This window comes from Pleurodeles waltl, chromosome 3_1 (assembly GCF_031143425.1).
Source record: "Pleurodeles waltl isolate 20211129_DDA chromosome 3_1, aPleWal1.hap1.20221129, whole genome shotgun sequence".
Classification (NCBI taxonomy): domain Eukaryota; kingdom Metazoa; phylum Chordata; class Amphibia; order Caudata; family Salamandridae; genus Pleurodeles; species Pleurodeles waltl.
Genome location: NC_090440.1, coordinates 1,019,617,420 through 1,019,905,777, shown reverse-complemented (window position 1 = coordinate 1,019,905,777; position 288,358 = coordinate 1,019,617,420). Strand labels below are relative to the sequence as shown.

General features: G+C 40.5%; 1 protein-coding gene across 3 annotated transcripts; it reads left to right on the top strand.

The window, feature by feature from the left end:
* Nucleotides 1–61,937: 61,937 nt before the first annotated feature.
* FIGN (fidgetin, microtubule severing factor) lies at nt 61,938–262,294 on the top strand. 3 transcript variants are annotated; one of them, XM_069224265.1, is made up of 4 exons: nt 61,938–62,387; nt 63,057–63,226; nt 226,632–226,730; nt 253,071–262,294. In XM_069224265.1, the coding sequence occupies exons 2-4, from the start codon at nt 63,202–63,204 to the stop codon at nt 255,317–255,319; spliced, it is 2,373 nt and encodes a 790-aa protein (XP_069080366.1). In that variant the 5' UTR covers nt 61,938–62,387; nt 63,057–63,201; the 3' UTR covers nt 255,320–262,294. The 3 variants fall into 3 exon arrangements, with proteins under 3 accessions (XP_069080366.1, XP_069080368.1, XP_069080367.1); XM_069224267.1 differs by lacking the exon at nt 226,632–226,730 and having other exon boundaries at nt 61,940–62,387; XM_069224266.1 differs by lacking the exons at nt 61,938–62,387; nt 63,057–63,226 and adding an exon at nt 132,019–132,103.
* Nucleotides 262,295–288,358: the final 26,064 nt, after the last annotated feature.

Below are 288,358 nucleotides of genomic sequence, written 5' to 3'. Positions count from 1 at the left end.
CCCTGCAACGGATCCAAGCTGGCTGAAGTGACAATGTGGAGGTGATAGATCCTTTGTGTGAAGGGAGAGCACTCCCTATTCAGTTGCTAATGGGGTTGTGCTCAAATATGTCCCCCATCCTGCCAGCAGATGGTCCATTCAGATACACCTAATCCCTCTATTGTGTGGCTGTCTAAGGATTTCACAAAGTCTGTCATTTGTACTTAGTCAAGTGATCCAAGATAGGCTGCAAGCACAAAAGTGCTAAAGGCAGAAAAATGCCAACTTTCTAAAAGTCCCATTTCCAAAATTATAATTAAAAACTGACTTTCCTACTAAATAGAGTTTTCATTACAATTTCAAAGACACCAAACATTAAATAGCTACCTGCTTCCAGTTGTAAATTACAACTTATTAAATGTAATACGAAAACTCCAATGTTATCCTTTGGGAGGCATAGGCCTCACAGTAGTGAAAAATAGATTTAAGTGTTGTTCACTACCAGGCCATGTAAAACTTGAAAGTACATGCCCAACCTTTTAATTACAATGCAGCATGCCACAAGTGCTACCTAGGGCCTATTGTTGGGGTGACTTATATGTAATAAAACTGGAGTTTGGGGCTTGGCAAGAGGATTTTCTTGTCAAATCAACATGGCATTTAAAAACTACATTTGGGCTGTACAGGCAGGCCTCTGACGTGTTTTACAGTGCTACTTAGTGGGGTGGCACAATAAGTGCTGGTAGCATTTAATTTACAGGCTCTGGGTATATGGTTTACTACTCTACCAGGGACTTCTAAGTAAATTAAGTATGCCAATTGTGCATAAGCCAATGTAACCTTGTTTTAAGGAAGTGAGAATAATTTAGCACTGGTCAGCAGTGGTAAAATGCATAGAGCCCTATTGCCAACCAAAATAATTTCACCAAAATGGAGGAGAGGCAAAACATTTGAGGGAAGACTACTCTAAGGCTGACAGGTCTAGCACATATGAATGCATGTTCTTTCAGAAGCTGCAGCTTTTTAGCACATTTAAGTGGAATTGTGCTTTTAAATGCACTATTTCACCATTTTCTTTTTAAAATGTTCTTGGGGGGAGAACCCTCTCCCCCACAGGCCCTCCTAGAGGAGGACTGGTTTGCTGCAATTCAGGGTAAGTATTACATCCCAACCTGTTCAAAGATCATATCAGAGCACTAATATATTAGTGGTTTCTAAAAGGGACATGTGGCTGTGTTATGTTATATTAATCATGAATTAATTATCAAACTTCATCAATGTCAATTACTGTGATTTCTTCAGTGTTAAGCTCATGTGACACCACATCCTGGGGACATTCCGGTCAAAGGTCATATGATGTAACTTTCTGTGATGTCACCAGGGTCAATTGGTGTGTGATGTTACTTCCACGACCCTTGTCATTTTGACAACTTGACAGCAGTAATAAGAAGCCTTATGTCAACCACAGACTAATAAGACTTCCAGTGAATATGTGATTATGAGAAGGTTCTGTAAAAAAAAAAATATCTGTTTGTTTTGTTTTCATTTGGTTCAACTGTTTCATTTTGTTTTGGAGACAGGATCATTGCCCTGGTAGATTTCCAAGACATGATAGTTAATTTTTAAAACCCGGTGACTAGGTAGACAAGGGTAGCATGCCTTGCTTACCACTGCAGAATACGGATTAAAGGTTTGGCAAATCAAATGACTCCTTTTTGCTGCCATTTGCTGCATTTGGATAAAAATAGTTTTTACTCACATCAAGATTAATAATAAATAGAGAGCTGTTTGCTAAGTCAATGGATTTCTTTTGGGTGCACAAATAAAATATCTGTTCTACTTTTCAATGTAGAGAATGCATTCCGTGTGCTAAACTAGGGCTTTGTTTTGCTACTAGATAGTGTTTTCCTGCTGAGTTCACCAGATTGTATCTCTGTATTAGTTATCCAAAGACCATATTAATATTAAAATTGAGAAGCTAGGTGGACTCAACAATACATAGGGTAAACTATGCCCTATGTCTATAATTTATCTGCTGCATTCATTCATCTCTCTGCTAAGATTTGGGCCTCATTGATGCTTTTGGGAGCACATGTCACAGTCTGTTGAATTATGTTATTTGTGGGCAATATCACTTTGGGAAAAACAATTTACAGTCGGTATTAGACTCAATTTCTAAATATGGCAGATTGAGTGGTTCAACAATGGTGCTGCAGATATACTGTTTACTGGCTGTAAAATACTTTTTCGCAATTTGCAACTAGTATTTTTGCAACTGATAAGGATTTTTAAGCACTAATCTGTGCATTGATACTTTGGTTCTTAACATTGTGACTAGCAATGGGTCCGAATATGATCAATCTCATGAATATTAAATGAGACTCACTAGGATTGGAAGCCAACACAGGGATGGGGCCCGCTGGGTCAGGAGACAACCATGCTGTCATTCCTTTTTAATGTTTTTTAGTGCAACCCTTCTTCCATGAAGGAAATAGGACTGTGTTTAAACAGAAATGTTGACTTTTTCTTTAAGAGTTGGCAGTGGTCCCCTATCCACTGCCTACTCTTCAAAACGTTTTGTTTTTTACATTTACAAAGGGAAAATGGTCCCACAAACTTTATGACAAAAATAGCAAGTTCTAGTTCCCTTAGCCTAAACTACGTGCTAAGTGGCTTGATGAGGAATATCTCTATAAGATGCACTCTGTGAGTGATATATGGTGATAGTTGATCCCGGCATACCTTGCTTTTAGAAGCATTCCCACCATTGCAAAAATGTGTTTAGGGAATTATATCAATTCTGATCAACATTCCTCTAAGATGCTGCCTTTGGCTTAAAGGATCCATCCAGTAAATTATGCCACAATGCATGTCTAAACCCAAGCAGGCATCATCAAACAAAGACCACAAATTAAACTTCGTCAGATGGGTACCCTTTCACAAACATGAAAGATTTTTCATCCGCCTTATAGCAAATTAATTTCCATCTGCCTTTTCATGAGTGAATTATGTCCTAAGGATATCACCCATTCGACAAACTCCAAATGAGGCACAAAGTAAAATCCCAGAATGAATATTGTCGGTATATAGAGTCATAGATGGGTAGCTGTGAATGGCATGGCAGTGTTCACCAAAGGGTACTGAGTGACATTAAATAGCCAGAATGAAGCTTGTGAGCCCTGAGGTAAAGAACAACCCCAATATTTACATTTCAACCTTCTGTAATTTTTGTGCTATTTGTGACCCACTTAGCACCTGTCACTATTTGCAACATGTATATAGGGCCAGAGGAGAAATGGGTAAAAGAAAAATAACATAAAAAATAGTATTTTAAAACTGGCCACCTGCCTCCTACCCCACCACAATCCTGGTATATACCTTCCTACCCACCACCATGAATTAAAACTAAATACCTGGCCTTCTGACATTCACCCTACCATTTCTGGAAAAGTCACTCACCTGCTTATCTCAAAATATTTTAGAAAATGCCTGGCCTTCTGCTATCCACCTCCATCTACCCTTTTCCAGAATCTCCCCTCTGCTCAAACTAAAACAGAAACAGGTGTCCTACTACTCATTCCCATCACCCTTTGAGCACTCACACTTCTTCCTTGCCCAAAGCTGTAATCTCAGCACCATCTTGGCAACAGCTGCTTGTCAGCACAGGATATTTTTCTCTCTCCGCTTGGGTGATGGGTAGAAGGCTGTTGGTGCAGAGACAGCCCTAGCCATGCTCTCCAGCTTCCCTCAGGTGCATGCAGACCCAAGAGAAGGGGGGGGTAGGTGGACAAGATTTCAAACGGCATTTGGCGACTGTGCTTGGGCCTCTGGAGATCCAGGCATGATAACAGAACAAGGAGGAAGCAAGTACCTCCCCTGTGTGATGTCACAAAGTGATAACAATGGTTACTAATTTAGTTAACCACTGTGACATTGCAGCAGTGATTTTACAGATTCAGATCTGGTCATTTATGTTAATGGATTCCTATGAAAGCCTTATATAAATATTTAAAGAACATATCCACAAACTGCAATTTGAAATACATTTAGCAGTGCTAAAATAGTAAATTCCTACCTAAGTAAAAATGTATGGTATGCGTTATCACTTTTTAAAAGTGATGTATGGAATTAACCAGAAGAAACATAATTATATTTTAATAAACATTAATGCTACATTATTCTATAGATTTGAAAAAGACATGGGGATACCCTCTAAATAAAACAGCATGCTGATTCCCATAGCCTGGCTGGGATCAATGGGGCATTGGGGCTCCTACTGCAAACCCCAACCAAAATTAAACATGTAGATGTCCTGGATGGTCTTTGGGACACCCACTAAAAACTTATAAAAAGAAAAAGTGGATAATAAATGAGTGTCCAGAGCTGCTCATTTATTATTCAGTGCTGAAGTAATGCACACCCTAGGGGTTCTCAACAGCATTTTATTGCTGCTTGTGGTGCTCCAAAAAGAGGCTACAGGGAGTCCAGCAGCCCCCCCGCCCCCCCAAGCAACATTAAAAAACACAGTACATGTCTAGGGTAATTAAAACCATGACTCCAGGAGAGCTTGCCATATTTTTTAAAGCACGCCTAGCTAAAGCTCTATGCTCTTCAGGTGGAGTGTAGAGCTCCCTTGTGGTTGGTACTAGGGCTGCAATTTGCAGCTTTAAAAATGTTTCAAAAAAGGCTCAAAGAGGTGTGGATTTTTTTATAAAGTTTTATTCGTTTTTTTAAATGAGAATCACTAATATTAATCATTGAACTGTATGAATTAATGACACATACATCACATTATAATTACTGGACTCTTTTATTTACAAAGACAATACATGGGCTTTATATATGTTGATATCCTTATCCTGACCCTTTCATAAAGCCAATAGGCCCACCATTTATATGCTGGTGTTCTGGCTCTTTCACAAAGCCAGAAGCTCTGTCTTACTTAAAATGACACCCCTTATTTTCAGCCATGTGGACCCGCAGGTATTTAGGCACCAAGCCCTGCCCCAAACCCTCTGCTGACATGGCTCATGTGCATCAGGGAGTTGGGCACCAGTGGGGGTTGGGTGCAGGGCCTGGCCTACGGACAACTCCATGCAAAGCACAGCGTAGGACCAGGGCACCCCACATTGAGCACACCTGAAGGCCCTTCACAAATTGGGGCTGCCTACCTATGATGGATACATACAGAGCCTGGCCACAAACCCCACACTGCATATGGCCTTCTGCATGGAGGTGATGCTACATATGGTAATACAATCTTACTTTACATGAAGAAATCCTAGTTGACTCAAAATAACAAGGTTTTAAGGAATGTTATAGTTAAGTGAACATGTCAATGAAAACATACCATTTTAAATTAACAAAACCACTTAAATTCACCAATTATAGTTTACTGTAACCTGTGCCCTAAAGTACTACTACTCGCGCCCTCACCATGCACTGCTATTTATATTACATAACTTGTGGCATGTTCTGTGCCATCATTGATAATCTGACTGCAACATCTGAAATTTCATCATTGATGAGAAAACCGCAAATGTCAGGGGTGCAAGTTTATAAGGAATTTGAAACTCAAAAACTTATTTGTAAAGAATAAAATAAACAAGAAATCCAAATAATTCAGAAAACATAAGACCGTCAATTATGTATAAATGACATCAAAGCCCTTTATGACCTTTCAATATTAGAACAAGCATCTTTGGGAAAGAGCTCCATGGGAACCAGTGAGGATACAGATAATTCTTAGATGCCTTTGAAGTTGGGTATGGAGGTGTTTGGCAGAGCAAGTACATGTTTTCATCCACCCTCTATCTTTCTCCCACATACAGCACACAATGCAATTGATAATTTACTAATTTAGTGATTGTTCAACTAAAAAACTTACATCTTGCTGTGGTAAAGAATGCAAAAGTACTACAAAGCAAGCACTTTCATTCTGTAGTGCAATATATAGATAAAGGTGGAAATATAGTGCCTGAGCCTGAAGAATTATATTTGGAGGAAGTCATGAGACAGATCTCTGATAGGGAGTGTTACACTGAAATCCCCAAGATAAACCATGTTGATCAAAAACAGAGATTCCAATGTGAAGAACATAGTTGATGGGAAAGAGGCCTTTTGGAACAGGATGAGTATTATTTTTGAAAAATTATCACCTGAAAATACCAGTACTATATATATTGCCTAAAATTCTAAAAGACAAACAGAAACTCCTAGGGAGACTTATAATCTCTGCTAGTGGCAGTCTTTTTCAAAACCCTTTACATCAGATTGATTATTGTTTGCACCCTTATGTTTAGACATTACCCTCATACATCAAAGACTCAACAGATTTTCTAAGGAGGATATTTGATGTAAGATGGGAACCAGAATACATAATGATTACAATGGAAGTCTTATCTCCTTAAACTAGCATAAGACTTAAGGATGGGATGATATTATGCCATAGTTTTCTCAGATTCAGATTCATCAGATTGCATACTTATGCCATAATGCTACTGAAAATGTTGCATTGGTGTCGGGAAGAAAGCATAAGCGTGTTTAATGATTCAGGCCCTCATTATGACCTTGGCAGTCGGCAGTAATATGGTGGAAAGTACTGCAAACAGGCTGGCGGTACTGTCCACCATATTATGACATTGGCAAATTGGCTGAAGTCAAACAGCCAATGTGCCACACCGACAGCCACGGCAGTAACGGCCGCCTGGCTGGTGATATCAATTCCTGCTGTGCTGTACCTCAAACATATAATTCCTCCCAAACATTAGTTTTTTCGCAAAGCATAGATCTCAAATTACACCCCTTTTGATATACTACTCTCATGACAACCTCCAAATTAAACATTATCTGCCTATATGACAAATAACAGTTCTATGAAGTTTTACAATCAGCTTGCTTTAAGGTTTACAAAGATGTTTTTGGTCCACGGTATACGATATGAGATAGTGAAAAGGATTTTCTATATTCATTGGAGTCTTTGCTTTGGTATAATTGGTACTCTAGCCTCTTGCATCATAAGAGGGCTGATGACCCTTGAGATTGCCTCCTCTTGTGTAATTACTATTGGACAAAGTGTCCTGGAAAGCTGTTTATAAATCCATGGACAAACCATTGCCACCAGGGGTTTTACCAGGGGTTTTGCCAGTTTTGCCCAGATCACCTGAGGAGCTTCTCCCTATCTAAAGCCCTCTCCATTGCATTGCATTGTTCTATCAATAGCCTTAAGAGTACACCTGAACCTAACACAGGTGTCAGATGTACTATTTAGGGGTGGGCTTTGTGAAAATGTTTTTTTTTCATGTAGTCATAGAACACGATATATATGCCGATCTACATATGTATCAAATACTCTATTTGAGTCTAACACCATTTATGATCAATGGGGAAGTTCCCTTTTCCATCAGTCATTCCAGAAGGTAGGTTACGTTTTTGCCCTAACTCTGAAGGGGTTGACAATATTCTCTATTCTGGAACGTGTTTAATGTTTCAATTGTTTTCCCCCATGTCTTACTTTGTAGCACAAACTGCCTTTAGAAAGGCAGGGCATCTACAGGTGTCTTGACTAACAAAGAAAATCTTATTCTATAGTCAATGGCAACTTATTCCAGCACCTTTCAAGTACTTATACCTTTCCTCATCAAGAAGCATCATATTACAACTTTTATCGCACACTAATCCATTTCCCTTGCAGAGCTAGTACCTGATTTTTCATTTAATTATGGATCAACTGCATGTCCAAATTCCTCTCTGAACGTAGGATTTTCCAAGGTACCTGGAGCTAGTATCCGGGACAAGAATTTGGGTCTGATCATGTCTTGGGTATAGGTTACACATAGAGGTGAGTGGTCAAATAAAACCTTCCAATGATCAGCTAGAAGATCCTAAACTTGGTAGATGCTCTACAGCAGGTAGTAAAAGAGTGTTTGTTCATGTGATTCTGTGTTACTCTCTCTGAGACCTAAATCACACATTCCATCCAGATTTATTTCTTGCATAAGTTGTTTAGTCATTTTAGCCAGAGCATAGATATATTTTGTGTTGTGCAGTGTGCAGTTCAAAATATATGCACAGAGTAAAAATGCTCCCAAATGTGACTCCCATATATGTACCAGTTTTGAGAATAACTATCAGCATCTGTTTGGAGCTAGGTGGTTTGGGGCATATACCCTTGAAAGTATATGTCCACACCATCCATTTTGTAAGGCAACAACATGTATTTACCCTTGTATATTGTCTTTATGCTCATCGCTTAGATTGGCATTCCTTGGGACACCCAATTACTCAACTATGGAAGTAGATAGAATATGATCTATGGTAAAAACACCCTGTCCCACACTTACAGGCATAACTCATGTAGGAATGCCACCTGTACACCATGATGTTCAAGAAATTAATGCACTCTCTGACTTTTTACAAAGCTGTTTAACTTTCTAACATTCCTGGTTAAGTTGGAGCTTATGCCCAGTAATGTCAATAGGGGTGCCATCAGCCCTTCCCATGTACACACTCAAATATATCTCCCCTATTTTATCACTTTCAACTCTGTTGGAAACTTGCTGTAACTGAGTCCATCCACAATGCCTCTCTCCAATGGACCATAAATGACAATGCCTAATTCTGATCCCCTGCAGCATCATCCATTAGGACATAGCAAAACCCATGGAGACCTCCCACCCAAAGTTCCAACAAAAACAATAATTTCAAACTAAACATTAACTATGTGCAGTATGTAATCTGAAACCACTATCAATAGTACAATGGACAAATATTATACTGTAATGTTTGTTACTCTTCACAGAGGTTACAACCCCTCATATAGTGTTCTGAGGGTACCTTCGTAGCTTTCAATGGGCATGTTATTCTAGCCATAGGCCTGCAGCCTGTGCCCTTTAGCTTAGTTGTGATTCATTTTTTTATTTTCTGAGCAGAAGCTCTCTTCTGCTGTGATGTTTTATTTTCCTTTATCTTGTATGCTTTTAGCACAGATACAACTTTCATTCTTTCTACACTGACATTCTCGTTCTGTGCTCTGCTCAAGGCTGTCTACAATATGTTGATGGCACAAAGTGTAACACCACAATCTATGCCACTTAACATGTTTTACGTTAGAGCAGTTTTCCTAAAACATTAAGGGGGTTATTCTAACTTTGGAGGAGGTGTTAATCCGTCCCAAAAGTGACGGAAAAGTGACGGATTTACCACCAGCCGTATTACGAGTCCATTATATCCTATGGAACTCGTAATACGGCTGGTGGTATATCCGTCACTTTACCGTCACTTTTGGGACGGATTAACACTCCTCCAAAGTTAGAATAACCCCCTAACTGTTTTATTATAAAACACCTCTTTGCCCTCTATACATTAGGAGAATTCGAGCCAGAAGATTGCCACCGCATGCTGTCTTTTCATGATCTGTTCCACCACAATTTCCCCTAAGAAGTCAGAATGTCATGAGTACAGCTGCCAAAAATCACAGCCACTTCCATGTGCTGGTGAGGTACTGCTAGTTGGCCAAAGGGATTAGGCCAACACTAGTCACAAGGTGTGGATTGGACTAAGTTCCACCCAACTTCTTTGTGCTGCCACCTGAATCCAGCAGTCTCATTTGTACAATGAGAGCCAACACATCATGGTGCCACCAACATTTGGTTAGGCAGAAGAAGGGAGAATCTCGATCTCCCTGAGTATCCCTGTCTCACTATGTGCTAAAGACACATCAATGCTATACACACAGAATAGTATTATATTACAGACACTTAAACAGTCATACAAGCTCATTTGCTATTTAAAATGCACACAGCACAGCAGTCATTAACAATATAGTGCACAAAAAATACAAAACGACATTTGATATTTCCAGCGGCTTCTTCTGTCAAAATATGGTGCCTGAAAGCAGGGATTTAACGGTATTTAGCACCTTAGGCTAGCTGAAAAAGATTGTGGACTTCCGCAGGAGTACATAACAGCCCTGTGTTGTTTTCAGCACATTTAACATCTATTTTACACAACAGTGACCCTGGAGAGTTGTCCTATGTTGATGACATCTACCTAATGAATGATGATGTCACTAACCACCTGATATGGGTGACCTGCATTGCTGTGGGATTTGCCGAACTTGGCTACACCTTAAATTTTAAGAAAACAAAAATTGCCTTTCTCAGTGTCCTATTTTTGGGATACGAGTTATCGGATCGAGGCAAGAGCCTAGCGCCCCACTTTGTAGACAAATGTGCACAATTGCAACACCAAATACCATTAAAAAGCTCCAGTCCCTATTGGGGTTTTTAAAGCTTGGCAGAACTTACATTCCAGATTGATTATGCACAAGACATTAAACCATTATATGATTTAATACACCCTGACTTTTCAAGTAAATTCTGGACAGTCAAACGCCCTCTCACTCTCAGAGCATTACAACAAGGCATGCTTGCAGCAAAACATTTACACACAAGGGACAGCAAAACACATTTGGTCATCAGAGTAATTGCTTGTGCCATCAGTTTCACCTATGTAACATTTAATGAGGATGATACCATCCCTATTGCATACAAATCACACTTTTACTCCACAGCTGAACTACGCTTTCCTCCCACACAAAGAATTCTGACTGCTGTTCAGATGGCTGTCATTAAAGAGAGACCTCTGGCTCAGGGGAAATGCACCAATGTTGTCTTTTCGATCCCAGCCCTTGAGGCTGCTGCAAAGGCTAGCGCACCTAACGCAAAAGCATTACATCCTTGCTGGATCCAATGGGCAACATCTCTGACGGCCGCTGATGTTGACTTCATTTTTGACCCAAGATTACAAACTCAAGAATTCTTTTAATATGAAATGGAATATCCAAATAATTTGCCAAATGATCAATATCTTACAATCATTTACACTGATTGCTCAGCCCAACCAGCCATAGGCACAAAATACCAATACTCCGCTGCTTGTGCAGCTGTGAGGCTACAGTGCACAACTGGCAGAGTTCAAAGCTCTGGTGATGGCGCTGGATCACACGGATCCAGACAACTAATGTTGATAGTCTGTGATTCGTACTACTGTGTCCAGTCCTTCAATGAAGATCTGCATTATTGGTGTCAAAACAGGTTCAGTGATTCAAAAGGCAACACTATTAAACACAAGTTACTGTGGGTGAAAGTAGGGGATTGGAAGGAAATGCTACAGAACACCCATGTAGTTCATACACTGGGACATCAACTTGTAGGAGTACACGTTGTAGGCAATACCTTGGCTGATGAAGCGGCCAAATCAGCAGTAGCTATGGCTTCTGTTGCTACATTAACAAATTCACGAACAACGTTGGGTGATGAAACACCTGTGCCTGCGAAAGTGTTGGCTGACGGCAAGCCATTACCAAAATCCTATCCTGCCAAATATTCCTACAGCATAGCTAGCCTAAACACTGCCTTAGTAACAATACCAGGGATGGGTAATCGTGTGATTCCCCAACCAAGATCAAAGATCTGAGTTGATAAAAGCAGCACATAAGGGAGTTGCTTCTGCCCATGCTGGTGTGGCAGCTACTATTTCTCTACTCCAAAAACGCTACTAGTGGCAAGTCTGCTCAAACAGACAAAACAATATGTCCTTTGCTTTGACATCTGTCTGCAAATAAAAGGGTCCACCTTTAAACGCTCACCGCAGACACCCCTTTTAATTCCAAACAAACTATTACAATGTGTGTACCTGGACCATTGTGGTCCCCCGACACCTGATGGTGCATTCAAATACATCTTAGTCGCTGTTGACTCATGCTCCAGATTTCTATGGGTTTTGCTGACGCTCAAACTATTATTAAAGATTTGCATGTCTTTATCTATGCATCTGCAGTTGCGGTTTTCCACTGAGACCAGGCCCTGCTTTCACCTCAAGGACATTCAGGGACACCATGGCTTTCTTAGGGGTCCAACTGCATTTCTCATCTCCCTACCATCCAGAGGATAACAGTGTAGTGGAGCAGAAGAATTGAGACTTAAAGCAATCCTTAACAACGAAAGTATTAGGCACTGGTTGTAATTGGTTTAGTCACCTGTATAGAGTCCAGAGAGCACTCAATAATCTGTCCAGAAGGTCCTTGGGAGGACACACCCTATATGAGGTGCTGTTTGGGGACACAAATGTATGTTACAGACCTTGATGGCTCTGGCGCAGAGGCAGCAGAAACACCTTTTGACATAAATGAACTTGTGACTGTCTTGCAGGAATTACAACAGTTCAGAGACAAAAATGTGTTGGCCTGTGCCACCTCCTTCGGACTAAGGGATGCACCAATAACATCAACTGGCTGGATTCTGAAAGTTGGGGATCTAGTACAAGAAAGGATTGCTGTGAAAAAGGAGTTTGGACATTTATATTGTGCACTGGTTCCAGTCCTAGGAACACACAGTACCAGAACTGTTATTCTTCCACTGCTGCCTGGATCAAAAGAAAATCACTTTGCCTCCATTGATAATGTCAAGCTACACCATATGGCTGATCCTCCACAGCAGACCTAGTGGACTCCTGGGTAGTTACCAAATCACTCTCACTACAGACCAGGAAGTTCCTCTACAGGATTTGAACAGCAATGCTGAGACATCCCGAGCTTGGGGAGGACAGAAAATTATCTTGCATTAGTACCACTATCTTAATCTAGAGCAACAAACAAGAGAAATAATGAAGACTGCTACACAAACGCAATTCAAACGGATGGAATTGTCTGCTACGAACCACCAAGGGAGACTTCTGTCAGTTCGCCAGCTCCTACCATGGCTCCAAATTTTGCACTAACTGCTCCTGGATACTTTGCCAATCAAGATGATTCCTCTTTTGACTCATCCACTTCTTCTTCAACACCACCATCAAGCTCATGTAAGCTAATAACTTGGCTTAAATATAACTATTCATTCATCCATGGAACTATCTGTCGTTTTTACTAACTGTATTTAACTTTCTTCTTTGGATTGTTTTTGTCATTGTCTTTTTCTTTCTGCTACATGGTCATTACCTTCCTGAACGCTCTGCAGTTGAACTGGTGGATAAGGTCCTAAAACCACATTTTTCTTCACTCAAGGTCAGTCGAGACTTGGCCCTAGTGAACATTTCAGCTGTACCAGTTACTGATGAGATTGTTTGGGATAAAGTATCCTTTGATATATCCCGTCCGACGGAAGTTCTTCAGATTCCATACTTTTTCAAACTATGTATAAATAATGTAATAATACCTTGTTTTTTTCTGATGACTAGATGTAAAAACAGTTGATTCTATGCTATCTGAACTAGAGTACTTTACTGTATGTGAAAGTGAAGATATTTACCAAACAAAACAAAATTATGGTGATATGTTCTGTTATAATTATTATGGGCATCATTTCATTCATAGAACAAGTACCCAAAAGTTTATTTTTAGACCAACACAATGGGAATATTGTCCTACCCCACCAGTGGGGAGTTCTCAAACAGATATGGACACGTTTACATATTTTTCTGGGCACAATGTTAAATGTGCTGCATCATATTATTTTAAATTGCCCACCATGGAAATGCACAATGTATTGTTGACTGATACAAAATTTATTTATTCAGATTCCTTTGTTTCCTGGTTGGCTATAGAAGGCTATGAATACTGGATGAAGTTGATAGACTAAATAGTGTTTGGGGAACTAAACATTGGCAAATACAGAGAAGGGAAGCTGTGTTTAGAGCATGCCTGATACCTTTAAAAATTATATTTTTAAATCACACAGTGCAGACAAGTTGTTTAGGTTTGACAAAGATTTAAGAAAAATTGCGCTCAGTATCGCCACTCCTGCTAAATTTTAGAAATGGCTAAAATACATTAATGCAACTGAAGATCAGCTTGATGGGTGGGTCCAAAGTGGAACATTTAACACATCACTTTCAAGCCCTGGCAGGTGGTTATAGTGGCCAGTGGACACAAATAGTTGTCATGTACGTTTTGTAAACTCCTCAGGGGATTTTAGAGCAAATAGACCAGACCCATGCTATGTGTCAGCAGAACATTCAGGTATTTTCACAACATACAGTGTAGGAAAATTATGTCAGCAATATTTAAAGCGTTCCTCCCTGGATGCTGTAAAAGAACATCCCGGTCTCCTGTCTAATAACACAGACTTACAAGATTTTCTGTTAGGCCCCAGATAGTGCTTCTTATATGCAATTTCCAACGTGATTTGTAAACTTTCACAACAAGAAGCTGCAGCTCCATTAAGGCAAATAGATCAGGAAAACTTACAAGAAGCAGTAGCCGTTGTAGTTAATGGGATTAACAGCTTGTCTGACCTCACTCACACTGGCAACAACATAATTTTCTCTGTAATCAACATTATGCAAACTCACATGTCATCTTTACATCATGACCAGAATTAACGTAGGTCCATTATGCATAGGTTGGACACTACAGACATTAAAAAATTGTTGCCTTCCATTGCATTATGTCAGGGTCAAGGACCTGTTTGCTGCATTTAATTTCACGTGACAACAACAAATAATGGCTAAGTCAGAAGCCCTTTACTGTTTCAGAAATACCATCTGCAGTCTAGCCAATTCATGGAGTTACTAGTCTGCCATTTCAACATTTCAATTCACATTCTGCTTGAAACACATTCCTGTGGGCAGGTATGAAAGGCTGGGAGACAGTTGCATTCATGAGGTGTGGGAGCTACCCTTTTCATACAAATGTTTCAATGGCATAAAATAGGTCGTTCTAAGCACCAGCGAATGCTTCAACATCAAATGTAGCATATTATGTAAAGTGGGTTCCTGTCCTCTTAATTTGACCAGCATTCCAGGTGCTCTCAAATGGAAGTTATGTACTTTTAAACAGTGAGAGCTGTTGCGGAATGCAAGCTGGGATTGCCTACATAGTTTTGGTCTCCTAAATTATAACTTGCTGCAGTAACGTCCTTTTTCTCCCTACACAACAGATAAAAGTAGCAGACATCTGGCTTCATACTACTACTTATAATGTAAATTCTGACAAACTGATCAGACTAAAAGCTCTTTTGTTTCCGAAGAATGTAGCGCTGACATCTGTATGCGAGACCTACTTGTTTGAAGTAGCAAGGTCAGAAAAATACAGACCCTTTTTAACACAAACTTTGCGAAATACTTTGGTGAACTTGTGGGACAAATGTGTACAGTACTGCCGGGATTGTACACTTCTTTAAGGCTGTTGGCACTGGGTTTGTCAGCACATTTTCATCTATATTTGGCATAATACCTTGAGCCATACACTCAATCCTTTCCGGTGTATTCAGGTGATCCCCAATTACTCTGGCCTTAACTGGTGGGATTCTGCTGTTGCTATTTTTGCATTCTGCAATGGCTATCCCATCTCAACAAGGAGGACCGATGGCGCTTCCACCAGCGCAACTGTGTTTTGCACGCACGACTAAGTATTTTGAGTCACCACTCCTTGAGGGACTGGAATAGAACTGGTCTCTGTCATTCAGCCCAGGAATGAACTGTGTGCAGCCCGTGTTTCATTGCTTTTGGTGCCTTTTCGAATGTGCACTACAACTGTGTGTTTCTACATGGCACTTACTTTCACTGCACAATGACCTATTGATGTTCTCGATGAGGGCTCATTACCAGACATGCACGCTGAGGGTGCCTTTCCTTGACAAGCCTCCTATGAGCCACATTTTGTGGATCAACATCTGTCTTTACTACAGCTGGAGCTGAGGTCTTGGAACATGCGTGCTCTTTGGTTTTTATTGACACCTATTTGGTTGCTTTAACACCTGCCGAAGTGGGATCTTTCCTCGATTCAATTGTCATGGATATAATTGGCAATTTTCAAAATGACACTGACTTTTAAATTTGACATTCGGATTTTTATCACCAAAATGGTTCTGTTTTTATTGACAGTTTTTAATTTGGCCTGCTTCAAGTATGCTTACTTGTCAACTTGAACATTTGTACATACATTTTAATTCATTTTAATGTAGTTTGATTGGGTTTACCTTTGCACTTTGAACCGACAAGGGAAGGGTGCTGTGAGGGTACCTTAGTGGCTTTCTATGGGCACGTTATTTTAGCCATAGGCCTGCAGCCTTTGCCCTTTAACCTAGTTGTGATTCATTTTGTTCATTTTTATTTCCTGAGCAGAAGTTCTCTTCTGCAGTGTTGTTTTATTTTTCTTTATTTTGTATGCTTTTAGCACAGAAACTGTTTTCATTCTTTGAACGCTGACATTCTTGTTCTGTGCTCTTCTCAAGGCTGTCTCGAAATATGTTGCCAGCACATAGTGGAACAATGCAATCTCTGCCACTTCACAGAAACATGTGAGTTTCATGTTAGGGCAGTTGTCCTAGAACATTAGCTGTTTTATTATAAAACATCTTTGTGCCCCCAATACTTTAGAAGGAGAGTTGAGTTCTAGCCAGAAGACGGCCACCATAAGCTGTCTCTTCATTGCAGCTGTCTGCTGAGACTTGATGTTTATATAGTTCCCATATGTGAGCAGATGCTCAGTAGACTAACAGCTCTTTTTGCTCATACCAAATCCAGGTATGGGGAATTGTGTCTTCCTAGGGATCATGAAGGGCTGATTAGGGCTAACACTGCTGTGCTCTAATAAGGTACTTTAGTGGCATAGGTAGGAATTCCAACACCTAGCATTCTAATACTATGGCAGGGCTTTTCTTATGTTTCACTTTTCTTGTCACCACATTAGTATTATGCTTTATCATCCTAATCATTGCAGTACATGCTGTTTTATGTAGAGCACAATTGATTCAATAAAGTATATTGAACCAATATTTGATTCTGCTTGTCTTAGTATGTTTGAGACAAATGTAACTGGGAGAAAAGGATGAGCTCTGTTCCACCATGGTTTCCCCTGAGAAGTCAGAATGTCATGCGCACAGCTGCCACAAATCACTGCCACTTCCAGGTGCTGCTGAGGTAATGCTAGCTGGCAGAAAGGGTTAGGCTGATAGTTGTCAAAAGGAGTGGAATTGCACTAAGTTCCCCACATCCTGGTGGTACTGCCGCCCGAATACAGCAGTCTCATTGGTACAATGAGATCCAACACATCAGTAGTATACAGCCATAAACTTGGTGAGAAACATCATAATGTATTTCATGTTAATTTCCCAGTGTTTATGCTATGGGAAAGTCATCCTTTTTGCTCTGATCACACACCAAACTTTTTGACTGATACTGATGGTTACTGACTCTAACTGTGCACCGGGCACTGCTGACCTGCCCCAAAGCCAGTGCTCTGTGTAAAATGGCGTATGTAAATTAGACCTTATTATAATTGGCTCTGACAACCTACCTATAAGTCCCTAGTTCATGGCAGGGCATGTAGGTTTAGGGACCTCAGGGTGGATAGGGCACCCCTGAATGCATGGCTGTGGTCCCTGGTATCATTGGAAAGGCAGGCTTGCCTTGCTGGCAGCTCTTCAGTTACAATGAACCCCAAATTCAACTTCGGAATTAAAAGTATTTCCAAAGTCTCAAACTACCTTATTTTTGCCTACACTTCAGCCATAAGTTCTGCCCTAGGTGCCCCCAGTGTTGGGTGTGGTGTAAATATAAGCAGGGACCTTATAAAAGATGTTTTATAAATGCTGGTGAGGGAAAACAGCCGCATTAGTTTTCCCTATTGTAGTCAACGGGCTATATAGGCTAACATTGGGAGATTGTATTTTAAACTAATAAAGTCTTATTTTCTATAGAGAGGAGATACATATAGCAAGTCTGGTACCATAATGAATGTTATAATAAATCCGACAACTTGCCAATGTTGAATTTAATATAACTAGCACAGGGGAAGAGTTTTAGAGCTCTTTCTGAAAGTTGCCAAATTCAGCCCTGTAGTGCCCTTTCCTGATTGATCAGCTTCTGGCAGGATTGGCCAGGCTACCTTAATGAGGTGTGTGGTGGCCAGGGCTAAGATAAGGGAAGTATCTGGTGGGTGGGGAACTGCTGCTGCAGATGGAAGAGCAGGATGGACGAAGAGTGGCAAACTGGTCTTCAAAGGAGGGAAAGCCACTTGGGACAGAAACTGTAACTCCCCCATTTCCTGCACCCCCAGACAGATGGGAGCCCCTCTGATTAGATAAGGAGAGGGGCTGGAAGGGGTGTGTTAAGTTAGGCTTAGCCACATCAGTGGGTGGGCTTAGTCAGATCTAGCAGAGAAATGTTTGCCATCTTGAATTTTTAGAGAATGTTGCTCCCAGGGATTGATTTTTGCCACACTTCACAGGAAGTGGTCACCTCGGAAGTAGTGGACTGCAATCCTTTGGACAGGAGAACCTCCCTGCTTCCCACCCCCAGGAGAAATGATACATTTGCCAGAGCTGCCCCACAATTTAGATCCTTGCTGGAAGAATATACTCAAGAAGAAGGACTGGCCTGCTTGACCCCTGGCCTGCACCTGGACACTGTACTCACAAAGACTGTACCAGCTACACACTTTGGGCTTCAACTAGAAAGGACTTTGCCTTGCTTCTGCTACTCCAGAAGTGGACTCTCTGTAAGCTACAGGTACAAAGGAACAGACCAGATTCCCCTACATCAAGTCCTGCAAGACGAGCCCAGCTGACTAGTGTCCAATGGCCATTTGAAGATTCCAGGTGCATTCTAGGAACTGTAGCCCCAGCTTCCAAGGAGCAACTCAGAGATTCTAGAATCAAGTTTGTGGACACTTCAAGGATCTAAAATGTACTTCTGGAAGAAGATCCAGAAATTTGGAGAAGTTTAGAGCAACTTTGGGAAAATTCTCCATAAGGTGACCGACGCGTCGACGAGAGTCAAGCTGGCGATGATAAACCTTGACACTGCCTGAATTTCTGGTAAGCCCAGCTGAACCTTCAGAGCTTTTCCCCATCGACAAAACTTCCAGGAGTGGGCCAGGACCCCGCACTGAATCAAGCCGCCGTCGTTAAAACGCAAGCCTGTCTGAAAAGGAGCCTTGCCCGACGATGAGAGAAAAAGCTCCAGAAAAATTTCGAAGTGTGAAGGTAAAACTTTGTCCAAGACCTCCCGCTCAGTGTATCGAAGCAGGGCTCCATTGCAGTCAGCCTCAACTTTTGACTTTACCCCGGTTGTGTGCAACCAGATGTCCCCAGTTAGCGCTATTGTTTTTTTGGCACTAGAAAGCATTTTTTTATGCAATCTTTAAAAATCCATATCGCCAGTTCCCTACATTGAATTTATGTCATTTTGATGTAATTTTAAAGATAAAAATATTTCCTTTTTTTTTTTCTATTTGGTGGTGGATTTTTATTTTGTTCTGTGTTTTACTTATTTACTGTTTAGTTGATATAAAATGCTTTAAACACCTGCCTCTTAATGTAAGCCTAACTGCTTGTGGGCTAAGCTACGAAGGGTTGAGCAAGGATTAATTTACTGAGACCTTGACAGGACCTAGTTGGGGGTTTGTGGCCTATTCCTAAGTGTAGGTACCTAACTGCTCTTACCAATAATCCACTTTCCAATATTTGTCGACTGCATCATAAGTTCTGTGCTGTTTTTTAATCAGGTAACAGTAGTTTGGAAAGAGAAGGATCACCATGGTTTCAAACCAGATCGGGCTGATGCCTGTTTAATACAGGAGAAAGCAAAATGAGTCCTTGACCGTAGAGTAGTCTAGATCCAGTCTTCTATGAATAGGTCAATGTTAGATTCCTCTGCTTTTTCTGGTAGGTCCACCTTTCAAAGGTTCTGGAAATGTGACCATCCTTCAGCATATTCTATGTGAAGTGTCAGTTGTTTTAACACCTCTAATAGCCTGAATATTAACATTAGTTCTTCGGCATCTTCATTATTGTTGTTTCAACCTCAATGACCTACTTGTTACTTTTTGCAGATCCACCATCAGTAGAATAACATCAGTCGAGACATACGCAATCAATGTCACTCTGACAATTGTTAGTTGTAAGCCACTCATATCACTGCTTGAAGGAAGAGGAGAGAGTTCGTTACCTCTGCATATTTTAAAGCACTGGGCCAATGTTTATCTAAGTCATCCACTAGTGGATACTTCATCCAGTGCGTTCCAAACTCTTCCCTTCCCTTTAATGCTGGCCCAGTGGGCAATGTAATACAAATGTATAACTTGAGTACTTCAAGGTACTGGATTACCACATTGTAAATAATTTAGAAGTGTAGTATTTTCACTTGAAATACGCCGTATGTGGTTGAAATGAAAATGCAAAACCATTTACAGAGGAACATAATTATTTAAGACAAGGAAATGCATCATTTTCTTTTAAAAGACAAATGCAGACTAAAACCTAAAATTCTGAAGATCTCACTTTGTAGAGCAGCCACAATCCACCTAAGACATTTTTAAATGTTCTGTGCAAAGCTCTACAGAACTAAAGACCTCAAATATAGTTTTGCAGACTCCTAGGTCCACCACAATTTGGTGGAACGCCTGTCCTACCAAATTCAAGGAAACCCTGCTTCATTTAAAGATGGGAAAACTGCTTGGCTTCTGACAATAGTGCAGAAGCTCTGTCAACAGAAGCCATTGTAATGGGAACCTGTCCACCACAATGCCATTAGCTTACAGAAATTACCACCCTGTTATATTTAGGGTACGACTATCACCACAATTTTTTTCTGCTGGGACCACCATGGGAGGGAAAGCAAATAATGATCTCCACACACAGTGAGAAAATTGCATGTCAGAGAAATTGTTTTTTGTTTGTTTTTCTGTCACAAAACTCAATCTCTGTGACTTGCATTTGTTAAAACAAAAAAGAATGGTGAGCAGGCCAAAGAACCATTACTCCCTCTTGGAATTCATCTGTGCCTTTTTATAGACGATAAAGTCATTCTAGATTCATTTCAAGGGGGTGGTTTTAGAGCCTGATGTAACACTGAAGTTGTGGTTGTTGTAGTCTTAGATGCACTAAGCACACTTGCAGCTAATAGTCAAGTTGGTGCAGTAGTCCTTTTGGCCTTATCCACTGCATAAATACTATTGACCATTCACTGCTTTTTCCTTGTCTGGAGTCAGTTATAATCTCTGGTATTGTAAATAATTGACTAATTGCAGATCAAAGAGAATGCTACCAGATTATCATTACCCTTAGTTTTAGATCTACTCCCAAACCCTTTGTCAATTATGTCTCCTAAGGTTCTATCTTTTTATTTCTCTTATTTCATATTTGTAAGCTCCCTCTCTCCCATCTGTTATTCTTGGCCAGTGAATGTTTCTATATGTACACTGAAGATACACAGTTGGTTTTTGGCTTTGAGATGTGCTTGCTTCAGTCATCTACAATATCCCATAGTATTTATAAGGTTTGTTGGTGGATGACTCAAAATGTCATGAAGTTAAGTTCATCCAAATGGAATTGGTTAATGTGCCTCCTGCCTCATTGACCCTGTTCATAATCCTTGCTCTTCAGTTATGGGCCCTTGCCCCACTCCTTTCCAGTAATTTGTAATGTAGATATGTTTTGGGATACTAAATTGTCTCTTGTTCCTCGGGTTGCCAAAGTGACTACAGTGACAAAGACACAGAAGGAATGCAATGTCAGGCAGGGCTACAATCCTCACTTTTATCTTTCATTGATAGCAGGCAGTAAAGAACCTATATATCTTCTACCTTAACTGAGCTAAAGCAAAACGTATTTTAAACATAACATTCTATCCCTGACTTCACTACGGCCTACATTTCATAAACGAGATCACAATGCATCACATTGCAATATATTCCCCCTTTTTTAAACAAACTATGGACATAATGGAAATAGGTACACTTAATAATAATAAAAAATGAGTCAACATTGTTCCATGAGTTGTGGTTTCTTAAAAAGTAGTGTAGCTCTTCTAAGCATAACATTTTGTTTTTCTCTATCACATTAATGTGATTTAACCTCTTCAGTTATTTCTTTAGGCTGACTTTGCTGTTGTTGTTGAATCTCATCCATTTTATTACCTGGATTTGTTTCTGGTTATTATTCTATTTCCATCTTGCACCTTGATTGCCATTCCACGTGTTCTTGCTATTTTTAGTGGAGAACGATGGAAACAGCTACATGATTTCATCACTTGATGCCATTTCACTAATACTAAATCCTCCATTTGATATCTTCATTCATTTTTATAATCTCGTTTTCTATCAACATACGTTATTTTTTCTTTCGATTATTTTTCCCTTTTCACAATATCATCATGTTCCATGGAGATTCAGAATGAAGATGAGGAGAGTGAGTTTGTCAACCCTCTCCAAATATCACCTCCGATGGACATTTGCCCATTGAGCTATGTGGTGTATTGCTGTAATCTTTTAACACCTGACACATATTTGATCAGTTTTGCTCTTCATACAGCTTTATTGACAGTTGCCACTCACCTATTCACCTTCACTTTGCTTGTGGCATGAAGGTGATTTACCTTTCAAACACCCCTCTGTAGTTAAATGTTTTTTCGAATTTCTTCCCATTAAATAATATTCTGGGGTCAGTTTTTTCAAAGGTAGCAAAAATATCATCCGATACATGAAGTAGGCACAGAAATTGAAGATATAATTTTAACTTTTGGAAAACCAGAATACTTATCAATAATAACAAATAAATATTTTCCAGAATATAATGACCATAGACATCCGCTCCCAAAGTTAATCCTACTGCTTCTGACAAATCAGACAACATAATTTTTCAGTTGTTATTCTTTTGTGATACTTTGCCATAAATGACATCACTGTACCACTTCATCAACCTGACTAGCTAGCTTTGAAAGCTTCACTTTCTCAGAAAGTTTTTTGTCGCAGATAATCCTCTATAGCTTTCTGTTTCTGCAATATTTATTAGCTATTTATTTTTGCAACATTTATTTACTTATTTATTCATGTGCAACGTCAAAACTACAACAGCTGTGTAAGTGGATCCAACCTAATGTGGCAAGGCAAGTAGGAGTAAGTGAGGTGCAAGTGCCGCGATTGTGATGGAACCAGGCCCTATCCCGTTAAGCAGTTCATACTTGTACATCTCCTGACCAGTGTAATGTCCATACATGGCAAGTGGTGTGGGGGACTGAAAAGGGGTATGTAGGAAGGAGGCCAGATCATACATGAAACACAACAGGAGTGTGACCCTGGACAGGTCTGTAGACCAAATGCAGCGGCAGTCCCATCATTTTTGACTCTGCAAGGTGGCAACATTTACAACATAGAGTAAAATATATAGCTGCCACAGTTGTTACAAACATAAACCATGGATGCTATCAAGAACATCATTAAAGAAGTGGCATCTGTCAACATACTGTTTAGTCCTGTGCACAAAAGCCACCCTCAGGTATTCTCTGCTTTAAAGGCACCCACCCTGCACTTTGCTACTATGTCTGAAAACCTGGTCAGGTGGGTCCCACTAAGCCATTGTGGTCTCCCTGGGCATTGGTATAGGAGGGTGCAGTTGTCAGGAAGGGCTCTCCACCATCAATGGTAGGAGGGGAAGTAGCTACCAGCAGGGAGGGAGGATAGTTAGATCCAGGCAAGAACCGCAGACAGTAAGGGAATCGTCCCCAAGTGGTATGGGGGGCCGGCAACCCAGGGAAGCCTAACTCCTGCAAGAAGCAGCAACAGGTCACTTACAACAGGTGATGGGGTGCAAGAGCAACAATTATATAACAACGTCCGCTAGGAACTTCCCAAATGCCCTCTTCATAGGCCTCGTTAAGTTTGTATTTGAGCCTCTTTGTGGAGTTCTATGATCCATTCCAATGGGTGGGGCATATGGACTGACACCAATAATGCAGGATACAGAGTTTGGTCACTTCCAGGAGTGGCTAAGCACCAGTGAATATGAACATTCATGTCAGGGGCATCAGCGATGTCATGAAGGAGGGCCAGGTGGGATGAGGAGCATTCAGTATGTGAATACAACCTTCACAGGTATGCCCACACTGCCATCCAGTAAGACTGAGTGAGAAAAGGCCTCTTTTTTACATGGTTAGCCCCTACTTTTTGCCTGATGTTTGATGTAGCCTAGAAGTTGTAGTGCCCAGGACCCCTGCTAACCAGGTTCCCTGGGCCAGAACTCTTTCCCTAAAACTGTGTGATACATTGCACAATTCGAATCACCCTTAACTACCACTATAAGTCCTTGGTGAGTGGGTACCTATGTGCCCGGGGCATGAGGGACCATGGGTAGGCCCCTGAGGGCAACATCACTGATTGTGTTACCTTCTAGGGCCATGCATCCAGATGCACCTAGCACTGCCATTTCAGGCTCACTGTCCTGGTGCAAACCTAAAACACAAACTCGACATGGCACACTACCTGTGTGTCCTGTCCATCATATACTGCATATACTATGGGTAAGACACCCCTCTGGCAGGCTTTACAGCCCTAAGGCAACCTGCTCCATATTTAATGTGAGGACATAGCGGCATGAGCAATATACCCTCACTGTGTCCTTGCCAAAACTGGGATATGGTGAGTGAACAGAGCAGCCATTTTAATACATGTGCTAGACACTGGTCAACACAAGTTTCCCAACTACATGATGGCCACTCTGAACCCTGGGTTGTTTGGTATCAAACAAGTCAGAATGATAACTCTAAACTGGTACCAGTATTGAATTTATCCATAAATGTACCCAGGGGTCACCTTAGAGGTACTCCCTTCAAAAGCTAATTATCCTGGCATGGTTGCTGACTGGTTCTATCCAGCCTGCCACCTCCAGACAGCCAATATACAAACCTTGAGGTAGAGCCATTTCTCTTTGGTTTGTAAAACAATGACCTTCCTCGGTGGAGGAGCTATCACTCCCTCCCTCAGGAATGTGCACTGCCCTGGCGGTGATCTTCAAAGGGCTTACCGCCCTTGAAACTCAACCTCAAGGCCTGCTGCTAGCAGCAGATGGTCTCCTCCTTTGCAAACCCCAACTTTTGGTGGGAGCAAAGGCAGGAAACCACACAAAGGGCAGGAGGAGTGGCCCCACCTGGCATGCACCACCCCTAGGGTGTTGTTAACGAGGTGGACCCTCCATTTCATTTTCCTCCATCTTAGATGGAAGGAAAATAGCAAATTAGGTTTAGGGAAGTGACCCTTCCCACAGGAAGTAGTCATTATAGTGGGTGTAGCCACCCAAAGGTCCCATTGGATACTAAAAGGTGCCCTCTAAAATGCCCACTAAATTCAGTATTTAGTGGGCATCCCTGGACCAAGAAATCAGAAATGAAGGACACTAAGAAGACCGGCACAAAGAAGATCCAAGGCACGAGAATCATTGACTTGCTGCACAAAGAAAAGGCGCCAAACCCTGCCTCCTACACCCAGGACCCAACAATTGCTGCTGCGGAGAAGCTGGACTGACCTCAAGAAACCCAGAGGACCTCCAGGCTTCACCAATCACCCAAGAACTCCCTCTAGAGTGTAGGTACTACTCTGCACAACCCAAGGATCAGCAACTCAGTGAGGGTCACTTCACTGACTGGCCGATATTGCCTGAACCAGAAGTTTCAGCAAGACGGGACAACACACTGATGCCCAAGAGGGCAAACCCTGTAAGTGTGCCATGTTTGGTGGCACTGTGCCCCCAAGTGGCCAGAACGTACCAATACCCAGGGTACTGGCCAGCTGATATCAGACACCAGGAAAACCAGCTTGCCCAGAGCTGAAAAAGGACAAGGAGGAAGCCCTAGTTGAAAGAATTCAGGAACACCCTCAACTAGGGCACCATCAACACCAGCCAGAGTCCCCCCGTTGTCCTGTAAGCAACCTTCAAAGAGACCTACTTCCAGATCCAAAGACCTCCTTTGCACACAGCCTCTGGCTCACCGATTCACTCTGCACCCGGCCGACCTGTACCCTGCAACAAAGAACCAGCTGTGCCCCAAGGTTCCCTCACCCCTTGCAACCTCAACACTCCAAGGGGACCCCCAGACACCACCTTTAAATCTGCAAGAACAGACCTTTTCCAAGTGGTCCCCCTCAGTGGCCCTGCACCAGCTCCAAGTGAATTTCCACTGTTGCTCCCAACGGAAGCGGGAGCAGCCCGAAGTTCTCCAGCTGGTACAGTGTGGCCACCGAAGACCTCAAACAACCTGCAATAGTGGAACTTGGTAAATCAACTGTATGATTCTATATGTATTTTTAAAAGTGACTTACTATTGATTCCTATGGTGCATAATTACCCACAGAAAGACTGCATTCATTAAAACTTCAATAATCCATATCTTAAAAAGTACTTCACCAGTTTTGATAATCTTGTTCTCAAAATGTATATAAAAATCTGAAGTATTTTTAGAAATTGGTCTTAAGTTATTCCTTTGAATGTGTGAGTTGCATGAGCATTAGGTGATTTCGTTTTTGCCTCCGGAAACCAATGTGTGGTTGCCCGGACATCCTACACAGTGTGCATAGTTTTGCACACTCCATAGAGGGTCAGACTCCTACAGATTGCATATTCCAAAAGCTCCAAATTATGTGATAGATGTCACAGTTCCCTTCAGAGCATCAACCACCAGTGGCTATGAGCCAGCAGTCTCACCTGACATAGTCTTATTGCAGCCCCATATCACTAATGTAGAATCTTGAAATATTGGAATTTGAAGTGGGTCTCTCAGAGGACTGTCTGCGATTTGGTATACATCTGGATAACAGTAGGACCAGAATGGATACTCTTGAGTACCCATTAGAGGCCGAAGACCAACCCACAACTATTTTCCCAAAGACACAAATATTGTGAAACAGGAGAGAGTGTGATGCCCACAAGTTGGTGGCCTAACACCAAATGGAGACCATGTGACAACTGTCTTTGCTTTCTGTAATCAAATTGGGAGAGTGAAACTACCTCCTAAGTACCTAGAATGGTTTAAGCATGCCCTTATTGTGGAAGTGATCAATATGGTTCAGCTCCTCCATGGACTATGGGGCCCAGCAAAACTGGGCACCTGCGATATGGAAAGGAGCGTTGTGCCATACCTATGCTTGGCTGTGAAGCACCAGGTGGATGCCCAGGAGATTGTGGTCCTCCTCTCGCACCTACGACATGGCCTCAAGAACCAGGGTGCCCTGACAGGAAGGGTGCGAGGATTGCAGGTTGCATGGCAGAGAGAAACAAGAGGGTCCTGGGAGGTGCTGCTAAATTTGTGCCACTGTAGGTACGCCAATAAGAAGGCAACTGGTAGAGATGGAAGGCCAGGCTGTACAGGAACAGGAATCACAGACCACCTGCCATGGTGTTTGCCCATAGTTTGGGGGCTCTCAGTCTGCAGCAACAAATGCTCCAGATACAAGACCATGGGTCAGTTTCAATCCCAGTAGGAGCGCATGGGGGACTCTCAGGGGCAGCATGCCAAAAACATGTTTAAAGAACTGTGCTGCCATCATTTTTAAATGTAGTTTGAACACTGCCCAAGGTGGATAGGTTCAGGTGCTGCCATTTAAAAAAGTCCTGCTTCACTCAATCTCGAAAGGGGAGCAGGTTGTCTCCTATCATCTTCTCAAGGCCTCTGGTCACCAATATACCAAAGTGTCAGAGCCCCTTTGATAAACATGGTATGTCCCTGCTACCTAGAAATGTCTTGGTAGTCCCTTTGGACAGCAGGAGGACCAGTTAACTTAGTTGTCCAAGAGGCCTAAGAAATGGTCTATAATGCATATGACAGCCATCAAAGAGGAGGCAGGGTTGGAGAAGAGAAGAAGAATGTCATTGGGAAGTTTCAGTGTCTATCTCTGTGTCATTCCTGCCTGTCACTCACAGGTGGACTGGCTGTCACAGGGCCCCACCCACTGGTCAGGAGCACTCTCTGCCAAGAACAATGCACCCCTGGCCCTCTATTGCATTCATGTACAAAGGTAATCATATGTTTTGGGTATTTGTTTCCTTTACCTTTTGAATAGGTTCATCAGTCATCAATGCCTCTATCAAATCTTTTTCTGGTACTATTTCAGGCACTTTAGATCTGATTATGAAACATACATATTCTTCAGCTGTGGATTATCTTGTGTCTTCTTTCAGATGCATGTCTGGACGGGTAATCAGGAGGGTTATACTTCTTACCTTGCATGAGAACAATTTTAAAATTATAGTCCGTAAGCCCATTTCCCCATATTTCAATGTAAGAAGGCATTTTATCTTTAGTATTTACAGAAATAGTTGTTCATGCTTGATGACCCGTTACTATGACAAAATATTTACCATATAAAAAATGATGATAATGCTCACATGCTCATACTACTGCAATACTTTCTTTTTCAGGATGGGAGTATTGGATTTTCATATCAGACAAATGCTTAACACATCTAAACCTTCATACCTTCAAGTCCCATGCACTGGTCAATGCTGTACAAGTATGAACCCAAACCCACAGGGCTTGCACCCACCAGTAGCTTTGTACACAGATCAGGATCAAAGTATCTCAAGTAGGTTGCTGATGATATTGCTCCTTTAATTTGTTTGAAAGCATTTTCACACTTTTCTAGATAAATCGCCAAGTGGGTTATTAGTGGTCACATTGTCTTTTAAATATTGAGAATAATAGCTAGCTGTTCCCAAGAAAGAATACAATTCAGACACATCTTTTGGTTGTTAGATGAATTTAGAGAAGACACGTTTTTCGGATCTGGTCTCATTCCTTCCTTAAGAAAATGTGCCCATAAAAAGGCAATTCCGACCTACTAATCTCACATCCCTCTGCATTTCATGTAAGACCATCATTTACTAACTGTTGATATACTTCTTCTAAAGCTTGGTCATGTTCCTCTTGGGATTTGATAAAAACTATAAGGACATCACTGAAAGTTATCTATTTTTTCACTGGTTTTATCACATTACTTAGAATCTCCTGAAATTTTTCAGCACTTCAGCAAATCCAAAAAATCAGTCTTTTATATCTGAATAATATAATGTGTGGAAAATGTTGTTATGTACCCAAATTGCTCACCGATTTCAAGTCGATGATACTCTTTACAAAGATCAACTTTTTAGAATACAGTAAGTGATTAAGGTAACTGATCATGTCATTTAAAAGTGTTCAAGGGCTGCTATTTCAATTGTTGTATTTCCATATACACACATACCCTGTTTTTATTGGTATTCTTTGTTTAAACAATCACTATAGGCAGTACACAGGGAATTGGCTGACTCAATATTCTGATGTAATAATGCTTTCATTTCTTTCGCTTCTTTCTTTTGCAAATGAATAGGGGCTCTCTTATGCATCAGTGTGGCAGGTTTTATTGCTTCAATAATATGTAAGGTTATTGTTTTCTTTTCAATTTTTTGTAGACTTGCAAACAAATGTAGGTATCTTTTGAACATGGAATCCTCTATTTTAATATTCAAAGTTACAACTATCAGTCCCATCATTTGTGTAGTACCATTGCTGGACAAACATAGGCCTGGAATATCTCCTTCTGGATTATCTATATACTCTTTACTGGATATATTTCCATATGTCAGTTTTTCTTAGAAATTGTTCTAGCCATGACACAGGATGTTTTGCTCCCCACTGGAAGACACTTACTTTATATAGAACTAATGTTGTTTTTTCATACATTTTTCCAAAGTACTGGTAAAACATGATGTTATATGTGGCTCCACTGTCAAAAAGTAATGGTACTTTTTGATGTCCAACCACAAAATCAACTGTTCTTTCTTAAATTTTCTTTGTACTAAATATATTTGTCCAACATGTGTTTCCATTGACATTTCTTGAATCATATATAAACATTCTTATAATTCAGAATCTTGATGAGCCCTGTTTCTGCTCCAGAGTTTTTATAAGTCTACTACAAATATGACTATTCTGTCTGATATTTCCATTGGACATAGTCCTTCAATATTTGATATTAGCTCTCTCTCTAGTTTCACATTTAAATCTGCACACAGTTGCAAAGTGATTTAATGGTCCGCATTCCTTACTTTTTTGCTTCATTGCTGGATAAATATCAGAACATGAACATTGTATCCCACATCTGTAACATGTCCTTTTTCTTTCTGCTGAACTTCAGATTGCATTTCCTATTGTGAACAACTGTTCCACTTGTTCGATTGTTGTTATTCATCCTTGTTCCATGTTTGTAGCATGCATTCTTGCATGAGATTCAGTTTGGGCTATTCTTAAAATTGTTTTAAGTTATATATTTTTGCCAGGAATTTTATTCTAAACCCAGTGAGTGGCATACTTGTGCAATGTGCGATCAATTTGCTTCTTCATTGTTGATTTTTTTTAAATTCACAAAACATTAGTCTTGACAAGTCATATTGAAGCTATACCTTTCAAAGTCCTTTTTGTGTACCAAATGTTTCAAACACTTTATAAGTCTTTTATAGGTATTTCCATCTTGATCTGAAAATCTTATAATTTTATCTCCCACATCATGTGCAACTACATTGAAAAATAAATCACTTGCTTGTTTATCAGTATATCATTTGAAAGTTGTTTTTAAAAATGTTCAAAACTTCTCTTCCATTCTTCTCATCTTTGTGCAATATTTTATTAGTCAGTTATATCAAATGGTAAAAGCCAACAAAAATTGTACTTGAAATGCTTTCTCTTTCTTCCTCTTGTACATATATTTCCTTTGTATTGGTTGCTGTGCTATTTCTGTTTCCATTTTGTTAATTTGACATTATTTTGTTTAATTAATGTTCATATGTGTATGTCATATTAAATGTTTACTTTACAGTTATTTGTGTTATTTTTCTTAATCTCTTTTTATTTGTGGTTACTTTAGCTGTTTGCCCGACTTTAAAATGGTGGCTCCCATTGAAATCTATGGAAATGCCTGATTCAAAGATGACAAGTGATACTTCACAAAGGCTCACCTTATCTCATGCCTGCCCTTAAGAAGGCGATTGCTGAAGACAATCTTTGACTTACAATGCTTGTTATTTGATGAAGCCCACTTCTGCATAGTTGCAATGCTTGGGGACATTGAAGTATGAGTACAGTTGCACTTCTGATGCTGCAGCAACCTGACATGAGTTAATTCTTCTTTTGAGTATTTAATAATTGTTTGTAAAGAAGTATAGTTTGCTTTCAGACACAGCCAAGAAAATCATAAAGCAGTGCAATTGTCTTTATTTGTGAGATGATTTCTTTTTTAGCACTTTCTTTCTTCCTTGATTTCAGCTGCACCCCTTTAGTTTCACTAGAACTTGTTGCCAAATTGTGACAAAGATACAGAATGGACACAGCATCAAGCTAGGTCTTCAACCTTCACTTTATTCTACATAAATATTAGGCATTGTACAGCTTGTATTTTCATCCCCTGCCATTTCTCAATTGAACTAAACCATAACTTATCCTAAACACAACATTGTATCCCTGACTTTCCTGCATCCTCTCTTCCATTAATGATTTCACATTGCATCATATTGCTACAACTATTTCATGCTTTTTTTTATCTTAGAGTATTCAACAAAAGTATTGTCTTTTTCAACAAGAGAGTACATGTCCTGGTCAATAATGTGTTGGCACTATCATACTTGAACTTTTTTTATAATTTCATCTTCTATCTGGATTTGTTACTTTAATCAAGAGAATTCAAAAGTTCCTTGACTTCCTGTTTGTAATATAATTCATTTTAAATTGATGGTCTTAGTCCATAAAGCTATGTACCAATCTTCTCCGGACTTCGTGTCTGGAAAAAATCTTTTCATGTCTTACAACTTGGTAGAAAATTTGTTTTTGAAGTTCCAAGAATCAAGTAAATATTTATGGAGACTGTGCTTTTTCTGTTGATGCAGCCAGAATGTGAAATACTCTACCTCTATGCTCTCAACTGTCTCTGCTTTACCTTGGAAAACTGCAAAAAAAAGTAAATATTCACGCTCTGGTGACTTTTGCAGATGTATCCTGACTGGATATTTTACCACTAAGAAACCTAAGTCAATATGTGCTGAACAATTACCCATAAACTACAACCCTTCAATGCACTTGTGACACTGGCAAATGTACAGACAACATAGTGTTCTCTGACAGGCAAGTTGGGATGTAAATGATGGGGGCTAGCAGCCAAACATTAAATGTGGCCCTATATTGTTGCAGTGCCTAACCAAAAATACCATTGTACACACAAAAGCAAATATAAATTAAGTGGTGGCAGAAAGATAGTTTTTAAGTTTCTTTTAAGCGAAGGTACCCTCAATGTTTTTCAAATATTTTTTGGGAAGTCAGCTCTTTGGTGTTCCTAACAAATGGCAAAAGTTGTATCTATTTTCCTTTATCTTTTTCAAATGTGTGCGGGTGTTTAAAATGCATGAATGGTTGGTAGAATTCACTAGATAGAAGCCCCCAGACGTTTTGCTGCTATAGGGTGTGCAGATCTTCCTCACATCTCAAGGCACACAAGCATTTGCTTGATTTACGTTAGCAAATGTACTAAGAGATTCATGGAGATTACACCACCACACACAGAAAGCATTATTTTATTGCTTTCATCAATCCTATTTCAACAAAATAATATATTAGCAAATCAGAAGTTGATTCACGATATTATGGAGGCAGTAACTGAACCCACGTGCACCTCAGATCATGTCTATTGTTAGGAATAAACTAGACCTGTCTCCATCGAATTCAAGCTGTAAGGCTTGGAAAATCAGCGTAGAGCTACTAGAAAACCTGACCCAATTGTGAAGAAATCTAGAAAGTGTTAGATGGCTATTGGAGGTAAAAGTCAGATAGTGTACCAGTTGTGGCTATAGACCTGGATGGCACCAAGGTGCTATTTTGGGGTACATGTTTTGTGATTTCTACACACATCAATAGGAAGCAGATAAAAGTGCTTTGAGACAATGAAAAGGTGTTGGAAAATGGGTATTGGTAAGGGTAGGTAAATACCTACACTTGGCAATAGGCCATTAACCTCCACTGAGGTCCAGTTAGGTCTCAATAAATTAAACCCAGCTCAACCCTTGGTAGCTTGGCAACGAGTGACAAGGCTTAATTTAGGAGACAAATGTGTAAAGCATTTAAAAATCACAAAACAGTAAATAAGTAAATTACAAAACACAATAAAAATCCAACACCAATTTATAACAATAGATTATATTTTTATCTTTAACATGACACTAAAACAATTAGAATTGGATAAGGGGAACCTGAGATATGAGTTTTTAAAGAATTAATGCTTTTTAGTGCTTAGAAAACTATTAGCTCCAATCTGGTAATCTGGTCGCATCTCGACCGGGGCAAAGTCAAAGTTTGAGGCCGACCACGATGGAGCACTGCTCAGCTACAGCTCACGGGAGGCATCGGTCAAAAGTTTACCTTAGGACCTAGTTGTTTTTCTGGAGATTTTCTTCCGCTGGACCAAGTCGCCAGTCCAATCTGACCTCTTGGAACTCTTCCTCGGATGACTGTCGCTGGAGCCCTCGGTGGAGATTTGTACCTTCTGACTTAGTTGTTTTTTTTTAGATGAAAATCCTTCGACCAGGGCAAACCTGAATCTTGATCCAACATCCCTAGAGCCCTCTTCAGATACACTGCCTGGGAGGTCCCGGTCAACTTTCTACGTTTGGACTTAGTCACTTTTTTGGAGATATTCTTCACCGGGACGTACCTGCAAGTCAGGCCGGGTCACGGTTGAGGGAAGCCGGCTAGAGTTACTGGGCTGGGTCGGTCCCTTAATGGAGCTTTTTTCCAAAGGTTTTCCAAACATCTGGATCTTCTTCCAGATGTTCTTTTAAGATCCTTTGATGTCTGCAACCCACCCCAAGGTTCCAGAAGCCCTGTGATGTTCCTTGAGGGTGCGGACTACAACTCCCAGAATGCACCTCTTGGTGCAAACTCCAAAACAGCGACTGGACAGTGGTCAGCTGGTCAGTTTCTTCAGGAGATGGTGCAGGGGACTCTGGTTAGCAATTTGTCACCTGTAGCAAACAGGGAGTCCCTCCTTGAACCTGTTGAAGCCAGGCAAAGTCCTTCTTGTGGTGCAGCCCAGAAGTGCAGTGTCCAGGTGCAGGTCAGGGGTCCAGCAGGGCAGTCCTTCTTCTTCAGTAGTTCTTTCTTGTCGGAATCTGGTTGGGATCTGAGGTGTGGGTGCAGGTCTGCCAGTTTTATTCTTGCTCTTGTGTGAAAAACAGGGGGGTCCCGGTTCTCCAATCAGGTAAAGGGCCCTTCCCCCGTGATGACCACTTCCTGGGAATTGTGGCAAAAATCAATCCCAGGGAGCAACATTCCTCAAAAAAGAGGTTACATTTGGTTGAGCCCACCCACTGGTGTGGCTAAAAATCCTAAACCCACCCCTCTCCTGCCCATTCCTAATCTAATCAAGGGGGCACCTAATTGTCTGGATGTGAGGGAGGTGCTGGGTTGCTCCAAATGTTCTTCCCTGCCTTTGAAGACCAGTTGGGCAGCCCAAACCCCTTCCTGCTTCTCCATCTGCTGAAGGAACATCTCCTCCCCCAGGCACATCTCTTTTTGTTGAGCCCAGGCTACTTCTCACCTCATCAAGGCAGCCCGGCCAGGCTGCCAGAGGCTGGTCAATCAGAGCACAGCAGCAAAACACTACAGGGCTGAAGTTGGCTTTAGTTAAAGTTTAAAACTCCTTACCTGAACAAGTTATATTAAATCCAACAATTGTACATTGTGGGATTTATTATACAAATTAATTTGATACCAACCTTGAGGTATCTGTCACTTAAAGGGACTTTATAAATTAAAATAAAGTCTCCCCATTCTAGCCAATAGTAGCCATTCACTACAATGAGGGAAATCTCATTTGGCTGTTTTACCTCACCAAGGCTTCTAAAACTATTGTTATAAGGTCCTTGTTTATAGTTATATGGCACTCAGCCCTAGGGGCACATAGGTCATACCTTAGGGGTGACTTATTTGTAAAAATAAGGTAGTTCAAGACTTTAGAAGTAATTTTAATTCCAAAGTCAAATTTGCATGTAACTTTAATTTAAAAGCAGCCAGCAAGGCCTGCCTGCCTTTAAAATGACACTGGGCACCTCAGCAGTTCACCTATGGGTGCACTACCTATGCTGGGGTCCCTAAACCTACATGCCCTACCATATACTAGGGACTTATAGGTAGGTTGACATAGCCAATTATAATTAGCCTAATTTGCATACTGATTTTACAAAGAGCACAGGCCCTGGGACTGGTCAGCAGTACCCAGGGCACCATTAGAGTCAGGAAAACACCAGCAAAAAATGCAAAATTTGGGTAAAAAGTCAGGGGGCCTCTGCAATCAGCCCTGTTTTCTCACACAAGGATATTAAGAGAATACAAGCAGCACATGTGGTGAATAGTGACAAGGTGTACTTTTGTAGATAAAATGTTGCAAGTTTAATATATTAATGTCCATTAAAGCAGGTTACATAGAGAAATTGGAGAGGTTTCTCTGTGGAGCTAACAAGTCCAGTTGCAGTCTTGGTAATTATCTGAAAAATAAACTGCTAGATCACACATACAAGCTCTGAGAGTTGATAAATGGGTACTACCCACGAAATATTAAAACAATGGAGATATTGAGATATTTCTATAGTACTCAGTATATGTCAGATACAGCAATAGAACAAGTAAAATTAGATATCTATATCAAGTTGCTTAGGCTCCTTCTGATATCAGATCTAGAGAAAAGTCAAAATAATCTTATTAAACAGCAATACATGCAAGCAGTAGTGAAAGATTTGTCTATGGGGATCTCTCAGGCAGGGTGGTATGCTGAATCGCTTTTTTAGAAAATATTTGTTCCCAAGTTTGTGGACATTTTAGATAACCCATTTAATTATTTTGTGGAAAAGAAATTGGTATCAGCAAACACAAATATTTCATGTATACCAAAACAAAAGAAATAATTAATGGAACTAGCAACTATTGACCAATTTTGATAAAAAAATATTAAATTAAAAGTATACGCTGGGTTATTAGCAAACAGTCAATTCAAACTAATAAACTCAATAATCCATACATCTCAAACTAGATACATTCACTAACAGTGGTTTTCGAAGCAGCATGCTGCCCCTCATAAATCAATTTAACACATTGTCAGGGGTAGTAAGTGCAATATAAAAGCAATTACAATACAATACGATTAGATTCAGACTGGCAAGTGATAATACAAGGTTATTGGATTATGTATTGAGCATTCCTTCACATCAAGACTTTCCCACAACAATGATAATATTGGATGTGGAAAAAGAATTTAACAATGTTTTACAGAGGTTTAAAAAATTAAATTCTAATGGAAGCTAAATAATGTGACTAGGCCCCTATATTAGATCCCAAGAGCTGCGACTAAAGATAACAAACATCTCCTGTGTTTCTTCATAGCTTAAGGAATGAGACAAGGTTGCCCACTGTAACCGCTTTTACTTGCCCTCTCACTTGAAACATTATTATATGTAAAAAGAGCTAACATAAACAAAGAAAGCATTAAAATCGGTATGAGTATTTATTACTTGCCAGCTGTAAGAAAATGCCTCATTTGGAGAGTTTATTCCCATTGTTTTTTTTTTGTTTTTTATTACCGGTTTTTAGACTTTGCACATTTGGGTGCAGACATCCAGGGCCCAGTTTATGTGTTTTGACCCATAAAGCATGTAAAAGTTGGTTGATCCCTGATTGGCATATTTAACACTCCTGTAAGGCCATAGCATATGGTAAAGAAACTATACCAATGGCATGGAAAGTTAAATCTAAACCTTGGACTGCAGCAGTTATTATTTCATCCACTAATGTAACAAAAATACATGGCTTCAGACCTAACAATGTAGCCTGAATGCTGCAGTTTAAAACTGCAGTTCAGCCTGTCAAACTTACCTTTTACATTTTGATAAATCACTCCTAGGTAGGCCATATAGCCCCACAAGGTAGGGTATCTAGTAATTAAAATTGGGACAGGTAGAAATTGATTGTTGACATGTCACTACGCTGACAAGCCCTCAAAAGCAATTTTCAACATCGAAAGTTTCAGCTGTGAAAGTTAGAGAAATGTTTCAACCACTATTTTAAATATTTCTTAAAACCCTGATTCAATGTAGGGTAGATTTTATTAAATATTTAGGAAAGGTAGCTTTTAAAATGTTTCCCTTCCCTTGCCTGATGTTTCAGGAGGCTAATTTGCAATAGCCTGTCATCAGTTGCCCCTACCAGTGCTTGACCTTAATGAGGTGTGAAAACTGCTCCCAGAGAAGAACAATGGTTCATGCCCTCTGGCAAGATGGGTTGAGTCTGAGATATGTGAATCCTGTCACCCAAGGAAGAGCAGCTGGCTAGGTTAATGTCTGCCCACTGCCCATTCACAGTTAAGTGTAAGGAGGGGAGACCTGAAGTAATTGTTCTTTAGGTTCTCTCTAGCCAGTTGGGCACTAGCCTGTGGGTTTGTTTGTTTGATGTGGCTGAGAAAGGGGGCTACTCATTCCCCTAAATATATCCCTGACTAGCCCACTGCCTCCCTTCAGGGGCAGAAGTCCAATGCCATTTTTGATTGCCCTTAGATTTGTGCAGTGTGAGATAGCTTACAGTAAGGCGGAAAAACAGAAGAGGAGTGGACCTGCTGCCTCAAATCTGTGTGGGGACCTGAAGGGCTGGACTTGCTCCCACTTGTACTCAGTACAAAGAAGTTGACTTGATGGGTCAGCTGGCTGACTTCTTGTGAGTTTACAAGGATATTAAAAGCTGCAAGAGCCTGTTTAGCCTTTTTACTGGTGCAATTAGCGAACTGGAGCCTTCTGGTGACCTCTGCTGGAGTGATTCCTGACCAGTACGTGCTTTACCTTAGGACCTCTAAGCCTTAGTGGTGTCCCAAAGGACTTACTTTGAAATTTCGGAACAAATTTGAACTTAAAACAATTTTGGACTTACAGACCTCCAGAGGACTGGGACCAGTAACTCAAGTCAATCTGCCCAAGATACAACCTCTTTTCGCAAGGAATTAAGATTAGTACTTCTCCAAGCTTTTAGCTGCCTGAAAATCCAGGCTGAAAATCCAGCTCAGCAGACTCTCACAGCAAGGCTATCTAACTTCGGTGTGATCATTCTGGATACAGCTTACAGCCTTGGCCCACTAGAGTAATCTGAGCTCCAAAAAGAGTCTAAGGGCAAAATTACGAGTTTGCCAGTCAGAGGACTGCCAAACTCACAGTAGCGTTTGGACTGATACACTCCTGGTGGTATGACTGCCAAATTACAACTCTGGCGGTCAGACTCTCAGGGGACCACTGCCAGGATCATTGATCCCAGCGGGGTGGCGGCAGTCAGAGCTGTGGTCAGCCACAGCGGCGCTGAGCTCAGTGCCACCGTGCTGATCACACGTCATCTTTTCGCCAGCCTTTTCAAGGCAGGGTCCTTGCCATGGAAAGGCTGGCAGAAAGCCACTGCTGGGATCCTCAAGGGGGACCCTGCACTGCCATGCCCCCTTGCAGCACGCTCAGAATGCATTACATTTACTATTCCCACTCCAGTCTAGGTAACAGATGGGAAAGCATTAGACTTTGGAGTGGTTACATTTACTATTCTAACTCCAGGCAGCACAAACAGTAGGGAAACTGTTGGATGTCAGAGGGGCTGACCTTATTATTCCCACTCCAAACATAGCTACAGTAGGGAAAGTGTTCGATTAACTTTTCCCAATCCAAGCAGCACAACAATAGAGAAAATGTTGGAATTTGGAAAGGTTAGATTTAGTATTACCACTCCATACAGCACAACAGTAGGGAAAGTGTTGGACTTTGGGGGAGTAAGATTTACTTCTCACACACTAGTATGTGCAACAGTGGGGAAAGCATTGGACTGCAGAGAGATTAAATCCCACTCTAGTCTGAACAACCAACAGCAGAGAAAGTACTTAACTTCAATCACAGTGCATATATAACCAAACCTATTAATTTTTGGAAAAAATATTCCTCTTAATAAAAACATCATTATTTAATATGAAAATATATATGTAATAAAAAAACAACCAAAGACTTCATATAATTAATAATCTATTAAATGGTTAATTATCAAGTAATGCATTGTTAATTGATTTACTTCATTAACTTACCACTCTACACCACTACAACCCTAGCAGTCCACACCTAAAATATAACTAAAATATATAAGTATTACACAATTTACATAATTATTAATTAAATAAATGATTAATAAATAATTAATTGAAAAGTATTTATCACGTACTTAACTTCCCATCCTGTACATCCTACAAACCTAGCAACCCACACCTAAACTATAACTTAAATAAATCAGTATTACATAACTCACATAATTAATATCAATCACATAATTATTTGAACATTAATTAATAGTTAATTATTGCTTAACTCACTTCCCACCGTATCCCCCTACAAATCCAACAACCCACTATGACACTATAAATTACTATTAACAATGAAAATAAAAAATCGAAATCACCTAAAATTACAAACTACATTTTAAAAAATGAATAATTATACAAACAATAGCAACATAAAATTACATGAACTAAAACAGCTTTTAAAAATTAAAAAATGATATTTTTCACAACTATGTTACTGAAAACAGTATTAAAACCAACAATATTTTTAAAAACAATATTAATTACCTAAAACAACGATCTCCTTGACAAGGATATTTTTTCATACAATATTTTTGTATCACAATATTTTTTCCAATATTTCTGTCTCCCAATATTTACAAATTGATGTTTTTTACAAACTCTAAAGAGGGTTGCCTAAGAGACCAATAACATATTTATGTGACAAGCATCTCAAAGCATTTGAAGGCCTCCCAAAACATTAACCAGTTGGAAAACAGAGTAAATGATAAAGAGCTGGGGAATGGAGAAATCCTCCCTAGCATCTGTATGCAGGGGCAGACAGATCCTAACACCATTGGTTAACAAATCAAACAAAATAGCTAGAGCCACACACAGTCATATTGTTTAACTTATTGTTGTAAAGATAAATCAGTGACAAGACTATCCCCACTATTTCAGAATATGCAAGAAAAGTAAAGATGGGTACAGACTATAATAGCTGTATGATGTTCTATTGTTCCGAAATATGAAAGTTAAAGAAATCAGTCACTTAAAAAGTAGCATGTTCATAACTGTACTAAAAACTAATAAACACATTTATTTAAAAAAAAAAACTAAATCAAAAGCTTCTAGACCTAAAGATGAGGGATATATGCAATGGTTGCCCCCTCCCCATGCATTTAATCTGGTGTTGCTGGACCATTAAGCATAGCTCCGCTGAAGTTTTCACTAACTTAGTTAAGGAAATAATAATACTATAACTAAATGTAATAAGAAAAACCTAGGGCCACATTACGAGTTCAACGGTCCAAGGACTGCCATGTTGGCAGTGGAGTTCCTACCACCAACAGGCTAGCGGAGATGACCACCAAATTATGACATTGGCAGTGATACATACAGAATCCCACCAAAGCAGCACGGGCACCGCCAGTGCGGTCAGACAGCCGTGGTTGATTGGAGCCACCACCAGACCGGCAGAGACCATGTTTCCACCTGACTCTTTACGCGGTTGCAGACTGCCAAGATTTCCACCACAGTCGGACCACCAGGGAGCACCAAGTGGAAACGAACTGAATAAAAGGAGACCCTCACCTCCAGGAAGCCATACTCGTCCAGAGCCGCCATGCTGCTCCTGCTCGCACAAAGACAACTGAATCATCACCATCCAGGAAAACGACAATCGAAAGTACATACACTCACCTGTTACAGTTGTATAATGTATATATTTGAACTGTTACATAACATACCTTGGGGGGGGTGCAAGGGCTGTACTCAGATGTAATAGTACAGTGACGCATACACTCAGATATAGCAACAAATAGACCACGCATACACACCACACACACTGCAGCCAGCACACACACACACCAGATGTCAATAACACACAGTTAAGCACAACAACACAACACAGGCCCAGCCTCACAAAATCACATACTACATAGGAACTCGTAACTACAACACCACAACCGCACAAATATAAACACATGTCAACCACTCACAACAGACACTTTCCAGGGACTACACAGACATGCAATACAATATACATCCATCTGTGATGAAATACACACAATTACACCATCCTACAACCTAGGAATCGACACACATCACACACACACACAGTACACCAAACCTATTATGTCATGCACAATACACACAGATTCAAACAGTCTAAACACACAAAGCTGCACAGAACTATAAAAAAACACATATCAACACCACACACCACCATGACAACATTATTTCAGCTACTACACATACCCATCACACAAAACACACCTCATCCCTGGGGGATGAAAGCACTGCACACAACCTCCCAGACTGCTTAGACAATACTGGGGGCAACAAGCAGCACACACACACACACACACACACACAAATACTGCCACACAGCCAATGTCAGCCAGGAACAATTCAAAACTAGGAAAGGAAATGAAGGACAAAGATGTAACCAGAAAACCAACAACTGTTTGGTTATATTAATTATTGTGTTTCATAAATAAATAGAAGTCCAAGGCCTTTGGCCCGTCCATATATACAATACATGCACCAAAGGCACAAAATGGTGCCTCAAACTTCACTACTGACTGTCTGGTGTGCAGAAGTGTTTCAAGTGTGTGGAATTCAAACTATGTGGTGTAGTGTATTACTGTTTAGACTGCTCCAGTTCGCACCGCCATTGGTTTTCCGCCATCGGAGAACCGTTAATGTGATTTATGGGTCATAATTGGTTCAGAGGATTTTTGACAGGCTGGCAGTGCTGGTACTGGAACTGCCTCTTTCCCACTCTCTAGCGGTGTTGGAATTTTCACTGGGTTTAGGCTGTCCTGCCTGTGTAACTCATAATACGGCGGTCTCTATGACTACCAACATGGTGGTCTTTTGGCAGCCACTACTGCAGCGGTCTTACAGTCAGCCCGCCAAACTCGTAATGAGGCCCTTAGATTGGGAAAATAAAATGGTGTGTTCTGCTTGGAAGACTTTCAAAGATATCAAATGCCCTTTCTGCTGTCCAAGGCCTACAAATGGCATTATAAATTGCAATCTAGAAGTGGATCTACAGTGGCTTCTAATTGAGAGAGACCTTCTGGATCCTAGGTCTTTTTTCCTCGTGACTGGTTCCTGGGAAAAACCTTATCTGAAATGATCAGGTGCAATGGTATAAAATGCACTGCACATAGGTCCTTTGGAGGACCACCAGGTTTAAAGTCAATAATGTAATATTTTTTCCACGATGGCACTATGGAAGCCATGTCTTATTAAGGAGGCTTTAGATGGCCCTGGCCATCCTGTGTGTGTTGAGAAAGATAAAATACTGGCCACAAATGTAATTAATGAGCATGGTGCAATGTGCCTCACACAACTGGGGCATGGTTTGGGCTCTCAGATGTTCGAGGTGTTACATTTTTATATGTTTGTGAAAATTGTTGAAGACAGTGTCATGTGTTGTTGCCAACTTTTCATACCTACTGAGGAAAACTCGTGTGGCATCAAAAATATATGGGTAAATCAATACACCTAGGCTTTCTGTTCTATTAAATATTAAAAGGAAATTAATTGGATTTTTAGCCAGTATACAGGACCAGAGGTAGGGTAAGGAATACTGTTGCAGTTTTCATGAGCAGTGGTAAAGCTGCTGCAGTGGCATCTGAGCACAGAGATGTGAGGGACATATTGAATTTGTATTATTTCAATCTTTTACTAATCAGCCAGTAAGCTTCTCTTGCTTACTTACACTTTGGCACTCTTGGCATGCCAGTGTTCATAGGGCATTTTAAGTTTCAAATTGTCATCCATGTTCTGATTCACAACCTCCCTTGGACTCCTCACAAGATGTTGAGAATTAAGTTGAAAGGGTTGCTGTATTGCAGGCAGAGAAACAACTTGGAAATTCACATTTGCTGAATGGCTGAATGGAAACTTATTCTGTCCTTTTGGAAGGATGTGATGTCTGACCAAGGTAAGAACTTCAATGCAGATTTTGTCTTTAGGCCATATCGTATATAGGCACATATGCCCATATGCCTGTTTTGAGACTGAATCCTGGAGATATGACTTCTTGAACTACTTATGGTGGCTTCTAAATCTATTATGTGCTGTAAGAAAAATTTTGATTACCTTTTGGTATATATTCTGTGGCCACGGGTGAGCTGGGCACGGGTGTGCTGGCCAACTATGGAATAAAATAGAAATGTGTATATAGAAAAGTAACTTCTGTGATGGCAACATCAATGGATTGTTTTGTAGTTCCAAATAATTCATATCTCCTCATACTGCTTTCATTATATAACTGCATCTTCAGTTCTAAGCCCCTTCCTTGTATACAAGGTCAAGATTTAGGGCCTGATTGTGAGTTTGGCGGTCCACGGATCACCAAACCTGTGGTGGCAGTTGGACTGCCACACTCCTGGCGGGCTGACCGGCAGATTATGATCATGGCAGTCAAACTGCCAGGATACCGCCACCACCTGCTGAATGGCCATACCCCCACCCCAAATAAATGGGGCTAAAGTTGTTCTGCCCACCAGTGGGCAGATGGGGCAATTACTCCCGATCCACACCACAGGGGGGGCAGAAAGTCTACTAGATGGCATGGAATAAAAAAAAAAAATAGTTGGGTGGTGGCTACCAACCAGTATGGGCCTGGTTATGCCCCCACCCCAACTCAAGGGGGGTAACAGTCTTTCAGCTCTCCACCCGCACAATAAAACATTTTATCCCACGGCAAGCAAGAAGACATTTGATTATTTTGGGTTTTGGTCTTACATTTGGGCCATGAGAGCTTGGTAACTCTCAAAATTGTCCAACTTGGAATGGTGAGGGCTGCACATTTTTGACTTTGGGACGCTGCCATGTAGAAAAATCCACAAGACCCAGACACATCTGAAAACTAAACATCTGGTTGATTCCAGGGTGGTGTGCTTCACATGCACCCCGCAACATTTTCTTACCCACAACGCCCTGCAAACCTCCAACTTTGCTGAAAATCACACTTTTTCCAACATTTTTGTAATAGAACCTTCTGGAATCTGCAGGAATCCACAAAATTCCTACCACCCAACATTGTCCAATCTATACCGATAAAGTTCTGCTGCACTTGTCAGCCTAAAAATGTTTTTTTTCAAACTGCCCTTTTGGACCCGCTTTGGTTCCCCCTCAGTTTCAACATGTTTGTGGCTCTTCCCTGTCACAGGCACTTGGCCCACCTACACAAGTGAGATATAATTTTTACTAAGAGACTGAGGGGAATGTTGGGTGGTAGGAAATTTGTCCTGGTGCAGTGATCCCACACAGAAATGTGGGAAAAAAGTGATTTTTTAGTTAAGTTTGAGGTTTGCTGAGGATTCTGGGTAAGAAATCATGGGGGATCCACACAAGTCACACCTCCCTGGACTCCCTCGGGTGTCTAGTTTTCAGAAATGTCTGGGTTTGGTAGGATTCCCTAGATTGCTGCTGAGCCCAGGACCAAAAACGCAGGTTGCCCCCTGCCCCTCACCCCCCCAAAAACAGGTCTTTTGTATTTGATAATTTTGATTTGTCCAGATAGGTTTTTGGGGCATTTCCTGTCCCGGGCACTAGGCCTACCCACCCAAGTGAGGTATAATTTTTATCGGGAGACTTGGGGGAAAGCGGGGTGGAAGGAAATGTGTGGCTCCTCTCAGATTCCAGAACTTTCTGTCACCGAAATAGGAGGAGAAAGTGTTTTTAAGCCACATTGTGAGGTTTGCAAAGGATTCTGGGTAACAGAACTTGGTCAGAGCCCCACAAGTCACCCCATCTTGGATTCCCCTATGTGTCTAATTTTCAAAACTGCACAGGTTTGGTAGTTTTCCCTAGATGGCGGCTGAGCTAGAGGCCAGAATCCACAGGTAGGCACTTTGCAAAAAAACACCTCTGTTTTCTTTGGGAAAATGTAATGTGTCCATGTTGTGTTTTGGGGCATTTCCTGTCGCTGGTGCTAGGCCCACCCACACAAGTGAGGTATCATTTTTATCGGGAGACTTGGGGGAACGCTGGGTGGAAGGACATTTGTGGCTCCTCTCAGATTCCAGAACTTTCTGTCACCGAAATGTGAGGAAAAAGTGTTTTTTTGGCCACATTTTGAGGTTTGCAAAGGATTCTGGGTAACAGAACCTGGTCAGAGCCCCACAAGTCACCCCATCTTGGATTCCTGTTGGTGTCTAGTTTTAAAAAATGCACAGGATTGGTAGGTTTCCCTAGGTGCGGGTTGAGCTAGTGGCCAAAATCCACAGGAGGCACTTTGCAAAAAACACCTCTGTTTTCTTTGAGAAAATGTGATGTGTCCAGTCCACGTTGTGTTTTGGAGCATTTCCTGTCGCGGGCACTAGGCCTACCCACACAAGTGAGGTATCATTTTTATTGGGAGACTTGAGGAAATGCTGGGTGGAAGCAAATTTGTAGCTCCTCTCAGATTCCAGAACTTTCTGTCACCGAAATGGTAGGAAAAAGTGTTTTTTGGGCCAAATTTTGAGGTTTGCAAAGGATTCTGGGTAACAGAACCTGGTCAGAGCCCCACAAGTCACCCAATCTTGGATTTCCCTAGGTGTCTATTTTTCAAAAATACAAAGGTTTGGTAGGTTTCCATAGGTGCGGGATGAGCTAGAGGCCAAAATCCACAGGTAGACACTTTGCAAAAAACACCTCTGTTTTCTTTGGGAAAATGTGATGTGTCCACGTTGTGTTTTGGAGCATTTCCTGTCGCGGACACTAGGCCTACCCACACAAGTGAGGTATCATTTTTATTGGGAGACTTGAGGAAATGATGGGTGGAAGGAAATGTGTAGCTCCTCTCAGATTCCAGAACTTTCTGTCACTGAAATGAGAGGAAAAAGTGTTTTTTTGGCCACATTTTGAGGTTTACAAAGGATTCTGGGTAACAGAACCTGGTCAGAGCCCCACAAGTCTCCCCATCTTGGATTTCCCTAGGTGTCTATTTTTCAAAAATGCACAGGTTTGGTAGGTTTCCATAGGTGCCGGCTGAGCTAGAGGCCAAAATCCACAGGTAGGCACTTTGCAAAAAACACCTCTGTTTTCTTTGGGAAAATGTGATGTGTCCACGTTGTGTTGTTGGGCATTTCCTGTCACGGGCGTTAGGCCTACCCACACAAGTGAGGTATCTTTTTTATCAGGAGACTTGGGGGAACGCTGGGTGGAAGGAAATTTGTGGCTACTCTCAGATTCCAGAACTTTCTGTCACCGAAATGAGAGGAAAAAGTGTTTTTTTGGCCAACTTTCTAGGTTTGCAAAGGATTCTGGGTAACAGAACTTGGTCAGAGCCCCACAAGTCACCCCATCCTGGGTTCCCGCAGGTGTCTAGTTTAAAAAAATGCACAGGTTTGGTAGGTTTCCATAGGTGCCGGCTGAGCTAGAGGCCAAAATCTACAGGTAGGCACTTTGCAAAAAACACCTGTTTTCTTTGGGAAAATTTGATGTGTTCATGTTGTGTTTTGGAGCATTTCCTGTCGCGGGCACTAGGCCTACCCACACAAGTGAGGTATAATTTTTATCCAGAGACTTGTAGGAACGCTGGGTGGAAGGAAATTTGTAGCTCCTCTCAGATTCCAGAACTTTCTGTCACCGAAATATGAGGAAAAAGTGTTTTTTTAGCCAAATTTTGAGGTTTGCAAAGGATTCTGGGTAACAAAATCTGATGAGAGCCCCCAAGTCATCCCATCTTGGATTCCCATAGGTCTCTAGCTTTCAAAAATGCACAAGTTTGCTAGGTTTCCCTAGGTGCCGGCTGAGCTAGAGGCCAAAATCTACACTTTGCAAAAAACACATCAGATTTTAATGTAAAAATGTGATCTGTCCATCTTATGTTTTCTGAAGTGAGCATCAGACCTACCCACACAAGTGAGGTACCATTTTTATCGGGAGACTTGGGGGAACACAGATTAGCAAAGCAAGTGTTATTGCCCCTGTCTTTCTCTTCATTTCTTCCTTCCAAATGTAAGACAGTGTGTAAAAAAAGACGTGTAATTGAGAAATGCCCTGTAATTCACATGCTAGTATGGGCACCCCGGAATTCAGAGGTGTGCAAATAACCACTGCTTCTCAACACCTTATCTTGTGCCCATTTTGGATATACAAAGGATTTCCTGATACCTATTTTTCACTCTTTATATTTCAGCAAATGAATTGCTGTATACCCGGTATAGAATGAAAACCCATTGCAAGGTGCAGCTCATTTATTGGCTCTGGGTACTTAAGGTTCTTGATGAACCTACAAGCCCTATAAATCCCCGCAACCAGAAGAGTCCAGCAGACGTAACGGTCTATTGATTTAAAAAAATCTGACATTGCAGGAAAAATTTACAGAGTAAAACGTAGAGAAAAATTGCTGTTTTTTTAACCTCAATTTCTACCTTTTTTTATTTCAGTTGGTATTTTCTGTAGGAAACCTTTGTAGGATCTACACAAATTACCCATTGCTGAATTCAGAATTTTGTCTACTTTTCAGCAATGTTTAGGTGTCTGGGATCCAGCATTGGTTTCACACCCATTTCTGTCACTGATTGGAAGGAGGCTGAAAGCACAAAAAGTCATAAAAATTGGGTATGTCCCAGTAAAATGCCAAAATTGTGTAATAATTGGGTTTTCTGATTTAAGTCTGCTTGTTCCTGAAAGCTGGGAAGTTGGTGTATGTAGCACCACAAACCCTTTGTTGATGCCATTTTCAAGGAAAAAAACACAAGCCTTCTTCTGCAGCCCTTTTTTCCCATTTTTTTAACAAAAACGAACTTTTCACAGTATTTTGGCTAATTTCATGGTCTCCTTCAGGGGAAGCCACAAAGTCTGGGTATCTCTAGCATCCCTAGGATGTTGGCAAAAAAGGGGCTAAATTTGGTGTGGGTAGCTTATGCGGACAAAACGTTATGAGGGCCTAAGCACGAACTGCCCCAAATAGCCAAAAAAAAGGCTTGCCACCTGAGGGGGAAAAGGCCTGGCAGCGAAGCGTTTAAGAGAAAAGTTTAAAGTGGTTATTTAATTGACAGAAGTAAAGCAGCCAATGACAGAGGCTCAAGGTCAATTATTATACAAGAGCATCAGTGCTGAATTCCTTGCTCCAAAGTCAAAACAGCATGATGCACACTTTCAATGTAAGTGCAAATGCGCTGCATCCTATTTCTGAGATCTCCATATGTACATCTTTCAGTAAGTTTTGGCTTGTGGCACAAATCCATCACCGCCTCAAAACGTGAGAGTGTGCACAGCGCAGGTACAGATCCTTGGCATCTGTCCATAAAGGATGAGAGCATCAACATCCTCAGATCATAGGCTCCTCCCAATGAGAACAATTAGAGTTCTGGGCCTCCATGATCAAGACCCATGTAAAATCATTCCATTTCATGAGGTAATTTTATTTTTGGTGTTTAGTTTTCTTATGTTAAGAAACCTGGATTTAAGGCCACGAAGAATAAAATGCTTAATTTATACAACAGGTTTTAATGACTGCACTAGTAGAAAGCCATGATTCTACACGACTTTAACGCACCATAACATCTTCACAAATACCTTTACAGAACAATGAAAATCACAAATGTGCGAGTTGTACTATAAAACCAATTAGTTTTGTGAAATGCCGCTAGGATGTAAAAACACTGCTTCGAGCATTTTCGTTTCTGAGCAGAGTACTGAAAATTTACATTGTTGATACATTTACAACGATATCACATAAAATAGCTATCTGTCTTGCTAAATCACATGCACAAAGATAAAAAATAACAGATTAAACGCCACCTCAACACGTTTCACATTTATTCTGTATTACAATTATAGGAATCCAGTAATTCCGAACATGAAGTCTTTGAATCTAAGGAATTTATATATATATAAATATTATATATATATATATGTATATATATATATATATATATATATATATATATATATATATATATATATATATATATATTTTGTATATTTGTTTATCACTGCTGCTGCGATCGAAAACGTTGATTGCCTGTAACTCAGATGAGGGATTGTAGTTTGTCAAATCTTACCTCACAAAACGTCATCAGGCAGCAATTCACAATGCGATGATTCTAGCTGAATCCTTGTTTTCCATTCTCTCAGTTTTAGCATGGCATTACATACGTTTTCTACCCGAAGAATGTCATGTCATCGTCCATGAATTGAAGCTGTGAGAAGGGCTCCTGGAAATATTGTTGCTGTCTGTAGTCAGTGAACTGAACCTTGTAATGGTGAATGGCGTGAAAAATCTAATTTCTCCTCACCCATTCATTTCGGTTCACAAACTGGCCTTAAGAGTCAGAAGCACAAAGGAACACAAGCAGCATTCTGGCTCTCATAATTAATGGTAAAAATATACTGAATTGTGATGACTCACCATTTTTTCCAATAACACGATAGTTACTGAGCTGATATACCCAAGAACACAAAAATGATCTGGTATGATGGCCCCTTTAGCTAGATGCCCAGCAACTTCTGCCCTATCAAACCTAGATATTTACTTTGGGATTTCTTATAAAACTCCTTCATAAATATTCCCCCTTAGATGCTCTGGTCTCCTTGATAAATATGCATGAAATGTGAGACCAAGATCCAAATGTGAATAAGCTACGCATATGAAACCTTTGGAGCAGATACAGCCAAAATATATGAGCAAAATCAATAATGGCATTTTCTATGGATTGAGCACTTTGAATACAACCGAAAATTAACTATCACTTCTATATAGTACTTATATGTATGAGTATCAGCATATATAACCAATAAAAAGTCTCAGTGCTTTTTGAAAATGCAGTAAACAAATCAGTCAATGTAAAACAAGTCATGTAAACGTTACACATATTAAAGATTATGCACTAAGAAAATGATCATTCAATAATAATATTGAAACTTATTTTTTATTCAGACTAGTACAGAAGTCTTAATGGTGTTCTTCAAGTGCTGGCTCATAGCAGTCGAGAATCATTGGTTTTGTTTGCCAGAACAAATCACTTTTTTACATGAAATGTAGTATGGTTCAAATATTTGGAAAAATAAATCACATTCTTCTGTATTGTTACTTGCTATTTCTGCCCTATTATCTTCTTCCGCTTCTTTCTCTCTTATATTCTTAACTGCAGTCCTGCACAGAAAAATACACTGGGTTTTATGGTACTTAGATGTTTCATCATCCTTGTTCTTAGAAAATTAGTACACTTTCAGATGCCCATTTTGCAGTACCTAAAAACAAAGGGTGCAAGCAACTTTGTAGGCATTAACTGTTCCAACTCTAGAATAGGAAAAAATGCTCATGCCAAGAATTGTTTCAAAGGCTTCTCATTTGCATTCAAAGTTGTGGGCTCTTCTATTCCTTCTTCTTCCTTATTCTCTTGAAAATAAGTTCCTTGGGTTTCTGTGGAGCCCTGGCCCTGATTCACAAACTACTCCTTTAAGTAAGTGACCTACTTTATGGTATTTTTAGTAAATTACACTTTTCAAGTAAATTACACTTTTGAAACACGTTGAGCACTACTCATGGCCAACCATTAGTACTGCAACACTCTCCCATAGAAAATAAGGTAGGAAGGGAGTTAGAATAAACCCCCATATGAAATAATAGTACATTGAATTAAATTATTTAAAATAGTTAATAAGATAAATAAATATAAATGAATTATAGAAAATATAAAAATAATACATAAAGAGACGGATGTATAGAGCATCTTTTAAGGTTGCACACAGTCTGTTTCACAGAATCAGGCCATTTCAGACTGCAAAAAAATGTTTTCTAAAGTACAATATGTATATTGGGATTTGGAAACTTGCTACTGAATCTCAATTTGTGTTTGCTGCCAAATTCGGATCTGTTATTTGGAATGGGCGCCCCTTCCAAATACCAAATTGGAATAGTATGTAATAATGTTTTGCAAACAAATTTCGATTGCAAAATGTTAATCTTTTACAGACTACAAACTTGTATTGGGAAGTCATTTGCTAGTGGAAAGGGGTCCTCCTACCCTTCCTCTTTAAGCATATTAAGATAAATATTTTTAGGAGCAAGCAAAGGCCCCCCAGTAAACTGCCTACTCTTAAGAAATTAAACTTAAATACTTCATTTTGTTATTTGAAACAGATCCTGGAGGTTGTGTTGAAAAAAACCAAAGGATTCCTTTCTTAAAAAGCAATCACTGATATGGTTGTCTGCTGACACCAGCAGACCACTATCCTTGTAATGGCTGCTATTCCTAATGGGTTGCAAAATACTAACTACCTCCTTAATATTCATGAGGTTGGCTGATTTGTGACTAACAAGAAATAACGATTTTAAAACAAACAGGTTCATACATCAGGAATAGCAATTTCCTAATTGTGATTCAGAGATAATCACAATTAGGAAATCACTGTTCCTAATGTTAGTACATCTGTCCCATAGTATTTAATTAGAAGGTATTTAATAACCTAATTATATTATATAAAATGAGTGCATATGTTTCATTTATGTACAAAATATGTAATAAGCTAGTAAAAGATATAAATGGTACCAAGTTTATTATAAAATAAAAAGTATATGCTTTCAGTAGAAGGTCAGACCCACCAATTAATCATAGGCTCTATTGTGGCCTGTACGTTATATATGCATCCATATATTTGAAAATTGAATTTACTTATAATTCAGTATAGCAATCCATTGAAAAATGTGTTGAATATTTTTACTTATAGCTCTGAATCAGTTTGAAGAATCTGTCCAAAACTTCCAATAGAATATCAGTAGTGGCTTAAAGTTCCACACAGATATGTCTAATAGGATGTGTTGAAAATGTAGTGTTTTTTTATTTTTAACTCTGGTAGGACACTTTGCTCTCCACTCCAACAAATAACCTCCATAAGAATTGCTTCAATTTACACCATACTTGGCACAAAAGCAAATGTTTACTGGAAAGTGTGCTGTTGCTTAGTTTTGTGATAATCTGTGTGTGCAGCTGAGGTTGTATACATCCGGAATGCAGCATGTGAGTGAAGGGACTGGCTGAGACTAAGCCCTACAGCAACCCTTCTCCCCCACCGAAGGCAGTGTGTGAGAATGGTTGGGTGTTTGGAGGCACTGGGTCAGTGTTGGGGTTGACTATAGGGCCTATACTAATACGGCTAGGAACAACAAGGAATATCATTACCAGTGTATTAGCAAACGTCCCAAAAAGTCACTGAAACAAATCAAAGTAAAAGGGAAGTTATGGTTTTCTTTTACTCATAACATATTAAGTTATATTAAAACAAGTTTTGACATACACTTAAAAAGCACAGTTAAAGTACAATTATGGTTATGATTTAAAACTGAAAACTACCAGAAATTCCCCAGCTATGGTATGCTTTATGATTAGCGCCACAATCCATAACTTACTAACAACACATACAAACCTATTGTGCAACACCAGAATGTATATCAATAAGGACACATGAGGGCACGACATTGTTACATAATGTTAGACCTGACAGCCTTAGGGTGGTCACCCCTAACTTTTTGCCTGCCTCCCTCCACTTTGTGGACACTGTTTTTGCTGGTTTTAGGACTCTGCACACTTTACCACTGCTACCCAGTGCTAAAGTGCATATGCTCTCTCCCATCAAACATGGTAACATTGGTTCATACCCAATTGGCTTATTTAATCTACTTATAAGTCCCCAGTAAAGTGCACTACATGTGCCAGGGCCTGTAGATTAAATGCTTCTAGTGGGCCTGCAGCACTGATTGTGCCACCCACATAAGAAGTCCCTTAACCATGCCTCAGGCCTGCCATTGAAAGGCCTGTGTGTGCAGTTTCACTGCCACTTCGACTTGGCATTTAAAAGTACTTGCCAAGCCTTAAACTCCCCTTTTCTACATATGAGTCACCACTAAGGTATGCCCTAGGTAACCCCTACGACAGGGTGCTGTGTTGACAAAAGGCAGGACATGTACCTGTGTAGTTTACATGTCCTTGTGGTGTAAAACTCCTAAATTCGTTTTTACACTGCTGTGAGGCCTGCTCCCTTTATAGGCTAACATTGGGGCTGCCCTCATACATTGTTTGAGCGGTAGCTGCTGATCTGAAAGGAGTAGGAAGGTTATATTTACTACGGCCATTATGGTGATACAAAATCCTGCTGACTGGTGAAGTTGGATTTAATATTACTATTTTAGAAATGCCACTTTTAGAAAGTGAGCATTTCTCTGCACTTAAATCCTTCTGTGCCTTACAATCCACGTCTTGCTGGGTTTAGTTGACAGCTCGCTTGTGCATTCACACAGACACACCCCAAACACAGGATACTCAGCCTCACTTGCAATCATCTGCATTTTGAATGGGTCTTCCTGGGCTGGGAGGGTGAAGGGCCTGACACTTGCATGTCAAAGGACAGTAGCCTGCCCTCACACAAAGGACTGCCACATCCCCTACTGGGACCCTGGCAGACAGGATAAAACTGAAAGGGGACCTTGTGCACTTCTAAGCCACTCTTTGAAGTCTCCCCCGCTTCAAAGGCACATATGGGTATTTAAACTGGGTCTCTGCCCCTACCAACTCAGACACTTCCTGGAGAAGAGAACCTGAACCAGACCCAGAACCTGCATCCTGCCAAGAAGACCTGCATGGCTGCTCTAAGTACTCATCTGTCTGCTTTCTGTGAAGGACTGCTGCCTTGCTGTTGCCCTGCTGCCTTGCTGCTCTCTGGCTGTGGTGAAGAAGTGCTCTCCAGGAGCTAGGATATAGCTTGCCTCCTGTTCCCTGAAATCTCAGGACCAAAAAGACGTCATCTCTACAAGAAGGACCCCTTGTGCCTCGAAATTTGAAGCACAGCCTGCCAGAAAAGACGCACAGCCTGCACCGCGGTGAAAATTTAACCGCACGCCGAACCGGAACGACCCAGCCCCGACTTCGCAACGAGATGATCAACGCAGCACCAGCATAGCGACCGGAAATTCGATGCACAGCCTCACCGGATCGACGCACATCCGAGCCGGAACGACGCAGCCCGACTTCAAGAGAGGAATCGACACAGCACCTGCCGTGCGGTAGAAAATTCAATGCAACGCCCACCGGATCGATGCAGCTCCTGTGACTTTGTCCTGCCAGCACCGGAAATACATGCATCATCCCCCGGGCGTCTGAAAACCTCGCAACCCAAAGGGGATCCACAACCGAGCGCCGGAATTCGATGCACAGCCGTCTCTGTGTGAAAACAAAACAACGCATTGCCGTGTGCGGCCTGGGAAATCGACGCACACCCCTTTGTTTCCACGCATCTCCTCCTCTGCGGTTCTTTGCGGAGATTTTTCATGCAAACCAGGTACTTTGTGCTTGAAAGAGACTTTGGGGGTCATTACGACTCCCGCCGGCGGCGGTAACCGCACGCCTGGCGGGAGCCGCCGAATGACCGCACCACGGTCAAATGACCGCGGCGGTCATTCTGAGTTTCCCGCGGGCGACCGCCAGAAGGCCGCCCGCCCGCCCAGCGGGAAACCCCGTTCCATGAGGATGCCGGCTCCGAATGGATCCGACGGAGTGGAAAGGGTGCGACGGGTGCAGTTGCACCCGTCGCAATTTTCAGTGTCTGCTATGCAGACACTGAAAATCTTTGTGGGGCCCCATGACACCTGTTCCCATTAGCAAGGTTCTGGCGGTCAAAAGCCATGGAGGATTCCTCAGGCCAGGGGAAAACCGGCGGGAAACCGCCGGTTTCCCTTTTCTGACCGCGGCTTTACCGCCGCAGTCAGAATTGGCCTGGATGCACCACCAGCCTGTTGGCGGTGCATCCGCGGTCCCCGGCCCTGACGGTCTATGACCGCCAGGGTCGGAATGACCCCCTTTGTTTGCTTTTAAAAGACTCAAGACACTTTATATCACTTTTCAGTGATATCTCAACATATACTTATTGCATTTTAATTGTTTTGACCTGCATCACATCAGATAAATATTATATATTTTTCTAAACACTGTGTGGTGTATTTTTGTGGTGCTATATGGTGGTTTTGTATGATTTATTGCACAAATACTTTACACATTGCCTTCTAAGTTAAGCCTGACTGCTCAGTGCCAAGCTACCAGAGGGTGGGCACAGGATAATTTGGATTGTGTGTGACTTACCCTGACTCGAGTGAGGGTCCTTGTTTGGACAGGGGGTAACGTGACTGCCAAACAAAGACCCCATTTCTAAAACATAACAATGTATATACAAAGAAATCATACTATATTCTTTGTCACCTCATTCATAATGTTACCGGTGACCTTATAAATCATGTGAACTGTGAGATCATTTATGTCATTTATAGTGTAATATACCACATTTTGGTTGAGGTCATACGAACTGCATTTAACGTGCAAGAAATGGTTTGCATTGCAGGTTTACAAGTTACTGATTCAGGATTTTCTTTGTTTAAATTGGTAACCATGCATTACACATTGCCTTCTAAGTTAAGCCTGACTGCTCAGTGCCAAGCTACCAGAGGGTGGGCACAGGATAATTTGGATTGTGTGTGACTTACCCTGACTAGAGTGAGGGTCCTTGTTTGGACAGAGGGTAACCTGTCTGCCAAACAAAGACCCCATTTCTAAAACATAACAATGTATATACAAAGAAATCATACTATATTCCTTGTCACCTCATTCATAATGTTACCGGTGACCTTATAAATCATGTGAACTGTGAGATCATTTATGTCATTTATAGTGTAATATACCACATTTTGGTTGAGGCCATACGCACTGCATTTAACGTGCAAGAAATGGTTTGCATTGCAGGTTTACAAGTTACTGATTCAGGATTTTCTTTGTTTAAATTGGTAACCATACATGTACTCTCACGGTGATTATTAAATATATTATTATCATAAAGTCATTTTACCACTTACCTGACATTGCCAAAGACTGCACCCTGTTTGCTTACTTTTGTGTACTTGGTTTTGTCGGAGGTAAAGCAAATTCAAGATATGCCACAAGGCCACACCATCCACTTGGGAAGACTGTGTTTGTGTGTGCCTGCAAGTCACATCCACAGCCACAAACCTTACCCTGTGGTTGGTATTGGAGAAGATAAGCGCTCAGGGTTTGGTCAAAGGATGTCCGATGAAACAGTGATGCTAGTTATAATGGAATTTGTAATGTCATCAGTGATTCCACAGATTATATATTATGTGATGACGTACAGTCAGTCAATACTTTTGTTTGGCTAAATTATTAGCCATAAAAAGGCACAGAACAAACAACCAGCATAATCATAGAATGAATAGGAAATACAATACATTAAAAGAAAGACAATGTGATAAAACCGACTCAAGGATAAAAAAGGAGTAGACAGATCCAGTGGGAACATATGATAATACTAATAACAGACTAACAAATAATCAGACTCCCCAAACGCTGGAGGAGTTTCAAGCTCAGTCTTGCAGATCTAGAGTTACAAGAGAGCAAAATAGGACCCAAACATTTTTTGGCTTTCGAAATGGAATACAATTTACAGAAAAAACTAAACAGAATAAAAATGTGTTGACTAATCTGATCACAAGGACAACAGGGTAGGGCAGAACACCAACTGCCTTGGACAGGGTAAGCTACAGAGAATTGTGACATAAACAACTTGAAGTAGGTCAGATAGAACCTATGTTCCTGATTGTAAACCTGGTGCAACTATGGCTCAAAACAGTTGGGAGTTGTACTTTCTAGGTGCAAGACAACTGTGTCCATACTCTGGGATTTACTGACCTTTTTCCGATCCATACTGTTTAAAAACAGGGATCGAATGGGAGCCCTTGTATTGGCATCAGTTGTCTCTGGTGAATGAAACACATGAGGTAGGCCCAAATCTAAAATTTTATTTTTTTAATGAGAAATAACAAAGGAATTATATTCCCATTATCTAAGTTCATACAGTCTTTCAAAATTTGGCAAGAAAAATCTGCATGTAAGGAATGCCAAATTTCTACCCAAAGCAGAAGTGGGGCTAGATGGACCAAGTCCTCTATATAGGATAAGCCACCTCTGAATGAATGATAATGCTGGCAGTGCTCCTATGTACCCCAAGTGATCTATTCTCTGCAACCTGCAGGGGCTGGAAATCCACATATCCCCAGACTCATGCTCCATACATACCCAAAGAAAGACAGTTTGATTTGTACAGGAAAATAGGTAAAGCAATTGTTTTTTGTTTGAGCTTTGTGGGAAATTTAAAAGTGACATAATCTGCAATTTCCATCTTTGAACTTCTCTGGGGCAAAAAGCTAGTCCCGTTCAAAATTTGAATCAAACAAGATTCCTAAATAATTAAAAATGTGAACTTTAGTAATAGGGTCCTCAACAACAACATTTCCAAGAGCAAGTAGTTTTTGGGCCAAAAACCATCACAAAAGATTTTATGATGTACCTTCAATTGCAAATCCCCCACAGATATATTGACAGAATATGAGTGACTGCAGTCTGAGATAAAAGCACAGCATCATCTGCATAAAGTAAAATGGGCACCAATTGTGTCCCAACCCTCGGTAAATCTTTTCCTGTATTTTTTAAGAATTGATCAAGTGCATTTACATTTAAAAAAAAACAGAAAGGGGAGCTAAAATGAGTCTAACTCCTATAAGAACCTTAAAACAGGGGGTACAATCCCCTCAGGGATATAGCGGACTTGACACAAAGTATTCCAGTGTAAACATTTTAGAATATCAGTCGGTAAAGGGTCCACCCCTGCAGTTGTCACAGCCTAGCCCTGTCCAACAAATCAAAAGCACTGGAAAGGTGCATGAAGGCAAGATGCAAAGAGTCATTAATGGCCTTTACATACTTTCCAGAGATTGAAGCAAGTTGAGAGACTGCTCCACTGAGCCCTCACCCCATCTAAAACCAAACTGGACATCCAAGCAAAACCCTCTCTCTTCAGCCCAATCTTCTAATTTCTGGAGAAGAACCCTTCAAAAAATCTTGACAGAGGAGTCTGAGAGTGAGATTGGACGATAACATGATGGATCATTGGATGATAACATGATGGATCTGCTCGATCACCATTTTTAAAGATGGGAACTATGGTCGATTTTCTCCATGAACAAGGAATCTCGGCCATAAGAACATATGAAAACACATTGGTCAACAAAGGGGCCTAAAGCCCTAAATTTTGCCTAAAGAAATCATCCAGAGCTCCATCGGGCCAGGGGCTTTACCTGGAGTGCTCCTCATAATTGCCAAGGAGACATCATTTACATCAATAGACATAGAAAACGGTCTCTTAGCATTAATTTTGGTAGTTGAAGTTGGCTCATCCAACACAGGACAGTTTGAGGAGACTAATTTTGGCAAAGTGGACAAATTATCCTCAAAGATATTAGAAAAATGGGCTAGCCAGATGTTCAAAGGGACATGGGTATTAATCTTAGAGTTCTGCTCGAAATATATTGCGGTCAATGTTACCTAATCTAATGCGGATCCCCTTGTTTTCATTATAATGCAAATTATCAGAGCAATGTAAAACAGATGTTTTCGTACCAGGAAGCCTATCTTGTATGGCAACTAAGATATGATCACTCAGATTAGATTAAAAAAACCTCACTATCTATGGCTACAGGGGATAACATTGAAGAAAAATAAAATAAACTGGATAGTTGATCCCACTCCTCTCCTAGTAAATGCTGGAGGTACTGGTAGGTTATGTGACACCAAATCTGTATTAAACAATTAACCAATAGAATAATAAAAATAAATTGGTTCAAAGCCCTCCCATAAAAGTTATCTTTAAAATGAAATACATCTCCCCCTCGCCCATCAGTCAAACCAGAGATATGGTCACTTGGTAGGGGGCTTTTCATTATGTTAAAATCCCCACATGACATAGACCTATCTGGGTATTTCTCCAGAAACTCAGGTATAAATTTGTCCAGTTCATGAATCAAATCAATTGGGTAACTTGAAAAAAACATTGAAATAAAAATTACTCAAAAGAAGAAAACACGAATCGGACAGCCTCAATGACAGAATTTGGTACCAATGGCAACCTGCAAATCTGTGATAGAAACATTGACTAAATTAAGAGAAACTAAAACTCCAAGGCCTTCCGAAGTGTGGGGAAGGGATAGCAGGCACACAGAACAATTGAAAGCCATTGATATGGAAATCATTTGTGGTCCATGTTTCCTGGCAGCACACCACATCAAAGGACTGAACAGTTCTCAACCAGTCTGGATTATTCATTTTTTTTCCAGACACCTGCCAAGTTCCAGGAGAGAAAACACAGTTCTTTGGAGCAAATCGAAGTAGGTGGTGCATGGATGATACAAGATTGATCTCTTTCAGTGTCAATTGGCTCTGAAATGCTGTCAATATTTGAGATGCACTCTGGAACTGAAGAGAGTCAATTGGTATCAGGAAGGCTGGATAACAGAGCAAAACGATTTGCATGGGAAAATGTATCCTGGTACTGGTTATTGTTAGACCTGGCAACCTTAGGGTGGTCATCCCCCACGTTTTTGTCTGCCTCCCTCTATTTTAGTATATAACACTTCATCATTAGATTTCTGAGACCAGTGGAATGCGCCAATTTGTGTAAGCAAGGAAAGGCATAACAAGGTTACAATAGTATTTAAAGATTAATTATTTACTCTAAAGATGCAATTCGGAGAATCTTCAATTAAGGATGCCAGTGATTGATTTTAATAAAAACTGTATTGCATTTTTTGCAACAGAAAACAACTAATACAGACCCATCAGCATCAAGATAAAGGAAGTTCTTGATGACAATATTTGTGATGTTGATGGCCTGTCTGTTCCCAAACAGATGACCTGCTTATGCAAAGGTAAGGGCAGAAGATGCTGTTTGTTATTGGCAAGCCAGTTCTATTTAAATCACTCTGCCAACCCATGTATTAGCACTGCTAAAAGATCACCACAATGACATGATTGTAATACCTCTCCACATCTCATGACATTAAATGGTTCCAACTCACGCCACTGTCATGTAACAGTCCTTCCAGCCATCCTTTAGCCCTTGAAGACAGTCCACACAAACCCATGATCTTCACAGCCCTGCCTCCAACTAGAATTGCCCCACTCTTGTCCTCAAAGTGCCTTTGACGCTGTGGAAAGAGTCAGACAGACATACTGCAAATTCACACTCCAAAAACAATAACAATTGGATAGCCCCCTTCCAACCACCTAGAAGGTGGTGTGTTCTGTATAACTTTGTTTCATTCCAAGACTAAACGCCACCGGTTTCCTGCAACGTGATTGGAGCACTCTTCAAAGCCTCATGCAAGAGACTCTGTGTTTCCAATATAAGGAACCCTCTAAATGCATATTAACACCTACACACAATAAATGTATCTAACCACCCTGCAGCCCTTCAACGCCTTCTCAAGCGAATGAAATACTGAACAAGTACTATAGTAGAATACAGTCATGCATCAATGTACCGTGCTGGGAGCCCAGTTCCACACCGCCATTGGGAATGCAGTCTGCTTAGTGAGATGAACAGGGCCTGTGGAGAAATTGCAGGCAGAGTGAAGTAATTATGGGAACATGAGCTGTCAGTTGTTCACTCCATACTTCCCTCATTGAAAGTGTAAGTGAAAAGGATGGGCTGATACCTAGCAGCTGTCTTGCCTCCTGGTGTCACACAGACTCCTTTAATTCCTGTTGCCTGGAGCCTCCCAGTGGGGAAATTGAGCATTCTAGTGCAAAATTCATGTTATAACTAGGATGCTAATCAGTAAATAAATGATGTTACCCAGAATGTCTGCTAAGTGGATGTGGCTGCTCAAAATGCATCCCCGACTATGTGCATTGTGAAGGGTGGGAGAACATTGTGAGGCAGCTACCCACTTACATATCTCCCTGTCCGGGGGCAAGGCAGGTGGGTAATGATGGGTTCTTAGGGAGGAAGGCTATACAGCCAGCCCACGTAGGATTAAAAGGTTGCTGGTGAGGCAAATTATCGCAGTGGTGCATTCCTGCTCTTGTGGCAGGTCAAAGGGGCTAAAATGGATGTGTGTAGAGCAAAGCCCCAAGTATTCCCCTTCAGTCACAGAGGGAGACAAGAGATGGTGGTACATGATAGAGTAAATCAACAAGTGGCTGCATATGTGCTCCAAATCCTTTGGTATAGCTAGGAGCGCTTTGAACACCTCCGATGCTCAGAATGGAACAGTCTTCCTGAGATTCTGGCACTGCCAGATGGGCCGATTTAATAGGCCAGTGTGTGTGGGTTGCTTTTATGGTCATATTACATCCCACAGGACCAAAGAAACGGCCCACGCTTCATTCACTTCAAGCCATCCCATCTGCCAGAGTGCTCAGAAGACTAGTCCAACATTACAGATCCTTGCATGACAGAAGGTGGATGGAAGCGTACCTTATTTACGGAATTGCCTAGTTACTGTTGTTTGAAGCAGGCAAGTTCGACAGCTTACTGGGGTTATAGTTACAGTCTAGATGTGCGTGGGTAGTGAATCAATTCCATTATTTGAGCTGGACACAGTCTTCCCATTACACATGTAGACCTCACCATGTTTGCTCTCCGCTGCCTATTTTATTTATTCAATAAGCATCCCTGTACCTATTTTATTTTCCTTAATTGATAATGATTGAAATTCTAAAAAAAAGCACGTTTGATGGATATTTTAGTTTCTCCCAATACATTTGTGAGCCGAATGAACGCATGTCAGCGTAAAAATTAAAAGTGGGATGCATATTTGTTTCGAAGGAGTGTGGAGGTTTCATTAAAATGCATTGAGGCTGCTGTTTTACTTTTTGAAGTGATGTTCCTGCAAAATGCACATCTCATTGTCAACGTACTGTAACTTTTGTCTCCGAAATGATACCCTGTAGGTATTCACGTTTTTGCTGGATCTGCCAGTCAGTACTTTTATCGGCTGCCTCTCACCCCCTGTCAAAGCGCCACTCGTTGCATCCCCCTCCTGTTGCACTGCGCTTCCTCCCTGCTTGAACTTCCTAAGGGCGCCACAAGGAGCCTGACGACGGATGAACGTCTCCTGTGCAGTGTCAGCAGTCCGTTGCTCGTGCGGCCCCCCTGCGGACCCCCTCGCTGGTCTTGCCCAGTCCTCTGTGTGCGAGAAGGGCCCGGGACGCCCCTCTGGAACGGACGTGAAGGAGGTGGAGGCAAGAGACTAGCTGCGGCTCTCCACGCTCATCCGCTAGCATCGCTCCCCCTCCTTCTGCGCTCCGCCTCCTCCAGCCTCATTTGCTCCAGAGCAGCAGCTGGTCAGCCGCTCGGCACCCAACCCCCACCCGTTCTCTGCTCCCCAACCTGGACACGCAGGCGACAAAAACTAAACACCCATCCAAACCACACCCGAAAACACCTCTCCAAAAACACCGGCCAGGAAAGCGGACCAGTAGCTCCCCACCCCCACCTGGTGAAACCCTTACCCCGGAGTCCAGCGTTGTGTGTGACTGAGCATTCAGAGCCCCCTCCCACCGGGGCCAGTCCTCCCTCCAGAAACTTGGCATGGTTTCGGGCTTCCCTGGGGCTCTCCTCCTCATCCTGGACTCCTGCAACTCCATCCCAGGTAAGCGTGGAAGGGACAGCTGCCATAGAGTAACCACAACAGTGCAGGCGCGAGGGGCGCGCTGAGAGCCAGAGATCACATTTACTCCATCCTGGCCGGAGGAGCCATCTGCCGCATACAAGCAGCATGTGCACGCTGTGCAGGGCGCCTCGCCGGCCGCTTAATCATTGTCAGCAGTAGTGCAGCGCTTGATTAGGAGTTGTGGGGTCGGCGCGTTCCCAAAATGTAATCATAGTTGTATTGCATTGTTATCCTAGCGGTAGAGGACTTGTTCCGCACTCTTCCGAAGGCAACTTCTAAATCAATGAAAACTACAGACGTTCAGCCTGCAAAGAAGGCGTCTGGGAAGTTAAGGTGCGCTAGTTTGCATTGGGTGGTCATGAAATGTCACTGGGACGCACTTAGTTTCAGTGGAAGCAGGCAGCTTTGATTGGTGTAAATATAGGGGGATGTAACAGCGTGGTGGGCGTGTTGTTGGGAGATAAATATCTGTATTTTAACGGTAAATGGCATGCATTGATCGGATCGCCCCCCTCAGATCCTGCTGTTTCTCAGGACTTGAGCGAAATCGGCATGTGCTTGCATTCCATGAAATGTGATTCCCCCCTTCTATAAAGGACATGCCCCCGCATTTTGTTAATGTTTCCTTCATAATTTAATCACTTACAGGTAGGGGGGCCGATGAGTACCTGACTAAAGGGCCGGCGTTTGGAGGCAAGTGACATCTGATCGCTAAGAGGGAAGTGTCTAATGAAAACCAGTGGAATTCCAGCCTCTGAAAATCCAATTCCGCTGTTTGTGCCGCCGACAAGAGATGATCAGTAGCACGAGCGTTTATGGTAGGCGCATTTCGACATCCTCACATTCGCTGTGTGTCTTTTTTGAGTCAAGTTATGAATGCAATTGGACTGTTTTCTTTGACTGCTGTTAATATTTTAACCTATTGTGTGGTCTTAGTCCTTTTCTAACTTGACGTTTACTTGGGTGTTCAGGGATACAGTTAGCTGCATAACCCAAATTGTGCATGTGGACAAGCACATACATATGTCCACGGAACAGAAGGAATTACCTACATTTCGTACACCAGGCGGCCAAGAAAGAGACAGACGCTCGCCGTCATAAATGTTTTAACTGCTTAGCCGAAATGTCCAGTCCCTGGTTAACATTTGATGGCCTTTCTTGGACATTTCGCACAGTTGCTCATTAGTTTGAGACTTTGCTACGTCTTTGGACCCTTGCATGTAAGCAGAACAGCTTGTTTTTGGTCTGCTGCTTAAACAGCCCTGACGAATCGGCGCTTTTCGCGCCCCATTATCTGCGAGCCCGTTATTTACTGTCTAACTTTCCCCTCAGTGACGGGATGAAGCAGTCTGGCGTCGTGGCTCCTGCTATATTTTTAACAGCTTTCTCCATGCCCTTCCCTTCTTTCCTCTGCACAAAAGGTCAGATAAAATAGAGCTTGAGGGATTTCTGCAGCTTTTTTTTTTTTTGCAGCGCACTGTACAATTGTGAGATGTGCTGTTTCTCTAAGACCAGCCAAGGACTCCGTCTGGCCCACAAGCTAGCCAGCGTGGAAAGGGAACAATAGTTTATGAGGAGTAAATAGAAGGTGGGAGGTGCTGCTTTCTGTCCTGCAGAAAGCAAAGGCGAGGCGCTCACGGTGTGTGCTCGGTGCAGTTGTTCGAGGCGTTAAATGCACTATTTATGTGTCTTCGCCTTCTGCCTCTGGAAACCGTTGGCTGCAAGCTATGCCTATTGTGACATATTTTTTTTTAATTTAGATGCACCACATATGTCCTGGAAAACGCTATCAGGGCAGATGCCGCTTCTCTTGGAGCTGTTAGTCCGAGTGTGATTGCCAGACAGAAGCTTTCCCTCTGCGATATTAAAGCTGTAATATATATTGTGGGTAGATTGAGTTGTTGGATGTGACAAGGAAGGCTTTCCTGTTACACGGACGCGAGCTGGGATGCGACTTTGTGTTTGGAGCTAACGCAGCGCAGTTTTGATTATAACTAGCAACGAGGGAGGTTCTTAATAATTAAAACACTAACATCCTATTGCAATACATATACAACTAGGGTGGAAAATATTACATTCACAATAACCGTCGCCTGCTCATTCATTCTGAAAATATGTTGACGTTCTGAACACTCCGAGTATTTTTGGCGGCATATGAAAAGGCAAACAAATGCGTCCCAGTTTTAATTAATGTTGGCGCACTTTTCCGAGGTGCAGGTAAGTAAACAACACTGCTAAATCTGCTTCATGGCGTACTATGCACTGCACGCTTCGTTTATTCTGCAGTTCATTTTGTTGCGCTCAAGAATGCGGCCTGAAAGACCCCCGCAGCATGGCTGCAGAAATGGGACTGGCTCAGTCACACCCCGTAAGCTCCGCTGTTGCGCATGAAGTGTGTTGTGGTCAGGAAATGAAAGCTACAATGGCCCTTGAACAAGCCGTTTATCAGCAGCCACATCTGTCAAGTAAGGGCTTGTCACATTAATCCTCCCCAAGTTTGGTGTGACCGAGGAACAGCTTTCATGTTGTCGATTCCAAATGCATACATTTAAAGATAGCTGTGTCACAATGCTAGCAGCACTGACTGCGTATTTTTGAACGTGTGCATCATCATGCATCAGCTTGAGTTACTTATTCGCCTAGTTTTTGATAGCTCTGTTGTTGGTAGGTTGCAAAAATGTTTTGTAGAAGAAAGGCGTAAAATGATCAAATTTGCATTTATTACCTTCCAGTATGGTCAGGCAAGTCTCGTCACAAGAAGTTTATCAAAGACATTTTATGCTTGAAACATCCAGAAAGTTGGTGTAATGTTCCTATAGAGCTTACATAATGACAGTGTAATTTTGTAGTTTTCAAATAGTGCTATTTTTTAAAATCTGCTTTTCAGAAACACTGCTATCCGAAGCACCATGCTCGATATTGCAGTGTTTCCTGCTCAGGTTCTGAAGTTTGCTTTGCATGGGATGCACAATATCCTAAAAAGAAGAATACAAGACATTACAATCATAGATTTTGTAATGCTATTTGACGCTGATGTAATCCTCAGGTGAATTCATTTTTTTGTTAATTCTAATACCATTTCTATCTGCATCCTGGGGTTTTAAAAGAACACTTCTAATACCTGTTCACTTGAGTTTTTCTTTCTTTGTGGCTTTTGAATACCTTAAACATGTGTGCCTTTTCCAGTCTCATAGCTTTACCATTATTTCCCCATAACAGTGTAAATACGTATACACCGTAACACTTTGAAAAAAATCCAAAACACAATACTTTTTGACCACAGTTTTCGTAAAGAGGACGTTATTTTCTAAAATATTCAAATTTAATTTCTTCTGAATTTTGTCCTATTATTGTTCGAGAGTGTGCCATGACTGTGCCTTAGAGAGATGTCAGCCTTGCTAATTAATCATGTTTGACACTAAGGAGTCACAAGGTAGTGGCAAGGCCTTGCTGGTATTTCATATGTGGGACTGAATTTGAGTCCTACAGCAAGATGTTTTTCATAATAATACATTTACAGGAGCCATTTGTGTTCGATTGCAACATTCTCTGCTGTGAATATGGACCACAGTGCTGACAGCTTGCACATCTCCTTATATCTTTGCACTAAAGTCAATATACTATCTGCCGTTGCTGTCAGTTTAGGAGGTTCAAGTACAGAGTTCTGTCAAAATACTTTCCAGGATGTGGTATTTGTCTGGACAGCTTCTAGAGCTTTTGTCACTCTGCAAGACCTTCCCAGCTTTGCAGAAGCACCTCTTTTCATTAAAAAGACCCCAGTTACACTGTTCAAAAGAAATGTAGTAAAACAAATAAGATGATTTGTTGAAGAGAATATTGGTTGCCTGCTTGTATTTTGGGGTATATTGGTATCCTTTGTGGGATGATCAAATCATGTTATTTACATTTTCTGTTATTCATATTATATTTGTTTTGAATGGTTTTGGAGCTAAATTATTTGTATATGTAGATTATGGCATGTAGACATCTGGTAGTCCACTGTAAATTTTATATACTTTTAGATTCTTTACTCTACATTTAAACATTTCAAAGCTGCTTTGTGGAAATTATAATTTGTCTTTGCACTCATCGCTTGGAAACCTAACAATGATGTTATATTGAAGGGTTTGTGGGCCACCTGGCGGAGCTGGAAGTACACCCTTATTGTTTTAAACATGAACGTAACTTCTGCTGTTTCTAGATCAGTATCTAACCTAGATTTGCTTAATCAGCATTGCTTGCACAACAGCATTGCACCGTAAGTGCAAAATTTATGGATACATCTTTGACATTTAATTACAGTACGGTTACTGTATATTGATTTATAAATATTTTTTGAATGGGCGATTGCCTTGTAGATGTTTATGTGAGTTAGTCAAGCATACAGTTGATCAATAGGACGTGATGTATTGATCAATCAGCACATCCCAGTTCCCCAAATCTCTTACAATCCAGCAGCCGAGCATGACGGTGGGAAAACAATAAGAAGTTGAAATGTGGTATTGTAGCTCTCAAGGGATATGAATTGGAATTCATCTTTACAAATGTTATCCAGAATAATGCAGAGAATAATGGTGGCGATTTGGGATTTGTGAGCTCAAAATTGTTTTACTAATTGCTTCATGTACCCCTGTTAAATATGGTGTATGCTGTGATTCCATAAAAGTGCAAATTAGATGTGCTTCGTTTATATAACTAATACACCAGTTGTTTTATAATATTTTTACAATATGATCATGTGCACTATTTCTGTGCAAAGCATTTATCAAACATCATAGTTCCTTGCAGATTTTCTAAAATGTACCTGCAGTTTTATGTAGAGCCTATTATCTACGTTTTCCTTGCATGTACTATACATTCTAGACATGTAGTCACAGCACATTCTGTTCAGAAGCTTACGAATAACATTGGTGCTTAGAGGATACATGTGTATGCTTCCTGTTGCATGCTGAATATTGGATAAAAGTACAACTCTTGAGACAATTTTTAATTATTTGCTTTGTGTAAAACGTAGTTTTTTTTTACATATTATTTTTATTGAGATTTTCATTGAAGTTAGAACAACAATACTGCATAATATACTCATCTACAGAAACTGACATTTACCACTGTTACATTACATAGCAAGAGCTATAATCACAACAAATATCATTCTGAGTCCCGTTGAAACAATATGGCAAATATGGCAAATAACAGGGAAAATAAAAATGAGGTAGATCCAAAATCAGGCTGTCGGATGGGGTCGGAGACAAGCACAGCACGAAATGCGTATGGTTGTGTGAAACTTTGATGGCTACGTTTTTTTCTCAACTCTGTTTTATAATTCAAATCACCTGTCCAATATCTCACTCTTTGCATGTCATTTCTAGAATAAAGCAGACTTGCAGCTACCTACTTGCTGTGAGTGTGCAGATGCACTGTAAACAATGCGTACAGAGTGACGGAATTTCCACCATTGTGGAGTTTTAAATGCCTATTGCTCTGTTCAGCACTACTAAATCAATTGAGAGCTCACCTAGACTCACACTGAACAGTTAATAGTTCATTTGCTGTAATCAGACTTAGATTGTTAGACATGCCTATGTGGGTTGAACACTAGGATGTGGTGGTATGTTGCATTATGACCCAGACAGGCTGATTCCCAAGGGCTGGAAATCAACGGTTAAAGATTTCAGGATGGCTGACATGAATATTCATATGTTTTAATTTACATACAATAATCTTAAATGCATGTAAATTTATCTCATGCATATTCATGCTGGATGTCCTGAAACCTGACCCATGACCAACCCTCGGTGATAGTAGTTGGACACCCTTGCTCGCAAAGTTGTTACATTGTTAGATAACTCTGTTTGCTAGACAAACAATATTGGAAATTGTGTTGCCATTATCATATTTGCTTACCAAGAACTGAAAGTTTGAGTGCACAGTCATCGCAAGAAACCTGATGACTTGTTGAATAATTTTGCTTTGACAATGCCATTAAATACAAAAGAAGTACAGTAATTGGCATGGTTTTTATAGCATTTTATTTTGTGCAATTTGCCTTCTGTTCTGTACAAGGTTATGCGTTCTCAATTTTAGGTTGGGACTGATTTTATCTATATCAAAAATGAAAATTGGATTGGTTCTTGGGATTCCAAGGATGCCTGGGTTATTTTAACCAAGTTTGTGATTGCACTGAATAACTAATTGAAGTGGCTATGCCAATTAAGACTCCATTCGAAAAGAGCTCATGCACTTTCTAGAAGTGGTGTTTGATTTTCAACATAATTGCTGGGAAATGGAATGGTCAACAGTACACCAACCCGGAAGAAAAAGCTCAAATACCTTGTAAGAGATTTCTGTTGAGGATTTTATCTTAGCTTTTGAAAAAAAGCTGCATGTTCTTATAGTTGTAGAGTAAGATTTCTCAATGTTATCATATTACATATAGCTGTATTGGTGATACATATGTACAAAGGCATGCAAAGTAGATTAAACCAAAGCTTCCGTATTATAGAATGCCCAAGTGCCTTAGTCGGCAATGTCAGAAAGACATAACTTTGTTTTTAAGCTTACATTTTACTTTAGATAATGCACATATGTTGTTTTTGATGGAAATATCTTGCATGATTGTAAATAATGTGTTCATTATTCTCACAGTAGCCCATTTAAGGGGCACACTACAGGTGGAAGCCCATTAGTGGAGACTAGGTGAAAAAACTGAAGCATTAGCTGAACGTGAATTTTGACATGAATGGTCTTTCTAGAAATTACAGTAATTATAGACTTTCCAGTCAACATTTTGACATTTGTGGAATATCAATCCGCATAAAGTGGGACTGCTGGTAAAGTAGATACACTTTAGAATTATAAATGCAAGTATTGGGAGCATTAATGTATATTGAAAATTGCAGTTTATATTATACATGTCTCGTTTTAAACCACTTTAATTTGATCCACGTCTCAAAACTTTTTTATTTGACATTCTGCAGTATAAACATATGGAAATTTAGTGCATTGAGCATGTGGCATGCCAAGAGCAAACTCACATTGTATTCAGCTGCAGTTCACTTGGGGTATATGTCAATGACAGAATTTGGATTCATGTTACAATTTCTTCATGTAGAAAGCATTGTAGATTGACGTTTTAGTGATCCTTTAAAATGAAAAGGAAAATTTTGTAGCTTTGCTTTCAGATGCATGTTTTCATGTTTTATACATGTAGAAGTAAAATAATGTTAGCAACGGGTTAAGCGATCAGTTTGAATTCTAGGGTTCAAGAATCAAAACACAAGCTAATAGGTGGATATCTCTGCAAACATCCTTTCTCTTCAAGCTCCACTCCTGTATGCATGAAAATCTAAGTATCCATGAGGGCTCCAATTCTTTCGCTGTGCTTATTCTATAGTTCTTCTTTTCCAGGTTTAGTAAGAAACCATTCCGTCAAAGCTCACAAAGCGTTAGCCTTCAGGTTGTCTTGTAGAGATTCTGTACTGTACAAATTTTGTTGTGTTTTTTTTATTGAACATGTTCATACATGCAAGGTTCCTGTTTCTAACCACGTTGTTTAATTTGATTAGCAGTCCATTCAGTTTTAATTTGTGATCTGATGTATTTCTTCTGTTACTCGAAGCTACAGCAGTTACATGCTACTGTTACTGCTGTCATGGGTGCCCAATTTATTGATTTTTGCAGTGGTGTAATTCTGAGTACAACCAGCTGAAATTTGGACTTGTGACATTTAGGCTAAACCCATATCTATGCATCAAGCACAGAGTTAATTAAAATCTACACCCTGGTTCTCGTGGCGCTACCTTATACTCTCTGACACAGTTTCTGAAAAATGTAGCTGCACTGGAGTCGACTATCCAGTGAAGTACCTTATAAAGAACCCATTGCCCCAAAAAAATACAAAATACCCTTGCTCTACAAAACCATATCTTAAGCACTTGTGGTCCAATAGCAAAATACCCCGTTGTTGGTTTGGGGCCACGAAGTACGATGACTAGCCAGCTGCAGGTGAGGGACGTTTTTACCCATGTCCTACAAGAAGCATGATCTTTGTAACCAAGGAGGCTAAGGGCCTGATTTAGGTCTCGGCGGAGGGAATACTCCGTCACAAATGTGATGGATACCCCATCCGCCATATTACGATCCCCATAGGAGATAATGGGATCGTAATACGGTGGATGGGATAGCTGTCACGTTGGTGGCGGAGTATCCCCTCCGCCAATACCTAAATCAGGCCACAAGTCCTAGATGTTGATAGCAGAAATGGCAAATATACTTCCTGAAAGACAAAGTCTTTCTCCCTGGATTAATTTATCCAGTGTTACTCTAAGCATTTATTGAAAAAGTACTCTTTGCACTTTAAAGAGAAGGATTCCACCTTAAACAGGGTAAGAAAAGCAGAATAAATGTAGTTGAAAGCTGCATGCAAAACAATAAAATGAGCCCTGTAACCATCCGGGTTTCAAAATAGCAATGTCGCTGAAAAGGAAACGTATTTAGTTTCCGACCTTTATGTTATAGAGTCTCCTTCAATCCCGGTACAAAATACAGATTGTTACCCTTATGTCCGCGGTACATAGGGGAAGGCCTGATGTAATCTCTGCGCCTATTGCCCCTCCTCTTACTAACCCTTACTCGTGCCATTGTCCTGCCCTCTCCCATTCCTTAGTTACAGTGTTTTGACTTCTTTACCAAATGGAACCGTACCCGCGTGTGCCATATTGCTTGAGGACCGTCCATTTTATTTCAGTTGTGTCTAATCTCTCCATTTGTAATAATACTTTTACACACGTAATTGTTCGCTGTTTTCCAAAGAATAAAGGTGCATTTTTTTTTTCTGCGACTTTTTCAGATTCTTTTTTTTTTCTGTCTTTAGCATCCTTTTTCCTGCATTTTTCTTTTTCCCTTTGCCATCATGAGCTTTTTAATTGCACAGTAGTGTGTGAACACAGAGCTCGACCAATCACCTCTCACTAGCTCCGGAGCTTGTAATTCTGGTTACTGTTCTAGTAAGGGTCAAAACTGATATGCCGGTGTTCTGGTGGTGTGTCTCTAATGCAACGCCTTCAGTGTTTGAGGAGCCTCGCTGCCTTATTCTGGTGGACATCAGGGGCGCAACTGTGTATACAGTAACACCGCATTGTTTTGAGCTTGCACGTTGTGTATTGTGTAGCCGACAATACTTTGTTCTGTAACCTGTTTCCTCCTGTAGTCCTTTCTCCTTGCCCGTCACTATCTAAGTGAAAGCAAACACGTGAATACATTTCTGTCAGACAACGATATGTATCACACAGAAAATGTCACTACGTTTTGAAAAAAACATTGTGCAATTCACATGTTTTCATTAAACACCTTCTGTATTATTGATAAGTGTGGGCAATCCAGGAAAAATACATATTTTATGTAATATATTTTGTGCATTAATTAGACATGAGTTAGCAAATGCATTTTTTGCTGCCGATGAGAATGTCTGCGCACAGTACCATAATTATTATTCACACATAATGTGATATCATAATTTAAGTTTGAACATAGTGGTGTTACTGGCTCGATATAGTGTTATCTATTTTAGGAAATATTAGGTCATGGGACCGGGCGAGTGACTTATCCCTGCAGTGGACTTGTGTGGTGTCTCCAGCTCAGTCTAGTAAATGATCATGTGTAGGCTTTTCCATCTAGGCCTCGCACAGAGAAACCTCTCTCCAGCTCCCTCCACCTTTTCATTTTGCTGGACCTATTGCCTGAAGTCTACAGCACTGGCATTAAGACGGTGACATTTATAGTATGTGCTGGAAGAAATGGCATTTTTTTCCGGAAGTACCTGACACAAGAGATCACATTTTGAAGCTTGAAATACATTTAAACACCCAGCACCCTTTCTTATCAAAACTTATACATATTGGAAAGTCTAACAAAAACATACCTGAACGTTCTTGAAGGCGTGCCATTTATTTTCAGAATTAATTTTTTGCATCATTGAAAGATTGCTTCACGACGAACAGTTCCATCAAAAGAGCTCAGAAAAATAACGAGATTCTGTTCTGTCCATGGGTGCCCAGATGCTGCAAGATTGTTTCTGAAAAGGCTTCGTGACTGAACGCCTATTTAATCCACTGGTGATGTTACTTTGGGTGTTCACACCGTACACAGAATCCAAGAAACAATTTCTCTCTATGGTGTACATAGACACTGACTAAAATATCACCAAGAAACAATATCACTTTCTTCATTCAAAGTAAAAGGGAGTGCATCTGGTCAATTATTTGTGAAGCACTAATATTGTTAAACACTCAGTCAGTTCGTCGTTTTTGCACCTTTTCACAATTACCTTTTTATTGTTTTTTTTTTACTGGAATTTGGTATGTTTGGAAATAAAGTAAATAATGATCTTGACTTGAGAATTCCCTAATTTTTAAGAAATATTGCTGCACATAACAGAGCTAGAGTGTTGTGTATCGTTTTCCAAATTATCTTTTGTGTGTTGGATGCTTGTGGAGAACTGATGGTTTCTGCACTGATGCAGTAACGCATGCCAAACAATACAAATAATGCACTGACCTATCCCTTACAATGCCTTGATATAAGATTAATGCATCCTTCTCAGATGCTTTAGACAGCTCCACGGTGTTTACTCGTGTGGTTGTAAGGAGAATGTGAAGTGCCAAGTATCACATGAAGCCACTTGTATACGTCACCTCTACCAATGCCTTCATTACTGTAGGATCTCACTCTAGACAAGGGGAGATGTAAAGCAAGGTCAAGCGGACTCTGAGGACTCTCTTCATAATCTAATTCTGTATCTCCTATAAGAACTGTATACATTTCACACCATAGCATCACTATCATATATTTTTGTTCATTGTACTCCAATGGATTTCCTAACATTTAATACTGACCTATGTGTGAAATTGTCTACACACCATGAATAGGCGTAGGGACAATAACAGAGAAGGAAGTATTGCCCAAGGGTTATTTATTAGTTGGTGAAACCGTGACGTTGCCTAGTACCAAAGGCAAAAGGTAGTTGTATACAAAGTTTTAAATTAATGTTTCAGTCTAGAACCGCCATATTTTTCATTGCAAGGTTCGATAGATGTGGCAGGTCCTCAAAATTCCTTATCTTATTTTTACACATACAATTATGAATATAGGGGAAACCGGGGATTGCCCAACCAAGCTTGTTTGGTTTAAGTTGGGTTTCAAAATTAAAAAAAAAAAAAAAATTGTGAGTGATAAGTATGTCTAATAATGTAAGTTGTGTATCCCTTCCATCAAAGAACTGTTAGTTTTTAGTAGTAGACTGCAATTCCGGTTAAAGTGGTTTGTAATTATTAGTAGAGTGGCCTGGTCTCATGAGAGGGGAGACCTTCAGAGAAGTAGCTCATGATGCCCCTCTCCTACCTAAGCAATAATAATACATAGCATATTACCTGATGCAAAGCTGCATATATGGTTTGTGATGCTACCTTTTCGTGCATAGAAAATTTTTATACAAAGGTATTTACCCACCACCAGATCACAAGGTGCAGTGAAAGTGAAGTATCGATTTTTTCTATGCAGAAAATACATACTGAGTACATGTCCTTATTTAAAACTTCATAATATGCGAACATTATGTTAAATTTGCCTCGTCAGTTGAAGAGGCTTCTCTTGAGGCTGACTAGACTCCCTTAAGCAGTGCTAATATCGTGCAACACTGTTCTAATCCATTCTCAGCCTGATCTAACTTTAACTCTTTCTCACATTCTGTCACTTACTGCTTTTTGGAATCCGACTCCCAAAATCAAATGTAAGTTATTTAACAGGTAATTCACGAGATTAGTTGCTAACTGGTCTGATTTACTGCCAAAGAGTAATCAAACCCACAAACATTAAAAGTATGAAATGATGTCCATACCAGTAACATGAGTTGTGATGTGTCACAAAACGGCGTAATACTCTACCAGTATTGCTGCCTGATCTGTTGATGGTACTTCCATTTAGGTCCACCCCAGCATCCAAAACATAGAGCAATTTTCCCCTTGAATACTTTATCTAGAGTCTCTTGGAAATCTGGTGCTCTCTTTATGAATATGGCAGAGCGGTTCAACTATACTTCAAGTTGTCCAGTTTTTCCAGACCTGAGATAACCAGCTCCGAATACACTAGAACTCGTTTTGACCAGGTGTAGATTTGCACCCAGTAAAACTGCAGAGGAGGAGTCTGAGGGTCCAGACTGGTCTGCCCCTGCCAACCCCTTGCAGCACCACAGGTGTGAGGGCGATGGAGATGACAGTGCTTCTTCCAGTGTGGCATGGACTGGAATGGCCACAAACACCCTCCCAATCCAGTTCCTTCAATGTGCTTGAGCCCATGATGACACCTATCACCTGCGGTACACAGTCGCATAGTTAATCTGTTCTAAAGGACATGTGGAATCGGACAGTATTGACCACGAGTAAACCCACACCTAATTCCTGCCCGATCCTAACAAGTGCAAAAAGGTTATTAGATGTAAATGTTTATATTAGCACATATTTTAAGCAATATCTTAGAATATCATTTGAGCCTCAAGGCGTGAGATTTTGTTCAGAATAAAAGAAAATGCCTTTGACATGACACTTTTTGTTGGGATTTCAGTGGCAGAGGAAGGATAAATGGTTTATGTCAGGGCATGGTATTCATAAGTCACAACTATTTTAGATCATCCATGCAGCCAGGTGCATGCCTTTTGGGTTTTGGTGAAAGATAGGCATCACCTAGTTATTGGTGAGAATCATGCATTTATCGTTTAAAGTGGATGCTGAAGCTTGAAATGGGATGGGCAGAGGGACTAAATGGATCTGGCAGAGAATAGTTGTGAGCACTCTGGAATACACAAGGAGGTACAGTGATTTTTAAGATGGGTTGGCCAAGTCTGAGATACATAGCACTCTAGAACAACGTTTGAAGCAATGAAGAATATAGTTAATCACCTGTGCATAATGTATAGGCTTTCGACTATGACCATATCGATTTACAGTGAAGTAAAAGTTTAACAGTCTTAGAAATGAGGCTAGGAGCTTTTCTTGGACAAATTAGGTAGAGTTGCTTATCCAGTTTCTAGACCTACGCTGGAAAGCATTGAAAGGGTGACTGAGTTTGTCATGTTGAGGTTGTTGTGTGTTTCAGTTTTTGCTCTCTGTGGAAACTAGATAAGAAGTCCTGTTTTATGCATTAGAGGTTCGACAGTGGCATGTTTGAATGACCACAAAGAAGGCACCAGGATGTTTTTGTGACTCAAGCGTCATGACATAGTTTTGACTTCAGATATTAGTGCAAGAAAAAATGGTCCATTTTGTTAAACAGGTGTAGTTCAAAAATAAAAGCATATGGTCTTAAGGTTCCCCCACCCAAGGCTAGTTCCAGTGGTATTTAATTCCCATTGTTAATAATCACCAACTAATTTTCCTTTCTTTTCTTGCAAATTTGCCAACAGGAGTAAGAAGTTAGTGCTGAAATAAATAAAAAATAACATAAAATAACAGAAACGTAAGTAACATTTACTAAAGGGAGAGAAAGGTATCTCTTTAATAAAAATTAAAAAAGACTGATATCATCACTGGGGTTGACCCCACTTGAATGAAGCTTCAAATTGGAGCAGCTCTCCATAAGGTTAATCCTTTTATAAGACCAGTACAAAGCGATGTTTGTTTTGGTGGAATTTTACCTTTTCTTTTCTTGTGAGGTGTTGTATTCTGTAAATGTGGATCAGCTGTAATCTGTTCCAGTGAATTTGGGTGGCAAGTGATATTTCTCCTTCTTCTGTATTGTATTAGATTATTTTGTTGAAAATAATAAATAAATGCTGCCCACTTTTGCCTTTTCTCTCATGCGGCATGGAAGGTGTCACTGCTTCAAGTAGTTTGAATGGTTTGTAATGGTGTAGTGGTAACCGTGAGTCCTTGGCCATTGTGTTTCACTGAAACCAAGCAGGTTGCTGAATTGAAGGCTTGGGATTTTTTTCCTGGTTATTAGAGGTGAACCCGTTGTTACTGAATGTAATACGTTCTCTGTCAGAGATTTAAACCCTTTATCACAGACCTCCGAGGGGAGACGCAACTATTGCTTTGGACACCTCAGAGGCTATCAACATTTCCACAATTCTTTAACTGTCCGTGTTTTAATTTAATGTTGAGAATTGCATTGAGTTAGAAGGATAAATTTGCTTTCCAAACAAGATTATGCTAGTACAGACTTGTAGAGAATTTTGTACTCTTTATGATTTTTGCCATTTGTACTTGTGTTCTTCATTCTTGCAAGACACCTTAGCATTCTTTCACATTTATGTGTCCGGTTAGTGGTCGGTATTATTGAGCTTTCATTAGAGGGTTTCATATTCTCTTTACCGAGAAGCTCAAAACATCGGGTTGAGAGTTGTTTTTTTTTTTTATTTTAGTGAAACTTTCTTCAGTTTGGGAAATGGTACTAGTGCTTTGTTTTTAACTACTGTAAAGGTACTGCGGCTAGAGTGTCTAAATCATGTCGAAGTCTAGAGAATTTCCTTAAATTTGGACCAGACCTTGCCAATGAAAATTAATCAGGTACAATTATTGATTTTGTTTGTGGTATCACCCTAGTTGTCATTCATAAAAACTCAGTGACAAATACACCTGTAATCAAACGTGATGCAACGTGGATTTTCTTTTGAATCCATTAGGTCCCAGTGCAAGCCGACCTCTGTTAATTTTTATTGTTGTCAATACACAAGTATACTTTCAGTTCAATATGAAGCCTTCTCATGAACTGCTCATCAAGTACTTACCGCCCAATAAACATTACTTCTACGTTCTCCATCCTCCAGTTTGCAGACTTTTCTTTGCACACTAGCTTCTGCCCAAGACGTTCAGTATTTTTGCCTTTAGTAATTGTATGACTTGTTTTGTCTAGTCCTTGTTTCACATATTTCTATATGTAAAATCAAAGACATTGAAAGATCCCTGAGATGTGGGATAGGCTGGTTGCTATAGCCTTTGCAACAAAAGACATGATTCAGTTGATTAGATTGTAATTATGTACCTATTGCAAGCCAGTTACAGCGTGAAACCTGTTTTAAGTCACTTTTATTAAGTAGCTGTTTTACCTCTCAGTTTATTAAATCATTAAAACAGCCATGAATGGACAAACATATTTATGGTTAAGATCTTGACGTGAAATGCATTCGCTTTAATTGAAGGATACAGACAAATTTGTGTGGTAACTGAGTTTACTGTTTTTCGAATCTTTTTAGCTTACAATATCAGCTTCTTTGTTTAGCATTTCCCCTAGTCTAAGTTTCCCCTCTATAAGCATTAACAACTGCAAGGCAAACTAACCAATCCTCCTCAGTGTTGGAGTGGGGGAACCCCATTATTTGTTCCTTTACTCTTTATGTACTGATGGGTTTCTATTTTTTTAAATTTCTGTAATATTACAAGCATTTTGTAATAACCACTTTTGAGGTTCAAACTCTTCAACCACGTCTTTCGAAACTAGAGCAACCTGCCTCTAACTAATTGATCTAGGTTTGTTGTTATAAATGTAAAAAAATAGAAGCCATGAAGACACAATGCACTAACATTCCCACAGAATAACTGGTCTTTTATCATTGTTTCCCACTATAATACCAGAATTCAGGGTGTGTAATGGGGCTTTGGAATGGGATTTCATTATTTCAATATTCTTCAACCATATGTCCTGTTGGGATCCAAAACATGCGACGTATAATCATAGGACTGTTGTGCAGCTTTGTTCTAGGTAAATCTGAAATTCTTTAAGAAACCCTTCTACACAATGTGTCACTTTCCAATCAATTGTCTCACCCTGTTATATGTATTTGTGTAATACTTAACTCACCCGAGAGGGTGTTCTGGTGCTGAAGAAGGAGCTGTATCGGCCTAACCAGGGCCAGGGGTAGGTGAAGAGTCAGGGTTTTAGTTTCTTGTGGAATTCAGGAACTGATGAGGTGGCTGTGATGTACAAGACATGTTTCTTACATCCTTTAGGAGTGAGGTAGGAGAAGACACCACTGCCTGAACTGATTCCACCTATGTGGAGGTATGAATGTGAGTAGGACTCCAGCTGAGAGGAGGAGGTGTCTGGTAGGTTTGTGGAAGTTTATGCAGTTGTTGGGGTGCATGATGCCACTGTTGTGTAAGGTTTGGAATGTGTATGTGTAGATTAAAGAGTGCTTGTTGTGTATATTGTGTTGTGTTTTTGTGATATCTTTCCGTATTGTCTTCTCGCTATTGGTGATATTTTTAATAGATCACTAGCACAGTTTGAGGACAAAATAGCAGGCTACTAACTGCTGTTAAAGCGAGACTGTTAATAAATATTGCATTAATCTGACAGAGGTGTAAATATGATTTTTTTGTTGTGTTAAAGGGTTTCTTCAGTGTGTGCTATGACCCAAAGATCTCTTGGCACCGAAATTAATTGAAGCTTATCAGGTATTAATTATAAGATTTGATGAAGATGAGTTTTCAGTTTTTACCCGAACAATAAACTAGATTGGATGGATTTAATTCCGTGTGGTGATTTGTTTATCAAGGAGGGATCAAGAACCAAAACGTCCGTGCTGCCTAAAGTGGATGTCCAGAATTGTGCACAGGGGAAGATGATTTCAGGATCTCTATGAATTACCAGGAATGTATCTCCTCGAACCTTGCCCTAAAAACCGAATTGTATTTAAATCTATGGACTGTACAAACCACTTTAAATGAAAAGCGAAGATCAATTGAAATCCAGTAAAAGGTTGTTGCAAATGGCCTAGCACTCTTGGACTGGGAAGCTGGCAAAATGAACAATCACCTTGGTTATTAATGATTTGAAGAATATTTAACACAGAGGTGCAGAAAATTCCAACAGTCCAGTGTCAGTCTGTTCACTGCAAAAAATATTAGACCGTGATTCGTAGGAGAGGTGATGGGCAATTTTACATATGATCTGAGTAAAACAAAATAGTATTCTACCACTGAACTGACTGGGCAGATAGATATAGTGTTGCTTTTAGCTTAACTCTCAGACTATTTACCACTGTGGAATAAGTGGAACACTGTTGAGATTCTGAGGTCAGTGCGCAGGATCTGGATGGAGGTGCTGCCACCAGTTAATAGACTTTCTGTATTTTTGTCAGTGCCCTTCATCCCGTCTCAAACATAACAAATGCAAACCCATGGGGAACAGTCATTTGTAGATCAGCAGTCCAGATGGTAGAAATTATCATCTGTATATGTAAAGAATTGGAAGCCAAGTGATCTAATTATGTTAGCTAGCAGTCTAGCCTATGCACTAAAATAACAAGGGGCCAGCCAAGAGCCTTAATGGACATGACAGGTAGAACTGAGATATATGTAGAGGGTAGGACCTACGGATATTTACTGAGGATGATTGCAAATGAAGGAGAACAAGTTGACTGCAGGCCCACTCAAACCAATGACTTTTAGATTGGTGAAGAGGAGTTTATGGTCAACAGTATGAAATTCATCATAGAAAACCAACGGGATTGATGCATTGACCCTGCTGACATCAGCAAAAAGCCAAAGTTCACGGATGGTGGAATGCAATGCCTGTTACTGTTAATAGTTCTGAATTACAAATATAATTAAATATTCCCTAAGTTGGGGCCATAAACTAAGAAGATTTAATTCTAGTGGACTTGGCCAGTGTCCAGAGAACCCCAAACAAACGTTAAGCTGGACTAGATGACAGATAAGCATGTTATCACTGTTTAGCCTCATGCCATATACATGCAGGTTTATGGTATCACGCTAGACCTGAAGTTGTAGACACATAAGGTTAATAACGGCAGGGGCGTGATCTTCATCTTTCACAAATAAAGATATTGCTGTTGCTATAGTTGTGGAATTACTGTTGCGATTTATGGCTGTTCTGCACCTGCTGCTAGACTCTGGTTCAATTGTTTTTCAATATTGGCTAAAGCTATAGGTTGCCTGTTTCATTGAATACTATGGCAGCATCTTCTTGAAAGTTACACTAATCTTTTAATTGCAATGATGTTGAGTTTCTGACTTTGAAATGGTTACCTAGTGCATTCAACAGAAGAAATATTTGGAAGCCAATAAGTGGTTGTTTCAGTAGTGTAGTGAAGGAGGGTGCCATTTTCTACCTATTGTTGTGGAACTCTGCGGATTTCAAGAGACATCCGGGCTGCTCAGACATTTTAATATTTCTGATTTTGACATCCTATGACAACAGGGAACATGGGTGGCTGGTATGGTTATCAAAGCCCACACTTTATCAGATGGATAGCCATATCACATAGAGGTACACCAACGTGTTTTCTAGTGACATTGTTTTCTAATGCTCTTGAAGGGGTTGGCACTCTGTTTGTTAAACCTCTAGATTCTTTATTAGTCATCACAGTTGTGTTTGGTGTAGCAGTGACATGATGATTGTTACTTTATTTCTAACCTTCCAGTATTAAGTGAATTATTCATCTTTAGAATGCTATGAAGGAAAATAGTTTCTCTTTATAAGCCTCTATTTAGATGATATCGAATCCAAGTTGTTTTGCTGTTGATTTCTCTGAAGAGGTAAGAGCAGAACATGATGTAGTTTGGATTATCTGCACCCCCAAGTTTATTGTGCCCAATAAGGACAATGTAGACTTCCAGTTGATGTAACTCATTTACTTGAGGGCCTTTAGATACTTTGAAGATAATTGGGTGATCATTCATGGTATGTAAACAGGGTTTAGGGACGCGCTCCATCAATAACTATTTATGCAGTTCGATGAGACCCGGATATCACTTTGAGAGTGATTTAAACAAGTGTTCAAAACATTAAGTTTAGGAATCCTATGTTTTATGAAATGTTGTGTTACAGATACATGTACATTACTGAATAACCAAGACAAGCAGTTTTGCAGAGTATTGGACAAGGGGTTTTGAAGCCTGAATTGTTTGGACCGCTATTGTAAAGAAATTGTTTTAAGAATTGGAGAAAGTGAAGATTCTTTGTTTCAGTTCTAGGCTTGCTGCAATGAGGTTGTCTCATGGCTTTGACAAATTAGAGACTGTCTTCCTCCAAATATCAGAGGTTACAGAATGAGTATGATCGGATTTGGGCCCAGGGTACGATGCTGAGAGTCAACTAGTGGTGCACTGTTGGCGATTGGGGAGGTATAGGTCTTGTCAGCTTCTGGGGCATAATTCACACCTGTTTGCCTCAATGGCTAAAAGGTACTGCAGACTCAATGTCATCAGTGAAACTAGGGCCACAAGAGTCCATGTGGACCTTCAAGGAAATGAAGCTCTGCACCATAAGCTAAAATGGGCAAAGCCTTGGATATACAGGACTTGCTAAAAGGTAAAATCGAATTATCCCTCACATCAATCTGGATTACTGCCTGTACAGTTATTTAAACAGGCAGTACTGTGTCTTCTGAGATAATGTCACAACTCTGTTGTACTGATCAGGGTGGAGCAGAAGATAAAGATTTCCTGACTGAAGTTGAATGGATTTGAAGCACCTGAAATCATCGTAGAAATGCTGCAATACAAGCAGATATTTTTTGGCCCAATCCTTACTAAGATTGTTAAAAATGTGAGCATGCTGATATATTTGAGGAGTCCACAGAACATGTGAACTTGTCCTACTTGCTAGAAAGGGGTAACTTGTCAATGTACCACATTTGTCAAATTGCAGCACAGACCCAAATATATCAGGTGTCTGAGTCCTACAGCAAGGCATACCTTGATGATGCTTCATGTAGTCCTCTTACATTTCTGGAGAATGTTAGAGCCTGATTTGGTACTGGTAGAGAGACAAGCCTCTACCATCCTTATTATGATGCAGTTTTTAGGTCGGTTCTTGTTTCACTGGAAAATGTATGGTCACCAGTGGAATGCCTGCATATGATTTTGACTGATGTCACCAAGTTAATTAAATCTGCTGTTAAAGTGAATTTTCATGGGTTACCTTTTGGTCTTTATGACAGCATTAAAATGTATTATGCATGTATACATTTTATGGTCATTTTAAAGTATTATGTGTTGATGTATATTATTATTGGATTGGTTCAAACAAACAGCTGTCAAACTGAAAACATATTGACCAGTGTGGCACATTTAAAAAAAATGGCCTAGTGTCTTTTGTTCATACCACTCATTCTCTGTGCTATCATTTAGAAACAGTTTATCATATGTAGGGCTTGCCTGAGACTGTACATGCTCTGTCACTTGCAATACAGTTTTGTTTACCTATACGGGCTTGGAGCCGGTCCATTGTTTACCATTAGTTGGCTTCATCATCACTCTCATTCCCTTTCTTCTCTTTGGTCAGTGTCCTGCCTGCTTCACTTGCCCTTTGTGTATTTGTCCCTCCCATGGAGCATGGCCCAAGCACTGCTTCCTTGCCCAGTGTCCTTCCACTGCTCACACCTATGAAACTAATTATTTAGGATTGAGGCTGTGAGTGCATGCGTTAACACATGTCTCATTTGCATGACACTATTGTATAGAAAACGGACTTTGAGCCTGCCCATTACTTAACATTTGTTGGCTTGACATCACTCTTCTTTACAGTCTCGTTAATTGGCTATTGCAGGCCAAACCTCACTTCTGATCATTATTGTGGGGCAGAGACCAAGCACAGGTTGATATAAGTTAATCCATGCCAGTCTGCTTCTCCTAACGTGATTGAGGTACTACTCCTCCTCCCCCACTCCCTCTGCCTGCTGCTCCCTCCATAGTGCTAGCACATTTTTTTTGTTTTCTAGCACATTATTCCTGTCCCTACCCCAGTCCTCCCTTGTTGTATTGCTTCAACCCTCCTTCATGTTACTTGCACCATCCCTTCCTGCACCTGCTGTCCATCTTGGCCTGCCCCCACCTGTGCTAAAAGAACAAGCATTGGCAAACCCAGTTCGTCTCGCCTATGCAAGATCTATTGACTTTGTCAATTTTTTTTTAGCCAAGTTGAACAGCAGCGTGGCTGAAAGTAAATAACAAAAAATTAAAGCAATTTGATTTCTGTGTCCGAGTAGTATTTGTTCTTTCTTCAATTCTGATCATGTTGGACAGCAGATGTGCTGTACAACATGGCATACAAAACTGACAAACCCAATAGATCTTGCATAGGTGAGACCTATTGGCTTTGCCAATGCTTGTTGTCTTAGTTGCAGCACCTCATCAGTGTGCATGTTTGCTGGCCAACCACTCCGTGTTACTGTCTGTGCCCTGCAAATCTCCTGTCCTGCATTGTTGCTTGCCCCCTCCCATCCCACGCTATTGCTTATCCCATCCCACCCTTCCATATTGTTGCCTGTCCCCCGTTGTTGCTTGCCGTATCCAACCCTCCCATCGCACATTGTTGTTTGCTTTGCAACATGGTTTTAAACAGTGACAAAAGCAAAATCTCACTTAGACGAGACCCATTGGCTTTGGCAATGTGTTTTTATATGTTTTTATCTATATCCTTAATTATTGAACTTTGCATCAGTTTCTACATGCCAAGTTATGATTCACTGTAAACAATGTACACATGAATGACTCTCCTCTTAAAATAAAATATGGTTTCTCAGGCCTAGCCCTTTGCTTCAAGTAAGTTTTCAGCTTTTTTCCAATTGACAGAAATTACCTTGAGTGCTTTTGAAAAGTTAAGACTACCAGGAACATCTTTAAAATTCTTTGTGAAAGCTTGGTTACTCACATGTGAAAGACATTTTACGTTGTACTGTAGTAAGCGGGTATATGGAGACGCGTGATTTGGATGTACAAGTGCACATTTACATGTCTTTGATTTCTTCATGGTGAACATATTTTTTTCTCTAAAAGAAAGACATCTTGACACCCATTTACGTTTCGGTGGTGTTCCCTTTCCATTTTCACCCTTAAAATTGATTTACTCCTGACGTTGTGGGCATGTGGATGATACATTTTTGTGAATATCGTTTTCTGTATTTAGCTTATTGGCAACTCCACCATGAAATATCCAAAACGTGGACTTTGGATAATATTTCTCACATATATTGAAGCACTGAGAAGTGTGAGATGCATAGACCAGTACATTTACAATTGTAAATTCACGTTTTGTAATTTGAGGTAAATACGTACCCAGATTTCAGCGTACATGCCCCTATAACTTTCAGAATCCGACAGTATAAACCACTATCTTCCAAAGGTCATATACCAGTTTTCTCTGCTTTCCACTCCTCCATTTTTTCAGTTTTGGACGCTCAGCGTGTACCATACAATGCAAAGTGTTTTATTTTCCGACACTATCTATAAGATTTAGCTCTACACCTTTCGATATGCTTACGAGAAGTTCCAGTGCTTATGAAAGGTGAGGATAATGTCCTTGGGGGTTATGCGCTTAGAACAGAGTCGGGCTGAAACCTGCGGTCTCTTCGGCCTCTTAGATGGCTCTGATAGCGGTGGCAGAGGTGAAGTAGGACGTTGAGCTAAGTGGGTGTATATGGGAGTGGCTGCGTGTGGTGGTAGATGTATCCGAGAAGCCCGCTTTCTGCTGCCCACTGCTGAGATGGGTTATGTTTCAAAACCAGGTAGCAGCAGGGAAGCCCCAATACTGTCACTGTGTTTATAACACACCACCCTGTGACGCCCTGGCGTGGCCTGATCAGAGATGGTATGCATTGCTGCTTGTTGTTTGTGAGGGATGCAAGCTAGATCCTATTGAGTACAATAGGCCACTTTGCATGGTTTTAAGGTTCTAAACCTAGCTATGTGTTCTAGTTTTTACAGGGCAGCACAACCAGGGGCATAAATGCACCTTGTCTTCGTTTTTTGTGCATGCTACTTCACGGTCTTAAAAAGCATTGCGGTTTGTGTATATATCAGCCATAAGCGGAATTCTATGCCAAGCCCAATGGTCGTCTGTTTTTCCTCCGTTGGTGCATTGCAAGCTGGGTGTGCTTTCAGGTCAGTTACGCACTTCTATTAATTAAAATAGTCTCGCTTGAGTCAATTATTAAGGTATGTTACCTGCCAGCACGAGCACACGCTGTATTGTATGCATACACTGCGGTTTCAAGCCATCAATCCAAGATTTTTAATACATAAGAGGCAATTTGCTGAACTTTGCCCTTCTAAATTGCAAGTGCACTGACCAGGGGAGATCTTAAATTACTTAGTAATTACCTCAGAAGGTGAGGGTTGCTGAAGGCTGTTTTCAGTCGAGAATTGTCACATGCGTATTCGACTGGTTTGGAATTTCCAAATTCTAAAGTGTCGATGACAAATTACTCACTTTGAAAAAAATGTTTTATTATGCAAACTGACAGTGGTCCGTGAATTTTGGAAGTAAAAATTTGCACACAGGAGTGTCAAAGAAGGGAAGGGAAAGATATATATATATGAGTGACTCCCTGATACTGTTCTCTAAAATGAAACAAAAGTGAGCGGATAACACTGTTGCCTATTTACTGACATTGTCGAAAGAAAATCTCACATACAAATACTGTTGTCTTTTTTTTTGGTTTGTATTTATAAATGTTGGTGCCTTTTTGAATCCTTGAGTTCCTCCTGCGAATCCCTTTTTAGCCACAATGACAGAAGGATTAATTTGGTTACTTCACTCTCCTTTTATCAGATCACTAGAGTGTATTTTATCTGTTTTGTTAAAAAAATGCAAGACCATATAATCCTCTGATTTTCACACTGCTGGCTACATGTACCACTGCCAAACGAAACTGATTTTGCTCCATTTCTATCCCCACTTCTGACACGAAATCTAAACAAAGCTTGCGCAGCAGCACTTCATTAGCGCCACATTGAGATGTGTCAAAATTCTATAAATGAATGATACACCGTCTTCTTACCAACTCTGGAAAATTGGCTACGGGATGAAAGAGAGAATAGCCGCCATTTTTGAAACTTGCATTTAGTAGATTAGTAATTGTTTAAGAGCAGTAGAGTCGCCACAAAATGCAAAGGTTGTTGCCTATTGAAAAGAGTGATGTCCATACACCATTCAAGTCCTGCAAGCATGATGAACAAGAGACATGCACTTTAATGAAATGTTTAAATAAATAGAGGTGGCTGAATGTTTCTTTTTTAAATGTTAATCTGCTATGTCCAAGGGTGTCGCAAGCCATTAGTATAGCAAATACGACATATTATAGTGTTGAACCCTCACTGTTTACTAATTCATAGGAAGGATGGAGTGATTAAGGGTAGACATTTGAAGTTTATCTGGAAATCTATTGACTCCTCTGTCAATATAAATGAATGTAGTGAAAGAGATAAACTACAAAGGCACTATTAGGATGTGCTGGAAAAATTGTTAGGTTCAGCCTTGGTGAGATTTATGCGGTTAAATCTTTTTTTTTTATTGAGAGCATAAAACACAAATATAAAAGGAAAAAAAATATACAGATGCTGCCTATACACCACAACCGTATGCTTGCAATAAACATTTAAGTTATAAAAAAATAACCCTGAAATAGGAGCTTAATAGTTGAGGTACCTCCTATCATATCAGGCAGGCGTATTTAGAACAGGTGTGTGAGAAATATGATTCTTATTACCACAAAGAAAAGGTACAATTGACTTTGAATTACTGTGCCCGCAGACATGCATTGTTCAAATGCACAAGCATGTCTGAAACAATCAATAAACAATGAAACAAATGGCAAATTAAAGTACTTGCTCACTAGTCCTGGCAATGAAGGGCCTTCCATTTTAGGTAGCTAAGTGATATGAACAGGCAGTGCCTTCATTCACAGTGCAAGAAGCCAGTGGCTGAAATAGGCTGACCTATTGCCCCAGACCATAGGCTGTGGTGGGTGGAAGCGAAATGCGAATGACGGTGAAGCAGGATAATGAATGACGAGGGCTGGCCCAAAGCCCCTGTATGTATGTATGTATGAATGTATGTAGCTATGCATTTTTTATTTATTTAAAGCTGCCCTTAGTCTGACCTAAAAAATTGTGATTGATTAAGGAAAAGTCACATGTATATGTTTGCATGTGCGAGGGAGATGAAACTATTCTGGTCAGCATGCCCATCCAAGCATAGGAAATTATTGGACATTTGTGTGCAAGGCATGCCAAGTACTTTCCCATGCATGTGTCTTTCATGAGCCATGTGGGTGACACTGTTTCCTAAAGAGACACAGGACCACTAACAATACCAGACTGCTGAAATGGCACCCATTTGTGTAGTGGAGCACTCTTCCTTTGTGGATCGTTATTGGCCATTCTAAGGAAAATTAATTAGATACACTTGTCTTGTGGTATGTATCAGGAGAAGGCATTGCCCAGATGTCAGATGTACTTTTTGATTATGTGCATATGCGAACTGAGTTTTTTAAATGTTATATCTTGTTTGACGGATCTGCTCTCTGTCTGACCTGTTGTTACCAGATGTGTAAAATATGCACAGAGTGGACTTTGGCTCTGTCCAGAGGAATTTTTCTCTCATCTCATGCTAATGACTAGTGTATCGTTTCACCTCCTAAGGAGTGCTTGCATTGCAGTGCATAAGGACTATTTACATCTCGAAAAGAGACAGAACCTTCCAAAATTATTTTTTTCGTACATGCATGCCTTGCATAGAGAAATCAGTTTTTTTGCTTTTTCACTGCAGCAAGCGTTTTAATGCTTGCCAATACTCGTGTGCATGTTTTAAATTGTCATGTTTTATCATTCTCCGTTCTCCGTTTTCTGTTTTACTATTGACTTTCTATGTGTTTTTATTTACAGTTTTTACTCTGCATGAATTTCCGTAGTGTTACCTCCATTTGCCTCTTGTCCATTATATTCCGTATTTTGTTTTCCCATAAAATAAGCTTATTTGTCTGGATTTAATGCACTATTACATGCAGATACATGCACAAAAACACTATAACCATGCTAGCACATTAAAACCAGAAGTATTGGTTTTACCAATGCTTTTTCTAATCTGTGGGTCCATTTTGATTCGTCCAAGTTGGAACTCATTTTTAGATGTAGCTCTAGCTAGGTCACTGCACAGCTACATTTTCATGCCAAATATTTTGTAACAGAGAATAAATTGGATGTTTAAGTGCAAAGATACCAGGCTTTATCTCACCCTGAGAGCGCGGCTGAAGCCAATCATGTACTGTTTTGTGTATTTTCACCCGTGCCAGAATCCAACCACCTTTCAAGGGAGCAGTGCCAGCAAGCAGGGACGGCTTTTGCCATGGTGAGCTGGGCCCACGCCCAGGGCGCCCTTATCAGCGGGGCATTAAAAAAAATGCCTGCATAAAGGTCCTACGTTGGCTCCAGTGATTTCCTTGGAAGTGCTTCTAATAGTTTTTAACATGCCAAAGCCACTGTTTTTTGCACCGTCAGCCCCCTACCTTGTCCTCCCACCTATGGCTACCCCCCTGCCGACAACCATCAACACCCCTTCCCCAGCCCAACACACCACTTGGAACCATCCTGACAGAGAGATGTTGTGGGTGATTCAAGTGAGCTGGGGAGGGTGTGGAGATGTGTATTCACAGGCAAGTCGCTGATCTGATGAGGCCAGTTAGGGACTGACCTGTGAAAAGCGGCTGCTGCCATATAATTTTATTTATCAACACTAGCGGCACATTTATTTCCGCCGAGCGGCGCTTTTGCAGCACAAGGGCCAGCTCTGGCAGCGAGGTTGCCAATATAGGCAAAGGTTTGGCTGGGCCTGCCCCGGAAGTTTTCCCTGCTAACAATTAATGACCTGAAAAAATGGCGTCTCACCACTTGAACTGTGATTGAATCTTTCCTACTTGACTTCATCCTCTCCTGCAGTTATTTAACATTAGCTCAGCTTTGTTTAAAATATGGCTGATTAGTTTTTTAGCCTTTGGCACAGTATTTTTTACCTTTGCTTAATCCATTCTGTTTATACTTCAGTGTGTCTGTGCCGACATCATGGACATTTTTTTTAACCCTTTCATTTGTGCTTTTCCACAGCATGCTTTTTGCTTCATTACTGTAAGGACCAATTGTTCCATTTTTGTACATGCCTAACGTGTTTTCTGTGCTTGTTATTTCATGGAGACTTGTACGTTTGCTAATGGCACTATTCCCCAAAATTAAGACCTTTCCTTTCAAGAACAGTTTTCCCCACATTATAGGCGAACGAAAAAATGCAGCCATAACTTGATGTTATAACTATACGTGCACATATGTGTGAGTGATAAGCGAGAAACTTGCCACATTTTCTTTCCTATGTTACCCTCGTACGTCCCAACGTGTCACCAGATTACTCGAGCTGATTACCACTTTATTCTAAACTCTAGTTGAAGGACAAGACACTGTTTTAGATCAAAAGAATTGCCTGGGCAGGTTATATCAAACATGTATCGTTTTACTGCTGTTGATTTGCCCACCTGGAATTAAGAAATGGATAAACAACTACGTGCAGACTTCAAACGCTTCAATGATTATGCGCGCTATTTCTTTTCCATTATACGTTTTGGAGATATTATGTACCGAGACCAGCATTGTGCACATGTGTGTTCCACCATTTTATCGAGTTCTCCGAATCCGCATGAATTTCCGCCTCCTTCTGTTTGGTTGTGGCCTTCAAGGTCAAACCATCTTTTTCTCAAGATCACCCCTTAGCATGAACCGGTCTCAAACCACTGATCTCTTTTCAGAATGTACATGGTTACCATGGAACTGATATGTCATTCATGTTAGCTTTATGTGTTATATCAGTTGAACATGAATACTAAAGCTCAATTTTGTTTTCATTATTTTGACCATAGTTTGACATTCCGAGCATTCGTTTTATGTGGACATTGCTGAAGTTAAACCTCCTTCATAATTGTTCGCATAAAATCAGAAGTGATTTCACCAGAACTAGATGTCTTTGAGATATGCTCTTGCTGCCTTAGCTTCCGTTTAAGTGAAGTCAGGAAAGGTCAGATGGTACAACTAAGATTAATTTAGCGTTTTAAATTATTAAAAAGTTGTTTGCTGCTGGTGGCTAACTGAAGAAATCTATGAGAGAAATTCGTCAAAACCTTGTTAGAGGAACTGCTACAACAGTCAAAGGATAGATAATGGCTATTTATGCGAGCAGTAGGACATAATGTTTTCCTGGTATTGCTAGCGATATTGCAAAAGTATTACTCCCCCACTTAGTGCAATAATTCTTCGTAGGAGACCAAAGCAAAATAAAATGAATACCGATACCTGATCATCTGTGATGGCTAAACTCGCATTAGAACAGGTTCTGAAAATGAAAATTACTAACGTGCATTTAAACTTACTTTGGCATTTATTTATTGTATTTAAAATGTTGTTTTCAACGTGCATTTACATTCTTTGATAAAATGCACAGATTATCTGTTATGCGAAATGCAACGTTTAAATTCCTTGAAATATACTATATTGTGCAATGCATTTAAATAATGTATCCATTTTGACCCTCTGTCCCATTTTCAGATGTGTCTTTATATATAATAATATAAAACATAATCTCTATGGTATGTACTGTGGACAGAGCCACTGGAATTATGTGATTGTGTGACCACTGCGATTTTTGCATGATTATATATTAGCCACATCTTTCACATAATCCATCATCTACTCGATAATCTACGGATGTTAACAAAATAATGTGGTTCTAGCTCAACTGGTTCAGGTGGTACTTAAATGCAGCAACACGTGTTGATAGGCTGTGGAAGGCCCTTTGCAAAGGTTGGCTGGCCACCTTTCTGTTGCTTATTGCTATATTTGGATGTTAAACTGGTTCTAATGAGGTGGAACCAATGCCTAGACAGTGTTAACAAGTGCTAAAATGAAAAAAACATACAATAATACTGTCAGAAAATGTGCCATGTTAGGCTGCATAATTTGTTTTTTTTATCTTGCCACACATTTTACTCGACCCTGCTGCAAAGTTTGACCCTTCCCTGTACCATAATTCCAGTGGCCTTGGCTATGGGCTGCATGGAAGCGGTGTCCTGTTCACTCTGCTAACTACATACTAGTCAATTTCAGTATTATGGAGAATAAAAATAATTTAAAAAACATTTCTCAGTCTATAAAATGAAATAACACATGCATAATTCAATCTTCTCGCCATAAAATGCAGTTATTCAAGATTTAATTGAACAACACCAGTTTTTTTGCATTCATATTTCTAGACAAATGTTCAGGTTATGAAAAAATAATGAAGACAACGGTACCTCACTTGTGTAGCCGAGTTCGCTCAAAGTATGTTAAACATTCAGAGTTCTATTTAAAATATTGCCAAGATCAACTTGCAGTGCTGAACTGGTAAGATCATGGTTTGCAACTGCCTGATTAAATGGGAGCAGTTGGCGTGTTCTTGTTGCAGGTTCAAAGCCTGGCCCTATGATTAACATATATGTGCCCTTCTGCTTCAGAATCGTCAGTGTGATGTATTTAGTATCCTATGCAAGTTCAGACCTGATGTGTGGCAAATGTTTAGCAAGTAAAATAGTATTGGAGGGTATTCATAGTGGCATGTGTCAAGTTTTCTCATGCAGTAAAGTTCATGTTTTCTCTCGGTTTATAATTTATACTAATTTCTCTCAGTTTATAATTTATATTAATTTCATTCAAAACACCTTTCATTCCAGTTCTCTGGGGTCTGTGGAACTTTGGGGTTACATGGCATACCTGGGTTAAACTGTTAATTTGCTCAAGCCACTTCCTTCTGGAACCAACTTGGTCCATGGAAGATGTGAACAAAGAAATCTGGCTTACAATGGATCAAGCAGGAATAGGAGGCTGAAGAGAAGACTTTAATCCAGGGAAAGGAAAATAATATTTCTCTATGGAGTACCTTACAATACCAATGGCTACATACTTTCAAGGACCCACCCATCCAGAGGTAGCCCCATCTGTTATGTATATAATCACTTATACACTCATCTTACAGTAGCGAGAGTGAAGGGTCCTAATTATGAAACATTTTACAGATTTCTCCAGGGTCAGCGAGTAGGCCATCTCCACCACCTGCAAAGCAGGTAAAAAGGCAGGTACCCCATAACTCTCATTAAGTTGCTACCATTCGGTAAATATATCATGATTTTGGGTATGTTAGTCACTCATTTTAGAGGGAGTTACACTGTGTGTGGCCCATACTGTCTGGGAACGTATTGATTTCTGGGATGCAACAAGAGAGTCATAGGGACCGCCTACCAGGACTCTTGTGATTAGGGCCATCTGTGCAGGAAAGCACGCAGCAACTTCCAGAATGATAAAGTGATGAGCTGAACAACACATGGATTCTGTGCCAACACATTTAAACTCAAGAACGCCCCTTAACATTAGGAAAAGGAGCTTGGTGAATGAAATCTGTCACAGTTAGCAAGTTCATTTACAGCTGACAGGATAACGGTTGCGCTTAAAGTCTCCCAGGAGATGTTTCCTGCATTTAAATATTTATTTTTCAGTGACCAGGGAGCGAGATAGTTTCAACTGAATCCAGAACGTATCCTTTGACATATAAACAAGTGTTTTTTAGTTGTTAAGGGCTTATTAGGATGTGGGAAAATTTTATTTTTGTGAACAGTAGCTCCTTCTACTGAGGCTACCCATACAGTTGATACTTAGAGTAAGATCTTGTTTGCAAGTTTAGATAGTTCATTTTCAGGCGCAATTGTTGCTCAATCTATGACCTTCAAGTAAATCTGTTTTATACATATGTTATTACTAATCTGCTGATTCTTATTTTATTGGGACAAGTAGCAAAATCAAGGTATCTCCTTCTATTGTTCGTATATCCATGCATCTCCACACAAAAAAGATCCACACTGGTTGGAGGTATTTCATTTTGGAACCAAAGATTGTAGAGCATGCCCACAAGCTGTACACGCATTTGTAAACATTGTAAATTTCGTTTGGAAGTTGAAACCTTTATTTTTGTATCCTACTGCTTGTAGAAATCCTAGCCTGTTATCTAATGGAATATGTTTCGATTACCTGCTTGTTGCTTATGGCTGCACACTTTGCAAAGCACTTAGATTGGCAGGCAGTTTGACTCTGTCCACAGATAAAATGGAAATTGTTGTATTTGAATGCACGAGACTAGTAGTTCTAAATTGTGTGTTAATCTTATGTTTTTAAACCAGTGCGTTTTTCAGCGCTCCTTGTGTTAATACAGACCGAAAGATATCATTGAGAAATCACTATCTACATGCGTCTTCTTTGGCTGAAGAAATGTTATACACTGATTATCCTTCAAAGGCATAATCAAAGTTATTGTATGTAGGGCCGATCCAAAGTGTAAGAATTTCTGTAATAATTTATGTTGGATTCAGTGGTTGATGTGGTAATTCAATAATCATTTTTATGTGTATACCTGACATGTACTTCTTTGTACATCTTCAATTTGTTCAAGTACTATTTATATGAGATCCTTGGTTTAATTTTACAATATTATAAACTGAACTCAAAATCGTTGTCATTTAAAATGTAACATTTTACCCATTGGAAAAAGGCCTGTAATCGAATCTTCCTAAAAAATTGTGCAAGCTCACATTGAAGGCGAAAGAAGTCCTCCCTCGGGGTAGGTACAAACCCCAAACCCCTATTAAGGACCGAGGTTTCTTCAGGGGAGAGAGGTCTCGCAGACAAGTTTACAACTAAGTCTTTGGTTGTTGGACTCTGCCCTGGCTCCGTGTGACCATCTGAGGTTCCTCCTGTGCCCAGTGAACTCTTCAGAGTGGGTTTGGGGTTTGTACCTACCCCGAGGGAGGACTTCTTTCGCCTTCAATGTGAGCTTGCACAATTTTTTAGGAAGATTCGATTACAGGCCTTTTTCCAAGATAAAATCACAGACAACACACCTGTTGATTCAGGCCTTAAGAAACCATCGAAATTTATGCCACCTTCATCTGCCATGCCATGTGAGATCCTGGCATTTGAGAAGGCCGTGAACACTGATTTAAATAAATTACGACCTAAACAGAGCTTCAATAATATACCTAGAAATGAGAATGAGGCTCTCAGAAGGTTGGCAACCGACAACAGCATCATCATCAAACCAGCAGACAAAGGTGGTGCTATAGTCATATTGAACTCAACAGACTACAGACAAGAATGCCTTCGTCTTCTTAGTGACTCTACCTACTATGCACAAATTACGAGTGATCCGACAACCAGAATCCAAACTGAGATTCGAGGAATGATTAGTGAGGCTTCTCATAATGCATGGATTTTACAGAAAGAAGCAGAATTTCTAGACACTACAAATCCTAGAATACCTTACTTTTACTGCCTCCCTAAGATTCACAAAGGGAAGATACCTCCACCAGGTCGCCCGATAGTGTCAGGAATTGGCTCTATCCTGGAACCCCTATCTGCATTCTGTGATCATTTTTTACAACCTCTTGTGCAGCAATCAACCACATATTTGAAAGACACGAGAGATGTCTTAAACCTTATAGAGTCCATCAATACTACAGGTGACGTCCAAGCTTTAATTACCTTGGATGTCGAATCTCTATACACTAATATCCCTCAACAAGCCACCCTGGGAGTAGTAGAGGCGGCCCTGCTCTCAGCCTCACTTGATTCGGCTACCCCCGTGCACTTTATTATGCACTGTGCCAATTTGGCTATGACAGAAAATTTCTTTCAGTTTGAAGACCTGTTATTCCACCAGATTCGAGGTGCCTCAATGGGTAGTACCTTTGCTCCCAGTTTAGCGTGTCTCTACATGTATGATTTTGAGAAACCATTCATACTGCCTGAGTCGAACCCTTTTTTTGACAATATTAAATTATGGCGTCGTTACATTGACGACATCCTGGTCATCTGGCAGGGCCCTACCGAGGAGGTAACAGCCTTTACAACTTGGGTCAATAATTTGAACCCCTTTCTACATTTCACATCATCAGTTTCAACAACCACGATCCCGTTTTTAGATCTGATGATCAGTATCGTTGGAGGGAAATTGGAGACCCATACATATGAAAAGATGACAGATCGCAACAGTTTATTATTGTACGATAGTTTTCATCCTAAAGCACTTAGAGACAATTTACCCTTTGGCCAATTTTTACGGCTATGTCGCAATTGCAGTAATACCAGCTCGTTTGATATACAAGCTACTGAATTAAGACATAAACTAAGCGACCATCACTACCCCACCAGAGTGGTACATACAGCTTACAAGCGAGCCAAATATAGTGACAGAGACTCACTATTGCATCCGGCACCTCAACATTCAGAAAATAAACTGACCTGTGTCAGCACTTTCACACCATTGTCTAATACCATCAAGAAAATCATCAACCACAGATGGGATATCCTTTGCAGTGGTGGTGTGAATGTCTCGAAACCTGTATTTGCCTTTAAAAGGACTACAAATCTTAAAGATATACTGGTCCACACTCGACCCAAACCTCGGTCCCCGCCCAACAAGCAAGGGACCCTCTGGGGACTACCACCAGTGACTGGCCATTTCCCTTGTGGTATCCCTTCTCCCGATGTCTAATGTAAATGTATCAAATGAGGCACATTGTAACCGTTTCTAAAAGTTTTTTCAAATAACAATGTCTCTACTGCATTATGTAATCACCAATCATCACGAGAAATTGACCTCAAACGATGAAATAGGTCTTTACCCCTTCCGTTGGTTTTTATATAAAGGAACCTATTAGGCGCATTGAAGTCATCCTGGTTATATGTTGAAACCGTTCTTCGACCGTCTGTTGTGACAAATAGATAATTTCTATTCTGTCCCCTTTAAGATGGCCGCCATATCAGAGCCGGACTCTCTATGAGTCCGTCGGCTATTTCTTTGTACGTCGCTTCCGGGACACACCCGCGTCCCTTAGCAACGCAGACAGCGATCTCCGATCGCGCGCACAGGACGACGTATTCTTAAACCCTGGGCTCGCGCTTCCAGCTAATATCCGGGAGCGCGTCCGTGGGGCAGGTTGAGCCGCCCTCCACCAGATCCAAAACAAGTAAGTGCGCTTTTACGCACTGTTTGAATGTTATTCTGGCATGTGTGCGGCAGTTGGCTCCCTTTGCCCGTATTGATGAGAAAAAGGTTTTTTTGTCAGGCTTCCGTTTCTTATGTTTTTCAACGAACCGGCAGCAAATAGGCATGCACGACTACCAGTCTAACTGTACAGTGGATCTACTATTTGTCTGTTCCACGATTAGGTAGGAACACCACTTATGGACATTTAGTAACTGTTTCAACTTCACTGAAAACCCATGCACTTGAAGTATAACCACCATTAATAAGTGTTCCTTTCATTACCACCAAATGAATAAGATGTCTTTCTACAGAGGGAACTCTCTTCTGATTTGACTTGTGATACTCATAAATATCTATTGTTTTTTTCGTGTTTTTTCGTTTTTTCTTTTCTCCATTGGGTGAAGGGCATGACATACCTTACAATGTTTATAACTGTTCCCTCATTTTCTATTTCTGACATGACAAAGAGTATGTTGTGCTGATCTGGCTTATGGCCCGCGTGATCCCATGAAGCCCCTACTCAATCTGGGAGGGTAAGCATAATTTTTGTATACTTAAGCATGGCTGTGCGATCACATACACTACCACCGTGTGCCACACAGTTTGTTGTTCATTCTGCTTCGTTTGCCTCGAGAACATTTCTTGGGATATAACTTATATTTGATATTTTTTCAGGGTGACGATTAGGAACTATACACTTGGTCACAATAGACTTGTGTAAGTGACTGACGATTACTTTTTTTGACTATTAGCAACACTATATAACAGCTAAATTTAGCTTTAAAATTGGAGAAGTTCTTTTACACTAGGTCCTGAAGAAGCGTCACTGGATCCATCCTGGACCACCGGGACGCGAAACATGTCGACCCCATTTTGAGGTAGGGTCTCACAGTGTCCTGACCCTACCATTAGACACGTAGTTTGAAAGTGGTTGAGCATTACCTCTACCTCACTTTCTCTGTTATTTTAACCTTGGCCTTTACCCTACACAAATAGAATAAAATCAGCATTTATCAAGGGTCCTGAGCCAATTTTATTTCTATTTTTCCATCTTTTTTTGAACTCTCCCCTCTTCTTCCTCCCTACTCATTTGCGGGACAGTGAGGCATCATCGAAAAAGATCTCCGGCAAAGAGCCCCCCCTATGGGTGGTGCCCGTCAGACATTGCAGCGCCGGTCTGACGAGGAGCTTGTCCGATGATGAAGCATGACACCCATTTGGGTGTGTGAGGACTCTTGCTCCTATTAATAAGGATCCTAGAGTACTTTCCTTAGTTCACCCTGATCTCTTAGGAACAGTGTATCACTTTATAAGTCACATGTATTGGAGGGTATACACTGGACCTTTAATCCTCCTCATCCCCATTATTTTTGTTGGGTTAAAACAAGCCACTGTCTGCTCAGTGCTGGTTGAGGTGAAGAATTTGAATAAAAACTGTGCTACTGGAGTTTGAATATATTGGAAATTTTTGTCTGGCTTTCCCAAAGTGTGAGAGGTAAGATATTGTGTTTCTAAGCATAGAGTGTCACTCGCTTACACTTGTTATTGCCTGATGGCAGTCTCGCATTCCCAATAGCATGATTCTGAGTAAATGCAGAAATGTAGAAGAGGAAAACAAAGAAACTAAATGAAATAATCAAAATGTATACATCTGTATCCCAAAATGAATTGATCCTTAAGTCACATTAAGGCACTCCAGAATTCATCATACACCCTTGTTCTGCAGTACTGGTGTTTCCTAAACGTAATTTAAGGCCCTGTTCTTTTGGACATTGAAACAGTAGCTAGTGCCGCGTGGCCTATGTTGCACTGCAGAGAAGGGATAGAGAAGGGAACAGTCTTACTTATGGCAAAAGCGTGGCACACCTGAAGCCCCTTGATTTTATCAACCTGGTAAAACTCAAAACATTTAATTTAGAAAGGATCAAAATGAAGGATTTCATTTTTTCATAGACATTATGATAAGTGCTGTATAACGAAAAATTAGGACACATTTAAAGTGAATTCTAAAAATATCTTCCTCTACTATTTCACTAAACCATTCTGACATGCAGACTGAAACAGGCACTTTCAACACCAGCAGCAGACTGCCACTTTACGTTCTGGGGAACAGCAGCTTTACTAGAGTGTTCTAAGGAGCAACTAGAGCTAACAGTCTGAATTTATGCCACAAGTGCGGGTGCAGTAAATGAGGAAATTAGGGAGCTTCACAACAAATAAGTCTCCTAAGATGGCCACCAAGAAACAAGAGTCCAAAAGTGGCACAAATATCACCCAAAGTTAGCTCAAGTATAGCCCAATGACAAAAGTGTGCAAAACACTTAATTGTTTGGTTTGTTTGCAGAATTATAGGGTGCAGTCAGGCGTGCCACACTTTTATAACAAATAAAGAATGTTAGCAATCTAGATATTCACTAGAGTACTTTAGGGAGACAGAAATCAATGCACAAACTCAAATAATTGAGGACAGGGAGGAGGGTACAGAGGTAACAAGTTGACCATGCTGGGCAGGCGGGAGGGGCGGTGGCAGCATAACGGACCAGGGAGGGCAGGGAGAATAGGTCAGGGGCAACAAACTAACCATGCAATACAGGCATTAGAGGCTGTGGCAATATAAACGATAATTGAGGGCAGAAGGACGAGGCAGTGGCGATACAACCATACATGCCAACAGACCAGATTCAGGCAGGAGACTCCCAATGTTTTTAAGTTTGACAAGGTTTTATTTTATCTGTCTCCTGCATAAAAGCTCTTATTTTTCAGTGTAAGTCAATAAAGAAAATCAATTCCCCAGGTTAATCTCTCTTACTAAGTTCAAAATGTTGACCAGTATGGTACATTGGATCACAGAGGCCAGGAGGAATGGGGTAGGGACATGGACTCAGATAACAGAGGGCAGGAGGGAGATGGGCAGGGTCACCAAACCGACCTTGCAGGGCAGGTATCAGAGATTGCAGCAGCACCATACACCACAATGGGCAAGTGGGATGGTAGTGCAGTACAACATATCATGGAAAGCAATAGGGAGGGGACAGGGCCATGCATGTGGACAACAGAGAGCAGAGGGGAAAGAGTCAAGGACAGCAAGCTGACCATAATGGAGGGACAGATGCAGCATAACTGACCATGAAAGACAGGAGGGAGGGTGCAGGGACACTACAACGGAAGAGACAAGGCAGGAGGGAAAGGATAGGGGCCTGCACATGAAAATGGAGGGCAGAGGGCAAGGGGGCAGGGTAGGAGCAGCAAGTCACCATGGAGTGCAGGCGGGATGGGCAGTAGAAGCACAGAACACCATGGAGGACACCAGTGAGAGACTGTAATCGCATACACACAGACAATGGAGGGAAGGTGGAAGGGAGTCAGAGGCAGCAAGATGACCACACAGGGCAGGTGGGAGGTGCTGTGGCAACACAGAAGACCATGCAAGTCAAGCGGAGGGTTAGTGGCAGCACAGTGGCCATGGTAGGCAGGAGGAGGGGGCAGGGGCATGCACAGAGGACCATGGAGGACAGAAGGGAGGGGTAGAGGCTGGACACATACAAGTGATGGTAGGGGAAGGAGCGTCACAGCACAACAAAGCACGGAGGGCAGAAGGGAGTGGCAGCAAAATGGACCATGGAGGACAGGAGGAAGCGGGGTAAGGGCTTGGAACTTCGACTTGCAGTGTAGCATTGGCAGGGACAAGCAGCAGCCATCTAACCATGCTAGGCAGGTGGGAGGGGCAGTGGCAGCTCAACAGAGCACTCCGAGTGGATAGGAGGGGCAGTGGTAGGTCTATGGAACATGGTGGGCAAAAAGGAGGGAGCAGGGGCATGCACTCAGAAATCAGGGCAAGAGAAGGAGGGTGGTGCAATAAGTTAAGCACAAATGCTAAGCAGGAGAGCAGTGATGGGGCATAGGAGTAGGCAGGGACATCAGGCTAAATGTTGGGCAGTAGCTGCACATCCAGACCAGGGCTTCCCCCACCCAACCTTGGCCCCAGGGACCCCATCCCCAGGGCCCAGCCTAATTATTTATTTTTCTGATGTCAGCCCCGGGTACCTCAACCCTCAGGGCATGGCCTAATCATTTATTTTTCTGATCTCGGCCTCAGGGACCCCATCCCCTGGGGCATGGCCTAATTTTTTTATTTTTGGGGGGGTGGCGTGCAGCCCCCCTCTCCAGGCTGATCTCGACCTCGGGTATCCCATCCCTCATCCTCCAGGGCCCAGCCATGTGACCTGGGTGCCCCCCAGGGCACCAAGTCACTATGTTGGGGACCGTGGGAGGAGCCTGAAGGCCCCCAGAACCCCAGCTGGCTTCCACCTCCTGTGGGAGCCAGCATTGCTGTCACAGAGAGGGAGCTACTAAAGCAGCTCCCTCTCTCTGATAGCAGTTGTTTTCTCTGCCTCCCTGCCTGCATCTCCACGGGCAGGGAGATTGAGGAAACCTCTGCCCTGATGAAGGGAAAAATGTTTGACAGCTCTCTCCTTCATTGGAACAGAGTGTTCTCTGTGGGTTGGTGGCAGCTTCAGAGCTGCCGCCAAGCCACAGAAAACAGCTATGTCCTGGGGGTGAGCACCCCAGGACGTAGCAGGGGGTGGCATGCTGATACTGCACGTTCCCACTTTGACTTTTCCATGATTTACTTTCATTTATGATGTCCTATTATGTCTATTGAAACCTAGTTAATATTGCGTAGCTAAATTCTAATGTGTGAAATATACATCACGCCTCACTAAACGTCAGAAAAGTAACAGTCTGACAGACTTAGTCATTGTAGATTTGGTGCGATATGTGAAATTTGAAAAAGTGAAACCGTTTGTTTTGTTGCAACATTTTCTCCATTCTCCCCCAAAAATGGCCCTACCTTGTTTTAGCACATTGACTGCACGTCTGAATAGATTTAGTTTTAGGTGACGTTCTGGAAAAAAAACAGTGAAATGCAACGTTGCCCTTAAAAAAATAAAATAAAGCTTGTTGCAGTATGCATTTGCATGCATGTTTGAATTGTAACTTTAAAATACTAAACCCATTCACTTTCCTTAAGGCTAAAAACAATAAATGCATGCATTCATAAGAAAGTATAATAAATTGAAAGTAGTGAATGTCATGGGTGAGATATAGGACTGTGGTAGAAAATCTGTCCGGGTTGGAAATCTGTTTCTAATTTCTTTAGTAATAATTCAAGTCTAAAGGATGATGAAACCAGTAAAACATAGATTTGCATTCAACCTTTGTTTAATAATTGAATTTTGGCAAATGAAGGATTGTTTTTATTTTGAAGTTTAGCAAAAACTATTTTGAGTTTGAATCTGTCAGTCATTTGTATGATTATTAAGTGATAAAAAGGCTTGTTCAATATTTGGTTAAAACAGTGGACTAGCTGAGTAAATGAGGAGAAAAGGGGGGTTATTTGTACAACTCTCAGCAGCAGTGGCATAACAAAATATGAGGGGGCACCCTGCAAGATAAGGTGAAGGGGTTCCCTACACAAATCAATAGGGACTCGGGTGCTTCCCTCCAGTATGGGTAAACCTGGAGTCCCCCTGGCACCGCAGAGGCCTCTGTCACACCCATGCGCAGCAGTTTGAAAGCTTATAATGTACAATATGGCTAAAATTGCACATCAACTGTAATACATTATAAGGAATCCTAACCACACAATAATTTTGCAGTTCTTCAATACCCACACACCTTTTTTTAGGTTTTGTCTGCACGACACGTGCTTGCGGGCTGTGCTTGCAAAGTCTTTTGTTAATGAAGAAAAAAAAATATCTCAAAGGGTACTCGGAGCCTGCCCATTACTTACCTTTTACTTACCATTGGCTGCATCCATGTCACTATACTTAAAATTGTCTGGCTCTCATGTGGGTCTCATTTACTTTCATCCTGTTGGTCAGGAACTCTTTACTAACCAATGGCTGGCTCCCACGCGTGTCTCCTTTCGTCGCTCCCGATTGGTCAGCGCTCCTCCAGGCCTTGGCTTCCTGCTCCTAGGTATGGAGTCTTCGTCCATGATGTGGCACTTGTACAAAGTACTTCTTCTGGTGGCCAGTGCCCTTCCTCTGACCACATTCTTCCCAAGAAACTTTTTTTCTACTTTACCTAATGCACTCTCTATGAAGGCATGTGTCCACCAAAGCCTGCTAGCCATGCATTTGCTGACTTTCTTTTTCCACCTCTGTTTGCCCAAACCGCCATGCCCTACCCTTGTCATATGTCTTCCCTCTCCGTCCTACTCCTCCATCTCCCACTGTACACTACCCACCATGCACCCTCTGGCCCATCTGTCACCCTCCACCCCTCCGCTTGACGCTCACAGGACCCCTTTGTTGTGGCTCCCTCATTTCTGGTCGCGTCATCGCACTTTGGTTTTATGTATTCTAAACTATGTTACACAGCAGCTCGTGTTGCTGTGTAACATCTTTAAAAGACACCGAGAAGATGAATAAGTCTTGCATTGACGAAATCTATTGGCTATGCCAATGCTTGTTTGCTTTTTTTATTTATTCATTATATTGTAATTTATATTATAATGACACACATTATTTGTATTGCTCACCTCACTTCATTTTTTAGAGGAGCTGCCATTGGTGAGGGCATTTCCAATGAGAAATTACAAGAGGATGATCGTGGCATAACCTTCGTGATTAACATATTGCTGTTGCTTGCTTTCTAAACTAATATTACTACCCATGGAAGGCCTAGCTATAGGAACTAATGCACCTTCTGTTTTTTTATTGTTTAGCATCATAATCAATAGTGTCTCTTTCGCTGTTTCCATCCCCCCTTTTTCATGTTTAATTGACATCACGCTTATAAACTTGAGTATGTTAAGGTGTTTCCCTTATTAGGCAAGACCATTTGTACGTTTGTGTTTGAGAACGACATAGTGTATTTGATGATAGTGTAACAATAACAAACTAAAATGGAGTGTGAAAAGCACAACTTCTAAAGGAAGTTACAGTACCCAAGAGTGGTTACAGAAAACAACTTGGAGAATTTCCTGCTGTTTTAAGTGCATTAGGTGTAATGATCTATACAATGTTTGAAATTGTAGTAATACTTTGTAGTTGTGAATTCAGTTAAAAAAATGTTTGCACCCTGAATGTTTACTGTGGTCGGTAAGAAAGGTAGAATTTCACAGAAGCGTTTCAGAAACGCTAGCAATACTGTTTTTTTTCTCTCACCGTGAAGGGAAAATAATTGCACAATTATAATGCCTTGAAGGCTATCATAGAGTACAAAGTGTGCAAAAAATATTAATTGTGTTTCCTTTGAAGAGATACAAATTACGACCAATATCTGCTTTATTTGTTTTGTTAAAGAAATGCAAACTAGGCTTTCTTTGTATGGTATTCTCGGAGGTGAAATGCGATATGGTGACACTGATATCCTTACATAAAACATTAGGCAATATTGTTTCTCTTTGAGAAAGAGGACATCACAGTGCGTTGCATCAGTGAAAACAGAATGTAAGAGGACCTATTTTAATGCAAACAAAATCGGCTGCTGATAAAGAATCTGTATGTTGGGTTAAATACAATTCTCACATAACGTTTTTCGCAAAAATTAAAAGTGCAGTTTTTCTTTTGTTTTCAATCTTTCCTTGCACATGCGCCATTTTATCTGTTTAATAGGTGCACATCCGGTGATGGAGTTGTTACACAGAAGGAGCGGTAGTTCCGCGTGCGGGCACTGGCTTACACACTGCCTTACATCTGGAGTTTCACATAAACATGAACAAATATACCTTAGTTCGATTGCTCCCACAAAATGAGACTTAGCCACTTTTTATTGGAAAATCGACATACCTCATTTATCAGGCCCATTCACACAAAAATAAGCCCGATCCTTCTAATGGATTTGAGCTATGAAGTCAAAGTTTAGGAACCACATGGCTGGCGAAAACAGTAAGATCATTACCTATTCAATGAGCCAACTGTTCTGCTTCCACTGAAGTAAGTTCTTTTATTAAGTTCTTTTCCTCTCAAAGTGAACCTTACATAGTCGCTGTTTGCAAACAAATAGAGCCTTTCAACAAATGCCTCTTAAAGAAACAGTTCTGTCCTGTGATACATTTTACATCCAATGTGGACAGTGCCATATAATAAGACAGTCAGAATATCAGAAGTAATTATCAGAGATTTTGTATGATGTAAATTTGACCTTGGTTTAAAGCTAGTGTTGATATCTATAGCTATAGTAAACATGGATGTGTTTCAGCAATAATTGTTTTTGCATTTTCCGATCTTGCGTGCTGACAGCATTAATACTGTTTCTGTTAGAGGTGTTGTTTACTATAAGGAGCTTGGAGGTCACCCATTGCTTACCATTCATTGACTTCATTGCCACTAATTTGTTGCCTTCTAATTGGCCAGTGCTTGCCAATGTTGCTTCCTGTTTTTTTTAATTTGGAGCATGGACCAAGTACTGATTGATTTACTTACTAGATTTACTTTATTTCCGCTGTACACTCCACTATGATACACACCAGTGAGCTTCTCTGCTTAGTCAACCACACCTCCTTCTCTCTCACTGTTGTTGCTTCCCCTTTACACTTGGAGATCAGAAAGAGAGAGAACCTGCCATGTTTTGTTGGCAGAATGTGAAGTACAGTAAAATGGAACATATTGATATTATAAAGCCTTAAACTGAAATGATTTAATAGTGAGAGTGATTTTTTACAATTAGGGCCTACTGCCTATTCATTCTTCACTGTCCACTCACAGCGGTCAGACAAGTCACTGGTGGGGCTAAACCACATTTGCAAAGAAGGTTGCAGCCTAAATTGGCAATTAGAGCCCAAGGTGTTATGGCCATGCAGACACACCCTCAGTGGCTGCGTTCTCAACATTGTACTTACAGGCTTGTAGGAAATGAAGCTATTAAAGAGTTCAGTGAAATGCAGAATTATTCAATATTGAAGTTGCTCTTGCCTGGGTGACGCACAAATATTATGCAAAGACGAAAAATTACACAAAATGAAGATGTTTTATAAACAAAATACCTACATTTAAATCAGCTGTCAAGTATTCAAAACTGCGTAGTTGGGCTTATCAAAGTGTACAAATTAGAAAATGACCTGCAATAAGATAAATGTGTACTGGGGCGGAAACATCCTTTTGTCAGTTTTCAGAACAAATTGGCTAGACTGCTGCAATAAAAATGAACATGTATACTTCATTGTAATATTGCTCCCACCGTCTCAGGGCACTGCTGCCCCTCCCTCTTCATCCTACTACTGCCCCTCCCTTTTCATCGCACTACTGCTCCTCTGTCTTCATGGCACTGCTTCTCCCCTTCCTCCACAAACTACTCCGCACCTTACTCATCACATTGCTCCCTGTTGTTTGACATGATCACATTGCTCTACTGCTGCTTCCTCATTGCACTGCTGCTGCTCCTTTCTCCTCACATTTCTGTTCTTCCCCACTCATTGCACTGCCCCCACTCTCTCATGAAAAAAATATATCTATACACACAGGAGAACAATCCTACCCATATGCACAGTCCAATCAGCACAAGATACCTATTATTAGCAGTTTAATTACACAAAGAAATGTAAGTGGGAAAAGATGTTCAATAAGAACAGATCAGGCCAAATCTGTGACAAAAACAAATACAGTTGAGAAGTCACAATTGAACAAAGTCACAGCATAGCCCTTATACATGTAATGAGCAGTTCACATGGGGTCAAGGGGTTAAAGTAATCTGATAAGTCACAATTCAACAAAGATACAGCATAGCCCTTGTACATGTAATGAACAATTCCTATGGGGTCAAGGTGTCAAAGATGATAAGTATAAGCCTGAGGGCACTGAACATGTAGGGAAAAATAAATAAATACGGACTGACAATGAGCAGTAAAATGTTCAAAAAGCGCTGCTACCATAATAGGACACGACCAATAAAGTTAATTGAAGGACAGTGGTGAAAATAACACCATTCTCTGAACACCCGGCCTGTTAACATCAGCATTGCCCGATCCCTATTCTCCTTGTGGGTTGACATGATGGTGTTATTTTCACCGCTATCCTTCTGGTAAGTTTATTGCTCGTGTCCTACTGTCATGGTAGCAGCGCTTTTTAAACTTTTTGCTGCTCATTGTCAATCCATATTATTAATTTATCAATAAATATATTAATTTATCAAAATATAAGAGTAACCCTTGGCTTGTGCTTTGTGAATCATGTCCATCATTTACAACTAGCTCTTGCCATTTTTCCATCCACAGGTTTTTCGAAATCTTGTTATATAGTTGCTAAAGGCCCCAGAAGTCGGTTCAATGATAAAAGGGAAAAGAAACACCTGGTTTAGACCTTTCCACTGCAAAGCCTCTGACAATAAAGATATTCACTCTAAAGTCTATATAGAGAATCTAAAAAAAAAAAAATTGTCATTGACATATTAGGACATGTACCTAGTTAACCATGCCGTTCTAAGTAGATTGCTGTACGTTTCTCACTAAAACGAGTTTGGTGCCTCAGAAGATTCTTAGAAACCTTCTCTATTTTCAAATGTCCAATCTTGCTTCTCTAGGAGCTATTGTATTCTCCTTGAGGACACATGGGACTTCCAGGTGAAACAAGGACACAATCACTGTGGTCCATGCAGTCATGCTGATGTTGCTAACCAGCTCGCATTTCTCTATCCATGGCAGTCCATAAATTGGGGTGTACAGCAATGTGATAATGTAGTCAGTATTAGGCCCCTGCATCCACTTGAAAATCTAAATATGACTGATGATGACCAACAGTTTATATTGTGTACCATTATTGCAATGGTTCAGCCACAATTCAGGATAATCAGTAAATGTTCCTTCTCATATCATTGGCCACAGTACATGAGCAGCTTTGAATGTTTACAAAATGGACTCTCCTCTGATCATTAAAAAGGTCATCACTCTTACCTTAAAATATACCTTCCACTCAGGTTAACATCCTTCCTATATTTTTCTTAAATTAAGGCCCTAATAACTGAAAGGTTCCCAAGGTAATAATTTGAGAGAGTACTGTGAAGCTGTTCTCACTTTCTGAGATTTTTTTGTCTTCCAGTAGTTTGGGTTAATAAGTAGACCCCTAGTAGGAGAAAGCGTTTGCTATTTATCAGTGGGTGATAGCACTAGTTGTTAAGTATGTTCCTTGGGTCTCCAACCTCTCGCGTAGTGAGAGTTACTTCTGATCAGAGAAAATCATTGTGAGCTACTGAAGGCCAAGCAGCTCACACATTGTTACCCTATAGAGCAAAATACTATGGTTTGAACAAAATACTTTGACTATAGGGGCACTATGTCAGGGCTGCCATGTATGCCAGTGAGTGTGGAATTGTTTTTTGGGGGGTCGGTTGTATGAACATATGTGCCTAAGAATGGGACATATGTGTATGGGTGACTGAGAGTGAAGAAACATGCTTCATAAAACATTAAGACACAATTGGCTTAATGGAAAGTGGTGAAAAACATTGATTTAATGACTCATGGAAATATTTTTCATCACTTTGAATTTCTCCCATTTACAAACAATTAGTATTTTTCAGTTATAAATATGGCACACTGGCTACTGGGACTAAGAGACCTGCTGTTTGTAAATGTGACACTTTGAAATGGGAGAAAATTAAAATGAAGACTTAACTTAATCATTAAATTAACTATTCATTTTAATTTTCTCCCACTTAAAAGTATTCAGAAACATCATTTTGTTCCTATGCTCCAATATGGAGTTGCCAAGGACTTTATTTAAAAGTGAAATACCTTTGTGCTTCAGTTGTTCACCTCTGTGCTGCAGCCTGTGTCACAAATCTGACTGAGCACTGTTCCTTATCAGACCCTGCATTGTGCAACCTAATAATGATTATGTGAAATAAACACAGCCTTCCCTTAACTTTAAAAGATAAATGTGACCCTGTGCTTACTTAAAAAATAACTCAAGGCTGCCAGCTACTCTAAAGGTGTTTACGAGCTACCAGTAGCTCACAGTTGACTGGTTGGAGACACCTGCTCTATTCAGACACGAATGTTAACTTTGCTGTGGTCAGTCATTCTTTTTCCTAACTGCTCCAGGTGGACCAGTAGAAACTGAAGAACAACTCTTAGGATTTTACCTAACTGTAGTGGCTCAGAAGTCAGTTGTGCTATATCTGGTGATACAAAATCCTGTTTCTAGATAAACCAGTTTCAGCATTTTGAAATTTTTTATTTCTTTATTATCACTGATTCTAAGCTCATCCTGTAAAGAAAACTTGCTTGCTGTACTTTCTTTTGATTTGTATTGTAAGACTGTCTTTAATGTGTGAAGGTACTACCATCTGTTAAATGTGCACATGCCGGAAACTTAAGTAATGTGTCTGTGATTGAAGCTCAACCAAGGCACCCAAGTGTATTTGTACATTTCAGCTTGCATGTTAGTTGATTTAGTTGGCTATGCTCTATTTGTGTTTTTGATGTAGGTATTCCTGGATATAATCTTTAGCATAAAGATATCCGTTGATTAGAAAAGGACTGACTTGAGCTTCTTGGGATCTTCCTTCCTCCGTAATAGTTCAATTCAACAATCTGACTAGCTCAGGTGATTTACATTTGCATGACTAGTTCATAGAACCTTTGTGTTGATAGATTTGCACATCTAAGCTATTACTCACACAAGCATTTGGAAAGCCTTGTGACAAGCAAATGCATACATCTACTCGGTCTTTATTTGTGTAGGGGATGGGTTGTCTCAAGGGTGTTTCCTTCCAAGAGATAGAACTTCAGATCTCCATCTCTAAGAACTTAGTAATGTTTTGTTTTGGGAACATTATTACTTTTTTGTTTGTTTTTGAAGGATTTTCTTTTTTCGGAGGAAGGCAATAGGTGCATGTAATTAGAATGAATTTACATCCATCATTCAATCCCTTCCACATCCCTTTTCTGTAATCTCCCTATTATTATATTGGACCATGACTGAACCGTTCAGTCACCACATGTCTCACTGGATCTGGGCATGCAACACTAATTCCACCCAAGCCCTCTTTTTAATCTGGCCACAAGGTTGTGGTAATGGGACTTAACCGCATCATTTCTCTTGTAAAGATTTCTTGAGTCAAGAATGCCAAATGGAAAACCCTCAACTAACAATAAGATGCCTCATAGAAAGTATACTGCTCTCAGTAAAATTATATTCTATCCATGAGTATTTGTAGAGCGCATGGCTACCCATCCGGTCCCCTCAACTCTAAAATAGCTTATGTATAATTTAACTTTAGTTAATTCATTTCAACTTCTTTATTATTACACAGGTCTCTATATACTGGCAACACCCTATGAATAAGGATAAGAATTTTGTGGTGGATGTTTTCCTCACCTAGGTGTTAAGGGAGTTTCTGTACAACCAAATGTGGTGTACCCCTTATTCTGACATAGTGGCTCACCACTGCATAGATCTGGCCATTAGTCTGCCCAGATCTATGCTGTGGTCACTCCATAAGTGTTAATACTGCAAAATGCACCCATTTTCACTTTTCTCTGAGAAAAAGGCTTTCTTTTTAATTTACTGTACATCTTAAAGTGCAGTGTTGATCTTATAGACACAGCTTAGACATGCCAGTTCTCTTTCTCAAACCGCTCCTCTAGCCACAGAAAACATGTTTTAACTTCCATCAAAGTCCAGGCATTTGTTAAATAAGGCTAATGAGTATTCCTTCTCTTCTACTTGGGTCTGTGGAGAACTCAAGTGCATATATATGAAGGAGTTTACTTACAATTTTAATGGCAGATCAGATTGTCCGATTGAGAGGCCCAACTTTGACTGAGGGCCTATGGTGGAGAAATAAAAAGGCAAAAAAAAATCCTCACTTGCTCTGTTTATGTTGTCTCTTGAATGAGGCTGCACAAATTTAGGCATCAATAAGCTCAACCTGAGCACTTAGAAGAATGTAAGTAGGTTATCCTTTCAGTTTGGCTCATGCTTCCACCAGGCCTTGGAAAAAGCTATGATTTTTTTTCTGACCCGAATTATAACTGGTTGGGCCTCTGCCTTTCAGTTACAACATTATGTTGTGTTTGCTGTGCCAGAATTTACCATCACAAATGTGTTAAGGTTGAAAGGGTAGGGTTAATCGAGGACAAAACAAATTGGTGGGTCAAAGGGGCAGCCAAATGGCATCTGCCAGTAAAAAAAAAAAGGGAATGAAATGTGGCATGGGGAGGACCACATAATAAACCCATGATTATCTCGTATTCAAAATACTTTTTAAGAAAGGCTGCAAAGGAGGTAGGTATAGAAATGCAACTTGGTTTAATTTCTGTGCCTGAGCCTACATCACACATGTTGCCAGCTGCACATCCCACAGGGAGCAGAAGAGTTCCAGGTAAAGGAGGAATGCCTCACAAATTGTCCAAGAAGGGTGGTGGGATATGTGGAGCTCCTTAAATTTTGTTTTTATAATATTGAGTGGGGATTTCACTCTGTGGAACTCGCTGGTGTACCTCTTGCTTTAGTGAGTTCTTACCAAGTGAAACTTTTTAGAAACTTGATTTGATAGTAAACATGGGCATTCAGAGCACCAACTGTATGGCAAGAGTGTCATAATCTCTAATGCAGAAAAAGAAAGGAAAATGGGACCCCTCCTGGTGAAGTTGGAACAGACAGCCACAACTGGGGTACAGTTGGGAGGTAGCTAAAGTTCCTGTCCCGAGAGCAAAATTCAGGTACTCCTTCCATTTTGTTGCACTTGCAGAGTAGAATTATGGTTCATCTGAAGTGCACTGTGCAGGAAATAAAACATGGAAAGCAAAGTTGCTCTTTGAATCTCTGTGAGGTGCTGGTGGGGTATTTGCCTTAATGTTAAATTTATTAAGGTATATACATTTCCTGATCCCTTCGAGTGCACTTCAAAGCATCTTCACCTGCAGGGAAGTCTGTTTGCAGTTTCTGCTGTAGGACCCTTCTAGCAAGCAGGTGCCACACTTAAGCCCCCCTGCTGTAAACATTATTTTATAAGCGCTGTCAGGGGCCGGCCTTTGTAATTAACGTAATGTATTTACTACTAAGTTAATTACAATGTCCGACCCCTGGCAGAGCTGAGCTGCACAGGAGTTGCTCATTCCGGCATTCCTCAATGCTTGTAAGAAGGAATTCTTGTTGTCCAGAGCATTTTTCCTGCATCCTATCCTTGTTCAAAACCGAAGCAGTCAGATGATGAAAGGCCAAAATTGCCCACAGTTTTGCATCTGCTTACAGTTGATGGGAAAAAAGAAATGTTCATCCAGGCTAAGTATAGTACCTCATTCAGTTATTTGTACCCCATTACTACCACCCTAATACTCTAATTATAGTTACATTACGGAAGTGAGCAAATACACATCGTGTACCACTTCTTAGTATTCAGAAATAATAAAGGATGAGTTGAACCCCGTTACTTTCTTATCTGTCTTCCTCACAACAGTCTAACACCAGGCTTTGGCTTCCTGCCCATAACTAGTTTACCATCTAAAAAAAATCTATTTAAATGTAAAGCAATATCCCATCCTTGCAACTTGCCTGGAAACCGACACCTGTGTATTCAGAGCTTGTAAACATGCTTTCTGTTTCTTTTTTCTTTGTACCTGCTCTATGCTTTACTAGTACTGATTTAAGGAGTTTTCCCCTTTTAAATAGTACGTTCAATCGATGCATGGGGTCATATAATACCAACACCACCCATTAGTGCCCCAGTTGTGCCTTAGCCAGTGTGGGTAACATGTTAGGCCTCATAGAATGGTCTTACTATATTGCATGAGCGGATCTTCATGAGTAGTTCTGCTTGCAAAAACAGCCGTTCCCACCTATGGGATCGTACACGTGCTATCTACTGTATGGTGGTTGGTGGTGGAGGGCCTCCCTGCAGAGCAGGGAGCGGGACGTTCATGCTTTTTTCTTTTTCTTCAGCCCTTGCAGCCTGCTGTTCCAGGATTTTTCTGGATGGAAAGCTCTCCATACAGTTTGTTGACTAACGTGATTATTTTCCAGGAGAACAATATAAACATTTTGGTCTGTGGCATTTAGTTTTATGCTCTGAGACAGCTGGTTATGCCTAAAAATTGTCCTCAAACCCATCTAGAAATGATAGGAAGTGTTCCAGGAAGCTAAATCACGCCAGTAAAGCCCCTGACTTTATTATTTTAACATATCTTTTTATTGGGATTTTAAATATTACAGCTAATTTGTAATGTGCCAGCATTCACCAGTCCATGTCACACTTCGAATCCTCAAGCAGCATGGCCTGTTCAGTCCCCCATGATTTCACATAAAAAAAATGTTCCTGTTAGCCCTGCCCCTCCCCCCCAGACAATGTCCATCTGCAGTCTTTCCCATCTTCACCATCATCGTTTTGGCGTAATGGGAATGATGGAGGATCTTCAGTTGGACCAGATAGAATCCTGCACATGTGGCTAACACCCAGATCCTCAGTCCACGCATCATCCCCAACCCCTCCAACTCTCGGGCCCACCTCTCTCGCAGGTGTTTAAGGACATCTGGAGTTTGATTCTATAGCTTTTTATATGTCAGTGACGTGGCCTACCATGGCATGAACTCCTCCAGTGCTCCATCTTACAGCAGCAAGGGTTCCGGGAGATCAGTCCCCCTGGGTAGCACCTCTCTCAGTGCATGACGGAGCTCTGTGTAACCATATGCTTCAGTGGGTGCTAGCTGGTATTCTCATTGCAGATCAGGGATATCACATCACATTCGGGACACATTTCTCCCACCTGGTAAAGACCAATGAGGTCCCACTTTTTAAACTGTGGATGCTTCCTCGGTATTTCAATGTCCCAAACCATTCACCTGGGTGATTGTATTTTTCCACAGTAGGGCTGAATTGCTGTGTGCCAGTTGCATCACCATCTGTGTGGGGTCCGGGCTGCCATTTCACTTAGTCCCGCCATAAAGGGCTCTAAGGTAACCCCCAGATTGCAGTACCAACCTATCCATATGGAAGGCTGGTTCTGTTAGGGGGAGGAAGATCCAGCTATTGATGGTGCTCATCTGCACCACCCAGTAATATTTCTGTACATCTAGTAGTGCAATTCCTCCTACATACCAGCTCCTTTCAAGCTTGTGTAACTCTATGAATGCCTGGCCACTGTCCCAGAGCAGTGTTCGGACCTCACTTCAATTGCCTTAAAGTATGATTTGGGGATTGTATGTGGTGTATTTTGAAGGGCATATAGAAAGTGGGGTTGAGACATCATTTTACAAAACACAACCCTCCCTGAACCAGACGTGGTAGGGACCTGCAGTGTCACACATGTTGTTTCAGTTCCTCTCTTGCAGCGGCACCAGGTTACATTGGCAGAAAAGGTCCGCATCTGGTGTGATGCATATCCCCAAGTAGCAGAAACCTGTGATTGTGACTGTAGCCTCGCAGTCCAGGCAGCTGTTGTACCAGTCCCTTAAGTGGGTATATAAAGGACTTGCGCCAGTTGAAGGAATAACCTGAATAGTGGCAGTAGATTGTTACAATCTGCCTCAGCATGTTTAACATTCTTTCCGGTCTGATACATATATCAGCACATCGTCCGCATCCTCCCACTGTTTGGCCCATTGTAGGCCTTGGACCAGGGAATCCTGATGGATTCATGCCCATAAAGGCTCCAAAGCCAGGGCAGAAAAGAGGGGTGATGGGAGCAACCTTGCCTGGTACCTTTTTAGAGTTGGAATTCTCGGACAAACCCCTATTGACTTTGACCTCTGCCATGGGCCACAGTACAGAAGCTTCACCCATTGCCTGAAGTGTGGGCCAAACCCAGCTTGACAAGCACCTCAAAAATATAGTACCATTCCAATGTATCAAACGCCATCCTGGTGACCAGTGACAGCACCAGAACTTGTTCTGGTAAGCTGGATGCGCATCCTAGTACTCCATGTAGGTGCTGGATATTTAGGTTGTGCTTCAACGGGGCATAAATCCCGATTGACCAGGGTGGATCAAAGTTGGGATCGCTTTGATCAGGCGCACAGCTAGCACCTTGGTTAATATCTTCACCTCAGTGTTCAAGAGCGAGATGGGCCTAAGGGAAGTGCAGTTCTCGGGATGGGTTTAGGGGTGGGGGGATGCAGAGGGTTCCCCTCTTTATGAATAATCACAATGGTGGCCAGAATCTGGTCCCACAGCAAAGAACCACATTTCTTACTTTCTTTAAACATTTTGAAAAGGTGGGGGGCAGCTTGCATACTTTGATCAGAATTGGGCCTACTGCTTTGCTGGAGTGAAACTCCTGTATTACTCTCCACTGTTTGTCCTTGGTAATGTCTGCATCTAGAAGTTTTTTAGTCCATGTACGAGAGACACTACACTTGGATATCACAGAGAAACTCCTGGGCATTGTCAGCCATGGAGAGCAAAGCTGGAGAGTAGAGATGAGCATAGTAGGTGGCAAAGGCGCCTGCCATATGCTCTCTCTCTCACCATCTCTCCCTTGTGTGCCTTCACTTCCAAAACCCAGCGCCTGAATTGTTCCCTTTTACCTCACTGGTGCCTTAGGCTCATCTGCATTTATTTTCAGTAGTGCACCATCTTCTCCAGCATTAGTCTCCCATTTTGACAAAAAATCACAAAACACTGATTTATTTTTCTTATTACAAAGCTCAAAGTCTGCTATGGTGGTGACAATCTGGGAATACATGTCATGACTCTTGCTCGGCACAGGGGTCTCTGGTATGCTATTTCCCCCATTCAAATAAATGCCCAGGGTGGTTACAAATATCCAATCAGAGTGGCAGTGGCTTTTCTTAGTAGCTCCTTGTTGGCCATGCATGCCTTTAAATACTAGTCTTCTCCACCTGTAGACAACTCAGCACTGGGTCTTTCTTTTAAACCACCAAATGCTCTTCTCCTCCTAGTTTAAACTCTAGTGTGCCTTTATTTGTGGGTCTGGATCTTGAAAAGATAGACCTTCTGGAGAAGCATTGCTCTTCAGAGGTAGCTCAATCATTCCCTTAAGCAACCTTTTCAAAAGCCAATAAAAGTGTAAGATTTCTACAAGAATGGTTTCCAGTTGAGGTAGGCATTCAGGTGGTTAGAAGTCCCGGGGATAACCGATTAAGACTCCTGCCTTCCAATTGCCATTTTCTTGGGTGGGTGGTGGTTCTTTCCACTGTTCCATTAGAGGATAGAACATCTCTTGTGTTCCACAGATTAGATTTCTTATATGTGACTTTCAGTTCAGTGGAACAAAGGTTGACCCCATCAGCAGTAACCAGCGTGTTTTGTAATAAGCCCCTGGAGGGCCTACTTGCCCCCCCACTGCCCTGCTGACCGCCACCTCCCCAGGTCTTTAAAACAAAATGATGCAGGGCTTCGTGCCCTCCCCCCAGCAGCCCCGGGAACCGCCACCTCCCCGGTACTTTAAAACAAAATGATGCGTGGGGCTGTGTGCCCCCCAACCACAGTCCCCGGGACTACCACCTCCCTGGGGCTATCAGTTAATACAGTGCAAGGGGGTCTCCAGCCCTCCCTGCAGCCCTTGGGACCACCACCCACCTGGGGCTACAATAAAAAAGTGAAGGGGGTCTGTTTCAGAACCCCCAGCCATGGGGACCATCACCTCACCGGAGCTGGCCCTCTCGAGCCACCAATGGCCCTGTGGACAAACACCCACCAGGGCCGTCTCCTCCTATGTCCCGGGGTGCCTACTCCCGTGATATAGCTGTTTGCTTTTGCTTGGTGGGAGATGACAGAACCCAGCAAGCAAAAAGCAAGCAAAGTCCGCTTTCTGCAAGAGAGCTGTCAAACAGCTCTTCCTTGCAGAAAGTGGAGTTTTCATCTGTCTTCCTTGCACGCAAAAATGCGTATGGTGAAGACATATGAAAACGTTGCTCCTGCAGCTCTCTGCTTAAGAGAGCAATGCTGGTTCCCAAAGCACGCGGGGAGCCGTCTAGAACCACAGGGGCCTTCAGGCTCCCCCCCACGATCCTGTCACTCTCCCTCTCTTGACTTCAAAAACAATAATTGTGGCATAATGGTGAAGGTCACAGATCCTCTCACTGAAAGTTGAGGGTCCTAATCTAAGTGTGTCTGTGGTCATTTCCCTATTATAATTTATTTAAAACATTAAAAGTTTAAGGTTCATACTAAAAGGTGATCTCAATCTTTTTAATTGACAAATACATTTTTGTTTTCAATTTGTCCAGAAAAATCACATTTTAAGTATATATTTCACCAGAGCCCTCACTCACTTTCTTTTTATATCTCTCAATTTCTCTTTTCCAATCTTTCGCCCACTCACACACCCACTCAGACCCTTAAGCACCCACTCATAGACCCACTCAGGCACCCACTTACAGACTCACTCAGACCCTTGTGTACCCATTAACAGCCTCACTCACAGCCTCACGCACCCACTCACAGACCCACTCACAGGCCCACTGAGACTCTCACACACCCAATCACAGACCCACTAAAACCCTCACACACCCACTCACAGACCCAGACAGGTACAGACAGATGCACCCACTGAAACACCCACTTTCCCACCCAGGCAGACACTCTCTCAGCCACTCTCAACCCCAGATAAACCCTCTCACTCCCATTCTCACACCCATGGAGTATGGCCGTGGCCAACTCCTGCTGCGCACGACCAAAGGGGCATGCACCGCTTGGGGTTGGGTGATCAGGGGTGGTTAGTCGTAGGGTCGGGCCCCAAACCAGGCCCTGCGGCCCACTGCCACTGTGCACAGCCGAAGGCCGTGTGTGGCAGTGGTTGAATTCACTAATAGTAATGAAAATTACTTTAGGTTAAAGGAGCCATTGAAATTCACTCAAAAAACCCAAAGGTTACAGAGACGTTATAGTTAGGCTCACATTTTAAATGTACCAAACCATAGGATTCAGCAGTTAGAGTTATCTCAAGTAACTATAACTCATGCCCTGAGGTAACTCATGCACTGCTGATTACAGCACAAATCACCTCACTCATGACATCTTTGATAACATCATTGATAATATCACTGTAACATCTGCAGTAAAATTATTGGTCAGGTAACTGCATGATAGAGCAAAAGTTATAGTTACCTTAGGGCACAAGTTATAGTTTCTTGAGTTAACTCTAACTATAGATGGTGAATTTCTATGGTTTGGTACGTTTAAAATGTGATCCTAACTATAACCTCCATGTAATTTTTGTTTTTTTAAAGTGTGTGTATGTATATGTATATATGTATGTGTGTGTGTGTATATATATATATATATATATATGTATGTGTGTGTATATTATATACACACACACACACACACACAGCATTTCTCACTGTTGCTTACCAGATTGTTGTAGTAGCGTGGGAATGTATTCACTTCAATGAATAGTAAAGAAAATATCGCAAAAATATGTTTTTATGTAAACCTCATAGGATGTTGTAGTGTGTTCTCTTTCAGTTATCTGATCTCGGCCTTTGGCTGTGTGAGGAAAGAAATGTGGAGCACATGGAGCTCAAACAACCCATTTAGTTCATGAATTCCCCAGTGTCTGCTCGATTTTTCAATGGGGAGACTTCCAATAAAAGTGATCTATTTTAGAAATAATATTGTTTAGTAGGCTGAAATGTGGTTTAATAAAATTAGACCTTCAGTTTTGTCGAGTTACTACTTGGACGGCACCCTGGGGATGGAAAATGGCTGCATAAACAGACGCAGCTGACAGTTTCACTGACGGATACGTTTGTCAGTGTCTGTTATGGGTATAATATATTCCTCTATCTGTAATCCTGACACTGTTATGTCCAAATGAAATCAACATGAGGTTGTCATCTTTAAACAAATATGTTAAGTGTTGTCTTTTGTGCTGTGGATTTGAAAGCAGGGTGCCCAAGGGAGCCTGCATCATGCAAATGGAACGAATCCCATTTCTTCTGAGCTGTGCTGTTCCCCGTTCTTGGCAGCTGGCTGTGTTATCTCTGTGTGTTTCTCGGAGTGCTGACAATTCTTGCAGTGATCTAAGTTGGGGCACATTAGAAAGTGGAAGCAGCTGTCTGTTACTATACTAAGAGACGTGTTTGCTCTACTGCAAAGATGAAGGACCCTGAATCCTTGACACACCACAGCTCCATCCCCCCTTCCCTCGACTCCTTACTTTCCTTACATGATCAACATTCAGATGCACAGATTGTCTGCTTGGGCAGCTTTTTGTTCTGACTGACAGCATCTGGCGCACACATATGCACAAAATATATGGAAAACTCTGCTTGGAAACTAGAAGATACCAGGAATGTGCAATCTCTTGGGTGGTATTTGTTTCTTTCTCTGTGGATGAGGGATTGACAAATATGGAAGAAGTTTGTTGACACACACTAAAATCTTCATCTTAAATATACATTTTAGCACTTTTAGAAAAATCTGTATTTATAAAATACCACGTAATTTTTGAAAGGCTGGGTCTGTTTTAATTTTACAAATATGTATCATTACAGAACATAGAAATAATATTATAGTGCAGATAATTGTACCTTTTGTCTTGAAAAGATGTTAATGGTTCATCTGATCCTTCCAACGCCGACCGTCCTTCAAAGCATGTGTACTGGTTCATCACGCTTTAAAGTATTTGCCAGCATTGTATTTTTATGTATTTGTGCAATTCTGTGTACTTCACTGTCCTGCCTTTTTATTTTTCGAAAATATGGTTGTCATGTGTTATGTTTTGACATAAAGATATTCTGACCTCAATTACCTTGATATTTTCTTTTAATGATAACATCCTATTATTAATTAGTGGTGGACGATTTTACAAATATGCTGTCCATTTGATGGCTTTAAATGTTCTTGTGCTTTAAGCAGACATGCTGTTCTTACACATGTAAGGACTACATTAGAGTATTAGAAATAATTATGATTTTAACGGTCTGGAATTCATGAAAACCTACAAGATGCGCCATTTTAGCAGGAATATTGAGTTGTGAATCTACATTATGGGAAGGATGCATGTCTCAGGCTGTCATTTACATAACAGACTAGAAGATGGGTCACTTTTCAAGGAATTCTTTGTTTGGATATTTTGAGTCCTACAGTTTACTTTTACACGTGGTCAGAGTGAGTGACACGATTTTCTACTACTCATTTTTGTTAGAAATGCCAGTCACAGGTTTAACAGAAATTAGCTGAGAACACATATAAACGTGAACGGAATATCGCAGTATCCACTGCAGTACCAAGAAGCAGGAGAAATGGGGGTGTTCAGCAAGTATGTTGTATGCTGCTAGAAGACGGCAAAACCACCTAGAGTTTAGGGAAGCTAACGAGCACTCTCAAATAATGATGCTATTAGTTGTCAGCAGTATCCCCTTACATTCAAGGGCTTGTTTTTCCCATGAGCACTTTTTACATCTCAATAAATCAATTGTGCCTTATATCATTGCCAGTTATTTCTTTTCTATGGAATATATTTGTTATTTCAAGTTTGCTCGTGGTTAGCCTCGCCTTATGGTCTTTGAATGAAACACATGAAAGCTGTTCACTGATGCTTGAACTAACACTACTCGTTCTCTGCAGGGAATGCTCTGCTTGCCTTTTTATGTGTAATTTTGAATTTGGACGAAACCACGGAGTAATACCTTTCTATAAAATGCTTTTGCATAATTGTGAAATGGGGAACAATTTAACCTGCAAAATTACCCTATTATGTTTTGTAACACAAATGGCTCTTTTAATGGTATAAATCTACATTTTGATATGTTACGATGGCTAGCTAAACGGTTAGTGCAGATATGCATCTGTAAGCAAATTGGGAGTAGGTTTCAATACGTAATTCCCTTGAGTGCAGAGCAAGGTTTAACAGTAATGCTTTTAATCGGGACGTGTACAGGAGTAAGGAGCATCCATAGATCTGCGCCAGTAATTACCATACCCCAAGTGACAATAGCAGAGACCTGATGACTTCATTACCCTGTTTACATTTTAATTAGAAACATGGAAATCACTTATTCATCGTGGCCAGGGTCATCTAAGTGGGATTCTTAAAAACTGAAAATCACAGGACAGTTTCTATAAGTGATATTTTAGTTGTGCCTTGAAAATATGCATTTATGGTTAGTTTTTAAAATTTATCGCAGGCACACATTTGACTTGCCCCAGTAACTGACTTAAACTCATTCAGAACTAATTATTTAAATCATGCAGTTTATTTAAGCCTAATTTTCAGTCTTTAAAGTATTAATTTGCAATTTATAATAAATGCTGTAAAGTATACTACTTTACACTTATTTTTTATTACATTCCCTTATTATGCACATGTAGCTAATGAAGCCGATTCACAAAAATTGGGCTGTGAGTACATGCAACTTCCGGCTACTCCTGAAATTAATTAGGAAGCCGGGATCACACCTGCTCCCAACCAGATCTTTGTGAATCGGTCCCCACCTGTTACCTGCCTTTGGATTCTGGTTTGTGAGATTACATGCCAGGAAACATGTTAAGTTTGTTAACAAAGCTGGGTGGCTAATTGGTGTCAGTTTCTTAATGCTAATGGAAAACATAATGAATATTGTGTTTCTGCACAGTCTAGAATACATAGGCACTTATTCTGAGGAGGCTGAACATTTTTTTAATGTGTTTATTAGCTTTTTAGGTCCAGCGCGCAAGAGCTTTTCAACCTTTTGTAAGTACTTTGTGGGCTTTTAACTACAACCATCACTTTCACTTGTTAGTGGGCTTGTCTTTCAAAAATCCCTTGATGTCCTTAGTAAATGCTTTACGTTTGTCCTACCTTGGGGCAGTTTTGTTACCGCCTTGCAGATTGACCCTGTTACATGGATTATTGCCGGTATGCTTCAGCATGGGCAAACTATATTTTTTCTTTAATCTCTCCCCTTCATGCTCCATGGCGGTCATGGCGCTCACAGCGCAGAACTACAGCGCAAACTCCATCTGCAGTATTGAAGCACTGGTCACATTGTTCACACTGTTACCTAATCAGAGTAATTTCTTTTGGCTCTCCTCTTTACCCTCTTTAGCTTTCACAAAAACACTTGTAATTGATAAATGCTTTAGGTAAAAAACACAGACATCCTCAAAGTGGCTTTCCCGACGCAACAGGAGGGCCAATACTACAATATTCACTGCACTTGGGAAACTCGCCCCATAATGCTTTGCAAGCATTCTTTTACAAAACATTTTTGTTCTAGGACAAGGGGACCACTACCAAAACGTTCAGCATAACACACTCTTTCTGTTTAGGTCATCTTTGTAATATCATTGCAGTAGGCCTGTCAGCTATAAAAATGTGTAATGCACTACTCCCTCTAGGGGTTAAATATATGCTTGCACTGCATTTTTTTCTGCCATTCTGTTTTCATGTAGTTATACCCTCTATGAGCTAACTATATGGTTACATTATCATGTTTCTTATAAATGCTGTTTTTATTATGGTGTCCTTTGGAGGCTGTTCTGAGCATTACATTCAAATTACTACATTATTTTCAGCACTTTGAAACTCGCCCCATAATGCTTTGCAATCATTCTTTTACAAAACAGTTTTGCCGATAACTCGGCCTGTGGTGGTCTTAGGACAATGGTACCACCACCAAAACATTCACAACAACATGCTCTTTCTTTCTAGATCATCTCTGGGTCTCCACAATAGGTTAGTGAGGACCCAAAATAATAACCCTTCCCACCACTCAGTATATGTGTAAGCTTTCTTATGGCTGGAACTTTTGTTTTGCACCTGGGAATAGTTTGTGTTTTAAGGGCCTTTTTTTGAAAAAATATTCCAGGAGGCTGACTAGCCCTTTAGTTATATGCATGCCCACTAGAATTGTGTGGCTGAAAGAACCAAAATATGTTTCAGAGTTGACTAATTAAAGTGGCAAAAGAAGCCAAGTTATAAATTTACAATGCCAATAGCTCCAACTCAAGTAAGAGTGAGACCTATTGCATTGCAAACGCTTGTTCTCATTTCCAGTTGTACATGCAATGTGATGATATACCTATATACCATTCAAGCAAATCCACAATGTCTATGGGGAGCAGAGTGCATCCATGTGATGCAGCTTTTCCTTCCATCACTGTTACTCTAGATAGCTGATACAGATACAATAGATCTCCTTTCCACCTACTAGGGAGGCAGTATGTTCATGGTCAGTACACATTCTTTTTATATATAGAGAAAACAACGAGCCTGCACGATAGCCAACACAATCCAAACATTTGGGTCTAGGTGGTCTAAAGTAAAATAGATCTATCCTACATGTTTTTGTCTTGAAAGGGACCAGGACAACATTGCCCCCTACCATGATATGTCTGATAACATGAGGTGTGATACCAAGCTCACAGTTACCTTTTCCTCATTCTTTCCCTGTGTTACTGACCACATGTAATTCTGGGCCTGAAATGTGGTGTAACATGTTGGCCATGAAGTATAATGTCCTTTACAGAATGAGATTCCTGATGTGAGCCCTTTCATGTGTCCATTTTCCTCCTCCTTTCATGAGGAGGAAAATGTTTGTGAAAACTGAGGATTTACTGCATTTCTGCTCTGGGTATAACTCTTAATCAAGCAAGGCTGTAGCTCCTGCGGCAGTAGCTATAGGGCTTCAATGTAACCAGTGTAAGCATGAACATTTTAACACGGTTACTTGTGATACCTTTTAGATGCCTACGAATTCTAAACTGTGTGTGGATATGCGTATGATTTCAGTAACTTTCAAAGAAATGGTTTGACAAGCAGAATCTACTGAAAACTGATATTTCATAAGTGAATTCACTGTCAGAAAATGTCAGGAAGAGAGACAAGAGACTATGTGGATGCAATACCGATCTTAACAGACAACACATCAACATAGAAATTCGAACCAAAAAAGGATATTACAGTCCAAGTGGAGGAAATTGTTGTGTAGGATGTAGAGGTCTTGCAAAGAAATGAACCCTGTAAAAGTATGGAATGGTGGACATGGGTACCTTCAAGGGTGGATGGAGGTCAACGATATAATGTTTCCTTTATTTAATGTTTCTATAAAAAAGGTTAATTTATGCAAAAAGGATTGAGCTAATTCCGTGTTTTTAACTTCTAGAAGAATGTCATTTTTCAGTTCTACCTTATTCCTCCTCGGGCTGACGTTTCTCTTGTTGTACCAGAGGAAATTCAGAAAAACTCTAATTTTGCATCCCACAAAACTAACTTTCCAGTTCCTGCTGATATTAGCTTATGCATGATATAACTAAAATCTTTGCAGTTTAATTGTTCCATGCCAAACACATGGCAATTCACATATTTCTGTGAGGGTGAAGATTCAGTTGAGGTATTACTTCAATGAATGTTAAACTTGGTCTGAGGTGTTAAGGCTCAAATATGTTTGTGATTTGTATGTGCTTTTATCAGTTATCATTGTATGCGATTATGAAGCTGAAAAAATAAAAGCGCTGGATGAATGTACCTAGCATCCACGTTGCTAGGGTTATTTAGCAACTATTTATATACACCTCCAGTTGTGACCTGTAGTGGAACACAAACTGGCACAATTCCAGGATTCTGCCAAATATAATAGAGATATTGCGCCTACAAACACCAACTGTTTGTTTCTGTTCATTTGGAAATATCATTTTTTATTGAATGCAAACTTAGCACGACACCACTAAGCATTAAGTTCGGCTCTATCTATAAGTCTTCCCAGTACTGACTCTTGGTAGTGTGCTCGTCTGTGTCACAATTTCAAAATAAAGAGGACAGAGTCACTTAATCAGAGAATACTGTAGTCGTGTAGAATCAATAAAATTGTATTGAAAATATCACTGAAATTAAACTGTACGATATGGATATTAATCCACTCTTCATGATTCCTATCCTTCTACCTGAAATTTGTATAAGTGTCTATTGCGTTCTGTAGTTTCTATAACTGAAATCAGATTTTGTCTGTACTGGAAATGCTTGAAAATCTGTTCTGTCTGCTGTATTTTAAGACCAGCAATAATTACCATCATGTGGTGTAGACTGCTAGCTGTGATCCATACCTTTATTACTGCAAGGATTACCATGTGGCTCATTTAATTTTCAGTGGAATTTCTCCGATAATGAGGCTCAAAGTGTAGAGGCAAGAAGCAAAGTTAAGGTACATGTGTTTTAACTCTGTTAAAACGAGTACAAAGATTTTGCAAGTTGATCTATGTCAGACATACCAATTCTCAGTAGCGGTTCTTACAGATTGAATTGGCAAGAAGAGAATCATTTTGAATTGTTGGGAAATTAATGTTATCTAACTGAGTTTTATTATTGTAAGCCTCAGCTGGGACACTTCAGTTTTAATGCTCCCAAATGCCCACAACCACCTCTAGTTTGATGGGTTCAGTCAGCCACAGTGTTCCTTGTCTCCGCTTTTCCACTTTGAGACTATTACCTTAAAATATGTTGGTGCACATTTGGTAACACAATTGTAACAACTTCAGGGTTGAAGAATTTTCATAAAATATCTACTTGTCTATGGACCAGTTTGCTTCATAAATCTGCTTGTCCAGTAAAAAAAATGTACTTGTCCCTTTGGTGCCATGTAGTGTGGCAACAAATTATGGCAGCAACTTCATTATATAAGAGCTCTGTTAATAGTTTCACTGATTATGCCAGGGCTAATATTACAGTAGGGCTTTAATACTAGCAATGTCCTCATTTGTCCACCTTTCTGCAGATTTACATACTTGGGCTGGAGGTATTGGTAAGCAATAGTTCCAGGGCTGGCCTGCCCTTTTTTGAGTCTGTGCAAACCTACTAACTTACATGTTTTAAGGGTTTCTGTCTGCTTTTCTCTAATGTTTTCCCCTACCAAGAAAGTTTGGAAATGTACTTCTTCCAGGGATGGGGAAAATGTGGTTGGAGGTTAAAGTGAACTTGTAAATGCTCAACAGTTTTTCGCATGAGCAAATCTACACATGCATGCTTGCTCGTGCAAAAATACAGTGCACAAATATTTTCTAGGAGTACAATTTCCTGGTCTACTTCTATAAACTCTTGTGAATTAATGAAATACTTAAATCTGCACTAATGCAAAAACATATACCATGGGTCCTCTTATGCGACTTTAAGAATTGAGCCCTTAATTAGGTCTGGCATTAACCAAGACCTTTTGTTTTTAGTAAAGTTCTATGTCTCTCTCTGACCATCTGTTGGCTGGCTTTACCGTTCATGATAATCTGCTCTTTCACAAGAGGCATATATACATTCAAAGTAGTAAGTAGTCCATGCCAGGATCTCCTGTGGCAATGGGTAATTTTTGAGACCAAAAGTTTTTTTGTCTTTTACCAAAGGTTGTTGCAATGGTGAGGGCACGTCGGAGCCCACAACAATAAAGTGATACAAAAGCCATGTGAAAACAAGACACACATTGACAAAACCAAAAAGGCTGACCCCATTGTCAGGCTTATTGGCTTTGCCAATGCATGTTTATTCTCATGTTTACCATAATCTTGTTGAAACAGGTTAACCTGGTCTTTCATTACAAATATTTTTTTTAGATGCAAGCATGCATTAACACGTTTTACTAAATGATTTATCAAAGAAATAGTACCTAAAAGTTCACAGTAAATTAACCGAACATGTTTTTCCCTAGTTCCATTTTTTGTGAACATTTTATTGTGAAAGCAAAGGATGACCAATCTTGCTTTTAAGCTTCTGCTAATATTTGCATATAATCAGTGAGTCTTCTAAGAGTAATATAGGTAGCCTCACATTTTTCTTACTGGAACAGCTGTCAGTAGTGCAGTTTGAGTGTACAACATTAACCTTGGGAAGTCACTCTAACAATAAAGGCGCTGCATTAATGAACCATAAATTCCAGTTTGAACAGCATTGAAACATGGACACAAATATTACCTGAACTACAGACAATTGCCTTCCATGCTCCATAATCTAGTACTGTAATCTGGCACACAAAGGGTGTATGCTGCAGGGGGTTGGGCATACTTGTCCCAAGGACAAAATAAACATGAAAACTTGTCCTTGATCCCAAATAATATGTCCCGGGCATTGGGGTATAGTAATTCCACACCCATGCAATTTAACTAGTAGCCCAAAACGTGTGTATGAAAATATATTGGGGCAGTGAGAGAAGGGAATCTCCCTGCACGTGAACAAGTTGTTACTTCATTAGGTGGTACCTCTTTCAAAAAGCAAAGACATATTACTGCATACCCGTGTAATAATTAGCTGTGTGATGTAGTTTGCGAAATATTAAACAGTACTAAGATGACCCATTTTTGCTCTGTAATGTGGGTGTTTTGTGTGTTAACATAGTGCCTGATGCTTACATATTTATCAAGACTGACATTAATGAAATGCGATTTGGAAACAAACGTTTTTTTGCATACATTCAAGATGTTATATCAACAGTTTTGTGTCTGCGAAGAGTGCATTTAAAAACTAGAACTGTTTTTATGTGCAAGATCTGTTGTTTAATTTAGATTCCTCAGAAATGTAACGTATCCTTACACCTGAGAGTTCAGACGTTTTTTTTCTCCATAAACTTTTTGACCAAGCAGTAGGCCCTGTCGAGACATTGATCTATGATGACATGGCCAAGTAAGAAATAGGAAGTGCCTGAGAATGGAAATAGTCTATCAGCAACAAGGCAGAATTGCCCTTCTAGAAATCATTGAACTGATGTTCTTTCATTCTTAAGGAAGTGAAGGTTTTGGGCTTCCATTAGTCTCAGTTTAGCACTTCTGGAATGGTACACAGTTACACCATAAGCATGTTATACAGCCCTGCTAATTGATTTAGACAACATGGTTAAACAATTCAGAAATCGTTTTTAAATGCAGGGGTACACCTAGGTCACAGCTATTTCCTTTTTGTTGTACTATATATTTACTTGTTTTTTGTTTGCACGTGACACTCTTCTAATGTGAGGTTTATAGAGGGGCCTGTTTCTTAATAAGAAAACGCTACAGATTTTTTTTTACTTTTGTTTGTGAAGGCAAAACATTGGTGTAACATGGGATGGATGTTTAACCAAAGAATTCAACTTGAAAAGTCCATAAACAAAAAGCCTGCCTAGCTGTTACATTAGGTGCGTATTTTACGATTGTCTTTTTTTTTTTTTTTCTTAAAACGAAATTTAGGATGTAATCAATTTGATGGAAGCAGACCCTACAGTTCTTAAATTTTAAGAGAGAGCTGGACGTTGCTTTTATGTTGAAATACTAATGTTGCTAAGACGTCTGATTCCACCTTATGTAGTTATTTGAAAGTGTTCTAAATTTTGAAAGTCAGGCATTGCTTTTCCATTGACAATTAATGAAAATGTTTCTTTACAAAATCTGTATTATTTCGAAAGCACGTCTACAAATTGTCATGGTAGGTGCAAACATTTTTAATGCACACAAATCTCTTGACCATTACAAATATGCAAATTTGTGTCATTGGCTAGAATTCAAATCACCAATACTATGTAATTTTAAGATTTGAGTGTTGACCTCTGACATAAAATGAGTCCCAGCTGAATCATAGCAGTATTGCCTGTCAGTGTCCATTCTTGAGCTGCTTTACTGCCGAAAGCTTAAATTCAGCTACATTTTCTATCCATATTTCCTCTTCCCAAGGGGTGGATATCCTCCTCATCACTGAAAAGTGATGACCCTTCTGTCTGGCATGCTCAAGATCTTGAAACTCACAACATCGGGGAGCAGGTTCAAATCCCAGGTTGAACCAGGCAAAGTGGAATTCCAGCTAATGACTCTTCGATACATAGGGTGAATGCTCTAGTGATGTACAGTACAAGTACACGGCAGCAAAGCCTTGCATTCCCTTTTCTTTGTTCAGTTCACTTTGATGGATTTTACTGAACAATGGACCATTCACTTTATGAGCTGTAACTGTTGGGTGTGTATTACACTCTCATAATATATACCCATCAGATTCCTTGATCTGTTGTTATATTTACGCAATTAAAACTTTCTGAGTGTTCTCATTTACTTAAGAATTTCGAGGATGCAAGTTGAAGGTAGCTGAACTAAAGTTGCTGATGTTGTTTCCATTAATCGAAACCTAGATTCCATCAGTACACACAAATAGGCGTTTTTTTCCCATGCCACTCCACTTAACTTTTTATATTCCATTTATACACGTTATGTTACTTACTCACGTTTTCCTTTCCTTTATTCAGCCTTTTTACTTTTCTTTTAGTTTGCATGAAGCTCTTCATAGTTTGAGACAGAAAGTTGCTCCTCCAGTTCATCCTTTTTTCTTCTATTCTCCTCCATGAAAACACATTATCAACCTTTTCAATTGTTTGCTTTTCTTCAGTACCCTTCTCAATAGGTTAATTTTGTTTGATTTCAACCAGGTTTTTTTTCCCTCTACAATACCTTGTGTACAGCAAAGATCGGGGCAATCATGCACAGACACTTGTGGATTTTTCATGTTACTTAGATGTAATTATGGATTCAGATATGTGTGTACATGCTGGGACTGCACAGTCCATAATTCTTAACACAACATTGCCTTGTGCAGCACGATACCTCAAATAGTATTCGAGTGAGTATGCTGCAATAGACTTTTGGATTTTATTTCAAGGTGGGTGAAAATTATTTTTTGCTTTTATTTATTATAATTCCTTTAAAATATGATGAGAAAGTTAGCACTGCACATCTTGATAGTCTTCCTTGCATTACTAGTACTAAAACGTTAGTTTTGAATAGTGTCATTGTGCAGTATTTGTGAGCATTTATGTATTTCAGGAGATTAGTAAGTTACCAAGTTTTGTGAACAGTGGAAGGATTTAGGACTGGGAAGTTAATGTCATTTCTTTGTTATGTTCTAGTATTTAAAGTCATGTTATGCAAGATGAATTGATAGTTGTAGTAGTTATTTTTGGTAATGCATGACTGCTAATCAATATGAGTAGTGAAGCACTGTAAAATTGGATCTCAGTGTCTACCTCTGTCCCATTATTATTTTCACAAATGAACAGAAGCAGAAAAGCAGAGGGATTGAGCATTGATGAGTGTCTCTGGATGTTAACAATGCAGCTTTTAGCAAAACAAAGAATGGACAATACCTGTAATTCCTCAATTCAGACTTGACAATTCGTATTTAGAGCATTTGTTACCTTGTTTCAAATTGGAAAGGCCAGTAGAGGACACCCTTTAGGCATTGTTTTTCATCTCTTACATTAGCCGCAGAGCTGCAGCAATGGGTGGAAACTCACATTATTTTTTAGTGGTGGTCAATCTAACCTTAGGAAAGAAAAACGGTGGTAAATCTTTACAGTGAAGGTTAGTGAAAAAGAGAGGTGTGTTTTTTCAGTTTGGCGAGTCAGCAAACATCTTGCCTTGTACTTGTCCTTCGCAAAATGGCAATACCTCTCCAAAACCCTTTCTAGTCAAAGAATGTGGAAGTGTGTTTCGTCATCCTAGTTTACACTTTCAAACAACACTTCTGCCCACACCCCCCTTTGTCTCAGGAAAGTAGCTTGATTGCTTAGTTCCCACAGAGCTAGAGCTTTAGCATCAAATGCATTTGTACAAACTTTAAAAGTAGGTTTTCTTTTTTAATTTTGGACAACATTAAGAAGCAGGACCTTTGGTTTTTTTAAGCAGTGGGGTAACTAAACTTGTGTCACTCAGGAGCTCTCAGGTCAGGGAACTGAGCTGAGAGTGCCTCCTGGAGTGCTCGGGCACCCCTGCAATGCAGAGGCTGTGTGGGGCCTTTGTTACACCACTGCTGTTAAGTTTGTGAAATATCTTTCTAAATAAGGTTCTTTGCCATTAAAATGATAATAACACTAACCATTCCATGCCTTTTCTGTACACATCGACGACACATCAGGTTGTTAGACTGCCTTCCCTTTTAAGCAATGTTGCATACAAATGTAATGGACAAATCTGAATCTGGGGTCCTGGATTTCGTTCTTTCCTTGTGAACAAATGGCATATAAATGCATTTTGCTCTAAAGTTTGCTAGTGACAGTCTAATTTACACTGCAACAATGTGCTCGTAATATGGTGTATGTGTGATTTCTTCCTCTCATTCCAGGCTCTAGAGTAGAAGTCAAAAGGCTCCACATGATTGATGGTCGAACAGATAATGTTTGAGCCCTAGAATCCTGTCCTTTGGGCTTCCTGTGTTGGTCTAACTTTGAACTCTTTTTTTTTTTTTTCTATCATGCCCATAAAAGGGTATATAACAGCTAAGACCACAACAGAAATATCACGATTCTTAACTTCTGCTCTATCACAGCCTGCTTGGGCCTCACCAGATGCAAAGTTAGTGATGAGCATGGTTTTTGTGCTTCGGGTGATGTTCACTTTTTTTACCTTATTGAGAGATTGTGGTGCTGTTGAAACAAGGCCACCGTGTTGAGATTTAGAAGGTTTTTTTTGCAACAAATCACAATGAGTAGAAGATCCAGTTCAGACCTGAAAATGGGGACAGTCTTTTCAAATCTCTCTATTTGGGCACTTGAACTCTGTTTTGATCTCCTACAAACATAATGTGCATTATGTATTTGTGCTTGAAACCAATGAGAAAATCAGCTAGGCAGTCTGGTAATTGGCAGTTGACATCCTCATTGTTCTAGAGCATATGCATTCTTTTACTTTGTGACAGAAAAAATGATAAATCTGTTTATAGACTGAAGGTTTATGCTACATTTTAAGGTACTCTCTGTTGTCTTACTGAAGAGTTCTTGGGGAAACCACATTCTTAGCAAGGTAGTGGTCGTGTGCAAGCAGTGGGGAAGGCCGGAGAGGAGCTGTTGCATTACTTGAACAATATAATTTTCATCTTGTATCAAGGGACAGTTTACAGTGACTAATGTTATTTTTAATTATCGAATCTTTGTCTATGAAAATGCATCCTTTAGTCAATGGAGGGATTTCCAAATTCTGTGTATAGATCGATAAAACAGAAAATGTATATGCTCAAAAATATTCTAGAACAAATGTGTAACGAGGGCTTATTTGTTCTGGGTATCTTACAATACATTTAATATTCTAGAATGTAAACATTTACAATCTGATCATTATCCAACCGGGGTTAAAACCAGTCAACTTGTAATGCTGCATCTACTACAATTATTTGTGAAAATAACTTTCACATGTGTCAACGACTCCGATTAAAAAGCCCCTACTATGAGTTCCTCGAATTCTGACAAAGGTGTCGTGTTCTATATCAAAGTGATGCTGTAGAATAGATGATTGTGTTTAGGAATTCTAAGTGGTAAACAAAGGTAGTGAAATCTGAGATCCATCCAGAAAGAACTAACTCACAGGTGGCAAATGTAAACAATCTACGAATATACAAAAAAGCTTTGAAGGTTTGAGGGCAGTTGTATGGAGAGGTGATGCAGAGTCATCAGATATCAGACAAAGACACAAAGTAATTGAGAATAAAAAATATGAAAACATGAACTTGTGATATGGGTAAAACGAGAATACAGCAGTGTGCTAGATTCAGAACTATACAATGCAAAAGTTTGGCTAGTGCAACCATTAAGTTAGAAGTATCCAGATGTAACATAAAATGTTCAACAAAATAATGAGTTGAATTTCAGCGTGACAAAGGCAATAAAAGGAATATAACATACAGTTAGGGGAAAGCTAATTTTGCCATTCTAATAGTGTTAGCTGAATTAACCTTTGTAGAAGCCCTAAATAATCCAAAAATAGCCATATTTTAATGCAGAAATAGAAAGAAAAAGAAGTACGTGGAATATTCATTGAGTAAAATAGTTAAAGTGGACTTGGAAGTAACTCAGTTTCTACATTAACATTTGTCTTCATTGTTCTTCTGTAGAGAATTATGGTGCTCATCAACCTGAAGAGCTCAAATAAATATCCAGCTAAGGAACAAAATGTTATGGACAATTAAAGTCGATGAAGTAAGATAAGTACATGACACCCTTCCTAGTGACCTAGGCAATTAATAATTAAAAAACTTTGACGCTTAGCCATAAAAATAACTATTTGTCTGGTTATATCAAAAATCTAAATGAAATGACGTTGGAGGTCATGTGCAGTAGCCTTGATATAAGTACCCAGTAGTTAACAAGTATCCTCAGTAAGGGGAAACAGTTATATCGGTACTTTCTGCCAAGACTTTACTAAATCATTTCATTGTGTGGAACTGATTTGCTAATCATTGACTGTGATATGAATTAATAATCTGTTATATGTATTATAACTCCAGCAGTGCCAAATTGATCTGTTTGTATACGAACTAGGTAAGATGATTCTACCTTGGGAACCATACACTTGGTGCAGGGGTGTACTACTTGTTCAAAACTGTGGCATGGGTAGCCACTACTGCAAACAAAACGAGAAGGACTTAACAAAAAGAAGACTAACTGTAGGTAATATACAGACTTGCATGGCATCAAATGGAAAACAGGAAGGGTGATACTGACTGAGTTACAATACTGTTCTGAAGGATCTGCACATAGCCCTATGACCACCTTGCTTTTAAAATAAAGAAGTGGACACTCAGAGTTTCATTTTAGTCTAAAGATAGAGAAATCTGTGGTATTATAAATGTAGATGTTTTTGTTGACAGATCACACATCCTCCTGTATTTGATTTCTAGAGCCCTACATCCACAATCTTCATTAACATTTAGGTGCCAGAAATATAACAATATTAAAAAAGTATTTCTAAGGCTGAACCCTGCAGTATATACACCTTAAGCCACACTTAACTTATGGTTGGCTGTGCTTTTCACTCTCCCTGGCATGCTATCCACCTTTAAGTACACTGCACACAGCCATACTCTTCAGGATATAATGTGAATTTAGGGGTGTTCAAAATCACAAGTTTATTTAAAGAAACATTGCAAAGAAATAGTGCATACTCTTTTGAAAACCATACAAAACGGGGGTGGTACCTTGTATGGAAATTGAACCTGAAGGCATACTTTAACAACAGCACTGTCTTCAGGACAATTTCTGCCCAAAAAGCATTTTCCCTCGATGGGGTAAAAGTAATTGTATGAAATTCAAAGTGTGCACCCATGACATTTCATAATGCAAACATTAACAAATGTCACCAAGTCATAACAATTGTGTAATGCGCTACGAAAAAAGATGTAAAATCGTATCCTCAATTATTTTTTTCATGATTTCATGAAAATATAAAAACATTTTAGTGAAAAAAAAAAAGGAGTTTTATGCTACACTGTGTTTGGGGGGCATAAGAGGTCAATAGAAACTTAGTTCTGAAGGTCAACCTGGACTGTGAAGCCATACTATATGTTGCCAAGCACCAAAGGGTGTCATGTAAAGGCCAATTCTGCTTGAAGTTAAAGACATTGACTTGCTCCGTTTCTTGGGTCCAATCCGGCAACAGGTCTTCATCACGTTCCAAGCCTTTGAATAAGTCAAAAACAAAAGAAGAAACTAAAGCAGTCCAAGTGAACCTCCTGCCAGTCTTACCTGAGAAGTCACGTGGACAACAAGCAGCACCACCGCCTCATTTTCTGACTGAGGAGGAAATTCTGCATCTCATCCTGATGCACCCTGAATTTCTGGGACCACCAGCAACACCACAACAAGTAGAAGCATTAAGCCAGACTGCATCTTCGGCACACTATCTGCTCTCTTTGACACACCTTTAGGCCCCGTGATCCATAAGCACCTCCGGTTGGGTTATCACTGGCGAGTCAGGTCTTGTCAACTTTTGTTCCTCTCAAGCCTGTCTCTTTTTCAGCTCTGACTCCAAAGCTGACTCCACATCCGCACCTTTTTCCATGCCGAATCCTGCCGGCACCAGAGGACAGTAAATCTGTCTTGGCCAAAGCTGTGCTGTAGTTGGGTTCCTACAAGCTCGGCCACTATATGTTTTAACCTTAATAAGAGACTGCATTTGACTAGGGTCTGCCCTTCAGCACTTCAACAACTGTTCAAGCCTTGCTCTGATGATTAGAGCCAACCTGTCTTTGGAGGTGATGGTGACTGTGGGGACAGATTCACCCCACAGTATGATAATGGGAGTTTTTATATAGACCTACAAGAGACCAGTGGGCTGGACATTTCCCTACCACCTATTCAACTGACATAAGAGTAGCTTTTGATGGACCAATTGTCTCATTGGTGGCTGAAAGTTAAGGCTCTTTTGGAGAAAGGAATCAGTCCTAGAGAAGGTCCCAGCCTCAGAAGTCCAAACTGGGTGTTATTCCCATTATTTCCTACTGCCAAAAAAAAGTGCAAAGATATTCACCCTATTTTAGGTCTTTGACCCATAGTTTCTTACTGTGGAAGGACACATTCAAGATGATCATACTAGCCAAGTTTCTAACCACCCCGGACCATGAAAACTGGATGGTGGTGTTGGACCTTCAGCCTGCGGAACACCTACTTCCACATCCCCATCCTGCAGGGCCACAGGCATTGCCTGTATTCTAAGATCGGCTGCAATCATTTTTCAGTTTGCTTTGCTCCTTTTCAGCCTCACCAGTGCCCCTTGGGTGTTTACAAAGATGATAGTAATAGTCACCCATAACTTGACTGTTAAAGGCGGTCTCTCCATAGTCCGATGCTGACGACCTCCAGATGACGGTCACCCACTGTAAATCTTTGAGGTTCACTTTAAGTGTGCCTAAATCTCATCCGGTTCTTCACAGAGGCTCTCTTTCATCTGAGCTAACCTAGAAACCGTGCCCTTTCGATCATTCTCTTTGAAACAAGGAGTCAAGGAAATTCCGGCTAAGATCCCTAGTTTCAACCTCAGCCCTAGGTCTCAGTGAGGATGGTTACAAGGCTTCTTGGCTTACTGCCATATTGCATCCTGCTTGCTGACCTTGCCAAGTCTCAGTGGACCCATAACCAAGGAAACCTGTCTGACTTTAACTTTGGAGAAGAATGCAATAGATCTGCAGGGGTGGCTACTCGGTCGCAATTTGACCAGCAGCAGACCCCTCTTTCTACCTCACTCGGAGTTGACAAAGGTAATATATGCATCTCTGCTGACTTACAGAGGTCATCTGCCAGAGTGGAGATCAGAGGTCTCTGATCTCCAGCGGAGATTTGTCTCCACATTAACTTGTTGAAGTTACAGGCCTTTTACTTGGTGTTGAAAGCCTTCATACCATCCATTGATCGGAAGCTAGCTCAGGTCCTCACAGACAACACCGCCACCATGTGGTATTGCAATAAAGAGGATGGTGTGGGGACCTAGAATCTGTGCCAAGAGGCTCTGCATCTCTGGGTCTGGCTGAATCGGCAGAACATCCTCCTGACAATATACCACCTGATGAAATCTAAAAAACCAAAACAGTGCAGATGAACTCAGCCAGCGACAGAGAATCACAAATGGTACTTACATTCAGATGTTGCACAGGATGTCTTTTCCCCGATGGGGCAATACCTGACTTTTCCTCTTCGTCACTGCAACAAATGTCAGTCTCAACACTTTGAAGTTCCCAAGAAAGCTGCCCCTTGGAGACTCATTCCACCTATAGTGGACCACAGGAATCTTTTTTTCCCCATTCTGCTGCTGCCTCTCCTGCCCCACGTTCTGAAGAAGTTCAGGAATGACCAGGGATGAGTTATCTTTGTGGCCCTCAACTGGGTCAGTAGAATGAAGTATCCAGAAATTCTGAGCATAAAAATCTGTCTTCCGATCAGGCTGCCACATTGGGAGCATCGTGTATTGCAAGAGGCACAGCAGGTTCTTGCACCCAGGTCTGCTTGTTTTACACTTCCATGCATATAGATTGAGCATCAACAGTTGGCTGCATTTAGTCTACCTCTTGAAGTAGTAGAGGTCATCCCGTAAGGTGTGTGTCCTAAAGTGTGTTCACGCTGGACATGGGGCAGGTTTGTGGCTTGGTGTGGCATTGTAATATGGACTCATTGCAAGACGCATGGTCTGATGTGTTACTTTTTCTTTTATCTTTGGCCTAGCAAATAATTGGCAAGGGCACTGTTAAAGGTTATCTCTCAGCTCTTTCAACCTATTTGCATTTATCAAGCCAGCCAACCTTGTTCCAGTCATCTGTTGTGATATGTTTTCTTAAAGGTTTCTTTCTGGACAAACTAGAGCTGAGGACAAGAACAGCATTTATACTGAAAGTTGTGACTGCCTTTCAGGTCGGGCAATCCATCACTTTTCTGACGTTCTTTACCTCACCTGACCCCTCAAAAGAGGTTGCTTCTCTCCATCTTTTGGACCTCAAAAAAGCTCTCCATTGTTACATGAATCACACCACAGACCTTTGGGTGGACGATCAGCTCTTTGTGAGTTTCTCTGGGACAAAGAAAGGAAAAGTGGTACAGAAACAGACTTTGTCCAGATGGGTATCCTCTGTTAAATAAACATCTAGGTGAGTTTAGGGATCACTGCACCAGGGCCAAGGCTGCTAGCATTACGTTGGCATGAGGAGTACCTGTTGTGGATATATGTCAAGGTGCAATGTGGGCAACAGTGCACACATTCATGAAACATTAATGCCTTGACAGACAGACATTGGGGAAAGGCAAATTGGCTGTTTGGTTCTGTAGGACTTTTTGGTTTGAATGGGGATGTACTGCTTTGGTACCTATTCTATGGATGAGGTATCTGCTGTTGGGAGTATCATCAAAGGAAATAGTTATTTCCTTTCTGTAATGCCCTTTCTGGTGGATAGCGTTTCTAACCGCTGATTCCTCACTCCTCTCCCAACTCCCCATTCTGAGGAAGGGATCCTCTTCATCTAAAAAGGTCCCAAATTAGAGATCTGCACACTGGTACAAACAATTAGTTTTTATGCTCTGAAGGTGTGGACGATGTCCAGAAAGAAACTGACTTCAGCACGCTGGAGTGAAGCATAGAAGCGGCTCCATTCATTCTGGCTGGAGCAGAGTCTGCACAGCCGCACTACTCTACTCCACCTACTGGCATGCTGGGCCTATGCTGAACAATCCGGATCCAGTCTGACACCTGGATGAAGATATCAAATTAGGCCATTTGTTTTTTTGGACTTTGATTAAGATACTTTGGATTGTATGTCTGATATTTTAGTTAAAATTACATATGTACTCTTACCACCAACATCTCTGCCTTGCTGTCCCTCAACCATGCTCCTCTGGACTTTAATGAAACTTTGCATGCTATCAGATCTTTAACACTCTTCATCGTGACAAATGCATGTTTCTTCAGGTGTATCCTTTCTTCAGTTTTGCTTATAGTTTCTATTGTGTGTATTCAGTTTTGTGTTTTATCTTCTTTCAATATATTTCTGCAGCTTTCTCACATTTGTAAGGTGAAAGAACAAGAAAGTGATAACAGCCTCCCTCCTCTGAGGATGTTGGCTAGAAGATTTCTATTATTGGAGAAGATAGTTGTTGACATATATGGGTGTGTGAGGCAATAGGTGGGAAAAACTTGTCGTTATTGGATACAAGAGAGAGGTTATTTTGGTGCTGAGAGGGAAATGAAGGCGGCGTAGACCCCATTTCTGTGCCCTGAAAGGATTTGAGAGGCTGATAAATGCACATTTCAGCATAAACCTGGAGAGGACTGTTAATTAGGAACATATTGGGTCTTCTTGTTTGGGGTAAACCTACAGGGGCAAAACAAAAATTAGGAGGGAGAGAGCAATGCAGAGAGACTTCAAGAGCAATTTATGCCTTCATATTCACTACTATTCAGTAGAGCCTTTAAGCAGATGGGGGATGCACCATTGTTGGCACTGAATATTATTTCCTTCTATGGACGAGCATTAGCTTAAAGCACTGCAGTAAATGATCTTTAGCACATAACTATAAAAGTTCTGCAAGCTGTCTTCAATGATTTGGAAATACGAGGAGCGTGCAGAGCTACCAGATGGTGTAACTTTAAAAGAGGAGTCACAGTTTCTGGGATTTCTGATAATTTAGAACTTTGTAGTAAGAGAAGGTTCACTCGAAAGATGTTGGAAAGGGAAAGTGAAATATTTAAAAGTCTGTTGCTAATTTTCTGAATGAGGACCATTTAGCACTTTATGGCAGATGTGGCAGCAGGCACTGTGATGTCAGAACATGCATTTGAAAAGTTATGAGGCTAGCTCAGGCATCAGAACTAACCAGATGATACGCAATAAAGAAGGAACATATATATAGCTTTCAGGGGGTCATCAGATGTCAAAATGTGATATGTATGCACTGCTAATATTAGGTGATGTTTTATTTTTACGGTGATCTATCATTAAAATTGTGTATTGCACACTCTTGATGCTTTATTAAATTTATTGTGAACCCCCAGAAATAAAACACCCTATAGTAAACCACATTTTCTCCTACATAAAGTGCTTTGCATTCATTTGAGACAAACCCCATTAGATATGAACTTACTATGCAGTGGATTGTAAATCAAATAATTTACTAGTAATTTATTCGTGCGGTTATTGCCGCAGTGGCCTTTTTCTTTCTTTTTGATCTCATTTAAAGTTTGAAATGTGGTTACCCTTTACAAGTGCCACATCCATGGATTAATCTTTTGTACTCTGTAGTAGGTCCTATCATAGCACATAATATGAAAAGTAAAAACTACAGAATATGGGTATTCAAGAAAACAAACGCTCTGTGGCACCCAAAATCAGACCACGAAATTTTCAGTATAAATCCAGCATAATAAAATTAAATCTATATGATCATAAATCATCTCAATCCATATTCAAATCTTACCATTTATTTTCTTCTATAGCACATAGTGTTCTTCGTTGAAATTCCCAGGAGCGACTGCTGTGTGCGCTAGTACCAAAACTACACTGGCTTTCGATTAGCGCTATTATTCTGTTCTCTTTCACAGACCAAATAGTTTTTGTGGAAACTCGATTCGCATTTAAATAAATTACATAAAAGATTCTCCTTTTAAAGATAATGAGTTCTCTTCAGTATCTGCAGGTGACACGAAACACAAATTAGCTCTAAGTGGGGGATTTAAAGTCCTGCTACAGCATTTAATTTCTTGAGAAAAGGAGTTCAGTTCAAGGTTAGTCTGTTATTGTGGTAGTGGCAACTACTTCTCTTCTGCCTGTTCGGCAGGCAGCTGTATTGCACAGAGGCAGTCGTTTTTAAATCAATGCATCAGGAAGTAGCATTAATCACTGCAGTATTTTCTTTAAAACATTATAGTATCAAATTCACTCGCTCAGCGTTCATGACAATAATAGGCATTTAATTACTCAATAAGAACAGTTTATAGATTCCATTTTGTCTGTGCGCTGGGCAAATGGTATTGATTTTGTACTTTGATGTGACATGAAAGGGTATAAAACACAATTAGAATGCTGAAGATGTGTTTTTTTTCAAACTTTAGTTATGGTACCTCTATGCTTGTTTAAATGCTTTAAACCATTTCGTACAAACATAACGGTAACTGTGGACTAGATTGTGAAACGTAGTGAAAGTATTGTTTCATTAGCCTACTCCCAATGATGCCTACTATTGCATGCGCTGGCAGGCGTTAAGACTGCCTCTTCCCTTATAGGTTCATTGTTTTGAGCACAGATAACAGGTTGAAGAAAAACACAGTAATTGTTGTAAGTGAATGTACTACTGCGAATTGTGAAACTTTTTGATTTTTATTCGCTCACGTTTGGGAGGTTTGCTCATGTCATTATGCAATTTTAACATTCATAGTTCCAAAATATTAATATTACTATTATTACTTAAAAACATAACCGGACCTCAATGCCTGTGAAATGGCACATGCTACCGTTTGGCCTTCACAGGACACAGTTCTCGGGACACAGTTCTCTATTTTTTAAGTGGTCGCAAGACTTCTTTAGTAGTAGTACAAATAGGGTGCCTGTAGTGTCTCCCCAGCCTGGGTGTCCGCCAATGACTATGCCACACTCTAAGCTGTAAATCACACGCCTCTATTCATTTGCATATTCCTGAAAACTCCAACATTCTAAACCAAGCTGTCTTTGCATTCGATTCTGGTGATTACGTCACACTGATACGCAGTCCGTTAGGAGCCAGAAAGGTTTCATCTTAAAACATGCAAGACACTACATCTCTGTTAAATGAAAAAATATTTTTTTAGAAAATCCATAGACATACACTCATATACTCACTGAAAAAAACAAAGGCTACCGGTATGTTATATTTAGGAAATAAAATTAAAAAAACCCATACAAATTCACTTAAAAAAAACAAAGTGTTCAGAGATGTTTGAGTTAGGCTCACATTTTAAACGTACGAAACCATAGAAATTCACCAGTTATAGTTAGTTACCTCAAGTAACTTTAGCTCATGCCCTAAGGTAACTACAACTCGGGCCCCTGCCATCCACAAATATTACATTGATTTTATCAAAGATATTATGAAAGATGTCATGAGTGCTGTAATTTGTGGGATAATTAGCAGTACATGGCGAGGGCATGAGTTATAGTTACCTTATCCAATGATTTTTTGTGGCCTATGTAGTCCACGAGGCCATGAAGGAAAAGTCAAAAATCCTTTTTAGCTCAATGATGATTGCAAATGTATGAGATTAGCATTTATCGTAACATGCACTGTTCCAAGATGGGGGGAGACTATGTTTGTAACCAGTGTTGCCCCTTTACTTTTTTTTTACTTTTGATGTGTTTATATTGCACTTTGGGCATATCAACTGGTGTTGTGACCAAGACTCGCAAGAGTTGAAATGGGTTGACGAGACAGCCAACTCCTGAATACATTTTGGCAGTATTGAATTCCACTGAGTGCTGAGTTTTCTGTTGATACATTGAGACAGTGTGAGATTATTATTGCAGCACGCAGCATAGCGCAGCTTTAGGGCACCACCGGCGATTAGGATGCCCACGTGTATATATATATATATATATATATATATATATGTATATATATATGTAAACTATATCTCTTCGATCAGTCTTTGTGGTGCTTTGATCGAACGACCTGATCTAGTTGCTGGAAGCTGTCACCTCCAGTGTCCGGGATTGCTATAGTTGGTAAGGAGTCAACAGCCGTCACTGAATTTTTAAAGTCAGTCTTTCTTTTACAATTTTGAGTTGAAGACCGATGAAACACAGGCCTAAATTGAGAAAAGTCTCTGGTAACAAACTTCCCAGGGTGCTGGACAGTCTCTGTGTCCCTTGGTAGACACCACTTGAAAAGGTTCAGTATCATAGGGAGCATTAGATTTTTTTTGCGCATCTGTCGGGCGATCACCAAATCTACTTTTCTAAACAAGATGTCCTTTGCATGTCTCCTCTTGTCTGCATAAGTTTTACTTTTCTGCTTGATAACCAAATCCCTTGTACAAATCATGTTTTCACTTTAGTCTCTATTGGTGGTCCATTGAGATAACTAGGTTGTCATTGTTCTCCCAAAAATCAAAATCGCAGGACTTTCACCTGTTGTAGTGTGGGGTGTCGAATGATAAACTCGTAGAGTAGAATTCAGTACTGTTTTCAAATTGAGCTTCTGAAGAGTTGCACCCTGTACTGCATCCCCAGTGTGCTTATAAAACACTCAACAAGACCATTTGGCCTATGGCTGTAGAGGTGTACTTGTTTGATGCTTGATGTTCAGATTCTCCAAGAACTCTTTGAATTCTGTACTATTAAAGGACGTGCCTTTATCAGACTTCACAATTGCTGGGATGCCCCATGTCACAAATATGCCATCTAGTTTTTCAATAATTCAGTTGTGAGTTGTGAATGAGAGATCTTTAATGTGAGTGTTCATCTACAATCACCATTAGATGATGTCCATTTTAAAGTGAACTAAGGAACTCAATGGCGATTCTCTTCCCTGCATCTCTAGGGAGTTCTGACATGTTCAAAGTATGTATAGTAACGTTGGTTGACAGGCAATTACGTATGTGACAGGTCTTGAATTCCTTTCAACTCTTTCATCTAAACCAAGCTCGGCCTCAGTGAACTCTCTTGTTGGCAACGATACCACAATGTCCTTCGTGAGCCACATCAATTATGTTCTGTCGCAGACTCCAGAATCAGGATTTGTGATCCTTGTTGTATAACTCCTTCTTGAGATATGGACAACTCATCTTTGTCATTTTTCTATTTTTGATATTCACCATTATTATTGAGAGGTTGAATGTGTGTGTTCCATGTTTGATGTGTAATTGTCTTTTAACTTCAACAGGTCACAATCATGGCTTGTGGCAGTGACAGTCTGGGCTAATATATATAGGAGCTGGTGGACTTGAAAATGAAATTAATGTAGGCCTCAGTCATCCCGAATAGAGTACAGTGACCTTGTGTAGCAGTGGTCTCCAAACTTTTTAATGCTGTGCCACTCCTGGTGGAAAATAAAAATCATTGCCCCCCCTCAAAAATTTTCACAATTATTTTATAAAGATGGCAATGTTTGAATATGTCTAGGCCTATTTAAACATTGCAGTTAAGTACTGTTACCTTTTTTTAAATGCAATAACATGCTTCTGCTTAAAACAAAGGGCTGTTTTCTGTATAATGCTTCTTTTGACCAAAGTCTGGCGCCCCCCTAGGATCACATTGGCCCCCAAAAGGGGGCCTGCCCCCCAGTCTGAAGACCTCTTTTGTAGAGGCACTCTTGTAAAGTAATCAGCAGTATTCTGATCCTTTCCTGGGTGATTCACAATTATATGATCGTATTCTTGTGATCGTAGACCCCATTGTGCAATGAAAGGAGGAATCTTGGGTCTTAGATTGACAAAGATCGTCAGGAAAGCTTGATAATCAGTTACAAGCGTAAACGGCTTTCCATAGAGGAGTACATGGAAATGTTCACAAGCCCATACCACAGCCAAACTTTCTTTCTCTGGTTGTGAGTAAGCATGTACTGTTTGGGACAGACGTCTACTAGCATAGGCCACAATATGCCGTCAAGCAAGTGGGCTTCCACTATGCTGTGCAAGGATATAGTGTAACCCGACTGGGCTAGTGTCAACCACAACATTTGTATGAAGCTTTGGATTGAAGTATGCCATTTCAGTAGCATTTTCAATGGCATGCTTGATTCTCTTCAAACATTTCTCCCATACAGAGTCTGATGGTGCTCAGCAGGGGGGAGGCCCTGTACTTGTTCTCCGCCAGCCTTTTCATGATTGGGAAACCCCCATGAAAAGGCTGGCAGAGAACAAGTGTGTAATCAGCCAGGTTTCAGTGCCGCCCTGGCTGACTACAACCAAGACCACCGTCAACCCTTCAGCAACAATGTTCCCAGCGGTGGGTCTGCCCGCCAGGGTCGTAATTTGTCAGTCAGACCACCCGGAGTGCTGCAGTCTGACCATCAACGCAAGTGTGGCGGTCCTCAGACTGCCACACTTGAAATGAGGCTGTAAGAGTTTCTCTGAGAATTTGTCTTCTGAATGAATCAGACAAGCATCCATCAATAACTATAAGACACATGGCTTCTTCATCATTAAATTCCTTTGAAACTTCAATAAAAAATAAGTAACATTAAAAGGAGAATAAAAATAAGCAGAATAAGACTACTAAATGAAAGCAAAATATGTTTCCTAATGACAAAAAGAAACTCTAAAACTGCAAGTTTATAATGAGTTCCATGAAGACGAGACTACGGATTGTATATCCTGTTTACAAGTAAATTAAATAAGTCATTTAAGCAAATAAGTCTTTTAAAATAATATTTACACAAATTAGAGAGCACTCGTCTTTGCTTAACCACTAAGGTATCAATCACCAATGGTGGTAAAAATACTAAGGCCCTAATTAAGACTTTGGCGTATGGAAAAGGCCATCCACTGAAGTCCCACGGTCAGGATACCGCCAATGCGGTCCCCTTCCCACGGCCCCTATCGCGAGTTTCCACCTGGGTCAGCGGTCGGAAACAACGTTTCTGCCTGCTGGTCCAGCAGGAAACAGCCTACAATAGTGCTCCCGGCTCATAATTGTGCCAGCGGCAATGTTGCGGTGTGTAGGGTGCACCAGCACCCATTGCGCTTTTTACAATCTGGAAAGCGCAACTGGGCAGGCCATGGGGGCCCCTCCACTGCCCATGTCAAGTGCATGTCTAGTGTCAATGCATATTTGCCCATTGCCAAAGCTGGGCACTCCTGCATTGTATCAAAGTATGTACTAGCGGTTGAAACTAAAATGGATGATTTCTAAAAAGTGCATTAGAACAAAAGACAAGTGCATAATTTGGCTTGGGCTCTTGCGCAAGTTGTGATGTGCATTGAATGTGGTGCAGTTTTTTTTTACATTTGTTGCAGTGAATTTGACCACAGGGGATGGAAAGCACTCCTTGAATTTCATTATAGCATGAGTGGTCCAGGACACGTGATTGTGAAAACATTTGGCCTGTGAGAAAAAAACCTTTGTCGTGCAAATTCGCAATTCCACTCTATATGCTGACACAGGTTTTCTGCATGTTATGGAAATAAAAATATATAGTTAACAAGTCGTAGCCATTAATAAATTCGAAATGGATTGAGGAATAAGATTGTGGATAATATTTTGGGACATTTAGTATTTTTAACACCATTGATGAGTGAGGATACCTTGTTGATTATGGAAAGACGTGTGCGCGCTAATTTGTGTTAATTTAATTTTTAAATGAATTATTTACTTAAATTACTTATTTAATTTACTTGTAAACTGGATATACACTCCGTAGTCTCCTCCTCTTGGGATTCATTATCAACTTGCAGTTTTACAGTTGTTTTGTACTTTTCATTAGGAAACATATGCTTTGTTTTAGTAGTCTTATTCTGCTTATTTTTATTCTCCTATTATTGTTATTTTTTACAGTGCATAGTAAATACTTAGATAGAATCATTAATCAGATTGTAGCAGTTTGTATTTATGTTTTATTGCAAATACTGAACACGATCAGGTTGAGGACCCATATTTTCCATTTGGCTTTTCCCTTAGAAAATACATTGCTTCGTTTCAGTAACGTTATTACTATAAGGCCGAGAGATTGCTATTTCGCTTTGGCCACAGATTTCATCAGTTGCCTAGTTCACCTTTGTCCACACTACACTTGTGATGCGACCTTCTACTTTAATACTTGTCAGTGGTAGATTGCTGTACCCTTAGAATCCACGCTGGACCACATTATAATCCGAGGCCCTTTCCTAAGGCACTTTTCAAAACGTGTATTTGATTATACTTTAAAACACGTAATGACCTGATTAGTGTCCACTATGCTGTAATTACAGTGGATGCCTATGTAAAACGCATTTGATCAGCAGATCTGCGTAGAGGGCATTCCATAGGATGACAGGTTTTTTTTTTACAGCAATGGAGAATATCATTCTGCTTTGTTTTGCAAAAAGAAAAAAAAATGATTCGGGGGGGGAGTTGCGCCAAAAAGAAACTTGAAAATGTGGTGCTTTCATTTATTAAATTGTTAGGACACGGCTCCCAAAGCAGTCGTATTTTTTAAAGGAGTGACGTTGATGGCCCTGCCACAGGTATATTGTACATTATTTCGCGTAGTGTTTTCTTGAACATTACAATAAATGTGTTGGTGGCCGCGTTAGGACGGACTGGAGGATCACGTCGATATATGGATGTTCCGTGCTCGACAAACTTTACTGACCATTGGATATATATTGTACCAGGTGTCACCAGTGCCTGTATCATACCTTTCAATAAAGTATCTGCACTTCAAACACCCCTTTACTTTAAAATCCTTCCGATCTAGTGAGCTCTCGTTCTAATCTGATGAGGGTTTCAGTAGCCTCGTCGCCACTCCTAAGAAGTCTTTTCATTTCGACTCCATCGGATGCTGTAATTGGCCCCTACTCACAGTTATATAACATTTAATCTTCAAATGTGGCTATAATCTGATGTACCCAATGTTGTATATTCTATAATATGATCACACTCAGCTCTTTGATTATTGAATGTGTTTTTTTAAATACAAAAATGCTGACACTGGCACGTGATGACCGACCCTACACAGAGCTATTGTGGAGTTTTTTAATTACTGCAGCCCAAACAGGGCCGGACTGGCGACCAACAGCAGATCTGTCTATAATGCTCAAACCAGGCCTGCTCCCTTCATCTCTTCAGCAGTCTCTCTTAACATTGTTTCATTTGTGTCTCTCCTCCCTCTCTGATACCCTTTTCCGTACCTCCTCCCACCCTGCCCCCCAATCCCGCTCTTTGAACCTCCACCATGCCTATTACAATTAACTTCGAGGAGCTGTAGAAAGTGACAGAGACACCAGGAACAATCTGGGCTTTCAAAATCAGCCCTCAAGGACTCAAAAGCACCAAGGAAATGCTGGTGGAATAAAAGGCCCGTCTAAGCCTGAGTCAAAAGTGCTTGAAATCATATTAGAGTAATACATTTCAAGTTGTCCTGATCACATTGATACTGAATAAGCGTGGGTGTGTGTGCCTTCATTTTCATTTCAGTATGTTGTACTCACTCACTGCTGAAGATGTTTGTGCATGCTGAACTGTCTGTCCTCCACAAGTCATTGAAAAAGCCTCAATACAAGTTGGGGATTCACTACAGTTCCTGCTCATGTAAAATGCATGTCTGAAGCCTATTGACTTGACTGACATTGTGAAGTAAATGTGAATATTTGGCATCTTAGCACAAATGTATGTGCATAAGACATTGAACTAAGAGTATACAACTAAGACTAGCTAGCTTTAACGTGGCATCTACCATCCTATGATGGGGAACCAGATGCACTGAAGGAGAAAACAGCAATTAGATTTTGTTTTTGCGTTTTTAGAAAACCTCTATATAGTTTCAAAGGCCATGTTAATTTTTTATTCAGAAATGAAGCTAAAAAAGTACGAAAAAAGAATGCTGAATTACTTCCATTTAATTCATAAACCCAATAGGACCACATCCCCTGCATGCCGCAGTTGCCCTATTTTCCAGAATTTATTTTCGACTATTAATTTGTGCTCAAATTATCCTATCAGTAAAAATGAAAGTGAACACTTTTCTCAGATACTTGTGAGAACAGAATATTACTTTACAGATAGCCAAGAATTGCTGGCTTGAGAAGTGACTTTCTGACATCTATTTTACATTTTCTCTATGCTTCTTTCACAACTATCAGAGTTCTTACCATATGTGTATTTAGTTTTCAAAAATCATCTTCAGTATTCTACCAACACATGCCATGGTTATGGGACAATGGGATGGGCATTTAAACCAGCAAACATGCAGGGTATCAAAGTAAGGAAGTAGTTTACAACATGTAGTATTGTTTGATTGGTCGTTAGGAGTGACTTGGATTTATATCTCTATGTAGTTTGTTCAGTTATTGCAACTTAAAGGAAAATACATTCTACTGAATTAGTCTAGAGGAATAACACACCAAGTGGTTCTGGCTAAAATTTCAGTCTGTGCCTTTCATATTTTTAGGTTGAAGCCTGCCTGACAGTGCAATTGTCTGATTTACCTTAGGCATCTTAAGGGCTTTCTGAAAGCTTCCCTGGGAATGCAGTTCATCCCTTGCTTACTATTAGCTTTTTGTTTTGTATTTTAACTCACAGTTGCTTGCCTTCTATTTCACTTTGCTTTAGGATGTCTAGCTAGAGTTAGCTTGAGTTAATCCCTTCAGTAAAGCATAGCTTATTTAATGTAATCTTCAACCAGTGCTTTCTTTCTGTAAACTTGCCTATAACTTTTGTTCTTATCTTGTTTTATTTGCTGTGCATTCAAAGACTGAGGTCAAATGCCAGGCTCTGTCTTTCTGGCTTGTTGTTTAATTTTGATTTTCTGACTTTAAATGGAAAGGATTTATCCGACAATCTGGGATGTGAAAGGAAAGTTTTTTATTAGCACATAACAACATTTAAATGTCTGTAAACACACTGTGCAAATATTTCTGAATGTATCAGAATTAGAAAAGCCCAAATAAGGCACTTTGCTCCACTCTATGCCACTGCACTCCACTCTACGCCACAGCTCTCCACTCTAAGCCCCTCCACTCCATGCTCCTACATTGTATGCCCCTCTACACACCTCCACTCTACACCACTCCTCTCTTCCCCATTTGTCTCCACTCTTCTCCTCTCTTTTACACTCCACTCTGAGATTTCATTTAATAACACTCCACAACACTCCTCTCCACTCTACGCCACAACACAACCCTCCACACAACTCCAATACACTCCCCCCCCCCCCCACACACTTCTATGCCATCAAATTTTAGCCATGGTGAACTGCAAACATGCTGATGTACACCATAGCTAAAACGAATTGGCAAAGCCAATAGCTCTTGCATATCAAGACTTATTGGCTTTGCTAGTGCTTGTTACACTTTAGCTTTAGTGATTTCACTAATTAATCCTCACACGGTTAAGGCACCCAACATCAACTAAATGTGATGCTCTATGAACTCAAGTTACCACTACTTCATTTGTTTTATGAGTGTGCAGTATTTCAGATGTTTTGGGGGGGTCATTTCTTAATTCTGAATGCTAGAGGTAGGGGAAACGTTTTATAGCAAAATCTCGGAAGTGCCAATGTAGGCTATTGATGTTTGTAAGACATTGGCACTTTAAATATTGTAGTTTGTAATTTATGAGAATGGTGAAGAAAATCATTTTTGTATCTCATAGTATTACCCTTGCCTGAAGGTGTTGCATTTGCAAACGTGCTTGTTATCTATTTATGTAAAAGGTGGGAGGTAACCATGCAATAGGCATCAATTATGTACGAAGGTGCGGTATTGTTTACATTAGTCTCTTTCTGAAACCATTTCTCAATGCTCTCATTTTAACAATGTTTGAATGCATCAGTTTTCTCTGTGTAAGTCCTAATAAGGTAAGCAAAATAAAATGTTATAAATAACAAAGTATCTCACTGATAAATCATAGAGGCAGGCTAGCTAAACCTATTTACTCTCAAGTTAATAAAAACAAAATGTGATAATCTGCTTGCATTTCTACGTCATATGATGTTTTTCAAATATGCGACAGACAACAAATGCTCTATACAATTTTTGTGATATTAATACATCTTAACCTGTCTGCTGCTTTATACCTGTTAACAATGCTACCTGTTAGCAAACAGAAACATGTGAAATCTTGCCTAACTAAACAGGAATAAGGCTAGTGTTTCTTTTCTGTTCTGTTCGTAGATGGATAAATCAGTTATCACTTAGTCAAACTTATCACTGAGATCAACAAGGTATCCCTCAATGTTTCATAACAGGAATGACAACAATTTCAGAAACATATACAATTTGTAAGAATCATCTTTGAAGATTTAACTCTTGTATTGTACATATCAATATTCGAGTTGCTACTTGAATTAGAAATCTCTTTTACAAGCAAAAGTGCTCTGGGTCACTTCCAGTAGGATTTTTATTTGATCACTGAAAGATTAATATTAAAAAGTTGAAAAAAATGAACTTCTACAGACCCAGAAATTGTTAGGCTGATTGATTTATACTATAGATTTGTGTGATGGGGCTGTGAATAACGTGAGGAAGGGGAGCTGGCATTATCAGATTGTCTGCGGTACACAGTGATCTGTGGTACAGTGTTTAAAATTCTATAAGAAGATCCAACATTGAGTGACCTTGTGATCATCGACAGCAAAAGTAATTTAGAAGTTCTAATAAATGCCTTAAATTACTGCTTGCTGACAGATAACCACGAACAAAAATGAGGCACGTCATGTTTTGTACAATGATTTCCCCCAACCGCAAATAGGCAAGTGATGTTTTTTTTTTTTTAGAATTTGTGGTGAATGATTTGACATCTATTGTGAGACACTTATCTGAGATGCCTTCAGATCTCTGGCTATGCTGTTTGAATTGTAAGAGATGGAATACTTTTTTAAAGTACTGTATTACTGTGTGCAGAATGTTTTTTCACTTCTGTGTTGAGAAAGTGGTGTTTTTTTCAATCTAAAAGCTTAGGCTGTTGCATGCTTAATAATTTACTGCAGTGAAAAGACTTGGATGAAAGTATGATTTCTTTCCTTCGCAATTGATGCTGACACATGTTTATCCAGGATTTGAAATGAAGAATCACACGAGAAATTACATGAGCAACTTGAGTAGCATTTTCACATACTCTAAAGTCCCTTTCAAAGCCAATACCCAACTTTTTAATTGATGTACAATTGGTGTGGTGTTTATGCATGTAGTTTATTGCCCAATTTAATTGATATTTAAAATACCTGGTGACATAAGGGATCTTAACTTACATGTGCAGATTTTTTTTTTTAAATAACAGGGGTGTAATAATGTGAAATGCCGTCATGAGAAAGACCTCATCACAGATATATAAAAGTTGTTCCAAGTAACTCCAGGCGTCCTAGAATTTCTAGCCAGCTTTCCTTCTGCTGGGCATCTGTAACTTTGACTATACATTATTATTTTTATATATTAACATAGCCAACTGCTTGCGAATTTTGATTGCCCTCTGTTACATTGTTGACGTTTGCAGATGTCTACATGCCTACTTGTGTCCTAGCTATGGGGTTCTAGTTATTGCATATGAGATTGTATTAAAAGTAGCACCATTAACTTTCTTTACTGTAGCAGCTAAGGCTCTCCCATGGTGTTTGTTTAAATCAAGTTGTTCTCTCCATGCTCTTTTCTTACTATTTGAGATTAAAATTTGCTGTAGGATGGTGTCTCTCTTGCACTCTGAATGTGCACATATAAGTCTTTGACTGATTACCACCATCAAGATTAACAATCCTCCTAAAAGTGCTACGGGATTTCATTCACATGATTCTCGCGAGCCTCAGTTATAGCCTAGTATTTTCTCATCCTCCTAACACACTATCCTTTGCTATTGCTGTTCAGCCAACCCCAAATATATTCTGCCAGCCTTCCTTTCGCATGATTCATGGTGTTTTTCTCTGTGGTTAAAATAGACTTTGACATGTTTTTTATATACACAAGGCATTGTATAACTTTCAAAAACAAGTTGATATTGTATTGGTGTCTGCATTTCAAATAACATCAACAAAATGTATATATTTTGTGTTCTTGAGTTTCCTTATCAGTATCCACTGAGAACATTTCACTGTTGCTTCATTTCAGATTGCCCCCAGTTCAGTAGCCTTCGCGTCAAGTACACTGATCATTAGTAGCCTTCTTGTTGCATAGCCTCCATCCCAAAGTCACTGCAATATGTGGCGCCTCAATCATTAGCGCACAAAAGATTTCACTGGCACATAGCGAAAAATTGTATCCCACGTGCGGCCTTTATATTCATTATCCCTATTGATCATCTTGTCTCTCACATGTAACGTAAGGGTTTCTTGCTTTCTTGCCCGTAATGCCTCATAGTATCTTCAGAAGTTTAACATGTTTCTCACTAGCTCCCAGGTTTGCATTGCATGTTGTGATGAAACCTGGCAATTTATTAACAGTGTTATTCTCATTAGCTAATATCGAACATGCGTGTAATGATCTAATGCTTTTAATGTCTCCTTGTCCTGAAAGTCAGCCCCTGGAAGACAATACCTTTATGTGTTCTCTAAGGTCACCCAGACATTACCTGTGTTCTATTAGATTTTTGTTCAACTCTAAACTAATCGGAAATGATGGAAAGGTTGTGGGTGTTTGTGACTTTGAACATGGAATCACATTACCTGCTTTGTCTTCCTGATTATTTGACCTGCAGTGTATGCATTCAAAGATAATCAGAGCTAACGTTGTTCAGATATTTTTAAATTGCAATTTTGTGAGTTTCTTAGTTTTATTTGTTAAGACCAATGTGCATAGAGCTGCAAATATGGTCATTGGCCACGCATTGAAGAGGAGTGCTGCAAAGAAACTTCAGATAAATCGTGAAATAGGAACCACTCTTGAAACAGTATGAACAGGTCACTTACATTCCTGATCATACCCTTTTCCCGAAGGGCTGAATTGACCTAGGAAACGAACTAATCAATTTGCATTTTCCTAATGATTTCTGTTCCTGATCCTGTCCAGAGCTTAGGGCTACATAGTATAATCCTAATGCAAGCTGTGGCTGAAAAAGTCAAAGAATTTAACCATTAACGTTTTGCTTGGATAAGATTGCACTGTGTGTTTATTTGCTTGACTAATTGCACGAGAAAAACGTCATCTGAGAAATGAAGCATTCACTTCAGGTTAGTTCTTTGTCGAATATCGTTGAGGACTCAGTTCGCCATGGCACCTGTTGTTATATAATTCGTTTACCTCTGCTTTTATTTTTCATACATTAATGTGCTTTCGTACCTAGGGTTGCCTAAATAGTTGGACATGTCTCATCTAATTTCCGCCGTTTCTTGTCTTTACTTTGAATGTTTTCTTCCATATTCTGATGATGGAGAATGCACATTATACTTCGAAGTTCAACTTACATCCACATATTTACAACTGAATTACGAACTAAGTAACACAACGTTGCAGTTGCATAAGGAATCTTTCGCTAACCACTGTCGGGGCACTTCTGAAGATATGGCTTAGTTAGCGCCTACTTTAGTTTGACTGTAGGCTACTGTGGGGTACTCTCTGAAAAAATGTAAGCGCTGCAGTACTTTTGGGTGAATATTGCACTTTATTTAAAAAAATTAAATAAAAAAGAAACTGCAAAAGACTGTGCACGTTTTATGCTACAATGTGTATGCAAGTAACATGGCGGGAATTCTCCCTACACAGATTCTGATTTGGGATTGACCATGTTGGGTAGCCCAACCGCATTACAGAACCCTGTCACTCCCCCTGTGGGTGTGTTGGTCCCTCCATCTGCCCTATTCTACGTATCATGTCCACAGTCACAGGGTGAGATCCAATTAGCCTCAAGGAGTGTCAAGAGGTGTGGGGGAAATCTGAGTGGTACATTTTAGTCCAAAAGTTACCTGTTGGCTTTATCTGAGGCCCTCAGAGAAGAACTAAGGAGGTGTGGAGTAGAAGGCTATTTACAGTATGTAGCTGAAAGTCAGGAGTGTCATGTGTGCGCTTGTCTGCTTATCCAGAGTTACAAATGTGAGCTTCAAATGATGAACCGTTTCCATATTGGTACATATTTAATTTGTGCTCAGTCCATTGTTCCTGTTCGCATATTTACTGATGTTTTGCATCACTTGTTTAAAGCTATCATGCAGTGACTGTCCATTGATATCGATGGTGCTTTTGTGTAACCTGCTTTGTGATGGCTATTATTATTGTCTTGATCTGAGGCTGCGTATGTCACTGAATCGGCCTTTTCCAATCAATGAAGAATGCTCCTGCACTTCCATAAGAATACCAGTGCGATAGTTAAATCGTTGGAGTTGAAATATCACTATATCGCAGTTTAAATGAAGTTATGTTTTGACTTGTAAGATTTACTGCAGAGTCAAATAAAGTTGTGAAATTGTTCAGAGGAAAGCTCATTGGTAAGAAAACAGAAATAAAATACAATTATATACAAGTTTCATTTAGTCTGTAACAGAACGGCCTAAAGAAATCCCAGAACATTCTTGTAGTTGCAGAGTTGGCAGAGGTAGTCAAAACAAGTCAAACATCTCTAATTTAGGAATCTGTTGTGGGCCCTAGCACCTTAAACTGTTTTGTGAGCTTTAACCATTTATTTTCAGGATCTTATTTTTATTATTATTTATTATTGCGTCTTGTAGAGTGGTCTGCTACCCCAAATTGTTTCCCAGCACTGGACCAAGGAAGGATGGATTGACCCCACAAGTTAGAACTAGGTCTTCAGGTTCTTATGGAACGTAGTAAGAGAGGTGCAAGTTTGCAAAGACTCCGGAAGTGCATTCCACATCTTCGGCCCTAAGTACACAGAGGATTGAACCCCCCCAACCACACCAAATGAATTCTAGGTACTTTGCAGAGGGACTGGTTGAGTGATCGAAACATGCATGCAGCTTGTAAAGCACCACCAGGTCTTGAATGTAACTGGGCCTGTGCCTGACCTGGCCCTCTGCATGCAGCACAAGGCTTTGAACTGTATACACTTATCCACAGTCAGCGAGTGGAGCTCATGGAGAAGATGCGACACAGAAGCAGACCTCTGAAGGCAGAACAGAAGCCTGGCCAAAGCATTCTGGACTACTTGTATTCACCGAATGGCACCCTTATCTGCTCCCTGATATAAGATGTTCCCATACTGAATCTGCGAAAGAATCAATGCTTGGATCCTTTCTTTTTTTTTTTTACTGATGGTGAAATCGCACCAGTGATTTTTTTTTTCCCACTTCAGTACTGTGAAGCACGTCGGAGCCACCTTGGCTGCCTGTGGCTAAATTGACAGACTTTTGTCCAGCCAGAAGCCAAGGTTTTGTACCTTGGAAGACAGTTCCAGAAGGGTACAGGGAGCCTCCAGTCAGTGTAGGGGCCTCAGAATCGAGGGTTCTTGCCCAAGACCATAACGTCTGTGTTCTGTCCATTAAGTTTCAGTGTGTTAGTACTCATCCATGTGGATACCCTGTTCAAGCACATGTGCAGGGTTCCGGTGCTGTATCACTGTGCAGATGACAGGGAGATGATATTTTGTTTGTCATCTGCGTACGGGAACAGGCTTAGTCCGCAGCTTTCTACCACATCTGCAAGGGTTGTACGCATATGTTGAAGAGCATCAAGCTGAGCCCTGTGGGTGCCAGAAATGAGGGTGCGAGGCTCTGATCTGGCACTGGCTGAGAAGGCCTCGTATGACAGGTCTCCCAGGAACAAGGTCGTCCAGGCTAAAGTTGTTCCATGGAGGCTTAGTGTCTTCAGCCTTTCCAGTAGGATGGAATGGGACAGAGTGTCGAAAGCCTTACTGAGATCTAATAAGATATGCCCACATCCAGGAGCCGTTGCAGATGTTCTGTGACTCCTAGGAAGGTGGATTCAGTGCTATGTCCTGCCCTAAAGCTCGACTGGGTTGAGTGGTGAACGTTTCAAGCTTCCACGAAAGTGGTGAGCTGTGACTTCACATGCTTCTCCAGGATATTGGAGAGGATGGACAGCATTGTGATTGGTCTGAAGCTAGGCCAATTGGTGGGGTCAAGGTTCGGCTTTCCATGCCTGCGGGATGAGTCCCTCTCGCAATAAAGAGTTGAGCAGTCTAACCACTATTTGATGCAGTAATGGAGTGCAAGGAAAACCTGCAGTGTTCATGTCTGTGAACATGCCTATTCGGAGTGTGTGAGGGAATCAAGCACCACTCGCAATGCTTATGCTGATCCTGTTCTGTGGTTGTGAGGGAAGCGTGAACTGCTGATGCCCACGTGTTTCTGTGCGCGTGAGTGTGTGTGTGTGTATAATATTTACCATGCCAATTCTTATTTTTGATACCTCTGATTCCTTCACTTGGTTAACAGAATGTGGATAGAAATACCTCCTGGGGTGTCTGAAAAAACATGAGGACTGCCAATAAAGGACGAAAAGGAATTTGTTTTCATCTGTTCATTGGCAGAACATTTATTTTGGTGTTCCTCTTATTGTCTGTATTGGAATATCTTAAGAAATCATAATGAACACTGTACAAATCACTAAATTCAGTACTGATTGTCACTTCAATGCCTCGAGAATTACAAAATTATAGCACACAATAAAAAGAAGTAGTTGGTTTGTCAAATTACAAAGTAAGCAGACCTTGGACTTGCCTGTCTTTTGCACACCACCCTCCTAGTGGTGGTTCATAAGCAGAAGAAGCTTTAACTTATCCAGAAATGGATGACTGTTCACGAGCGTCTGTGAAGGATTACCCTTATACTTCTCAGAGTAATTAATTAAAACAATAGCACTTGTCAAACTCTCAAGATGGATTTCAAAAACGTTATTCCACTGGGAAGGGGGGAAACCTTTCATCATAGAAGACAGAGTCGCAGCTCATGAGTTAAGCGGATGACCTCTGTTGTAGGTGATGGGCAAAAGACATCATTGGGGGAGATCCCTTCTTGACTCTGTCCTGACTCTGGTGTCATTGTCGGTTACAAGGTTAGCTTGCTTTTGAGTAGGCTGCCAGGAGCTCACCCTACCTGATGTGCCCGAATGCTGGCAGCAACGATAACTAGAATATCAAATATATGAGGCAACCAGCGTCGCTGAGCCTTTTTTCTGGAAGCAAAATGAATTTAGGTCCCAGTGAGGTCAACTAGGTGGAGTTGATTCCTTAGAAAATCCAAAGAGTGTTTTCTACTTCTCTTGCTTTGTTAAAAAAAAAAATGGTATAAAAAAAGAAGATAATTTTCTTTATAAAGCCTTTACATTTTTAGACTGGACTGGGAATAGATCTATTTGTGTCTCCATGATGATGCTCGAACCATGTTCCCCATTGCAAAACTGATCAGTGTAATCATGTGAATTAGCATCTCATGAATTTAAGGTGTGGGTTGGACTGTATTATGTGACACACTCTCCTTGTTATTTGAATGATTTGGCGATCTCTTGTGATAACCATAGTGTGAGTTGGTGTACTGCAGCCCAGCTTTTCAATAGTACCCATCCTGCTCAGTTTGCTTCGATCTCTTCCCTACTGCTTCCTTTAGACTCCTACGTTATGGAAATGTTTACATTTGGGATCGGAAGGGGCCGTATGTTGTATAAGAATGGATAATTCAGTTCTTAAGTGAGTGTGCAGACCATTTAACCATTTCTTCTTGACTGGCACTGTCTTAGTTTCAACCAGGAGCATAAATTTCGTTGAAATATAGTCAAGCAGTCATCTAAATTGTCTAAGTGCTGTTGGCCAGTCGAAGGCCGATTGTCACTAAACTTGCCTGCAGTTTCAAGCCTCTTATTTTTCACCACAACATCCAGCAATCCATGCAGTCGAATGGTGAGTACTTCTTGTGACTGTGCTCATCATCCGCCCACTGCTATTGTATGGATGTAGATCCCGTGCAAAAGCGGGAACGTGCGCTGACTCGGAGTAATGGTGAAGGGATGTAATGAATATTTTCCCAACTTTAAAAATCACTATTTATTGATAATGTGCAAGCTGTATCAGCTCAATTCACATTTAATCTGCTGTTAAACGTGGATAAATCAAACACTCTGTCTCAGCTAAGCCTTGAATTAAATTATTCCTTTTATTAGTCTGCGAAAAGACTTTATTCCCTTGACTAAATAGTACGTTGCCTCATCTGATAATATATTGTGAATGAACTATACATCGGTCGTCGTTTTTCGTTTGAATTTCACTTACTATGTTTACATTTTTGTGCCACCTCTCTACTTATAGGTGATGTTAACAGTAGCATACAGTCATTATGAAATGTTCCTTTCTTATAAGGGTTCTGGTATGTATGTGCAGTGTACCTTTTTCCTTCAAAAATGTAACACTTAGTCATGTATTTATAGTTACTGCATATAAGATTTCCTTCTTTGTGATGACATTTTTCAATTTGCACGTGTGAAAGCGTGATTAACCAAATTCATTTTAGTTAATTGGAAATCAAATTAGCATTTTGCGAAGGTGATGCAATGTTTAAGAAGGAGAATTAATTTTAAATAGATGTAAAACTGTGCTGATCTTTTTTTCCCTAGTAAGATTATTATGATTCCTTGTTGTGGCTATTGCATTTACATAGGAATTGACACTAAAAATAAGAAACGATTCACGTTGATTTACTCGTCGAAAAAGAGAGTGAAAAGGCATTGCTAGCATTGCTGTTCGGGAATGTGCAGATCTGTCCCCTTGCAAACAAGGTATGGATTGAATTGTTGCCTGAAAAACTAATGCAAAATAGAGCAAAGAACTAACTTTCATTTCTGAACCTATTTAATATATTGCAATGTGGATATTATTTGAGATGTGAAGTAAACTAATAAACGGAAAATCCCTGGAGACATGACATGCTCTGCTGTATGTAAATAATTATACACGTGTCCCATTGTAATGTGAATATCTGAGGGTGATAGTGATAAAAGCATGAATATTAGTATGATTAGGAAATTACATCATGTCAGTATAATTGATTGATTGATGGCTGGAGTAAAATTACCCATAAAGCATGCCATGGTCGGCTTGCATTTCACCGAGACATAGACCGATATTCCTGGCTCCAAACCAGCAATGTGATTAAGCTGTAAAATGCACATCTGGCAGAAGCAGTTAAATTGCTCCATAGTATTTGTTTATTTTTTATATTTGTATGCTAATATTAGGACACTTGAAATTGAAAATCATAGTGGGGGTGCAAGGATCGACCACTTTTTTAGTTACTGAAAGTTTATATTTCTTGAGGCATGTGACTGAAATCTTGCGCAGAAAATCACACTGAAGTGCTGATATTTTCTACTTCACAATTTCTAGTGTACCCCTGGCAGAAACGAGAAGGATCACTCCTTTTTTTCTGTATTTTTTTAACGTTTTCGAAATATTCAGCCCCTTTCTCAATAAACTGGTGTTTTATTGTCTCCATTTCATGTTTACTTTAAGCATAGAACTCGGTGCCAAATAAAACATACGCAGCAGTAAGTGTATCCCAGCTCTGGCCATGTCATTCTCTTGACAGGACTTGTCTTCTGAACCTTACTTGTGATGTCATTAAACTCCTGAGTTGAGTTCAGGAAAATTCTCAAGACCTGGCTGTTCGAGCAGTAGTAGCACCTCCCCCCAACATCTGCCCCCCTCCCCTCCTCAGCACCTTGAGACCCTCACAGGTGAGTAGTGCACTTTACACATCCCTGATTGATTGAACATGCCTGCCTCCATAGATGCTGAAACGAAAACACGCCCGCCCCCGTAACCTTGTGGACCTTCTAAGGTTATACAGCACTTTGAGCACAGATGGTCTCACCTCACAAATGTAAAACATAACCACATGGCAAAACAAATTCAAATTGTGGGTTAAATAATAGAAATGCCGAGGTTCAATCATTTTAAAGACAATGCTCCTCAAGCATTCATGCCACTAAGCAGGCCTTGTTTGCTGAGGACATTTATGTAGGTTATTAGAATATGCTTGCGCTGCAGAGTAAATATTTACCATTTGTATAAATAAAGAATGTCTTTACTTTAAAAACAATTTAAATTAGGAGCACAGCAGCATTGCTCTAACAATTAGGATTTGCCATATGCTAACAAATGGAAGGGAGGGAGGGTACTGTTTAAGCATAACTCCATTTTTAATTAGTGCTTGGCATTTCAAGGGCCACGTCTGTGGCGCATGTGTTCAGCCTTGGTTATCCTTTACTCCTACCGAGATACCAGTTGGGTGTTAGGAGACTCTTGTGCTATGGGTTTACGGCGAGGAAAGTTTATGCTGTATTAAGCTCTCAGTCCAGGCGTCCATGTCGTAATGACGGGTGAGCTGCCATCCATTTTCAAACCTCCATTCCAGAACTATCACTTATGTGACATGAAAGAAACCAACCCGAGGCATACACGGAGACCTTAGCTCTGCTAACTTATGAAGGATGCTTCAGAAACACACTTGTGAAAACTCACTTGTGGCTTCTCACTACAAATCTCTCAGACCTCATGCACTCTTACATCCTCTTTGTCACTTCACCATTCCAAATAATCCTTTTCTCTTACCTCGAACGTTGTTCAGGACTAGGTAAAGTGGATGTACTAACATTTTTGGATCTTTAAGGTGTGAAAGGTCAGACTTGCATAGGTTTTGCTGTCATGCTACCAGTGTTTGGATACCAGAATGAGATTTCATCTAATATGCAAAGATAATAGCTTCTTATTGCTGTAGGAGCAATCATGTTTGTATTTATAGCCATACGTGTGTGTGTGTGTGTGTGTGTGTGTGTGCGCGCGCGCCCTTGTTATTATACTTCCTTCTGGGTGCTTTTAGCCAACCCTTTTCGTCCATTGCTTTGTTGTTGTGTCTTTCGTATTTATATCTCCCCTGCACTACAGCATGGGGCAGTAGATCATCCCATTTCAGCCATTGACTAATTTCCCTGTGAATTACGCCATTCCGCTCATTCACGTGAAGCACATCCGCTCAGAAAGTAATTATTTTAAGTGCCTCAAACTATCATGACAATGTGTGCTTTTTGGCGCATGAAATGTTTTTCTTTTACCATATTTAATAGAGCGATGGGGCTCTGCAGATCCCCAACAATACGTTTTACAAAAATTGACAAAACAAGCATTGGCAAAGCCGAAGGTTGGCAGCCACCACCCGTCATATTGACTTAGCCAATGCTTGTTTTTAATTGATGAGGGATTTTGAAAATGCGATCAAACGTCATTTGAGACAGTCATCTTACTGGAACTTCCGTGCACATTGCGTGCACATTGCATTGCAGGATAGATTGTGTCTATCTGTAAGAACATCTGTGGACTGTATACATATTGTATCAAGTACACGTGCAAAACGAAGACAGACGTCAGCAGCGTTCAGGGGCTATGTCGAAAAGCAACTCTGCTTAAAGCTGTGGTCTTAGTTTTTTCTCCTTAGTACATGCTGAATATTTTCGAAATACTAAAAATCACTGTTAACTGATAATGTGCAGGCTGCATGCCACCTTTCATCGACGTGCAAAATAACCTGCTACCTTCCCGAAAGTGCTCTCCACCGAGTACTGTGTTTGCATTGTGACTGAGGGAAGACGAGTGCAACGTTGCTGGTCAGTCTGAACCCATTCTCTGATTGCGTGTCCTAGTATGTTTTCCAGTCCTACCTTTTAAACATATTTCCGAAACACTGAAATGTTGTCATTTCTATGAAAAGCCCTTTTTTCATTTGTGTCCCGTTCCATTATTTAAGTCAGCAAATGTTTACAGCGGGGATGTTGCTGAGCAGAGACTACCAGAGGCTTCTCTGTGGTAAATCTCGACCAGTGCGCGCCATTGACATGCTCATTCATCTGTGCAGGGTCACTAGAAATCCTCTCATTGGTTTTCTTTTTCTTTCAAGGAGCGGTACTTAAAAGAGCAAACCCCCAGTGTGAAGAAACAAGAGAATTCTCAGTGCTGCCAGCGGATCTGGGAATTGCATTTGCAGCTCACTTCATATATAGAGGCTCTCAGCACACAGAGCAAATATGCTGGCTCCTGTTTATTTGAAACACTTTTGCTGCAGCACCTCTTCATTTTTTTTCCTTCTGGACTAAATTATATCGTCCAGAACACCGAGAAAGGCAAAAAGCTATTAAAATCCCTCCAGGTATCTTGTGTAAAATGGGTTTAGATTCATACTTGGTTTCGGGGGAAACAGTGTTCACATTTTAAGCGTGGCAGAAGCTGAGGAATGTTTTACTGGCTGCGGAAGAAACTCGAATGCCTCCGCATACTGCTAAAAGAGCCCTTTTATCACTGGGACTACTTGTGTGTCCAAGCGCGTGCATGGTGACGTCTGGAGATAATTTAGGCTGTGAAGGAAGTTGCCAGTGTAAGAGATGCATTTTTGCTTAAGGGAGAAAACGAAGCTACTCGCCGAGGGTGGCTAACCAGCACTCCACTGTTATCCCCTGCACGTTATGGCACTTGCCCCACGAATAGACCAGTGTGTGCCCACACAGTTAAAACTTCTTAAATGTAAATACGAAATTTACAGGTTTAAATATGCCTTTTTTTAATGAATTATTAGCGGAGGTTCGTTACAAAATATAGATCATTCTACAACTTGTGTCCTTGGTACCTCATCGCCAGAAACGTACTCGTTTGCATATTTTTTAAATAGTAGTTTGTCATTCATCAAATTTGAAATAACATAGCGCATTGTATTGTACCTAGCAGTGTATGAAGATAGAACACGGATGAAGTTTAGAAGGTGGCCACATACCAATGGCATAGAAGGGAATTTGCCAGTGTGATAACAGATTTTTTGGAAGGCAAAATGACCCACGGCTGAATGGTTGTATCACTAGGATGGTCACCACTTTCACATAAACACACACCTCTTTATAACTTTTGTCTAGAATGACATACTCCGACCAGTTCATAACGGTAAACGAAGTAGATTTAGACATGTAGATTTAGGAATACACCTGAAAATAACTTTACTACTTTCAGATCTGATTTTAGATCAGATATTCTTGTCTGAGGGTTTTAGGCCTATGTACACGCATTGCCTTTCTTTTTTTACTGTGTACTATTATGGTTTACCAAGGTGAATAACATTTGATGATGAACTTTGCAACTTTTTGCTATTCACCATTCCCAAGAGTAATGTTACTTCTAGGTGCAGACTTATGTTTCCAACCCCGGGTGGCGCCTCCTACACCAGTATTTACAAGTGGAAAGTTATTACTCATAACTTTCCACATGTATGCGGCGTTCTCCTCAACTGCATTGGTAATCTCCCTATGGTAAATATCAGGGAAAATTATAGTTTAATAATTATTTGGAAAAAAAAAATGAAGACAACTTTAGTGTGAAATAAAATGTAAATTTGGTGTTCTTTAATCATATTTAATAAAAAAATATATATTCATATATATATATATATATATATATATATATGTATACTCACTGGAAAAAAACAAAGGTTACAGGGACGTTATACTTAAAAAAAAAAAAAAAACGAATTAAAAAAGCAAAATCGCTTAAAAAATATACAGAGTTTACAGGGATGTTACAGTTAATTTCACATTTTACATGTAGAGAACCATAGAAATTCACCTGTTATAGTTATCTTAAGTATCTATAACTCGTGCCCTGAGGTAAACTATAACTCACGCTTCTACCATGTACTGTTTTTCATCAAACATTTTACTGCAAATATCACATTGACATCATCAATTAAGTTATCAAAGATGTCATGGGTGCCATAATTTGTGGGGTAATTAGAAGTGCATGGAGAGAAGGAGAGTTATTGTTATATTAGGGCACACATTTTTAATTCTGATCAACCTGGGAAGGTGGTGACCATGACAGGGCTAATAGAAGAAGCCCTATTAGAGGGTGCGGGCGTGCACCACCTTCCTTTATTAAAGTCCCCAATGCCCCTGGGACCTGGCCCACCTGGGGGCTGATTAAAAGAAAATGGGGGAGGGGAACCGGCATTTAAATCTGTGGATATTTCAGATTTTTTTTTTCATTGCTTTTTTAGCTGTGGCGGAGTCCCTCTGGGACCCCAGCATCAGAGCTAAAGGGTCAGGGTGTCCCCAACCCTGCCCCCCCCCCCTTTTTTCTTATTTTTTATTTTTTACTTTTTTTCCTGGGACTCAGCTGTAGCCGAGTACCAAGATGGCTGCCAACACTTTCTGGTAAAGTGTTGGCAGCCAGTCAGATATCAGCACTAAGACCGTTAGATTTGCGTTCCTAGAGCTCTGTATTTTTTTTAACTAATTTCTCCAAAACTACTTAAGGAAATTACACCAACTCACAAAAAGTGTGATTTCAGTGACCTAGCTCTCTGGCAAATTTGGTGTAATTCCGTTCAGCGGTTTGAGCTGTAGTCATGTTAAAAAAAATTGAAACAATCCAATTGACGTAAAATGGGGAAAAGTGGTATGCCCCCCCACCCTTTCCAATCCCTTAGTTGATTTATCACGCCTAAACTTTCAACTCAGCAGCTAAACCAACCAAAGTATAAGTTGTGAACATTTTGTGATTCTTCTAGCAGCGCCAAAGTTATTTGAAAAACATAAAACGCTCCGTCTATGGATAAAATGGTCCTAACTATAACTACTTACTAGCGACCACCAGTAGGTAATATATATGAATATAGATGAAAAGGTTAGATTGAGCTTAACGTTTAGGAAACAAGAGAAACAGCTCAGGTCAATTATCAGGAAACACTGGTCTTTGGTTCAAGGGGACCCTGTATTAGGCCCCATTGTTTCTAAGTCACCACCCATTACATTTAGAAAAAAAACCTCAATCAGGGATACCTTGGTTAATAGTAGTCCTGAATTATTTGAAAAACAAGGATGGCTCACTCCAAGAAGAGGTTTTTGCAAATGTATTTCCTGTAGAGCCTGTAAATTTGGGACCAATACAACTGAATACATTACACCATTCCATGAAAGACAGTAAAGGATAACTGCAGAATATGTTTTGGAACGTGACAATATTTCATGGTATATTGGTAGTACCAAATTACATGCTCACAAAAGAATTTGAGAATCATTACAAACATAGATAACACATAACCAGTAGCAAGACATTTCAATGAATGTCATGACAGTAATTGTCTTAAGTATTATGTAATTGATGCGGTCCTCAAGCGGATGCTGGGAGGTAACTGGGAATCGGTTACTTAGGCAGTTGGAGACAATATATATTTAAAATTTAGATTCCAAATGGGTTGAATTTTGTAGAAGAGTTGCACACCTCTTTAAAAGATAATTATTTTGTTGGCAATTACACAAAGGAAGTTTTTTATAGATAATTCACTGAGGGTGGTTGTCAGTAGCGCAAATATGCCTCTTCCCTTTGTACATTCAGAGATTTTACGGTAGCACTCATAAAAGGGTCAGGAACTTTTGTTGTACTTGATAGTGGGTGGTCTATACATGATTCGTAATAAGTTATGATTATGTTCATTTGACATGGGATAATGCACTAAGTAATCATTAAGAAACTCAGTGTTATATAGTAAAGTTCACCTATTAAGGTCTTAAAATGAGGTTACATAGGTCAGTGCATATATATAACGAAATATATCTGGGTCCATTTGTTACATGTGAGTACTAGAGTAGGTCAATTATGACTTCATCTAAGATGATAAATAATTGTTGTCACACGTTGAAGAAGAAAGGAAAAAAATATTTGCTAAGAGTTATTTTACCAACGTTTTCACAATTAAGTTTGCACAATTTTTATAGCAGATTTTTAACTACAATTATGTTTGAGTTTCGAATTGGACTTTTGTTAACACGCTTATAATTACATTTTTGGAATTTTTATATGAACATATATTTATTGTGATAGTATTGTAATGTAATTTTATGGAAATTGACTGTTAAAGTGTGAAAGTCTGTCTTCCCTGACAGTAGATCAGTTGCCTGCCATTTAAACAAATGTCAGTAATGTTGTGCATATGTGAACAAGGCCAGGCTTGGCTGAAATGTGTTAGGGCTGATTTGTTGCAATAAACGAGGAAAAAAGGAATTAGTGTCTGGGCCCAGTTGTTTTGGATGGAGTTGGGAGTGTCCATACATATATATCTATACATCTTACATTCAAACTAATTGTGATTATTTAACATTATTTCCTACTGGTGTAACTTTAGGCCCCCCCCAATGTTTTCTATTGGAGTGTTTTGCTGGGCTGGTGTACATTTACCACTGTTTTTGATCCTTTTTGACTGTAGTAACTTCAGAATTGCAGTTTGTGAGTAGCAAGGGCCTGGTCTTATGGGGGTGGATTTTTTGTATTTGCATGTCCATTCATAGGGCGTAAGGAGTAGATTTTAGCACGCTCACTGTCTATCAGATTTTGGTGAGACTTTCCACAATACAGTTTGCTGTCTTGTCTCTCTAAGAGATTTTAACTTTTTTCCAGACCAAGTCGAAAGGAAAAATACTTATCTGGGTCATCCCTCTTGGTGTATCTGACCTCAGGATCCATCACTGTTACAGCAACCATTGACTATCATTGATGGTAAACACTTTTAGGCTCTGTTTTCACTTAGAACTTTAACATGTATCTCTGGTTCCCCTTAATAGATATTTGTTTTTCTCATGTCATTTTGTTCATTATTTTTCTAATTCAATTTGAGATTATTATTGTTTGTCTTTTACGTTATTACTGTTTGTGTGCTGCATAAATACTGTACACATGGCCCAAGTTAAGATTGTCTGCTCTTTGCCATAGCTATCAGGGATTGAGCTGAGGTTCATTTAGTAGCCCTAAGGTTCATCCTGACAAGTTAGTGTTATTATTCCTTGGGGATGAGTGACCACACAACCCAACTGATGATTCACTTTCTTAAGGAGGTGATATACTGTTTTCCATTCGATGCACAGTATGAGGCTCTACAATAGAGACATGCTACAAACTGTAAAGTAACTTGACTTCAGCAATCAGTTTGCAGTTTTTCTGTCCTAGCTCCACATTTGACCTGTTTGCATTTCAGTATCATGATGATGGCCACTGAAAATGTGTGAATTATGTAGCACGAAAAGGGAAATTGTAATTTTGCAGACCGTTCTTTGGCTGAGTCATCTCACTATTTTGGCCCTTCCCAATCACAAAGTAAAATAGTCTGTGTAAACCATCCAGTGTTGGACTAATTAGAAACAAAACCTAAAGATGCATGCTTCGTATCATTTAGAATTGCTTTTCAGTTTTTAGCTTCGTGCACACTCTGTGGTTGTCTAAAACCAACTCTTCTCATAAAAAGACACGGCTGAACAATACTGTACATTACATAAGCATGATATGTTTGTAATATGAAAGTGTTGTAGGATTCAAAACATCAGACTGATATAAAGTAAAACTTTGCAAGGTATTTCCAAACTGGAAGTGCCCTTTTGAGTTGCAGAGTATGTCATTAATAAAATGTAAAATATTTTCATAATGAGGACGGAGTCATTATTTCTTTCCTGATTGAATAACACTTAGGTTTGCCAGAATTTCTTCTATGCTGAAGGCAAATGCCCCTCCCCAGCCCAATAATAGGGGGACATTAATACTGTCTTCACCTAATTACTACCACTTGAATACCCGACTACAGCAATCAACAGCTGAAACATGACCAGATACCATTTCACAGGTGTGCGGCTGCACAGTACACCTTTTTAGTGCGGGAGGCAAAAGCCCTTCCCATGCCCATTAATAGGGAGACATTAACAGGGAAACGTCCTCAACCACGCATTGTAAACACCGCAGACGTTTCCCACACAAGCATCACCACGCTTGCCTAAACAACGCATGACTGTTTCTGTGCCTTAACCACGCATGTACTAAACTACACATATGGGTGGTTAAGGCACAGAAACACCCATACTTTGTTCAGGAGAGGATGCGTTGAGGTAAGTGCGGCAGGGTTGGTGGGTAGTTTTTAGCTGCTGGGGTAGATTTAGGGCTTAGGGTGGATGGGGGTGTCGGGGTACTTTAGCTTTATTTTTTAGGGCTGGGGGTCAGGCTATTTTTTTTTATGGGGATAGTTTTTTTTTTTTTAGGACTTAGGGTGGGTGGGGGCTTGGGTTAGTTTACTTAAAAAGGGGGCAAGTTTTTAGGGCTCAGAGCGGGTGGGGCATGTCATGGTAGTTTAGTTTTTAGGGGTGAGCGTAGTTTTTTTTTAGGGTTCATCGGGGTATCTTATTTTTAGGAGTGGGGGAGTCGGGATAGTTTTTTTTGTAGGGCTCAGGGCGGGTGGGGGTGTCGGGGTAGTTTACATTTATGGAGTGGGGTCGGGATAGTTTTGTTTTAGGTTTAGGTTTAGGTTGAGTGGGAGTTTGGGGTACTTTATTTTATATGGGTAAGGTGGTGGGTGTTGGGATGTTTTTTTTTAGGGTGCTTTCAGGGTTCATGGTAGTTTAGGTTTTAGGTGTGGGGGTCGTTTTGGACCTAAGGGCAGGTGGGGGGTGGTATGAGAACCACGCATGCTGTTTCTACTCATGCGTTTACTAGGCATGCTTTTCTAAGAAAAAATAGTTGTAAAGGCATGCGTGGTAAAGGGATGCATGGAAACAACACGCTGTTGTTCCTACTGCACTGTTCAGGCATGCGTGGTTCCAGCATGCGTGGTTCCATCATACAACCAATTAATACTGTCTTCATCTCATTATTACCACTTGAATACCTCAATACAGTAACCAACAGCTGGAATATGACCAGATACCTTTTCACAGGCGTGCCTCTGAACCACACCACTTGTTGGAAATGCATGTACAATTTAACTCGTTTTTGTTGATCTCTTTAAATAAGGAGGTAGAATATGAACCAAGTTTAGTAAATACATCATTTTGCAGAAAATGCTACAACTGCACAATTTAATTTTTCAGTGTTCTTGGACCTGTCTTAAGTACATATCTTCATTATACACATGAACACAAGGAAGGGGAACAAAGGGGCTCTAGCTGCTAGGGCATGTCTGCCTAGTCACAGTAATCAACAACTATGGGCACCCTAAAGGTAGGACAAGAAGAGGAGTTATTGTGTTGTCTTGAAAATGTCATTTATAAAGATGGTAGTCCGAATCCACCCAAAGGTGGCATTCTTCACCGAAGATCTCCTCTTCACAACAGTAGCAAGGCTTCTGGTGTGAGTGCCAACCCAGCAATGTCAGGAGAGCAATTATTGATGAAAAATCACAGGGGCCTATGATGATGGGTGTGGTAAGGTGGAAAACAACAAATGACATTGAAGAGGAGAGACACTTTCTCTTCTACCTCAAATACAGAGAACGTTACAGTTAAATGTACATTATAGCAGCCATTTTTATTTTATGTCCTTGTATGACACAGTTAAAACGGGATGCCTGACCTTCTATAAGATGCTATCAGCTTTCTTCAGCACTAAATTGTACTGTATATAAAGCTATGATAGACTGTGAAATAAATCAAAATAAAAAAGGCCATTTACTTGACCAATCCTCAGGCTTACCTGTGGCTTGTCTTGATGTTCTATGATCTCATATTGCAAAAAAAACTCAATTGTTATGTACCTATTAAATTGTCTGCTTTCATTTAGGTGTCATTAGTGAAGTGACAAGCGGATACAGCTCGCCCACATGTAATAAGACTCAAGCGTGCATCCTTCCTGCTCATGATTCATGCATATTTAAGTGAGACTCTCTAATAACACAGCTGAAAGCCATGCTTCTAGAAACATCTTACCCTGGCCTTGTCAAAAAAAGGCCTCTGCTCTTGGAACCAATGAGGAGGGCTGGCTGGGGTTGGATGAGACAAAATTTAGTTAGAATTATGTCAAACAAATGTATTGCAAACACAGATGTGAACTAATTTTATCAGGGAGGATAATGTAAAATTGTGTTCAACATTTGTGCAAATAGGACTTGTATGTTTGTTAACAGGTTGTTATCTGTCTGCCATTTAGAGACCTATTGCACAGTTTTGTTTATATATTTTTTCAGATTCATGTAGGTGGTCTATTAAAAAAAGATGTTTGTGGACACTACCACCTAAGGCAGAAAGAGTGAGCAAGATCAAAGGTACCCTAGACTTCCCTCGACCAATTGAATTATTCACACATGCTGCCACCCTTCTCCAGCCCTTTTCAACTAACTATCAGCCCCCATAGTACTGTCTATTCATTAAAAGGGTAGTCTAAAGAGCGATGATGTATCAAGAACAACCTTCACGATCCATCTTGCCAGTTTGTCATTCTAGACTATTTACTTCACCCTGTAATAACACTTTGACATTTTGTTGTAGACATTTCCATACATTCAAATCGCGCCATGTAGTGGTAGGAGGGAGGTTGGAGAAAATCAGCTTGTTAGCATTCCGAAATCCTCAACCACTTATGTGAAACTTTGTTTCCTCTTGTACTGTACATGCATGTTCTGTCACTTCTTTTCCTAATTAATGGACATTTTCTTTTAACTGGATTACTAGGTCAGCTGAAATATTTGTTCAGGTTCTATTACTGCATTTTAAGGTTTGTGGTACTTCTGAGTATACTTTCAAGAATGTGCTTTACTAGTTTGCTCCTATATTTCTAATTGCTGCTCTTATTATTTGGGCCTGGAATTTACTCTGGTTGAAGGTTGTATTTGCTGGTACTTCCACATATGGATTATTATAAGGCTTTTGTATAACTAATGCTTTTTGTACATAGTATTAGATGTCTTTGTCAGTGTTGAGTTAAAGTTTTAATATTCAATCAAAATAGATAAACTAATAGTAGAAGTTCATGGTGGTTTAATGAAGATGCAGCCAACCGTTTCTCGGAGATGATCACCTATTGCTGTCTTACCTCTTGTGTAAGAAGGGGGTAAGAAGTCCAAAGCAGATATGAGCACCTTGGGAAGAGAAACCTAAACACTCTATGGTTTAATTTAATGGAAACTAAGGGTCAGACTTTGCTCATGGCCAAATCCAGCTATACTGCATCTGAAGTACTGCACCAAATAGAAGGAGTTTACTTACTGACCGTGCTGATTAAAGTTTAGTACCTTTTTTGTAGACTGTGTATCTAGAAAACAATATTTCATTTAGTTTGTTTTAAGCAGTTACTGCTCATACTACTTTGCTTGCATATTTTGAAAGGATTGATAATTTGATGGTGTGAATTTTATAATTCTGTAGCTGTCATCTGTAAAATAAATTGTCCCTACACATATCACTTAAAATGTTTTATAATCAAAAGCCATTCTAACTGCTGCACAGCCATTGTGACATACAATTTCAAGCAATACCTGAAGCGGTGGCTTTGATACAGGCTCATTTTATTGCTTCACTGCTGGGAACCACTTTTCATGTATTCACTCTCGTCACTACGCTAAGCAGGATGCAATATGATTTTTCTAAATGATGATGAGAAAAGTGGTCTCCATATGTCAATGGTCTCCCAAGCAACAGTAGAGCCTCATGACTGGCAAATCTGTGCAATTTTCTTTGATTACACATATACTTAATGTCCCTTTTTAGGTCAAGCATAAGCGTACCACCTTTTGTATATTTTTAGTATACTTCTGTGGACTTAAAGCCATTCATTTATTCGTTTCAGTGTCATCTAAACATCCTTGCTTGCTAGTGGTCAGTCATGCCTCTTTGTCCCTCCTTTTTAGGTCGAGCCTAGGCAATGTGCATGCGCTGTCTACAAGACCTACTGTATTCAGTAAAGGACTTTGATCCCGCCTGCTGCTTACCATAGGTTGACTTCAGTGTTTCTCTTCTTTGCTGCCTCCTAACTGGTTTGTGCATTCAATATCTCATTTTGGTTCTTGGCTGAGGAGCACTGACTAAATACAGTTTCCTTATTCCTTGATTTTTTTTAATGTTGTTTAGGGGAACTCTTTTTTTAATTTTTTCCTGTCTTGGCTCTTGTTCTGATGTATGTGTTTGTCAGTAAGCGCTCATGTTCACACAAGCTTTTCCACGTTTGCCGGTCACCTGGTTTCTTTGATGTGTGCTTTTCTTCCTGTCGCTTTTACCTGATCCTGCATGCATTTGCGTTCACCAAAGGGAGACATGATCCTTTGGTTTACCGAAGGTAGTTCAGCCACTGCCAGTAGTAACCGCATTTGTCATTTTGTTTCCGCCATTGGTTAATTTGAATTGTTCCTGGAAGTATAACCATTGCATCACATTTATAATTTTGTTTCTGCAATTGTTAATTTTATTTGTTCAATGAAGCATGTTTTTTGTAGGTATGGGGAGAGCTGAGGCCGGGACTCGAGCCCAGTACCCCAGTCTCAAAGTTGGCAGTTCTGTATGTAACACCACACCCTCTCAGACCATCTGATCTCTGTAACCATTCTTATTTCTCCCTCAGCATCTTTTGTTTGCCTCATCTACTTCACACATTTTCAATTTTTTATACCAACAACTTTCCTTTGAAGGTTGAGAACATAATTAGTGTGTGTGGTCCAACGAGAACTGTTCTCAGTGTAAAGAAACGTTTACATTTGCTGCTTGGGCTACATCAGTATCTTCATTTTGTGTTCTAAATGCTAGTTTTGGTCTTCTAGGTACAAGAGGCGGTGTCTATCTGCCTGGATGGACGTCTCTAATTACCCACCCACGCCTTCCCTGCCTGCGCTGGTCTCTTAGGTAACAAGAAGCCTCATGACATGTGTAACTTCACATTCAGCCTGGGTTGTGTCTTTAGTATATAGTACACTTCATTGTCAGCCAGTACATACATTGTTGCACAGAACTACAAGTGATGGGAAAGGTCTACTGAGTGTCAGGGGCTGCTGGAAGGCATTATACGTGGCATGGGGCCTGATAGCTCGCTGTCCATACCAACCTTTACACTCCTCACAGACCCTTGGCGCAGACCCCCTCTCCTTCTCACCCCTGCAGCGCCCTCCTGGCAGCCCATGCTTTTCACGTTTCAAAGCCTTCTCCATATGTTTGTCTTCCCACCATTCTACGCTAGTCCCTTTCACGCTGCCACACCTTGATTGCTTCCAAATCAACCAAATGTGGGCACTTATTGTGTCTTTCACTACAGCGGGGACATTCAGTTAGTGTGCCACATTTCTTTGCAATGTTGACGTTTATTTTGCATGCCTCATTTCATTATAGTTTTACATTCAATGTGAAGGGTCTCTAGAATTATGTGGCAGAGAGGACCAAATCATGCAGCAGGGTTGACCAACTTATGTGGCAAGAAAAGTCGAATTATGCATTTACAATGCCAATAGCTCTAACTCAAGCAAATGCCAGACCTATTGCATAACAAATGCTTGTTCTCTTTGGGAGCAGGGACTAACTACTGCATAATTACGCTTTCTCGTGTTTCTCTGTTCTTTGGGGGACTTTGTTTTCTTGGCTTCTTGCTCGTGTTGGGTGAAGCTTCCCTTTTCATTTGCAGTGCATTCTTGCTCTCAGCTAATAAAACCATGTTGTTCCAGCTTACATTTCACAAGCTGTATGTAATCTAGCATTCTCTGAGTTTTTGTATTTTCCGGGATGTTGCTTCTTATTTTTTTTTTCAGCCAGCATATTACTCTTATCTCCCCTCCCTCATAACCTGAATGCCCAACGTAAAACTTTTCACAAAACGGGCGCCACGCTTCATTTTTCAGCACAGCGCTGAAAGTCATTGGGGATGTGTTGAATTCAAGATTGCAGGGTGCAGTACCTTACGTGGCCAAAAGCGGTCCCAAGGGACAGCCTTTGGTACTGCGCCCTATTCTTGCTTCGTTCACATTAGAACGGTAAATGTTGCAGGTGTTTTTCAACCAGCATATTATAAGTCTAAAAGCATTAACCTAACCATGTTCTTCCTGATTATATTTCACATGCTTTACTTAATTTAGTTTTTTTTGGTCCATGCTATCCATAGCGTTCCCACTGTAATTAACACTGTAAGTCAATAGATTTCTCAAATGTGGCATAGCACCAAAGCTGCTCCCTTTGAAACTGGCAAACAAAGTTTGAATTTTCGGCGCTGGTTAACAACCTGATAATTCTGGGCAATTCACTTAATCTCCCCGTGCCACCCACGGAATGAATCTACGCATGTGTAATATAATTGGTGCTCCTATAAAGCTCTTCGATGCCTGCTGGTCAAGTTAGCACTATATAAAACTGCATAATGACCACAGTGATTTTGGAGAAGATCTTAAGCTATAAGTCGTCCAGCACCAAGAATTCACATAGATGCCTACCTTGAAGTTGCTTTAAAATGTATACCCTGTCATCCGTTGTGGCATAAAAAAGGTGCTTTCAGTGGGGTGTGGTGCAGTGTCCGTCAGATTACACCAGGACATTCTACACATAGACAAAAACACGTCCACACTCTCTCCCTCACTCTGTTTGGAAAGACCTAAAAACTTTTGGTAATTTCACAAAGTATTGTGCTTTGTCCCACTTACTACACCTACAAATCAGTATTCCTCTCCAGGCCTCAAAATATCATGAAAATGTTACTAGACCTGCAGGTTGAGTATCTTAAATAATCTATTTGACCTAACTGTAATGTACTTGACCCGGAAATGGGTCTCAAATTGTGTGATCGTAGGCAAATATTGCATTTTACAGTTAGCTTTTTCTTCATTCTCACATATGAGTGCACCGTCAAATATGTGAGTTCAGCATTTCTGCTGTAAAAAAAAAAAAAAAAGTATTTTGTTTGTCTTAGTTTACTCATAGCTTTGCCATCAAATCAGGAGTGTTTTGTCAGTTTGTTTAAACACTCACTTTTAATAAATATATTACTAAAGCATGATGTGGTAGTGCACCGTCATTACAGACAGGACATTTCGAAGAAATGTCTAAAACCCTTCCCACTAATGTGCAGTTTTACTGACAAAACTATATGGTGTATTAACAATAATCTCAAAAAATTAGCTTTCAGAAAACATTTATCATTTGCACATCACAAATTAAAGAGTTCTGACTTTTTTCATCTTATTAAAATATTTTTTTCATCACACAGAATTACAAAAAATTGTCTTTTACAGCTACTGAAATATATTTTGAAATGTTGGTAAAGTTGACTTAGTTATATAAATGTTGTGTATTAGGAAAAACCTGATACCAACAGCCATGTCACCTGTTCTTTGTTCACTCGCCAGAAGGGGCAAGTAGAACCTAAAAATAGCTCGACCTCTTAAAATAAAACTCGTCATAGTGAGTGGTCGAATAGATTTTTCAAACCCTGCTCTCTTTCCGCTCCCCCTTAAGCTATTCTCCTGCACCCTGCTTACCATGTACTAGTATGTTTCAGCCATTGAAAGCGTGGGATGAAAAAGTGTGATTAAAAGCCGCCCTTCCTGTTCCAACTTCTTCTTAGAAACAGCAGCGTGGAAAAAACGCTTTTCAGGAGAACCATCTTCATAAGATATACTCTTCCAGCTACTGACAATTGCAGTCTAACCCACTTCCCTACTTGTTTAACCATATTTGTCATACTTCTGCCATAGTTCTCCACTGTGGCATCTTAAGGATTTTGGGGGCCCTGGACCAAATGTATTTTGGGGGCCCCTTTGCGTACCAGATTTGAAATGACGATCCAGTTCCAGCTCTTTCTTGCTCTCTTTGGCCAGGTCACTCGCACTGCACATGCACGCCTGTTCAAATTCTTAATGTGTTTACTTCTAATATTCAAAGATAGTGATGTGTGTTTTCAAGACTTGCAACACAGCAGAAACTCACTAATATTACTGCAAATAACCTCTGTGACACCCGCCCTTTTCTCATATGTGAGGTCCTGTTTTGGTCTTAAAGAACCTTTTTTATGGATGCTGTGTGAAACAAACACATTTCTCTGAAAATGTCACAGTCCCTCACACATCACCCACATTAAACATAAATGACAACACAACTGTAGTAAAAACAATCTAAGAAATGCTCAAGGTCATCAGGGCAAGGCCCTCTGCAGTAAATGAAAGTGCTTTATATGCAGGGCCACTGGAATTATGTGGCAAAGAGGACCAAATTATGCGACAGGGTTCACTAATTTATGTGGCAAGAAAAGTCCAGTTATGCATTTACAACACCAATAGCTCTAACACAAACAAATGCGAGACCTGTTGCATTGCAAATGCTTCTTCAGATTGTTTCTGAGCTGTGCAGTGTTACTTCTCTTTCATCTCTTACATGGAGTGATTTGCTTTACTACTATGCTTTGCTAGGAGTGGTTGACCCCAAGGTCACACTATCTACACCCATTGTTTCAGTTCCTTTGGTGTTTGCGTCAACCCAGAGAATTTGGGATATGTCATTTTGTAAAGAGTTTGAGACAGTCATTGCTCCCATAAAAAACCTGGATGAGTCTATTGTGCATCGTAGAGCTAAATGAATTGCTTCCACCATGCCTCTGTTATTGGCCGTTACTTCAAAACTATGGTTTCAGCCTTTGCAGGCTAGCTAGCACAACCATACTCTGCTCCAGTGAGGACCTGCACTGTGCAGTTTAAATCCTACTTGTGATTTTCTTTAAACGTGACTAGAACTATTCGTGTGAGGCCCTGCATCTTTCATATATAATATGCGCACTGGGGCAACTAGTTCATGGACTGATGCACTTTGTTTAAGGGGATTTAGAGCTCCGGGTATATGTAAACCTGTTTACGTATAGTGCTATTACACCCATTCTTTACACATCCAGTGAAATCAACCAATCTTATTGCTACACAATGCATTTAAATGTAGCACTTCTTCAGGCGTTTCCCATTTGATTGTTAAATTAATGTTTATATTTATAAATGTAAATTAGGCAAAAATGTCAAACCACTAAATCACAACCTGCTTAACAAATATGGATATCGAATAATCGAGCCCTTTATAAACTTTGAAAAAAATATCCCTCCAATATTTTAATGTTAGTGAATTGATTAGTCAACTATTCTCATATGGTGACTTAATGAATGAGCTCATCCGCATCAAGTCAAACCAGATTATTTAGTGACCACCCATCAGGTTTTTCCATTTCATTACCAAGGCCAGTTTGTTTTCTCATTCTGTTGTAGGCCCTCATTCAACTTCACTGCAAAGGACATATTAAATCCTGAATGGCGTCTAACTTCTCAAACAGGAGTGATGCTCTTGGAGAGCGCTACTAAAAGGAAAACAGTTTGTCATTTAAACTCTGCAGGCTCAATGTATTTATTTTATTGGAGAAAAATCAACTGTGTCTGCCAAATCTGCATTAGCTCATGTTGAATAATGAATTTATATTATTATATTTATACTACATTTTATTTTTGAATCTGTAGTGAATATTGTGTAAGAGAGGTTCGTATACATAACAAATGTCTAATAATGTCTTTTTGCAACTCTTTGTAGTTTTATTGTTGTTTCTGGCATGCTAGTATCTGTGTATCCCTGTTGCTTTGTTGTTTCAGTCATTCATACATTTAATTGTATACTGTCAATGATGCAAACTTACCTGTTACAATAATTAGTACTCATTGATTAAGGATGATGTTTTGTAACAGCCATTGGACATAATCTATTGCTCCATTATCTTGTATATTATTATTAGTTGTTAGCAGTTTAAAAAAAAAGTATGATGACTCATTTATGGCCCTCTGAGCCTACTTTAACAACCATAAAATTAACACTTCTGTCATCACTTTTAGTGACAAGTTAGTCTTACATGCCCTGTGTTCAGTATTTGGCTGCCATTTTTCAGTACTGCCATTAATATGGTCTGCACCAGCAAAAATAGTTGATAAGTATAAATAATGCTTTCTGAACCTTTTTGTATTGATTTTCATTTTACACACACACACACACACACACATACAATTCTTCTAATCTCATCGCAAATATGTTTGCATGTGGTGGTGCAGTAAATATATCTCACTGACGTGGCACTAAATTGTAAAAATGATAGATGTTTTGTAGAACACCAACTCTGCCTTCAGGTCACTTCTATCTAGATGGTTTTCCACATATGTAGGAAAGTGCCTCATTTTGACATGGTTACCCCCCACTTTTTGCCTGGTTTCTGATGTAATTGCGACTGAAAGTGCACTGGGTTCCTGCTAACCAGTTCCCCAGTGCCTAATCTCTTTCCCAAAACTGCACAACTGTTACAGCAATTGGCAAACCCTCTGTAAGTCCCTAGTAAATGGTACCCCGGTACTTACTGCCTGGGGTACTAAAGAGGGCCCCTAAGGGCTGTAGCACAAATTGTGACACCCTAAGGAACCACTCACGAAGCACATGACAGGCTGCCATTGCAGACTGTGTGTCTTGGTGTAGTCAAAATTGAAAACACGGCATGGCACACAGCCTGTGTGCCAAGTCCCCTAACACTACCTGCAGTATATGTAAGTCACTCCTCTACTAGGCCTTTCAGCCCTAAGGCAGGGTGGATTATATGACATGTGAGGGCATATCTGAGCAAGCAGTTATGCTCCTGCTACGTCTTTGTCGGTTCTCAGACATAGTAAGTGACCAGGGAAGCTATTTTAAATGCATGTGCTGGACACTGGTCAACATGAGTTCCGCAGCTATATGATGGCGTCACTGAAGATAGGGATGTTTGATATCCAACATCTCATGTTTGTGAACTCACACTGATGCCAGTGTTTGATTTACCTATACATGAACCCAAAGGGCACCTTAGTGGTACCCCCGTAAGCTCACCAGCCTCTTGTGTGCTTGCTGACCAGTTTCTGCCAGCCTGCCACCACAAACTCGGTTTTGAACCCCTAGGGTGGGAGCCATCTGCTCTCCGGAGGTCCAGAACCCTGTGTAACACCCTGTCCCACAGGATGACCTGCTAATTAGACCATTGGTGACTACCCTACACACCCCTAATGCCTCTAAAGTCAGTATTTAGGGGTGGCCCTGGCACCATATCAATCAATCAAAAAAATTATAGAGCACGCTACTCACCCGTAAGGGTCTCAAGGCACTGGGATGGGGGAGGAGGGGAGTGTGGGAGGGGAGGAGGCCGATTTACTGTTCGAAAAGCCATGTCTTGAGCTGTTTTCTGAAGAGCAGTAGATTCTGAGTCTTGCAGAGGTTGGTGGGGAGGTAATTCCAGGTTTTGGAGGCGAGGTAGGAGTAGGATCTGCCTCCGGTGGTGGCGCGTTGGATGCGGGGGACTGTGGCGAGTGCCAGGTCGGCGGAGCAGAGGGGGTGAGTGGGAATGTGGAAGTTCACTCTTTCGTTGAGGTAGGTTGGTCCAGTGTTGTGGAGGGATTTGTGTGCGTGGATGAGGATTTTGAAGGTGATCCTCTTGTCGATTGGAAGCCAGTGAAGGGATCTGAGGTGTGAGGAGATGTGTTCATGGCGTGGAAGATCCAGGATGAGGCGGGCGGCTGCGTTCTGGATCCTCTGAAGTTTTTGCTTGAGCTTGACTGTGGTGCCGGCATAGAGTGCGTTTCCGTAGTCTTGCCTGCTGCTGATGAGTGCATGGGTGACGGTCTTTCTAGTCTCTGTGGGAATCCATTTGAAGGTTTTTCGCAGCATGCGGAGGGTGTTGAAGCAGGAGGAGGTGATGGCGTTGATTTGATGGGTCATGGAGAGGGAAGAGTCCAAGATGATGCCAAGAACGTGCGTGGGTTGTGGGCGTTGGTGGAGATCCTAGGGCGGTGGGCCACCAGGAGTCGTCCCATATAGTTTTGTTGGGGCCAAAGATGATGATTTCGGTTTTGTTGGAGTTTAGCTTGAGGTGGTTTGCTGTCATCCATTTGGCGGTCTCAAGGAGTCCGGTGTGGAGGTTGGTTTTGGCGGTGGTAGGGTTTCGGATGAGGGAGATGATGAGCTGGGTGTCGTCAGTGTAGGATATGATGGTGATTCCGTGTGGCCGGAGGATGTTGGCGAGTGGGGCCATGTAAATGTTGAAAAGGGTGGGGCTGAGGGAGGACCCTTGGGGGACTCCTAGATGATCTTGGTGGCTGTGGAGTAGAAGGGGTGAGGCGGACTTTCTGGGTTCTTTCGAACCATAGAAGCAGAACCTGACAATCTCAGAAGACCAAGGACAACAAAGAACCGTGACAGCAGAAGAGGAGAAAAGAAGCAGCTGATCTAATACCAACCCTGCCAGCCTGTCTGTATCCCTTTTCGAAATCTGCACCAAGGTCGACTTGTCCTGCAGCTGTGACTCGAGAAACCCGGGATGACTGCCTGCCTTTAATAAAGACTCAAGACCTCCCCTGAACAGCAGACCTGTTCTCCAACAACCTCCAAAGAAGGGACTCTGAAGCCTCTTGAACCTCTAAAACCTAAAGTCACCCGCTCTTGCCATCTCTTACCTAAGTTGAAGTGGACTACCAGTGTCAACAAGGTTCCCCAGCCCTCCAGAGTCCGAGTCCATTGTGGTTTCACCCCTACTGGACTCACTGAAGATGTTTGCAGCTTCTCCCCTCTACCGCATCGTCTCTGTTTAGAAAAACCTAGCACCTAAGGATACTTGTGCACCTGTTGCCCCTGAGCCGTGGAGAAGGGGACCAAAAGTGCGTACCCTTGCACAAGCATCCGGAGGCCTGAGCCCCACTGCTGGTTCAGCCCGACTGGCCTCCTGGCCTGAGCCTGCAGACTCTTTCTGCAGTGACCGATCTTCTTAGGGATGCATCGGGCACCCAATGCTGTTTGCACTCTGCACCATGCCGACCCCGTGCCCCTGTGGGTGCTGCCTTGGACATTGCCCACTACTCACCTTAACCCCAAGAGATTGGTCTTGTAAGGCACTGTGCTCTACCTGTTTGCAGAACTTGTTTTTCCTCCCATATAATAACACTGCAGAACTCAGGCAGTGTCCACTTTTTAAAGTGAAAAGAATTTCTATTTAGAGACATACTTACTTGAATGATTTTTCTCTGATGCTTAAACATGCATAGTGCTAGGGATGTGCTTCCCACTCCCAGATAGACTAAATATCAGTCTTAAGTTTCGGGTCACACACCTTACATCATTTTGTAAGGTAGCATATCTCTCAGCCTTTATCTGTAAAGTACATAGAGCTGGCATAACATTGGGACTTAAATTATTTTATCCTTAACTCAAAGTCGTTTAAGTTTATGGAAACTAGCCAAGCTACAAACACGCTTGGTTGTAAACTCTATGATCTGGAGTGATTTCCATAAACATAGAACCGACTTTACATCTCTGTGTGTTTTTCTACTGCTTTATCGTCCTGTGAATTTGAACAATTTGAATTTGAGCAGATAAAGTATGTTTGTACACATGGATCTTTGGGAATACACGTCTTATTTCCTTATTGCTTCTGTGGACAGGCATGCAGTACCATTGCTTTCTTAATCGGATTTTAGACAGGACCTAGATCTACCAAAATTAACTATTTATTTGCAGAAGGCAGGTATCATGTTAAGAGAATACATTAAGCAGCTTAACAATACAGAATGCTGTAATGCATTAGCCCTGCATGGATTGCTGACAATACATATGTATGAAAGTGAGCATCTTCAGTCCAATGTATTATTGGCAAGTTCGCTCTGGCTTGTACGTCAGTCACTGTGGCACTGATGTTACATTGGCATAAATGTGTATAAGTGAACATTTATTTTATATCTTGTGTTTGGTTTTTTAAACATTTTTTTAACAATATAGCACATAGGCACATTGATTATTAAGGACAGTTGTCAGGAATTAATATTTGGTATCTTAAAATAATCAAATTCACCAGCCAACAGATGATCCGCCCTATCTCCTCCTAGGGTATATTGAATATTTTGCAGGTTTCCCTATGTGAAAACAAGTCTCTGTTAAAAGTCTCCATATTCAATCAAAGCATCCTTAATGTGCTCTAACAATTATATTTTAGTGAAATAGTATAATTACAATTCTTCTCATGCCCATCTAGCTATGTCAGGGTGGGTGGCGTCTCCTCAGTGACTTGCAAATTACAATTGCAAAATTGGTAAGTATATTACATCAGGTTTACAATTGTTGGTAAGTCCTATTAGAATCAGTATTGGCTCAAAGGTAATCTGGATACCTCTTATGTTGGTAAGGTTATTAAAAACAACATCCCAGTATAGGGTCAGGAGTTAACAGTTCATGGGTTTATTGCCCATCTCTGCTTCTTGTCTTTGGCATTGAGGATCTTCCCCTTCTCTCGTTTTCACTGCTTGGGTGATTAGTTGCTCTTTACAAATCCTGATTGATTGATCCTCATAGGGGTTTAGAATATCGATGCAATTTTTACATTTTTGCATTGGTAACATGGAGATCAAATAGCATGTATATTGCTGAAGTCTTATTGTTTATAGGTTGTAGGGAATGCAGGTAGTTTTCACAAGTGAGCCTAGGATCCGTTCTGGAATGATAACCTTTAGCCATTTAGACTATTTTTCCATTCAGAAGGTATTCTGGCCTTTTACTTTCCTACAAAATGGCCATATAAAATTTGGAAGTGCTGGACTGTCAAGACTGTCAAGATTTATACAAAAATGTCAAATGTACTGGTGTGTCGTGTCTAATTGCTGTATATCTATTTTTTCTAAGGAAGTTCAAGTTCATTTTTTTATTATATATTGTTTTAACTCAAACTCATTCCTGATTTTCTGAAACCATTTTATTACATATTGATGATATAGTTTAACCTACTAGTTGTAAATGTGAATGGATCAAGATGTAAAAAATCTGGGGCATTCATGGGTTATTCCAGATAGACGAGTATTCGTGAAGAGCTGGGGTTCTATAAGTTAGGTAATATTGTGCCAAGCATGGCAAACGTTTGCATCTGCCTTGAATTGTACTTGTCTTGGCATACTATCTCGGGATAATCAATCCAGTATGAAAAAATGTTAAATAGGGAACTAAAATAAATAACCATAAAGTTGGGCATAATTGAAAATTTAAGCTGAACCAAGTTTGCTAATCATTTTGCCAAGGTAGTCTATTAAATATGCTTGTAGAATCAGACTTGATCAGACACCTTTCGGCAACAGGTGGTTCTAAATAGCTTAATACTCATATGGTTACTTTTTATGCATCCAGATGAACACCGAAATGATAGCATCCCGTCTTTTAAAGAACAATGGCTGAAGCTATAGTTTAGGGCATTAAAAATGTAAAGCAATTTGGGCCAACAGTATCATTTTTGTGGGATTGGTGTGTCCCATCAGTGTGAGGACCCCATCTTTTAAAGTAGTCAAGCTGCAGCTTCGAAGACAGGGATTTGAGTTTATTATAGTTTGGTGATAGCCAGTCAGACCACCACATTATGACCACGGTAGTACCGGGAGGTCGGACCACCAGCATCGCCAATTATCGTCTCCACGACTGGCTGGTGGTCCTAATCCGCTAGGGCAGCGCCGCCCTGGGGATTGCGAACCCCTTCTCTGCCAACGTTTTCATGGCGGTAACCCCCCATGAAAAGGCTGGCAGAGACAGGGTGCAGGGTGCACCAGGGGGGCCCATTCACTTAGCATGGGCAATGGAGGCCCCCCCCCCCTGGCCAGCCTGTCACAATGTTCACTGTCCTGCTTAGGAGACAGTGAACACTGCGACAGGTGCTATTGCACCCTACGCACTACAGCATTGCCTCCGGCTCTATTACTTATTATAGAGCCGGAGACAATGCTGTAGGCTATTTCCTGCTGAGCCAGCTAGTGGAAACTGAGTTTCCGCCTGCTTACCCAGTGGGAAACTCGTAATGGCCCCAGCAGGGAGGCAGCCACAATGACAGCAACCTCCCCGTGGTAGCTTCGGCAGACGGGCTTTTCCGTCTGCTTAAGTTGTAATGAGGGCCTATGTGTCTTCTTTATTAAGTTTATAGCTTAATGTTGTACCGAACATTGATGCTTGCATCAATGGCACCCTCTGCTCAAGAAATATCAGTCGACCATTGGCCTGGGCCACATTAGGTATCTCATGGGAAATTAATACTGTGGGAATTTGTGTGTACTTTTGTGGGACATTAAAAATGTCTTTGTATATAATGCATCTGAAACAGTAGTAAAGGACAATCTTGACTTCTGCCCTTGTACATACTAAAGTGGGCTGAAGGCTACCTCTTAATTATAACTGTAGCCGGGAATGTTGTTAAGATGCTTGAGCCCACCTTATAAATTGCTCTGAGAACCCTAGCCATCTCATTCCAGTCCACAAAAATGACCACTGTACCTGGTCAAAGATCCTTTCAGCATCCAAGGCGAGCAATACAGCTGTATGGCAAGTTATTTGGACCCCGACTTATCATGGCCGCTGTAAAGAGTCAAATGGGTCAATTAAGTGTTTTATTCTGGCAGCTAAGTGAGTAAAACTCTTTGCTGGAGTTGATGAGAATCAGGTGAGGTGAACGATCCGACCAGGGTGTGGGCATGGCAAGGGGAGTGCTTATATTCGGTTTACTGAGGAGGAGTTGGGAAAGGCAGTTGATGCAATGTCAAATTGGGACCCTGGTCTGGAAGGGGTGGAGGCAGATTTATTCAGTCACCATGGATTACAATTCTTATCAGCGTCTTTAATGCGGCTTGGCGGATGGGCCCCGCTGTTCATGGCAAAGTTCTATTATTATTCGAGTGTTTAAAAAAGGGGATAGACTTGACCCAAAGTGTTGTAGACCTAATTCACTTATTGACTCCTCCGTAAAGGTCTTATGAGGGGTCATTTTGGCCAGAATGTCCCTTTTGCTTGAACTAAGGAATATTAATTAATGCTTTCAGTATAGTTTTAGGAAAGGCAGTGGGGACAGTGAACCAATGCTTAAATAAACATCTTATATTTAGGTTATATTTAGGTTTCTTGGACCTGTCCTCAGCATTTAACTGGGTAAATAGACAAAAGTTATAGTCAATGCTTATTGATTTGGGTATGGCCCATTGTCTTGTAGATTTTCTGCATAATCTCCATCTGAATTTTACACCAAAGGGTCAGGTTTAAGTGCAGGGGTCCTTGACAGTCCTATTAAATGTTGAGAGTGGAGTAAGGCTGCATCATGGTTCCTTTATTGTTTACTTTATATATTCATAACCTATGTCCAGGTTTAAGTGCTGCCTCCAGTGATGGCCCGCAGGTGGTTTCGTGACTGATACCGGCATTGGTGTATGCCAATGATACTCTGCTTTTGGCTAGAACCACAGTGGGTAACTATTCTGTGTCCCACGTTATGGCCTTTTGGACCGGCACAAGGCGGAGTATGAACATTTTCGGAGATGGGAAGGAAGTGTCAAGTGTCAAAGTTTTCCCTTATTTAAGGGTAATATTCATGAAAAGGGATCATGGCCTGCACAACTGAAGGCACAGAGGAATACCATGGCTAGGGTTGTGGCCTCCCTTTTTGATTTTGCCTCTGGTTAGGGTCTAGGAATGTTCCAGCATTATTGAAAGTTTACTCTGCTAAGTGTTTAGCAGTTGCGTCGTATGGTTATGGCCTTTGGGGCTACAGTGATTGCGGTGAGATCCAGAAGGTTGCAAATGCATTTGCCAGAAGATTGCTTGGTCTCTCCCAGTCAGGATCTATTTTTGCTTCCCATGAGGAGCTAAGTCTGGGGTATATAGTTGATAAATTGGTCCTGGCCCATGTACTATGCTGTCTTAAATTATGGTCTAATCTGGAGCTAGAATTAAATCATGCCATAATTACGGATTGTTTTGCATAAGATAATGCTATTAAAATTCTGTGGTTGCTTTATGTCAAAAGGACTTTTAATAGGATAGGTTGTCTACAGCCTTTTTATTACCCCTGCCTTAATTTAAAAAAAGACTTACTTTGGATAAAGGAGCAGTATATGCTGCAGGCTTAATCTGAGAGGGAGGCCAGGGAGTTGAATAAATCTGCTGTTAGGGTTTATGTGCTAATTCAAACTGATCTTGCCTTGGAGCCTTACCTTGGTATTGTGAATTCAGCATATCAGCCCTTTTATTAACAGGTTTTAGATGACATTGGCTTTTAGCTCTTCCCAAGATACAATATACTGGGATTATCTCACCCCTTGCTCCTGTGATGGTTTTCTAGCCAGTATACCATGCACTTTGTTCTTTTGTGGTCACTTTTTCTCTTTACAGCAACATTACATAGTGCCCCTCTTGAGAGGGGACATTTTTCTTATCAAGCAAAGCCTACGTTAATTTATTTACAAATGCTGTAGTCTCCTATTGTTTGTATCCAGGTGGCCAAGTTTTTGGTGGGGGCTGTGAGAGTCAGAAAAATATATTGTGTGGGACTGTTGTTGAATAATACAGCTTGTTTGTGAAAATGTCAGGGAGAAGATGAGATGTTAGTTGAAAAAATGAATGATTTTTAATATTTGTTCTTCTTTCCGTAGAGGATGCAGAATTTATTTATTGACGATAAGATGTATTTGAAGGGTGTTTTATGATTCTTTTTTATTGATTTATGTACAAGGAATGTGTTTTTTTATGAATTGTGTTTCTAATCTGAAATAAAGAAATAAAGAAAATAATTCCTACTCATCTTCTTACCTATATGACAGTGATTGAGCATATGTTTTCTGTTCTTATACATTGATGTTTGACTATTTTCTTTATACTAAATCTGAGTATGTTATAAGATAAGCAGTTGGTGCCCTAAGCTATTCTGCTTTTAGCAGCATTATATTTGATAGAGTTCTCTCGGAGCTCTCTCTAAGCTGTCTTGTCTGTTTGAAAGAAAATGGACTTCCAGCATTAGAGTTTGTAAAACTGATTGGAATACTTTTAGGCCTAGCATTCACTGTTGTGTTTTAACAGTGTTGTGACAAGTAACAATTATGTTGGCTTTAACTGTCAAATCAACAGGAAGAACAGGTCAGACACCAAGTTTTCGTGTTAGCTTATAAGTGGAGTAGTAAACGTTATTAGTCCATAAAGCATATACCTCCAGTATTTATTTAGAACATGCACTTTTTGCAGTTTCATCGGCACAAACTTTATAAAATGACAGTTAAAAACGTGTGTAGCAATGTGGAGCTATTAAGAAAAATAGAATGTTTTTTTCTTAGCTGTGAAGTGCACAACAGTGCCCAGAAAGTATCAGCCTCTTAGGTTGTAATAGGTGAAGGGAAACAGTTCGACTTAACATATTGTTAAACAAAATTGACAATAATAAAGTGGGAGTGTACATCCCAATCAGAAAATGAACCCCCCTTGAATAAAATCAGTCTATACACCCCAGTATCAAGAACTGATAAGTCATGTGCATTAAAATCAATGACAACAAAATAAAATATGGTCAAACGGAACTAAGGGCAGTTCACGATAAAGTGCATTGAATTTGTCCTGTAACAATGGTCTATAAAAGCATAATCAAACCCCAAAACTGCATAGAATAAATGAAAGCTCTTAAATTTCATTTCCACAATTAATCACACTGGGTCAGAGGTTCCTAATGTAGCTTCTGCAAAGGACTGAGCTCCAAAATATTCTGCAGTCAGTTTGTGGTTTTTAGGTGTACATAGGTTCCACGGGTTTTGATCAAATTAAATTAGATTGCATAATTTTCCAATCGACAGCTTCCCCGAGAAGGTTTAACATTTTCATTTTTGTCATTCTGTAGACAACCATTCTAATTAATATAAACAATCAAGACAGGGTCAAATTTTCTTAAACTGTAAATCCCTAGAATGGCCGCATTTTTGAGAGCTTTTATCTTTCAAATGTATTTTAAGGACATTAGCATAGTGCTGTGCGGAAGACACAGAATAGCTTACATCAAGGATCTGCAGTATTGTTGAAAAGGCCAGGGGTAAATCCTGGATTCAGGTAAAGGAGGGGTTGACTCCATACTGTGGTCGTTTAGGGTATTGAATGACACATTACAGTAAAAAAGGAGACTTTTTTTATTCAGGTTTTTACAACCTGAAAACCGATTTCTACCTTGATCTGCCTTGATGAGCAACATCATGCAAATAAGTGAAATCTGAGTTTTACCTATTGTGGAATGGGAACTTTAGTTAAGTATTTGGTTTATGGTGTAATCTTATCAACTCATCAAATCAGCAGCCCCCATTTGTTACTTATCCAAGCTGACAGACCTTGGACATAAATGAGAATTAATCAGTAGCTGCAATTCAAATCAATTAGTCATCAAAGTTTAACTTTCAATCTTTTGGGAGTCAATGATGAGAGTTGCTGTGAATCGGAAAACTTTATTTAAAACATTTTAGTAAATAAATCTTTATTGATCAGTATCAGAAATAATGAATCCGTTGATAATCAATATATTCAGTTGACATCAGAGCAAATGCATAAAGTGTGTTCCATAAAGACAAAGTCCCTATACTAATTTTGGAAAATGAGCAAAAAGCATTAGTTACTATCCCTACAAAGATGAAAACATGAAGCTTTTAGCATCAAATCTCAAATCGTAAAGCAGAACTTCCCATTACTAGGGGTCCAAGAAACTCAGTAGCATCTAAAAGCAGTGGAGACTCAGGCAGGAAAAATAAAAGAGTCTGTCAGATTGAAACTGAGAAGCTTCTGCAAAGGGCTCTGCAGAGAGTCTGGAAAGGGTCTAAGAAGAATCTGTCAAGAGAGTAAATCTCTCCCTAATCTAGGAGCACACACTTGAAACAAGTTGTTTCCAACATCAGTCAGCTCATCCAATCAGTTTGCAGTGTCTTCATGGGAACAGGAAAGCTTCTGACCTCTAAGCAATCAAAAGACAATAGTTTACAGATATCCACATTCAACTGAAGCATTTTCTGAAACATTCTGTAGAACTCAGGAGAGTACTCACCATTAGTCTACTATGAGCAAAGTACAGTACATGGTTAGGTCTTTGCATCACTCTATTAGATCATGGACTTCTCACCCATTATAGCTAACTAACCTATTGTGAGAGTGGAAGCATTCTACAGACATTAAACTAAACATTTTGATGCATTATTATAGTCTATGAAAACCAAGCCTATAGGAAGACCAAAATTAAATGTTTTTCTATTACGTCGTGCATTTCTCAGCATGTCAGCTTCTCTGAATATTAATATCTCACATTCCTGACCTAGGTTAGCATTTGTAAAAAAAGAAAAATGCATTTTGCGGCTTTCAAACGTAATACATGTAAATGTGAAAGCCTAGTGCTATGCATTATTTCTGCATGTTAATTGTATTCATTATTTTATTTTAAAACCTCTTGCACCTGCATATCTCTTTAAGTACCAAGGACTGGAATCCTATACATGCTGCAAATAGAGGCCTCAACAGTTCATAGGAAGAGATGATGAGGTAAATGACCATCATTATTCTGCTTGTCTGATAAGGATTTGGTGATAAGGTGCAAATCCATGTGAGGCTCCTCATCTGGGCAGCTAGGGACTGATCTAGGCACTCCATGTCTGTCATTTAATACAGTATACCACTGAGCTAACAGTATAAGCTTATATCACCAACCTTGACTTTTGATTTCCCTCAACTTTCCCTCACATACACGCTAGAAGGTTTCAATTTTTTTCAGGGCATAAAACCGAACTCTGAAAACGGGGCATTTTTAAAAATATTATTGGAGCTCATGTGTAATCTGACCCAGTAATTTCTGGTATTAGACTCAATGTGGATATTGCTTTGTAGGTTGACGGTTTAGAATTTTTAAAAGTAGCATACTGTGGCCTACATAAATCATAGGAAATATTCCACACTTCAGTAAAACATTCATTGTTTAGTAAATATGATTGGCAAAAACAACTGAATTCAGTTTCCCCAAAAAACGAAGAGGCCTATCAAAGTACCCTATTTACCACAGGATTCTGTATTGGAATGCCATGTAAGATTAGACAATGAATCTTCATACCTTGCATCATTCTGCTTACATATCTTTGAGTTTGTAAATTAAAATTTGGTCAAAGAAATTTCGATCTCTTGAATAATTCGAACATGTGTTGGATAGTGTTCACAGTCAGGACGCAGTCTAGGACCTTAAACAGACCTATGATTCTGTTTTCAGAATATTCTTTATCACTCCCTAATATTCACCATTAATGATATCCACTTACAACAATATCATTTGCTCTGAAAAAATTCTAACAAACATGAAGAAAAGATGTTGGCTGGAGATGTATTTTAACCTGAAATCTGCTTAAAGATATAATAAGTTCATTTAAGTGTTTACATCTTTTGGCAAATTTGAAGCACAAGCTAAAAGGATGTGATTTATGAATATTTGGGACTTGAGAAGAGGACCTTCATTTACTTTATCTAAATTGAAATTTGAAAGGACTTATTGGAAACAGTCATATATAGTACTACACCTGTTTGCTATAAGTGCCACCCACTTATAAACCTATCTTTCCCCTACTTTGGTCTCTGTGCAGATCAAGGATACACTTTTATAAATCATTGGTTATCAAACCTCACTTTGCCATAAGGAGTCATGCTATCAGGCATCAAGTTTTAAGTAAAAATGTACTGCTCTGCAAGACTAACATACTTGCCTTGAAGTTGCCAAGATGAAAATGTAAAACCCTTTCTCACTGTATCTATATGCTGTGATCATGGCTGAGTCAGTACAGATCTTAGGGGGTAAAATAATAAAATGAATTTACATATGATCAGACCATTCTAATTGGGTCAGGACTGTGCCAGTGGAAGGACAGTTATTAAAAAATAGTAAATCTAAAAGGTAGCAGGCTGTGTTTTTGTCATCCTTTGGATTATATAAATGTGAATATACCTAAGAAGGATATATTAGGCAAGATGTTGTCTTCATCAAGTCTAATAATAACAGTGTGAGGTATCATTTTCCCAAAGTTTTCATCTCCTTAGATTAAAGTTTAAATTTAGTGAAAAACAGTACGAATATAGGTCACGAAGGAGCTCTGTATACTGTGATCAAAAATCTTTTCCCTTTTTAAGAAACCTACTGCCAACTGAACTGCAGGTGCAGATTTGGATTCTCTGAACAGTTTCTGTAAAGGGCCTTAACTGAGGGATTGAAAATGGAATTCATCTAGTGTTGTGTCTCTTGGTGCTGTAAACTGACACCTATTTTCAAGTAGAAGACTAGAGATCACCTACCCATATGCCCCTACTGATCTGCCATTAAGATTACAAAACTGGAAATATGTCATTTAGAAGAATTGATACAATGGTGAATATGGTATGGAGGAATTCTAGAAGGTCTGAGTACTGTGCCCTTTTGCTACTGTAAATGTCTTACAATATACAAGAATGTTTCTTGATTTTCTGCAGGAAAATACATGCACAAATTAAATTGGAAACGTACCATTACATTTATCACTTTGGTGTCAAGAATGGAGAAACCTTGTTCATTAAGTCCCAGTTCAATTGTTTTGACATCTTGTTTAATGTTCAGTGTCTCTTCCTGTCCCTACTGCCTTCCCACACCATTCTCCTAACTTGCACTTTGTTCTGTATTTTAAGATCAAGTTTTCTGACTCTCACTAACACCACATCTCTTCATTCCATTGTCCTGTCTGACGATCTACAATGTATGGAGGATGGAATGGTCCTTAACACACAGAACCTCAGCATGCATAATCAAAACTCAGACATGATTGCACACACAGTAGTAGGTGAGATTTGGTTCTATTGGAGCTATAATCTGCAGGTTTTTAAATAGGCCTGGAAAGTTTGGATTCCAAGATGGCACCTGCAAGCTTGCCAGGTACATCCAACCAGTGTGTGGCCTCTGTTCCTAGGATGTTGAAGTCCTGTGTGATACAAGAAAGGATTTGCTCCTGACTGCAGGGCATTGTTCCTATTTAAGGCCAGCCCAGATATAATGTCAATGTATAAACTGCTGCAGACACCAAAACTGAGAACAAAGTCTCAGCTACATTTGCTCATAATAGTCGACCTCATCTGAACATTCATAGCACTTCTGCTTTTATAACATAATAAATGTTGCACTTGGAAAGATGTCTCTCCAAGTTATTCACTCTTTTCCTCCGGCTACCAGGTATACACATTTAGTTGAGGAATTGTAGCTCCTCAGTTTCTATGCCTTATATGTGTATGTGTGTCAACCCCTACACCAGCGGTGCATTCTCCTCATTATGACATCTACATCATCTCTTCCACAGGTATGTATACTTGTGTTTTCTGTATCTTGTTCAGAAAAGCTCACCCTTGCAAAGTAGAGAGGTCACTAAACAATATACTTGAGAAAGTCATGTGCTTTTCCGGTAATAGGAACTTATCAGGAAGATCAGCTGTTTAATTGTACTCCATCATATCCAAGATTCTATGCTTATTTTCAAGCACTATTTTCTTACTTGTTGAACTTCTAGCATAATATTTTCTATTAGATGGTCTTAAGGGCAGGTGTGCATTCCTTAGTTCATAAAAATAAACACTTACCTACAGTAAATTATTTGTTCTTATCAGGTAAGAAATTAAAATCTGTAGTGATAATTACTATTTTCCAAGATATTTTAAACACAAAAATATCTGTGTGAACTGGATACTCTCAGAGCAGATTGTTTTTTGAAGGTAGATACAGGTTTAACACACTGACTTCTACAATTCATAGATTTAATTACTTAGCCCAGTCAAGAGAGACCACCATCTTGGGTTGCATTAGGGAGATTGTGTGTTGCCTCAGCTGGATATTATCAATGTACAGGTCGATTTCTTCCTTACTGTAGAATCATCTTGCCCTCATCACGCCTGACCCTCACAGTCTTGTGACCCTCTTCCAATGAAGCTGCATGATGGCTGTCTCTCGGGAGAGGAACCTAATAAATATGTAGAAATAGAGCAAAGCTGACAGAAAACAAATTGGGTGTGCTGCAACCAGAGTTATAATTAGGGAGCATGGCTGACCGCCCATCAAAGATTCTCCATAGAAGAATAATGCTGTGCATATTATGGATTATAAATCCTATTCCGCCTCGTCCTCTCATGTTGTTGTGCTATAGAGTTTATTTCCATGTCCAAATTGTGTTCCAAAATTGTTAGTTTTATACTTCTGCAGTGTTGACATTTCTGGCCTGTCAATTCACTCAACTCTGTTTTCCCTTTGTGCTCTTTGTAGATGCTAATTCAGACTTTGGTTTAACTAGAAGACTGTGCATTGTTTTTTAACACAGCTGGACTTTCCTAATAGTGTGACTCTTTTTCATGATTTACCATTGTAAACAATTTGGTAATTCTTGATAAGCTTGTCTCACTTTCTGCAGAAAGGAGGAACAGTGTCTCTTGTATTTCAAATTATCTATGACTTACTTTTTAGGTTGGACTCAGGGTCACTCACTGGGACTAAAACACATATTTGAATATAAAATATTTTTAATGTTAAGTTCTTCAGCTTTAAGTGAAAACGAGTTGAAATATTCATAAGGGTGAGTAAAACAATTGTTTACTCTACCTTCGAGATGACACAGTTGCAATTGTTTTGATGTATTGAAAATACCTTTTGGAGAACGAACTGATTCAAAAAGATGTGTTTATATAATTTAATTAATTGGCAATACTGTTTAGATGCAGTTGTTAAAATATGACATACAGAAACTGAGTAGATTTAATTGTAATTTGGGTATTACCATTGCCTGTTTCCACATGTAACCATATTTTGGTAGGATTAGTGACAACATAACCTCCTTGGAGAGTTAGATACACTCCCTTTGCTCCATCCCAGAGGTAGTGACCGAAGAACTGAGGACATTTGTAATGAAGAAAATGGATACAATTGTCTGCTCCAATGTACCATCTGGTTCTCACTACATTTATGGTAGTGTTTCTAAGTCCTAAATAACATGTATTCACTATATTGAAGCAACGTTTTAATACTGTGGTGTAATTGCTAAGTTTGTCTGGTGTAAATGTTCCTGTATCATCAGTTTATCAAACGATACCACATAAGACCAGCTTTATTCTTTACTTTAAGTTAGGGACTGTGATTTGCCAGTAATTATAACACATCATTGTTTCTTGAATTGGGCAAGATTAGCAAATTTGCAGTTAGAAATTTAATAGAGTTTTACAAACTCCTATGAATACTTTTTCAAAGCACTAAATTCCTAAGGAGGCTATACACATAAAATAAATATTTTTGTTACTAGCAGGGTCTTGCGAAGCAGTTTATCTGCCAATTTTCAGTATACCAAAGACACTGACTCCAAGGTAGAAGGGACATTCCAACCAACTTGCGATCTCATGCTGCACGACATCGTAGTTTCTGCTGTAACCATTTGTTTTCTCTTTGTCTACTTGGAAGAACTCCCAGCAGGCTAACAGACCTCTTCTTCATCTCTAAATGCACGTATGGGGGTGGATTTCCTTCCCTGGGACCAGAAGGGCAGATGAGGTCTACCACTGCTATTTACTCTCATGTAGGAACTTAGTAGTGTAGGTAGGGATATTAGGGACACTATTTTGTGGCCTTTTGTGTGCCTCTTCTTGTGTTTCACCTTCCTGCTCACTACTGTAATAACGCTGAGTTTTCATTTTCCTCATGATTGAAATTCATGCCTTTTTACGTACAACACAGTTGCTTCAATAAACTATATATTGAACCAAGGTCCTGCTTTTGTTTATCCTTGCATATATGAGACTTCAATATAGTTTTTTATGGGGCACCCCCCATAAAAAACTATATTGTAGTATTGGGGCTTTTTGCCTTATTGGTCCTTTTTTGCAGCAAGGACCAGGGTGGAGTTGCACACCATATTCACCTAATTAATGTTATTTCACGGTTGGATACTTCTAGGGATTGATGCGTGCTCTTTTCAGGCCTGCTGCATTTTTGTTCTTGTAATTTTGTTTTTATTTTTTTTCATATATGAGACTTGTATAACTGAGAGAAAGGGGTATGATCTATTCCACTGCACTTTCCCTGAGGAGAATGAGTGTCATGCGATAGACTGCCCCAAGTCACTCTTACCTTTAGTATTGGCGATGTGCTTTGAGGTGAGGTGCTGCTATCTAGCTGGAGGCGAAGGTCAACAGCTGTTACATGGTGTGGGATCAGACTCAGTCCCCCAGACATGGTAGTGCTGCTGCCCAAGAACCAGCAGTAATGGTGAAAGAGGCTGGTTTAGAATAAGATCGTAAAAATAAATAATATCTTAAGTTTTTTTTGTTCTCCTTGAAACAGATAGGAGCATCCATAAGGCCCTGATAATATAGGAAAGCATTTCAGTCAAATGTGTGTAATAGGAAGTATTGTAACTGCTCAATTTTTGGTGGTTATTCATATTGCAGGCTCTCTACCAAGGAAGATCATCACAGTTAATCTGACTTCGCAAAACGTGTCCTTTAATAACTTTGACCCTTAAATTGTAAATGTGTAATGTAATGTGTAAAATGGAATGCAACCCTGAATGTGTGAATTGTAATGCAAATCAAATGTGCCTTTATTTTACACAATGTATATTATTTCCTTGCAAAGCCAAATATTGTAAATCACTTCCAGGTAAATTTGCACTACATGAATACCAGTGCATACATACGTACATGCCTGAGGTGTGCAAAATGCCAAGAAAATGACAAGCAATTTCAATATTTTGAAACCTAGAAACAAATTGGGCACAGGTAGACCAGATCATAAGATTCTGTTGGGTGCATAATCTTGGATCATTTTACTTGGAAAGAACAACGGATTATTAAGAGCAAATAAACATACTTTGAAATCTAATTTGTGTTTGTCCAGAGCTAATGCACATGAAACACCAGCTTTGGGATTCATTGTGGGCCTGGTGACTGCCATAGCAGTAATATTTGTAATTATGTGTAGCCATTTGATTGTCTATTCTGGCAGGCCCTAATAAACTCTGTTGCAACAGTTAAGAGTTAGACTTGACTAGTTTAATGGTTCCCTGAACAATTTACTGCTTATGTAGCTCGGTGAATAACCTTTTAAGGAACAAAGGTGGCCAAGATTTACTGTTGCGGCTACTTTTGATGCCAGAGAATATGATGAAACTATATATTTTCAAACGGTTTTCTCATTGAGGACTAAGGGCCTAATTGCTTTGACCAGAAGCCAACCACCAGACTCTGCATTTTATAATTTTAGTTAATTTTCAACCTCCATTCATCTAATGCACCCAGGAACTGCTCAAGAAAGAGCATTGAGTGGCATGGTGGCACAGATTTGTTGAACTCAGCAGCATTGGCTTATATAGAAAATGAAAAGCTGAAAGCTCTATTCATTGTAGTCAGGGGAACTAAATGTGCGTTAACGAACATAGGTGACAGTGTTGAAGCACCTGGAACTGTGCAGTGATTGCTGCTAGTTGGCAGAGTATGAATATATATATTGATCTGGCCTGTTGCCAAAAACTGGACGAAGAGTACAACCACAATGCACTAGAAAACGTGTGCATGACTTTCACTTTTTGTTTCTCGTGCAAGGACCTTCAGAATACCCTGAAGCAAGTCGATCGCGTGGACGCCAGCATCCAGGTCTGCAATGGAAGATGCTTCTATTCTAGGAAATGTGTCACGATTGTCGCAAAAGGGGCAAGAATAGGTGAAACACTGATTTGTGAGCAGTGATAGATGAAGAAGCACGACTAGGACCACACATTACTATTGTGTGTAGCAGGCTATTTATATAATAATTATGCACGCTGTAACAAGTAGATTTTGGGCTTCATCCAGCTTAATTATGACACTTTTAAATGTGAAAATCTATTCAGTGCTAATAGCACTTTTCACATTACATTTACTCTAAAGATCGACTGTTAAGAGCTCATTAATGTTGCTTTTCTACAGACTGGTTTATTAAACACAGTTACCTAATAAGTTACCTAATAAGCATCTTTGCTAGTGCAAATTGCTGAAAACAGTAATGAGTATGATTAGACTTCGTTTCAATTACGGTGACTCGTCTAACAAAACAACCTTTATTCATGCTTTGGAATCCGACTACTAGGATTTATGTAGTTTAAAAAAGAGTGAGAAAAAACACCTTTGTGTTCCTGTCTTCATCTCAGTAATGAATAGAAAATTGTCCCAGAAGCGGACCAATTTGGGGGCGGAAACATCAGATGAACAGTCCAGAGATTCAAACCTGGTTATCTTAGAAACAGGAAATGCCACCAAGAAGAAATTAAGTAAAATCTACTATGAGGGTCCAAAAATCTCTCAACACATCACAGTCAAACTAAGAACGTCATGAACAGCAGATCAAGCATTTCATGACCTTCAGTGTGAACTCATTCACCGGATTTCGGCAATAAACATTTAATTTAAGACCTATGTAGTCTCCTCGATTTGTGCTTAAAATACAGTGCCATGCCTCTATAGTATTTTGGGAAAAGACATCGCTTTATTGGTGTGCAGTAAATATCCAGTTTACAAGTCGTTTATTGCCCTGCCCCTTTCTTAGAAACGTTCTTCTAATGCAATCTTTCCTAAAGTAAAATTATGTTAACCTAGTGATTTGTCCCTGGCGTGCTGGAATTTGTAAGTGAATGTTTAAATGTTTAATAGATGTTAAACTCAATTTGAGTGCAACATGTGAGTTATTTAACTGTATTAAATGGCTAACCCCATTAAATCATGTTGGAATATTAGTACTCAAATTGGAGAAAATGTGTTAATGTTAAAAGCTTTAAAGTCATTAAGCTGTCATTCCTCATCTTTGGTTACCCTAGTAATGGTCCACTGCTGCTCTCAGTTGTAAGGAGGCTTTGTGTTGTACGCCGCCTTTCCGCCTTTCTTAATGTATCTGAAAGAATGTATGAAGTTAAATTTGAAACTTGCGACTTTCGCCAGAGTAGAGAAATACACATTTGCAGAAAAGAAAGAAAGCAGAATGGTTAGAATGACTGGCACCTATTTTTTAGAAGAAAGATGAAGAAGATGAATGACACAGCTTGGCAGAATGTTTCCATTATAGGCAGACGCTTTTTGTTTTTAGACTGTGGGTATTGGAACCAGCACTGTTTAACGTCGAGAATGGAAGGGCCGTTTGACTAGCTAACTCCAGTTTAGGGAGAGGGCGATGGCTGCGTTTTGAACACCAATCCTCCACTGGCAATCACTCTCCACTCTGACAACCTTTACAAATCACACTTCAGGTGCATTTTTTAATCATTTTCATAAATGTATCTGGTAAGTTACAAATAAACGCATATGTTAATTTAACATGTAACTTTCATATTTTGAGTTTTTGGGGTGTTGCTAATATTACCTTCTTTTACTACAGCGCCTCGTACTACACTTTTGCCGTTTTTAAGCGCTATAATTAACAGATGTTAGTTTTGCTGAATTTATGGTACTCACTTTACCGACTTTCGGGAGGATGAAAGGCTGAGTAGGCGCCAGGATCGACCTACTGATCACTGCTTTCTTCCAGCAGGGAATGTTTAACTCCTTAAGCCATACCACAGTCTAGTGTCTAAATTCGATATGAAGGTTAACGCATTTTTACACTATAGGATAATACTGCCTTTGGTTGAGGCTTTTCAAATTATTGTCAAAATGCCTGTTAAAAATGGATTCAAGGGGCTAATGATATGTTTTACTTATTTTATTAGTGTCATCTATAAAGCAGTTCCTTTAACCCCCCTAATGTAGTGTTGTGCTTACCCAACCGCCCAATACATTCCTTTCTTAAAAAAAAAAAAAAATGATGCTAACCAAACATCACTGAGATTCACTTACATATTTATTGGTTGTTGGGGAAAAAAATCAAATGAATATTTAAGAGTCAATGTGGTGGGTGTGCACAATCCTTCTCTTTCACAAACCCAGAGTGCTGACAAAATTGTCCCTGTATGTTTTGTTTCCCTTGCTATTTATGGGAATGGCAAAAAAACTAAATATTAAGCCTTGCCTTTTTAGGGTCGAGCGTGCAAGCGCTCTGGCCTGTTGTAATATCTTTAAGTGCTTTTAACCGTGCCCACTACTGCTATTCATTCTTTGTTGTGCTTGTCTTAAATGCTTCATTTTTATTGGTGCATTTTGTGCAATGTCCCTCCTTTGTGTGCTGAGTTCCCTCCCAGGCGATTTCACTAAGTCAGCATTTTTGTTGGCCATCACACTACATCCTGCTTTCTCCTGTTACAGCGCGTGATTATATGTGGCATCTATGCAGCAAGGTCCCTAAACTGGTAGTATGCTTTTTTCGACCCTCTAAATAGAAAGCTATTATCTAATTGCTAGGAAATGTACATATAATGAATTATATTGATGATGAATTACATCATAGCTAGTTAGTCCCAAAACATGGCTGGACTTTAGTGCTCAATTGATCTGTGTGTTTAGTCCTTCTCTGAAACAAATTCAGTTTACTGAAACTACAGGCTATTAATTGTTCTCATATGCATGATTTGCTTCTCCAATTCAAAATCTAAATTACAGAAAAATTGTAGTGGCTGTTGATTGTCTGATACGCTGAGATTTTTGGGAAATTATTAAAGGGTGCAGCATGAATAATTGCATTCCTATTGATAATAAAAGTCCCAACATCATAAATAATGCAGCATCTAACCAAGGATACCAACTGCACAGAAGCTTTCCTATTTGAACTGTTGTGCGTTAAATTGTTCATTTGTCCTGCATTCTGGTCAGACTTATCAGTTCATTCTTATTTGTTACTGGTACTGCAAAGGGTAATCGGTTAGCGTTTTGATCTTCTACAGATGTGACGCATTTCCATTTGCTGGTCGTTCCCGTTGCTGTCCTCTGGGGTAAATGGTCTAGTAAGTCTGCTAGAAAAATCAAATCCTCTTAATTCACCAAAATGGCAAGAGGCAGCACTGTGGGACCAAGCCATGTAATTCTGCTTTTGACAGATCTTGTGGCGAAAGTATCCGATTCAGAGATTGAATTAAAGTGATTATTTCGATGTTATATGCATAATCTATACAAGTGCTGCTTATTTCTGCTTCCCCCCCTCCCCAGTTCCCATCAGGGTCATGTTAGAAGCTATAATTGATCATTTATTCACCAAATCACGTTTATTACCTTTTGACATCTTGGGGCAATCTTCAGGGAAAGGACTGAAAATATTTTTTGAGCTAATACATAATGCATTTTTTCTCTTTCACTTTTCAGTTGCCATCTCACCACCCCGGTTGTAACCAGGACACCCGGAGAGGGAAGCAATATTGCCCCACTTCACTAGCCAAATACAATTATTCTCGTATTATTACAAAAACTGCTAAACCCAGGAAGTAGGCCTCTCGCTCTGTTTAACCCCCTAGCATCTTCCATCCTGATATTTAAGCCTTCACCTTTTCTTTTGTCTCCCTTAACAAGCTCTGAGTTCTTGGTGGCTTACAGAATTTGCAAGTACACAAGCCTTTTTTCTACATTGTAGGGTTGAAAGTTGGGCTTTAAATTATAGATGCACGTCTCCGTAAAAATAAAGTTAAGCAATTTCAAGCACTAACCTCTTGGCGCCCTTAAAACAGCTACCAATACCCAGTTACCTTAGTTTTTGCAAATTATATTAAATAATAACCGTGTCATTGCTGATTAAACACTTGCATTCTTACTCAGAAAACAAACTGAAATTTATTACATTTATGGCGGATTTTCAGATGTGTATTCCTGGGACTTCCTTGAGATTGTCAGCACTTAAGCTTGTATAATATCCAGTGCTTAATTTGTGCATGTTGTTTCCCGTGCGGGGCACCGGTACTTATTTTTGAGGGCCGGGGCTTAATTTTTTTGCCTCAAGCATTTATTGCGAGCAAAAGACACATTTGAGAAAGACGGAGGAAAAAAAAACGAAAAAATGTCACAAAGGAGAGAACAGAAAGCTGCAGGAGTGAGCTGAAGGGGCAGGGAAGGGCTGTAAATGGCTTGAAGAGGCTGGAGATGGCTTCAGGATTGCACTGCCTCAGTAATCCGTGTTCGCACATTTAATTGAGGCAGTCGCGTCTTTAAGAGGAGGGCTGTGGGCACCGGCACGTTTTATTTACAAATTAGGCACTGATAATATCTGACAGCAAGTTGCATGCAATGAGTGGATAGAATGTGCAGCATTTATTGCAGTCATATATTTTATGATTGTGAAAGGAGTTGTGTACATTATAGAAAGTAGGTAGCCTTTTTTATGTGGACAAGCCTACGCTTTGAACATCCTTTCAAAATAACAGATGTTAGATTTGAGTCTTGCTGTCAAGTGCAATCACAAATAACTCAGAAAGGATACAAAACAAATATTAGTTCCACATAGGTAATACATTACACTCTATAAAGGTAACAAATAGTAGAGAATCCAATAATAATGTTATTTAACAGAAGCTGATGGTGGTTACCTCTGCAATATTATTAATACATGCTTTGTAACCCTATTCTGGATATCCATGCAGATAAGACGATATTTTTTAAATTATATCTCAAACACTCACTTCTGCCAGCAATTTCACCAAAATTACAGTTTCATTAAGGTTTTGAGAATCTAAGGAAATTAACGAGAACATCTCTTCCACTGCAGGAAGATAATTTAGCTATTGAAGGATTGTTTTGCTCTATGTAAACCAGTTTATTAGGCATTCTGAAAGATTGTACACAGTGCTAGAGACTCCGACATTGTGCATCACAAAATTAATTTATATGCAAAAAATGTGAGCTCTACATCACAGGGTCCACTTTCATCTTCCACACTTGTAAAATCGTAATCTAGTCGACACCAACCACATACGTCACGTTTAGGCAAAGCAGAATTGACAAAATTGTTTTGAATGTATTTTGTTCATTGATGCAAGGCTTAAGGCACATATAGTAGCACCATCCACACTGTATTGTGCCTGCGTGGTTTGTAGGAACAGCAAATAAAGTTATGCATTGTGACCCATAACACACAGGAGACTCTGCATCTGCCTAGACTAGACCTAATACATTACATTTGAAAGATCTTAATTAACACCTGAACATAATCCCCAGCAATCCTGTCCATAAAATCAGTACACACTTCCAAGCCACACAGTAGTTATAAATATGAATTCAAACAATGAACGTGGGTCAAATCTGAAATGTACACCACACTCCACTGGTAGAATTTAGTAGTATGTAGAGTATATTTAAGTTTTTGCTAGGGGTGTGCAACGTTGTAAAGATTTACCCTTGTTAAGCTCACATGCTTCTAAGGAATACTTCTTGCAAGAAAACTTTAACTAGTGAGGAAATAGCGTATCCGCTCTCAACGCCAACTTATACTCACTAGAAATATTGTCATTTGCAGGGAGAAGCTATACGAAGCAATAGTTGTAGGAAAATAAGGAAGCTCTCTAAACTACGCTTAAGCCAAGATCTGTGCAAGATTTTGTTTTCATAATTAAAAACGCTTGGTTGTGTACATATGTCATTTGAATAGGTGAAAAGTGATCCATGCTCCTATGCTCTCAGTGGTCATGCATCCACCTCTGCATGAAAGAAAGCATTGGTACTAGAATGGTGCATTATATCCTTATTTAGCTGTTAGCGGCATACATAGTTAAGGGAGGGGGATCTGGGAGTCTTTCTTTCTGATTTTACTTAATAAACAGGCTGTACTATCAATTAATTAAATGTTCTGTCTTCCAGTGATTGCAGCCAAGAAACATGTTTTAAAAGTTAATTTAACAAGCTTGCTGTGAGCCAACAGTTACACCAAATTGGGTCTACATCATGCACAAAGTTTTCTAACTACTGGTTTCTCTTATGCTCTATCTAATAAGGACATCAAAGCAATGGATAAGATGGTGCTACACCTTTCAAAAGCAAGCCATGGAGTTCTGATTTCAGGTGATCTATCACTTGCACTGAATTTGACATGCAGTTTAGTGTGCAGTTATCAGTCTTTATGTGATGTATGAGATAATTTATTGGAAAACCTTTAGTTCGATGGCATGTGTAGCTGTAGATACACATGCTCTGCATACTTCTGCCATCTATTGTTGGGCCGGGTGTGTACCAGTTGTTTTTCTTCGAAGAATTTGTCAGAGTCACAAGGTAAAGTAACCCCTCCTTTCGGTGATACTGTGCATGGGCATCGACTTCATTGTTAGATTGTTTTCTTTCCGCCATCGGGTTCGACCGTGTTCTTCGGTACTCTGGTTTGAGATAGCTTTGAGGCCATTCGGAATAAATTTGACTTTCTATACTCATCGGTAGGTATTGTTTTTGATTGTGTTTCTTTCACATACTGCAAACTTGGGACGCAAAACACACTTTGTCGGGTCGACGTACTCCTCCCTCAACCTACGGGCCTTGCCCGATCAGACCTTTCTTTTTCCACACTTAGGTGTATCTAACTGAAATGCACTTCTGATGGAAAGGACATCTTTTTGTTTTTGCCCTAGGTGTCATGCCAAATACCCCCACGCAGACTTCCACTTGGTGTGTAACCTTTGTTTATCACCAGATCACAAAGAAGAGGACTGTGAGGCCTGTCAAACGTTTCGGTTGAAGTAGACTCTACGAGATCATCAGGCACGTCAAAAAGAAATACAGCAAAAACTTTGAGGAGACATCAGATATGTGCACTCTCTAGGACATTGCGCCGTAGGAAGAGTTCCAAGAGGCTACTGCAGTAGAAGAGTAGGCCTTATCAATTTTGGAATCTGGATCAGAGTCACAGGTGGAAGATGGAGTGCAGGCACAACAGATACCATTGGCGCAGCACCCGGTAAGTATAAAGGCCCATGTACTAAGGAAGAATCCCTCTTCAACAGAGACTAAGGCTATCGGGCCACCACTGCCAGCATGCCATGGTCAGCACCGAACAATTGCCAAGGATGCCCGCCATCTGACTCGGCACCGAAGGCCAAGCCTAAAGCCACCTCTAAAAAAATGGGCTTGAAGGTTTCAGAACCGACCCAACCTGGGCTGGCTTCGGTCTCAACAACTTCGGCATCAAGCTTTTCGGCACCGAAATCAAAACATTCTTCGGCACTGAAAGTTTCACCATTCGGATCGAAACCATCTGTTTTGGCACCAGAGCCCATTTTACAGACTGTGGCAGAGAAGCTCGATCCAAAATAAGACTATACATATTCAACCAAACACTGGTCAGATCGTTGCAGCATGTTTCCATCTTAAGCCTCAGACTTAATTTGTGAGGCTATTGATGTCCAATCACCTCCACAGAAGAAAAGGGAAAAAGGACATTGCCACCAGTCCAATACCTCTACCTTTACCACCCTCTCCTCCTCCTCCTCTACCTCCTTCACCTTCACCACATCATTCACACTCGGAGGCAGAAGATTTAATACACAAAACTCCATTAGGGTCACCACACTCCTATGTGGAAGATCAGGGGAGGAATGATAACACAACAACCATTGTTAGATCCTTGGGACTCGTATGATATTGACCTGCCAGAGGACACAGATCCTGATTTATATTCATCAAAACCATCTCCACTAGAAGACATTACATCTTTTAATGAGCTGGTAGCTAGGTTGGCTGTATACCATCAGGTCCCATTGCATAAAGACCCTATAGAAGATGATTTTCTATTTGAAACTCTTTCTTCCACCACTAGGGCATCTCAATATCTACCCATGTTTAAGGGCGTGACGCAGTATGCAGAGGAAATTATTTACACCCTCTTTGCGTCTGAATAGTTACACCCATGGTTGACAGAAAATATAAACCAGCCCCATCAGATCCTGCTTGTATTAAGGGACAGTTTTCACCAGATTCCTTTGTAGTCTCCAGTGCTTGTAAAAGAGCTAATTCTCAATCTACTGTGGACGCGCCTCCTCCAGATAAGGAGTCAAAGCTCCTTGATGCTTCAGGTAAAAGGTTGGGAGTTCAGGCAGCCAACCACTAGAGGACTACCAACACACAAGCCCTATTGGCAAGATATGACAGAGCACACTGGGACAAGATGGAAGATCTTATTCAACATCTCCCAGAAGAATTTAAAAAGATGGGACAACAGCTTGTACAGAAGGGCAATTTGATTTCCAACAACTGTATTAAATCTGCTCTTGATGCGGCAGATACAGTTACCAGTGGAATAAACACAAGTGTATTATTACGTCATCACGCATGGCTGCGTATATCAGGTTTTAAACCTGAAGTCCAACAAACGTTGTTAAATTCCCTCTTTGATCAGGAACACCTGCAATAGACCAAGCACTAGAAAAAATAAAAAACAATGCTGATGTTGTAAAGTCTATAGGAGCTCTACAAACTCCTGGAAGCAGGGGCTCCATTTCCTAAAACAACTTTCCAGCAAAGTAATAGATCAGAATACTCTACCTTTTTCAGACAGCAACATTCACCGTCCCCTTCAAGAGGTTTCTATAGAGGATCACTTAGGGGAAACAATTCCAAAGGTAGAGGAAGAGGTGCCTCCACTTGCACCAACCCTTCCACCTCTAAACACTGACTCTCTCCTCATTCCTCCCAACACACAACACCTCACCTGTCTCGGGACGGCTACAACAATTTTTTTTCCCAGCTGGCAAAATATAACAAAAGACCAGTGGGTGCTGGACATTATTCAACATGGTTATTGCCTGGAGCTCATAGCCACACTTCCCAAATATAGAGCCAAAAAAGCACAAACTCTCTCTAGAACATCTCCAGTTGTTAAATTGAGGTACAGGCTCTTCTTCACGTAGGAGCAAGAGAATTAGTTCCCAATCATCAGAAGGGAAATTTAGTTTATCTCTGCATTTTCCCATTCTTAAAAAAGAAGGGTCCCTGCATTCAATTCTAAATCTCAGTCCACTGAATCAATACATCGTATCAGAGCATTTTCAAATGGTCACTTTAGAAGATGTAATACCACTATTACAACAAGGAGACTTCATGTCTGCCCTAGATTCAAAGGATACTTATTTCCACATCCCAATACATCTGGGATACAGAAAATATCTCAGATTTGTTATTCAAGGCAGACATTACCAGTTCAAAGTTCTCCTATTCGGAGTAACAACTGCACCTCATCTGTTCACAAAATGCCTTGCAGTAGTCACAGCACATTTATGCAGACAAAGCATTCATGTCTTCCCATATCTGGGTGATTGGCTTATCGAATCCAGTTCCCTGCAGCAATGTCTGCAACACACACAGACAACCATTCATCTACACAAGTTGGGGTTTACCACCAACATACACAAATCACACCTACAAATGTCTCAGATACAGTTCTTCTTTGGAGCAGTTCTCAACACACATTTAGGATTAGCCTACCCCAATCCAATCAAGATTCAAAATATGACAACTCTGTTGAGTAAACTATTTCCTGATCAACATGTTGCAGAACAAACAAACCTAAAAATTCTAGGAATAATGACATCTTGTATTGCAATAGTCCTATATGCAAGACTATACTTGCATCCGCTGCAGGAGTGTCTGGTGAGTCAATGGTCTAAAGCACAAGGTCAGATGCAGGATCTTATGTTGGTAGACAGCTGCACCCACGTTTCTCTGCAATGGTGGAACACACAAACTCTGACAAAAGGGCTGCCGTTTCTCAACCCTGTTCCCCACTTCACTCTCACAGCGGGCGCCTCACATAGAGGTTGGTGTGCTCATCTCCTCAGTCTTTCAATACAGGGGATATGGGATACTAAACTTTAAGCTCTACACACTAAAAGCAAACAAATCAAAATGCCCAAACTTCGCCTTCAGGCTCCCACGCCCCATCTCCATGGGCAATACTCTATAGATGAATTGGTTAGGGATATTTAGTTATGCTTTTCCACCTCTCCCTCTCCTTCCCTTTGTGCTCAGGAAGCTCAGACAATCCTCTCTCACCCTCATTCTGGTGGCTCCCACTTGGGCACGTCAACCATAATTAACAATACTACTCAAACTTTCAGTAGCTCCACACAAGAAGCCTGCCATACACCCAGGCCTTCTCACTCTGAACCATGGAGAAATCAGACACCCAGATCCCAAAGAAACCAACCTTGCGATTTGGCTCCTGAAGTCATTGAGTTTGGATATTTACGCTTACTTCCTGAATGTATTACCATTCATAAGGAAGCACGTAAACCCACAATTAGAGCATGCTACACCGCTAAATGGAAAAGGTTTGTTATTTATTGCCAAAACAATCAAGTTTATCAGTTGAATATAACTATTCAAGATATTGTTTGCTATTTGCTCTACTTGCAAGCTTATGGCCTAGCATATATCTCAATACCGCTGCATTTGGCAGCAATAGCAGTTTATCTACAAAATAAGCAACATTTAACATTAGTCAAAATCCCAGCTATTAAAGCATTTATGGAAGGTCTTAAAAGAGTGATTCCACCCATAGTGCCTCCAGCACAAACATGGAATCTTAATATTGTGCTTACTAGACTTATGGTACCTCCTTCTGATCCTTCACATAAATGCCCAATCCACTTTCTTTCCTGGAAAGTAGCTGTTTTGGTGGCAATCACTTCACTACGACGTGTGAGTGAACTTCAGGCATTAACTTTAAAAGAACTTTTTTTCGAGGTACATAAGGATAGGGTATTACTTTGTATCAACCCAAGGTTTCTTCCAAAAGTGGTTTACACTTTTCACTTTAGCCAATTAGTGGAGCTTCTAGTCTTCTTTCCTCAACCTGATTAATTTGCTGAAAGAGCTTTGCACACCTTAGTTGTTGAAAGAGCATTAATGTACTTCATTGACAGAACTAAAGACTTTTGTAACATTAAACAACTTTTTGTGGCTTTTTCACCTCCACGCATAGGAAAATCTATATCTAAAGCAGGTCTATCATGATGGATTGTTAAATGTATCTAAACATGCTGTACTAAAGCTAAAAGATCTCTAACCATACCTCCTAGAGCACACTCAACATGGAAAATAGGTGTGTCTATGGCTTTTTTGGGGAACATACCAATCATTGAAATATGCAAAGCAACCTCATGGTCAAATACACACACATTTACCAAACATTACTGTGTGGGTGTCTTCGCACGGCAACAGGCAAATGTTGGATAAGCTGTGTTTCTTACTCTTTTTCAGTCCACTGCAACACCCACGGATTGGCCGCCGCTTTTGGGAAGGCACTGCTTTACAGTCTATACAGAGTTTGTGTCTCTATAGCTACACATGTCACTAAACGGTTTATGTCACTTACCCTGTAAGCATCTGTTCGTGGCATGTAGTGCTGTAGATTCACATGTGTCCGTCCACCTCCCTGGACACCCGTGGCTGTTGTAGTATTTTTGTTACACTTCACATGTATAGACATCTCTTACTAACACTATATTTACCTTCCATTCTCACCCGACTGCGGGAACACAATCTAATAATGGATTTGATGCCCATGCGCATTATCACTGAAAGGAGGTGTCACTTTACCTCGTGACTCAGACAACTTCTACGAAGGAAAACAACTTGTACACATCTGGACCCAAAACTAGATAGCAGAAGTATGCAGAGTACGTGAATCTACAGCACTACATGCCACGAACAGATGCTTACAGGGTAAAAAACAAAATACTTACTGCTATGTGATGAGTTCTGATTTTATGAACTTTGTATAGGTAAATATTTCAGAGGATGAAAGTTGTTATACATTAATTGAGTTGATCTCTACATCCTCAACAACATACACATCTACTTCATTTTTGCTTTTGTCACATAGACATATTGTAAATTGATCAATGTGCAGTCTTTTTAGCTCCATGTAGCAATAGAAGCAGCATGAAGTTATTGCACATAGCTCTGTGGCTTTGTTTTAGATTGGCCACTGCTAGTGACAAAATAAGTAGTATTTATTGGTATCTGTGCCTTGCTGCGGATATGCGTGTTACTTTGCATGATTACTTTTTACAGAACACAAACATAAAAACATAAAAATCTAACCTCATTCTGCTTCTTCCCGAGCAACACTTTGGAGCTGTAGTGGCAGGTACTCATTTTGGGTAACATCAAAAAACTCTAAACTCTTTACTTTATCTTCCTGCCTTTCTCAGATTAAAAACCATTGTGTTCTCTAAAACTATGTATTTTTTCCATATGGCAAGTGAACTATGTGGAGTATGCAGAGTACAGTCTCTGCTGAGTCCTGAGAAATGTTTGAAGGTTTGATAGAGGCCTTGAATAAGAAGGGGGACTACACAGGGCTAATTGGGTTATAGGCCAGCACGTTCTTTTCCTGTCCAATGTCTTTTTTGAAATGCACTATATCTCATCAGAAGCTTCTGGAAGTTCAAATGTTCCTCATAGTTGGGTTTTGATGTGCTCCTTTAAGGTGAGAAAAGCTTAGAAGTCTCTACTCACTGAGTTTACACACAGTACAATAAGTTTGGTATCCATTTGTACAAGCTAACCACAGAATATATATGTCATAGTCAAGGCATCTCTGTGACAGGGAGAATTGTTTAAAAGCAGGAGACGTGTATGGTCTTCCTGCAGCTCATGGATCTAGGTGGCTTGTTGAAGCAAGGGATTGTTATCATGTGGTCAAGGTTTCTGTAAGGAAATAATTACATTCTGCCACTGCCTCACAAGTCTCCAAGCATTGCTATGTTAACCTTCCACAGATATTACTAACACTCCTCCATTAGCAACAGCACTTCGTGAGTTTGCAGTTGAATGGTGGGTTATTATTTTTCGGCAACGTATGAAAATACAAGCATTCGAGGTGCTCTTTGGGCTTGTCCCCTGCCAGCTACTTGTTGCTACATGTTACATCTACTTCTACTACACAAGAGAGCCCGTGCTTTGTTGTCAAGTGCATTTATTAGTCTACAGAGAAACCACCAAATGACCAGGCAGTCCCTCCAAATTAATTTCAGTCCATTTAATTGCCACCCTCACAGGAGTTGTGCGAAAATTTCGTCCATTTCTTACACGACAAGATTGCAACCATAAACAAAAACTTTGAACCCCAACTCACAACTACAGTGTTCCTCGACAGATACACCATCACCATAACTGAGACAAACCACACACTGACAACCTGGAACATCCTCTCCACCCACAACATCACTTCACCATGAACTCCATCCATTCAGGAGCTCCCACATACCCATGCTCGCTCCACATCTTCAGCCTTGGAAACCAAAGGATTGGCCAAGAACTCACCACCCTGCTCAACACCTCCATCAGCACTGCAACATTTCCTGATGCCTGGAAACACACCAAAGTCCGGCTACTACTCAAAAAACCCTTTGCTTACCCCAGCAAACCCAAAAACTACCGGCCAATCTCCCTGCTCCCATTACCAGCAAAAAAACTGGAAAAGATCATCAGCAAGCAACTCGCGATACACCTGGAGGAGAAATACCTATTGAACGCATCACAATCCGGCTTCTGCAGCAATCACAGCACCGAAACTGCCCTGATCACAGTCACCAACAACATCCAAACCCTCCTCGACCAAGGAGAAACATCAGCTTTGATCCTTCTCACCCTTTCGGCAGCCTTTAACACCGTATCCAACCACATGCTGATCTAAAGACTCCACCACATCGGCATCCAAAGGGACTCGCTCAGATGGACCACCTCCTTCCTCACCAGAAGAACCCAGGAGCTCCACCTCCCCCCTTTCACCTCTGAACCCAAGGAGATCACCTGTGGTGTCCCCAAAGGCTCATTCCTCAGCCCCACGCGATTCAACGCATATATGACCCCACTGGCCAGCATCGCCAGATCCCACAGTCTCAACATAGTTTCCTACACAGACAATACCCAACTCATCCTCTCATCAACGACCCCCACCAGAACAAACTTCCACAGATGCATTACAAGCGTCCCTGACTCAAAGAAGAACTACCTGCAGCTGAACATAGACAAGACGGAAATACTGATCTTTGGCAATCACAGGAACACATGGAATGACTCCTGATGGCCATCAGAGCTAGGACCCGCACCCACTCTCTCTGACCATGCCAGAAATCTCTGAATCATCATTGACAACAAGCTCACCATGAAATAACAGAGCAACACTGTCTCCTCTGCCTGCTTCCTCACTTTGCGCATACTATGTAAGAACTTCAAGTGGCCACTCCTGCACACAAGATGCACTGTGACACAGGGCCTCATCACTAGCCGACTGGACTATGGCAACGCCCTCTACATAGGAGTCGCTGCAGCCAGACTCATCCTCGACTCATCCTCTACCTTGCCAGACAAATCCACATCACACCCCACCTCAGGCAACTCCACTGGCTCCCCATATAGATGAGATACCAATTGAAGCTGCTAACCCATACACACAAGACTCTACACAACCCAAGGACCCTTGTATGTTAACCACCACCTGTACTGCCAACAATCCTTTAGAAGACTACCCTTTGCCTCCCTTCACTTGCCCAAACTCCCTGCATCTACCAAAGCAGAAGTGGAGGATGCTGCTTCTTTCACATCACAGCAAAAACCTGGGACAACCTCCCCATGCACCTCCGGACCATCACTTAACATTAAAAAAAGTCCCTCAAGACCTGGCTGTTCAGACAAGCCTCCAGGACCTGCAAGTGCCTGAATACCCTATTGGCTGATCAGCCGCACTTTGTAAATCCTGATTGAGTGATTATTTTCAGGATCGCTCGTGCATTCATTAAATAAGAGGTAGTACCAGGGATTGAAGATTGGCAGAAAGTCCCTAAATGTCATGTGAGATGGATTAATCTCAAGCAGTAATTGCTGACTGTGGGACGTAACGCAAAAAGTGAGGCGTAAGAGCTGGGAGGCGGAGCCACAGTCACAGTGCTCCAAAAGGTGCAGGCTCTGCTCCGGCGTTGCTCCTGTTCCTCGGCACCCTTCCTACCCTCCCCCTTCAGAGGCCATGCACTGTGCCCTTCACAGAGCCTGGGAGGAACTGGGAGCAGGATCTGGGAGCAGCAGGGAAAAGGCAGGACGAAGAGGGTGCAAAACAGTCATTCCAGCCTCCAGCCTGTGGTCTGCGGCCCACATTCTGTGGCCACACACTGTGGCCCAATGTCATGGCCCTTCATTTGCCCCTTTCAACACACTCCGCTCACAGCTGCACTAAGTAATCGAAGTCCCCCAGATCTCACCCTAATGCAGGAAAGCAACATCAACTTAACATCCTAAGAATCCCAAGATTGTATGTTCCTGGAGGACATCTGCCGTCCACTCTTCTACTTTAGCACATACATCTGAACACCTCACAAAACAGCGTGCTCGTGCCCCCCCCAACCTCCTGGGGGAACCTAGGGGGACTGACTGGGACAGCATTGCAACTGGGACGCTACAGTGCGTGAGGAGACAGACACCAAGCTCATCAGCTCCCTAGCTGGCCCTTGTACCCCCAACTGGCGATGCCAAAAAGGAAATACAAAACATGCCGGCAAGGGATGGGGGACTGCTCAACCCCGCAATCCAAAAGCACGGGGGGAAGCACTTCTCACCCATTGGCTGCTAGGGCGCTTGACGGAAGCAGCAGAGACCCCCTAGATCAGACACCAACACAGGTCCAACCTGAAGGAAAGGGCTCCATAGTCCGATTCCTCTGCAAACCAGCAGCAGAGGCTCCAGAATGGGGTAAAGAACTCATAAGGTCACACACAACTAAGGAATCAGTCACCCAACCCAATAATCTGAGGCAAAGCCCTGCACTGCTTCAGCAGAGATATTTACAGGTGGGTCAATGTGCAAAGATCACTCTCATGCCCCGCGTCAACAGTTGGTCATCACGAGCCCCATACCTTCTGTGTTCCCCCCCCCCCCCCTCAAGCAGGGATAGCATCATCGCCACCTCTGAACAGAATTTTCACCGCCACAGCAGACAAAGCTGCTCAGCGATTCAACCTTCCCGTGGCCTGTTCCTCTTTGGGTATTGGTCACCAAATGCACAAGATGATGACCATTGCCCAAGTAGTCCACGAACTTGAGTGGTCTCCGGTACAAGGGAAGTCAATGGTGGAATCTAACTCCTTAGAGACATCTTCATATTCCAGAGGAACAAACAAAAACCTTGCCCACCAACCAGGGCAGGATGAGTCTCACAGATCAAGAGCTTGGGGCACTGTCCGAGCAGTTCCTCAAGAATCTATAGGAGCAGATTGACAGAAGACTTAGCCTCACTACAACAGCAAAGATGCACTTGCGAGAGGATGGGGGCAGACCAACTTCCAGATCAACTCCAGGGTGATCCACAAATGCACAAGAGCTGGTGGCTATTAGAGCCCCATAGGACATCATGGCAAGGCTCTTCTCTGTCAGTCAAACAAGATGGAGCTGCAAATTGACTTGTTTCAGTCCCTGGCCACACACCCACTCAAAATTAGAGCAAAGGAGAGCCACCTTACAAATACAAAGCAGGAATCTCAATGTTCTGGCTCCCCAATTATCGACAAACTAAGCTCCGTACCTAACATCCTCAGTGAACTAGTTGGAGTAGTCAAGGTGACAGCAAAAAGAGACAAAACCACAGTGGCAACTTCTCTCCCCCCCAAAGGTGCAAACCTGCTCAACCAGCAAAGGACTAAATACAGCTGAATCAATGGCATTTCCAAGCAGTCCATCCCACACATCTCCTAGGGTAGACAGCTTAATTTAGACACTCTCCCCTCTCCAAGCAGGGACACAAAGCCTGGCAAGTGCGGAAAGCCAGAATCAAAAGTTGAAACTGTCACCACCAACCACAGTGACATAGCACAATCATGAAGCTCCCCCACAAAGCCCACTCAAGTTTTAACTACTGCTCTTACAAGGAGAGCGAAGAAGAAACTAAAAAAGCAAGCCCGGAAACACAAATGCCAAATGAGATCAGTCAAAAGGCTCAAAATAAATATCACCCCCGAAGCACCGAAAGTTAGTGGCACAGCTAAGCTGTTCCCAATCTTTCAGGCACGAACAACACAAAAAGGCCCACAACAAGAGCACGGAGGGAAGGAAAGCCACATCCAAAGCACAAACACCACCACTTGGCACACCCTGGCCTTCACTACTGGCTCAACCACAAGAACATATAGCAGTGACAAAGATGGTGCCTCCTAGGAATCAAGATGCAGCAGAAGCCACTGTGCCTAGTCCACCATCAGACTACCGAAAAAGCGGCCTAATTGTAATATCAGGGAGCCCAGGGGCTCAGAAAGCCTCAGTGGATAACAGAACCCAAGATCCAAGGGCCTGCCTAAAAACAACCCCACTAAGGATCTCAATAGCCTGCTCTTGCAAGGAGGGAGCAAGGGAGCATGCTAGTCTACATAGCATACAGGAAAATCACCATGAGCTACATACGGGTACAGTGAGTGCTCAACAACTACAGCTCATAGTGTCAGCTGGCTCTAGCAAGGAGGGCGCAAGGGAGCACTCTAGTCCACATAGCACACAGGGAAACTATCATGATCTACAAATTGGCACAAGGAGTGCACAACAACCACAGCACATAGTCAGCGGGCACCACCAGCTATGTGAGCAGCAGAGAGCTGGCCCTCCATTTAGTGGCAAACACAACTCATCACGCCCCTTCTGGCAAGGATACCTCCCACTGGGCCAGACCGGGCCTGCTGTCAGCTGGATATGACACACCAGAACCAGTACAGCAGGACTCCCTGGAACCCATGTTCATCCCTCACTACTCCTCAAAAGGCCTTGGAAACATTTTAAACAGAGGGAATTTACTGCGCTTATTCTCTCAGGTGCCAGCTCTCATGTGCATCACCTCGGAAGACATGGACTGGGTCAGGTTTGAGCCTCCCTCCCTAAACGCAACCAGTGAGGTCACAAAAACAACCTGGAAAAGCGCAGCACAGAGGGCTGCAGTTTGGGACGCAAGAGAGTCCTTTGCAGACTGGGGCATTGAACTATTCATCACCCTGCTTGACAAATATCCGTTCATCCTTCCAAATACTGTCCCTGGACACTGGCCGAAATCCGTCTTAAGAGGCTCAAGTGGGGGGAAGAATTACGGGACCCATACAACAGTGGCCCTGCACAACATAACCATAGTCTATGCGCAAAACAGAAGAAAGGTTCACAAGGTCCTAAATCATTCCTGCAAAGCAAGCAGAGGGACTGGGTAGAACCAAGGTTTCGGTCCTAGCAGTAACTGGAGCATAGAGCACTATCCTTTGTGCTCATCCAAATTCCTGTCAATCTTGTCAGGGACGGTGCCAGGCCTCCGGAGCATCAGCAGATCTAGCGAGGCAATGACCTACTTAAACTCTACAACATCATCTGTATGCAAGAAACTTGGGAATGCGCTCCATCTCACCTGCCAGGTTACTACGAGATCTTTCAGCCAGCCACTCACCCAAGTATTTTTGGTTGGCCTTCAGGTGGTTTATCCACCGTTAGCAAGCACGCAGTCCGCTTGGCAACCACTGAGCTTACGATCAACAGCAAAATGGCCCAAATAATCACCATTAGCAGTGTGAACATTGACCAACAAAAAGTAGATTTGATACTAATCAACTGCTACATAAATGCTCCAAGGAAAACAAAGGTAGCGACAATCCTCAAACTCCTAGAGAACCAGGAAACTGTCATCTTCAGTCACCCCAGCCACAAAATAGTTATGCTGGGGGATTATAACGTAAGTGGACTAGATGGACAACTAGAGGACCCCCCCCCCCCAGGGCAGAGGCCGTCAACTACTAAAAACATTTTTGACAACTTTCAGACTATCGTCAACCCGACGGGAGCACACCAACTATCTGAAAGGTTGGCCCTTTCCTCCATTGTTCAAGGGAGGCTCAACTATTGATTACATGTACCTCTCAGAAAAGCTCACTGAGAGATGTAGCCACTTTGAAGTCAATGAGAGGGCAGAGAGCGATCACAGTCCCCAGGAAATGTAGCATTGAACTACAAGCTCAGGCAGCAGAGCAGCACACAGTGGTAGGGGCCTCAACAGGCACAGAGAAGGTACACTTGGGGAGAAGAATCAAATGGAGACCAGAGTGTTCATCTGAAATAGCCTTATGGTTAAAAGCTCCGCCTCGGTAGCCTAACAGGACTACCGAATGGTGGACAAAGTCGGTGGGCGATCTATTCATTCTGCTGCATGGTAATCCAATGTGTGCTCACGCACCTCGGTCCGCCCGATAAAGTATGACATTACAACTGGACAAAAATTTACTCAAAGCAAGACGGGCACTTCGTAGAGCTTTACGTATGCATAAACAAAAGCCCACACAGGACACAGCGGCTCAGATAAGAAAACTCAGAAGATCCCTCAAGAAACAGACATGGGAGCTCAAGGTGGCACAAGATCGTAAAGAATGGGACACCTCATTCCAGCTCCAAAAGAACCCAGATCACACCCATTTCTGGGACCATGTAAATAAGCTAAGGAATGGCCATAAGTCAAAGGTGAATAGTGTATCAGAGACTGCATGGGTCTCTCACGTCACACTCTTGTACATGACCTCTGAACTAGAACCAGACTTGGCCAGCAAAAGGCTGGACAAGATTCAGTGTCCATCCCCTCCCCACAGCGATAGGCCATCCTCAACAGTTGAAGAACACCAAGAGAGTGAAGTAAATAAGCCAACCGCTCCTGACGAGGCAAAAGGCATGGAGCTGATTCCTTTCTCTACCAGTAAGACAGAGAAGGCAATACAGAGCATGAGGAAGGATGGAGCAGAAGGCCAAATGGCCTACCTGCTTCTCTGTTTAAATGCTCTCCGTCGGACTGGGCAGGGAGGCTGTCTCAGATCTTTAACAACACGTATCACCTGTCCACCGTCCCGGAATCCTGGAGAGGTTCTATACTCTGCCCTATCTACAAAAAGGGGGACCGCTCAGTAGCTTCAAACTATCGACTAATAGCTCTCCTGGACGTGGAAGCAAAAAGGTATGCACGACTGCTGTTGGGCCAACTGGAAGCCTGGTTTCAGGAGTGGCAAATCCAGCCATTCCTCCAATCTTGCTTTAGATCTGTGGCCTCAACAGTAGACAGCATCATGGCCCTTGCATACTAGCAGCGCCCAGCAGCTAACATCGATCACCGGCCGTTATTCTGCTGCTTTGTTGATTACAGTGTGGCCTTCGACAGGGTAGACTGGGAAACTCTATGGCAGAAACTGTCATCATGGGGTATTCCAACACAACTCTTAAGAGCAATCTTTTCATTGTAATCCCACACTTGGGTCCTGGTTCCAACAGGTCCAGGATCATTATCACGGAAAATAGAAACCAATAGAGGCCTAAAACAGGGCTGTGTCTTGGCCCCACTACGGTTTAATTTGTACACATCAGACTTGGAGAAACATCTGAAGGCCAGCAGCCTGGTTCTACCAAAGATTGCCCCACAAAACTCCAAATCATCCAATACGCTGATGATATTGTGATAATGGACTGCACAAAATCTGGTTTACAGCGAGCTCTAAACGCCCTGAATACTTTCAATAAGGCTAATCAGCTTCAAGTTAACCAGGAAAAAACAAAAGTCCTTATATTCGGAAGGTATAAGAACAAAAATACCATAACCTGGCGACTATGAAGCCAGACCATTCGCACAGCCAGGAAATATAATTACCTGGTGGTGGTGTTCACAGAAAACAATGTGACAGGGGCACAGAAAAGTGCACTCAGGGATAAAGTTGCTGCCATCACATACGGAATCTCCCAACTGAGTAACGAACTTAGAAGCGCTTCGGCTGCCCCAATATTGAGGGTAATACAGGCGACCCTACTTCCTGCCGTGCAATATGGCTACTTGGCATTTCCTGAGTCTTTAGTACCCATCATGGAACAAGCTCATTGCAGAGCATATTTAAAAATCCTCCACCAACCAAAGTAAACCTGTTGCTCCAGGCTCAGATTGGAAATGGGCCTAGTGTCACAACAGATAGTCTAGCTACCATCTTGAAATATTACATCAGGCTGAGGAAGGGCAACTTGCTCACTTTAAAACACCACCAGAGAACGATTTTCGAAACTCCTGGCAACTGGTGGTCCAAGCAGCTAAGCAAAGCACAGAAGCCCTTCAAAACAGGCGACTCCATTCAGCTGGCAGATACAGTGGCATTCAGTGCTTGGAAAAACATCAATCAACGAAAGAGCAAAAGAACTCTCAAGGGAGCACAATACTCTGTCTTGGATGCAGAGTTCCTGCATTTATTGTTTCTGGAAGGTATTATGGTTGAGGGGCTCCAATCAAATAGTAGTCATTTAACACTGGCATTGTTGATGGTAATTTCAGATTTTGTACATGTGAACATTAGTCCTGCTAATCGAGGACTTTAATCCTTCCTGGCCTGCACATAGGTCAAAAGAGCCTGCAGGCTCTGCTCCTACCATCAAGAAAGTTGGCTACACCTTCTGTGGTGCTGTCCCAAACTAGCAGCCGAAAGAAGACAGTTAATAGTTCTAGAGGCTTTGTTTCTGGGGGCGCAGACTTGTATGGAGACATCCAATCTCTGCTTTTCACGCTCGGCTGCCTGGGCCTTGGCAAGATGCGCGAAATACTTGAAAATTCTCAGTCGGCTGCTAGCCCAGTCAGTGGGGGCGAACAGCATGGTGCATGTGGGGCCAAACGCACTTCAGCGCCCCTTGCTGCAAAAGGAGACAACACTATCCCTTTCTTAACAGCTTTTTTGTTTTTCTTATCAAATTTTAATGCATATATTATTCACTGTACTTTCTTGTAATGGTTTTAATTAACTTAACAATAAATTGACGTTGACACTGATTGACTGATGGGTGGCCATGTTATAGTGAGTTGAAGGATATCCTGTCAGAGAAGAGTTTCTTATAGTGAATGGAATGCTCTTTTGTAATGGCTGGTGGGTACATCCTGAAGGTATTAGGAGTAAAATAGGTAATGCAGTACATGAAGGGCAAACTGTTAGGAATTTGACAAAGGCACTTGTGAGAGGACATTATTGGTGACCAAGCTTAAACTTAATGTGGAAGGAGTTGTAAAAGACTGTTAAATAGGCCTCTATTGACAAGTCTAAGGTTGTAAGGCAGTTCCTTTGATTCCAGTGGAGTTCCCCGCTGAACAGTGGTTCCAAAAGGTGCATGGATATATTTGATCGCATTCAGTCTCCTGAAATATTTGTAATTTTACTAAGGGACAGCATCATAAAGTGGGGTTTGTTATGTCGCAACACATTCTGTGCTGGAATTTGAGGGATGAGTTTGTGTGTAGGAATCCCAAGGACTATGATAACAGATAGTAGAATCCAAGTTGTCAAAAATTCTGGATTTTATCAAGACATGTCTATTATATACCTGAAAGCTGCTTTATACTAGCTACATTTGGTTGGGTTGGCTGAGAGAATGATCATAACGGTCAAGGTTGTGTGCAGAGAGCAGTGGAGTTGAGAACTGCACCAAATGGTGTATCTTAACCTTTTCAGTTTAAAGGAGTGACTGCCTGATATGAAGTTGAGGCCATAATGTTTGAGGAGAAGCTCACGAAAGAGAGAAGTGGAAAGATACCTGGTGTCAGAAAGGGTCAAGTAATGCCAAAAGAAATATAAATTCTGGTTTGATAAGAGTTGCAAGGTGAAGCATGTGAATTGGAAGGTAGATGAGATTGACCTACTGAAGAGACTGAGGCGGTCATTCTGACCGCGGCAGGCGGCAGTCGCCGCCCGCCATGCGGTCACCGCCAAATGGCCGCTCCGCGGTCAGGAGACCGCAGATGCCATTCTGGCTTTCCTGCTGGGCCGGCGGGCGACCGCCAAAAGGGCGCCCGCCGGCCCAGCGGGAAAGGCCCTGCAACGAGGAAGCCGGCTCCGAATGGAGCCGGTGGAGTTGCAGGGGTGCGACGGGTGCAGTTGCACCAGTCGCGATTTTCACTGTCTGCAAAGCAGACAGTGAAAATCTTCATGGGGCCCTGTTAGAGGGCCCCTGCACTGCCCATGCCAGTGGCATGGGCAGTGCAGGGGCCCCCAGGGGCCCCACAACACCCGTTCCCGCCATCCTGTTCCTGGCGGTAAGAACCGCCAGAAACAGGGTGGCGGGAAGGGGGTCGGAATCCCATGGCGGCGCTGCAAGCAGCGCCGCCATGGAGGATTCCCTGGGCCAGGGGAAAACCGGCGGGAAACCGCTGGTTCCCCTTTTCTGACTGCAGCTTTACCGCCGCGGTCAGAATGGCCCTGGAAGCACCGCCAGCCTGTTGGCGGTGCTTCCGTGGTCCCCGGCCCTGGCGGTCATGGACCGCCAGGGTCGGAATGACCCCCTGAATGTTATAACGAAGAGCAACACACATTTCATGATCCTTTTACAATTGTGGCAGTTGGAAGGGATATTCTGATGTTGGATAACGGAGTTGGGTGGCACTTGTCCAGACTGGTCAAGTCAAATTCTGGAAGCATTGCAAATGGACTTGAGGCCTTACAGGAAACTCCACATGAGGCTCTAGAATGCATGGATTTGGTATGATGCAGGAGAAAAACATTTTATATGAAAGACTCTGGGTAACCTTCATGAGAGGAAGGAGGTTTCCCACTGTACCTACTGGTTTGTCATTGATAATGAATGTGCTGATGTAGAGCTATCCTATTATTACCTGTTACGTAAGCAGTGCATAACACCTGGGAATGTTTTGTGTATGCATTGTGCCATGCTCCTCATTGTTTAATTCCTGTTTTATGATTCTTTAACTTTTTCATTTGTTGTTAATTATATTTGGTATGGGGAGGTTTATTATGAGTTGCATTTGAGTAGGGCACCTAGAATGTAGTAAGAACCTGTAGAATGTAGAGTGCTGTAGATGGAATGGACTGGGTATCAGTTGGAAGGGCCAGCCTGACCTCCTGGTCCCTTGGTGGTTGCTCTGTAGACTAGTTAAAGTGTTTGATAACAAAGCATTGCCTGAGCTCTCTTGTGAAGGAGACGTGAACATAACATCTTGCTGTTTCCTGCCATTACCTAGCTTTCTGTAGCGAATGGGGGAACTGATGCTCAAAATAGATATGGTTCCTTTGAATCAGTACTGTGGAAAGATTCCTCCACTGTTCTTTTTTTCATCCATTTCAATCTATCACATATCATTTACTGAAAATGAATCTTCTCCAGTTAATTTCCTGTGTTTGCCAGGTGCGTTTATTGGCAGATGTATTGCATGTCTGGTTCCATGTTATCATTCATTTGACTTTCACAGTAGATTGTTTTGTTGGACAGGCAACATTTTCAGTTCTGTACCATTCTCTTACATCTTACTTTAGCTCCTCAACTGTTTACTGAGGCGAAAGCATACTTTGCCTCAACCTCAGTAAACCTTTTAGCATTAAAGAGAACATTTGCAGGGTTTTACAGGCTACTGAGTGAATATAGGAAATTTTCATCTGGATTCAGGACACAGCATGGTAGTCATTGGAGCTATCTACAGGTTGGACATTGGCAGAGTTTTACTTCTTAGAAGAATATTTCCACTCCTGCATGTTTAGCCTGTTGGTAAAGCAAAAAGCTTAATCGCTACATGGCTTCCGGTCCGAAGGAAGTAGCCACTTGCAGTCAGATCACTCTTTGGACTCCTCTCCACCTAAAACCTGTATTTATCCATCTTCTTCCTCATGTCACTTTTTGTTGCCATAGGAGATGATTATGTTTTCCCCAGAGATTGTCATGACAGACCTGTCTCAATGCTTTGATATATCTCATCTTTTATTTCATGTTTCCTTCCTCTTTTTATTGTGACAATGTTGGTCACAAAGAATTATTGACCACTCTGGAGTCTAATTCTTGTGGGGACAGCTTTTCCTCTAATTGGATGTATTTGTTGGCCGTCATCTAGCTTTCCTTGAAGAATTTCTCCAATATCATGACAAATAATAAGCTTAATAAAGTAGCTAACTCCTATATTCATTAATTGGGGAACACCTAGTTTGAAACTCCCATTCTCCTAGATGAATCTCTGTCAGTTAGAATCTCTTCTTTTTGGTGACTGCGTATATTGTTGGAATGAAAAATGGGTTTGAATAACAGGCAAGCAGATGAGGTGATCAGGGTCTTGTGTGTTGCTCTGTCCTCACCCCAGCTCAGACGTGTGACCATTTCTACCACTGACAACTAGTATTTGTTTTTAACAGCAGAGCATTTGAAGATCTTTTTTTCTTCATGTTTAATACTATAGTATCCTTGGCCAACAAAGGCAATACTCCTTCCCTCATTGGGCAAAGCAATATGCTACATGCCTTTGCTCTGTTTCTGTAGGCCTGCTGAACCTTCAATTAAAAGGAATACAGTTATTTCTATCATTGCCTAATTTCCTCTCTCCTTCAGGCTTTCTGAGAGTGCTGATTGGCTAGTTCCAGTGCCTTTCGTTCCCTTCTGTCACCCCTGCAAATGCCTCAAATCTACCAGAGTTTCTTTGCCTAGCAATCTGTAAAATGAAAGGTGTGGCCTTCAAAATTAGCTCTACATAACTAATTCCCCTTAAAACGTTAGAAGACATTGATTATAAGTTTCATGGAGCTCAGATATTTTCAATAGATTACGTTGTATGTTAATTGAGCTCTAATTCATAGTATGCCAGTGCCCCTACTTCTCATTTGTTTTTTAAATCCTAATGGTGGTCAAAGATGTGATCCTCATTTCATGACTCAAGAGATCATTCTTCCCACCTTTTTTCACTCTTTGTCTAGCCCCAAACCCTCAGTAGCACTTAAAATTATCTGTATGCATTCCAGTCCGTGGCCCTTGAGGACAGGGAACTACGTTTTATCTCCTTTGTGTTACAAGGAAGAGTTGTAAGTCTTCTGTACATTCTCTTGGCTGCCGGATGCCGTTTCCTGGTCACATAAGAAGTCTACTCCATACTGCCATACTCCGTCTGATTTTTTAAAAAATGTTATTGACTTAATTGGGTCTACTGATTGGGTATAACCTCGGTTATTCAGCATTGTGACAAACATGAACACAGGTGCCATGGTCCACAATCACAGTCCCTTCATTCTCTCCTTCTCACTCCATGGTACAGGCAGCATTTAGGGGGACGGCGCAAAGTAGACTTTTCAAGTAAGTAGCCAAGTGTGCCTATCTAGAGGAAGAGGTGGGACTTCACTTAGTAAGGATTGTGGAATGAAGGAGAAGAGACCTTCGTCTAATAAAGCTTCTTTGTAAATGATAGACATCTCATAATTTTCTTTTCGTACAAACATCAATTCAAGGCTATTTTTTCCTAAATGGACGAAATTATACACTGTTCTTAGGGGAAAGGACACTATGTATTCATGCACTTTATTATTGTATGATGCTGGTTTGTATGATGTTTTATGCCTTCCTGAGTTTGTCTCAAAATTGTGAGAAGGGTGTGCAGGAGACATGAAAAAGAAGGCCCAGAACGGATAAGGGAAAGGGAGAATTATTTGTCTGAAAAATGTCATGTTTTTGATTTTGGCTAACCATTGTATACTTGCTTTTCTACCTGGTGCGTTTTCTGCGTAAACAAATGTACAAAGGTTTTGGCCGTGTGAGCCTATTAATAGATTCTGTATTTTTAAACAAGCCGGTCTAGATTTGTAGATATAAAAACAATTCACAATAAGCAACTTGTGTCAACATATTTTTATGATGTCGCTTGTGTAGGTAAAAACAGAAGTCCGCACTTATAAGGGGCATGAATTCAGTGTTCATTCTTGCCTATGCCAGCCGGTTAATAAACCTATAAATTTGTTTTGTTTTTTGACACCCGTTAGCTTATCACATAAGGTCAAAATTGACATTGGTGTTTTTATCAGAGCCACTTACATTGATCTTCACCTTCAGGTAGTTAGATGACTGTGCCCATGTAAAATGATTGTGGAATTAACCCCATGTATGAATGCATATGGTGGATGATCAGTGTATAAAGAGGGCAAGCAGGATGGTCAGAATAATTCACAGGAATAAATTGAGGTCTTGAGCAAGTACAGTTTGCTATAAAATGGATTGCTGAGTTGTGACTAGATTATGCTGTGTTCACTTTTATCTTGCTGTTTGCATGGACAATAAAGGCATTTTAAACTGTAATTCAACTTCGTGAAATTGGTACATATTAAACAAATAAAAACACTGGTAATGTTTTTGATTATTTTGTAGGATAAAACATATCTGTCTTTTTCTAGCTCATTTCAAACCATTTGCAAAATTATAAAAAAAATGTTTTTTAAAGTGCAGTTTAAAACTGTTAGTGAGCCATGCCTTCCTTTTTACATGTTTTGACGCTATTTTCGGGTAAAGGTGTATCAGTTTATGTAATATCACAAACACAAATTTTACTTATATTATTCATAGTTATTTTACTGCTTCAGCCCGTATTTTGTTTCGTATGTTAGATGCACATATAGGTTTCTTCTCTGTCTGAGACAGTTCTTCTCCCCATTATCTCCGTCTCTCCCGCAACTGATTATTTCGCGAGATTGAATCGGATTAAAATGTTAGCTATATGATTCTCATTTTTTAGCATAAGTAAACCTCCCCACTGAGTTCTGTATAATATAATTAGATTTTGTAAATATTTGATGACGTTTCTATCCAGGATATTTTTTAATTATACACACTGTAGTTCACTTGAACTGAGTTCTTGGTTACTAGGTGAGAGATAAAGGGTTGGATTTAGTGTTTTGGAGGCTGTGTACATTTAACACATAATTAAAATTACTGATGTAACGTGAAAGCATGTCGGTTGCTACGATGATAGCCACCTAAGCACTAAAGTGACTTTAACTCCTTGAGCAGCCCCAATGCAAGACTGATTGCCACCTGCCTAGTCTCGGCCAATTCGTTATAGCTTCAGATAACTCTTAAGAGACTTCAAAAGGGGATGTGTACTGATAGCTAACAGCCGGGAGCACTAGAAACCTTTTTGCATAGTTCGCTTGTTTTTTTGGTGCATTTTTATTATATATTGCAAACTCAGCCCAGGGAGATTACATGATTTGCCCAGAATTGCAGGATATTGAAACAATGCTCTGACTCAAACATAACTACCTAGTTCCACAGCCAGCAGTTCTAGCCATTGGGTCACATCTCCTCTCAGATCCCACATCGCCCTCCTCTTTGCTGATTATCTTTCAGCGTCAAGGAGGACAAAGAGCTTCTCTGCTTACCACGTGACTGATGCTGCAATTCCTCGCAAGGTGCCCTGTGATGAGATGACAAATAGTGTTTTAAACATCTGAAGAGGTGGGGTGGTGGTGTGTGTGTGTGTCCCGTCTGTCTGTCCCTGGGATCAAACATAGCATCAAGAGCACCCTACACTACCCTGGCATCCACTCGATTATCACTGACTGAAGTTGGAGGAAATATGGTTGAAGGATACCACAGGGCCAATGAGTTCTTTGAACCAAATCCTTGTTGGAGACAACACAATGTGGTTGCTGCTGCAAGGTAACTCAGGGCCGAGCGGCTTCTCACTGCCTGGATATGAGGTAGTGTTTAACAATGTCTGTGAATGTGAGGGCTCAAAATCCCCTTCTGCTCTTGCAGTGGATGCAGCGCTGGCTTTTAGTTTGGCACTTACTCCATCATCTCAAGTTGTTTCTACACCAATCCTTGATCCAATTTGGGCAGTATTTGATGGGACGTTTGCACTGCAGGAACCAATGCTGTCAGAGTAGAGATTGCCTGCAGAAGTTCCAGCACCAACAAGAGTGGGTTGCTATTACAAACAATGCCTAATAATCCAGTGACTGATGTCGGAGTCCATATTGTCGCCCCTCAGTGGCAAGTGAGCCTGCTACTAGTCCTGCGGTTATGAAAGGAAAGGAAACTCTGTCATAACAAATGTCATTGTTAACGTTATTAATTTTGTTTGTGCAAAATAATCTGTTCATGGGTGGCACAAGTCATTTCTTTCTCTGATAAGCCATCGGGCCATAAGCGGTACACTGCAAAGTAATGGCATTCCAAATGTCTTCATAAAACACTTACAGCCCAAATATTAATATGTTTAACGTAATATATCTATTGTGGCCATACCTTTTGAGATTAATAATTCAAATAATGTGAGTTCTGACTGAGTGACAGCAACTTAAATTCCTTTCCAGGATGAAGCCAATTTGAAGCTCTCGCCAATATAAATACTGCTGCAAAATGTCATCTTACTCTGCCTGTAGATTGGTTAGTATAGACAGACAGAAAAAGATAAAATCTGCACCACAATCAACATCTTTCCCTCATTCTTTAGATGATGTTTTCCATTCCATATTCAAAGTCTCTGAAAGAAGAAGTGTCAAATAAAGTAAGGAGGATGAAACTGGTGGAAAGAGAGCTGGACCTCCTCAGTTATCCTCCTCTGCATTTTAAGGGATTAAGCCAGTTGCACTTACTTGGTATCGGACAGCCTATAGGTTTCGACCAGTAGTTCCCTCTCTCAATCTGAAACTGTCTCAAAATGCAAGTAGCTCAGCAGCTCAAGATAGTAATACAGTTACTTCACGTATAAATCTGCATAGGAAGACAAACTCATGTTTGAGAAAGCTTTTTGTGGTAATTTGATTCCTTCAAGTAGCATTTCCCGCATATTCCCAAGTAACAGGAGAGGACTCCCGGGTATCGGGAGAAAAACTGAGTGATACAAAAGCGGTATCATCCCACATAGTCAAAATCTCGGGGTCCCTAACTGAGGATTTGATGCAATGCGTACTAAGTAGGAGGATACAGAAAACAGCCAAAATTACAACATTCAAACGTTGTTGAGATTAAAGAGTTGAAGGCTCAAGCTTCTTACCTTTATTAGATTTCCAAGCCTCGGAATTGAAGAAAGAGGTACAAAGGGCAAATTAATTTATTTTCCTTCTTTCTAAAGGTGATATACCCAGCTGGCCATTTCTCACAAATTTAGTGGGCTTTCTCCTTAGAGCTAAATTTAGTTCTGCCAGCCAGAAAGCCTACTACGTCCAATGAATGTTTTCTTTTTTGATTGGGCTTCTTTATGGCTTCGAATGAGAGGTAATCCCTTATTTAATTCAGAAATTAAAATATATTGGGTGTTGGAAGAAACATCCAGGCTCAAGTTCACATTCCAAGGGCAGATTCTGTTTTATTGATGGAGTCAGTAGCTGTATCTCAGCTGGAGTAAGTGGAACAGTCTACGTTTGAAGAAGGAAGAGCAGGCAGAAATGGAGTAGACTGTTTGTGTAGAATTAATTTGCATTAAGAGGACTCTGGATAAAGACAATATTTTACCACAGCTTGCTATTTGAATTTTTTTCTTATATTGCCTTTTTTGATATTCCCCTTCTCTTCTTTCTCTTTTCATATTGTTGGGGAATATTTAATGTTTTCTAGGTGAGTTATAATAAGGCATGTCATTAAAAGAAGACATTCATTGCAGCACAGGGAAGTGCTTAATTTCTCAGTAACGTTTTGTGGGTTGTAGTTATGTGGTTCAGCAGCAGAGTCTTTCTGGTAGAAGGTCTTATGTGGAGGGGAGATGGTTAAAAGAAGGAACAGAAAGAAATATGGTTAAAGTGACACTGACAATAAAACTGGCTGTATATATATTAAGGTAAAGTTACAGAAACAGCAAGTGAGGGAGAGAAAACATCTCACATATATGGACTTGTTTTGTACTTGAACATTGACAGATATTGAAAAATGCCACTTAAGTGAAATTCTGTTTTCCCGTTTATAAATATAACATATGAAATGGTGATAGTGTAATTCCAAAGCAGGTGCTTCGCTAAGTCTGCACCTATTCTTATCACATATAAATCCAATCTGCTACTTTTCTCAGCATATTATACCAGTGCAGTCTATACAGTTCTTTGATCTAAAAAGAAATCTGCCCACCCACCACCAGCAACATGACCTAGACGACTACAGCAAGCCTCTCTCTGAGATTCATTTTGTCAACTGACCTGCATTACATTTTTTTAAAAGGGCTGCATAGTTGATAGATTTTTTCTTTCTAAGCTCAAGCACACAGGGAAGGGGATAGGGTTAACTTTATTCACCTCAGGAAATTTCTGTGGTAGTCTGTTTTCAGGAGGTGGATATATCATATTAGTCAATTTTTTGCTGCAAAAAGACCCTCATGAGGCCTGCATCTGTTGCCTCAGATGCCTGCATCCCCTTACAAATTGCACTTTGTGTTCACAGATTTCCGTTGCTTTCTCTGGAACTGGATCCAACACATGAGGAAGATCTTCAATCAACCCATTCCTCATGGATCTCTCACCCTTGCCTTCTCTCCCAGAGGTAAGAGGAACCTGGCACAAGCGCAGTACCCAGGTCACTGCTGGTCTCAGGAACACAGATGCAAGCAGCCACTTATAATCTGGGCCTCCTCCCAGACTTAGTGGGGAAACTTCTCTTTCTACTGTTTGCAATCACAACTCTTTCTTGGTCTTGAGGCACCATTATTTTAGGTGTTAACTATGGGAATACAGCAACGGTAGTGCTTAGCAAATTGTTTTCATTGTTGTGTGTTGGAGATACACAGGCTTCTCATCAACAGTTATCACCTTTCCAGACACTCTTATTTGAAAGCAAAATAACCTCTTCCAGCATCATGGTACTTATAGCTTCAGACCCTATTATTGCAATGAAATGTGAAACTGGGTATAATTAGCTACTGTTCCTTTCTCCAAGTACCTCTCATGCTACAGATCAGTCATCAGACTTCCAAACTACATGTAGGCAGTAATCATGGCAATAATTTAGCTGACTGAAATGAAAGTCATGGACCAATAAACAATCTTGCATCAGCTCTTGGAAATTAATACTATCCCATCAAAGGATTAAGCTTGTATCCTTGAGTCATTATAAATAATTTCATGACATGGATGCCATGTGCTGCCACTACATTTCTGATAACGTTTTAGGCTTGTACATTTGATTTCACAAGTGATACCTTTGTTAAACTCAGGCTGAAGGACAAGGATGCCAAGTATGAATTAAGCATCCTTAACAGTGTGTCCATTGACCAGGCTTGAGGGGAGTTTCATGTGCAAACGGCTCTTCATCATATATCCAAATCTCAATTTCTTTTTTATTTTTTTTATTTTTTATTATTAAATTCCTTTTTTGTTAAGGAAGTTTATCATTATTCAATGTTGGGGGTCTCTCCCTGGCTTCCTCTCGCCTCTTCTGGGGCACAGGAAGTAGCTTATCAGCCAAATCAACTTCAGGTCATTAGAAATTACACACTTGCCCAATGAATAAGCCTTGGCAAACACCTTAACCTTCCAAGAAGTCATATGTCTATAAATATGGATGTAATCACTCTTGATGTGAAGGAACTACTGAGTACTCGATAAATCTAATGTTTCTGGATGCAGGCCTGCAGTTCACACATCTCCAGGCACTTTTGCCAAGCTGACCAGTCCCACTGGAGTAATTAGAGAATGATTATTGTATTCAATAATTTACTAGTGTGTGCGTATGTGTATATGTGTGTGTGTGCATATATATATGTATGTGTGTGTATAATCTCATAAAGTTCACAGCCCCCGCCAACAAGGTAAATGTCATCTTGGCTCACAAACCAATCCCAGTCATGTGTCATATAATGTTAAACATATTGCCTTTGAAATGATTATCGTATGAAAACTGGCTAAAAAGCTTCCCAGGGAAAGAAGATAAAAACTGCCTCAAGAAGTGTTTACACCCATCAGCTCATGCAAGGGTCCTTTCATTGTTTTACATAAATACTTGTTCATATTATGGCACAATTCGTACATAGCACTATTAGAGTCCAGTGGCAACCCAGATCCTGTTCAGCAATAGCATAACTCAAATGCTTGGCTAAGCTCTTTGATGTTTAGCTCTCTTGAGTCAAAAGTTTTTCTTACTTTCCTGACTAGAGAAAGTGTTGACAGCATTCAACAGGTGCAACATACATCTGTTCAACAACCTCATGATTTAACTGCTTGCCAACGGTAGATTAATGAGTGACTAGCCATGCATAATAGAAGTATTATAATGCAATTGTTATTGGTTTTCTGTGCTGACTGATAATCTTAGTTCTAGGTCACCCCCTGTCATCACCTTACAGTTCTCTGAGCCAGCCCAACTTTTACAATTGGCCATCGGAGAGGCCCCATCTTCTTAATGGTACCCTAGGCACAAGAGGATGCAATGCCTCTTCTACACTGAAGTGGCAAAATCTGTGTCTGACAGAATACTGTTGTGCGTCCTGACCAAAAAGTGCTTAGTGGGGGCTTTGTAGGATAACTCTCCTGCATATTATTCTTACCTCCAGCTTTCCATGGACGTTTACAATGATTGCATGATTTTTTTTTAACCTTTGGCTGTGACTGAAGAACAGTGAGAGACACGCAGTCAGTTAGACATCACAAGAAGGTTATGGTTAATAAATTCTACTGTGTGGGTATGAGTGCAGTAAGATGTCGGGGAGGCTGGTAGATGCTATTCTGTTCACTCCCTTGAACAAAATGATCAGCAGTTAATGTATTATATAATATATTTTGCTAAAATGTAGCTTGAATGTTTGCATGTTCATAATACGCACCAACAACAAATAATTTACTACAAAGTTTAATGACAATTCGAATCATAGGTACCTTAACTTTACTGTAGAAATTAAACCAGACCTAATTAGTTAAATTACCACAAATATCTCTTTATTGCCTTCATATTGAAATTATTTTGCAATCTTAAGACGATCAAAATGTACCTAATGATATCCGTATAGATCCAAAGTATTTAATTTTTCTTACCATTGTTACCACAAATCCTTTGCTTGTTATGGAGATTGTAATTATGTAACTTTGGTCGAGATGTTTATAGGCAGTCTTAAGTTTTTGTTTGCAATCGATTATTTGAAGCGAACATAGCAGTGTTGCAAGAATGCATCCTGTGTTGTTAAGGTGTATTTTCTGTTCAACATATCATTATTCCCGAATTCTGCATGCATTCAGTTGCATGAATGAAGTATATTTAATAACTTTAGAATGAAAACATATTGTGATCTTTAGAGTAAAAAGCGTTCATGATGTGTAGATACGGTCCAAATGATTTTATCGAAAACTTTTTAATGATGCTCTTCAGTGTCCAGCGGCCAATTAATGTTGGTTGAGTCACTCAAAATTTGTTTTGTTTCAGTGGTACCACATTTAAAACATTTTCTTATTCAGGGGTACTCCATATAACTTGTTGTGCTATTAAAAATCTGTCATTTGAAGCGGTTTTTAGCGAACTATAAATCATTCAAGTTACTGACTTTTGTTTGAATGATAAAACATAAGTGCTACTTCATGACGTACGACCATTGTGCCTGTGCTGAATGGTTTTGTACTCCAGAATCAACAGAGACTACATTATTTTTTTTTAAAAAATGCTTTCTCATTTATGTGGTAAGCTGGGCTCCATTTTGTCTAATAATGACTAGTAGAAACCCAGCAGTGTGCCTTTTGCTTAATTTTGTTGTCAATTTTTGGGCCAGTATGCGTATGCCTTATGCCTCTACATCATTAGTTGGTTTGGTTGGTTGAAAACTGCCTCCTGCAGGGCCTGTGTGTTGACTTATGTAAATTAGTTTGTCAATGATAAACTGCTGCTATGCCCATCTCCATGCTAATATGTGTATTTTAATTGCTAATTTAAGAAAAGGAGACCAACATGTTCTTGCAAAATAGATGCGCAGAATCCTGTCTCTTTAGTCCATAGAGGTCAATGTTGTAAACCATTTTTTGCAGAGGAGGGTGGGGTTACCTCTAGCCTACCTATTTATTTGGCTTCAGATGTGCATAAACATAAACAGCATGCCAGTATGCAATCAATGCATTGTTTAATCTTGCATTTGAGTACTTTCATTACACTTTTAAAATTGCTTATATTCATAAAACTCAAAACCGAGATAGCTGGGCATGTGGGTGATATGTTCCAGTGCTTGTTGGATGTGGGGCTGCGCATGGTGGTATCCTCTGGACACTCGCCAGTAGCAAATCTGGAGCCGCCCACAGTGGATGCACTTGTTCCGGCCTCTGTAATCTTGGATACTGTGCTCCCAGATACCGCGAACTCCTAAGATGCTTCAGAGTGGCTCACCCCCCCGGGTTGTTTACCAACACCCCACACCTCTTGTCGCCCCAATGGACGGGCACACATTGATTGTACAGTGCCACTTCTGTAATGTTTTGCTGTCAATTCCGTTTATATGTCTTGATTACAATTCTGTTGCCTAGGTCATCCGTTCAAAAAACATGGTGCAGACACAGTCCTATATGCACTTCTCCTGCTTTTGTAGGGGTGGTAAGGTTGAGTGTCTGAATTCCAATGACAACAGAAATGGGTCCTCCGGCCTTCTCGAAGAGGACCCTTATCGTTGTTATCGCTATTCGTGTTACTTGAAAATCATACTGGAATGCTCTAACTTACACATGACACTGACCTTTTGTATTGTGCTGTTCATTTGTTCTGTCTATCTGTTCAATAAAGACAAGTTAAAAAAAGAGTTCAGAACAGACAAAGTTTAGAAACATTTTCAGACTGGAAAGAATTGCAGTAAAGAATTGCAGAAATGTAATAGAAGTACATTTCACAAAGGGAATGGAGCAGAATAAATTAGCGAGTTGCCTCAGTAATTCTTCCCACTGATACGGAGCTACATAAAAAATATTGAAATAATTACTGGCAACATGTAAGAGGAGGTGCACAAAGTCAGTGTTGTGACATTTTTGATCTGTTAAAGCATTTTCTCAGGGTTATGCTTTAAACAAGATCAATAAATCTTTTCACCTAGCATGAAAGGATGGAGAAATGATTCAATCAGGATCCCTTCAATCAACACAATTTAAATGCCACAGAAGGAAAACTCCAGTTTTGAGATTAGGAGTTTTTATTACAAACTCTGACTCAGTCTTGTAAACAATTCTGAAAACAAAGTTAAAAAGATACAGAATCAACATTTGTTGACCAAGGTGATGGAAAAGATTCAAACAAACTAACATTAAAAGGACTAAACATTCAGCAAAAGCAATACAAAACATCAGAAGGCTAATCTGATGGACAGAAAGCAAGCACTGTTAAATTTTATCTGGTAGAGACTTCTAGTTGCAGATTCTTTACCTTTTGAATTTCCCGAGGTGTCAGTCTGGGTCTGGAGATTTTTCTTAAGCAGTACCCCTGCGGGATGATGTTGTGGGTCCTATATAGGTGCCACCCCAGCGCCATGACATCAGTTCTTTTCTTTCGGCACCAGTCAGCCAGAATAGAGATACCTCACAGTCAGTTTTTGACTGGCCTTTTTTTTTTTTTTTTTTACTATTGTTGAAGTTTTTTTGAGTTTTATAACTCCTAGTGCATCGGGGATGTCCTCTAGGAAGACTGAGTGCAAGCCCTGCGGGTTCTGTCATTGGACGATGTTGGTGATGGATCTGTACCTCGTGTACCTTTTGGTGCCTGGAGCGTGACCACACCCTGAAATTGTGCACTGAGTGACGGGCCATGAATCCAAAGGCTTTAAGGGAGCGGTCCCTGAATCTGATGGCAGCCTGGTGTTCAGTTTCACGTAAGTCCCGATCTCAGTCGAGGGGAAGGTCTTGGGATCGGTCACAATGTCTTCCATCTTCTTCATCTGGTCCTCTGAATGTTCGGGTAAGTAGAGGCATAAGAAGAAGTCAAAGAAGGTGAAACATTCTTTGACTTCACCCCATCCATCAGCCAACGAGACGAGAGAAAAGAAGCGTTGTTGATCGATGCCTCAAGCTGCGGAGGCAGTGTCTGGGTTGACTTTGCACTTCCCTGAGTTTCCGGGAGCTGGAGCAACCCCTGCCCATCAGAAGGAGTCATGTGCCTCATCTTTGGGCTGCCCAACTCCGCTGGATTGCCTTTGGTCCACTGCAGTTGGAAGTGGCTCCTTCGTCCTCTGCTGAGGTGGGGCACCCATTGATCCATTCATAGATCCCAGTGGGCGCTGGTCATATCACAACAGCCTTTTTGGTGCCGGTTCTGCCATGGATGCTCCTGGCGCTGCTGCCCCCATCCTCATTGCCGACTCCAAAACGTAGCCAGTTTTTGTGTGACCTCGACTCCAGCACCGGCAGGTGGTTTGCCGCCTACGTCGGATCATGAGCCTTTTTATACACCTGAGGCACAAATTCATTTTTTACATTCCTTCTATTTCCCTTTGCTCTGCCTCTGCCAAGCAAATAATTGTTTTATGCATTCACAAGTCCCTGCTTGGTAGCTGCTCCTATCTGGCCTCATATTTTTGGAATAATCTTTATTTCTCTCTCAGATCCCTAGCCTGCCCTTTAAAGTTCAGGAAAAATCTCAAAACAAACTCATATTTTTAGATAACTTACACTTGTTTATCTTTGTTCTACGTACCTGCTACGTCCATTCTCTTCCTTTCTTTCCTCCCCTGCTACAGCACCAGGATTCCATCAGGTATTTCCCATGCTTTGTACATTCCCTAACATAATATACATTTGTTACGCAAGAATGTTCTATAATGGGGCTTCCGTGTGAGGACCAATGTTATAGTTTCCAAAAACGTTTTTGCACAATGTGAATAGGGGGAGCATCCCATAATGTTAGTTAACATATAAAAGGTTAAATTCCAGTGCTGATCTTACGCAAGAATCATCTGTTGTGTTATATACTAAGTGGTCTTCAAATCTTTTGATCGCCATGGGATAACTTCGGGCTATTTTGCACTTAGTCATGTATGGTCTTCTTGAGTCCCAGCCATGACAGAATGATGGATGTACATGGATACTAAACGTGTGTGAGTTCCACTGTCTCACTTTTAATATTCCAAATATGAACAGAAAGTCTGAAAACCCATTTTTGCTCTCTGTTGCAATATGTATTCAGCCTGCTGGTAACTGTCACCTTTTGTAAATCTCTGTCGCATTCCAAGTTAATTTGTTGTCACTGTGGTGCTTGTCTAAGATGTGAGGTACCAATTAAGTGGTGAGCTTTCCACGTATGATATTGACTCAGCACAGCAATTTAGGTTTTTATTTTTTGGGTGGGCTTGCCAATATACTTGTATTTACCCTGATATTCAAGTAGGTGGACTATAGAATCACAATTTCAGTTGCTGTGTGCTCTCTTCTGCAAATGAGTTGCAACTCCAAGGTTCACTCCTCTTCTGCTCTTAGTGAACCAACACGTGGAAAGTGGCTCATTACTCTAAGGAAATTCCAGATTGTTGATTGTACACCTGAAATGACTAATGGTTTTGTGTGGACCAGATTGTCCTTGGGATTTTTCCTTTTCTTGAAGACAAATAATGGTTTCTGATAATGTTGATCATTGACATTTAGAATTTTTTGCTGTTTGTTTATATGTTTCTCACTGAATAGGACACCAATGATTATGTGATTACTTGTGACTCTATCACTGTGTTAGCTTTGTGTCCATTTCAGGAGAACTGTAATGTTAATGTACCTTGCTCTTTTTCTGCCATTACATACTATTACTCTAGGATGGATTCCCTGGACCAGTTTGTTGGTCAAGACCTCTGTTCCTCATATCTAGCTCTCTTGGTGCAGTTCCTTGATTTCAGACAACTTGTGCAAAAGGCAGATTTTCATGTAATGCAGGTGAATACTGACCAACCAAGTACAGTAGTGACTCCCTGTCAGTGGCTCTTTTGTACAGTTCACTGTTTAGTGTTCCATTGTTGGCCAAGATTAATAAATCCAAAAAGGGTATCTTCTGCCTACTCACTGACAATGTGAATAGGAGTTGTGGATCCTGAGCATCAGTCCAGTTAAATATTGTGTATTGAGCTGTCCTTTGTAAGGCATTAGGGCGTTCGTTGAGGTGGGTGTCCACAAACATGAAATAACCACAGTTCTTCTCAGGGTGAACCACTAAAGACACTAAATTAACCCAAGCTCAAACCCCTGGTAGCTATGGCTCTGAGCAGACAGCCTTAACTTAGAGGCAATGTGTAAAGTATTTATGCAGTACTCAAGAAGTAATAAAATGAAAACACAACAGAAGACAAATCTCAAACCAATTCAGAAAAATAGAGTAAATTTTAATAAATAAGATGACCACAAAACAAAAAACATCCGATAAGTAAAACCCTAATTGTGTCTGTTTTAAAGATAAAGGTTCAGAATAGACCCAAAAAGCTTTAAATCACAACCACAATCATCTAGCTGCACTTGACCGGGACAAGGCTAAGGTTTAAGGTCGACCATGATGGAGCGCCACACATCATATACAAACACCAGGTTGATCCCGATGAACAGTTTTACCTTCTGATTTAGCCTCTGCAATGAAAGTCAAAACTCCTCAGTGGAGCAAGGCAGCATGTTGTGCCAAAAGAGGGCTCCATGTTGTCGGATAGCTGCTGGACGAGGTCTAAGTGAAGCTGTTGACATGTAGCAAGAAAGCTCAGAGTGGGAAAAAATGAAGTTTTGCTCCTAGAGAAGGTCCTACCTTGATGAATATTTCTAGCTTCAGACATAATTACATTTTTGGAGTTCGATTTCTTCTAGTAGGGCAAGGCTGCATGCTATACCTGAAGAGGGCTCCCCAAACCCGGTTACCTTCTCAGCGAGTTCCTCTTGCATATATTTTGCTTCTGCAGAGAAGAATTTAGTGGAAGGAACCTGAATCTTTGGCCCATTGGCAATGCATCTTCACCAGATTGGCTTGGTAAACTAGCCATAGTCCCCCGTTAGTTCTCATAACAAAACAGTTTGCAAAAAATGCCCAGGTTTCAAAATTTGTTAGGAGTGCATTTTGAAACCAGCTCAGTGTCCAGGACCTTAGACACAGCTCGGGGGAAAGGTGGGGGGTGAGAGGGGTTGTTTGTCAAGAATCACTCCAGCAGAACCCAGCAGTAGGGGTCAGTGCAGGTCCAATTATCAATCAGATAAAGAAATACATTCCTAAGTTCGATGGGTAGAAAATCACATAATCAAAAGGGCATTTCTAATTCGAAAATATTTTTAAAAACTGCCCAGATACTTATGAAACTAGCATGATAAAAAATCAAACTTGAAGAATATAGTCCTGGAAAACCTTCTGATATCATTTGAGTTTGTATTAAAATGACATAAAATCACATGATTCTCAGAAGACTGATACGTTTCTGGTTACAAAAGCAAACAACCCAACGATCAGGATATGTTATAACTGAGACTTCTTTATACAGCATATGCCTTTCTCACCTTCAAAGCAGCAGGAATTTAATTTAAGATAGAAACAGATTGTCGGAGACGACAAACTCTGTAAAAGGGACAGACCCTCTTTATGGGTCCTAAGAATCTTTTCTCTCAGAATAGGGTATTAAATTGGACCATTAAAGTGCGGTAAAGTGTGGAAAAAAATCATAAAGTGCATAGTGGGTTGGGCACAGCACCACAGGGACAATTATCGGTAAGTTAACTGTGGCAATCATGGCTACACCAATTGTGCCATGCTGAAAAGCGGTACCCAAGCACTTTACAACTGGTTAGATGGGGTAAAGTGCAGGAGTTCGGTAGTCAGCAAAAATAGAGTTCTGTAAAAAGGCCAAAAAACTCAGGGTAACCCTGCAGAAAGGGCATATTTGTAACACCTTTACTTTGCCCCTCTGTAAATAACCAGAAAAATATCTATGTGCCCTTCCATGTAATAATGTTCCGATGGCAAGAATTGTACTCTACATATATTTTGTCAGTCTCAAATTTGTATATGTAGAGGTATGCCAGAATCTGGTGCAGATGCTTCCCTTAAAGCCCCTCTGCTTTATGGTAAATGGCTTCCTCAAACTTGAAATTGTTCTTGGTCGGTGTTGCATTGGCATGTGCTAACATGAGGGAAATTGAGGTCTCCTACATCACACCTCATGTTCCCAGAGTTGATGGACATTCAGCATCGACTCTTAAAGGACATATCCTGGGCCTCTCAAAGAACATTGCACCCCAGGTGCTAAGGGCTTATTGGTCTGCTTCTTGTTGTGCTTCCAGTAGCATTGTTTGTCGTAACATATTTTAAACATTATGTACATGCCTTATTCTTCTTCATTCTAGGTTTAAATGTGTCCCATTTAGTGGCCAATGGTTGGCATATGTACATTTGATTTGGCAATTATACATTCCTGATATGCCCATCTGAAGTGCTAATTGAAGCATTTTAATTAGTAATCACAAAAAAGAAAGACCAAGGACTTAATGAGAAAGTGATGTGCAGTGAATGATCTTTTCTCTTTAGTCTCTTTCTGCACATTTAGGTTAAAATTACCTAGGTTTGCACACTTCAGAAAGAGCATAACATCAGACAACATTTTTAGATGGCAGAGAATTGCAGTAAGGTCAGTCTAGAGCAGGGGTCTTTAAACTTGGGGGCGAGCTCCCCCATCACAGTGGGGGGGCGCCAGGCTCTGGCCGAAAGAAGCATTATACAGATAACAGGGCTTTGTTTTAAGTAGAAACATGTTATTGCATTTTTAAAAAGGTAACAGTACCTGCCTGCAATGTTTAAATAGATATAGACATATTTCAACATTGCCATCTTTATAAAATAATTGTGAAAAAATATGAGGGGGGACAATTATTGTTATTCTTCAACTGGGGAGGCGTGGCATTACTAGGTTTGCAGACCACTGGTCTAGAGTATGTGTTGATTTGCAAATTGTTAAGTGTACATTGGTTTAGTTTGTAGAATTGTTATGATAAGCACTGTACATTCATGTTTTCCTCCTTGGGATACAGTTGATACTTTGTACAATAAGTATCCCTTTTTTTCCTTATTATTATTTTATCAATTATTTAGTTATATTCTACATTCTGTTGTGCTACCTTTTCAGAGTTTGTCTATTGAGATAGGTTGCATGTTTGAAAATGTGGTATTTAGGCATTTTCCATAGTGTATGTCCAGTTGGCTGATAGTGCTTTTAATAGGAGTCCTTGTGTTAGGAAGGCTGTTGTGGCCAGATTCCCCCAATTGCTGGTGTTTGATCTCATTGTGGCTTGATCAGAGGCGAACATTTGTTGAACAGAGCTGTTTTCAGAATCATTTTAAAGGGGTAAAGAAATAAGAATAATTTCATATTTGGATTCAGAGTTCCAGAGGCTCGGATTCTGAACTCCTTACATCTTTGCTCATGTGATTGTTTCTGATTGAAATTGGTCTGGCAGATCATGTGTGCTCTGCCATAGTCGCATTTCAACTACTCTAGTATTTTCGTTGGTGGCTGCAGGGCTAAGGAGCTGTGTCTGGAGCATGATGGGCTACCGTGACCCAGTGATGCCTCCATAAGTAATATTCTAGTTATGGTCTCATGCTCTTTGGGACCACGTAAACATTTTCACAGGGCTCGTTTTTGTTTCCAGTGTGGCTCTGCTCAAACAGTGACTGGCTGTTATTTTTAGACCAGTAGATCATTTCTAATGGTACCTTAGGCTTCTACCCAGTAAGCTTTGTGGGTGATGCACAGGGGCAGAGGTGTGATTTTTATGCGTAGTTGGGGAAGACATTTGCTATCTTCTTTTAAATTCTGTGATAGTCCTGCAAAACTTTTTGGTCTAGATCAATGTAAATGCTTTTTCTGTAATGTGATGGCATAGTGTCTATGTTCTTGTGACATCTATGGCTAAATTGATTGAGCGGGAGAGTCATACGGAGCATGAGCAGAACGTTCAAGCTATGGTTGGCTGTGCTAGGTTTTACTGCTCAAATTGGATGAATATCTGCTCCCAATGAAGGATGGAAGTTGGGATTTCCAAGTGTCTTGTGATAATGAGTGGATCCCTGTCATCAACACATCCCCTCAAAATGAATGTTCATATTCTCTAGTAAAAATTGTGTTTAAAAATGTGTTTTTTCCCTTTGCACGTGATGGGTAGACTGTTTTAATTAATCTCAGCCACTGGTAATCACTCTGTGCCGCAATCCAGTCCATCGTTTCTGCGTAAGGCGACAAGGTGGGCAAAATACAGTTCAATGCTAATTACCTTGGACCCCAGACTGTGTTATCCTTCAGGCATTAGACACCAAATGGGAATGTTTTTAATAGTATGAATGTGTTCATTCCTAGAGAACTGCAGGTACATAAATGCATGGAATATCTGTTGCCCTATAGTGCTCCGCACATCATCTTCCTATGCTTTGTCCTAACCACAGGAAAAACCGCACTAAATACAATCAAATCCATATTTTCTTGAGAAAGTCTAATGGCAATACTAACTTATACTAAGAGTAGTGTTCTCCTTGACGTCAGCCTACCGCCATGCTAGCTTCTAAGTCACCAAGAGTTCCAAAGATACCCCATTAGAGCCAATTAGTGACAATTAGAGAAGAGAGGTATTACTCCTCATCCCAGGTATTGTCGGTGGCCAGATAATTGTTACATTTCCATTCGTCACCTTAACCTGTCCCACAGAAATGTGGTCACACAAGAAGAAGTATATAATTTCTGCAAAAATACTTACCAGTTAAAAAACCCTCATTCATGTCTAGTATTTTTTTTGTTTACAACTGTTTAACTTACAATCTAAGACAGTGAAAGAAATCTTTTTTTATCGTGACAGTTCGTGGTCCATCAGAGGTCATTGTATGATGCGCCAGAAAAACCCAGTGCCGTTTTGGTCCAATGTCATTGGTTTTAATGACCACTGACAACATAGATAATACAGCCATGTCAGTGGTACTGGTGTGTCTGAAAAAATATGCCACGATTTATGCTTTTTTATTTCTTGGTAGGATTTTTTTTCTAATCGAATACTGGCGTGCTTCTTTTGCATCACAAGATTAGTGTAGACCAAGCAGAACACAGAAATGTTCAACTCTAAACAGATGTCCTATAACTTCACCCATAGTATAGGATTCGTTAGGTCAACCTCCCCTTTTATTGGTGTGCTGTGTATTTTGCCCTGCACTCCTCCCCTTATGCTATGAGAACATCCACATCTGACAAAAGTGTATATAATTTAGATTGATTTTTGATGAGGTCATAATGACAGGTCTGTTATCATTTCTCCACAAGAACCCATTTCTCCATCATAGTTTGAAAATGTTGAAAGGGTCATGGCGATGGAAATAATAAACGCGACTAATATTGGGTGTTGGAAATGCAAAAACGGCCCTAAACATTATAGCTCATACTCTTCAGAAGGGTGCCTTAAGGACTGCTGTGCTCTGTCACCTGGAGCAGCCCCTTATCCCGGGCTGTCTCAAAATGATAACATGTTATTAAATCCTGGCGCTGCTGCAGCATCCTGTAGAATTCATTTCATTGATCCAGAAGAAACATCAAAGGCGTCTCCTATGATAATCTGTGCTGTGAGGAGATTTTTGCATTGCTAGGATGTTCATGTCTGTGCTTAACTACATGACTGATGTTGAGCAGTTTCTTTCAGACTTGCAAGATAGGGATACTGCGAAAATTATTGTGATAATACTGGCAGTCACGATGAGCGTGCTCTTTTGACCTCCTAAAATGTGTATACCTAAAAAGCTTCCCACAACTCAGTTTAAATAATTTCGTTTCATGGTCTCTTGTATTTATTTGTAATATTGTGCTAAACTGTGAATAAGAGAGGTGCGTTTCTATCTCTGGAACTAATGTGGTCAAGGAATTATCCACAGTAAGTGTAACACTAACCTTGCGCATCCAATTTTTTTCACCTGTTAGGAGTGCTTGACTGCACCTTTCCACATTCCACCCTTTCACATATCAGTGCATTCTGATGATTTCAGGCACACACACTAATTAAACTCTGTACTTCAATGGAGGCTGTGGTGGACAAATTGTTGCACAGTAAAATTACGGTTAAAATGTTGTGGTCCAAACAAATTTGTAGTTCTAAGAGGAAACGAAGTCCGCATTCACCCTGACAGCATCATTGTCTTCTAAATACAAAAGTGGCACGCACTTGCATGCTCTCTAAGAGCCCATGGAAATTTGGGGTTCCAGGATAGAAGCAGGGCAATACTTTTAGTGAATGGCTTCATCTCAAAACTTTGATAGCTTGACTTTCTGTGGTTAATGCTACTCGAAATAAATGGTCCTAAGATAAAATAAAATCGTTCGCGTTGCATTGGTATGAATAAAAATTGACTTTTGGAGTGAAAGTGTAAATTAGGTGGATGGTATGCAGCTGGTGTTTTATCATTGTAAGTATGTTCTGTACCTGGTGTGAGTTTTCTAACATTCAAAATGCAACTTGTGTGATCGTGAACTATTTGAGGCGGGCACCCTCCGTGGTGACTTGTAGTGGAGGTTTGTTTATTAAGGCCCTCCGCCACCTGTGCCATGTCAACAATTACTGGTTGGTGCAACTTCGAGGGATCTCCAGTGGAGAGCTTGGGGTGCCTCTTGATATCCGTGATCTGAGTGAAAGTTGAACCAGTTTTTTAGCCTTAGTAACTGGGCAGTGTTGTCCTATTCTATACACGAGTGACAGCCCACTTATCCATGGTCCAGTTGTCTCCTTGTCACTGGGCATAATGTTTAATATTAGACTAATGGATTGTGTGCTAGGAATCCTAAAGATATATAATTATCCAGAAAAAAAGCCTGTGTTGAATAGAGTGATTCAGTAAACCATAATGTTTTGCTCACCGTTATCTCCATTCTAATGACATGTAGATATAAGACTATAATCCCAGGTAAACCAACAATTATGTAATGCAGAATTTCCTAGAGGTATTCAGACTAAGTCATGAGCCACCGACCAAGCGGAATAATACCGGACTCCTCCCTGCATGAAGTAAGAAGATTTTATACTCTGACATAAATAAATGTTGGTTGGCTGAAAAAAAAAACTTGCTTCAATTCACTAAGCCACGTGAATCAGAACATTTCAACCAAAAGCTAAAACACCCGCTAATGGTTATGTTTTTTTGGTTTTTTTTTAAATATAGAGCGTAATTTATGGAAGTGTTATTGGAAAGCCAATAGACTTAGGTGCTGACAAGGCTCAGATTTGAAGGTGATAAAATAATTGCATCACGGCAAGAAAAGGAAACGTATTACTGACATGTTATTGCCATATAGATAGATATACCTCAGTAAGTTTGCTGTATACAAAAACATACCTATGTGTCCTGTGAATGTTACCTGGAGGGCATGCTTTATATTACATTCTTCACTTTTTTGGACACACACCGCAGCATATTCTATGTATAGTGATTTATTGTACCTCTACTTTCTCTCAGTTAACTGTCACCCAGTTTGTGCATATTCATAATTAATTTATGTTCTGTTCAAATTACAATCTTTATTCTATAGAATAGTTGGGTTGTTTTGTGTTAAAGTGTTATTGAAGATTTATTCTTTTTTAGGTCTCGGCCACAGATAGATGTAGCTGTCTGTTGGCATTTTTAGTGCACCAACAAAACAAAAATGTAAAAGTCCAATTAAACTGTAGACTGTTCTATATCTTCTTTATTTCATTTCAAGACAGTCATAACATTTCATGATTCCACAATGTTACAGCCAAACACGCAGCCAGCGCGTTTCTTTCACCACTATTAACTTCTTCAGGGCGTCCAAATTTAGTTAGACGGTAAACCAATCATTTCTGAGTAAGGCAGACCCCACAGAGGGCACCCAAATCCTTGGCACACAGCCACCAACACCACACCAATACGGTTGGTTATTTGCAGATAAGAGTGCGGCACTGTGTTGAAACTTGGACCTCCAATGTTGATGCGAATATTCAGAAAATGGGAACGAATAACCGATGATCCTAAATTATTGGTTTATCATTGACACAAATATAGATGCCTTAAAGAGGTTCATAGTGGTGAATGAAACAGGCTGGCTGTGTGTTTGGCTGTGATGTTGTGGAATCATGAAATTTTACGACTGTCTTGAAATGAAGTAACGAAGATATGGAACAGTCTACAGTTTGATTTGACTTTTACATTCATGTTTTTTGTTGGTGCACTACTATATTGGTGTTTACGTATAGTTTGCTGTGTATCCTAGATCAGCAGATACGTATAGTGTGTGCACATCATTTCTGGAAACTTTTGTTCTTGGGACGAGTGAATGCGGTTTATTTATGCATGGTGCTGAGTATTAACAATTGGCACTTCTTGCTCATGACTGGAAGACTGAGGTCTACGCTGTTTACTGATGCTGTGATGGCACTACTCTCTGGGTTTTTTGTCAGACCTAAGGGCAGTTTGATCTCAGTGTTCTTATTGGATGAACTGTATCCTTGCACGGCATAATTGAAGAGACTTTTTTTATTATTATTCAACGCTCAATGGAAATTCATGGGTTTCCTTCCCCTCATGGACACGTTGATTTTATTACACTGTCACCTTTTATTTATTTTTCACCAGAGCTAGCAGTTGAAAGAAAAGTGCTTCTTGGCCACTTGCTTTGTTTTTTGTGCTTTGCAAAAACTTGCTTTCAATCTTTCATTTTTATATGTCTGCCATTTAAGATTGATAATGTAAAAATGTCTGCCTGTTCCAAGGTACATGCACACTTTATGACACACACGTGCGTACGTGCATGCATCAGTGGTCATCTTGCAACGGGTACTCTCTTACAGAGAACTCATTACAAGATTGAGGGCACATGCATGTATTTAAAAAAAAAAAAAAAGCATTTGCAAAGCTAGAAGCTTAGCTTTATAGAGCTAAGGTCTGTTGGCTTTGGCAGTGCTCTTTTAAATGTATAATACATTCAACATTTGGAAGGGTTGAAAGTTCATTAAATCAAACTCCTAACCAAATCTTTGGATTGGCCTCACTGAGAACAGAGAGAGGCTTCAGGCCATCAAATGATTCTCCACCCTGTGGCGTGATTAAGCAAAATTATCCTTTTAGGAAGAACAATAATAATTACACACCTTGCCCAACTCAAATGCAATAAAAAAGGAAATTACGTGTTTACTGACAGGCACATTTAAAAAAAGATATTTAATAATACTTAAACAACATTCGAACAGTAGATGAGAAACAGTCTAAAGCTAAAGGAATAAAATATAGGAATTCTAGAAGCAAAATTAATTGTTAAAACTATTCCACAACTTTTAATGTTTTGGTGGTCAAGCTCTTCATAATACATTTCTTTGGTGACCACGATGCTTTCATGGCCCAGGTGTGAATCATAAATCTTAATGAAAAGCACTGTCTCAATTTTTAGCCACCCTTGCAGTCAGAGGAGCGCAATCAAGCATCATCAAAGTAATGGTGCAGATATTCCCGATGAAGAAGGCCTTGGTTACACAGTCTGTGAAGGAACCTCTCTCTCAGTTGAAGCACAGCTCAAATGATAATGTGTGCGGTTGGGTCATACTATGTTACAGATCACTTTTCACAGTTGATGCGAATATCCAATCAGAGTTGTGTTTTTTGTAATTCCACACATGAACATTGTTCCAAAAATATAAATATATTTAGAGGAGATTTTAGGAACAAGTTGTAAAACTACCACAAAACACTAGTGCACCGTAACAAACTGGTGAAGGATGGTTCAACCAAAGATTGCAGACCTGGACCGCATGCAGTCACTATTCAGTCGTGAAAACATAGTAAGATGAAGCATGCAGTTATCATGGCATTATTAAGTTACCTTGCTACAGTACCTAACCTTTCCCGTTTGCAGTTTAACTGTTTATGAACACTAGGGTAAGCTGAAACAAAGAGGAGTTTGGTGTCAATTAAAATCAGTACAACGTTCTGATGACAGCGAAATAGCAAATGCCTTAGAGCTTGGGAACTAGAGTCATTGAATCCAAGAAAATAAGCCTGAATCTTGGTTTTACTGTTTTCTCGATTTAAGATATGGTATGTCTGCCCCTTAAAATGGGGATAATTCATGACCTGGGGAACCAAGAGATCCTGGGTCAGTGGTTTCACTCTCCAACAGGACCACCCTTGGAGATGAAGCAGCCAGGCAGCAGACAGCAGTCCCTCCTAGAGTTAGAGTGCAACCCCAGAAAGGCAATGGGCTCACACTGGGCCAGGCAGGCTCTTCTCAATCAGGCTAATATACAAGGCAATAGCATGCTCAAACTCTACACAAAGATCAAGGTCAATTGCTGATCAAAACAATAAGAGAGTCTGATCACGAAGGCCCATATTTATACTTTTTTAGTGCCGCATTTGCTTCAACCTAAAAAATACAATTATATTTTGTAAGTTTGTGCTGCTTTTACATCAAAAAATGATGCAAATGTGGCACTAAAGAAGTATAAATATGCGCCCAAGTGTATTGCCTGCACCTCTTGGTTGCACACTTAGTAATAATAGTAGCTACTAGAGAAAACCCTTCTCTAATCCCTGGTGAGGGGTGGCGACTTCAAGGGGTTATATGTTCATATTCTCACTCCTTGGACAGGCTAAAAACTTACATGCTGGCAAGGGAAGCAATAGGGCCAGAAAAAGCTTCAATAGGTCTTTATCCATGTATCCAAGGAGGAAAAAAGTAATTACGCAGTTACATACTGAAAGCATCCAAGGAGGAAAAAAGTAGTACATATTGAAAACCTCAGAGTCCATACAGGTCTGTGTCCAAAGAGAGGTCTAGTAAACTGGAAGAAATCTTCAATTTATATTCTGAAGTCCAGGGTTAGCAGTCCATTCCCTGGCTCAGTTAGCAAAAGTCCAAAACTCCAATTAACAAAATGATGTAGAGAGTCCATTTGCACAGGTGTTCCTGTGAAGGGAACCCATAGTTCTCCATTCTGAACGTATTGTGGGAGCTACTGGGTGGTCAAGTAGATCCTCCAGAAACCAACTTTGGTGGGTCACCTTGTATATTGCTTCCAGACAAGTCCAGAGAACAAAGAAGTTAAATTGGATGTGAGGCGGTGATAGGACTGTACTTGTCATCCTCTATGGATAGCACTTATCCTTAATCTTGCAACCACCATTTTTACAAATTTAACGAGTTTTGTGATCAGCTACGTCTAACTCTGAAAAGTTCACAATAATGATTGTGAAAAATCATTGGTGCACACTCGCTCCAAAGTTTGAAACCTTTGTGGCAAAGTTAATGTTGGGAAATATTTCCAAACACAGGAAAGGGCACCTATATTCTTTAAATCGGGGAATGTTTAAGGAAATTGGTAAGGACCATTGAGCTTCTTTTGGATTTTAGCCAAGTGATTTTGCAAGGCCTTCTGCACTACATGGCACTTTAAGGGGTAAAAACTAAGTGGCTTCAGGTAGACCAGATCTCATGACAGCTTTGCGTGCCAGAAGATCAGGTATAGGACACTTTGTATAGGGATATTTTTGCTACAGGTTAAATGGTCACCACAGAAAATAGAGATGCACATCAACTGTCAGAAGTTAAGTTTAGGCCCCTTTCCAATGTATTATATATGTCAATCAACTGGGAAGAACAAAATCACTCCTGTGATGGAAGAGATACCAAAAGACGTCTGACTCCACTATCAACGGACATCTCATTGACACCGACTTGAGATTGGATTCTTCAGTTGTGAAACTCTTCATAGGAGATGTGCAGGTTTTGCCAAATGGATCTGCTTGGATCCCAGCTGAACGATCAGAAGGGAACGGTCTTCAGAGGGACACCAGATGCAGAAGTATTAGGGATGAATATTTTTCTTCACACAGGAGACAGAAGATCATGTTGCTTCTGATCCCTCTGAATCAAGTGCGCCAACTTGCAGTTTTAAATCTCCTAGACCTTTCAATTAAGTCTTTTGTTCTGCATCCTTGGACAGTTGATCTACGAAGAAGTGTAGTAAGGAACACATAGAAGCTCCTGCATGAGGAATTATTGGTGCAGACATTCTGGTGGATTTAAGAGAGCACTGTGGAATCCAGGAAACTTTTTTGAGAGGCTGAGATGCTCATCGATGTGTTGGGGCTCATTCAGGAGCTACATGTTGATTTGCTTACACTGATCAGTCGTGCATGATGTGGAATGCACGTACTGATTCTGCAACTTTAGTCAATGTGTTGAACTTCCTTTCGGAGAGTGGCCAGGAGATGACTGCATATAGGATGGTTAATGTTTTTTGTTTAGCAATTTCAGCGTGCCGTGATTTTTAAGAGGGGACCGATGAGAGAGTATGTTCTTCCATGGAAATTGAGGAGTAGCAAGCAGGAAATCCCTCCTAACCTCCATGTATTCTTTGCTGGGAAAGTGAATAGTTTTCAGGCCTTCCTGCTTAGGGTTGTACAATGATAAGTATAGCCAAATTCAACCGTCTGGAAATGTCAAAATGCTGTTGTAAGAATTTCCCATAGACAGCTTATTTTGAGGACTGAAGACTGGCTGGTTGATTCAATGTTTGAGGAATTTTCTTTTATACTGAATCTCTAGATGACCTCATACATGTGAAAGCAGCTTTTGACAAGCTTAATGAAAGCCTACATTGCTTGTTATAAATGAATGTTTTCTGGACTGTCATTAAAATCTCCATTCTGTTAAAGATACAAAGACAAGTAGAATATTACCTAGACAAAGTATGACAGTGTACTACTAGATGTGTTTGAGTGAAGATGTGCAAAGCACATAAGGAACTAGGAGCAGTAGTGGTGCATTAAGAAGCTAGTCCTGTATGGTGCAAGCCCAAGGCTTCAAAATCACACTTTGATGCTTGATGTGTTTCCTTTAGCCTTGGCACTGATTCATGGTTGCCTAAGCTGAAATGTCCGGAATAATGGAGAGGAGGAGTTCTGATGCTTTCTTTCGAGTTGTGAGATGAAGTATGATAGTGTTTGTGAAAACAGACACTGATCCACTAAAATTGTATTATAGTTTTGCTGGAATTCAACCTTGGTTTCATGGCAGCTTTTTTTTTTTGTGTGTTGATGCTCAGTAAACAGGCAAAACATGATACTTGCTTCACTATCCCTATCAAGGCTTTCTTAAACATTAGTCCAGAAAATCATTTTGGGAGAACTAATGCTGATGCCAGGTGGTAAAATGTTCTTAGTATAACTGATGCTTAATTGGTGAGCGATAATATGAGGCTGTTCTCTGACTGGTTGAATGTCTGATTAGTTCTTCCTGTTCCATTTGTAAACAGAGTGAGAACAAACTATTTATGGTTTGTATTCTGAGACCAGGAAAGAAAATAAATATTTTGTAGTTCTTTTTAGATTAAAAGAATTATCCACCCAAATAGCAAAATGTGCAGAATCCCAGAGATTTTTCCTGCTAAAGAAGAAATGCCTTTTGGAGAAAGTTGACAGGTCAAACACAAAAGTCCTTAGCGCCGCCATCAACTACAAAGACTGCCCACCTTGATCAACACTATTGTCAGGGCCAGTCCCACTTATCTAGTTAAAACCTATTCTGAAATCAAAATTCTCCAGCATCTGCACCTGTTTTTGTGCGGTACGATCACCGATCCTTGTGCAGATCTAGGACTTTAATGACACTAGAGCAATAAGTAGTTAAAATCAATCCACCAGTGCTACTATGATTGCCTTTGCCAATGATTTCATGTCGAAGAAGTTTCAACACTCCACAGGGGAATTTTCTGTCATGGAAAAAAAGGTCACAGAATCTAGTCATCCACTCACAGGCCTGGTTAATTTACAGAATTGTGAGAGACTCCAGCACCCATCATTCCAAGAAATGGTGCTTCAGCGTCTAAGATGATTATTTCCCTCATAAGCGTGTAACCAGTTGTTCTTAAGAGAGCAGCCACTACTTGTCAGAAGTGGACAATGGAATGGCCCTAGCATTTGTTGATAGAGAAGTCCTCGAGGACAGGATGGAACAAGACACATAAATGTATTGGTTCTCCTCTATGTCAGTCATACTGATTCACACATCTTATGGACAATGCTTAATGCTGCACCTACTGGTGAGAACTCCAGTCACACATCGGATGGAGCTGCGCTAATGGAAGGTAAGTAGGTGATCCACTCATTTCTGTGTATTGCCTGGCCACTCATTTCACACCAGTTCAACTCACTACGACCCTTTGAACATGATGGTACTGAGTTTCAAAACAGTGTGGCACAAAACCAGGGACTAGCATAACGGAAACCGTTGTTAAAGGGTAAATGGATTTATCGCTTATGACCACTCTTTTGTACCATTGTGGTTCCCCTTTTCATCGTCTAACATGTATATGTAGCATGTTCATTGTTCAGATTTTGTGCACATAGTCTTGCTAAACAATAAATGAGCCCTTGTATTACTGACGTCAAAACCATTACAAACATTTCAGGCAGTTTTTACCGGGACAGCGCGTTCTACCCAAAAAAACATGACACTTAGATCTGTACATACAGTACAATATGTTACTACCCCGTTTTTAAATGTCACCCACCTTCTGTTGATGGCTGTTGACTCTAGGCAAAATGCAACATTTTTATTAGACCTGGTGGTGTTACCGACTGAATTTTAACAATCCTGGGCTATATTGTTCTTGGTAGTTGAAGGGATAGTTGTGGCAGTGATGGGAAAAGGTAAGTGCATACCAGAGGTACTTGGTTGATGTGGGGTAGCTTTGTTTTTCGCTATTAAAGTAGAAAGTAATCCAACCTTACCATAAAGTTCAACATATTATCTGCATAAATAATTTAGTTGAGCTTGAAGGATCATTGGATATGATCATTCTTTCTGGTGTTAAAATAAAATTACAATATGCTTTTTCAGCTTGAGTTCTTGTATTATGCTAAAGTAACGTACACTGCAGAAAACAATAGACTTACACCATCGTTTCTTGTTGAGCACTGAAATACAGGATAACAGTAATGTCTCCCATTTCCTTGTCTGTTGTTGTATTTGTTACTGAGACTGTATCAATGTAATATACCTGCCCATTAAAATGTGTCTTTACCTGTTTTATATTGGTGCAGTTAATCACGTCAGAGCCTGTATTTGTAGATTTTAACAATTAATTTTACGTCTCAGTAATATCATTATAATGTCTTTCTGTGTTCTTTTATGAAGCTGTGGATGCCTGGGAATTCAAACTGTACTTGACTATGGAGCATTTAGCCAGGAACGCCTTTATGATTGTGAGAAGTGCTACTTTATGCAAATGCGATAGATTGAAATAAAGGGAAAGTAATTTGCTGCAAATGCATTGTAATTTGTAGTCGTGAGGTGTGAAAGTGTGATTTAAAAGGAATATTCATTTGACAGTATTTAAAACAGATACTTGGGAAGTATTTCCTCCAGAATGCGTATGTGGAGGACATTCGCTTATGGGGTCTAAGTATTTCGTGAGTTATTTGATTGTTGGCTGTAAATGTTGTTCTGTTCAATGCAATTCACTTGGGTGCGAGTACAAACATATTGTTTTATTCTCAGTCAATGTTAAAAACATTATTCCGAGTCTAACGTGAGCTAGTCAAAATGTGTAGGTGTGCTTGCTAAGTATGTTTGAAGCTTTGGAGATACATAACTACAGAATGGACATTTTACGTAATAATTGAAGGTATGTTTTGGAAATAGGTGGCATATCCCATGTATGCACCACCTGCGTTGTCGTTTACTAATGGAAGAGCAGGGCAGAGCATTCCTTTTGATGACAAATATTTGTATATACCCATTGTAATACGACAGACATGGAAACGTTCCTGCTTTGCTTTTATGTTATTTCCATCGTTAGAGATCTGTGGGGGTGGGGGGGGGGGGGGGGGGGAGGAGCTTGTACATGTACATACGCAAGGTGCTTGCTTTTTACCAAGAGGATGGCTTGATAAGTTGATATAGTGACATAGTGATCTGCTGGTCACGAGGCCACCTCAGTCGAACATCCTTCAGAGAGAAGGAACTATGAAAAAATATCTTCGTGTATATATGTATGTGCACGCACACAGTCCACAGACACACACACGGCCCCACCTCCACCAGTAATTGTGCTTGAGAATAATGCCGCTTTATTGATATGATCCGGTTTTGTATCGTTGGTTGGCTGTGCTTTGCTTGTTTGACACAGCATGAATGTTTTTCTTTTTAAATATTTTTCAAAATATAGGATGGATAAGCAGCTGACCACTTAGAAAAGCGCGATTGTTGTTTGTCTTTCCATTTGGTGTGTGCATTTTGTAGAACCCAAACTGTATTTGTTAATTATTTTCAGTTTCTTAGAACACGCGGTTACTACAGAGTGGCCAAATTCTCCTTTATTTAAATGTTTATTGCATTTCGGACTTCAGCCTGCTGTCAGAAAATCAAGTTTTGACACATTTAATAGCAATAGTGATCAAAGTCGAATTAATAGTTCTATAAAGTGATGCCGCTAATAGTCGCGAGCTAATGACGCACTGCTCAAATTTAACTTATTGCACATACTTTGTCAGTTACCTTCTTTTTCTGAAAGAAACGCAGTCTGTGTGTTCACACTGTATTTTGCTCTGGCTTCCACTGGAACGGCCACTGCTGCTTTTAACTGAGATTTGCCCTGAATCCTGGCCCTGACAGTTATATAAATCTACTAAAATGTCAGCTTGAAGTAGTTCCCTTGTAAGCCAAGCTTGCTGGAATGCTGTTCGCTCAGTAACTATTTAGCAGACAAAGAACTGGACAATAGTGCCACAGAATAACGCGAGAGGCTAATGAATTGATGCATCTTTTTTGGCAGCCCTTCATTAAAGGCGCATTCTTTTCCTCTTCTTGTTAAATGACTTGGAGAAAGTCCCCTGGCACCAGACAGGGTTAGTTGCTGATAATTCACAGTTGGTGACTGGTGATTTGCTTTTGGTTTGCAAGCAGAATGTAAAATCTTTTGTTTGTTGAATTTAGTAAAGCAAGATTGGATTGTGTGTTAAGTGTCATTGCGGTGATTTCTTCGATGTATTTGGTATAATGTATGTCCCTTTATTTGTAATTATAAAGGCACAGGGAATTTAGGGTACGATCAATTTGAATGCGTTTTATTTCACTTTCTCGGTGACTGTTTCTATGTGTGTTTTGCTGCGGCCCTTTAGTGTCCTGCTTTGCTGACCACACTTTTTGCTTGACGACAAACAGCTTAAGTGTGTTTTCAAAGCAATTGCTGAGCTTTTATTACACAAAGGTACGCATTTGACAGGTACCGCGTGGGGACGTGAAGGGAAAACGTGGGAAATACGTTTTAATGGTTAATAAAAACGGGATATTTTTTTTAACAACTATTGAAGCCCCGAGAAACTCTCGTGCAAAAATCCGAATTCAAAGGTATGCAAATATCTTGGCATGTAGTTGGAAATTATTCCCGATACTTAGGCATTTATTGTGTAATTACTGCAATCCTTCCCACCTTGTTTTCGGTATTTCTTAATCATTAGTGGAAAGCATGACAGCAGTGCCAGCCCTGGCATGCTTCTCTTTGACTAAAACCGTGTAAATTAGCACAATTAGCACAGCATCTTCCTGCTAATTAACTTCCAGTGTCTGGTACGGTGGTTTTGCAAACAAGGGAGAGGGAGTCAGGAGGGAATCAGCGTGCCGTCCTCCCGCCCGAGCGTGTGCTGCGTTGGGTTTAGCCCGTTCAGGGTAAACTGGCCATGTCAGAAGCCAGAGACAGGCAATGAGGAGCTGAAGGGGCGGGGGGAGGGAACAGGGGGTGGGGAGAGCTGTCAAAATTATCCACAGAAATCCAGAAGGGAGCCTGTGCTACAGTGCTTGCCTTACACTGGCTGGGCCACGTTATCCGAGAACCTGATCCAGAGGGCAGTGTTTGTTTAAAAGAAAAAAGAAAACACTTTTAGTAACATGAGAAATTAAGAGGAAGTGTTTATTCGGCTACACCAGTGTGCACAGCTAGGAAGGAGCCAGGGAGAGCAAGAGAAATGGCCTGCAGCGTGTACGTGTTAATATGTGTGAGGCGAATTACAAAAAATGAAACCGCTGCAATTAAACATGTAGATAAGAAACGTTCGCTTGCAGATCTGTGCTCAGCTACAAGGATCCTAAGCTGCCATTACTTGCTGCCGTGTTTTTTGGGGGGGGTTAGGCTGCCTGGCACTGTTTTTTATTTTGTTGTACCCTGGAGGCTGCCAAGGGGAAAAAACAGCAAGCTAAAAGACCGACAGGCAAGTGATGCTTGTGTTTTTTTTTCAGCGCCTTAACAACAGAACTGAGAGGCAGAAAGGAGCCAGTTGTAATTCATACCGAGTTGTAGGCTTTGTGTGATGAAAGCGACAGAGCGCTGCCTGGGAGATTGCTTTGCTGCACTCCACGAAGCAGATTTGAAACTGTCGTGGAGCACTTTAGATGAGACTTGGATTATGGAATGACCTGCAATGTCTGTGTCATATTGTTCCGCGCAGGGTGCATTATACTGCGCTAACTAGGTGTTCAGCACCAAATAAGAGAGGTATTCCAGATGTGAGCTGTCAGCTGTGTCTCATATTTTTATATTGGGGAAAAAATAAAAATCGAAATAGTAATCTAAACTGACAGGATGGTTGGGATTTTCGAAGATTATTAACCAACACACACTGCTTTTAAAATGTAACATATATATATAGATTTGTGTTTGTGGTGTACATTATTAATAGTTCATTGTTACATTTGTTATAAATGTAATTGTCATTAATTTGCTTTAGTTATTTAAATTTAATGTGTATTAGGAAACCTATCTACGGTGTTTTGAAATATTATTTTGTTAATTTCAAAAGGCATCCCTGCTTAATACAATTATTCTGAAAAATATGATAGCGTATATATGTAAACGCTTCTCAAAACAGTTGCTGACTTTGTGTTTTTTTTCCCCCCAATGCCTGTAGGCTTGAAGATGCAGTGGACGCCGGAGCATGCCCAGTGGCCGGAACAGCATTTTGACATCACGTCGACCACCCGTTCCCCAGCACATAAAGTTGAAGCTTACCGTGGCCACCTGCAGCGCACCTATCAGTATGCGTGGGCCAACGATGACATTTCTGCCCTCACTGCATCTAACCTGCTGAAGAAGTATGCAGAAAAGTATTCTGGAATTTTAGAAGGTCCGATTGATCGGCAGATCCTTAGCAGCTATTCTGATGCACCCGCTGGGCTAGTTAATGGTCGAAAAAATGAGAGTGAACCTTGGCAGACCTCTTTAAATTCAGACGGAGTTTATCCCATGAATTGTGTTACAGACATCATTGCTGCCAATAAAGGTGGGGTGAGTGCGGCCCTGTCTTCGGGAGATGTGTCTGCCAGTATAGGAAGTACACCTGGTGTAGTGAGCAACCTGTCAGAACCCAGTTATTCCAGCAGCAACTGTGGAAATCATACGGTACCCACTCTTCATTCAGGACTTCCATCTCAGGAATATGGTTCAGGATATAATGGGTCTTATTTGCATACAGGCTATGGCAGTCAGTCATCCACTACACTGAACTCACCACATCCTTCCCCCTTACATACCTCTGCTCTTTTACAACCACCTCCGCCTCCTCCACCACCAGCCCTGGTACCTGGCTACAATGGGACTGCCAACATCACTTCTTATAACTACCCTCCTGCGAGTTATCCACCTCAAAGTGCAGGTGGCCCGGGCTACAGTCCAGGTGGTGCTCCTCCACCTTCAGCTTACCTTCCTTCTGGAATACCTGCACCAACACCTCTTCCTCCTACCACTGTATCTGGTTACAGCTACCAGAATCATGGTTTAACCCCCATTGCCCCATCTGCTTTGACAAATTGTTCAGCAAGTTCTCTGAAAAGAAAAGCATTCTATATGGCAGGACAAAGAGACATGGACTCCAGCTATGTAAACTACAGCTATAGCCAACAGAGATCAACACAGAGTCCTATGTATAGGATGTCTGAGAACAGCATCTCAAACTCAAACAGGGGAAATGGGTTTGACAGAAGTACTGAGCCACCCTCCTTAGCTTTTAAACCAACAAAGCAGCTAATGTCTTCAGAGCAGCAACGGAAATTCAGCAGCCAGTCCACAAGGGCGTTGACACCCCCATCATATGGCACTTCTAAGAATTCACTGGGCTCAAGAACAAGTGAGTCCTTTGGAAAGTATGCTTCCCCATCAATGAATGAACACAGTGAGGAGCATAGACAGCTCATTACTCATACAATGCAAGGCCCAGGACTGCGCGCAGCTACCTCATCCAGCCACTCTGTGGACGAACAACTAAAGAACACTGAAACTCACCTCATTGACATTGTAACCAATGAGATAGTAAACCAAGGACCTCCAGTGGACTGGAATGACATTGCTGGCCTAGATCTAATTAAAGCTGTGGTTAAAGAGGAGGTTTTGTGGCCTGTATTGAGAGCAGATGCATTTAATGGATTGACTGCTTTGCCTCGGAGCATTCTTTTGTTTGGACCCTGTGGGACAGGCAAAACATTATTAGGCAGATGTATTGCCAGTCAATTGGGTGCCACCTTTTTCAAAATTTCTGGCTCTGGACTTGTTACAAAGTGGCTAGCAGATGCAGAGAAAATAGTTCACGCCTCTTTCTTGGTGGCAAGGTGTCGCCAACCCTCAGTAATTTTTCTCAGTGACATTGAAATGCTACTTTCTTCCCAAGTTAGTGAAGATCACAGTCCAATAAATCGAATGAGAACTGAGTTCCTTATGCAGCTGGACTCTGTGCTGTCATCAGCAGAAGACCAAATTGTTGTAATTTGTGCCACAAGTAAACCAGAAGAAATCGACGAATCTCTTCGTAGGTATTTCATGAAGCGACTTTTAATCCCGCTGCCTGACAGCACAGCAAGGCACCAGATAATTGTCCAGCTGCTCTCACAGCACAGTTATTGTTTGAATGATAAAGAGGTTGCTCTGCTTGTCCAGCGTACAGAAGGATTTTCTGGACTGGATGTGGCTCATCTGTGCCAGGAAGCAGTGGTAGGGCCTCTACATGCTATGCCAGCCACAGACCTCACAGCCATTATGCCAGGACAGTTGAGACCAGTTACCTATCAAGACTTTGAAAATGCGTTCTGCAAGATTCAGCCTAGTATATCCCAGAAGGAGCTTGATACATACATTGAATGGAACAAAATGTTTGGTTGCAGTCAGTGATCATCGTTGTGAATCATGTTGGCGCTTATAACGTCTTACATAGGGATATATTCTCGTTTTAGCCATGCTGAAATGGCAGGTGATACTTTGCAGTCAAGAGTAAACTTGCATAAAATGAGTCCGGGTAGACCTGAAGGAAATCATGCATCACCCTAGCACTGCTGGTCTTAAACCCACATGTGAAAAGAAGCATACTGTGATGCTTCTGTTCATGCTAGCCAGTGCCTACTAAGGAGTGGGGCACAACTGGGCTGGCTTTAGAAGGACTTGAACTCTGTGTGTTGATTCCATTCTGCTGTTCTTGAGATTTAGTTGCTGTCAAGTGCCTGAAGTGGTGCTTTAGTTTTTGTTTGCCTCACAATTACATTGGTGGCATGTGCTAATATAAAGAGCTTTAACTTCAAACATTGTTTGACTAAAGAGAAGAACAATTGTTTTGGGACACCGTGAACCACATTTTTGCCATCCGACTAGCAACAGTATTCCTCAAACCCATCTGTTCTAGATTTGTTCGAGAACAGTTAAAACGGGACAGTCTTAATCTGGACCTTAATATCCATAGTTCACTGTTTTTAATGTTCTGTCTGCAAAAACTCAGGAAAGCTATATTTTGTTTTGTACAGTACCTCAAGGGAATGTGTTGAAAGCACTGCGTACTGCTGAATTATGTATTATCCAATGATACTTTATTTTAAGATGTATATTTACCTCAACAAATGGAAGGTGGTAATGCATTGAATGTATCCAGAATGGTTGTAGTGTAACACGGTGGAATGTTTTTTTTATTGAAAAAGAAACAATTTCTTCATGTTAATGGCCTCCGTTAATATGCTTGGGATGAAGTAAAAATATATTTGTGTCAGCAAAATATACATTCTTAAGATATTGCTCCCTCACACCTACGGGATAAATTTGTTTGGAAGCCATTTGACAACATTTCTAAGTTATGTGTTGGCATTTGGCATAACCTGAAACCGTGCACTTTGGATTTCTTTTGGGATGCACTAGACTTTTCAACAATAGGCCAGTGGTTGGATTCCAGTGTTTGGGATGCTGCTTACATAGTGCAATTACATAAATGACCTTTATGTTGCATGGCCATTCTTCTGAGTTGTCAGTATTATTTTACATTGTATTCTAGTGTCTTTATGAGAAAACGTGTACTTCTGTTTGCTCCCCCCTTACATCTCTACCTCAGTTTAGTTAAAACCATTCAAGGAGAAGAACGGGAATCCCTTCTTCTCAAGAAACCAAATTGCAACATATGTTTCAAGGCGCATCTTCGTTTGTCCACTTCTGTCCCATGCCTGTGACCCTTCCCTTCGCCAGCAGACATACCATAGTGTCTTCCTTCTCTAAAGAGTAGCTGGCCTGCTTGGCATTTTCCTCACTTCCCCCTGCACCCCGCAGTGTCTGTTTATCCTTTTATGTTTTATTTGCCACTTGATTCATGACAGTTGATTGATGTTGGGTAATGTCTCCGAGCAGGAGGGATGTTGGCTGCAGCTGCCCCAGAGCCTCTGCTGCATGAACACAGAACAGTCTTGTGTTTTGAACATAACGTTGTATTTGCTTAATAATGACAGTACCAAAATTGTTGAACAGCACTGGAATTTGTTTCCGTTGACTAATGTATACGATGAAACATGAAATAAATGTACAAAAAGTATCTGTGTTAAGACTTGTGAGCTAGGTCTTTGTGTTTTTTGCACACCAGTCTGTACTAATTTATTTTTGAAGACGTAATGAGAGGTACAAAATGCCAAGGGTATTCACGATCTGTTTTGTTAGAAAATTTACCAAATGAATTGTCTTCAAAGAAGTCCAAGCAGCGTTTTACAAAATGATTATATGTTGTGCCTTGAACTAAGGAAGCAGTGAAAAACATTTTACCAATGTTGCCCTGAATATATTTTAAAAAAACAATTTGATTTTCCGTTGATATTAATTAAAATGATAGCAATGCAGCAACTTAGTGGCAGTTTAGTCAACTCCACTTGTCGGCTCTTTTCCTGACATTCAAATAGTAAGATCAAAAGACCATGTGGATTGTGATTGGATTGGAGTTGAGGTAACACAATTGTCACCATGCACTCTGATGCCTTTCAGCAGGCATGCGGTTTTGTAGTTATCTGCTTCAATGACTCCTTTTGCCTTTCAGTGCAGATTGTACTAATTTCTTGATTACCCTGTGATTGCTTAATATATTAACTAAGCATTAAAAGAATGTGTGTGTCCTGCTAAGAAATACCGGTAACAATTTAGGCAATCACAAACAAAGGTAACTGTAAAAGAACATTGTTTAGTACTCATTATAGGTATAGATGACAAAGACATCGGCAAAAAATAATTATTATTGGGGAGGAATATCATTTTAATAACAAACTTTGCTCTTTAATCTTTTATGGGGACTAATAAAGGCCGCTAGCATGTTATTCATTTTTACCACTTCAAAAAATGTAAGTTATGGCATACTGAGTCGAAGTAATGCCATTAACAGCCCCATACTCATGGTACTGCCATAATTGCAGTTGTAAAACACAACCCTCTTTGTAACGCCTTTAATCATATAATTGTATATTATGTACATTGTATAACAAAAAGTGCATTATGGGTGTATTTACAAGCATCGTATTGTACCCCAACAAAAAAGAGCAGTTTAAGGTTTACCTTAATTTACAGTGCAAAGAAGGTGAGGAAAGGGCTATTATCTTTATGCTTATTATCTTTATCTTCTACTATAGCCTTACAACCAGCTGTAGTGGGCTCTACTGGCCATTAAAGGCCCGTGCCGAATGCAATGGCCTTTTAACAAGGGAGAGGGCCCTTAATGGCCAGTAGAGCCCACTACAACGGGTTCTAGGGCTATTAGAACATTCTGCCACTAGAGGGCAGAATGTTCTATCAAATAAAACAAATTCCTCACAACGCTTGAAGGGATTAAAACCCCCTCAGGCTCTGTGAGGCTTTGTTCACAGCTGTTCCTGTGAACAAAGAAAACATTGGAATGTTGACGCTCTGGGCTTTTACCTTTTACCAGCCAGTAAAAGCCTGGAGCACACTATTGTCTGCAATGGAGCCCCCAACATTCCAATGTTCTAATTACAAATAATGATCTTTCACCTGTACAAACTCCTTGACTTTCTTTTTCCTTTGTCCATAATGCCCCCATTTGATGCTGTGCCCATAGTTGTCTTTGGATGCTTCTTTTTAAAAAGCAGAAAATGTACTTACCACCTAGCCTCATGCATACAGTTTAAAAACATTTACTGGGCAATGCAGTCCTCAAGCCAATCAATAGGTGGTTTGTATTACATTTTTGAAAGAGTATGCTTTGATCTACGAAGGGCATAGATAAAAACTCCAATACACCAAACATCTTATATTATCCCCCTCTGGCATTGTACTTAAAAATAAATGAGCATGGTCATAAAGAAATGCACAGTAACTAAAGCATATGCCTAGATTGCTTGCTTCTTTCACTACCTCTGATTTATCACAAAATAATCGTTTGGTATCTCAGTGGGCCTAGTGAATAGTTCTTACCTTTTCCAGTAAAAAAAAAAGAACCAAAATTTCAGATGTCTCAGCTGGAACCGTTGGAAAGAATTGATGGAACACGAATTGTTTGACAGTCTTTCCTACAGAATATTACTCCACTTTAACTAGCTTTCTTTGAACCTCTCCAGCCTTCTGAACTTCCTATCACGCTTGTATCACTCACTGTCGATGACAGTGTTGTCTTGCTGTTATGGCTGGCTGTGTTGGGGCATACGGTAATTTTGCCTAACTACCTTGAAATGAGGAAATAGCCATCTATACTGCTGAAGTCATGTGCCAACAATGCAGTGATTCTGGAGCCAAATTTCAATGTGAACAGTTTATAGACCAAGAGCTTTTAGAATTGTAACAATAGGCACATCTTGCAATCTTATTAAGACAAAAGAATACATATGGAATATCAACAGGTTCTTCGTTGCTCTTCTCTAAAAATACAGTGACTGCTGACAACAGTCAGGCATGTGTATTCTACCCGGTAGCATTATGTCAGTGCAGTTTATTCTTATGGGACAGCATTGTCCAATTTCATTGGAACTTGTTTTAACATGAACGTGCATGAAAATATTGACATTTGTCCTCTAATTTCTGTTTCATTAATGAGGAATTATATGTATTTTTATTTCTGAAAACTGCATCTTCAAAGTTAGTCCCAATGTCGCACATTCATGCCACATATTTTAGTTTGTTTTAGGGCCACTGGATCATTTCCCTCACAATAATGCATAAGTTGAAGCAGAACATTTCTTTCCATGGAATGGAGTTTGTTAAGCCAGGAGAGAGATTTGTATTGTGTGTGTGTGTGTGTGTGTGTGTGTGTGTGTGTATGTGTGTGTGTGTGTACACACACACTCAAACCCCTTTGTAGGTGGATATATGCTAATAGTGTTTTGCGGGACATTGTCTTTCATGAAAGAGGAAAGCAAAACAATTAACTTGCCTTAATATGGCAGAAGTATAACATTAACAGAGCTCTTCACATTTTTATGAACTTTTATTTGGGATGTTTTCTCATAGTAATTATGTATTTTTACTTCAAACTGTTTTGATCGGTAATAAAGGTGTTCAATTTCATATTTTTGATGTACTCATAAAAAGTGAAAATTTGCAATTTTGTTTGCTAATATAATACTATTGCAAACATACACTGATCTATTATGGTTAAACCTTGAATAATCTCCTTGAAAGTTACATTTCAATGTGTCAAAAACAAGACATTAAATGCACTGAGTATATTATACAGACTGGGCGCAGTTTTGAAAATTACTTCACTTGTAAACACAGTAAACAGTAGCTCTGCACTAAAGTCAGCGTGTGTCTGTGTACATGTGATCACTCAAATCTGGAAATACATTTTCGTAAATTGTTTGAAATATTCATTGCTGAATGAGATACTCTATTCAGATCACCTTACCAGTTAATATTTATTCAGAAAACTGCCACAAAAATTATATCAGAATAATGTTATTCTCTAAATTAACATCATGTACTCGAATAGAGATAACTAATAAAAGTGGTGCTTGTCGCAAATGAATTAAGCTTTACCCAATAAATGTAAAGAACAATAATTATGTTTTTGCACAGAAAAGAACAAGAATATGGCTGGCTTTGAAATTAATACATTTTCTAATGGATTATAGAAGAGACTGTCTTTTTTTTATAAAGCAGCTTAAATTTGCTAATATGTTTTCTAATTGCATTTTTTAGTTTGCCATGTTGACTGTTGGTTATTTCGGCTGTGCTTGATCAGCTTCACAGCTATGCAACTAGATAGCTTTTTTGCAGTTCATGTTTAGGATGTACATCTTGACATTCCTCGTTACCACTGTTCTTTCCTCCAGCCACTGCCCATTTTCGAACATCTGCTGATAGAGGTCACTGTGGGACCACTTTGAATCATATCTATCAGCTATGTTTTGATGGATTTGAAAATAACTGTTGAATGCAAACCCTCCCACACACGAACGTAGTTTAATGCATTTGGCTAAAACGGGATAAGTAAAAATACATTGACTTATTTGTCAACCTAGTGAAAGCCAAAGTAATTGTGATAATATACTTGAAAATATTTAGATTTTCTAACGTCAAGAGGATTGAAGCAGGTAGGCTGAGATACAATTTTGAACTATTCAGAAGAGAAGTATACATTTCCCCAAACGACTTCTACTTTCTCCTGATTATGACTACATTATAAATTAATGGTTTAGTCAAAGTGAGCACTAAAATTCCTTTCTAATTCTTTTAATTATTCCTGGAAACAATATTTAGGGAACATTTACGGTATATGCACACTCAATAATAAAAAATATACCCTTACTAGCTAATTGCCTACTTAAAAGTTGTATTGAATGTTGATGGGTAAAATGAGGATGGAGATAACAAGCGTAACACTTACCGGTTCACTTCCAAATTGTGAGCAATGCAATTAGGGCCTGATTTAGAGTTTGACGAAGGGGTTACTCCGTCACAACGTTGACGTTTTTCCCATCCGTTAAAATATAAATCCCATAGGGTGTAATGGGATTTATATTTTGGCAAACAAGATATCTGTCACCTTCGTTACGGAGTAACTCCTCTGCCAAACTCTAAATCAGGCCCTTAGTCACTAGGTTTACCATTGGTTTATGCAATACTATCAGGTTCAACATGGGTGATAAGAGTCACTTAAGCTAAGTGATAAAGAGAATATTGAGGTTATTAATCTTTATTACATGATCTTGAAGACATTTTCTGTATCCTCTGAAATGACATTTTCTGTTGCATAGTGGAGAAACTAAGAACACCCATTTTGTCCTACTACTACGATTATTTGGCAATTTGAGAAAGGATTTGAGTCAGGATGCGATCCATGTATAACCACTCCCTTTGTGTTTGTGGCTTGGTCAATGTCCACATTCTAGCATATGTTTTTTTCTGCTGATCTGTCTTTCTAAAGTGGAGCAAAATGGATCACATTACATTCATGCCTCCCTTACAGTGACAAAGGGCATCATTGTGTTCACCAGGCACCGAGGTTTTCAGAGGCAAAGGTAGGTGATCTACTGCACACTTCTACATTTTGAACCTCCAATGCTCTCCCTAAGACTACTGTGAGATGTTGCTCTTGGTATTTTAACCAGTGGCACTGAAAAAAGTGACTGTTGGCACAACATACAGCAATGGCTATCTTACACTGTGCTCACCCACCATTATGCATGTGGAATGTAGAATAGTGTATTATTTTAACTATGCACGTGCATTCATTTCAGAATATAGCAGTGTCTTCTAACTGTGTCCTACAAACCATCTTTAAGACATGTTTGTCAACTGAGCAAACATTTTAATAGATGTAGTGAAGATAGAGAGCTAAAATAAATACACTCTCTCTCTCTCTCTCTCTCTCTATATATATATATATATATATATATATATATATATATATATCGATGTCCCTAAAATAACCTCAGACACTTCTGGTCACTGCATACATTTTTATTTTAGAAAAAACAGCTCTTCCAGAAGGTTTTGGGTAAAAAACGCTTGTGGAGGAGCTGTTTTTTCTAAAATAAAAATTAATTGTATGCAGCGACCAGGAGCATCTGACGTTATTCCTGGGACATCGAGAATTGTCAGTATTGATGTTAGGGGCTGCCGGGGCCCAACTCGGACCTGCCAAGTACAATAACCACAATGCTGTCATTTAGTGCATGATTTCATATATATATATATATATATATATATATATATATATATATAATTTTTTTAACCCATAATATAATGGGTACAAATCTGGAATTTATTTACTAAGAAATAAGTCCCCTAATCATATGAGATACGCACCTGATATAAAGTAAGTAACCATATATTATAGTAGTACAGTGCCATTTAGGATTCTGTGGATGTGTTAAACTACAGGTTCAGAAAGCTTGGTGTTTAGTATTGCCACTACCAAATTGATCAATAATAGATCCTTGGTACATGGAGCCATGAATGTTTTCTTTATCTCTCCATACATTTGAGTTGAATGATTGTTCATTATAAAAAGAAATCTGTTAATGTGTGTATTTTTGTAATCCCATTCACCTACATATATTTCCTTTACTTTGATACATTAATATGCGTTACATTGCCAGCTCCACCATACTTCTGCTACATTACTGTTTTACCCTGATTCAAATATATGTGCAAGATAAATACAAAACATTACAGTATTTTCATTAAAGCAATATAAATTGAAGCATCTGGAACAGATAGCATCTTGTGTTGTATAATTTTTGCCATCCACACAGTAACCAGTAGTACAAATCAGACGTGCACAACCATACATGTGTGGGAACAATGCATTTTAGAAATGCTTATAGCTCACATCTGCTTGTTTAGAAATTTGCCTTGTTTGGTGACAATAACGCCATATCAATATCAATCAAACAAACAAAAAGGTACCAATTTACAAATCTAAAGTAATTGAATAAAAGTAGTTGTTTTATTGTTTTAAAAGCAGGTGTTTAATCTTCTAATGCTGTATTCCATAAAACAGTGCAGTATTCATATCTTTAAGCATGAAATATAAAGCACAACTGTTCAAATTTGATGTGCACTATTGATTAAACAACAAATGAATTGGAGTTTGCTCATGAGGCAAACCTTTGCTTAGCATTCAATCTCCTATCTGTCAAATACATTTGTGTGAATTAGGGATAGGCGGCTTTAATGAATGGCTCCCTCGCCATTCCTCACTTTTTTAAATAGAACATAAGCGCTGTTGCACTGCAATTGTCATAGACAATTAGACTAAAAGCAGAAACATTTCACCTCCCTGTCTCAGTGATATGTAGAATGTGGACACTAAGGGTCAGTTTGGGCACAGCATTGAGAATATATGAATCCAGCCTATAGAATGTTAAATATTTATAAAATTGTTCTTGATAATCCCAAGGCTGCAGAATAGATTAATTTATTTAACTCATATGCTGCATGATAGAGCAAAAAAATTTTTTGGTACTATTTTCTTTTTACATTGTCATATTTTTCTTTTCTTTAAGACTCACTGCTGCATACTCTACAAGCAGTATATAGTTATTGAATTCTTGAATGACATTATTTTCCCATGAAAAGAATTTGTCCTTGAACAGCCTACCTCAGAAAGACTATTTGTGTAGAGCTCTATTAGCATCCTAAATGATAAGATGACGTAGTGAAGTGTGGCAGGAAAGATAAAGTAGGGGTTCTTGGTATTCTGATGAACTATTAATTGTGTGCATAACAAAAGACTTTCAAAGGAACCTAGATGAAACTATCCAGTGTGGAGGGGGTTGTAGATTTCCAACTACCAGCATAATATAAAAAATGCTCAATCCATGTTTGATTCAGCAGAAAAATTATTTGCATTTTAAATATTTATATTCATACATGGTTAACTGGGCTTTCTAAAGCTATTGACCTCTGTGAACTGCCATAGTTTTTCTATACATACATTTCAATGAAGTGAACCCTTTATATTTTGTAGTTCTCCATTCTGTTATTAGGTAGCAAACATTTCTGCTATTCTGCTCTGCATTACATAAAAGACAACATAAGGAGGCTACTTGTTTAGTCAATTACAAACATTCATAAAATATACCAAAAACAGATAGTTCTCTCACTTTTTCGGGAAACATTGAAATATCCATAACTCGTTCAGCTCCGCCATGCTTCTGTATCAGACAAATCTGGTTAAACAATAAACCATTGTATAAAATAATTCCTTTGCACTGTAATATCTATCTATCTTTCTATCATCTCCTCAACATTAAAATGCGGATGAAATAGTTGAACCGCTAAATCAGTGAATGTACCTTTGAACTTGCCTGTCTGTATTTTGCGGATATTTTTGAAAAGCAAAAGAACTGACGCCCCTCAGCTCCTAGAAGTGCATCTGAGAATAAAGCATGCCTGACAATCTATGCTTTAAGTTTCATTCAGAAAGTACCATCGTCTGTCCTTCGCTAACAATTCCCTACAGAACTGCACTGTCTAGAGACATTCTGGTAATGATTACGCTTCTCTGTTTGCCGAGTCTTTTGAAGAACACAATATTCCTTGGTAGCCAACACTATTTCTTAACAGAAAAAAAAATCAGCTCTTATTTTCAGTGTTATTTGGATTTGCTACGATTCATAATTTTGTTGAATTTGATAAGTCTTTTAAAAACGTGCTAGTGGAAATTACCCCTGAATGGTACACATTTCTTAGGGTCGGTCGATTGCTATTTGTTTTAAGGGTTCAAAGTCACTTTTTATGCATTTGTTTTGAAATGCTGAAACCAACTGTAATATTATTGCACTCATTAAAATGAAACAATCCATTTCTTCTGGAAACAAAATGACACGCTTTAGATGATGAAAGCTTAAATTATCCATCACCTGTAAAATGAATTCATAATTTGTGAACATTATTAATGCAAATGAGACATTTGTGCTCAGATTTTTTTTTATTTTGATGGGATCATTATATGGTTGATCATATGCGTGTTGGAAGATGCTGTACAATTAACTCGGAAGTCTGAAAATGCATTTTTGTCCTCATCGTTACCGTTTCAAGTGTATGCCATTGCCTCTCATTTACTTGGATGTTGGCACTGTGTTATTAAAAACAGTGTTGAGTATTGTAAATGCCCCTGTGGAATTTTCCTTTTCATGAATACTAGCTGCCACGAGAAAATTACGTCTCCGATGTAGAGCTAATTTCAGTAGTACTCACTGGACAACAAGCAATTGTGTTGGTTCAAGGCAGATATTTTTTATGAAAGTTTTCTCTATTGTAAATTTGTTGTATATGGCTGTGCTATAACTATCATGGAGAAAAGAAAAGAACGGCATACCTCAAATAAAAAAAACAGACTTAACATTTTGTTGCTGTCTTTTTACACTGTTTTAAATGAGCATGCTAGTTGACTATATATCTGGCTTCCACTGCACCTGTAGCCTGCAGGGTTGCAATGCCTCAGCTGGAGGACAGCTCAACTTTCCACAACCTCAAAATCCAGAATTACAAAAAGCCACTCAGCAAGGGTAGTAGTGGTGTTCTCTAATTAGTCTTTATTTCAGACACGGACCGGACGATGTGTTTTGGCCATGTCGGTCATCATCACATGGCGGGCAGTGCACCTGCTGACAACATAAAGTGAAAAAAATAGGAGGCAAATCTGAGCCCATGGGGCACCATCTTACAGTAGCAAAAATCCTGAAAATGTATACACAATATTGCGAGAAATCACGGATCATTCTCAAAGTGTGCAGTCAATAGCTGTTCAAAAGAGTGAGATCAGGACACAATTGTTTACAGCAAACTAGCGAAAGTGTCTGTCCATAGGTTAGTGCACGTCATTGTTATCTAAAGCCCTCGTGCTCAGAGACTCCCTTCGAGGCCTGATAATGGTGCTATCAACATATTTTTTGTTTCATGGACATTTGAGAATATATATATAAATATATATCACATAGTCCGTACTACATGTAATAACCTGGTTTATGTTTCGGTTCCCTTACCAAAGGGTACTGGGTACTCTTTCTTGCTCTTGATATTCTTGTATGCCTCTCATCTTCCACATGGGAAGACACCTTTCAGGTTAATCAATCTGGTTACTTATTATCAGGGATGTCCCTATGCAACAACCTCTCCCTAAGGAACTGACCTTTTCTGTAGGTAGAGGTAGGTGTATCTCCAAGCCCCCCCCCCGGTAACCTAGTGATTGCTGAGGATACTCTAGTGTTTCTGAAATATTTTACTAGTTTTCTTGGAATCCCCATTACATTTGGTTATCACTCTGATGGTATTCCTCCCTTCTTTCTCATCCTTGGTACGGTTTTGGAAAATAATGGTTTTCCTGTTATTGGAGGTGGCTTTTTTATCTACTTTCTTTACCACCCACTGTGGATATCCTCTCTTTTAGAACCTTTGCACCACCACCTTTGTTCCTTCAGAAATGCCTCATTTGAGCTACAGTTTTTTCTAGTCCTCAACAGTCCCCAAAGGAAATGCTCTGCTTGAGCTTACCTGGAGACTGCTGAGTGCATGGCGAAGACTGTTAGCCACAGTTGGTTTTCTGTAGAGGCTAGTTTGTATCCTTCCATCAATCTCCTCAATCATGGCATCCAATAACTCTATCTTGTCCATACTAGTGGTGCAGGTAAATCAAGATTCAAATAGTTATTTCTGAGTTTATTGACAAAGTCAAGGACTTCCTCCACCAACCTATGAACAGGTTGGCGAAGCTTAGTTCAGGAGAATCAACTCTTGACTTAGTCAACAAACTCAGAAATAGTTCTGGTAACATCTGAAGAATGCATTGGATAGAGATGGGTGACAAAAACTCCTTATATATTTTTATTCATTTTGGGGAAAACAGGTGAAAAGCTTTCAAGTAGAAACTACTATAAGTCACTACTAAATTTAAGTCCCTTCAAACTTATTCTTAGCAAATGACTTTTGAATGGCACTATACATATGTTATTAATCACAGTTGCTTATATTTAAGCTTACTTCCAAATGCAGTCTTAGGCGGAAGCAACATGTCAATGTTGATTGAGTAACGCAGTACATAGGTACTTGATGAAAGGTTCTTACATATAAATTGTCCTTCTCTGTATAGCACAAAAGTCAGGTGTTAAGCTGTCTTTGATTAGATATATTTAAACATAGTGCCCTTTATTTGGTATGTGATACACAAAAACTTACAAGGGGCTTTCAATGTCTGATTTTTTTTAAATAACATGAACATTTATAAGTCAAAGGAAAAATGGCATCCCTCTGTCAAAGGCCGTAACGTGATACAGCAGTCTGCCAATAAAGACTTGTTTTTTTGTGCATGAAGCCTCTGGAAGTGTTGGCACTTGTTCTTTGAAATGGGAAGGGAAGCAGTCACCACTAGGTAGTTACAGTTAGGACTTTTACTTGCCTATATCTTCATTAGTGCAGTTTAACAAGTCTTCACAGAATTTTCCAAAAAAATATGATGCTCACGTCAGCTGCAGTCTGTAAAGCTTTGGGGTGTTTCGTCAACTGGGGTGCTGAGAAAAAGGGCAGGGGGAAAATAAATGTTCGTTTCCAGTATTAATCCCATAGGGATTTTGAACAGGTCTATAGCCTGAACCACTGGATTAAATTACACCAAATTTGGCAGAAAGGTAGCTCTTTGTCCAGAAAGCACTTTGTTATTTGTTGTAAATCTGTTCAGTAGCTTTCAAAATATTCAAGAAAAAACAAATTTGTATATATAGGGATGCGATGGCAACGCAAACCCCCTCCGATCTCGTGTTAAGATCTGATTGGCCTCCAACACTTCAGCAAGGAAGTGTTGGCAGCCATGTTGGTCCCTGAAAAATGAGAAAAAAAGAAAAGGAGCCAGGGTAGGCCCCAAACACCCCTCCCCGTCACCCCTTCCAGAACAGAAAAATAATAATAATTGATTCTTGGACATAATGGATGTGATCTTTTTTTTTAAGTGCAGGCTCTTTTGTGAAGCCCTGGGGTGGGCCAGGTCCCGGGGAAATTATAACTTTGAATGTGGTGGGACCACTTGCCCCCCCCTCGGCTGCCCCTGGGATCGCCATCTCCCTGGGGCACATCTGAAGAGAATACAGGGGTCGCCTGGCACCACACAGCCCTGGAGATCGCCACCTCCCTGGGGCACAAATAAAGAGAATGCGTGGGACTGCCACCTCCCCTGGACACAACTAAAGAGAATGTGGGGAGGCTGCCCGGCCAACCCCACAGCCCCGGGGACTGCAACCTCCTTGGGGCTTCAAGAAAACATAATGCAGGGGGGCTATGCTCCCCCATGTAGCCCCAGAGACCTCCACCTCCCCAGGGCACAACGAAGGAGAATGTGGGGTGCCCGCCCAGCTCCCCCACAGCCCTGGGGACCACCACCTTTTGGGAGCTACAGCTAAAGATAATGTGGAGGGGCCATCTGGCCCACCACAGACCCGTGGATTGTCACCTTCCCAGGGCTACAACTAAAGAGCATGCGGGGGCTGTCCAGCACCCCTGTAGCCCTAAGGACCACCACCTCCCAGGGCTCAATTCAAATAATAAAAAGGATCCATTGAGGACACACAGCTCCGGAGACCACTACCTGCCTGGGGCTATTTGTTGGAGGGAAGCCGTGTGGAACCCATCGAGGAGCCACTGATGGCCTTGGGGGCCACTACCTCTTAGGGCTGGCTTCTGCTATGTCCCATGATGCACAATCCCGGGACATTGTTTGCTAGCTGTGCTTGGAAGCAGCTTTGACAGCTCCCACCAAGTCACAGTAAACACACTACTTGCAGTGAGAGAGAGCTGTCAGACATCTCTCTCGCAATCGAGCAGAGGTTTCCTCTGTTTTCCTGTCTGCAGGATGGAGGCAGGGAAACAGAAGAAACCGTTCGCACAGAGAGGGAGCTGCTTAGGCAGCTCTCTCTCTCTGTGTGGTGGCTCCAACCATAGGTGGGGAGCCGGCTGGGACCACATGGACCTTCAGGCTCCCCCCGCGTACCCCAACATTGTCACTGGCTGTCATGTGACCTGGGTGTCCCCAGGCTGTGCCCCGGGGGATAGGGTCCCCAGTCTGAGATCTATCTGAAGAGAGGGGGGCCACGCAGCCTCCCTCCCCCCCAAAATAAATATTTAGGTTGGGGGATGGGGTCCCCGGGGCCAAGGTCGGCCTGGGGAGGGAGGCCGCTCAGCCCCCCTCACCGCCCAAAAAATTAAATATTTAGGTTGGGCCCTGGGGAATTGGGTCCCCAGACGTAAGATCAGCCTGGGAGGGCGGGGCTGCACACCCCGCCCCCCTGCCCAAAAGAAAAACTCATTTTTAGAAGGCCGGGGAATGGGTTCCTTGGGCCAAAATCGGCCAGGGGTTGGGGGGGGGGAGCGCACATGGACCTATGGTCCCATTCCACTGCACGTGGCCAAAGGCGGTGCACAGCATGAGTTTGGGTGCTTAAGGGTCTTGGCTGCAGGGACTGGCCAGAGACCAGGTCCTGCTGCCAACCCCATCAATGAGTGGCCTGTGGTTGGCTGGTTATAGGTTAAATGGCTACGCATGGCAAGGTAGTTATAAGGGTTGGCCACAGGACCTGACCCCAGGCCAGGCTGTGCGAGCAACTGCCGCTATGCACAGCCTGATGGACGTGCGCGGAGGTGGTAGTTAGATTAATGTATAGTATTGAAAATTACATAAAAAAAGTAGAAATTCACTGAAAAAAACTAAGATAACAGGGACATTATAGTTAGGTGCACATTTTAAACCTTGAAAACCATAGAAATTTACCTGTGCAGTCAGAGTTATCTCAAGTAATTATAACTCATGCCGTAAGGTAACTATAACTCGCGCCCTTGCCATGTACTGCTAATTATCCCACAAATTACAGCACTCATGACATCTTTGATAACATCATTGGTAATATGAATTTTAACATTTGCAGTACATATTTTTATGAAAAAACTGCATGCCTGGGGTGCGAGTTATAGTTACCTTAGGGCACGAGTTATAGTTACTTGAGATAACTATAACAGCTGAACAGGGCACAAGTTGGAGTTATTTGGGATAATTATATTTATTCATTGCTGAGCAATTGTACAAAAATGTTCAAAATGTCAATTACAGAACTGATACTAGAAATAAACTAAAAACAATTGCTGAACACAGTTTCACTGTCCTTATATGAAGTATGGTGTGCCAAAGTGCATATTTTGAAAAATATCCTGCTTGCAGACCATCCATGAATCAGTCATCATCTTCTCGATGCAGGACCTTTAAATGTTTCATAGCTAATAAATTATTTAAATACACAATGCAATGTTCACCAGTTAGTGATCTTTTTGAAAAAAGTACCCCATATCTTATCCATCTGCTAGATATGCCCATTGTAACATAGTCTAAACTAGTAGCCTTTTTCCAGATGACTAAGGTCTTCAATAAAGATCTCCAGTTTCTCATCTGCAGGGAATTTCTTTTCTTTAATCTTTTAGCTAGTGCCTGATGAGCCACCAAAATACCTAGAATGAGAATGTAGTTGATCGTGTAGTATGGGGAAAAAGACAGCAAACCAATAAAGGCTGTTTATGGTGATATCAACAGCGTGACCAGTGGTGCTGCACTCATATATTCGTATATTTTAACCCATAACTTTTGTATCAAAAGGCATTCTAGAATCATGCTCCTAGGTACCCATTTGAATCTTGGATCTTTTCACCATGAGTACAGGCCATAGGATATCCTGAAAGAATATTAACAGAGGTATAATATGTCCTTAAAAAGGTAAAGTAAAGTGATTGTCGCACATTGGTTTCCCCAAAGGAACAAATATTATTTAAAGCTTATCTGTGTTTTTCTTCATTTCTTAGCCTTTTTCTCACATTATACCCCTTACCATGCTTCTTGATTGCTAGTTCTTTTTCACTGAGATTTGGAAGGAGAGCAACATAGGTCAAATATATTGTCATTACAGATGATTTCTCTTATCTCATGGTCTGTTACACCCATTGATGGTGTTGACTTTACACTAATTCCTTAAATGTACATATATGTAAAAACAATTTGAAGGACACGATCCTCCTCGAAATCATGACCAATGACATGTCAACCTTATTTATAGTGACTGACTACAATGAACTTGTGACACAGCAGACAAGATATTTGCCAGATTTTTGAATGAGTAGCCTATCTTCCAAAAAAAAAAACTCTGAATTTTCTAATTTTTTTTGCGCCTTTAAAGAGATCACCTGCTGTGATAATCACTATAGGAAAATTCCTCTTTCTGCTTGACCACCCCTTATTTTTTTATATGCTTATACTGCTGTTTTTTATTTTATTTTGTGCACAAGGACCCCACTGCATGTTATGTAACCCCTAAAACATGTCAAAGTTGGCTATGCTTCTATTTGGCATATTTAATTTACCTGTTAGTTCCTAGTATATGGTACAACCAATACTCAGGCCTGTATTTTAAACGTCACTAATGGACTGCAGCACTCATTGTGCCACCAATATAGTGACAGTGTAAACATTACTTCAGACCTACCACTGTAGCATACCTATGCAGTTTTAAAACTTCAATTTTACTTGTCAAAATAACCCCTTTGACAGGTCTAAACCCTCCTTTTAAATAATAATGTTATCCCTAATTATGCCTGTATTGCCCATAAGGCAACGTGCATGGTATTTAAAAGTAGTACATATAAATATTTAATGTTAAACACATCCTTGCAGTGACAAGGCCCTAGAAGCAATTTTCACTTTTTAAAGTATGTATTACAAACACAATTCACAGGCATATGTAGCTAACACAAGAGTCTTCCCTTTGTTTTATTTTGTGCTGCTAGTTGGCCAGGGACCAATCCCAGTGGGAGAAAGGATGACCCCAGCACTGGCTTTTAGTGACCACAAAGTAGGGGTTGCCTGATTCCCTGGCTACCCCTGCACAGTGGAAGAAATGTTCTACCATGTTGAATTTAGGTAAACAAGAACACTGGGATTATTTGTAGTAGGGCACATGAAAACTGCCTGCAAAGGGTCACCCCTGGGAACTTTTTTCATATTAGTAGGGAAGGGCCCAGGAGCCAGCCCTATCCACTAGCTAACACCAGCTTGTGGTTGGGTGCTCCTGGTTACCCACTTCAGAACACTACTGGACCTGTGGAAGACCGAATGAGGACTGCACCTGCTGTTGAGACCCGTGAGGAGAAAGGCTGGACCTGCTTCCACTTGTACCTAGGACAAAGAAGTGTACTTCAAGGGTCTGACCCCCTGCTAAGTACAGTGACCCAAAAAATTTAAGAATCCAGAGTTCTTAGATGAGCCCAACTGACCAGTTACAAATGAACCAGCCCTGGATCCTGCTGGTGACTTCTGTTGGTGATAGTCCTGCTCTCCCCAAGTCCTGTTACTGAGGTCATCGGGACCTTGGCTGGTGGCAAAGTGTTCTTCTCTTACCTAAACCAAGAAACCTAAAAACCTTTTGCTAACTCTGCATTAAGAACCACCATGGGTCCAGGACCACTCTTGCAGCTGATCTGCCAAAGGTGCATTACTAGTGGTCCTGGTTTCACCACAGTTCTGACTATTTTCTTCTCCACAGCAGCAAGTCATATTCAGAAGACCCAACACCAACAGATATCCAACAACATCAAACCTTCATTGGCTACAGCATGCTGTCTTGTAACATTGAGGAATTCCAGAAAAGAGTCTAAGTTTAAAGGTAGAAAGCTTCACCAGGCCCAAAACCAAGCAGCATCCAATCTTTGTTGATGACTTCTGGGTGTGAGCTTTGGAAATTTCCCTCTTGGAGATTTTCCTGCCTTTGTCAATGGCTTCACCAGCATCTGTCATTAATGAGCCTGTACGTGGATCCAGCCTGTAGCCTTCCTTGCTGAGGACTCTATCTTTTTGTAAGTTTTCTAAATGTAAAGTTAATTCTCTGACTGAGGCCTATCGAACTTGTATGTCCAACCCACCTCCATCGTGGTCGAACCTAAACCGTACCCTTTTCCTGGTGTTGTGCAAGCAGTTGCCCACACTTAATGCTTTATATGTTGTGTTTTTATTTACAAATTTTAAAATGTGTATGCCCTGTTCCCCATATTTGATTTTTTAGTGCAAGTTTGTTCATTATTAAGTGGAGAGGGACGTTAATTGTGTTGTGGTTTGACCTTTTAACTGTTTTGGTAATTCTAAATGTGTTTTTATTTTTCTTAAGCTAAGCTGTCTGCTTTATGCCATAGCTGCTAGAAGCTGAACTCAGTTTTAAATGACTAAAAACATTACTTGACCTAATAAGAATAGGAACATTATTACTAAAAATGTACTACCTTTCACCACAACTAAGCTTCCAATTTCTCACAATCACCTTAGCCATCCAGAACTTAATTTCATTGGAGATCATCAAGTTACCCTAGAGTGGTGCTAACTCATAAATAATAGTGACTTTGAGTGATCCTTATACTAGTCAAATAGGTCTTTAGCAAAGTTTCCCTTACTCAAAATGGAATCTTTTCAAATAACTTTATGCAGCCAACCCAAATGAAAATCCCCTGAAACCAGCTTGGCCTGCCATTTGTTTATGTTGACACCAAAACTGCTCCATTTGGGAATTATCAAGAGCATTAGGTATCCTATTGCAACAGAAAATTAATTTGTTTCAAAAGCAGTTTCTTCTTTACCTGCATTTCTTACTAGGCTGGATAAAGTGAGAAATGGTCAAAACCTCAACATCCTTTGACCAGCTGCAGCATATACCTCCACAATGGACAAGACTTTGATGTACAGTTGTCATTTTAACAAGATTGACTCCATGCCAATGGGAGTAGTAGTTTGTTCCAAGACTCCCATCTTTTTTTTTTCTGGGTCGATAATGCCACATAATTGTTCATAAAGCTGAGCAACAGCCACATTTACTGGAATACCAAGATATCTTATAGATTAATTCTCAGTAGGGCCAAATTCTTCTGGAGGCAGTTGTCCTGGCTGAACCCTAATAAGAAAACAAAATGTGTTTTGCTTACTTCTGTGCTTGTACACAATAGAGAGTTATCCAGTGTTCTTCTGACATTAAACGGTGTACAAGTTTACTGTTGAAAAAAATAATCAAAAAGGGTTATGAAATTTGAATGCCAAGGGTCCAAAAAAAGGGCAAAAAGTAAGAAGTGCAGGCACCCCTACTTATTGTTAGAACTTAGTTTTGCTGCTAATCAAAAATGCTATCCCTGGATATATTGATGATGGTCATTGCACATGCCCCAGAATACAGCTATAACAGTTGACCGGATGAAGTTAAGGAACCTTAATTCTGATGACAAATATGCATAAAAAGTCCCAGTTTGTAAGGTGAAACACTTTCTCTACATCCAAGAAGGCAATGAATCTCTCCTTCCTGTAATCAAATAATTAAGATAACCAACATCAGAAAATGTGATTGGTTTCATACCTATATCTGGGTGACCCCCTCATGGGCAGTCTGGTCTGATCCTACCACATTCCCAACCACAGATACTAGGAGATTATCAAAATATTTCCTAAAGATGATAAAATCTGTTCTTTGTAGTATTTTGGACAAGCAAGAACCACAAGTATGAGGATTTTTGAGGTTTAAAAAATACAAATATGGTGTTCTTTCATTGTTCCTGGCCATGTATTTTAATTCCAGATATAATTAAATGGGGATAATAAATGCACAACAAGAATCCTATGAAATATTGTATCAATTTCACTTCCAAAGCCATCCAGCCCAGTATATTTTCCTGTTGATAATCATTAGTGGCATTTTCTTCCTCTTGTATCTGTATAGGGATCTCATGAAAAGTAGCCTGTTCACGGTAAGTATGGATATATATATATATATATATATATATATATATATATATATATAAATAGCCCTTGAAAAAACAATCAACCGCCTCGGAGGAGGGATTTTGCTTCTCTGTTTAAAGTTCTCTATAAAACTTACAAAATACAGAGGATATTTTAGCATGTCCTTGATCTAATATCTGACTATTAATCTCTTCATGTGTTATTTTATTTGTAGATTTTAATGCTAAAAGCCTCAGAGCTTTACTTTTCTCTTCACATGCATGCTGCCTTTATTGAGAAGCATGCATAATACACCACTAGAAGCATTGATCCCAAAGTAAGTCTCAGTACAATGCTGCATTTAAACCTAAAGTCATTTTGCTTTAACAGAGCACTGTTAAATTTCTGTCGAGGATTTTCTCATTAGCAACTGAGCCTATCTCACTTCATCCTTCTCTGTGTCTAAATTTAGGTTTCTTCAAGCCTGTTTGAAGTAGAACTTAGGGCAGCACAAATAGGAGCTCAACTCCAAAAGCAAGATAATCCAAAAAGAGATTTTACAGAATACAGTGATTGATGTGTAAGAGACAGGTAACTGGAATACCAGACAATACAAAAGGTTAGATGCATTTCAAGTGGATTTTTGTAGGTCTCACCTACATACGGTTTTGCCAGTCTGTTCGCAAAATACCTTTTGTGGGCCATACCAAAATGTAGAGTGTGCTTATGCCCAGCCTATAGCTTGCCATTGGTGTGCTTTCTTGTCACTTTCATTTGCTTGCTTCTTTTTTCTATGGCTTTCATCCTTTTTCTTGTGTTCTCCTCTCTCCTGGAGCTCAGCGTCTTTACAGTCCTTTTGATTGTGTCTTTCTACTGCTCAAATTCAAGGAACAACACTCTTTTGTTTCAGGTCTTTAAGGAAATACACATGCTTTCTTGCTCTTTCTCTTGTTTGCTGCTTACCCCATACATACGCTCCCTTTGAGTTCCATGTCACGCTCTCCCCCTCCCCAGTGGCTCCCAAAGCGTCCCATACTCCATCCTTTTAATTTATTTCTGATTGTACTTACTTCCCCACTTCAAGCTCCTCCGTTGCTCCTAAGGTTTTCTGCACCCCCATCTAATCCCTCAACTCGCTCCTCTCCTGTGTCAACCCCTCCTGTCATGGCCCTCTACTCTCTTTCAGGGCTACTGTGTTATCAAAATGTTATTTCATGCACGTTTAAATTCTTTGTGGCTTTTTTCTGTTTACTACCACTCCAAGTGGTGTCTGTTATCTTGGAACAGTAAATAAAAATGCACAATGGCATCTGCATTGGCATTCCAATACATGGTGACTTATGCATGCACATATGGCTGGGCCAACAGTGGCGTGACCCTCGAGCACACCTGCATGCAAGTATATCATTACATTTTCTTCTTTTGATCTTTTTCTGGCCTGATGCAGCACTGCATTATGAGAACATTGGCATTGCCCCTACTCCCAAAGTGCGAGAACGATTGGCTTTGCCAATGCATGTATTCAAATGGCTGTACCATGGTCTGATTATTTAGCACCATTGTAGATTTTGGATAGCTGGCAAGTAGTGCATTGCCTCTGTCAAGATAGTGAACACCTAAGGCATGCACTACTGTTCTCAATTTGACAGGTGGGATGGGAGGTTTTGAGATTTCTTTTTTCAGCAGATGCAGTAGGAATTAAGCATATTTAGTAAATTAGAATGTTCAACAATGTGTTCTGTCATATTGAAATTTGTTTTGATGATAAAGCTTAGACATTTGTCAGTGGGCACTAGCTATAGAGAGATCCTCAAAAGTGCTTTAGTATCTTGCTGTTTTTGAACCTAGAACCGGAATCATTGAAGCAGAGAAGAAAATTGGCTGTGATTGCATTCAGCTCTAAAATATTGGCGTTTCTCCAGATAATTAAATTTTCAAGAATTTTTTTTAAGGCTTAAGTTGACAGGGTTGATTGAGTTTCTGAAATCTAGCTGTACAACCTCAGCAAAGGTTAGGTGATAGAATCACGCCATGTGAGATTCCACGGTTTAGTGCAGTTGAGGGCCATTCTGAATTCCATTACAAAATTATTATTGTGGTGTGAAATCAGCACAGACTTATACCTTCCAACACTATCCTGGAAGAGAGACTATTAAGCAGAGATTTGTGACAATAGTCTTGAACAACACAAGGAGATGAAGAACTAATTGGTAGATGTCACCTTCAAATGGAATTTTATGTGTGGAATGGAATATTTGGAATGTAACAGATTTTGCTCTGCATTTAAGATGGAATCCAGTTGAAAGACATTTACTAGATTGTTGTTAGATGCGTGGGTGAGGAGCTCAGTTATGACAGTCTGCACCTGTTTCCTTAGGAAGAGAAGCCCTGTATATTGATCTAAATTGTAGAATTTGCCAGGAACAAGACTAAGGTAGGTTTCTAGAATAGAGGATGATCTGGCCAAGTTTAAGAGATTAAGGGAAAATTCCCTTTTAGAAGGATGAGTGATGATTTTGAGGATTATCAGAAATATGCTTCACCCATGCTTTCAGGGCTAGGCTTGTTGATGTAATATAGTATATTGGTTGAAGTTATTTGCACCAAGGAATGAGAGTCTTTTAGAATTAACATTTTGATATTTTGTTATACTCCCCCACTACATTGTTGGTATATTTTTGTACATCTACATCAGGAGTCAGTACAATGCATGGGGCATTACTCATAGGTAATTAGAAGTGCTGCAGCAAGCCTGCCTTTTCTGCATGGTCACCCCAGATTATTTGCCTTTTTCTGTACTCTTTGTGCTGGATTTAGGACTCTCTAAATTGTATGGTGTAAACTGAAGTTCCCTATTTGGCATATTTAGCTTCAGTATTGTGCCTTACGTGCACCTATGATTTGGAAAGTTACATTTCTTATGTGTGCTGTAGTTTGTCTTGATATCATCCACATACTTGACAAGCATATGTATCAGAGCACAACTGGGCTATGGTTGGGCTGCAGTTTAAATGCACTGAAGTGACATATGCAAGGGAAAAATGCCATTGCCATGTAGGAAAAACATATTTTACATAAGTCACCCCTAAAGTGTGTCTTGTATACGCAGAGGGCAGGGTGCCAATATTTAAAATTAGGGCGCACACTATATTCGAGTTAAGGGGCCGTTCAGTGAAGTAAAGAACAAAGCTATTTTACTCTGTAAACTGGTCCAGGTGTCTCTGTAACTAGGCTTAGGTGAGATTACAATATTTATTACACACCTCTGCTGAGCAAAGGGCAAAAAATGTTGCACATGTATTTCCTGATTAGTTCTTAAAATCTGACGTAATGCTGAGATCAGATTAATTTTTGTTTTTATATATAAAGTAGAAAAGTAATTGTAAAAATGTACTTTAGGCTGCATGAGCCAGACTAGCTTAAAACACGTTTTCCCACTCATTACCCCTCCAGAGATAGAATACACATCCTAGGTTGGGGCTTTAAGCAATTATGGCTCAGAGGACAATAACGTGCCTATGAGCACATGAAAGGCTAATGGTGAATTGATGACCACTTAGCGGGGATTAGACAGCTATGAGTGGGCAGGAGAAGTTGGAGGCAAAAAGGGCAGCTTCAGTGCTACTACAGTTAGCTTGGAGATACCTAGGAAGACTTCTGTTATTCATTCTCAGGACCTTCCTAGACAGCCAGTCTCAAGTCAGCATAGAGGGGAACCTGTTCTACTATCTCACCTCCAGAGATGGAATACACATCTTTGCCTGGGGGAGGTAATGATTCTAGTTTAGATCACAATGGCTTGACTCTGACCCCAGAAAAGACCACTGGATGTTAACTACTGACCACTTAGCAGGGATTAGCTATCTTGGAGTGGACTGAAACAGCTGACAGAAGAAAAGACCGCTTCAGCACTACCTCTTTTGGCTTGGAGATACCAAAGAGGACTTCTCCTGTTCATCCTCAGGACCCTCCTATTGTATTTGTTTATAAGTTTAGGTTTAGAACTTTAACTAATGTACAACCTGAATACAAAACTCAGAATCTCTCAGTAAAAGACCCAGCAAAGCATTGTTCTTTGGTGAATCTTTGATACAGTTTGTCAGTACAATATCCATTACCCATTGTTTTGTACCATGATAGTTATTGTTTCAGTGTCTAGTTATTACTATTACTAATTCAATCAATGTCGTTTGTTAGAAGTAAATACCAGTAGACTCAGGCCGTTATTATGACCCTTGCGGTCATGAGACCTAGGCCAAACACCACAGTCCGACCGTCAGCACCACCGGTTGACAGCCTGGCGGTGCCGGCAGTTTAATCTGTCAGTGTAACGCTGGGATAACGACCCCTGTGTCCCCCAGCCTTTGCATGGCGGTTCCACTGCCATCCAAAGGCTGGCAGAGATGGGGTGCCTGGGGCCCCATGGGAGCCCCTGGACTGCCCATGCACTTGGCATGGGCAGTGCAGGTGCCCCAATGGACAGCCCCATCATGCTTTTCACTGCCTGCAGAGCAGGCAGTGAAAAATACCTTGGGTGCTGTTGCACCCGACGCACCGCAACATTTCCACTGGCTTTATTATGAGCCGGCGTCAATGTTGTGGTTAGTTTCCCTCTGGGCCAGTGGGTAGAAGCGCTTTTTCCGCCCGCTGGCCCAGTGAGAAACTCTTAATATATGGCCAGCGGGCAGAAGACCGGACTGGCAGTGTTCTTTCGTAAAGAGCTTGACAGGCGAACTCTTAATGAGGCCCTAAATGTATTTACTATCATCAGGGCCACTGGAATTATGCGATTGTGCAGCTGCTGCAATTTTCGCATAGTTACAGATTTGCCGCATTTGCCACATAACATATCTGCTGCATAATTTGCAGATTTTAACAAAAATTGTTTCTATCTCAAATGGTTTAAAAGTTACTAAAAATGTGATGGCACATGTTACCACTCATTCAAAAACCCTTACTGTTGCTTACTGCTATTTTTGGTGGTTGAGCTGGTATTAATGACGTACACCCAATGCCCTGACAGTATTAACATGTGTAAAATAATGAAGTAATACCATAACAAAAATGTGCCAGATTATACTGTATAATTTGCCTTTTCTTGCCACATATTCTGGTCCTCCCCTGCTGCATAATTCCAATGGCGCTATCATCCTCCCTTAGTTTGATATTCTAAGGTTACATCATGTTACATCATGTTCACTGATTATCCCGAAATCCTCATAGAACTTACTGTTCCTAAGTGGTAAGAAATTTGCCCCACACTTCAGATTGTGCCAGACTGTCATTTAGGTTGTCTGTTAATTGTTCAATGTGGATAATGTAAGCATATTGTCAAGCCAGCATTCATATGTTGGTATATCAGGGGTGTTCTAAAGGCATAAAATATAAATTTTGGCTATTGCTGATACTCTTACTAACCTTCTACTAATGTGTATTGGCATGGGCCACAGTTTGTAAGTCATGTAACACCACCTGTCATTTAGTCAATGACTTGTGCATCTGTGATGCTGTTTGTATGTCATTTCATGTTTTGTGCCCAAAAGCCGTCAGTTGTGGACAGTCCCACAGGACAAATACTATGTCACATTTGTTGCATCCACACTTCCAACCATTCTTGTCAGCTGTTAACTTTGCTCTGTGTAGTTGGTAAGGGGACATGTGCCACCTATGAAGAATTTTTAGGTAACTCCATTTCAAATGGGATTTCTTGATATACCTGTCATGATTCTCCATTAACTCAGTTGAGTCTTCCTTCTCGAATTGGGTTTCTAGCATTTCCTCCCACCAATGCTTTAATGGTATGACAGCTGAGTTTGAGAAAAGGGCATCAGTAATAGTAATATACAGCCCTGAGAGTGTGCCTGTAAACCCTTTTGATGTATAAATGTACTGCACCATTGGCAATTTGAGTGTTTTCGATTGTTTGCTGGAGATAATTGGAGAGTATGTGGTATGTCAAGTATTGAGATTTCAGAAGGTTACTTTACTGTCTCAGTGACTGGAAGGATTTGAGAAGCCTGTCTTCCATCATAGGCTCCGTTCCTGTAATCCCTTTGTCTATTCATGGTGTACAATGTATTTCCTCATATCCTGCTAGTATTGCTTTGATATGCCACATTGGTGCTTTCAAATATATATTGGGTTGCCTTGCTGGCCCATTTGAGAGTGTCCTTTGTAACATATACCCAGCTTTTTTTTTTTCTTCAGAAGTCCCTTTCCCATCTTAAGCCATGCTGTTGTTTCACTGTGTGTATCAGTTGCGGCTCGCTGCGCTCACGCGGGTGCGGGGTGCGGTGGTGGATGGTGGGAGGGAGTAAAATGTAATAAAAAAAATAAATAAAAAAACTTACCTGCACTCCACCGTGCAACTCTGCTCCTCTGTCTCCTCTGCTGCAGGCAGGGACAGGTTCCCAGCCTGCCCTGTGGCCAGCGTCAGGATTGGCTGGGAGCACCCAGTCATGGCACACCCAGGCAGACTGGGAGCGTGTGCTTGCTCTTTCCAGCCAGGCAACTGTTTTGCTGGGCTGGAGAGAGCCTACTGCCCATTTGTGTGTGGCCAGCCCGAGACGGCTGGCCAAACATGCCTGTGCACTGAGGGGAGTGCACTAAGCGCTCCCCTCATCTCCTCGTCATCCCCAATGCCCCACCCCTTTAACAAACAAAATGATAATAAACATGGTTTATTATCGTTTCATTTGTTAAAATATTTGCAGCAGCTGCTGCCCGCAGGGAGGGCGACACTCCTCCGCCCTAATGTAGGAGCAGCCGCTGGTCAATATTAAGTTAACAGTCGTAGCTAGCTGGTGTGACCACCAATTTCATATGTTGTAACTGCAGGTTTCCTTTTGTAGTGGAAGGATGTAAATTTAAGCTCTTCATTCTAAGCTTCTGTTAATTCTCTACAAACATTTTAATGTTGATTTCCACTTCTCGAGTCAGTTTTTGTGATATTTTCAGAGGTAGCATTTTAAATGCATAGTTGAATATCAGGGTGATATTTGTTTTAATGACCAGAATTGGCCTTAGGTGGATAATTGTAATTTAGATCATTGCTTGAGCTCTAACCCCGTGTTATCTAGTAATGGTATGATGTCGTGCTTGACAATATTTTCTCGTCCTCTATTTTGTAAATGCAGAGGGATTTTAAATTAGATCATTTACAGCTCTGGGCATATGGAAAATGCATGGGCAATACTTCACATTTGGATAAATGCAACTTGTAGCCAGAGAACGCTGAAATGGAATTAATCAGGGACATGAGTGGCAGAATTCAGTCATCTTGGCAGGTGATAGTCACCACTATATCATCAGCATAATACAATGCTTTGTGCTCACTTGCAGTTATAATAATAGCTATAATCATCTGTTCTTTATGAATACTGCGACCCATGGTTCAAGTGGCAAAAGAAACCACAAGGGTCATAGTGTACATCCCTGGTTGTTGCCACTTTAAATATTTGCCCACAACAAGGTATAACTGTCACAGTTTATTGTCCTTGTTGTATTATTGTAGAGCTTCTTTACTTTTGTAATAAACCATTCCTATCTTCCACATAATATGAAACAGATATGGTTATTTCCCTTGATCAAATGCTTTTCAGCATTCATCAAGATTACCAGTTGTTCATTTTTGCAATTTGTTGTCTACCACAGGAGATTAATGATGTTTCTATATGTGGTTTGCAGATGACTGGCCTGGGATGAAGCCTTCTTTTTCGGGATGGATAAGAAGTGGTATTTCATCTTTCAATATGTGGGCTAGGACTTTTGAAGGTATCTTCATATCACTACTAATTAGGGATATATGCCTGTAAAGGTGGTTGAGAAAATCCCCTTACAGCCTTCAATATTAAGGATATCCATACTCAATTAAATTCATCCAAGAGAGTTCCCACTTCTCTGAGTACTTCATACATTTTTATAGTATTGAAACCAGCAGTTACTTATTATTTTTTTAGAAACCTATCCTAGGAACCTTACCTGGGACCAAAGTATCTAACAATGTTTTTATCTCATCCTCAGTTATATCATTGTTCAAGTACAATATACAATTGTCTAGTTTCATATAAAGTTATCTATGACATTCTCTGAACCTCTAAAGTCTGAGCTACAGAGCAGTTTTTTAAAATGTGGTTAATGCTGCCATTATCTATAGTGGGCCAGCAAGTACATTTCTATGGTCATTCTTAAATGCTGGGGTTACCAACTTTATTCTGATTGCCTAATTTGGGCTGCAGGGAGTCATCTTGCTTTCTCACATGTTTTGTAATAACTTTGTAACTGAAACAACATGGATTCTTCCTGTGTTGGATACAACCTATTTAGATTGATTTTAAAGTTAATCAATTTTCTGATGTTGTCGGGTGTGGAAGCGCTATTATATATGTTAGGAAGTTGTTACATATCCTTCTTAAACTGCTGTCTTTCTGCATATGCTGTCTCTTAGTGATTGCTACAACTCTCATTTACCCACAGGTATACAACTCACCAGCTGCCCATGGGTTTTGGGTCAGTTTACCAATCTGTCATTAAGAGTGATAGGTCCTCAAGACGGAGTGCAGTTTCTTGTAGTTCACCTGGTACCTGTATTTGAAACATTCATTTAGCTTATTCCGGATGGAGGATCCATAAAGCTGATATTGTTGCTCAAATGAGGATTTACCATTAAAAAAATGAAGACAAAAGGCATCTGGCGAAACAGGAAACAGTTTGTTTAATTAAAAATTATGGACAGGAGAGCAGTTACAGCACTGGGATCTGAGGGTTGTCTCTCATAGTACATTGAAATGAAGCATGTTTTTTAAATTTGTCTGGGAACAGTAAACCCATAAAGTATTCTTTTCCCCGGTGAAATATGCAAACAGTTGACAAGGAGTCATAGATATAATTTCCAGATAGGAAATGCAGGTGGGCCTCAACCTGGCATGGACAAGGTGGACCAGCGAGTACGTGTCGAGATGTCCGGCCTGACGGGTGCATGGTCACTGCATGTGCTGTGTCCTGATTGGATAGGTGTACCTAACTACATGTGGCATCTGACTTTATGGTGTTTTGGGAATGCATGAGTCCCTTTGACCTTTGTGCATTATTGGGGCCAATCTCAGGAGACCATTGTAGTGTTGCTGCCTATCTGTGGGATCTGATCTAAGCTTGTGTGTTTGGCTGTCGGCTAAGTATTATCCCACCTCTGACCTGTCAGTCATTAACCATCAGGCATGGGTCAGAGAGCCTGCATGAATATGTACCTACATACTGGAATTGACAGAGAGTTTATGATGGGGGAATCCAACAGGGGTGATGTGTCTTCGTTTGTATATAAAAATGTATTGTTCGTATATAAAGGTATCTTGTTATCATGTGCATTGATTAATCCGATATCAACATTATCAAGACAAATGTCTACTGTTCTATGGTCTGAAACACTACACAGAATATGTGTTGATATGGTCATCTAGTTAAAGCTGTGGGCAGTAAGAAGTCTAACCTTTTGCATGCTCCATGTACACAGGATATGAATATGTAGTCTCTTTCATCTAGGTTAAATAGTCTCCAGGGATCAATAAGTGTAAGGTCGCTACAATATCTTGTAATATACTACTGTCTCCAGTGCATTTAAGGTGCGGCCTACGTAATCGATCGACAGCTGGGTTTAATAGTGTATTCTAGTCACCACTCAGTATGACTTTAGTTTCACTGACAGATAATAGTGATCTAAAAGTAGTCAGTAATAAGTATGGAATTTTGCCAATGGATACATACACACCTGCAATGACAACCATGTCTTGTTAGAGTAGCAACTCCTCCTTTTTTATGTTCTAATGGAGTTCTTTGTTTCAGTGTTGGGCATTGAGTTCTGCGGAAATGCATCACTTTCCCCACCCAGTCTTGTTTTAACTTGTTGCTGTCTGGGTCAAATGACTTTTCTGAACCAGGTCTGAGTCAGAATGTCATGATCCTAAGAATCTGCTTGTTAACATGCCCGAGGCCATTAGCATTAAGAGATGCCATTTAAAAGGGTCTCCTGGACAGCTGGATTGATTACATCCCAATTGTGCAATGTATACTGTAATGAGTGTGATGTGATAAATGTTCTGGTGCCAAGGGTTCCTATTTATGCTTGTAACTAATGTACACCAGTGAATAAAGTTGTGCAGCCAAAATCAAGGCTTGCCCTTAAACAGATTTCCAGTGCTGTGTCTACCTATATACAGTTGACTGAATTGGCTATCTGAGCTCTGGTGCAACCACCCCATAAGTATTCTGCCTAAACTTCTTACCTAATCCAATTCTATACTCACCTGCAAGTGCATCATTGGGATACATGGGTGAAGGTGCATCTCTAGGCTTCTATGTTCCACTGTGCTAAAAGACCTCCAAGAAATCAAGTACATAGTTTAGCAACATTAGACCACTGCTGTGACTCCTTCCTATCTTACCATCATTCTTATTCACCCTGAGTGGCAACTATAATTTCAGTATTGTTTGTAAATCACTGATGCTATACCTGAAGCCCCACAAAATACCAAAATGCACTTCTCCCAACACATTATGGGGGTCATTCTGACCCTGGCGGCCGGTGACCGCCAGGGTCACCGACCACGGGAGCACCGCCAACAGGCTGGCGGTGCTCCCTCGAGCATTCTGACTGCGGCGGTTCAGCCGCGGTCAGCAAAGGAAAGTCGGCGGACTCCCGCCGACTTTCCGCTGCTCGGGTGAATCCTTCATGGCTGCGGAGCACGCTCCGCAGCCATGGGGATTCTGACACCCCCTACCGCCATCCTGTTCCTGGCGGGTCTCCCGCCAGGAACAGGATGGCGGTAGGGGGTGCCGCGGGGCCCCTGGGGGCCCCTGCAGTGCCCATGCCAATGGCATGGGCACTGCAGGGGCACCCGTAAGAGGGCCCCACTGTGTATTTCAGTGTCTGCAATGCAGACACTGAAATACGCGACGGGTGCAAACTGCACCCGTCGCACATACCCACTCTGCCGGCTCCATTCGGAGCCGGCTTCCTCGTGGGGAGGGGTTTCCTGCTGGGCTGGCGGGCGGCCTCCTGGCGGTCGCCCGCCAGCCCAGCGGGAAAGCCTGAATGGCCTCCGCGGTCTTTCGACCGCGGAGCGGCCATATCGCGGTTCCCGCCAGGCGGGCGGCGACTGCCGCCCGCCGGCCTCGGAATCAGGCCCTATAAGTCTAAATTAGGAAGTGGGCTATACCTGTACTCAAGATCATCTTTAGGAGACACATCATGTGCCCTGTATGTCCTGTTCCTCACTTTACTGTCTCATCATCAACATAACAATTATACTCAGTCTTTCAATGAAGATCTAGACTTGTTTGGATGTGCTCAATGTCTCCTATGTCTATCCCTTTCGCTATTCGTACATTTCTGTGGTACTTTCTTGAGTTGGTCTTTCTCCTTTTATTCAGAGGATTTGTTTGTTTGCTGCTTTAAAATGTTTAGTGTTAAACAGCTGCTGTAACAGTAATCTGTATCCATCGTGTAGGGATCCATTGAATACAAGAATCTCTTCCATTTTTTGGAATCATCATATCATCAGCAAGTGTTTCCTCTTAAGTTTGGTTTCATGTGAGAAATTTGCAGTGATATATACCTGTTGTTTCTATTATTTAAAAGGGCCATGGCATTTCTCTGCAAGAATAATCTGACATGCTTGTTGATGTCTTAAAAAATGCCAGTATTTGTGTGGGAGTTTAGCTTCTGATCACTGTGGCTCCTTACTTTCCATGCCCTTTAAAGTCCAGGGATGGAGTAAGCAGAATATTTGTCAAGGCTATTAAAAAACTTTTTCAAGAAAGCAATCATATATTTTCCTGTTCTCCTGGAATTTTCTTACATTATCCCTCCTAAATTGACCCCCAGATTAACATCTTTGTTATATAGTTTCCACATGTCTGGGCCCCATTCTGGTAAAGCAGCGATTTTTCTTCCGGGTCTACTACCTTTTTTCTGTGGAATTCAAGCAGTTGTTGAAGGCAGCAATGTCCGTACTCAGTGACCACATTTCAGATGCTGTTTTAGTCACTGCTGTGTCAACAGAGCCAGTGGGCATTTTTATTTCAGCAAATTCCTTTAACAAAGTAATAAGTGTAGTTTAAGTTTCCATGTCTGTCTTCATCATGCTTTTCAGTTGAATTGTCTGCTTTGATGCCTTGACTTTAGAGAACAGCAATTACTGTCTTCTGTTTCAACATGTACCCTGAGGTCCAGAATACAAGTCTTTTCTTTAGGTACGTCTTTATTTTCTGAATAATTTTCAAGGCAAGTGCTATTTTCTTGCTTCTCATACAAGAGCAAACGCCAGGATGCCTTAATGAAGTTGGTTTGAGTCTTGGGTTTGATCGTCTGTCTGTTGCTATGTATCCACAAATGAGCTTTGACCTGGGAGCTGTGGTCTGTTCTCCTTTCATCACATAGACTAAATGTCACACATCCCAGGAAACTCTCGAAATGTATCCTGGAACCCCCTGCACCCTTAAAGGTCTGCGTTCCTGAAAACTCTTTCCCCTATAAAAATAAAGCCTGTGTGCCTAATACAATATGAGTGGTGCATGAGTAAAAAGTATGGTTAACATATATGGTAAATGCAAATTTGTAGTAGTATTCAAACTTAGGAGTTGCAAGCATACACTTGAAGTAGAATAATGTACCAACTTAAGTTAACCTAACTACTCGTGCCATATTAAAATTGATTTATACATTTTCATTGAAAGGCCTGTATTCACATTGAAATGTTCTTTTGCATTAGATGTTTTCCTCTTTCACTAAAGATGCTGTACCATTCCAGAGGCCTTCTGTTAGCTGATGAATAGGCATTTGTTATGTATTAGACAAATTATAGTAAAGTTCCCATCGGGACGAGAGGAGATGGCAGAGAGCATGAATCATGAAAGAACTGTCTGAACCATAAGATGTGGACAATGTTTCCTTTCAAGGACTTGTTTATGTGGTCTATTGTCGATTGTGAAGATCTGAGAAACCAACCATTGCTAAATTCCTATTTCACATCAAGAATGGGAAATATGTTAGTTGTTTCAACCTTTGTTTTTACAGATTTATATTAGTGTTTGTTCCTAGAGTAAGTAGACACTCTCTTGGAACTCTGGCTTCTAGCATGCAAGATCACCCAGGGCTCTTTTACTGAATTCCAAGTGGATACCCTTTTCTAGCCTTTTCC

Bases quoted from the DNA above. Each gene is read 5' to 3' on its own strand.
- FIGN (XM_069224265.1), top strand. From the start codon at position 63,202: ATGATCAGTAGCACGAGCGTTTATG. The intron at 63,227-226,631 runs GTAGGCGCATTT...TTGTGTTCACAG, and splicing joins CAGTAGCACGAGCGTTTATG to ATTTCCGTTGCTTTCTCTGG. The intron at 226,731-253,070 runs GTAAGAGGAACC...CAATGCCTGTAG, and splicing joins CCTTGCCTTCTCTCCCAGAG to GCTTGAAGATGCAGTGGACG.